The 254804-nt window shown below is 40.2% G+C and overlaps 9 protein-coding genes and 1 non-coding gene across 27 annotated transcripts; 5 read left to right on the forward strand and 5 right to left on the reverse strand.

Moving 5' to 3' along the window:
* The first annotated feature begins 5502 nt into the window (after positions 1–5502).
* LOC149500249 (uncharacterized) lies at positions 5503–9019 on the forward strand. The gene has a single exon (XM_089737467.1). The coding sequence runs from the start codon at positions 5990–5992 to the stop codon at positions 8822–8824; it is 2835 nt and encodes a 944-aa protein (XP_089593593.1). The 5' UTR covers positions 5503–5989; the 3' UTR covers positions 8825–9019.
* Positions 9020–9710: 691 nt separating this feature from the next.
* Positions 9711–17907, reverse strand: LOC114249796 (kanadaptin). Its single transcript, XM_028183499.2, has 10 exons — positions 17411–17907; positions 17105–17237; positions 16180–16372; positions 15707–15884; positions 14842–15013; positions 14409–14557; positions 13709–13878; positions 12346–12525; positions 10718–10866; positions 9711–10100 (listed from the first exon to the last, which is right to left on the reverse strand). The coding sequence occupies exons 1-10, from the start codon at positions 17673–17675 to the stop codon at positions 9734–9736; spliced, it is 1956 nt and encodes a 651-aa protein (XP_028039300.2). The 5' UTR covers positions 17676–17907; the 3' UTR covers positions 9711–9733.
* A 382-nt stretch (positions 17908–18289) lies between these two features.
* Positions 18290–124995, forward strand: Wdr62 (WD repeat domain 62). Of its 18 annotated transcripts, none has more exons than XM_028183501.2 (36): positions 18295–18648; positions 31656–32202; positions 65206–65297; positions 78907–79066; positions 79816–79884; positions 80731–80835; positions 81665–81775; positions 83316–83498; positions 84372–84532; positions 85375–85510; positions 86606–86752; positions 87172–87287; positions 88039–88243; positions 89245–89379; positions 91727–91831; positions 92341–92430; positions 93327–93457; positions 93540–93668; positions 94802–94912; positions 95846–95970; positions 97208–97287; positions 99020–99136; positions 101114–101203; positions 102110–102234; positions 103508–103655; positions 105023–105164; positions 105522–105652; positions 105817–105943; positions 106676–110122; positions 116055–116179; positions 116789–116930; positions 118072–118191; positions 119179–119289; positions 120002–120118; positions 121848–122030; positions 122523–124995. In XM_028183501.2, the coding sequence occupies exons 2-36, from the start codon at positions 32062–32064 to the stop codon at positions 122672–122674; spliced, it is 7809 nt and encodes a 2602-aa protein (XP_028039302.2). In that variant the 5' UTR covers positions 18295–18648; positions 31656–32061; the 3' UTR covers positions 122675–124995. The 18 variants fall into 18 exon arrangements, with proteins under 18 accessions (XP_089593427.1, XP_028039304.2, XP_028039302.2 ...); XM_028183500.2 differs by having other exon boundaries at positions 18296–18648; positions 97190–97287; XM_028183510.2 differs by lacking the exon at positions 106676–110122 and adding an exon at positions 111928–112044 and having other exon boundaries at positions 18325–18648; positions 97190–97287.
* A 2813-nt stretch (positions 124996–127808) lies between these two features.
* Positions 127809–130725, reverse strand: LOC114249798 (uncharacterized). Its single transcript, XM_089737443.1, has 4 exons — positions 130607–130725; positions 130276–130365; positions 129118–129228; positions 127809–128057 (listed from the first exon to the last, which is right to left on the reverse strand). The coding sequence occupies exons 1-4, from the start codon at positions 130638–130640 to the stop codon at positions 127927–127929; spliced, it is 366 nt and encodes a 121-aa protein (XP_089593569.1). The 5' UTR covers positions 130641–130725; the 3' UTR covers positions 127809–127926.
* Positions 130726–136643: 5918 nt separating this feature from the next.
* LOC114249779 (fatty acyl-CoA reductase wat) lies at positions 136644–188128 on the reverse strand. Its single transcript, XM_089737310.1, has 16 exons — positions 187978–188128; positions 165246–165438; positions 164069–164330; positions 149219–149334; positions 148393–148515; positions 146959–147143; positions 146164–146247; positions 145573–145682; positions 144753–144838; positions 144122–144237; positions 142902–143024; positions 141945–142064; positions 140856–141046; positions 140194–140260; positions 139313–139518; positions 136644–139043 (listed from the first exon to the last, which is right to left on the reverse strand). Exons 2-15 carry the CDS (start codon positions 165435–165437, stop codon positions 139416–139418), a joined length of 1878 nt encoding a protein of 625 aa, XP_089593436.1. The 5' UTR covers position 165438; positions 187978–188128; the 3' UTR covers positions 136644–139043; positions 139313–139415.
* TRNAV-UAC (transfer RNA valine (anticodon UAC)) lies at positions 154811–154883 on the reverse strand. Its single transcript has one exon. It is a non-coding gene; the product is annotated as a tRNA-Val (tRNA).
* An 8839-nt stretch (positions 188129–196967) lies between the features above and the next one.
* LOC114249800 (uncharacterized) lies at positions 196968–205433 on the forward strand. Its single transcript, XM_028183513.2, has 6 exons — positions 196968–197151; positions 200492–200572; positions 201455–201553; positions 202406–202491; positions 203322–203522; positions 204322–205433. Exons 1-6 carry the CDS (start codon positions 197109–197111, stop codon positions 204445–204447), a joined length of 636 nt encoding a protein of 211 aa, XP_028039314.2. The 5' UTR covers positions 196968–197108; the 3' UTR covers positions 204448–205433.
* Positions 205434–205753: 320 nt separating this feature from the next.
* Positions 205754–215310, reverse strand: Zip102B (Zinc/iron regulated transporter-related protein 102B). Its single transcript, XM_028183482.2, has 6 exons — positions 214604–215310; positions 214046–214235; positions 212849–212959; positions 209860–209998; positions 208881–208999; positions 205754–207953 (listed from the first exon to the last, which is right to left on the reverse strand). Exons 1-6 carry the CDS (start codon positions 214697–214699, stop codon positions 207736–207738), a joined length of 873 nt encoding a protein of 290 aa, XP_028039283.2. The 5' UTR covers positions 214700–215310; the 3' UTR covers positions 205754–207735.
* A 5983-nt stretch (positions 215311–221293) lies between these two features.
* On the forward strand, positions 221294–250287 carry LOC114249804 (fatty acyl-CoA reductase wat). The gene is made up of 11 exons (XM_089737831.1): positions 221294–222260; positions 234472–234642; positions 235739–235829; positions 237577–237699; positions 238507–238631; positions 245030–245188; positions 245323–245432; positions 245571–245638; positions 247203–247395; positions 248718–248916; positions 249809–250287. Exons 2-11 carry the CDS (start codon positions 234473–234475, stop codon positions 250161–250163), a joined length of 1593 nt encoding a protein of 530 aa, XP_089593957.1. The 5' UTR covers positions 221294–222260; position 234472; the 3' UTR covers positions 250164–250287.
* Positions 239237–241584, forward strand: LOC149500250 (uncharacterized). The gene is made up of 2 exons (XM_089737833.1): positions 239237–239783; positions 240174–241584. The coding sequence occupies exons 1-2, from the start codon at positions 239580–239582 to the stop codon at positions 241038–241040; spliced, it is 1071 nt and encodes a 356-aa protein (XP_089593959.1). The 5' UTR covers positions 239237–239579; the 3' UTR covers positions 241041–241584.
* Positions 250288–254804: the final 4517 nt, after the last annotated feature.

Consider the following 254804-nt stretch of genomic DNA (forward strand, 5'->3'; position numbering starts at 1 on the left):
ACTCGGTATTCAGTACAGGTAGATACCATAGGAACATAATGTTTCGTCGAAAACTCGTTGGTATGTACAAAGCACGGCTAAAATTCGAACCCCGTGCCCGATATCGGCAGTTCGGCACACTAACTATTCACTAGACAATCGAGGCAATTTCATTAATTCAGGAGTTTTTTCAATCGTTCACTTTGTCACAACACTATTTTTATTTCATCAAAAACTGACAACACAGTAAACGTCAGTTTACTTCGTCTAATAAAAAATCCGACTATAGATCAATTTGTTTCCGGCCATAAGTAACTTGAACATTTAACCACCTCGAAAATCGAACCATAATTTTATTCTGATTCAAAATCAAGTTTTCAAAAGTTTAAGGAAGTGCAGTAAGAGCAAAAACTAGTAGAAATTTCTAGAGTATACATTGTTAATTCTGTTCGCAATCACGAAAATTGTAATAATACAGCTTGGAGCCAGGTAGAGAGATTAAAATGTCGAGAGTCTTAGGAGAGAGGCAAGCTCAAAACAATATAATTGTAAAGAAGATATTTAATGACCAGACAGTTATGGTATGAACAGAAGTGGGTGTTTTTTTTTGTATAGATGGTGCTAAGTGGTTACCAGTAGGCTTAGTGCGAGTTTCAAAAATCGAATCGAATGACTCGCATCGAGTGTACGCTCTTCACGGTGAAACGTGCGGAGCTCTGAGTGCGAGTTACTCGATTTGCAGGACGTTTATTCATCTTTAGAAGCAATAATTTTTTCTTTTATATTGGTAGCACGCAAGTTTTTTTTTAAGGCGTTTAATTGAAATGCCAAGCTTTCTAACGATATTTATAATTAGTCGGGTAATGGGTAATGTACCTGTGCTTAGTGCGAGTTTTTTTAATTACTCAGTCGATGTTAATGTTATGTTTAATTTGTGTGAGTTTGTATCAGTGCCACCTAGTGGTAAGCTTATGAATCTCATTTTGTGGGAGAGAGAAGGTTTGTTTATGTTGCTGTCTCATGTATCGAATACATTTACCGAAGTGAGCCTCTCGATTATTGTATGTGCGAGTGCGAGTTACAAATTAATGGATTTTGAGAGTATTTCTTCACTTTCAAGCAAGTTACGTAGTCACTAAAAATTTTGCCGTGAAACCAATACAATATCAAGATTTTTTCTTTCGTTTTTAATAATAATGTTGTTTTTTAAGGTTTTATCTATTCTAATGGTTTATACACATATATTTTTTCGGTTAGAAAATTTTATAGGCGTCTAGCTAGTTGTAAATACATATTAATTCTTTGCTTTTTCATTTAATTCTTATTAAATCATTGCTTTTTTTTAAAGAGTTGTTTGATGAGAGAGAGAGAGCGAGATAGAGTTGTTTTTTTTTTATTGCTTAGATGGATGGACGAGCTCACAGCCCACCTGATGTTAAGTGGTTACTGGAGCCCATAGACATCTACAACGTAAATGCGCCACCCACCTCGAGATATAAGTTCTAAGGTCTCAGTATAGTTACAACGGCTACCCCACCCTTCGAACCGAAACGCATTATTGCTTCACGGCGGAAATAGGCGGGGTGGTGGTACCTACCCGTGTGGACTCCCAAGAGGTCCTACCACCAGTGAAAGAGTATTCTTTATTGTACACAAAATGAATAAATATTGTGAAACATTTTTTCTTGGTCTTATCGCTAAGAGTGATCTCTTCCAGACAACCATTAGATGGGCAAGAATAATTTCGAAATGAATTGCACACTGTGTATCTATCTATTATAGAAATATATACACACACGCACATACACATGCGCGCACACACACACACACACGCGTGCAATATACATATTTACAGGTACATACGTACAGATTTATATTTATAAATTATATAGAAATTTGAACAATGTAATAATAATTTTGCTTCTTTACACATTTATAAATAAGGATGGATGCTCGTAATAATTTTAGTATATTTGGGCCACCTAATGAAGATCATCAACACTATTACCGTAAATACAATCATTTTATAAACGTTCAACGGGTAAAAGATTAAACCTATGTAAAACATAATTTCTTTAATTAAAAAAAGCTGAAATAATTACCTATTCCAAGATTAATTATGTTAAGTATGTCTAAATATGTAATTACAATTAAATAAATTCTATATAAGTTACTAAAAAAATATGTTTAAGCTGGGCAGTTTTCGTGTATTTTAAAGGTTACGCCATTACGGCAAAGTTTGTTTACGAAATTGCACCCTTAGAATGGAAGTGGTATAACTAAAAAATTTAAGATTAGTTTTATATTTCAAAACACTTATGTATTATTATTAAGAACCTACATTTTAAGTAGGTAATACGTGCAGCAAAAATGTTGGACTCCTTTTTACGAAAATTGCGCGGACGGAGAAGTACGAAATTTCCCACACTCATAGAGAATATAGAGAAGTAGTGCAGATTGCTAATTTTTTTTTTTTAATTGTGCATAAACAATAAAAAAATAAACTAAATGAATAAAAAAACCTTACACACATTACCATGTATTTGACACACACACACACACATGCATTTATACTTTTTTTGTTTATTGATTTATCAATCTGTGGTCAAATTGAGAATAGATTAATATTTTTTGTCTTTAATATTATTTTTCTATAATGTAGCCTTGGCGACATAGAGCAATGATTATTATAGAAATGATGATAATAGAAAGGTGACAATAGAACTATAATAATGTTCAAAGTTAAAATTTAAATAAATTATGGTCAAATTTCGACCACTGGACTACCATTAGTAGATAATAATAAAATCATTTATTGCCTTTCACACAGATTTAGATTATTACAGGCAGCCTACAAGGAAACAACAAAAAAACAAAACACTATTATATCATTTCTAGCAAGCAGCTCAACATTTGCACTTGTATATTATTAATAGGAATTTTATTAAGAATATTGACAATTTATGAGGAATTTGACAAGTACGGATTAGTTATAGATATATGTAGTTACATATTGTAAATTAAATTAGTTTTATAAGTGCAATAAAAAATAATTTAAATGATAAAATGATAAAGCCATACCTTTTTCCAATGTGACGATTAGAGGGTATCCTATTATTCTTTTCTATATTATTCTATCAGCTTATAAAATTAAACAGTCTCTTTTAGTCTAGAAAAGGACAACGTACTCTTTCTGTCTTTTTCAAATAAAATGGCATGCCTTAAAGTGTTTAAACCGAAAAACTAAAAAAATACAGTTATTGTATTACAATATTGAAGTTTACCAGAAACTAAGAATTTTGGGTTGAGCCACTTTAATTCTAAAGGTACAAAATAGTATTGAACACGTGACATTACCCGAATAATTTTGAAAGTAGTCGGTTCCCATTAAAATGCTGTTAAAATGCGTTGTATTTCATTTAGTCTAATCCATCTAATGCCAAAACATCACGTGCTACCAATATACGAGAAATAATATTATTGCTGCTCTCGGTGAATAAACGCCCTGCGAAGCGAGTAGCATATCTCAACTCACACTCACAATTCTTCATTTTTCACCGTATAGAACGTAAACTCGATTTGATTTTGATTTATTCATTTACAATTGAACAACTAGGAAAAAAAGGTGAAAAGACATTTTGGAGGGACCGCGAGGAGCTAAATTGTGTGAATTGTTTTATTTTGTCTATTTAATGTTTCTTAGTTAATGCGTATAAGTGTAATTTTGAGACCGTCCTGGCTTAAAGGTTAAGGCGTCCGGTGTATTCGTATCTAGCAATGCACCGGTGTTCTAATCCCGCCGGCGGGTATCAATTTTTCTAATGAAATACGTACTTATCAAATGTTTACGATTGACTTTCACTGTAAAGGAATATCATCATGTAATAAAAATCAAACCCGCAAAATTAATTTTTGTAATTACTGGTGGTAGGACGTCTTGTGAGTCCGCACGGGTAGGTATCACCACCCTGGCTATTTTTGCCGTGAAGCAGTAATGCGTTTCGGTTTGAAGGGTGGGACAACCGTTGTAACTATACTGAGACCTTAGAACTAATATCTCAAAGTGGGAGGCGGCATTTGCGTTGTAAATGTCTATGGGCTCCGGTAACCACTTAAGATTAGGTGGGCCGGGAGCTCGTCCACCCATCTGTGCAATAACAAAGTAACGTGGGTTTATTAACTGTTTAGTATCTGTGAAAGTGCGAAAATTTTAAAAAATTAAACAAAACCGCTGGACGTAGCTTCTCGAAGTCTTCGAAAAGGTCCACTGAAAAAAATCTCAGTATATAATCAGCATTTTGCAGAGATTATATTTTATCCCATATTATCTGATCTCATTTCATTTCATTACATGTCAATTGATTAATGCTTCAAATTAATCAAATCCATTTCACTCCATATTATCATTTTTCATAAAAAAAAATTAGGTTCTATGGCATGATATTTTTGCCTCTCTAGTTGGAAAAATAAAACTACTAAAGAAATACTCGATCGAAACGTTAAAATCCACTAATTTGTAACACGCACTCGCACAAATGTCATTCGTAGTACTTATTTCGGTAAAATTACTCGGTTACGAGATCACAACGTTAATATGAACTCGCACTCACAAAATAACACCGAGTACGTTTGCCGCTAGGGGCGCTGTTCCAATTGCATACAAATTTGAGCAAACTGGCTCGCTAGTGAGAACGTTACAAAACTCGCACTAAGCACACAGAGCCTACAGACATCTACAACGTAAATGCCACCACCTATCTTGAAACAGGAGTTCTAACGTTTCAAAATAGGTACAACGGCTGCTCCACCCTTCAAACCATTAGTGCTCCACGGTAGATACCTATAGTGTAGGGTGTAGACGAAGCGGTATTAGAAGGCGTCGGCCTCAGCACTTTCAATGAACGAACCTATTACATTTTGACAGGACAGTGCAATACGAACTGCAATACGAACAGGCGCGCGCGGGGCGTGTAGCGGACGCGGCTTAAGTGATAACACAAATTATTTTAAAATTAAATATCAGCAGTTTGAATATAAAAACAGTGAAGCCTTATTGTTTGTGGGACAAGTGTCTAGTGACATTGTTTGTGACAATTATTATTGTTGATTTTGGTTGGTTTTTCGACTCCTATAATGTGAGAAACTTTTATCAAACTGAATTTGACTTGACCCGGCTGCTTTTGTTCTGTGAATGGTACAATAGTGAGTGGGATCCATCAAGAAGACGAAAAACCGGACATATTTTGGAAGATTTTGCAATTTGGGACTGTGAAACAAAAGGTTTTTATTTTATTTAAAAAAAAAAAGAAAAAAATGTCTGAGTGGGTACAAATTTGCTCTCATACCCACATTACTGTTAATTTACGGAATGGCTCGAGTATATAGAAGCAATATTTCGTTAACTAATCGTGTACACTTCATGGCTTAGCGGTTGACGTCGCGGCGTAGAAGACAGAAGGTTGAGAGTTCGATCCTACCTATGACGGAAGTTAAAAGGGCGCTGTCTTATACTTTTTTTATTTTTTAATTTTATTTTTTAAGATTGTAGTGTGGACGTCATTTTATTGTAACGTTATAGATATAAAAAAATATATTGGATAATTGATTCTATTTAATTAGTATTTGTGGAATTAGTTTTATTTTATTAGCCTGTATGACATTTTATGTAATCTTGATGTTAATATTCTTTGTGCTATCGCACCTTTGTGGATTTGTTAGATAGGTACTCAAATTTTTTTTTTTTTTTGTATGTTGTTTTTATAATTTAATTTTGTTTTATTATGAATGAATGTACTTATCGTTTTTTTTTTTCCAAATACTTTTTGATTATTATTATTATTTTTTTATTTACTTTTTACTTTTGCAAATGCCAAAATTATTTACCTACTTTTCTCCTATTTTTTGTGCAATTGACGAAACTGCTGGTGGATAATATTAAATGATAAAGTGAATTTTGTTGTTATTAATGTTATATAACATATTTTATAATTATTTATAACGATTTTAAATAATGAATAGTCCCACAAGGGCAACATGCCCTCATTGTCCGGGTTCCACACGCCTTTTTGTGGTGCCCCGGGGTCTAAATGTGCATATTTCTCATATGCATAAAGACAGCCAGATACAGCCGTCGATACTGCCTCGGGTGCCGTGTGCTGTAACTGCTGATGCTCATCCACAAGCCCAGAGTGTTATCCATACTCTAGACGATTTGGCATCTTACAAAAATAAAATTCCTGTGCTTAAGCACATCCCTAAGGGGGCCAGGAATTTAGTCGCAGGAAAGCTCAGAGTGATTATGGACGGCTGCATAAACAATAACGGTGTGGAGGACTGGGTTTCCTTGTTGTCATTTTCTTACACGACTCTGAGAATTCCAGATCGAGGTGACCCCCGTTCGCTTACTGCAAAGGTTAAGGAGAATGCAAACAATAATAGCCCGTATTTTTTAGAGGACTTCAAACACAAGCCACGATCCGTTGTCAAAAGAATCGAAGCCAAGGTTCATGAGGGTGATTTGCGTGGAGCTGTCCGTCTTTTAGTGTCGGAGGATTCTTTAGCACCTTTTAACGATGAGACCTTAAGCGCATTACGTGATAAACATCCTACTCCTTTTCGTCCCTTATCATTGCCGCCAGCGCCTGATTCTAGTTGCCCTTTTTTGACTGTCAACTCGGAGGATGTTGCAGACGCAATTAGTTCCTTTTATAGCGGCTCTGCACCTGGCCTTGATGGTCTACGTCCAAACCATTTAAAGGAGCTTATTTCCCCTTCCGCCGGTGAAAATGGTGTTCGTCTATTGCACTCAATTACAGACTTATGCAATTTCATACTAAGAGGTACGGTTAATGTACAGGTGTGTCCTTATTTGTACGGAGGTAGCTTATGCGCTCTAACTAAGAAGGACGGCGGAGTGAGACCAATTGCGGTGGGGTCTGTGCTGCGTCGTCTCGCTGCCAAGCTTGGGTGTCGGTCTGTAAGGAATGAAATGGCCTCGTACTTGCAGCCCCACCAGCTGGGCTTCGGGATTGCTCTTGGGTGTGAGGCCGCCATTCATGCTACCCGTGCATTTGCTATGAGCAGGGAGAACTGTAACAGTGCAATTGTAAAGCTTGATATAGGGAATGCTTTTAATAGCTTAGAGAGAGATATCATTTTAAATGAAATCAAGGAAAAGATTCCGGCTTTATACCCATTCTTGTATCAGTGTTACGGCTCTTCCAGCAAGTTGTTCTTTATGGAATCTTCCATTGACTCAGAGGTAGGTGCCCAGCAGGGCGATCCTCTTGGCCCATTAATTTTTAGTCTTGCTATCCACAGCATTATAAAGACCGTCAAGTCACCTTTAAACCTATGGTATTTAGATGACGGCACAATAGGTGGTCCCCCAGATTCCGTGCTAGACGACATCAGACTTTTATTTCCGAAGTTGCGAGATGTCGGCTTGGAGGCTAATACTGGGAAATGTGAGGTATACTTTTCTACTGAAGTATCAGCAAGCGTAGTTAATGATTTTCAGGAGTTGGTTCCAGGTATCAAAGTTTTGAATAAAAGTAATTTCATTTTGCTTGGTACTCCAATATTTCAGGATGGAGTTCCAAGTTCTCTGGAAATAAAAAGGCAGTTATTGTCGTCATTGCGCGGCAACCTGTTGAGCTTATCATCTCACGTGGCTCTCGTCTTGCTTCGTTGTTGCTTTTCGATGCCTCGTTTGACGTATTTGGTGAGAACTTGTCCAACGTGGCTTTTCACTCAAGATGTGGCCCAGCTTGATGCTTTGTTGAGGGATACACTGGAGACTATTTTAAACGTAAGCTTGGATGACAGACAATGGTGCCAGGCTGTTTTACCTATACGTCATGGCGGCCTGGGGGTGCGACAAATGGAGCGTACTGGGCTCGCTGCTTTCCTGGCTTCGTGTTATGGGGTTGTAGACTTTGTTGCTAAGTTACTGGGTACGAATGGTGATGGATCTACGATTCCGTTTGCGAGCGAGGCTTTGGCGGCTTGGGGCCTTTTATGTCCGAATGAGGCGCTCCCGGTGAACAGGAGCTCGCAGAGGTGTTGGGATGATGTGCTGTGCAAGCTGTCAACTTTGCTGGGAGACGCCACTGGAGTTGAATTAGCGCGCCTGAAAGCGGTCTCCAGTCCGGAATCTGGTGCTTGGTTGCAAGCATTGCCTTCGCCACAGCTGGGGACACTTCTTGATAATAATTCATTGAGAGTGGCCACAGCTTTGAGACTCGGTTGCAGCATTTGCGAGCCCCATCGATGTGTCTGTGGTAGTATGGTGGATGCCGCCGGACTGCATGGACTGAGTTGTGTTAGATCGGCTGGCCGCTTCCCGAGACACCATGCACTTAATGATATTATTCGACGTGCTTTGGTCTCCGCAAATATCCCGTGTGTGTTGGAACCACCAGGCCTCAGCAGGTCGGATGGTAAGAGGCCGGATGGTTTGACTCTGATTCCTTGGGAAAAGGGACGCTGCTTGTTATGGGACGCAACCTGTAGCTGTACGTACGCGGCGTGTCATTTATCTGGGACCCGACAATGTGCGGGCTTTGCTGCTGAGGCGTCGGCTAAAACGAAGCATGCTAAGTACGATGCTCTAAAATCTACTTACCTGTTTGTTCCAGTGGCAGTGGAAACGACGGGTGTGTGGAGTTCGGAGGCCAAAAAGTTTATTGCCGCAATTGGCCACCGCCTCAGAGGGCAGGGCCACGATCCTCGGTCTGGGTCGTACCTGGTTCAGAGATTATCCATCGCCATACAGCGTGGCAATGCTGCTAGCGTAATGGGTACTTTCGGGCCGGGTGCGATCCAGAGTGGCTTGTTTGACTAGCCGATGCCTACGCGCGCATTGCTATTAGCGTTGACCTTTATGTTACTTATGACGACGCTTGCAGCTGAAAGTAAGTATTGTACTTTTTGACGAAGCATGTTGCTGATAACTTTATTTCTGTAATCTGACGAAGCATGTTGCGGATAATAACATGTACTTTTAGGTTAGGTGTTCTTTTTTTTAATAATTTAATAAAGTTTTAAAAGATTTATAAAATAAAAAAATTTACAGTTAAAAGAATTAATCTGTACATTACAGAATAGTAAAAAATCAATGATTGTATTAATGAAATTAAAATTAATAATACAAATAAATTATCCGAAAAATATTTCCAATTTCCAAACTTTAAGAACTTAAGTTCAATAAATTATTATTGTTACACGACTTTGATCTGATTCACTTATTATCATTATATGTAAAAACGATTATTAATAAATTTTGACGTTGCTCTTACTGGAGACACTAGAATAATGACTGCACACGGGCGCTATACGAGTTAAAGACGTCTTTGGGTATGAATAGTTTCTTTAAGGGGGCACCTACTGAACTCCCATTCACGGAAAGTTTATTTTTATGCATGATAATGCACGCTCACGTGTTGCAGCCGTGGTTGTCAATTACATTCGAAACATTGAATTTGTAAATGAATGTTATTGAGCAACCAGCGAGCTCAAGACCCAAGTCCCATAGAGCATGAATGGAGACAAGTATGGAAGAGAAAAATAATCTAAGCTAATTTATAAAATATATTAAAGAAGGAAAAATGTTTTTAACTTTCATAGTTATATACAGCATAAAGTTTATTATTTATCGGACTACTTTATAGACTATTTTGGGTGGTGTACTTCAAACAGACGTCGTCAATAAGACAAAATGAAAAACAAAACATTTTTAATAATTTATTCTTAATTATTCCTCCATGATTTCATTACTATCTCGATTACTGTAATAATCGTCTGGTATCACGTATCCATCGGGAGGCCTCATCGGACCGAACGTTCTGGGTCTCTCGTCTCCCTCTCTCTTACTGACATCACCATCGTCGTCTTTGTCATTAACACGAGCGCCCTCCACGCTAGATTCAGCTTCAATGATACCAGCTTTCGAAGCACTTTCGAATTTAGTAGAATTTTCGGTATTTTTTTTTTTGTTATGATCTGTACTTTCATTCTTCTCCTCTTCATCCGATTCCACCTCCTCAACGAATTCTCCGTCGTCCTGCTTCGATGGTACGGAAACCTTGGGTCGTATCCGGGTGCCTTCTTTTAGACGTATCCTGAAAATAACACGACTGTATGAGTGACACAGTAGCGTAGGTTCGATTCTCTTAACGGGCGAACTTTCGTGTGACAAACAAAATTGTTTACTCTTATAAAATATGTAGTTATATGTAGGTTTTTAACTTCAAAATTTTATAAAATTCAAATTAAATTTCTAATCCACGATTAGAACTTTTTTGTTAGTTCTTTTAAAAATAAGAGATACAAAACAAAAACAAAAAAAAGAAAACGCGAAAAATACATGACTTGAACACAATAAATTGAAGTTAAAAACATATATTTAAATGTACGTAAGTACATCAGTATCCGGTTTTTACAGTACAGAGAACCCTCCTTTTTGAGCCCGGGTGTCACTTGTCGAAAGTAATTTATTTATTATCAATAATAGAGGCCACAATAGACAGTAAGTTTTGATCTCTTTCTTCTCCTCTTCGGATTTGGTCCGAATCTTATTGTCCCGAACTTGTAAATAAGCAAACTCATCTTGGAAGTTTAAAGGTAATAAATAGTTATCGCGATTCATGCATCTGTCAAATATATTGCGTACTATGACAGCTCTGACAGCTTCTAACGTCATGTATGCGATTTTAAAAAAATGGGTGTCTCTGCTCACCTCTTCCCGTACACAACGCTGTTACTCCCGACTTTGACGGCCATCTTTGTTTCCTGTTTCGCGACAAGGGGCGGGAGGTGTGCGGGGCGTGCCAACTCCGCCAGCCGTTGCGTCTTCGACAGGTCCTTACGCAGTTTCTGTATGTTCATCTGAAAGAAAAACACATATTACATTCTGTTAGTGGTGGTAGGACATCTTGTGAGTCCGCACGGGTAGGTACCACCACCCTGCCTATTTCTGCCGTGAAGCAGTAATACGTTTCGGTTTGAAGGGCGGGGCAGCCGTTGTAACTATACTGAGACCTTAGAACATATATCTCAAGGTGGGTGGCAGCATTTACGTTGTAGATGTCTATGGACTCCAGTAACCACTTAACATCAGGTGGGCTGTGAGCTCGTCCACCCATCTATGCAAAAATAAAAATAAAAACATATAGTACAGTGTTATACTATTTAAAGTAATGCGGGCATGCGTGGGAAGAAGTTGTGTATATTGGTTTATTTTGTTAATTTCGTGCTTCAGTAGATTTAAACGTATCATGACGGTAGTTTGTTAACTGTTTATCTTCTGTGATGTGCAGCTTAGCTTATGCCCTACATTCGGCGGCAGATAGGAAACAAATGGCGTAGAATGATCCACTATAAGCTCTTTTTGAGAAGAAATGATGACGACCTTCAATATTGAGAAAACCGAAGCGACGAGGAGCTTCCTTGTAAGTGCACAAGTGTGGGAACATGTAGTAAAGTCGCCGGACATGGCTTGTCAGGTTTCTTCAAAAACTCCATCAAAAAAAAATTTATTACATTTTATTTCGTAATTTTTCATTTAATTACAGTCTCATTTCGCGTAACGTTTCTCATGAGAATACGTATTTAATAAATAAAGGGGTTTATAAGCTCGAACCTGGCAACAATGCCGTCCGCAAGAAGTCAATATTGCCATATTAAAAAAAAAAATAGATTAAGCCTAATTCCTGTCATGAATATCCATACCTTCGTAATGAAACAAAACCGTTGAACGTAACTTCTCGGGATCCTCCAAAAAGTCCACTGAAAAAATCTCAGTAAACGACCACCATTTTACTGAGATTATATTTTATCATATATCATCTCATCTCATTTCATTTCATTTCATCCCAGTTGATTAATGTCTCAAATTCTTCATTTCATTTCCCTCCATATTATCATCTATACTAATATGTAAATCTACAGTGGTTTTTACGGATGTTCCGTTATAACTACTGAACCGTGCATCCGATTGACTTGAAACTTGGTATCCATATAGAGAATACATGTACTTAATGGATAGACTAATATTTATATGAGTGTTGGACTCCCTACACCAGATGCCGGAGCGTTAATGATGAGAATATTTATGGGGGTGAGAAATAATAATGTTAATTTTAACGCCCAGCGAAGGGGACGGGTACAGCTAGTTTTTCATAAAAATATCCTATACTATATCATCTCATCTCATTTCAATTCATTTCATTTCATGCCATGTCACGTTTTATATTAATCAGCTTCATTTCATTTCATAATATCATAAAAAATATATATAAAATATTAGGCTGTATGGTGTGATACCCTTTGCCTTTCCATTTCAAAACTAAAACTACTACTACATACCTTCGTCTGTGATATCTCCGCCTTCTGCGCCATGGTGCCGTGCTTGAGGGTGCTCATGTAGTGGTCGAGCGCGTCCGCGTCGCCGCTGGGCTGCAGCCCCGCCTTCAGCTCGGCCCTCAGCCGCGCCAGCGACTTCTCCTCGGCCGCCAGCTTGCGCTCCAGCTCCTCGACCTTGCTGAGCTGTTCCAACAAACGAATATAGTCCTTGTGCCTTCGATTTAGGGATGCCGATTTGAAAAAAAATTGGGAGAAAGGAGTATGAAAGGACATGGGCCACTCTCCATACATTGCACGGCCCACTAAACGAAGTTCAAGGACATTAATGAAATTAAGTTTAAATAACAGACTATATATCCCTTTTGTAATAAACAAATTAAAATCAATATTGTTTATGGGGATACAAAGATATTTAAAAAATAAGATAAGAATTTTAGGTTATCATATGATTTTGCTGTCAATACACTGACACTTTAACATCATCATCAGCTTAAATATTATTTATATTACTATACTTTATGACACAGACCTAATTCTAAATATTCTTAAATATAATAAGCAGGTATAATAATATCGAGGTAGGCAGGCGGGCAGGTAAAATAATATAAGTGTGCGAAAACGAGTGATCAAATGTAAAACGTCAATAAACAGCGTAGTTTTTTTTTTTGCTTAAGTTCAATAATTATTCATCCATGTAATGATTTATTCTACGGATTTACGAGTATAAAAATAGATTTTTGTTTAGATATAATATTTTATATGAATTTTAAAATCCATTAATTAAATATGTTAATATATTTTGGTAGTTTTTTGCAATGTAATGTTAAGAAGATTTAATGTGAATTGTTTAAAATATAAATATATTTTACCTATCGCGACTCCTTCAATATTATCAATGTAGCTTAGTCAAGCTAATTTCTTTTAATTTATGATTTGAATTATCCCACCATTAAAATACCCTTAAATTTTACAATAACTATGTAAAAGTGAAATGTTTTTTCTATAGATATTTCATTAATGTCCTTGAGAGCACGAGTACCTGGACCGAAAATGGCCCATGTCCTTTCCCACACTTATAGAAAATATGGAGAAGGTGTGCAGAGTTTTAATATTTTTTTTGAAATTATGCTTTATGATACAATAAATCAATAAATAAAAAATATTACACACACTGCCATGTATTTGACACACACACATACTCTTTGTTTCATGTCAATTCTCAAACTTTTGTTATTGTTTTACGCATTTACGTTGTAGATGTCTATGGGCTCCATTAACCGCTTAACACCAGATGGGCTATGAGCTCGTCCACCCATATAAACAATAATAAATTGCCGGGCACTGTACTCCAGTGAACGCAACTCACCAAGTCATCATAGGTGAGCGGCTTCTCATTTTTGAGTTCGGCGGCTCCGAGCCTCTCCATCCGGATGCGGCGCTTGGTCTCCACGTGCCCGGTGCGGTCCAGGAACGTGTCCTCGTCAGAGTCGTAGTAGTCGTCCGCGCTCCAGTCGCGCTGCTTGCGCCGACGCGACTCTGATGTCGGTCAACAAACACCATATTATTATGTACGTTGTTTAAAGCGACAGAAGAGAGAGAAAGGGGGAGAAAGAGAGAGAAGGGGAGAGAAACAGAGAGAGAGAGAGGGGGAGAGAGAGAGAGAGAGAGAGAGAGAGAGAGAGAGGGAGAGAAAGAGAGAGAGGGGGGAGAGAAAGAGAGAGAGAGAGGCAGAAAGGTCTTCTCGGTCGATCTCTTCCAGATAACCGTATAATTTAGAAAAATTCTGGCAAATATATACAATATATAAATATATACCGTTTACATATTATATAAAATAAACTATAATACTATTTGATTTATATACCAATATACGTGGTAAGCTTACGAAAGACCGTTGTTTACAAAAACAAAGACAACAAGTAATGGCGCTGGTCATCACATCGAAACGAAAACCGCGACGTGTGACGTCTTAAACAGCGACGACATCGACCATGATAAAGTGATGCTTTTATGGGTTCCCAGCGCGCTGCACCATCAGTCACGCTGCAAGCGCCTGCTCCAGTTACCATGTTTCGCCTGACGCAGCAGTCCAGCCCTGTCGAGGATCCTGCAGGCCTCCAGCGCACACGCCACTACGGCCTCCTTCTTCTTCCCTCGGTGGATCACTTCGGCCATCACCGGTCTACCGTGGGGATCGTCCATTGGGAGCTCCACTCTGAAGCAGGGTATTTATCATTTTTATTTGTACTTGGAGTCTTCCCGCTGTTAAATGGTTACTGGTATCGAGAATCGTCAACGCCGTCAATTTGTAAAATATATAGCATATCCATATAAGCAAAATTGTACTTGAAATAATTTTGGTAGAACGCTGGGTTTTTATAAGTTTAACCATGAAAATGATAAACAGGTTAATAAAAACAATTCGAATCAAGCCGCTATCCACCTCGAGATATGAGTTCTAAGGTCTCACAATGAATTCGCACAATTCTGGACACTTACCGGCATATATACTGCCCAATTCCTCTCTCCTCGCAGTCATAGTTCAGTTCATGACCCTCGCGCTCGAAGTAGCCTCGTAGCGTCTTCTTTGGATCATCGAGGTACAGCTCCTCGTTTGCTGTAGCAGCATACGGATTTTCGACGAGGTCTGGTTCTTCATCAGCGTCTTCGCCTGTTGAAGATCATTCGACGAATCTCAAGATCCATTACTTTTTATAACATACAATATAAAAAGGTCAGCCCTATTGCATTATTGCAAATAATATTTAATATTGTGACTGGCATGAATTTGGCAGTTCTGACTTTAAGCAAAAGGACTGTTATACCAAAGACTTTGACGTAATGTCCCAAACCACGTGGCAAAATTTTAGTTGCCATATTAATTAGATCACGTAATCACTTAACACAGAGGCACTAAACAAATATAACTTTATAACATATGTCGATAGTAATCAAAGAATATTTTTTAAGGGATTTTATGACCTGGTAATTAAGACCTTTAGGTCAAGTCTTATTTTAATTTTAATGAAAACTTTTTTATACTAAAAATTATTTTATGAAATGAATGAGATGAGATGATATGGGATGAAATATAATCTCAGCAAAATGGTGGTCATTTACTGAGACTTTTTCAGTGGACTTTTTGGAGGATCCTGAGAAGTTACGTTCAGCGACTTTGTTTCATTTTCCCACTTTCACACTTTCACAGTTACTAAACAGTTAATAAACCACCGTTATTAAGCATTTAAACTTGAAGAAACACTAAATAGACAAAAACAAATTACACAACTTCACTCCTCGCGTTCCCGCCAAAAAGTTTCAAAGAAAATTATAAAGAAAAGGTTACTCTAATATAATAACCTACCCATGCCCCAATCGATACCAAGTTCTTCTTTCCTCTTCTCCTCTTCTAATCGTTCCTTCTCTCTCTGTTCTATCGCTTCCTTGATCATCCTGTCCCGCTTTGCCTTCATTTCCAATGCCTTCTGTTTTATTTCCGTCACTGACAGTTCAGACTCGCCTTCACAGTCAAAGTCGGGGCCCTGTTCGAAAATTTCAAATATATTATTGCTGTAGTGTTCTGTGGAAAGATTTTCGATTGAAAGATTTGTAATTGTAATCTGTATTTTTACAAAAATATTAATTTAAATAGCCGCATTCACTATTGTCTTATTTCTGAGCAGTAACTAGGAATAAGACAAAAACCCAAAACAGATTCATAGAAGATGGACTCTATAAAGTAGAGCTTTAGACTTCCAAATTTCAGTACTATCATCGCATCAAAAACTAGATCTAGTATAATAAGTCAGACCTCTGGTGCCAGATAAAAAAAGTTACCATCACAATATAGTTCCTAGTGCTGCTTCCAAATTTGATCTGATGTCCGACTCTCACTCTAGTGTAATGATTGGCCTTAAGACGTTCCTTGTTCAAAAATGTGCCGTGAGTGCTGCCCAAATCATATAAGTACCAACCGCACACTGGCTCCCCTTCTTCCGCGAACGCTTTATATTGTAAAACCGCATGATGCCTGGAAGGTGTTTTATTGTTACTGACTCAATTCAGCAGGCTACAACTAAAGCAGATTTTAGGTGTGAAAATTTTTAATTCATCATCACTCATTTCAATCTGAATTCTATTTAAGATAAACAATAACAACATTAATACATAAAAATGTATTGCTATAATTATTATTATGATTTTTTTTATGGCCTTTGTAGGGCATATGAAATGATCAGGAATAGACTCTTGTTGCAAGGAGGTGGTCACGACCCTCAGTTTTGAGGAAACCGAAACGAGAAGAAGGGCATTCCAGCCACCTGGTGGTAAGCGGTTACCGTCGCTCATGCACCAGCAATGCCAGGGGCAGAGCTAAGCCCCTCTCTACCATAAAATAACACTTTAACACCGATATAAATTCACACCACACCCTATTTCAAATGGTAGTAGTGATACTGGTGATAAGGCATGGCATGACCCATGTAGGTACCAACCATGTTTTTGTGCCGCATAGTATAAATGTGTTCCAGCTTGAAAAGTGGGAAAGCTGTTGTTCTATAGAGCTAAGACTTAGAACTCCAACATAAAGGTAGGTGGTGAAATTTATGTTGTTGGTCTCTATGGGCTCTAGTAAAAACCTAGCCCCATTTGTGTAAGTAATAAAAAAAGGAACTACCTTTTCAAATTATCATGACAAAACAGACTAGTTAATTTTTTTTTATAATTCCCATCACTGAGGCAAATTCAAAACTAACCACCATACCTAGAGACCGTAGGATGTGCCATTATGATATCGCAGTTAGTGAATCTCCCAAACACATGATAAGGTTTCCCAGTCAAATCTACTTTATCTGTAATGATGCCAGACTTTATAACCTCGAGTGCGTAGTCCGATCCTGAAATTCATACAATAATCTAAAACTGTTCTCACATACTGATATGATATTAATGAGTGAGTCTATCCTCATTTAAGAACCGACACCAAAGCAGTATATTTTTTGAAGCAAACCTTTAAATTTACTCTTGTTAAGGCATATATATTATCTCTTTTGAAAAAACATTTACTCACCATCAGGGCATAATCCTGACCATTTAGGCTCTTTATAAGGTATCGGAATCAAACCTTCTTTCTTGTGGGCCGGCGGCGGTATGGATTCTTTTGAAGTGCTTTCAGTGATACTTTCCGCCGGTGTTTCATCTCTTGGCTCTTCAATTACTTTTTCAGATTCTTTTTTAACTTTTTTAGGCAATTTCCCGACACGTCCGAACAAGACAGGCTTTTTAAATTCGATTTTCTCTTCATTCTGCGGACTCGGTGTCTTATTTTCTGCCATTTTAAAATGTAAACTTGAATTCTTAATACAGTATATTTAGTTTATGTTACGGAAATGTAACATTTTTCACTTTGCGTTCTGTATTGATTTATATTAAGTGTTTACCTTCGTACTTTAATTGTATTGAATTATTTACAAGTTTCCATTCATAAAAGTAGTTTCGTATAATGCCTACTTCAGTGTATAATGCAAATAATTTGACATCAAATGTCAATAATTTATGTCATGTTATTTTATCTGTCACGGTCACAGGTGTATAATTTCAGTCCATGTCTATGGGATTGCTACATTTATAATTTGCAGGTAAAAATAGAAATTCAAGGTTTAGGTTTATTAATTTTAAAATACTTTAACAGTTATTATTCTACAAAAATCGACCATAAAATTATTACAAGTTTTTGAAATGATTAAGTAACTTAGTGTACTCTAATAGTTCCTTTGGCGAAATCAGATATAGCACTGTTTTGCTTTAATTTGTTTATTCTCAGCAAATAATCATGTTAAAAAAGACATATGGGTTTATTAAGGGAAAATGCAGACGTTCAGCCTAAAGAAATTATAGAATCGAACTTTTCCGTTATACTGAAGAGTGTAGGTATCAGTTCAGTTGCTCTCACTCAGAACGAATGATTTAGAAGAACAAATTTTAACTCAATCAAATCAATCAATTTAGAATTTCGTGTCGATTGGTAACCGATCAAGCAAAAATTATTTCAGGAACGCGAATTCTTCGAGTTTAAATCACTCGCATAGTTCCACGCGTGTTTATTTATTTGATGTTTTTACGTAAACAAGTGTAAATATCGTGTGAACATTATCAACGTTATTCCATATTGTGGGGACTCGAAACGAGGCAAACAGACAAAGATTAGTTCGTTATTTACGTTTATCGTGCTCTTATCGTAATAATACCTTTGAAAAAATGTGATTCAATACGTCCGGTGTAGTTTTTACAACGTTTACTTTGAGAAAGGTAAGTGAATTACGTAAATTAGTGCAAAAAAATTGATAAAAAAAATTAAGATTGAAAAATTTCAATTCCCCAGATAAACATCTTAAATAGTTGAATGGGTGAAAGTATAGGATTATTTAGTCAATACAGCCATTGTTTCGTTTATAATAATTCTGAAATGACGTGTGAGTGCCGTTTCTAAGAATCTGAAACTGGTTTGAAATCATTGGACAGGCTGTTTAAAATTCTATTAAACATAAAATTGAAACAAAGCAACATTTCTTGGTGGAAGTAATTGCGATGTGTTTAGAGAATAAAATATATTTTTAGATTCTAAAAACATAGTAATTCTAATTTTAAACTCTGTGATAAATATATCATTTTTGAAATGCAAACTAAAAACCTAAATATCCTTTATTATTAAATAATCATAATGCTAAGTTCCAGTGCTTTGGCAGTGTATTTTTGTAGTCACAAAGAAAACAGCAAACAGATCACAATCTACAAAAAAGTAAAGCATTGTAAAAATGGATTTTTTTTAACGTTAACCCATTTATAGCTTATGCAACTGCCCCCAAGTTAACATTATATTCTGTATTATAGCTGCTTGAAACACAGAAGAAGCAAGCACAAATACACTCTGATCTAATTATTTTACAGGCTCTGATCTGAACTCAAACTTGGATCACATAGTACATTGGTTGTAGTCATTGACCACAAAAACAACAAGGCATTCAATACAGTTTAAAAACATGACAGATTAAACATAACCTAGCTTAAGCATTAGAATTATTTCTAGAAATGCCAATAAATTATAGACGCTAAAATATAGTAAACTCAAAGTTAAATTTCGTTTTCTAAGCTAATTCAGAACCACTATTAAATGACCTATAGATATATTACAGTAATGAATAAAAATAGAGGTAAATTTTCTTAAATAGGTTTTAATGAAAATTATATTATGCACTTCTGTAAGTTTGGAACGCCAAAGAAGTTTTAACACAAAAAAACATATTTGACATTTAAATTAAATAAATGTATATTGCATTATGTACACCCATTAGAATCACGTCATCATTACTGCAAATATACAAGAATAAATCTTAAAATTAACTTTATCCTCACAGGACAAGCTTCAAAGTCGTCTGATTCATTTCAAGAGCCTACGTCATATGCTTGATAAGATTCAATGTAATCTATGTATATAAGATTGTTATCCATTCTAATTATTTGTTTATCTGTCAATGTTGAGTACTGCTGTTAGTCCAATGTATTGGTACTCATATCTATTAGTCGAGTGTGTAGTATATTTGTGTGTGTGTGTGCTAAGCCTCAGCTCGCGAACTATGGATAACAGCTGTCAAGAGATTTTTATGTTTACACAGCAGTGCAATAGGGAACACAATTCTATGATATAATCTCAGGCACATGTCTTTAATCTTTTTTTTTCTTATATAGCCAATATATGTTTCATCAGTGTGGATTGGGAGAGGCCTATGTCCAGCAGTGGACGACTGTGGGCTCTTGGTGATGATGATGATGATGTTTCATCAGTCACAAGCTAGGACTATTATTATTAGGTACATATTTTCTTATGTGTACCGAAAACAGGACCGTTTTGTGCTTAGGCCAGTCCGCAGGTGCATTCGTCCTGTAGAAATTTGACTTGAAACAAGCATTTGTACTGGTTTGAAGGATGGGATAGCGGTAATATAATAGAGACTTGTTGTTCCCCGTGTTTCCCGAGTGCTGTCCTTCTTCAAGCAAGGCTACTTTTGGCCCTGCCCTGGGCATTGCTGATTTTCATGAGCGACGGTAACCACTTACCATTTGGTGGGCCGTATGCTTGACTTCCTAAAAAGCCAACAACTTTTTTTAACCTCATGTTTGAAAATTATTGATGGCGTCCACATTTTGGTATTCTTACCCGTCTAGTGCAATCAAAAGAAGACAGTCTCTCGTCAATTGACGAGACCTCGACTTGGAACTCCCGTAAATTGCTTCCCACCATATCCTAGGAGCTTCTCATGTGATGGCAACGAAAACAATGATATTCACAAAAATATCTATTCCATTAATTCACGTAGACCGACATTATGGTGCTTATACGTCATAATCCAGCCCTACGTCAAATCGTACAACTTTCCGACGAAGCCCTAACCCTATTATTTCCTGTTCGTAATCAGCTTAGGCCACTTTCGTAAGCTCAGAGAGTGTATGTTTTGGAAGAGGTCATTTTTCATTCAGCTTTCACGTTTACCGAAATTGCGTAATGACAAATATGACATTTGAGTAATTCTCAAATTGAATTTGACTGATTATTTCATCCCGATTCTGGAAGAAGAGGTACCTAGCAAATGAACCGCATTTACAACTGATGTGAACTACCCTTAATACGGATAGGTTGTCTATAATCAATTTCCGTTTCGGACACGTCTATAGAGTCGTATGTCCAAATATTATTTCAAACGAGTTTGGATATTTGAAGTAGAAGATTGTGACACGAAATATAAAGAAAGATTGGAGGATCGAGAACGTATAGTCCAATATAATTGAAGACATGAGCGGATGAGGGGGATATGATACAATTTGTTAATTTTGAGAAAACAAACTTTTGTTACTTGTACCATTTCTTCGTACATAAATGCTTCATCACATGCAATTTCTAAAAATAGCCTTTAAACCCGGAGTTTTAAGGTCTAATATGGTTTATAGGCCCATAATACCTTCATTCAATGTAAAAACTCAATCTTAAAAATGGTACTTAATCCACTTATGTCTTCAATTATCAGACGATTTGATTCAATATTCCAAGTAAATATGCCGGTGTATTCCTGCCTTGCTTTGCTATGGCGAAATAGACCTAATTGTTAATCTATACAGTGTATTATTGCAATTTAAAACCTATTCTTATTTATCACTAATCCGCCTTGTTTCAAGGCTGTATTCATCGGCGCCTTAGCCCACTGAGCTTCTCGCCGTATTTTCTCAGTGGGTCGCGATTCCGATCCGGTCGTAGATTCAGCGAAGCACTGCTCTTGCTAGGGCTAGTGTTAGCAAACTCTCTCAGGTTGAGCACGTGAGATCACCTACCCGTCCGGACGTAGCTAAAATAGCCTCTTGGGATACCAGTGAATAGGTAGGGAAAAAAAGGATCGTTTTGTCGTCCAATGATTACCAGGCTATATGGCATCGCTCATCGTGCATTGGTCGCTCTGATGAAACAACAAGGGTTGCTTAGTTCGGCTTTTAAGACGAATAAGAACATTTAATTCCAACAGAACCTACAATGATATCAATACGATTTCTCAGCGGCAACTGCTTTAAGCGCAGCTCGATTCGCAGAAAAATTACATTCTCTGATATAGGTGCCTACAATTTGCTCGAACTAGAACCTAAGAATAAATGCTAAGGTAATTTGGTTAAACTATATCATTGTATTTGATTAAACTTCTACATACCACCCCAGAGTCTCAACACGTGAGGATCTGTGTGCTTAGTGCCAGTTTTTTAACGTTCTCGATAGCGTAAAAGTTAGCTCATATTTGGATGGAATGGGATCGTTTGCCCACGTTTGCCGCTATGGGCGCTGTTCCAATTGCATACAAAATTGGGCTAACTTTTACGCTATCGAGAACGTTAAAAAACTCGCACTAAGCACACTGATCCGACTAGTCAATATACACGTTAAGAAAACAAGGTGTCTTTTAGTGCCGCATTTCGAACGTCTGGATTTGGATTATTATTGTTACCTCACTTAAGGAAATTAGCATTCAATCTTTGAATAAGCGATCAGAATTTCAAAGCGACGCATCTCCCATATGATTCTCGAGTAAAACACGCTAGTCATTTTAAAAGTCTTCGTAACATATTACGGAAGCGGTTGTTGCGCAATTTCTTACGTTTATCTCATTGTTAGAAGTTCGACGAAGCATTAAAACAATGCGAATGTATGTAAAGTAAGTAACTTGTACTGTATGTACAATAAGTTGTTTTCTATTAGCGGATACCGAATAGCGTTTTAGCGTTTATTTTTTTTTATTGCTTAGATGGGTGGACGAGCTCACAGGCCACCTTGTTTAAGTGGTTACTGGAGCCCATAGACATCCACATCGTAAATGCGCCATCAATCTTGAGATACAAGGTCTCAAGTATAGTTACAACGGCTGCCCCGCCCTTCAAACCGAAAGGCATTACTGCCTCACGGCAGAAATAGGTGTTCCTTCTTCGCATTGCCCGCTGAGTTTCTCGCCGGATCTTCTCAGTGGGTCGCGTTTCCGATCCGGTGGTAGATTCTGCGAAGCACGGCTCTTGCTAGGGTTCGTGTTAGCAACGTCGTCAGGTTTGAGCCCCGTGAGCTCACCTACTAGTTAAGGTTACGCTCTCTAAACCATCAGCTTAGGTGGAAAAAAATTTATCGCATCAAGCCAAACGTTCGGTTAAAACGAACCACTTCAAATGTGGCTATTTGCGTAATATGTAATGTATAATAATATTGAGGGTAGAAATACGCCTTTCAGCCCTCAATATGACTATCTAGTTTATTTCGCCCCAAATTACGTCACTAATCAATTGTGCGTTAAAAAAAAAGCTGCTTAGCGTGATTGCTCACGTTAAAAAAAAAAAAAAAAAAAAAAAAAAAATGCCTATGCAAAACTGGCTGCCCCTTACTGTCTGTTTGTACAAACTAACTGAAATTATAAACAAACCTGAAAATACATTTAAACGATTCTTATTATCAATTAAATAATACAGTATTAATAAAATGCGACGTGACGTCTCGCGTATCTGAATACCGCACAGGATGATGTCGTATTAAAAGCTTACAGCGATGCTTACGACGAAGCTTTACTGGTGGTAGGACCTCTTGTGAGTCCGCGCGGGTAGGTACCACCGCCCTGCCTATTTCTGCCGTAATGCGTTTCGGTTTGAAGGGTATAGGGTAGCCGTTGTAACTATACTGAGATCTTAGAACTTATATCTCAAGGTGGGTGGTGCAATTACGTTGTAGATGTCTATGGGCTCCAGTAACCACTTAACACCAGGTGGGCTGTGAGCTCGTCCAACCATCTACACAAAAAAAAAATGCCAGAGCTAGCTATAATACGTTCCGCATATTAAAATCTGAGCAATACTTGATATAGGTGACCGTGTTTCTAGTGTGGTAACTTTCTGATGAGATTTAAAAAAAGCGATTGTAGATGTCTATGGGCTCCAGTAACCACTTAACACCAGGTGGGCTGTGAGCTCGCCAACCCATCTAAGCAATAAAAAAAAATGCTAGAGCTAGCTATAATACGTTCCGCATCTTAAAATCTGAGCAATACTTGATATAGGTGACCTTGTTTCTAGTGTGGTGACTTTCTGATGAGATTAAAAAAAGCGATCGAAAATGTATTACGTAGTGCGCTATAAGCACGTAATGTAACTCAAATAATCAGCTGATACGCAGGGGCGATATATGTATAGTTGAACAAATCGCGAACAAACCCCAGCGATAAGAAATCACATTAATCCATTGATCGTCCGTAAAATATTTGAATCTTTTAAAGATGCGAAATGTGCAAAGCAAAAACGTAATTAATTAAACTTTCAAACCGTTATCGCTAATATTTACCTGTCTTTATCTTAATCACAGCGATACGTTAGCCTGTTTTGTTTTATGGAATAATATAGTAACGTACTCCAGAAAATCACTCAATATCGCACGTAGCACATCGTATCGACTATGGTAGTGGAAAACGAAAATAATTCATCACATTAAACATTTATAGCCTCGCTTTCCGGTCATTGTTACTGCTTCAACTGCACTGTGTCCTTTTGATTTAATCTTGTAATACTAAAAGATGAATTTTAAATGTATCTAAGGAGGACTTGTGGCCTAGTACTTAACTATAATGTACTGCAGACTGCAAGTTTTTTTTTCTCCTACCTATGCTGATAGCTTTGAGAGGCTATTTCAGCGTAACCTTAACTAGTAGGTGAGCTCACGGGGCTCAAACCTGACGACGTTGCTAACACGAACCCTAGCAAGAGCCGTGTTTCGCAGAATCTACCACCGGATCGGAAACGCGACCCACTGAGAAGATCCGGCGAGAAACTCAGTGGGCTGTGTCCGTGGGTTAATTCACTCGTCGAGCCCTTCGTTGCAAGCGACTGGTTCGACGAGAACGATGACCGGTGAGACTGCAAGGGTCTCAACAGTAGTGTGTTTGATTATCTGCATCCAACGTTGACCCAGCGATTTTCGGTAGGCCATCGGGCTATCTGGTATGTGGTCGTCCTACACTTTCCGTAGGCGGCGGCTTGGCTCTGCCCCTGGCATCGTTTAGGTGGGCCGCTCGTCTATAGTCAGACCGATCTTATTGTATGCATGCGAAGCATGGACGCTTACTCAAAAAGAAGAGACAGAACATCTCGTGACGGGGCGAAAACTACTGAGAAAAATACTAGGACCAGTTCAGAAAGATGACGGTTCTTGGCTCGTCCGGAAAAACAAGGATGTGGAGAGGCTTTTTGGTGAGCCAAATATTCTGGGGGAGATGAAGGCACGGAGGCTTGGGCATGTAATGCGAATGGAGCAGGATCGGGCTGTGAAACGGGTGTACGCGGGTGTACCGGAGGGACGCCGCCCCGTAGGGAGGCCCTAGTGCCGCTGGTCTGACGCTGTTGAAGGAAATTTATGTAGCTCGAAGTGTCGGACTGGCAAGGTGTTGCGTAGCGCCGAGATAAATGACAAAGTTTATTGTCGGAGGCCAAGACCCACTTCGGGGTCATAACGCCGGCGCAATAGTAGTACGCTCGTCTGCCTACAAGGGCAATAAAGAATAAAAAAACACTGCACTTTGCCAGTAAATAGTCTCCACTCGAGGATCTTTCTGTCCTATCGGCGGACCGATCTTCGCGTCATGGAGCTTGCCCGCTACCACTTCAGCTAGCTAATCCTACGGACTATGTCAGCAACTAGCAATTTTATCATCATCCGTTAATATTTACCAAGCGATCCGTGACGTATCTTGTACAGCATCCGTCGCAACCGATCATTCGTAACGAGTTCATAACAATAAAACTCAATCCGCGATATACCGTAACGATGATCAGTAATCGATTTTACGTGAAAATTTATAATATCTTTGGTATTATTCTTGGAGTTTACCGTTTTTATTATTATTATTTATTATTATCTCTGCAGTTTTGGGTTAGTGGGCTTTGTAGCGAGTAACTGAATCTGATCTACGAATGATTTGAATTCGATAAATAGAGGAAACATGAAATTTTATTTCACTTTTATTGTGGATACTATTAAGTGGTAGGCAGCAGTTTGGCTCTGCTCCTGTCATTACTGATGTCCATGAGTGACGTTAACCACTCACAATCAGGTTGGCCGTATGCTCGTCTGCCTATACGGACAATAAAAATTAAAATTATTATCCCCACAGGATTTAGAGCTCGTATATTACCTGGAACGCCTGATTGGAAGTAAACTGTATTCTTAGAGATCATTTCTATTATTTACCAACAGACTCCGAGATTAATTCCTCCCCCTGTACTTCTGCTATAAGGTCATCTTCTTTAATCGAGATTTGAATCTCGCATCTATGATAGGCAGTTGTTTCGTTGTGACCTTCGATTTAATGGCGTCCATGATCGACAATATCTACTTAATCATATAGGCCATAATCGCGATAAAAAATACGATAGAGCTAAAATAAAATCCGGACCGAGAACTTGAATCTGGCTGTACGACAATTGATACTGTGGTGTTTAATAGAGCGTAAAAAAGGTTATTAAGGCTGATTGTCTTTGTCTATTGACTGTCGTGCGTTCGTTACTGTTTTCACAGATTAATTTTCATTCTCCATTGTCCGTTCGTAGCGGTAACAACCTCGATACATTATCCTTTACGACGTGTTTATGTATCGAAGATATGACTTCGAAGTGTCGATTGTATTGCGGTATACCGGCTGGTTGATATTACTGCGACATTGGCCGTAAACTGAATAAAACATTACCACAAGTAATTACAGAAATTCGTACAAATATTTCGGGTATCCTACCTAATCATGGGTGGCATCGAGGGTTGAGCCACTGACTGGTGAGCATCGTGATGTGCCCATCTGAGACCTTTTCTTTTGATTTGTAGCACTTACATATGGCGGTCAGTGGCACAGTGAAATGCGTAGTCCAGTCTCGTGTCCAGATCCTCGGAAATTTGATCACTCCATCTTTTTTTGACTCTGACCTATGGATCGTCTCCGATCCAATTTATCGAGGGACGAGGGATGTATGAAATGAGTGTGGAACGAAGCGTTAGATTTGAGTGAGATAAAACGGCAAGAAAGCGAAAAGAAAATGACAGACAGAATGACAGAGAAAAGGGAGATGACGAAGACGGTTAAATGAGCAAGACGTAAAAAAGATGTCAATTATTTTTTTATTATTATAATACAGAGGATTTGAGAAAATAACAATGAAAGTGCAAAAAAGAATAGTCATATTTTATATGCCACGGTTCCAATTCTGCATTAATACTTTTAGACCTTGTGTGCCAAGGTCGATGACAGTGCTCAAATTGTAATGTGTATGAGTTCCAATAATCCCAACACTGGGCCAGCGGCTCCAGCACCCGTCCGTGAGTTACAAGTAGGGTCGGAAATAGACACGGCCTTCGGTCACTAAGGAACGCGCAGAAGAAACCATAATAACTAAACACGGAATGTCGTTACGCAACACAAAAGGACTCGGTTATGCTCTCAAGTCGCCATGGCCACGAGCCGCGTTTCTAAATACATATGCATGGTTTTGCACAATGCCAGACGTGCCGTAAAACTTATCTATATTACGTGGGTAGTTGTGTAAATGTCCACGTTTTAGTGATAGATCTTTAGGTCAAAGTTTAGGAAGGTTTATCGGGTTTAATGGTAAACAGGTTTTACGTTAAGGCTATTTGCGACCAGTTCAGATGTAAGTTACGCAGATCTGGTTCAGTTTATGCTGGTTACGATTTATTTATTGATGTCATAACCGGAAACTTACGCGTTCGGAAATACGGATCGGTCAAACGTAACGCGTCTCCGATATGATTGCCGATTTTAACCCTTTGACTGCCGTTTAGGTCACCGGTGTCCTACGCGGTGCACTGAAGTAATTATGTCGATTTCTGTTACTAAGGCGCCTCAATTGTCAAATTCTTTGCTTACCCAACATTGCCTTCTTTTGTTTGTTAATATATGTTTTAGTCTTTTAGGTCACTTAGAAACAGATTAATTCTCAGTATGTTCAGATTCGTCTTTCGTAGAATCTACTAGATATTCCGGCGCCTTAGTAATAGAAATCGACATAATTAGTCTAGTGCGCTGCGTAGGGCACCGGCGACTTACATGGCAGTCAAAAGGGCTAAGGCACACACACAAAGCATTATATAAACACGTCTTGCGTGTCGAAGAGCTATACAAAAATACTATGATTGTTAAATAAAGTTGATTGTCGACTTATGACGTCAAATAATTAAAACAACTTCTACAGTTAAATTTCGCGTTTCTTATTGTCATTTTCTCCAATTACCCATTCCAATTTCCAGTGTCCCTTTCGTTATGACGTCTCTCTCGGCTAGTGTGTCGGAAGCTTGCAGGCGAAAATGTCAAGAACCAGATAAAGTTTCAACTAAATCGAACGTATGTTGGACATACAAAATAAAAGTTCAGCGAAACCTTGACCCAATACGTATGCTGGGGTTTAATTCCGGTCACAGATACCAATTTATTTAATAGCATTCGAGTTCCACGTAAAAGAACCGTTTTGAATGAAAATCAAACTACAGTGATGTCTTTTAAAAATGAGCGAAAATATAAAAGTATTTAATTTAGAAATGAAAACAAAAACCTCAGTAAATTTGGCATTTCGTTCCCGCGAATTTACGTTTACATACAAGCCGTGCAATCATAGGGTTAGCGTCAAGACACCGGTTTAAAGCCACAAAGTTTGGAAGCATTTGAGTTTGGCTCAGTCAGTGTTGTCTCCAACCAGCCAATGTAACAACAGCATGTAACAATGTATATCAGCAACGTGTGCAGATCTGATGCCACTTCCAATCGCCTTCTCCTCCTTGCGTCGATAATCCGGAATGCTGAGGTTCCTCTCTTCCCTTAATAACTATCTCCGGGATTATCCAGCGCCAGCCCTGTCTATCCTTGGCTGCGCGACTGGAATCGTGGACTGACGTGGACGTGTTGAGGGTAAATCGTATGAGAGCGTAGAGGTTCGACCAGCGCATTCCAATCGCCCACAGAGATACACTTGCAGCGGCTTTCAATAGCTAATTAAAACAGAACATGTTTGCCACCAACCTTGGTCAAACATTTGAGACCGAAGTGCTGATTTTGAAAGTTTGTATCACAATTGGTGAAAGTGACGATACTTATCTCGTATTTAACGTTTGGGCGTTAATGTTGTCATAGTTTCGTTGTGTGAATTGTGGCGCGCGCAAGGGAATTTGTGTCACGGCACGATATACGTTGCACCTTTGTATGAACTTTTACTGGTGGTAGGACCTCTTGTGAGTCCGCACGGGTAAGTACCACCACCCCGACTATTTCTGCCGTCAAGCAGTAACGCGTTTCGGTTTGAAGGGTGGGGTAGCCGTTGTAACTATACTGAGACCTTAGAACTTATATCTCAAGGTGGGTGGCGCATTTACGTTGTAGAGGTCTATGGGCTCCAATAATCACTTAACACCAGGTGGGCTGTGAGCTCGTCCACCCATCTAAGCAATAAAAAACAAAAAACACGGACGTCCTTTAATTATTTAAAATAATAGCTGTCTTGCAGTTTTGTTTTTCCGTACCTAATCAATAGTTAGTAAGTAGCCTAAGAGAACGAACTACGCTCAGTTTGGTAGGTGAGCTGACTGAGCTCAAGCTGGGAGCATTTGTTGACACTGGTCCTAGCAAAAGCAGTTCTTCTTCAACTCGGATTGGAGGCAAGACCCACTGAGAAGATCCAGCAAGATCTCAACGGGCTGCATAAGGAAAACTATACGGCGTAGGAATCCCTCCCGCGACGCAGAAGGTCAATGACCCGTTTTTCTTTTTGCATTACAATGCGCGTGTGCAGAATGGTTTAGTTCTTTTTCTTCAATATTTTTTTGTTATGATTATATGTGTCTAAATTCACTGGTACCACAAATCGTCTTCGTTATTCGAAACGGTTCCCTTGCGTTTGTTGCAGTTGCACACGCAAAATGACTTGACAAATTACATGGAATTCGACCTCTCTACAATTCACGTTTCAAACCCACGTGCACGGACCGCGAACGAGAACGGCATTCGATACATTTGCAACACAACACTGACCGCATTGATTGATTCGTTCGTAATTTCTATACGTATGCAGTTGACATGGTGAGACGGTAGCTAGAGGCGACCGTGTAAAGAACTCGGCGAGATGTAGGTCGGATCGAACGAGAAGAGCTATGGTTGCAGAGCTATTGGTAGTTGTTACAGTGAGATGGTAGCTAGAGGCGATCGCGCACAGAACTCGACGAGATGTAGGTCGGATCGGAAGAGAAAATTATAGCTTGGGGGTTTTAACGACAAAGGGAAGATCTTCCACCGAGCGGGTGATATTGCTCGGTAGACCGACGGTCCGGATGTTTTTTTTTTATGATGGCCTGTTTACTGGTGACCCGGAGGCCTTTCCAGTTTCACAAGGACAGATGGGCGAGCAAGGGCTCAACCAGAAGGGGCGAGATTTGCTAACAGCTACCCGAGCGCCTCCAAGGGATACCTAACAACTCAAGAGTAGCTGCTTCGCGAATGAATCTACTGCCGGATCGGAATCGCGACCCGCTGAAAATATCTGGCGAGAAACTCAGCGGGCTGATGTTTAGGTCAGGTTGCACGTCGAACTCTTTGTCGAGTTAGACGAGTACGGTTACCGGGGTCTCTACTCCTACTGTCAGAGCGGAAGGCGTCTAATGCAAGGCTTATTGGGTCTGATGGATCCGTAAGGAAGTCCGAATGTTGTTGTTCGAATTTTCTATTTAGGCCTTTCCAATTTCACCAGGAGAAGTGGGCCAGCAAACGCTCAGTCAAGAGGGTTGGGATTCGCTAACTGCGCCTCCGAAAGAGACCTAATAACTCAAAGGCAGGGAGATCACATCATTGCACTTTAAACTAGTTCATATAGCTAAAAGTAAATCTTTTCCGATCACGGCATTCACATAAGAAATGTACTGAAAAAGATAGGGCGTGCTTAATATCTACCTCTAGGACAGTTTCGGCTATTTTGTTGCATATATTACAGAGCGTGTTAAAAGATTTTTTATTCGAATAATATACTAATGCCTATTAATTCTTATGCTCTTCACCATTTCATAGACATAAATATTTTGAGCCCAGACTCCTTGTCCTGGTTATAGTAATTTCATTTTGGTGCAGCTCATTACTTTTTGTCATTCATAAAAACAGAAATACGGCAGTAGCGTATCTTGAATCATCATTAGCTGATATTGTTTGAGTTTTCCATCCACTTGAGCACCAGACAAGAAACATCGACACCAGAAAAAGATTACTACCAAGTACCAAGTTTTTTATTTCATTTTATTTTATTAATAAACAGATCGTATTGTTTAAAAATAGTTGCTTTATGTCATACATTGTTCAGGAAGGAAATTGGAGAACGTGTCTAAAGGATGACATAAGTAATTGCAATGGTATGTTGCTTTTTAAAAGCAAAACAAAAACAAGTTTTTTTTAAAATTAATGTTTCAAAAGTTACGGCCTATGACGCCTACGTCTAATGTATAAATATACGTATAACAAACAATTATTTACGCGGCATAATAATAAACTATTTATGCTAATAATTTATGTTTATTCATTCAAAAGCGTATAATGGCGATTATCTCGACGACCTTGAAGATTTGATAATAAATAAAAATTACGTTATGTTTTCAAATAAAACCTGTTCACGTGCTTTGTCTATGTTATGTTTTTTTGTATTTAATCCATCGTTTGTCTCTTTCGCAGATATGAAGGAGAGCGAGAGGGCCGACAAGCTTGGAATACGAAATGCGAATTTTAGAAATCGAACGACATTTTGGCGCGCTCGCTCCATTACCACGAAAAAATTATAATCTGTGATTGTGCATTTTACAAATGATTAAGTAAGATTACCGTTTGTTTTATTAAGTTAGCGTTAAAATAAGTGATTCCGTTCAGTCGATGCTCAAACGCAACACATAAAAGTGCTCAAATTTTTTCGTTTCCTAATAACAAAATACGTCCATGACTATACAACGCAGTGAATTGAATTTTGTGATTTCCTCGTGTGCTTAGTGTTTATTCGTATGCCGCAGTGATTTGATAGTAGAGTATTTCGTTGAGAACAACGCCATCTATTATAAAATAGTGGAAATGTTGTGCATATGACGCGATGGAGGCCGGTTACATACCGGTGAACGTTGGGAATGGCGGCGGGAACGCTCCGCCCCTCGCCGTGGTGGCGCCACCGGTCAACGTCATCCGAGCGCCCGGACTGAAGCGCGGGAAAATGGAAGAAGCTATTTCAGATAGGGTGAGTTTGATGCAGATTTCTTTATCATTTTTTTTTAAATTTCATGTCAGAGACGCATCGAACGATTTCAGTTATTTGTGGCCTTAAACACTGAACAATCGTGATTAGTGAAAAAATAGAATGAATTTCTGAAATGTTCTTTTTTCGAATAGAATGTATATTATAAAGAATATGAATTTATCTTTTCATATGATTAACAGCATTTTCCTGTTTTAATAATATTCGTAATGTTAAACAATTAAATCGAAAATACATATATGAATTATTAATTGTATTTTTTATATGAAATATTTCTATGGATAGATTGATCAGTAAATAGGGCATAATTATTGACTATGTGATTCGAATTTTAAATAATTATCGGAAGGAAGTAATTAATGCTTATTTATGTGACAGTTTTGTTTGTCAAAAGAACTCGAAGATTGCCGTATTTTATGTTTTACCAAATTCTTAGAGTCGAATTTTATCTTCGATCTTGAATGCAAAGAGGAATGGTGGAAGGAATGCAGTGGAGAATTGAATCAGGGCGTAAAAACGTTGCATTCTTTGAAACAAACTTAGCGGATAATTGGTGCGTGTCGCGGTGCTATTAAAGTTTTGTTTTCGATGTTCGAAACGTTGATGGCTTAATGAGCAAGAAGCGCGGTGTTGTCGATTGTCAGTCCAAGCGTCGAAGCCGATTTCTTGATGACGTTAACAAGTTTAAGGACTGAGTTGAATAAATAATAGTTTAAATAAACTAACACAATACGCTTTTATAGAAAATCCAAACTAAAAAAAGAAAATAAATTTTAATAAATTTCAAATCAAAACATCGGACTGTTGATCTTATTCATTGTCTCCACCTTATCCCACTAGGTGGGGTTGGCACCGCAAATTTTTCTCTTCCATTCTCTTCTATCAGCCGTCATCTCAACACTCGCTCCTCTCTCTCTCATATCGTCATTCACACACACCATCCATGTCTTTTTCGATCGACTTCTTCCCCCTCTACCTTACACTACCATTCCCACAAATCTCCTTGTCACATGTCCATACCATGCTAAAAAACATCGACTGTTGATTATAATATTAAATAAAACGCACACTTAATGACAAAGATAAATGTCGCGTGTTAAGCGAAGAGTCGCTTAAACCTCTTTCAGCCCTCGATATAATAACAAACGTTTACATGTTGCGATGCCACGTTGCAAACGCATATGACACGAAAATGGCTACTATCTAATACCAATAATTTTATTGTTTTTCGTAAACATACTCTTGCAATCGAATTTGCACGTTTAGTTTTTTTTTATGGGATTTTATGACCTGATAAGTAAGACTTTTAGGTCATGTCTTATTTTAATTTATATTCTTATTTTTATGAAAATAATCTCAGTAAAATGGTGGTCATTTACTGAAATTTTTTCAATGGACTTTTTGGTGAATCCCGAGAAGTTACATCCTTTGTTTCATTTTCCCACATTTGTGCACGTTCACAGATACCAAACAGCTAATAATCCACCGTTATTACACATTTAAACCTGAAGAAACACTAAATAAGCAAAATAAAACAAATCACACAACTTCACTCTTCGCGTTCCCGCCAAAAAGTCTGCACTTTTCGTATAATCATGACAGGAGTACCAATTTAAAAAAAACGACTAAATCTACGAGGTGATCCTAGCGCTTTGAATATCTACATTGAAAATAACTAATATTTTTTATATATATCTTTTGTGGTTAGCGTAGAGACGACGAGCACACGGCCGAAAAAATGCTGTGTGGTCACCGTCGCTCATGGACAACACCAAGGTCGTGGTCGTAAGCCGCTGACTAATACTAAAAGAATTTGACAAGAATGAATATTTGAATTGCAATTCGGAATATTCTTACCATAGTACACGCCTACATACCATAGGCCACAACATGAATTTCTTGAATCAGGTGAGAAATAAGTTGAAAACTAATATTTGATGGTAGAGATAAATCGGTCGTCAAAGATCAAAGTTATAGGTGCCGGCATCAAAATTTACCATTTCAAACCGTGTTAACTGTGAGATAGTCTACCCTTCGGCGACAAATTAAAAAAAAAAACTTAAATAACCTAGTTTATCTTAAAAACACAGGTTCTATAAAAATAGAAAAAATCTTGGAAGCCTTCGTTTGAAGAACGAACGCCGCCGCGCCGGGCCTTTCAAGATGTTGTTCATTTGAAGAACGTCTTCAGTGTGAAGGGTCTTTGAAACGAACGAATATCACAGAATATTTACTTTTTATTAATAAATTTTGTTTTTTGTTTGTCTTTTATTTTGTAGATTAGGCGGCTTGAAACGCCAACTTATGGAATAGTTGTAAAAAAGTAGGTGTTTTTGAACACTTTATAGAGAAATATTAAGGGTTCGGCGAGTAAATTAACCCACAGACACAACTCGCTGAGTTTCTCGCCGGATCTTCACAGTGGGTCGCGATTCCGGTAGATTCAACGAAGCACTGCTCTTGTTAGGGCCAATGTTAGCAAATTCTCTCGGCTTGAGCCCGTGAGCTCACCTACTTGTCATGTTACGCTGGCATAACCTTCTAAAGTTACCTACCAGCTTAGGTAGGAAGAAAAGTTGCCATACTAAATCTGGTGGCGTGACAATTCAGAGATCCTCTCGGGTCAAAGAATTCAATGTCAAATCCGAATGCCAATAAATGATACAAGAAAATTTTAAAGTTTACGAGTTCTTGGTTTTTTCTTTTTCTTACATGGTTGGACGAGATCACGGCCCTGGAGTTTAGTGGTTATCGGGGCCCATAGACATCGGCAACGTAAATGCCGTCATCCATCTTGAGACAAGAGTTCTAAAGTCTCAGTTTTTACACTACAACGGTTTCTCCAATCTCCATCGCTGAAATAGGCAGGGTTGTAGTACCTACTCGTACGGGCACATGCCCGTAACCACCAGTAAAACAGTTTTCAAGTAATATTTTAAACGCGCGAAATAAACGCGAGTCAAAAATTAATCGAACTGTTTGTTCATTTATACAACTAGTCTGTAGTCTGTAAAATTAGTCAGGCAGGTACTGATACTTTTTTGGCGGGAACGCTAGGTGTCAAGACAATATTGTGTTTTTTGTGTTTTTTCTCAATTTTTCACTAAGTACCTACCTATTTCGATAACAGGTAGTGGCTTAGAGTAACTACGAGTAGGTAGTGGCGGAAGTGCACAAGTGTACTGTGTGAAATTTTATTACAAACAAAGTGGAACTGAATTTGGGAATTCTTGAAGAAATTCTTTTATCGAGTTCAATATGTAGTGAAATCTCTGTAAATTATTATCATTAATATAAATTATACTGGGATATTATTTTTCACCTCGTTTCGTTTAATTGAAATTTCAGAGAAATCAATTACATTTTTCAAACCTATAACGAATCATACAATGTATATTTTGATGACTTTATAAAACTCGTCGACGGGAACAATTGCAAAGCAAAAAGTTGATTACCATACAGATAATAATGAGAACAAGAAAGCAACCAATATTATTAACTATTGTACATAATAATGATGTCAATCATTTAATAAAATATGACTAAGTAACCACTAGATAAAAAGTTCATTTTACATAGTTAAATGTTGAATTTCAGAAGATTGTTTTGTTCGAAATTGTATTTAAAAAATATATATATGATGTCATCGTGCCGCGTGTTGAGTTTAGATTAAAAATCATGTTGTGCAGAATGATCATGACAGTATACCTATGTAATAACTAGACGAGATCATATACAAAAACGACATAACATAGTTCTCTGCCTTTCTATTTGACTCGCACTTTTACCGGCTAGGGATTGCCAGAGTTAGGTTATTCTCAATAAATTTAGCTTTTCTAGCTCTTACTGTTTGCTGGTCACTGTCGCCACCGTAAATTCCACTGGCTACAGCCAAGAAATTGTCCCATAAAAAAGCTAATGGTACGTGGCGAAAATATCTGGAAACGTATTGTGAATGAATAGGATGGCGCTCGGGGAAGTAAGGATGAAATTCGGCGCGATGATAATGGTATTATGTTAAATCCTCAGAGAATTTGGATTCCGGATCATGATTTACTACTATATCAACTGATTGTTGTTGCATGGATCATAACAATACCGTTAAATATTTCCATAGCAACTGTCTATAAATCTGGATTCCGCCACAAAAGTAAGATAGTCTCATGTTCGAAATGATATTGATAGGCACGTTAAAGAAACCCTTGGCTTATTGACCCAACTCTGAGTGCCCTTGCGACATTAGATGCAAACTTGAGATAGCGAATAATCAGTCCGTTATTAATATTTCTTGAAATTCATATAATGGCTATTATCATATATTTTAAAATCCGTTTCATTTCGCCCGATAAGGCAATGACTTTATTTTCTTTACTTTTATTTATTTTACTTTTAGAGGATATCTTGATATAATTTTGTTTTATGTTATTAGTCAGTGATTTACGTCAGTCAGTCAGGTTTGAACTTCGAAACAATCCAGTACGGCAGTAGTAATGACTAGTGTTTGCTGGTAACCCTGGCGGCTGCTAATCGTGCGAATCGTTAAGCGTTCTCCACATTTAATAAACACGTAACCAGCAGAAACGAAAATTAATAAACGTGTCCCCTCTTGCGACCTCGGGATTGAGAGACGCGAATGATACCACTACGCTTACTAACGATTAGTACAAGCATTGCAATGATGACATGATGGTTTACAATGTTATTGGTAGTTTCAAAACTAAATACTCTACATAGCAAACCGAAGTAATATTTAATTTCACATCCTTATCCTGTTTGTATCCTTGATGCGTGTCCAGATTTTCAAGTTAATCTGACGTCTTAAAGTCGTCAAAAATAACGTTGAATTATTCCGTTACGAACGAAACGCACACACATACCGAGCTAACAATGGCGTGTTAATAATTTATAATGAATTTATCACGGCATGATTGTGTCGATGAAAAAATGCATACCGCAAAATAATAACTTTCCGACGATAGGTACTTGAAACTGACAATGTTTAACAACCCTATTCCTGATATCAGAATTACTAAAAAAAAATATATTGGTAAAATATGTATCCTTTTTATTTCACACACTGGTATCCCTAAAATGGGTTAGACCCAATCAGTGACGTTACGTGCGCTGAGCGCGGCACACGTTTGGAGCTGCGTTACAAATCGTTTTCGTACGATTTAAACCGTATGATTTTCAAACCAGAAAGCATCGGTGTCGCTAATAATAATAATAATAATCGATTATAAAATCTAAATGTTCACGGTGTTTGGTGCGTTTTTATAAGTGTATGTGCGTGTGTTTTACTAAAATGACGTTCTAAATACGAGATTGTGGAGGTGTCAGATGTAATTGTGATACAGAACTTAGATCCTACGCGGAAATGTAAATATGGTAAATTGTTTGTTTCGTGTTAATTAATAACCGTGGTAGTAGGACTATTTTTGCTTCGGAGCAAACATAGGACGTGAAACAGAAAGCGTCTAAGTTTTTTCTTATATATTATAACCGAAATATATAGTTCTAAAACCCGCCTATATAGCAACCAAACGAATTAAAAAAAAATTAAACATTATCATACCTATCATCCCGGTCCGGGTGGGTATCTGTTCAAATGAGTGAACTTATCGTTTTGTCATTGAACCTTGATACGTACGCATATTTTCAAGTTAATATTTATTGAGCATCTTGAAGTTTCTTAAAAGAACATAAAACGTTTCCATCACATAGATAGCATGCGGTGTCAAGTTAATACTGGTTTGTGGCGGGTAGCCATCATAGAACAAATATATTTGACAGATGCCTGAATCTCGCTTAAGACAATTTCAAGATAAGCTCACATATTATATTATACAAATTCCCAAAATGTTCGGATCAAGCCCACTGAATTTCTCGCCGGATCTTCTCAGTGGGTCTCGTTTCCGATCGGGTGGTAAATTCTGCGAAGCACTGCTCTTGCTAGGGCCAATGTTAGCATCACTCCGGTTCGAGCCCCGTGAGCTCACCTACTAGTTAAGGCTCCGCTGAAATAGCCTCTCAAGGCTGCCAGCTTAGGTAGGAAACATAAGTTCGAATCACCAGCTCGATTACGCTGACATAGTCTCTCTAAACCATCAGATCAGCTTAGGTAGAAAAAAAGTTCGGATCGTCGGTCTACCGAGCAATTTTACCCGTTTGGTGGAAGACCTTTTGTTAAACCTCCCAAACTGGTGACCCCGACGTAATCTGAACACGCAACCTTCGGATTAAACAATCCCCAAAGGTGCGATAAAAACGCGTTTCATACCAAGACTCTCGATTAGAAAGATCATTCTAAATGCAGTCTTCTAAAATATAATAAAAAGGAGACCTAAAATTGTCGTTATCTGAACAATGACGCCGTACTCCTAATCCTTAAGCAAACCGCCATCTGTAAACAATGCAGATGTAGGTGTAAGAGATGATTCATTGAATTCAGAGAATGAAACTTATAAGAAAAAAACACATTTGTAAAAATTATAATTTGTAGCATTGGTTTTTTTGTGTGTTATGATTGAGGGTTTTCTGGTGGCCCGGAGGCCTTTCCAGTTTCACAAGGACAGGTGGGCGAGCAAGGACTCAGCCATGAGGGGCGGGATTTGCTAACAGCGCCTCCAAGGGAGACCTAACAACTCAGGAGTAGCTGCTTCGCGAATGAATCTACTAACGGATCGGTATCATGACCCGCTGAGAAAATCTGGCGAGAAACTCAATAGGCTGATGTTTAGGTTAGGTGTACCGTTGGTATTTGACTACGTTGGTTACGTAATAGTCGCTCGTGGCTCGATTCGCCTTTGCCGAATGCTGTTGTTCATGGGCAACTGTGACCAGATCCATTAGATTGACTGCAAGATCGACTTCAATCATAAATTCTGATTTTAGCTTATCAATTTTGAACACGAATCGTTGAATTAACTATTGTAATTTTGACCTCATGTCTTATGAGGTCGTCCTGCCCGCTCTGCTCTCGTCTAAGACAATAAAAATAATATCGCGTCCGAAATGACTTTGTAAGGAATTAAATTCTACCATAAGACTGGCAACATTGCATTGCATACATGCCCTAGTTTGGTAGAAAAACAAGGAAAGACTACATTGAAATATACCTATTTTTGTTATTCTATGATCATCTATGTAAGTTCTTCCTCTTCCGTTTTATACTTATAATGGCTCAACGGTTGCAATTTTATAGGCATATTATTATACAATGCAACTTAGATTTGTTATCGTTCTGTGTAAGTACATAATATCATCATCACCATAGTCAGTTATTCTTGGCAGCGCAGTCGTGGTCATGTGGAATCCTTGTTTATTGTAGCCTTAACAGCTGTTCTTCGTAGTTTGCGAACTGAGCCTTGGCACACGCACTCGTTAAGTGGGGTTTTAGTAATGATTTTCATCTGATGAGTCCAGCGCACGGGGTTTCGTCCACGGTATGTTTTACCCTTGATCCTACCCTGAACCACAATTCAAAACGAGTTCCTCGATAGACTGCTAGCCGTCGCGATACGTTTCCAAATTATTGGAGAATCCTGAATTGCACTGTTGATGACTTTTGAGAGATTTTAAGTTCTTTTAGGATCGAAGCGTTAGTGCGATGCTCAGACCATGATATGCGGAGCATCCTTCTCCAGCACAACATTTAAGTACATATTTTGTAGAATGGCAAAAAGGCACATAGTATTTGCGTCAATGAAGACGCGGGAATGGCGACGGAAAAATGAATTTGGGAGGCGCGGTAGAATAGGGGGAGTAATAATTCGAGCCACAACTCTACGCCGAATGTCTGCTCATTTAAGCTGGAGTGCCCTCAATGGAGTTTACGGTGGCCAATTGAAAGGCACTTGGGGCGGTATGACATGTAAGCAAGTTTCGAACAGCATTCCAACCTTTTCCCTAACTATTCGCTGATAGCCTAAGGGGCTAATTCAGCTACGCGTGGGTAGATGAGCTCACGAGTTCAACCTCAGAGAGTTTGCTAACACTAGCCGTAGTAAGAGCTTCGCTGAATCTGCCTAATACCGTCAGTCTACCGATAAATATCACTTACTCGGTGGCAGATCCTCCCTTTGTCGTTAATCACCAAACACGCACCCTCACGCACTGCATTATTATGAAATACGAATATTTTAGCGGTGATATAATGCGAATTAAATTATTTTCGCGTAAAATCACAAGAGCGTGACAATGTATAGATGTGTGCGAATCATATATAGTGGAGTGTTTTTTAAAATGTTTGAGTGATTACTGGTGGCCCGGAGGCCTTTCCAGTTTTACCAGGGCAGTTGGGCGAGCAAGGGCTCAGCCAGGAGGGGTGGGGTTTGCTAACAGCTACCCGAGCACTTCCAAAGGAGACCTAACAACTCAAGAGTAGATGCTTCGCGAATGAATCTACTACCGGATCGGAATCCCGACCCGCTGAAAATATCCGGCCAGAAACTCAGTTGGCTGATGTTTAGGTTAGGTTGCACGTCGAACTCTTTGCCGAGTTCGACGAGTACGGTTACCGGGGTCCCTACTCCTAGTGTTAGAGCTAAAGACGTCTAATGCAAGGGTTATTGAATTTGATGGATCCGCAAGTCCGTCGTTCCGACTCTGTCCACGTACCGCCATTTTATACTCTGGCGTTACGGCATTTACCCTACATTATTTTTTTAAATATTTATCAAAACAACATTTATTAATTGAAATTAATAATCAAAACAATGTCTTAATATTACTTGAGTGGTTTTCTACGACATATGTGTATATATTTATCATCGGCGAGTTTATCAATCGCTTCGTTCAAAGTTAAATGTAGCAAGGTCTGACCCCCATCATTAGGTATTGAAGACATTTTAATTGATTGTATCATTAAGTGGGCTAATAGCTGTTAGGATAATTAGGTAAGAGGAATTAGGAAATGCGTACTTAAAGCCACTGACTGCATGTAAGTCGCTTTGAAGCCGATGCTGGAGGATTTTTTATATATAAGATTATGTATTTACTATCCTCTCGGGTTTTTACTAGACGTAATGACGTGAACAAGGACCACTTAAAGCTCATAAAAGTAATAAAAAATAAATAAAAAAGATAGTACGTATAGCATTTGTTTAAAACTTTTCTTCTTGATATTTATTTTTGAAATTGTAGAAAATATTAGTAACTAGCTGACCCGGCAGACTTCGTAGTGCCTCAATCGATAAATAAAAGACCTAAATGTTTGCATAAAATAAACTTAAAACAAACAAAAGGAATCCGTCCGACGGGGGACACATCAAAGGAAAAACAAAATTGTTATTTTTATTTAATTCCGAGCATTTTCATATTTATTTACCTTTTGAACCTTCTCTGGAAATCCACAAATAATTCAAGACCAAAATTAGCCAAATCGGTTCAGCCGTTCTCGAGTTTTAGCGAGACTAACGAACAGCAATTCATTTTTATATATATAGATTTGTATTGTCGTTTTCATATAAATTAAAAGCAACACTTACGATTTAGTTTCGCGTGTGTGTTACTGTCATTATTTCGGATACTTACAATATTCGAGGGAGAGGATAGCTGTCCAAGACTGGGATGCAGTGACAATAATAAATAAATTGGTAGTCTATAAATTCGGTTTACGGGTGATAGTTTTAGGTGATAACGTCAGTAGCGGAGCTATTTGAACTGCTAGTTCTGACGTCACGCGAGAATAGAGATAAACGTGTCACAAGCCACCATTTGGGCCGATCGTGCCTCTTTATCGCTTGTTCCGCACTCTCGCTTCCACGCTCAAGCTCAGGCGGAACGTGACAATTTTTCGTGCGTGCAGCCGGTGTTCATTGATTTATAAGACGATATCTCGTCAAAAAGGCTAAGTCAAGCCTATTTTAATTATATTTTATGACTCGCGTTTGTGGTAGACCGTACAGATCCCGGCTTGCATCGAAAACATCTAGGATATCTGTTCTCGTTCGAGACAGAGGTAAACATTAAAAGTCATAAGTAGATCATGAGTAATTTCTTTGCGAAATTTTCAGGCAAAGTCGTTTTTATGATGACCTGATCTACCGTCTGTGCGTAGTACGAATAAATCCTTAGATAACCAAAGATTAAAAAAAGGGTTCACTACCGGTGAAAGAAAAAATCATATATGTATATGTATGTACATATTATATATATTTAATTTAATTTTTTATATTAGGCACACAATACATACACATCACAGGCTAAAAATATACATAAAAAAGACAATTAAAAAGAAACAAAATCTGGCTTGCAACGTTAGTCATGTCACGACTAAGCAGGACAAATGTGCTGAATTTGTAAACAATGCTCCTTAAATCTATACGATAATATGAATAATCGATCTGATGATCGTAATAATTTAAATAGAGCCATAAAAACCTGACCTAATAGAATCAAAGATACCACAATATTAAAATTATAGAGAGCTATTCACGCAATGCGCCATCGGAAATTTACAATGAGCGAACAGGTATTATTAAAAAACCGGTTTTGAGAATTAATAAAAAAAACACACACACACCAAAACCGGTATTTTCGTAATGCGTTCGACGTTACATCACTAAATCGACCTTCTCGCTCTTAAAATATGTATTAACCTACATCTTGTTAGAGTCGATGAAACAGTGAAAGATCTGCATTCTAAGCTCGCACATGTAGACAGCCTTCCTGGATAATTATCGCATTATCTAGCCGTGTTTGTTTATTGCATAGATGGGTGGACGATCTCACAGCCCACCTGGTGGTTAAGTGGTTACCGGAGCCCATAGACATCTACAACGTAAATGAACCACCCACCTTGAGATATAAGTTCTAAGGTATCAGTATAGTTACAACGGCCGCCCCGCCCTTCAAACCGAAACGCATTACTGCTTCACGGCAGAAATAGGAAGGGTGGTGGTACCTACCCGCACGGACTCGCAAGAGGTCCTACCACCAGTAATTACGCAAATTATAATTTAGCGGGTTTTGATTTTTATGACACGATGTTATGTGGAAGTCAATCGTGAACATTTGTTAAGTACGTATTTCATTAGAGAAATTGGTACTCGCTTGCGGGATTGTAACACCGGTACATCGCTCAACACGAATGCACCTGACGTCTAATCCTTTAGGCCACGATGACTATAAAATATCTCGGTTCCGATAACCACAGGCGATAGGCAGACGAACCCATCCTGATAAGCGATTACGAATGGTCCTATCACGACTCATAGACATCGCAAGATGCGGCAGAAATAGGCAATTCGGTTATATAGAACCAATTAACTCGTCTTATTTACCTTTACTATGATTTCTATCGAAGCCTTAATGTATTCTGGGAGCCATCATCACGCTTGGCTGCTTGCGTGATGTCTAATTAAGCCACGTTGTCTCAAGGTCGCCCTGGAGAACGGATGTTACGTCACCCGGGCCGATGACTCGAGTTATATAAAGCGAATTCAATTGAAACGCTCTAAAACTTAAGCCTTTGAGCGCGAACCGTCGATAGATCAACTCTCTATTAATGGGTATAATGGGGGGTGTAATGTGTAGTGTAATGTTTTATATAAGTTAATAACATTTATGAACAATCATTTAAAATTATTTTGCGGTGAATTTAGCATTTATTTTTAAGTTAGTCTTTTGTAACGTATGTACTTTTAAGCTATTGCATATTATGGCGGGCTTTGAACGCGGCGACCGAATCAAGAAATTCCGTAACGAAAATAAAACCTAACACGCCCACTCCGCCTACCATGTAGCTCGCATTCAACGCATTTCACACGTTGCGCTTGTGTAGTGTTTGTGAATAAGCGCGCGGCTTGACGTCGCACTGCATGCGCATCATGACAAGTCTGCCCATCTTTCTCTCGCGCGGTCTAGCTTATGAGTGTGAAGCGGACAATTAATGATTTGCTTTTGTTAATGTTTATAAATATAGCGTGGTCTTATTTTATTATTGTGTTATTTATTTTATTATTGTCTTTTTTTATTTTATTTTTTTTAAATATCTTACCACGAATAGAGATGTCTCGTTTCGGGAAGCCAAGATAATTTTCGGGTTCGCTGATCGAATATTAAAGTTGAAAATGTTTTTTATTGTTTTGTTTTTATTGTGTTTACATTTGTCGACTTGGATTGGAAGTACATACATCGGCACCGCGACGTAACTGTGTTAAATAAACAATTACATCAGATTTATCATTCTGTGCGACTTTTGTGTTTGTGTATAATGTTTTAGAGACGGTGTGTATTATCGTAGACTTGTTAACGTAAATTACTAGAATTGTTTTCTATATAGGAAATTAGATGGTATTTAGCACGATACTTAATTAATGTCGGCGAACAGAAGCTAAGTTGTCAGTGACCACTTTTTCCTTTCTTTTTTTTTCTAATCTGGTAACTTATAGAACTATGTTTTTTTTTACTGCCCTCCTAGGCAGACGAGCATACGGCCCACCTGATGGTGAGTGGTTACCGTTGCCCATGGACTTCAGCAATGCCAGAGGCAGAGCCAAGTCGCTGCCTACCGTTGAAATATGCCAAAGTATGCCAGCGTAACTGGGCGATTAGGTGAGCTCACGGGGCTCTAACTTTAATATATCCGCGACAACGAAAACTGTGTAATCGTATAAAGCGGCTTGGCTTTGCCCCTGGCATTGCTGAAGGCCATGGGCGACGGTAACCACTCACCATCAGGTGGGCCGTATGCTCGTCTGCCTAAAAGGGCAATAAAAAAATAAAATAAAAAATAGTACCATATTAGCTTCATCCATAATTGAGAAGTAGTGTCATATCTAATGTTTGATTACGACGAAAGCAAACCAGAGAGGATTTAGATAAAACTATCACAGAACTATGTTTTTGTTATGGGGCCTTTCTGCGGTTTAAAACTAGAGTGGGTTTGTTGTCAAAAAGAATTTAGGTTAATTAAATAAAAAATGTGTGCGTCTCTGGTATTCCGACAGAAGTGATGACTTAAAGTAATCTAAGTTGAACTATTTAATATTGTAATTGTTTAACTTGAGAAAAGCTTAAGTAATTACTTAAATTGAATGCATATTAATGTGATAATGTAAGGAAAATGGTAATGTTACTTGAAAAAAATATATCAATAGTTAGAAGTTACATACATTCTCAGTACCGCTGTCGTTTGCGTGAAAGAGAAAGGGATGGCAGACAGACTGGCGCCGTAACGCGTTACGTAACGAAGCGGTTTAACCTCCCATAAGAAGCTATCACTTCAAAAATTGCTTTGTTATTACCGTGTTTAAGTGTCATCATCTTAAAATATGGATTGAACATTGGGATAGTTAGAACAGGATTTGCAGAGATGGCTGACGCCAAAATCAGGCAACGGGTTTTGGAAATTGCAAGTTTTCACCCATTTTCCTCGCAACTAACCCTCTAGTTCCATAGTTCCTATAGAGTTTATCATAGTTTGTCGATCATATACAGAGATAAGAGAGACCTCATAGACAGCTGCATGTGACTAATATCTCCGAGGAATTCTGTGTCCTCCGAAACACAAAAGCATATTCATTCGTTTTTGTTTGCTTCCTTTGCGATTTTAAGTTTAATAAAAAACAATAAATCGTTGCCTTGTATTTAATTCATGGGATGACTTCAATACAAGGATCATGGGATCATGACAAAATGGTGGTGAGATTTTTTCAGTGGACTTTTTGGAGCCTTTGTTTTATTTGTACACACTCGTGCACTTAAACAGATACAATATAGTTAATAATAAACCACCGTTATTACACATTTAAACCTGAAGAAACACTAAATTAACAAAATAAAATAATTCACACAATTTCGCGCCACGCATTCCCGCCAAAAAGTCTGACATTTCTAGAGTGAGATTCTGTTCGTAGTAAAAAAATCGATTTCGTAATGTTATGAAAACTTTTTTTTTTCTTTTCTAGGCTTGCATTAAATGTTGTGTGCGCTTCTATTTGGTATTATTATCGGCGTTGCGTTTTTATTTGAGTTTTATTCGATAAATCGATCGTTTATTCGATTTATTCGATCGATTTATAATTTAATCGATCGATGTTAGTATTTATGAATAAACTATTTACGTTTCGAGGTTGTTGGAAGCGACTTTAACTTTCCATTGTCTATGGGCTACAGTGACGATAACTTTAGGTGAAAGACCAAGAAAAGTAAGGTTCTTGGTTGAGCTGTATCGACCGTGCATCATCAGTGTTACCGGCCACAGAAATCGGTTTTAGTCACGGCATATCGCGTGAGACACGTGTTTTCCACGTTTTTCCGTATACAAGATCGTTTAAAAACTAACTTTTTGATGTTTTTATAATGGATTCTTTTCGTCTTCTGTGTCTGCGTCTTCATTACTGAAGGCCGTGTCTGGTTTGATAAGCATTTTTTCTCCAGGTGTCTTTTTTTTATTGCCCTTGTAGGCAGACGAGCACACGGCCCACCTGATGGTGAGTGGTTACCGTCGCCCATGGACTTCAGCAATGCTAGAGGCAGAGCTAAGCCGCTGCCTACCGTTAAGTGCTCTCCACAAGCCTCGTTTGAAGAAGGATAAGTCATAGCGCTCGGGAAACACCGTGGAGGGGAGTTCATTACAAAGCCGGATGGTACGTGGCAAAAAAGATTTCTAGAAACGCACTGTGTCTCTTTGGCAGCTTTCAGGATTTAGGTATGATCGATTGCATGGTTACAATTGAAGCCGCTTTAACTAGCTCAGACAAGGACGAAGCTCTCCGTGACCACGGGAACTATACGAAACATGGGAAATAATATCGAGGGGTGAAAGGTTATTTGATTTAAGCAACATTTTTTGCAACTTAACAGGAGAGTCATTTAAGGTTTAAATTTTGGAAAGAGTATCATAATGGTGGGACTTCGTGACACGCATCAAGTCTGCCCCCTCCAACACTACATGACTATTCTGTCAAGAGTGACACAATTGAGAAGAAGAAGACTCATAACAAAAAAACTTCTTCAGTTATTTGGCTAATGAGGTAAACTTAATTGAAGTTCAATTCAAAACATCGAACTGTTGCTGGTAAGGCCAAATAACAAGGGTGTTTAATTACAAAGATAAATGTCGCGTGTTAAGCAAAATATCGGTTAAACCAAACAGCTGGGCATCAGATCAGCTTTTCACTTCTCGATATTATGACAATTAAAATTAACGTAAGATTAAAACGTATAACGTAGTTTTTGTTACGTTTAAAAGAAGCGAAAACTAAAGACAACGCGAAGATTACGTGTAGGAACAAAGGGAACACCAATTTAATGAATTGAATTCTATATTAAGGCGCATTTGCAGTGCTTGAGATAGCGATGCTCGTATTACAGACGTGAGTGAATTTGGCGACCATTTTTTAATTATTTTTTTCAATTATTTTATTGCATAGATGGCTGGACGAGCTGACAGCACATCTGGTGTTAAGTGGTTACTGGAGCTCATCTCTATATACATATATTTCTTCTGTGCGTGTGTTTGTCACTGAACTCTTAAGCGGCTGGACCGATTTGAATGTTTTTATTTTGTATGCCCCGCCCTTCAAACCGAAACGCATTACTGCTTCACGGCCGAAATAGGCCGGGCGGTGTCTACCGGTGCGGACTCACAAGCGGTCCTATCACCAGTGACTTATATCAATCTTCAAAAGAATCTCAAGGAAGCGGTATTTGATACAGTACAATCATGCTGAAAATCGAATAGTTTTGACAATACAATCTCGCCGGATCTTCTCAGTGGGTTGCGATTCCGCTCCGGTGGTAGATTCAGCGAAGCCCTGCTCTTGCTAGGGCCAGTGTTAGCAAATTCTCTCAGGTCGAGCCCGTGAGCTCACCTACTCATCAGATCGTATACGAAATAGCCTCTTAGGCCACCAGCGAATAGGCAGGGAAAATCATAGCCACAATGACAGTAGGAGATACGTGTTGTTTAAATAGTTTAAATAAAAACAGTATTTAGTAGGCGTTACAATAATTAACATACATAATGAACTTACCGCATACATTATGTAAATTATTGGCATAATGTTTATATACACATATATAATAAATTTTTTCAATGGTTATATGATAATTGATGTTACGAAATTCGTTTGTGGATTTAGGTTGGGTGTTTGTGGGTCGTCAGTGTTGCGTTCAGTCTAATGCAATATGGGCTTTGAGTTTGTGGGTGTTGAGGTCGATCGAGCCGCTTGTATTCAACTAAAAGACCTCTCCAAAGAAGAAGACCTCTCTTCCGAGGTGGGTCACGTTGTCTGCCTTTTTTATATTGCTCAGATGGGTGGACGAGCTCACAGCCCACCTGGTGTTTAGTGGTTACTGGAGCCCATAGACATCTGCAACGTAAATGCGCCACCCATCTTGAGATATAAGTTCTAAGGTCTCAGTATAGTTACAGCGGCTGCCCCGCCCTTCAAACCGAAACGCATTACTGCTTCACGGCAGAAATAGGCAGGTAGTGGTGGTACCTACCCGCGCGGACTCAGAAGAGGTCCTACCACCAGTGTCGAGGGTAGTCTAAAAAGTAAGTCTGCACAGCTGATCGTGGCTAACCATTCTATATCATACAGCCACACTATCATATAGCGTGGTGATGCATGGTGGTCCGACGCCACGGCACGTTTCAGATCTACCAAGCGACTTTGTTGTATACCATACTGGGGAATGGTTGTAGTAGCAAAATCTTTCCGTTATCTCAATGCACCGATTTCGAAGCAGAACCAGTGCTCGCTTGGTCCTTTCCGTTCCGTTCATAGTGTATTGTTGGGCGATATGTCTGCCTCCACCAACACTGTACTGGTTTTTCCCGCATGCTCTTTTCTGGAGGCTTTAAGAGAACTGATTGGCGTGGTGCAGTAGCTAATCTGCGTCCCTGACGTTCCTAAGTGATGGTCATGCGATGACTCGGCCTCCTGTGGCGCCGTACCTACAGTTGAGATCGTGACAAAAACCCTCCTTGAAGTAGACCAAACCATACCAGAATTAAACTCGAAATATAAAAGAACAAACTAAGCTAGTTTTTTTATTACCTACCTATGCTTATAGCCTTGAGAGGCTATTTCAGCTTCATCCTAACGTGTAGATGAGCTCACGGGGCTCAAACCGGGAGAGTTGCTAACACTGGCCCTAGCAAGGGTAGTGCTTCGCAGAATCTACCAACGGATCGGTAACGCGACCCACTGAGAAGATCCGGCGAGAAACTCAGTGGGCTAATGAAGCTACCAATAATATTATAATTCTAGTACATCAAGTTCGAGATTATCACGTGTTTGTTATGATCATCAACTGTTTGGCCATGGAAACGACCGGGCACCGAGATTGGATAATGCGAATGAAATCATATCCTCATTTAGCTGTAAGACATCGCCCGTCCACGTTCCGCCCACACGCATGCAGCTCAGGTCTTTATTGCCTAACGTTGTCACAGCTATGTTACCTTGCTACAATGATAAAGGGGAATTTTGGAATAAATAAACAAAGAGATTCGTTAGTGTAAAGCAAAACTGTAAAGTTTCCGATAAAGATGCGAGATGAAAACCGTAAAATTAGGTTTTAATAATGTCTCCTTCTCCTCCTTGCATCATGTTACTCAGTGCTGAGTGTCGTGACCTTTACGGAGCACTTTTGTTTGGCCTATGTTCTTCCATTTTCTGCGCAGTGGATAGCGACATTAATGCTGGAGTCTAATGTCGCCTTAATTTGATCAGACCAGCGCATGGGACTACGTCCCTTAGGGCTCTTTCCTTCCACTTTGCCAGTGATGAGTGTTTTTCGAGATTGTCATCCTTTTTCTTCGCAACGTGACCGAAAAACTCGAAAACCCGACGTATACAAGTGATGGAGAGCAATACCAAGTAATCATGTCTGGAATTAATGATAACCAAATAAAATACCACACCAAGGTATGCTTTGGAAATGGTTTTTGAAAACAATACAACCTCAAACGAATTTCCCATTTTTTATACCCATTAAAATTACGCAACTGGCGCTGTTAATTATGTTTTAATAATAAATGGATCACAATTTATTAAAAGCGCTTTTACTGTCGACGGTTCAAAGACCCTTCTTCTGTTTTAAGTGTCAATGTTATTATTCTGTACTGGGTTAATTAATTGAGAAAACCTTTCGCCCGGTTATCCCTCGAGGCTAGCAGCATAGGTAAGAAAAAACCCACAAAGTAGTCGTCGTGGCCTAAAGGATAAGACGCCCGGTGTACTCGTTTAAGAGGTGATATTGTAAATTACAATGATAGACTGTTTTAATTAGGAAGATTAATTAGCCTATTTTATTAAACAACTCTGTACAAAGATTAGGTAAAGTGTAGATGTGACATTTAATGTTTGGTACGGAATGTATTAAGGCAAATATTAAACTTATTAAACAAAAAATACTTATGTGCCTAAGCCACATTATCAATTCACGTAACCATATAATTGTCACATAAAATCTAACAAACGTATTCCAATTAAATTGCAATACAAATATGGCGTTACGGTTTACCATTCTTCGTCACATCCGCTCTAAGGTGGCGACTTTTCCTGTCGTCCTAACGGCGTGGCCATATACGTAATGTTCGTAAAATTACAGTTAATTAAACATAATAAGATTCGTTGTGTAATATTGACATGACATTTACTGGTGGTAAGACGTTTTGTGAGCCCGCACGGGTAGGTACCACCGCCCTGCCTATTTCTGACGTGAAGCAGTAATGCGTTTCGGTTTGAAGGGTGGGGCAGTGGTTGTATTGTAAAAACTGACACCTTACAACTCATATCTCAAGGTAAGTGGTGGCATTTACGCTGTCGATGTCTAATCTGTAATCTTGTTATTACACGGCCCTTGTATGCTATTCAAATTCTGCTAATATTTAATTAAATTAGACATGGATTTTCAAACTTATAAACCAAAATTAAAACGAAAAATAGCGGACTACGTTGTAATGGATCACGGGACCGATTTTGATGTCACTAAAACTTGATAAATCCCCAAAGAACTCTAGTTAGTAATCTATTTAAAGAAAACTAGAGGGCATGATGATTATGATACTTCACTATTAAGTCGGAAGACGTCAGTACGAATGCTGGTCAAAGGTCTTTTACAGATTGCAGCCTTACGTTGTAGGCCTCGCCGGATTTTCTCAGTAGGTCACGATTCCGATCCGGTGGTAGATCTAGCGAAGTACTGCTCTTGCTAGGGCTAATGTTAGCAAATTTTCTGAGGTTGAGCCCGTGAGCTCACCTTCCCTTCCACGCGTAGCTGGAATAGCCCTTAGGCTACCGGCGAATAGGTACATAGGTGACTTTAATCAATCTTATTCATATCTCCAATGCGCTTTTCGGTCGACGGTGAACATTTAGCAATCTCATGTTTTGGTTCTGCATGTCAAAGCCGTTGGGGCCACATTGGTTGAATTGGCATGCCACTGCCGACAGCCAAACGATACACTTAAAAACATTTTGCTCGAAAGCGGCAAGTCGTCTCGAAACATTTCCAACTTTGAAACAAAAGCCGCATCGGTTCCATTAGTAGTTTTAAAGCTCTCGTCGATTCCCTCGTGAAGCTTTCACACATACCGCATTGCTTCTTGAAAGCTGAAGTTGTTCGACTTTGTGGATTGAGCGGAGGAATTTAAACAAGTAATGATACGTACTGATTGTTACGTTTTACGGATAAACTAAATTCAGCAAATTCAAATATCGATGGATAATAACTTTTCTGCGACCAAGGAAACTCCAAAATATTGGGCACGTTTGAAATGACGCGTGAACCGAAGGGAATTTTTCACTTGGCTAAATATAGATTTCGAAAATTCCGTCTCCTATGAGAAGGAAGGACCTTAAGTTGCTCGAAACTCTAGGCCAAGTTTAAAGCCCAGGCTTTGGATTTAACAAGCACAAAATTTCCCTGATTTAGAGAACATAGACGCGATCAGCGTAGGATCCAGTTCTCTGTAACACTGGTTTGTAGAAAGTGAAACCGTTCAATAACTTTTGCGAAAAGTAACAGTGAAATATTGCGTAGATTGAAAAGAGTATATTTTATTGCACACTTAAAGCATGGAGAGAACATTTTTAATGTAGCCTTTGCAGGATTGTGTTCCCGGAATTGCCGATGTCTACTGTTTTCATAGGTGCGGTGGATTGGCACATTGCGCATAAGTCCAACATTTTGAGGTTGTTAGTCTATGAGTCTCTCTGACTGATAAATGGATCTTTGCGCTGAATTTTTTTTGATAGGCCTTTGGAAGTTTGCCAAAATATTCGCCATAACATTCGTTTTTATAGTATTTTTATTTTTGGATAAAAATCTCGTTGGCATGACGGAGTCGCGCGTATCGACTCCGCCTTAGGCTCTAGGTCGAAATGTCAAGTATGTTGGACTATGCGACTTTCTATTAACTTGTGCGGTTGCTTTGCGACAGAAACAGAGCAAATTCTGTGCGTTGTTGGAACATTGTTCTGCATATCTTCCTCGTTATGCAGCCACAAGTTTGAGTTTAAAAAAGCTTTTTATATATTTATTTATTATCGGGCCGGGGACCCAACCTCCTACGAGGTCCCCGCACCTAGGGGGCGCGCGGGGTATGTGGGACTGGTCCGCGACTGTGAGACCGTGGGCCCAAGGGTGTTTTCAGGGCCCTAGAGTTTAAAGGACCTTGCCATGTCAATGTAATTGCAACGTCATCGAGCCCGTCTGTATCCGTCAAAAGGTTTTCCTTCTGGGCTTCAGTTTGTATGGTTTATTCGATTATAACTTAATACACAAATATCATGATAACTCTATTATTACTCTATTACGTACGAGTAGTACCTCAAATTTGTACAAAAAATAATCGGTTATAGAAACATCATCCGTTCGCAAGGATGATGCACAAAAAACGCGGTAATTGAAAACAAGTGGTAATTAATGTGACCTCGTCGAAACTCAAAGAAGATCTGACCGGAATTCGAGAGAACACTGCCATTTATAGAGTTTTTTTTTTTTAAATAGAGCACGTCGCCTTGCTGTTGTGTTAAAAAAAACATGCGTAACCAAAACAGCAGTTAAAACAATGAACGTTAAAAAACTATTTTATTAATATAAACTTTTAATTTGTGTGTGATTTTTAAAATGAGAAAATGGCTTTTATTGGACCGAAGAATAGTGCTCCCCTCATCAGGGATAGTATTCACATGCCGGCCTATGAGGTAAGTGTCATTTAGATTTAAACGTTATATTGTTTCGTTATCATGGAAATGGTATGGTGGTAACTGGCTATAAGCCTCCTCAGAAGACTCAGAGTCACTCAACTGACAAAGCCCGAAAGATTGCAAGATTGAAGTGGCAGTGGGTAGTAGTAGAACAGAGGGCCGCTGGAGCCGAAAAGCCCTTGAGTAGCGTGGGTAGGCCTCCCACGAGGTGAGCTCGACCTGCTAAAAGTCTCGGGAACCCGCTGGATGCAGGCTGGGCAAGACTGGTTATTGTTGCGAACCTTGGGGAGGCCTATGTCCACCAGTGGACATGTATAGACTGAATTATAAATAGAAAACATATTAAATCGTTGTGGCTTAAAAAATAAATGCTTGGTGTATACGTATGGAGCGATGCAATTATTATTTTCTTATTTCCTTATCCCACTATGTGGGTCGGGGCAGCATATCCTCTGTTTCAATTCAGGCACATAACTATCAAACGCTTAATCTTTGCCCGTACTTAATGCTTAATTGTAATCTGCATTAAATGTTGAATATTGCATCTACATTTTACCTGCTCATTGCATAGTCGTATAATGAAATAGGTTACTCTTCCTAATTTAGACAGTGTATCATTGTACTTTGCAATTATTCTTAGTTTTCTCAATTACTTAACCTAGTTAAGAAGAGCCGTATCAAACGTAATTTCTGCATTCACACCCGTCTCTCGCATATCCCCTTTCACACAATCCATCCAAGTGTGTCTCCTGACATTACCGTATACTTTCATACTAATTTTTTTTGCATAACTTACTCATACTACAATGGTATGCCACTCTTCATTTTCATTGTCACTATCAGTACCGATTGTAGTAATTCTGCACTTAACACAATGAAGGAATAACATACAGCATACCGGTGGTCCGGAATGGGATAGAAATAGGCTTGATTTTAGCATACCGGTGGTCCAGAATGAGATAGAAATAGGTTTCACTGCACTACCTATCCATGCGTGATTAATACACGCTACCACTGATAGTAGTTGCCTAGGTTCCTGTTTTTCATTTGTAGTTCCCAAATAGATGGGTAGTATAGTACTTGTAGGCAGTGGCTTGGCTCGGCCCCTGGCATTCCTAACGTCCATGACCGCCGGTAACCACTCAACATCAGGTGGGCCGTATGCTCGACTGCCTACACGGGCAATAAAAAAATACATTTTCAGTGTGATCATTGTACACACACCGAGCGTCTTCTTATCATTTAGTCACGATTTTAAAGGTTGGATTTCAAGGCCCATTAAGCGCCGATGCGGGTAGGTAGTAAAAATCAATAAACGAATATGCTTTAAATTTAAAAGTACCATATACTCGTAGATAAGTGTATTCAATTATCTAAGTAAAAAAATCGATTTAAAAGTTACAATGTCCATGCACTAGGGATGACATCAAAATTAGCTAATGGGTAAACACTTAAATCTACTATATTATTTAAAATAGCATTTAGAAAAAGCATGATTTTCGAATCACCAACACTTGTGTAGTGTGAGCGCGTTCACTTTCACTTTTATCTCGCTCTCGGAATAGATGCTAAAGATTTTTTGAATCGTCTTGGCCTAAAGGATAAGACGCCCGGTGCATTCGTATCGGGCGACGCGATTGCGCCGGGGTTTGAACCCAGCAAGCGGCTACTGATTTTTCTGTTAGTTATACTCTTAGTTAAATTTCACAAATATTGTCGAATGACTCCCACGCTGAACGAAAAACATCGTGTAACAAAAATCAAACCTGCAAAAGTTATAAATCGCGTATTTCCTGGTGGTAGGACGTCTTGTAAGTCCGCACAAGTAGGTACTGCCACGCTGCTTATTTCTGCCGTAAAGCAGTAAAGCGTTTCGGATTGAATCCCCAGTGGACATTCTTTCATATAAGTCGCGTCACCACTGTCATAAAAACTGGGGTAATAATATGCATAAAAATAGTTAATGATATCGAGGGGTCAAAGACTGTTTAGTTTAGGCGACATTTATCTTTGTAATTAAAGGTCTGTTTTATTTGGTATTAGCATCAACGATTCGATCTTTTTAATTGAACTTCAATCTGGCTTACTCCATTCAAATAGCTGAAGAAGTTTTTTTTGTCATGATATTTTTACCAAATATTAAACTTTAAATGGCTTTCCTATAAAGTTGCTAAAATGTCGCTTATTATACATATATTAGCAATAAAATTATTGATGCACACTCAACATCTCTAAGCGACACGTTTTACGCCTAACGATTAATATAATAATTCTGTCTCAAGCACCAAGGTGTGTGACGGCATTCGTGCTGTTATGTCCATGGGCATGTTTATTGGCCCGAAAAATGAACTGCTTAATTGATTATGTTAAATATGACATTGATTTTCAGGTATTACACAGATTATCTTTCTGCATTTGAACAAAAACAATTATACTTATATACATAAAAACTTGCAAAATTCAATGATAACCATAATTTTGCACAGGAAATAAATAAATAAAACTTAATAAGCTAATGATAATTTTAATGCAGCACTTAATTAAACGCGGATATATTAAACATTTTTTTGTTAATGCTTATTATGTTATAACATTGTTACGTTTTTATTAGCTGCTATTTTTTTAATAGCAACAAAAACTTTTATTTCCTATATACGTTATTAGTTTGTTCATAGGGATGGCTTATGGAGTTATCGTGCTGCCGATTCATTCGTGACTCGGTGGCGCAGTGGTTAGTGACCCTAACTGTTGCGCCGAGGGTCCTGGGTTCGATTCTCGCATCGGGCAAATATTGTATGATGAACAGATTTGTTTGCTCTTTGTCTGTGCGTTTGTTATCTATATATGTATTAGTTTGATAGCTAAACGAAACGCAGCACGATTCCCGAGAGATGACAGCACGATTGCGGTATCGTCGGAACTCGGCTAACTTCGTGTTACGACAAAACCTAGCCGATGGAGGCACTAGACGCCATCACATATTTTTCCCTACCTAAGCTGATAGCCTTGAGAGGCTATATCAGTGTCGCCGTAACTAGTAGGTGAGCTCAACACGAACCCTAACAAGAGCCCTGCTTCGCAGAATCTACCGCCGCATCGGAAACGCGACCCACTGAGAAGATCCGGCGAGAAACTCAGTGGGCTGTGTCTGAGGGTTAATTTACTCGCCGAGCCCTTCGTCGCCAGCGACGGGTTCGGCGAGAACGGTGACCGGTGCTTGAGATACCTACCTAAAAGCACCGTTAGTGGATCGGAAGGATCCGAAATGACGTGAATAATGATATCTTCTAGTCGAACGTTTTCCCATCGAGAAGTTTCGAGAAACAAATGTCCGGTATGTTGCGGTCTATTCTGACGTAATAATTCTATTCTAATAGGTCTATCAAAAAATACCTTCAAATATATTAGTGATTTATGAATAAAAACATAATTTAAACATTTTAAATTACTATTAAACAGACACAAAACGATAATAAAATACATTAGCTATTTAAAAAAAAACTTACTTTTTGCGTCAATTCGTAATAAAGGCAACCCTAATAATTAAAACTGTTAAATAAATCTAATAAAGCATGGTGCTATTTAATTATAGCAGAGAATCGAGCCGATATCGAAAGCTTGTCAGCCGCCAACGTGAACCTTCGATACTGCATCGACTCTCAATTAATGCGTATAAAGTGTGAAGCGTCGAAATACCGACTATTGCGCAGTTTGACTACATGTATTAGTCATCAACCTGTACGGACGGACGTGTCTTAAGCCTTGTTCGGACTAGGCGAGTATTTTAGTAGAGTACCGAGTAATTTAGTGGCTAAACTACTCGCTACTCGCCCGAAAAAATAAAACAAAATGGATTGACTTGACGAAATTATTTACTAACCTACTCGAGTTAATTTTTGGTGCTCAGACACATTTAGCTACAAAATTACTCGGTACTCGACTAAAATACTCGCCTAGTCCGAACAAGGCTTTAGGGACATTAACGTTTTTAATAAGTTAACGTTATAATAACATTTATAAATAAGCATTTTAAAATTATTTTGCTGTTGAATTTACCATTGATTCTTTATAAGGTACTTTTTTTCAAAAATCTGCGAAAAAATATGTGAAAATAAGCTCAGAATTAAAGGGTCACGTGCGAAAGAGAGGATGTTATTGTTAGAGCGAAACGCACTAACCGGAATGAAGTAAGGAACTGCAAGAACCGGTCTGTTTGTGGTTTAGTTGTGGAACCAGCTACGCGAAGGTCGTGCACGCATCCTTGCAAGGACGAATGGTAGACTTGTCGCGTGTTGATCATAACCGCGCGTCCTGCGGTAACGCGATAGTTGTAGATACGAAGTTTTGTGGGTAGAATTTTATAGATTTTTTTTTGGGTTTACCATAGTCGTAATTAGAATTAATTTAAGGTTTAATTTTGCTTTTTCTATTGACATTATATCGACGGGTGAAATCACTATTTGGCTTAAGCGATATTTTTGCAACATTACAGGGGAGCAATTTAGAGTTTAAAATTTGGAAAAGAATGTTATTACAAAAAAAAACTTTTGCTATTTGAATGTGGTAAATGTAATTGAAATTCAATTACATTTTTTTTTATTGCTTAGCTGGCTGGACGTGCTCACAGCCCACCTGATGTTAAGTGGTTACTGGAGCCCATAGACATCCGCAACGTAAATGCGCCACCCACCTTGAGATATAAGTTCTAAGGCTAAGGTCTCACGTATAGTTACAACGGCTGCCCCACCCTTCAAACCGAAACGCATTACTGCTTCACGGCGGAAATATTTTGTTTCGTGTATAATATCGTGAAAGGATGAATTAAATCTAATTTAAGTTAAAAACTAATAAAATTGATTTAATATACTTTCGAAATGTCAAACATTGGACCGTTCAAAAATAAATGGTAGTATAAGAGAGCCCAATAATGATCGCTAGGCGCTTAAAAATACAGCATAATTTGCCACGAACTGATTTGTACATGAGATAGTTCGGTTCACGGCGAATTGCAATATTAAAACTTTCACAATAAATTGTCTCGAAAATGAAATGCGTAATTAAAAAATAATAATAAGAAAAGTGTTGAGCTAAATTAGAAATAGCTTTGTTTTTTTTGCGAGCACGCTAAATTTCTAAAGGCATCTCTCTCTCTCTCATTAGAAATGGTAAAATGGTTGTAAGTGATTGTTATGGTAGATCTTATAGGCAGGAACGGAAGACGCGAAGTTGTGTGAATTCTTTTATTTCTTTAATTTACGATCAACAAAAAAAAAGTCTAATTGCCAGAACATGCTTTAAGTCTTTTTTCCCGCACCTATTTGTTTTTTTATTTGATTGCTTAGATGTGAGGACGACCTCACGGCCCACCTGATGTCAAGTGGTTAGCGGAGTCCATAGACGTCTATAACGTAAATGCCGCCACCTACCTTGAGATATGAGTTCTAAGGTCTCAGTATAGTTACAACAGCTGCCCCAACCTTCAAACCGAAACGCATTGCTGCTTCACGGCAGAAATAGAAAGGGTGGTGGTACCTACCCGTGCGGACTCACAAGACGTCCTACCACCAGTAGGTACGATTGACAATTACCAATAACTAATATCCCGAAAAAGAACACAAGGGTAATAAATAAAAAGTCGTTTTAATTTGTGCTTACTATTTTTTTTTATATATATTTTTAAATACCTACACTACATTTGTAAGTTTTCTAATTTCTTCAATTCCAATAAATCGCTCGGAAGCTTTAAGCATTCGAAAGAACATAGCTTTAGGGGCTCTTCCACTTATGCTCGGACGGGTAGGCGAGCTCACGGGGTCAACCTGAGAGAGTTTGCTAACACTAGCCCTAGCAAGAGCAGTGCTTCGCAGAATCTACCACCGGAGCGGAATCGCGACCCACTGAGAAGATCCGGTCAGAAACTCAGTGGTTGAAAAGTACAATAAAACCTATTCGATTTTAGTTTCTCGAAGTGTATAAGAGCAGATTTACACTGCAGTACTTTGTGTTGATCGTTAAATTTCGAAATTAATATACTAAAGCAGATGAACTAACAGCGCAAAAGGTTTATCTATATATTAATACGTAAAGCAAAAACTTTGTATCCCTTTTTACGAAAATTGCGCGGACGGAGGAGTATGAAATTTTCCACACTTATAGAGAATATAGAGAAGAAGTGCACAATGCTAATATTTTTTTTAAATATAAAATATTATAAAGAGGAAAGATTTGTTTGTTTGTTTGTTTCGAATAGGCTCCGAAACTACTGGACCGATTTGAAAAATTCTTTTTCCATTAGAAGCCGACATTGTCCCTGATGAACATAGACTACTTTTTTTAATTTTGATTTTAATTTTTTTTTTTTGTTTCATGTGTGTTTTAATGTTTCCGAAGCGAAGCGAGGGCGGGTCGCTAGTTTTAAATAAAGCATAAAAGATACATTAAATCAATAACCCAGCCCCCCGTACCGTCGGCCCAAAGACTTCGGTGCCTTCAGCACCGAAACCCGCCTTCGTACCGGCTGCGGTTCCCACCGTCTCGGCGTGGAACAAACCGCTGCCGTATACGAGGTCGGGAACACAAACCGCACCCCAGCCCCCGCTCGCGACACGTCCCGCGCCGCAGCCCCTGCTCGCACCTCCCCTCGCGCCCGCGTACCGTCCCCCGCAACCCTCAGCCGTCAACGACTTCACGCTCGTGCGCGACTTCGTCACGGCGGTCAACTTCGACCGTCTGCGATCGTTCGCAGACGCGATGCGAAGGGCGGTAAACCCCGAACAACGGCTCGCGGCCGCGTTCGAATACATGGACGTTTACGAGTCCGTGGCCCGTACTTTCTAAAATCACCGGTAATCAATGGCGCAAAACGCTAGAGAGAAACCATATTCCCTTACGTTAGCATTCTACAATGCTAACGGACTCGCGCGACAACGCGATCAAATTTACGAATTCCTCCGCGACAATCTTGTAGATATTCTGCTAGTGCAGGAGACCTGCCTGAAGCCCTCGCGTCGTGACCCGAAAGTCGCGAATTACGTCATGGTTAGGAATGACAGACTCACCGCCTCCAAAGGCGGGACTGCCATTTACTATAGGCGGGCCCTGCACGTTGTCCCTCTCGATACCCCCTCGCTCTCACATATCGAGGCGTCAGTGTGCCGTATCTCGCTGACGGGACACCAGCCGATCGTCATCGCATCCGTCTATCTCCCCCCGGACAAGCCCCTTCTGAGCAGTGACATCGAGTCACTGTTCGGCATGGGAGACTCCGTCATCCTGGCAGGCGATTTAAATTGCCACCACACTAGGTGGAACTGCCACAGTTCAAACATAAACGGTAGGCGTCTCGACGCGTTTATAGACGACCTTACCTTTGAAGTAGTCGGTCCCCCAACTCCAACATGTTATCCGTATAACATCGCGCTCCGTCCGAGCACTATAGACCTGGCACTGCTGAGGAACGTAACTCTGCGCTTGCGTTCCATCGAAGCAATGTCAGAGCTCGACTCAGACCACCGACCTGTCGTTATGCAGCTCGGTCGCCCCCACAACCCAGTCACAGCTACGAGGACCATGGTGGACTGGAAGAAGCTGGGCAAATGCTTAGCCGATGCCGCTCCACCAATCCTCCCCTGCGGCCCGGATTCAACTCCATCCCCCGAGGACACAGTCGAATCCATAAACATCATCACGGATCACATCTCTTCCGCGATCATAAGATCCTCAAAAGAAGTCGATGTGGAGGATAGCTTCCACCGCATCAGACTGTCCCCCGAACTTAGGAACCTCCTAAGAGTTAGAAACGCGGCAATCCGGGCCTACGATCAACTTCCCACGCACTCAAACCGGATTCGGATGCGTCGTCTACAGCGGGATGTAAAATCTCGCCTAAGCGACGCCCGAAATGAGAATTGGGATAGTTACTTAGAAGGACTCGCGCCCTCTCATCAAGCATACTGGCGACTAGCAAGGACTCTCAAGTCCGAAACTACCGCTACTATGCCTCCTCTCGTACGCCCTTCAGGCCAACCACCGGCTTTCGATGACGATGACAAGGCAGAGTTGCTGGCCGATGCACTGCAAGAGCAGTGCACCACCAGCACTCAATACGCGGACCCCGAACACACCGAGGCAGTCGACAGGGAGGTTGAGCGCAGAGCTTCCCTGCCACCCTCGGACGCGTTACCCCCCATTACCTCTGACGAAGTTAGAGAAGTAATAGACAACCTTCAACCTAAGAAGGCACCCGGCTCCGACGGCATCCGCAACCGCGCGTTAAAACTCTTACCAGTCCAACTGATAACAATGTTGGCTACCATCTTAAATGCCGCTATGACGCACTGCATCTTTCCGGCGGTATGGAAAGAAGCAGACGTTATCGGTATACACAAGCCGGGCAAACCGAATAATGAAACCGCTAGTTACCGACCGATCAGTCTCCTCCCAGCGATAGGCAAAATTTACGAACGGCTCCTTCGGAAACGCCTCTGGGACTTCGTTACCGCGAATAAAATTCTAATAGACGAGCAGTTTGGATTCCGCGCCAAACACTCGTGCGTACAACAAGTGCACCGCCTCACGGAGCACATTCTGATAGGACTAAATAGGCGTAAACAAATCCCGACCGGCGCCCTCTTCTTCGATGTAGCGAAGGCGTTCGACAAAGTCTGGCACAACGGTTTGATCTACAAACTGTACAACATGGGAGTGCCAGACAGACTCGTGCTCATCATACGAGACTTCTTGTCGAACCGTTCGTTTCGATATCGAGTAGAGGGAACTCGTTCTCGTCCCCGTCATCTGACTGCCGGAGTCCCGCAAGGCTCCGCACTCTCCCCGTTACTATTTAGTTTGTATATCAACGATATACCCCGGTCTCCGGAGACCCATCTAGCGCTCTTCGCCGATGACACGGCTATCTACTACTCGTGTAGGAAGATGTCGTTGCTTCATCGGCGACTCCAGACCGCAGTAACCACCATGGGACAGTGGTTCCGGAAGTGGCGAATAGACATTAACCCCACGAAAAGCACAGCGGTGCTATTCAAAAGGGGTCGCCCTCCGAATACCACTTCGAGCACCCCACTCCCCAATAGGCGCGTAAACACCTCCGCCGTTAGCCCCATCACTCTCTTTGACCAGCCCATACCGTGGGCCCCGAAGGTCAAATACCTAGGCGTCACCCTCGACAGAGGGATGACATTCCGTCCCCACGTAAAAACGGTACGCGATCGCGCCGCGTTTATACTAGGACGACTCTACCCAATGCTTTGTAGACGAAGCAAACTGTCCCTCCGTAATAAGGTAACCCTCTACAAAACTTGCATACGCCCCGTCATGACGTATGCAAGCGTAGTGTTCGCTCACGCGGCCCGCACCAACTTGAAACCCCTTCAGGTTATACAATCCCGATTCTGCAGGATAGCCGTCGGAGCACCATGGTTCCAGAAGAACGTGGACCTCCACGATGACCTGGAGCTCGACCCCGTCAGTAAGTATCTACAGTCGGCATCGCTGCGCCACTTTGAGAAGGCGGCACGACATGAGAACCCTCTTGTCGTGGCCGCCGGAAACTACATACCCGATCCTGTAGACCGTTTGGTAAACCGTCGACGTCGCCCAAAGCACGTCATCACGGATCCTCCTGATCCATTAACGGTGCTTTTAGGCAATACAAGCACCGGTCACCGTCCTCGCCGAACCCGTCGCTTGCGACGAAGGGCTCGACGAGCGAATTAACCCACAGACACAGCCCACTGAGTTTCTCGCCGGATCTTCTCAGTGGGTCGCGCTTCCGATCCGGTGGTAGATTCTGCGAAGCACTGCTCTTGCTAGGGCGGTGTTAGCAATTCTCCGGTTTGAGCCCCGCGAGCTCACCTACACAAGCTAGGGTACGCTGAAGTAGCCTCTCAAGGCTATCAGCATAGGTAGGAAAAAAAAAAAAAAAAAAAAAAAAAAAATCAATAAAGAAAACATTACACACACTACATACCATGTATTTGACGCACACACGCATGCATACTATTTATTGTCAAACTTTTGTTCTTGACGTCTGTTGTCAAATTGAGAATAGATTAAATATTGTTTGTTGTTACTATTTATTGTTATTATTAATATTGTGTTAATATTTTTATAGTATAGTCTAAGCGAAATTTGTGATTATAGAAGTATAAAATACAATCATAATAGTGTACAAACTTACAATTCCAATTAATTATAGTCGAATTTCGACTACTGCGGGGCCACTAGTTTTTATAAAAGTGTGTAATTTTGTTGGACGAACAACTAATTGTGTTTTAGTTAAACAGATAAAAACAGTCAAGGTTTTTTTGCCTTAAAAAATTGAATGTTACCTACCCTACGCATACCAGATAAGGTATAGTGTAAATATTGGAGATGAGTGTTGGGAAACAAAAGAATTAGTGTGGATCCAAATGAATCTGAATGATTTAGTTTTTTTTTGGATGAATAAATAGTGTGATGTTGATTGATTTTCTTTTTCATATCAACACGTAGGAAGTATTGGTTGCGATTTTCGCGTGTCCTAAACATAATTGAAGATACTTTTCAGCAGTTCAATTCAAATAACAGACGCGAGAAAATAAAATCAATGAAAATAGTCGTTATTGTATATATTTTTTTATCAATAAACCAAAAAATTAAAGCTGTTCTTTCGAATGTTTAAAGATTCTGAGCGATTTACTGGAAATGAAGAAATTAGAAAACTTACATTTGAGAACAACTTTATGACCCTTGTGTTCTTTTTTAGTTATTAGGATATAAGTTATTGAACATCGTTCCTTGCTTCGTGTGATAATTGTCAAATGTATTTATTGGTGGTAGGACGTCTTGTGAGTCCGCATGGGTAGTGGAACCCCCCCCCTCTGTTTCTGCCGTGAAGCAGTAACGCGTTTCGGTTTGAAAGGTGGTGCGGCCGTTGTAACTATACTGAGACGTTAGAACTCATGTCTCAAGATTGCTGGAGGTCTCTACGTTATTGATGAGCGCCGGTAACCATTAATCACGTGGGCGTGACCTCCGTATCCGCCGATTTAAACAATAAAAAAGTCAAGCCGTAAAAAGCGTTTTAATAAATAAGCGAAAGTTTGTTGCTTTTTGCGGCGGTCATCGCTGTTATAGTCAAAGTGAGCCAGTGAGAATGAGATGTTTCAACTACGCATTGAGTTGCCCGCCCATATTTACCAATCTAACGACGAATTTTGCGTCAAACCCGGTTCGGTTTGCCCGGCCAATCCATGATTAAGGTGTGATCCGTTCGCTTTCATACCAGATTGGATCACCTGCCAGGCCCGTCTGAACACATCCAGAAAATTTCATTAAAATCGGTCCAATCGTTTCAGAGTCTGTATCGAACATACATCCAATGAAAATATTTCTTTTAAACGATCTAATTCCGTCTCATCTCTAATGACTCAATCGTTTTCACATCACTAGTTGCTAGCTAATCCTAAATAAACTGTTCTAATAGACGGTAAACATGGGCCTACAAGGCTGTTTTAGACGCTAAACAAATAAAGTGTAAGCCTTGCTTATAACGAATATTTGATAGAAAAAAATAATTTTACGCAATTAACTTTTCATTGCTTTATCTCTGAACTGAGCGGCTGATAGAGCTCACACGGTGTTAAGTGGTTATCAGAGTCTGTAGACAGTCCGTCAACTCAGTTTTCCTATTTCGTCCGCCAGGGGCGCGTTGTAGATTTTCACAGAGCCGACAGATGGGGTGGATTAAGGGAAGAGGGATACTTAGTCGGTTTCCTAACGCCTAGTAAGTTTGTTCTTTCGTTCGCAGATCAAATTGGAATCGGTCTTGGGACTAACGGTGAGCAGTAATGCGGCTCTGGACTGCGATCCGAACACGGAACTCGTGGCCTACCCAGCCGGGTAAGTGGAATGAACTTAATAAACAATCTGGCACAAGACACGTCGGGTCATCTGTGGGCTTAGTGAGAGTTTTTTTAACTTCTTAGTTGGAGAAGTCTCGTTATGGAGTTCGAATAGCGCCCCTAGCGGCAAACGTAGGAGCGCTGTTCTAACTCCATACAATTTTGAGTTAACTTTTACGCTATCGAGAAGTTAACAAATTCGCACTAAGCACACTGGTCCCAATTTAGGATTCTCTGTGTTATGGGCGCCAGAGACTGACATACATACTTATATATGTTCAAATCTAATCATGTTGAATGAATGAAACGGTCACCGTCCTCTTCGAACCCGTTGCTTGCGACGGCTCGACGAGTGAATTAAGCCACAGACACAGCCCACTGAGTTTCTCGCCGGATCTTCTAAGGGGGTCGCGTGTCCGACCCGGTGGTAGATTCTGCGAAACACTGCTCTTGCTACAGCCAGTGCTAGCAACACTCCCGGTTTGAGCCCCGTGAGCTTACCTAGACGTCAAGGAGAAGATGAAATAGCCTCTCAAGGCTATCAGCCTAGGTAGGGGAAAAAAAGACTTGTAAAATGAACATTCGTGTTTATTCTAATTTATTTACAATTTGGCATGCACGGGGCTAAAAGGCTGAAACGGAAGAGAGGGTTGCCAAGAGCAAATCTTAAAATTAGCTAACTCAGTTTATGACTTAGTTGTTACCATTACAATCTATATAGGTATGTATATATAAAAATGAATTGCTGTTCGTTAGTCTCGTTAAATAAAACTCGAGAACGGCTGTACCGATTTGGCTAATTTTGGTCTTGAATTATTTGCGGAAGTCCAGAAAAGGTTTAAAAGGTAGATAAATATGAAAAAGAATTATATAAAAATAACAATTTTGTTTTTCATTTGATGTCCCCCCCGTCGGGCGGATTCCTTTTGTTTGTTTTAAGTTTATTTTATACAAAAGTTTAGGTCTTTTATTTATCGATTGAGGTACTACGAAGCCTGCCGGGTCAGCTAGTCTATACATATAAATAAAATTGGTGTGCCTGTTTGTAATATTGAAGTAGCCGCTTTTTACTACATGCATATGAATGTATATACGGTACTACACCAAAATAACATTTTTTACAATTTTTGTCTTTCTATCTGTCTGTTTGTTCCGGCTAATCTCCGGAACGGCTGGACCGATTTTGACGGGACTTTCACTTATAGGTAGCTGATGATTTAAAGAGTAACTAAGGCTACTTTTTTTAGACTAGCTTCGCCTCGCGGCGTCACCCGTGGTACGACAATAATCGCGGGTAGCATCGTGGGACTCAGCTATCAATAATAAAATTTAATGTTTCCGAAGCGAAGCGAGGGCGGGTCGACAGTATGTTAATAAACCGTTATTTATGTTTCGTCGTGGCCTAAAGGAGACGCCCCACAGTGGGTCGATTCTATGATTTTAGTGACTTAGGGACCAACTTTGTTTTTTTATAAAAAAAATTATGTAGATAGATAGAGCTCGTTAATCTCAATAATAATTGTTTTGGGCAAAAATTACAAAAACTTTATAGTTTGGTCAGAAAAATGTGTTTTGTGATTTTTTTGTATGGAGTGGGTCACATTAAATTAAATTCCTGCTAAGTACCGCGAGGTCCCGCTTTGAAACTTTATTTTCCTTATACCTTGTCTAGTCTACTATCATTTGATGCTTTGAACATGTGCATAAAGTTGCAACTCTGCCAAATAAATGGATCGAAAAAAATTAATAAATACATAGAATAAAAACCTTTATATTTTTTTTCGTAAGTGCTTTTAAGTTAAATTTGATATGGATTAGTAAGTAAAAGCACGTAATGATACCCATAATTACATAATACCTAACAACAATACATTTAGTAGGTCTCTAATTATGCAATCTCTCTAAATATTATATATTTTGTTTCACCTTTCGATCTTTGGGTCAGAAGACGAAAGAAGATTGTGTAAAATATCCTCATTAGTCGACGTTCTACTTCTCATTCTTGAATAACATCTCTCTGTATATTTCCGAAAATCTTTATTGCGAGCTTCCGCTGCCTCTTCCGAGAGTTTACCTATACGAATGGCACCAAAGTTCTTGATTATTATATATCACTGCCATGTGCCAACAATTTATGGATACTGGAAGGCATATATAATACCAGGGATATACATTAACATACAATTCTGCAGTATATCTAAAAAATTCCGAAAAATTGGAAACGCGCTCTCCAGATGCAACAGAGTGAAGAATCACGTGAAGCCTCTCTATTAAATCTTTACGTATTCCTGTTATGCGGGCTGTTTCTTCTGCATCCCTGAAAAATCTTCTGGCAGTATTGCCATCATTGGTTGTTCCTACTCCTTGCTTGACAAAATCTATAAGTAAACCGCATTCCTTTTTAAACGCTTGCTGTATAGCGCTCTTTCTGATTGATATTTTTCCTTTGTCATCCCCCGTCGCAACCCCATTTCTTGAAGTCCAAACGATAAGACGCAAACAAAAAAGTGTCATATAAAAAATAATCTCACAGGAAACTACATACGATGAAAAAATTGTGAAGTAATAAAATTATATTTACCGATATGAAGTAAGCACTCCATGCATCTTATCCAGGCATGTAAAGATGGCATTCCATACTGGAATATTTCTTCATTATTTTCTCTTTGATAAGCAAGTCACTCCAAAAACTCTGACGGTTTTGCTTTGCAAATATCACAGACAGCAGAAAATGTTTCTGAAAAATATGAGGTTATTTTGCCGTCTATCATCATCATGTGCAATTGATGCTTAACTTCAACTTGTTTGATTTTTGATGGCTGATGTCTTTCTATTTCTTCTGTTATGCTAGCTTTTATAATTGTCACTGTTGACTGCGTTTCTTTTGTAAATTTAAACATTATTGGACGGCAATAAAAAGTTGATGAGGTCGTTTTCCCAAACAATTGTTCCATCAAATTTCTGAAGCCTTATAGGAACTAGACTGACCATGAAAATAGATGAATCATCAAACTCTGTTTCAGTTTTTTGTTTATAATTACTTTGACCTGGGGCTCTATCAAAGCCTATTTGCTTATAAGCAGTAGCTCTCTTGCAGAGGTCAAATCCGAAGTAATCACATCTAAAAGCCTATATAGCGCCAAGTTTAGTAATGCTTGCATTTTAATAGCATCTCCTTCTTCAGTAATAATTACCTCGTCTTTCCCTGGATAACACTTGGTCTTTTCTTGCTTAATTTTATATTAAGAAGGGTATAAATCAGACCCATTTTCACTTGCTGCTTCTCTTAGGTTTATATACTGCCACTTAATTTAAGTGAAACTAATATTGCCTTATCGGGAGAATATGTACTACTTTTCACTTTACTTGTAATTAAATACTCATTAACTTTTTCTAGATCTTCGGGGTGATTTGACAAGTGGTTCATTATTTCTCCTACATCTTCATTTCTAGTGTTTCTCAAACTAGCAATTGTAGTAGCTTTCATTTCATCCGGGGATAACGAAAGCGATTGGTAAATTTGTTCAATGCGTCTTCGTTTTTGCCTGGATCCCAATTCTTCAAAAGGTTTTCGAGGTGCAAAAATAGATGTCGAGGCTTCTGTAGTACATTTGAGGGTGGTACATTTTCAACATCTTCAGTATTAGAAATCTCGAGTCTTTCATGTGCAGTGTTGATAGCTTCAGGTATCATTCCTTCGGGCCAGTTTATTGCACATTCTAACCAATCACATTTTTTTCTTATAGACTGTGCTAACATGCGACTACTTCGTTTCCATATTGCACTTATATTTGAACAAAATTGCGTACTGAATTTTTGGAGCTCAAAATTTTTCTCTTCGGTCACGTTTAGTTGATTTTGTAGGAATTGAAAGAGTTTTTTATTATCAGACAGCGACTGTAGTTGCTCTCTTAAAATCATAAATAATCCTAAATTGTTAACAAAATTATCAATTATAACGGAAACAGCAAGATCACAACGACAATCACGAGATGTTAGTAGTAGTACCAATAAACGAACACTAGTTAGTATATAATAAACATGGTCACTTTATACTTCCAGAGACAAACAAATGTTTACTATATTTTCTACTACCCAGTAATGGCTACTTAACTAATTATCCTCATTAAATAATGTTAACTATCTTAATAATTAGAGAGATTGCTTAATTAGAGACCTACTAAATGTATTGTTGTTAGGTATTATGTAATTATGGGTATCATTACGTGCTTTTACTTACTAATCCATATCAAATTTAACTTAAAAGCACTTACGAAAAAAAATATAAAGGTTTTTATTCTATGTATTTATTAATTTTTTTCGATCCATTTATTTGGCAGAGTTGCAACTTTATGCACATGTTCAAAGCATCAAATGATAGTAGACTAGACAAGGTATAAGGAAAATAAAGTTTCAAAGCGGGACCTCGCGGTACTTAGCAGGAATTTAATTTAATGTGACCCACTCCATACAAAAAAATCACAAAACACATTTTTCTGACCAAACTATAAAGTTTTTGTAATTTTTGCCCAAAACAATTATTATTGAGATTAACGAGCTCTATCTATCTACATAATTTTTTTTATAAAAAAACAAAGTTGGTCCCTAAGTCACTAAAATCACAGTATCGACCCACTGTGCGCCCGGTGCGTTCGTATCGAGCGACGTGGCTGTGCCGAAGTTCGAATCCCGCGGGTAGATACCGATTTTTCTAATATAATCCGTGCTTGACACACATTCACGAATTACCTCCACGAAGAAAGACTAATTTTTTCATTGCTTTGCTTCACAACTCTGTTTGAAGAAGGCCATGGCATGAGATTTATGGTGGGGATTTCATATAAAGAGTCTGCTTATGGAATAACCGTGGCGAAGGCGTACGATGGTACAAATAAACACACCGATCTCGAAAAAGCCGTTTTCCGATTTCGTAACATAATTTTTAGTCTACGTAGCCCGGAAAATTGAAATTCTATAACCGTGAACCGTGGAATGGAAATTGTGGTCGCCTCCAGGAAATAGGTCGGAGATTAAACTATGCTCACGGCGGATATCTGTTGCGAGATGTACAGAGATATGTACGTATATGTGAAAAGAAAACCTTTAGAATTTAAAAAAAAAAACTTTGAAGTTTTTTAGTTTTAAAAAGATTTTTCTTAGACGAATTCACTCATCTGTCATTCAGCGTAGAGAGAGTGGTTCAGTTTTGCATAGTATAATAATACTGTCTAAAATATTAATTTAAATAGAGATTGAGAGCTTTAAATTATGTTTTCTTATTTATATTACAGTAAAAAATTATTATTTTATTGTATTCATTCATTCTGGAGTATTTGATATCATTAAACACATATGCATTACGATTGAATGCGAAAAGGATTGCTAATGTATCCGTAGTTAGCGCTATAACATGTCCTTCAAACGAGGCTTGTGAAGAGTACTTAATGGTAGGCAGCGGCTTGGCTTTGCCCCTGATATTGCTGACGTCCATGGGCGACGCTAACCACTCACTATCAGGTGGGCCATATGCTCGTTTTGCTACAAGAGTAATAAAAAAAATTAAGGGCTATAGATGTTTGATGTTTCATCTTGGCCATTCCTATTTAGGGCGTATTTTAGCAGCTTTTAATTATTTTTTATTACTTAATTGGGTTTTGAGCACATCTAGCGGTGATTGGTAACAGGACCTCATGGACATCAACATTACAAAACCCATCATCCATCTTGAGACATGAGTGTTCTAAGTCACAGCTTCCTAGAACAACGTCTTGCTGCAGAAATGGGCAGAGTGTTGGTACATACTCATGCGTGCTCAAAAAATTTTAAGACACCACGCAGTTTTTTAAAAACCCGGTCATTTTGATGTAAAGTGGTTGTGGCCTAAAGGATACATCGCGTCATTTCCCTAGGGGTCGCATTGCATTAGGAAATTGCCTGCATTACCCAACTCGACTAATCCAATACACTTTGGAAAGTTCTTTGACCAATCTTTACGGGTTTACAATTATTAAGCTTGTCGTAGTTTTGACCCGAGGGCGGGTCTCAATGTTGAGTCTTACGTGATTCTGTGTTTTTACGTACCGAACGTTAATTTTTCTGGAGACATTCAGGAATGGTTTGGAATCAACTTTGGTGGAATTGCTTTTGTAATTTATACGTCTATGGGTTCAGGCAACCAATTAATACCAGACAGCTCACTCACCGAGCTAACCCTTTGACTGACGTGTAGGTCACCGGTGTCCTTCGCGGCACACTGAAGTAATTACGTCGATTTCTGTTACTAAGGCGTCTGGATTACCTAACTCTTTACCTTCTTTTGTTTGTTAATGTATGTTTTACTGTTTTAAATCTCTTAGAAATTGATTCATTCTCAGTATTATTTTTTTATTGCTTAAACGATTGGACGAGCTCACAGCCCATCTGAAGTTAAATGGTTACCGGAGCCCATAGACATTCACAACGTAAATGCTCCACTCACCTTGAGATATAAGTTCTAAGTTCTCAGTATAGTTACAACAGCTGCCCTGCCCTTCAAACCGAAACGCATTATTGCTTCACGGCAGAAATAGGCAGGGCGATGGTACCTACCCGTGCGGACTCACAAGAAGTCCTACCATCAGTAATATCTAAATCAGTATCTAGTAGTAGACCAGTATCTTCTGATTCGTCTTTCCCTGATATAGTAGACTACCACTAAATATTCCGACACCTTAGTAAAGCCAAAGGGTTGAGCAATAAAAAATCAATCTTGACTAGTCATTTATTTCTGTTATCTATCAGCCAATTCTTTCATTGCCATCAAATCACATCAAATCAAATCATGTCTGAATCGATCATGTTGGACTCTCTCCATTCTCTAATCTCAGATTACGTTGTTGATGTCTATGGACTACGGTAACCACTTTTTTAAGGCATTTTATGACATGGTAACTAAGACCTTTAAGTCATGTCTTATTTTAATTTATACTCTTATTTTTATGAAATATTATAATATGGAGTGAAATGAAGACGATTAATTCGAGACATTAATCAACTGGGGTGAAATTAAATGAAACGAGATGAGATGATATGGGATGAAATATAATCTTAGTAAAATGGTTGTCATTTACTGAGATCAGTTGACTTTTTGGAGGATCCCGAGAAGCTACGTCCAGTGGCTTTGTTGGATTTTCTCACATTTGTGCACTTTCACAGATACTAAATACTTAATAAACCACCGTTACTACACATTTAAACCTGCAGAAACACTAAATAGACAAAATAAAACAAATCACACAACTTCACTCCTCGCATTCCCGCCAAAAAGTCTACGGTATCACACCAGACCGTAGACTTTTTGGCTTTTAGCTTACGAGCTAGTCCACTCATCTAAACATAAAAAAAATATCGTTCGCTCATTTCGGTTTCTGTTCGAATTCTTCTATGTACCGATATTTGTCCCTAAATGAAACATCAACCAGACCTTTATGTAACGCGTCATTCACGCACGACATACCGATATGGATGTGACCGACCATTGTGATGCAGATGAGCTGGTCAAGAATAGACGTGAGCTGCGTACAACGATGACGGGCTTGAAGACGTCAAATAAAGTTTTTTTTTTATTGCTTAGATGGGTGGACGAGCTCACAGCCCACCTGGTGTTAAATGGTTACTGAAGCCCATAGACATGTACAACGTAAATGCGCCACCCACCTTGAGATATAAGTTCTAAGGTCTCAAGTATAGTTACAACGGCTGCTCCACCCTTCAAAAACGCATTACTCCTTCACGGCGGAAATAGGCAGGGTGGTGGTACCTACCCGTGCGGACTCGCAAGAGGTCTTTCCACCAGTAAAAGATCGAAAGATCGCATAGCTATTGTACTGACTTTAACATGGGAAGCTATACGTACTGCTAAAAGTCCTACAAACAACAACAAATGACAACTGGGGGTAGTTGGGGGTAAAATATATCGGTGGAATATAACAATGAGATTAATTTAAGCTCAGATTTTAGCTTTCGAATGTAATGTGTAAGTCAAACTAAACTTTAGAAAGGAAAACGGTAAAATAAAAGCGATTTAGCTGCAAGAGGCAGCGGTATTTTCGGCCCGAAATTTCTGCTGTTCATTGCTTGCTTTATTCACAGAAAGAGAAGGACGGTAATTTAAATAAAGCCCGTTCTTCGAAATGTCGACAGCCGTGTTTCTTTTTAATGCATTTAGTTTGTTGAACGTGGGGTGAGAGACCATTTTACATCAGGGGTATACAGTTAAATTAGCCCCCTAGCGTATCGCCGCACCCATTTTAAGGATCGGCCAAACGCACCTCTCAATCGATTATACTTGAAAGTTTTAGCTAACTTCAACACGCTCTTACTGGCTGTTTCCTGTGTCTATGTAATTCTTAAACAAACTTCAAGACACCTCTGTGTTTTGTCATCATTTCCTGAAGTAGCAGATTTATGTTCATTGTTTGAAGGAACTGCTGAGACATGTCTAAACTAATGCAAGCCCTGCCGAAAATGAAAAACCGATCAGCTAGGCATTAATTAGCCACAGATAAACACCGGTTTGTTTAGAATAAATTATAATAACGTTAATAAGTCGTGGAAGGTTTACGACGGAGGGAAAATCTTCCACCGGACGAGTGATATCGCTCGGTAGACAGACGGTCTGAATGTTGTTATTTGGGGCTTGTATATTATTATGCAAGCTTATCTTGCAGAGACGTGGACATTCAAAGCCGCAGATAGGCAGAGAATCGACGCTTTTGAGATGCGGTGCTGGCGACGTATGCTACGAATACCATGGACGGCCCGCCGCACCAACATCTCTATTCTCAAGGAGCTAAAAATAGGAAAAACTCAACGTCTATCCACAACCTGTCTACAAAGAATATTGCGGTATTTTGGTCATGTTGCACGCAGGGATACCAGCAATTTGGAACGTGTGGTGACCGGTAAAATCGAGGGAAAGAGGCCTAGGGGTAGAGGTCCCAAACGATGGTCGAACCAAATAGCGGAGGAACTGAAAATACCTGTCAGGGTCGCACTCCACCAAGCTACAGAAGGGGATCGATGGAGACAGCTGGTTAACGGAATCAGATGAATGGGATCGAATGTCGTAAGCGAGATTCAAGTATCTGCCAAATACCTTGTGGTCTTTGATGGCTACCGCCACAATGTAACAAATACATATTATATATCGGCGCAGTACCGCTATTTACTTAACTATGACTTGTTAAAATTGACTGTTTCCGTAATGTTAAACTAATTAATTAAGGGTTTATTCTTCTTCTATATCGTTCCCTCACTGCTGAGGATCACGACCACATGTGACGTTCCTCCACTGTGTTCGATCATGGGTGGCATGGATCGCATGGTACAGACTACCACCAAGTGCTTCTCTTACTAGATCTGACCATCTGGCTGGTGTTCTGCCCACGGCGCGCTTGCCCTCTATGCGACCCGCAATTATGAGCTTCTCTAATTCATATCTGGTGGACCTCATGATGTGTCCGAAGAAGCTCATAACACGTTCCCGGCAGATGGAAGAGAGCCTTTTTCGAATGTTTAGTTTCCTTAGAAAGGACTCGTTATAAGCCCACCGCATTTAAACGATTATTTAAGACGGTATTCACATAATTCTTGAACAAACAATTCTTTTGTACAAATTCCGACTTGAGCAGCCGAAATGGTGGATCTCTCTGTAGTTATTGTTGTACCCTAGGAATTCAATAAAAGGAATTATTTCGTAAAGTAAGTTTTAATAACTGTCACTGTGGAAGGCAATGATAATGATGAAGAGAACTACGTCACAGGCTCTGACGTCATCACTTTTAAAAACAACTTCAGACTTCAGACTCTCCCTCATATAAACATTAAATAAAATAATGACATTCATCCGGAACTTGAACCGGGACCCGTTAGCGGACAAGGTACGTTGAACTTTACGCCTTTTCCGCTTCCGCCGGTCTCGTCACCGTCGCTGCGGCCTTATTCACGACACGCGCGTCGGTTACGTCATCAATATTTGTGATAAAACTTAACGCCATACATTATGCAACAGTATTTTTGTTTTTGTAAATTAAAAATAAAATAAAATCATAAAAACTGAGAACGAATCACGCTAGGTCATTCGGCCCCTATTTAGGATTCCCCGTGCTATGGGTACCGGAGACGTACATACTTATATACATATATGTGATTCGTTTTGTTGCTTTAGACAGGTAAGTAGATATAAGAGATTCAAGCGTTTTCTAAGGTTAATCCGAGCTCAGCCAGCTGTCCCCGGTGAAATTGGATAGGCGTTAGAACCACAAGAAATACGTATACTCAAAAAATAATAACCAAGTGACTGTTCTTTATCGAAAACCAGAATCAGCGACTCTCAAACTTTTTTCGATGTATCCATTTACAGGGAAAATTAAGTTTGGGTACCCAAACCTCAGTACCTCAGTAGAGATTTATCACGCGCTTCTATGCTATTACCTTTTTCTTATTGCTTAGATGGGTGGACGAGCTCACAGCCCACCTGATGTTAGGTGGTTACTGGAGCCCATAGACATCTACAACGTAAATGCGTTACCCACCTTGAGATATAAGTTCTAAGATCTCAAGTATAGTTACAATACAATACATTACAGCTTACATCGATACGAAAACAATAATATGACATGTCCTTGTTCAAACGAAGCTCGTTGAGGGTACTTAACTGTAGGCAGCCGCTCGACTCTGCCCCAGGCGTTGCTGACGTCCATGGGCGACGGTAACCACTCACCATTAGATGGGCCGTATGCTCGTCTGCCTACAAGGGCAATAAAACAAAAAATAAATAAAAAACGCCCGATTAAATTAATAAATTTTGATTCTCGTTAAAGCTTAACCACTGTAATACTAAACTAAGCTCTCGTATGAATTTCGCCTGCCCACAGCTAGGTGCGGCGTGAAGATTATTCTAATCGCACGGTGTCTATACGTCCGTTAGCGCATACCACGGCTACGGCCGTGAGAAAGGACATCCACGTCGTACATATGAATTAGGTAATGGTCAACTATAGGGCTTGGTGTTGAGGGGAGCGTGTCGGATCGGAGTCCAGACGGAAAATTGTTTTAAACGAAATAATAAGCCTCTTTTTGGGCAAAATGCCGAACCTCTTACGAGGTCCCCGTGTTTAGAGGGCGCGTGGGGTATGGGGGTGAGTCTGGACGGCCCCCCAGATGTCTGGAGCGGATCGCGGGCGGTATGGATAGAATGTAGGACTCTACCTACTAAACGACTCCCCTGCACTCTCACGTCGGGTCCGATCTCCGTCCGAGGTCAGAGCCCGGTCAGAATAAGGGGTTTCCCGCGGTCAGCACTACAACCAGACTCGCGGCACCACCCCGAGGACGCCCGGCGGGTCGTCAAGACCATACACCGCCGACCGGCTTGCTCTAAATGCAATAATAAGCCTGTCTCAAATATACATCTATTATGAGATTTAAGGGCTATAAATACTGGTCTGGTCTGGTTAACACGCAAGGGTCGCTACCACTAGTTCGAAGGGTGCGGTATCCGTTGTAATACTGTACTGAGCCTCAGAGCTCATGTCTCGAGGTGAGTGGCGGAGTTAACGTAATAGATGTCCATGGGCTGTGGTTATTAAGGCCAAGTGGACGGTTAGCTCGTTCCAAAAAAATCTACACTACCACCTAACTAGTTCTTGTCACAATTTACACATGTAATGCTACCTGCTGCTCCTACTATTAAGTTTATAACTACTATACTAAAAAGTTTTTGTTTGTTCATACTTAAGTTGATGGTTTTGATAGATCATTTCAGCGTAGCTTTAACTACTAGGTGAGCTTCCGGGGCTCAAACCTGACGTTGTTGCTTACACTAACCCTAGCAAGAGTAGTGCTTGACAGAATCTACCACCGGATCGAAAACGCGACCCGCTGAGAAGATCCGGCGAGAAACTCAGTGGGCTGTGTCTGTGGGTTAATTCCGAGCCCATCGTCGCAAGCGACGGGTTCGACGAGAACGATGACCGGTGCTTGAGGTAACTAAAAGCACCGTTAGTGGATTGGGAGGAACCGAATTGGCGTGTTTTGGGCGACGTCGACGCTTACGATCCGATCCGCAAGTTCGGGAATGTAGTTACCGGTGGCCACGATGAGAGGGTTCTCGTGTCGTGCCGCTTTCTCGAAATGGCGCACTGATGCCGACTGTAGATACTTACTGATGGACTCTACGTACATGTCGTCGTGGGGGTCTATATTTCGGATGATTGAGCGAGAGTTATTTTAAATTGGTCAGCGTCGTAAATCCGCTCCGCTTATGACTGTGACCCGATGGCAGACCGCTGTCGGCCGTGAGTGCGCGCACGCGTTCGTCGCACAAACTGACAATACATAATATTCTCACTTTGTATTCCTTTTGTATGGTACTTGTTTTGAGTTAAGCGTTTTCTTATGTCCATTATGAATGACCTCAAAGAACTGACTTGAGGTTGTGTGTAATGGCTCTTCAGAACGAATAGCTTATTATTCTGGAAGAGGAAAATTCGTCATTTGGAGTTTGCTGGAGCTTTGAAGGACTTATATGAGGTCTTTGCAACGGTATTCTTTAGTGCAAGAATAGCATTAAATCGCAATAAAGATTTTACATTTTGAACCTTCATCATATTAGCAGCAAGAACGAATATAGATAAGTCTTCTGCCAATGTTATCCAGAAATGTTAGCAATGTAGTATACGGTAGTATGCAGTTAGAACAGCACCCCTAGCGGCAAACGTAGGTAAAGTTCCAACTGCATCCAAATTTGAGTTAACTTTTACGTTTTCGAGAACGCTAAAATAATCGCACTAAGCACACAGTTCAATGCCACACGCCAACTGTTCACAAGCCAACTTTGATTTCAAGTTAACTTTATTATCATTACTAGTGGTCGCCAAAAGGTTGAAACCGACCATAATTAATTTAAATTATAAGTTTGAACAACATTACGGTTTTATTGTCAAAACAAACTTTTGCGCTTATCTATATTATGTATATTACGTGAAGCAAAAAGCTTCTACCCATTTTTTACGAAAATTGCGGGCACGAGCGAGTATCAAAAATTTCCCTCACTTATAGAGAATATAGAAAAGTGCAGAATGTTAATTTTGTTTTTAATTATGCATAAAAAATACATTAAATCAATAAATAAAAACATTACATATACTACCATGTATTTGACACACACATGCAGGCATACTGTTTGTTTATTGTCAAACTTTTCTTAATGCTTATAGTATGTGATCAAATTGAGAATTGATTAATTATTGGTTGTATTAATTATTAATATTTGTCTAAAGTGTAGTCTTGGCGAAATCTGTGGTTATAGAAGGACAATAGTATAGAAATAGTCTTTGACAATAGAAAGTGTAAAAACTTATAATTTCAATTAATTATAGTCGAATTTCGACTACTGCGGGACCACTACTTCCACTAGATATTCCGGCGCCTTAGTAAAAGAAATCGACATAATGACTTCAGTGCGCCGCGTAGGGCACCGGTGACCTACACGCCAGTCAACGTGTTATGAACCTTATCGTGTTAGCGATAGGCTCCATTTACCAATTTTCGTTTAAAACTTTCAGATGCACTGTCGTTCTGTACAACGTGAGAAAGAACCGACAGTCGCACGTTTTGAATTCGTCCCGGAAGAGCGTCACCTGCGTCTCGTTCTCCCCGGACGGGCGGTACCTCGCCACCGGGGAATGCGGACACGCGCCCGCCGTCCGGGTATGGGACCTCCAGGTACGTAACTATACAGCGCCATCTAGTTAAAGTTTTTTTTTTATTTTTACAACCCAGCTCGTGTTAAGGGGCTACAAGAGCCCGTAGACGTCTACAAAGTAAATGTCGCCACCCACCTTGAGATATAAGTTCTAAGTTCTCAAGTATAGTTACAACGGCTGCCCCACCCTTCAAACCGAAACGCATTACTACTTCACGGCTGAATTAGGCAGAGTGGTGGTACCTACCCGTGCGGACTCGCAAAAGGTCCTACCACCAGTAATTAGGCAAATTACAGTTTATTTTTATTTTTATTACACAATGTTATTCCTTCACCGTGGAAGTCAATCGTGAACATTTGTTAAGTACTTATTTCAAATTTGGCCATGGGCATTTGGAAAAATTGGTACCCGCCTGTGGGATCCGAACACCATTGCATCGCTACATACGAATGCACCGGACGTATTATCTCTTAGGCCATGACGACTTACATACTAAAGTTTTGTTATGACGATGTGTGTGCTTAGTGCGAGTTTTTTATCGTTTGAAATTGGAACAGCGCCCCTAGCGGCCAACGTAGGCAAACGTTCCAACCCCATACAATTTTGAGTTAACTTTTACGTTATCGAGAACGTTAAAAAACTCGCACTAAGCACACTGAGGAAAACAAAGCACGTTTTTCTAGGAAGTCAAATCAAAAAAATAATCAAACACACGACTCCATCTAGCGGGTAAGTGTGAAAAGTTAATAATTTTCTAAATTTTCCCAGGATCCTACAGCGTCCGGCGCTGTACAGATCGCGGAGTTCCCAGGACACACGCACGGAGTCAGCTGCGTGGTCAGTACATAACTAATACTGTTCTTAAACATATTTTTTTTAATTGCAAGAAAATTTCCTACCCATTCGCTGGTAGCCTAAGGGGCTATTCTTGCAACGTGCGAATGGGTAGATGAGCTCATGGGCTCGATCTGAGAGAGTTTGCTAGCACCAGCCTTAGAAAAGAACCTCTGGGTCTGCGGAGGGACTTCACTTCTCTGTGTATTTTGTACCGTATGTTCCACGGGGAGTGCTCTGAGGAATTGTTTGAGATGATACCATCATCTCGTTTTTACCATCGCACCGCCCGCCACCGGAGTAGAGTTCATCCATACTACCTGGAGCCACTGCGTTCATCCACAGTGCGTTTCCAGAGATATTTTTTGCCACGTACCATCCGGCTTTGGAATGAGCTCCCCACCACGGTGTTTCCCGAGCGTTATGACATGTCCTTCTTCAAACGAGGCTTGTGGAGAGTACTTAATGGTAGACAGCGGCTTGATTCTGCCCCTTGCATTGCTGAACTCAATGGGCGACGGTAACCACTAACCATCAGGTGGGCCATATGCTCGTCTGTTCATAGGGGCAATAAAGAAAAAAAACCACCCATTACGCGCTTTTCATGGGATATCGCAAACACTGACCCGTGAGCTTAGTGCGAGTTTTTTAACGTTCTCGATAGCGTAAAAGTTAACTCAAATTTGTATGAAGTTGGAACGGCAAACGTTGGCATAATTCTAAACTCCATACAAATTTGAGTTAACTTTTACACTATCGAGAACGTTAAAAAACTCGTACTCTAAGCTCACGGAAGAAAAAAAAATATTTGTTAATTTAGCGATTCTGACCTCATTCTTCTATTTTCAGGCATTTTCCACGTCGTCGAAATACCTAGTATCCGTTGGCTCTCAACACGACATGATCGTGAACGTCTGGGACTGGAGAGCGAACCTCAAGTTGGCCAGCAATAAGGTGACAATATCATATACATTTTTTTTATTGCCTAGATGTGTGGACGAGCTCACAGCCCACCTGGTGTTAAGTAGTTACTGGAACCCATAGACATCTACAACGTAAATGCGCCACACACCTTGAGATATAAGTTCTAAGGTCAGTCGCACGTTTTGAATTCGTCCCGGAAGAGCGTCACCTGCGTCTCGTTCTCCCCGGACGGGCGGTACCTCGCCACCGGGGAATGCGGACACGCGCCCGCCGTCCGGGTATGGGACCTCCAGGTAAGGAACAATAAAGCGCCATCTAATTTTAAGTTTTTTTTATAATTTTTATTGGGTTGTTGGGTGGACGAGCTCACAGCCCAGCTAGTGTTAAGTGGCTACCAGAGCCCATAGACATCTTCAACGTAAATGTCGCCACCCAAATTGAGTTATAAGTTCTAAGGTCTCAGTATAGTTACAACGGTTGCCCCACATTCAAACCGAAACGCATTACTACTTCACGGCAGAAATAGGCAGGGTGGTGGTACCTATCCGCGCGGACTCACAAGAGGTCCTCCCCCCCGTAAAAGTATCTTTAGACAAAGATAGGAGGGTTGCCTGAATTCATAATTCTGTCAAGGGAGTGCATCGTGCCAGAAATAGTCAGGGGGTCCACGATACGACGTCATGGTGCTTTGTGACGATTCGTTTAGTGGGTAGGGTCCTAAAAACATCCTTGAGCCCGCGGTTTCGCAGTCGCGGACCAGTCCCACAAAATCCTCTCTAGCTGCGGGGACCTCGTAGGAGGTTTGAAAACCGCGGACCGAAAAAAGGGGTAGTTTGTGACGCGACCTTCTGGTTTCCAGGTGTCGTCGCGCGTGAAGGCCGTCAGCTTCGCGGAGAACGGCAACTACTTCGTCACGGTCGGCTTCAGGCACGTCAAGTTCTGGTATCTGGAATATTCGAGAAACGCTAAAGTGAGTTTGGTTGGTTGAGCGCTTTTGGCTTGATGGCCTTAACATAAAAGTTTTTTTTTTGTCGGGGCAAGTACCCCTTTCGGAACTTGGACGTGGAGTGGACTAAAGCTTATCCGAGAGTGGATGGAGTAATGCTGAATAGATTGCATGGGATCGAAAGGCATGCCTAGATAGCATTTATCCTCAATAGCATGCCTAGGGTAATTACAGTGCGAATTAATATTGTAGAATCTCTCGATTCAATTCACTAATATATTAGCGATTGACCTCTAGACATGGAGGGTAGAGATAAGGAGCGCAATCTTGTATAGAGGACAAGTTGAAAAAGTGTCCGTCTGTAAACAGCAAGTTGGTGTTGGAAGTCTCACCGAAATAGCGCTAGTGGAAATAATAGCGAAATAGCGCTATAGGAAGTGGAAATTATATGAATATAGCAGTTTCAAGCAGAGCGAAGTGTGCCGGGTTGATAAATTGTAATCATTTCCGTGACTTGTGTAATTAAAAAAATATGCAATATTTAAAATCTTTACTGTTAATTATTATTTACGTAGGAATTGTTTCTTTCCTTCTTAATTTAGTATCCTACTCTAATAGTTTAAGAAGCTGTTGTTAAAATACTTCCACTTGCTACTGTGGCGCCATCTAATTGGCTCGTTTGTAGCGGACACTTTAATACACTAAGATGGTGGTTTTTACTGCTACCCTCCATGTCTCTAGATACAATATGCTGCATGGATATACAGCTTGTTGTTTTTTTTCTTCGAATTCTTAAGTATTATTTCATTTGGTAAAAGTTTTTTTAAAGCTGTTGAAGGTTAAATGAGCTTACTATCCATTGGATTGTAAGTGGTTATCACCGCCCGTGAACTCCAGCAATGTTAGGTCACCGACCTCGTCAAAAACTACAGGATGTGTAAAAAATGATGAAATGGAAAATGTGATTTTGTGCTTAAGTATATTTTTTTTTGTTAGAATTTTTTTATCGCTTAGACGAGTGAACGAGCTCACGGTGCGCTTGCTTTTAAGTGATATCGTAGCCCATAGACATCACCCGAACTCGAGACATGTGGCCCAAATTTTAATTTGGTATATAGGGCGGTGGTTTCGCGATTTTTGATATTTGTTAAACGATGTTATTCCCTTGCCGTGGAAGTGAACGGACCTTTTTTAAGCACGTATTTCATCAGTACAATTGTGTAGCTGCCTGCGGGATTCGAACCCGGCAAGGTCTCATCCCTCGATACGAACGCACCAGCCGTCTTTTCTTTTAGGCTGCGAGTCTCTCCCTCCCTCTTTTTCTCTCGCTCCCCCTCTCTCTTTTTCTCTCGCTCCCCCTCTCTCTTTCGCTCCCTCCCTTCCTCTCCCCCTCTCTCTCGCTCCCTACCTCCCTCTCCCCTCTCTCTTTCGCTCCCTCCCTCCCTCTCCCCATCTCTTGTTCGCTCCCTCCCTCCCTATCTCTCTCTGTCTCCCTCTCTCTCTAGCTAATTGTTTAGTTATGAACGAAAAATACTCGTGTAACTTTAACAATTCTGCTGTTCAGTTCAAAGAGCCGGTTCCGTTGATGGGCAGATCAGCGATACTCGGCGAGCAGAAGGACAATGAGTTCTGCGACGTGGTCTGCGGCCGGGGCGAGTCCGCGGACAGCACCTACGCGATCACGAGGGGCGGCCTGCTCTGCGAGTTCAACAGCAGACGGTTGCTGGACAAGTGGGTCGAGCTCAGGGTGAGTGTCTCGTGATCCGTCACTTCTAGAAATAGAGTGGGCTATATAAATACTTCTTTTTTTTAAATTGACTTTTTATTATGTTTGGCCGTGTAGTATCAGGGTGGAGTAGCGTCATTTAATCTCTCCTCGTGAGTGACGTGATCTGGGATCTGGAGGGATCTGGGGAATGGGCAGCAGCGTACTGCGACCATCAACCAATATTTACTGTTGGCAGTATTGTAAATCGCCACTTCTCCGGGTTTGTGTTGAGCCTGGTACACTCGTGCAAACAACCGCCAACTGCCGACTTGGTTTGATCGGTCCATCGCATGGGCGACCTCCCACGCGGTCTGGTGGCGATTGTTCGTGAGGCGCATAACATCTGCCCACAGCAATGATACTGAATGACTACCACGACCGCTCTGACAAGAGTGATACGACAAAAGGAAAAAGTATTGTAAATGACGATATGACTGTCCCCCCTTATTTCTGCCGCGAAACATTCATGCATTCTGATTGGTGGGTGGGTAGTGAACATATAAGTTCCAAAGTGGCTGCGGTCACGTGGTGAAGTCACGTAACTCCAGTAGCGTCACAGACAGTTTTATTTTATTTTTATTGCTTAGATGGGTGGAAGAGTTCAGGGCCCACCTGGTATTAGTTGGTTAAAGGAGCCCATAGACATCTGCAACGTAAATGCCGCCATTCACTTTGAGATAAGAGTTCTAAGGTCTCAGTATAGTTACAACGGCTGCCCCGCCCTTCCAATCGAAACGCATTACTGCTTCACGGCAGAAATAGGCGGGGTGGTGGTACCTATCCGCGCGGACTCACAAGAGGTCCTACCACCAGTACAAGAGTGTCATCTAACGGTCTCTCCGTCGGCTCCAGACGCAGTCCGCCAACTGTATGGCGGTGGGCGCTAATTTCATATTCGTGGGATGCGCCGAGGGCATAGTCCGGTGCTTCGCCCCCGACACGCTCCAGTACATCACGACGCTGCCGAGGACGCACTACCTCGGCGTCGACGTGGCGCAGGGCACCAACATCAGGTGAATATTACTTGCTCCATCAACTGTTGTACTGCTGAGTTATACATACATTTATATGTAGCGTGTGCATAGTGCACCTGCGACTTGGCCTGTGTGGTCAGGGATCTATGTCTTTAGTGCGAGTTTTTTAAAGTTCTCGATAGCGTTTGCCTACGTTTGCCGCTAGGGGCGCTGTTCCAACTGCATACAAATTTGAGTTAACTTTTACGCTATCGAGAACGCTAAAATAATCGCACTAAGCACGCAGTGTCAGTATAGCGTTCCGCGGTAATGAGATTTTGAAATATGAAGTAACCTATTTCGCTCTCCAAATCTACTAAATCCTAGGTACAAAAAAATAAATTTTTTTTCAAGCGAAATTTTTTGTAACTTTACAAGGATAGCAATTTAAAAATTAATAGTAAGAAGAAATGTCATAACCAGAAACTTAAGTGAAGTTCAATTATAAACATGTTGTTGATGGTTAGACCAAATAAAACGGACCTTTAATTACAAAGATAAATGCCGCGTGTTAAGAGGAGTAGTTTTCATATAAGAATTTGACGGTAGTCACGAAAAAATTGTACAATGAAGTGGAATTTATGCAAGATTGAATGGTGACAAAAAGTTTGACGCGGTCGGCCCGTGTAATAAATGAAATAGAAATCATCTAGGCTGTGGGCTCACCTGCATACAGTAGCTATAAAAAAATACTTAAGCCTTTGACATAACCTTTGCCGTCACTGTACCCTATATAGGGCTCTCTGTCTGTCAAACTACCCGTGCGGACTAACAAGCCATCCTACCACCAGTAAAAAATGCATGGTGTAAGCTGGTGAGTGTACCGGACCGTCTGCTTGCAGCCACATGTTCTCGCAGCCGCCGCGCGCGCGGTACCCGGACGCGACGGCGCTGGCGTACGACGAGCGCGCCCACCGGCTCACGTGCGTCTACAACGACCACAGTCTGTACGTGTGGGACGTGCGCGACATCCGACGGGTGAGTGCGCGCGCATTGTCCGACTAACGCCTAACTTACCAACAGCTGTGCCTGTTAAGCGAATTTTGACGGTAATCATAAAAAAATGAATAACGAAGGTAAATATTTAATACTTAAGGCCTAGGCCGCACTAAGGTTTTTCCCCGGGAGCTGTTAATCGCTGTAACCGCGAAACCGCTTAAGACGCACACACTACAATTATTAACCGCGAATTCGCCCGCGATTTTGTTTGAAGATGGATAAATTTCAAAAGAGCAGTATGTAGTGTTGCTCTGGTACTAAAGAAATAGAAAAAAAAGATAACGAAAATTTCACAAATGTTGGGTTCATCCACTTACTAGCAGTAGATTTGAGAAAGGTTTCTTTCATAAGAAATAACAAAATTTAAGAAACCCCTAGAGAAATTTTTCAATTACTATCGGATGCTAGTAGCCAATTTCATAGAAACAAAAATTCGCAAACGTATTTGAAATTCCAAAAAACCGCCCGCGGTTACGCATAGTAGGTACGTGCACAGATACCTAGTTCTATGGATTACAAATTTTATTGCGGTTTTTTTCCGCGACAAATTTGTAACATTTCGCGGTTTTAAAATCGGTAGTGCGGCCTAGGCCTAATGCGTGTAGTAAATGTTTCGTTTTAATGCGTAACTTATCAACATTTGTTAAGCGAATTTTTACGGTAATCAGAAAAATAATGAAGGTAAATATTTAACGTTCAACGCGGGTAGTAAGTTTTTAATTTGGCAAAGAAAGAGATAACTAGAAGCGTGAACAAAATATTGTATGCGTAACATATGATTTTTGTTGTGGTTTTTATTAACGGTTTTCTAAAGTTTAAACTTTAGAGTTAATGTTAGCAGAGTTAAATGCTAAAAGTTATCCCTTGAATGGGAAGGTATTTGAAAATAATATTTTAATTAAAATTAGTTTGTAATTTAAACATATCTCATACGTTTTGTCGTCTAGTGCATTTTTCTCAAGGTATGACGTCATATGTGGCCAACCGATCTAAACGGACGTACAGTCTAGGGTTGGCACCATTAATTTTGACTTAGATTCGTTTTGGTTATAACTCGTCGCCCGTGGGCCGCAGGTGGGCAAGTCGCACTCGGCGCTGTACCACTCGGCGTGCATCTGGGGCGTGGAGGTGTCCGGGGACGGCACGCTGCTGACCTGCTCCAGCGACGACACCGTGCGCATGTGGGGCCTGGAGCCGCGTGCGAGGAACATCTACAGCAATGTGAGTGGACGGCCTCCCGGACCTCTGGGAGGAGACGGTGGAAGGGTTCCACCTCTTAGAGACGGTGGAGAGGACGCTCAAAGATGCCGTTGTTAAAAGCAGCGACCGCGGTCTTCGTGGAAGTTGTACTATCTGCTGTATCGGTCTTCATGTTCAGTGCTGCTGACCTTCGACATGAACAGCTGCGACATCGTTCTTTCTTAGCAAATAATGCGAGCGGTCACCGTCCTATGTGAAAATGCCTCCTGAGCTGGTTTAGTGGACCGTCTTCTTCATGGTCGGTGCTGCTAATCAGCTACCTTCGATATGAAGAGCTTCTAAGGTTAATGTTCTTTCTTAACAAATGATACGAGCGGACATTGCCTTAAGTGAAAATGCCTCCTAGGCTGGTTTTCTCAAAGAGCCCGTCTGAATTACAGGAGCTGAATAAAATAGTATACATAGACCCGGAGCTGAAGTTCCTGAAGGACGTGGACCTGACCGCCTCCAGCGAGAAGGACAAGTCCAAGTCGTACGACGACAAGACCGGCGTCAGGTGAGTCGCGCCGCCACGCGCTGCCGTTGCGGGCAGACCAGCCCGTGGTTCTCGTGGTCATCGCCAAGTGAGGCAGTTCCTCCCATCCCATACGATTAATGTGCTGTAAACACTAACACTTAGAATTCTTGTCTCAAGCCAAGTGTTTAATCTGACTTTCATTCTCATTCTAAATGGTCACGGATCCTATTGAGTCACCTCTTATTTTAAATGACCCTAATGACGTCACACGTTAGGGTAACGCGGCCTTCTCCTCTTACGTCGATAATCCTCAATGCCGGGAGTTTTGGCATCCTTTAATATCTTCCTTCTGGATTATCCTGCGCCATATCCTCGGCTGTGTGGATAGCAACGTGGACTGAAGTATTGAGAGTGTGGCGTATCTGGTCGGACCAGCGCATTGGATTTCTCTACTCGACGAACTCGTCGCATGCGATAAAGGGATCGACGAGCAAATTCACCCACAGACACAGCCCACTGAGTTTTTTGCCAGATTTTCTCATTGGGTCGCGATTCCGATCCGGTGGTAGATTCAGCGAAGCATTGCTCTTACTAGGGCCAGTGTTAGCAATGACATAACCTCTCAAGCCTTATCAGCTTAGGTAGGGAAAAAAATGGACTTCTGCCTTTGCGTCTTCTTGCGGCCTATCTTGCCTGTTAGCAGCAGCTTCTCTCGATTCCCCAAAGAGCTCGGAGCTCGTTCGTGCAGTATCGTGCAGTAGAGGGTAAGGTGGGGCGCGGGTGTCGGCAGGTGCGTGGCGGCGTCCGGGGACGGCGCGCACGTGGCGTGCGGGGACCGCGCCGGCAACGTGTGGGTGGTGTCGGCGGGCGGCGCGCTGCTGCACACGCTGGAGGCGCACGACGCGGAGGTGCTGGCGCTGCAGTACGCCGCGCGCCCGCGCCTGCTCGCCTCCGCCTCGCGGGACCGACTCGTGCACGTCTTCGACGTCGACAAGGTACCGGCGCCGGGGACTCCTACACATGACCACAAGATCAGCGGCGATATCGGGACGAGACTTTTTGGCGGGAACGCGAAGAGTGAAGTTGTGTGATTGGTTTTATTTTGTCTATTTAGTGTTTCTTCAGATTGAAATGTGTAATAACGGTGGTTTATTAACTGTTTAACATCTGTCAAAGTGCACAAATGAGGGAAAATGAAACAAAGCCCAATGTAAGCCCAGTTAATGTCTCAACTTAATCATCTTCATTTCATTTCACTTCATATTTATAATTTTACATAAAAATATAAATATAAATTAAAATTACATATGACTTAAAGGTCTTAGTTACCAGGTCACAAATCCCTTTAAAAAAGAGATGATAATTGTCCCTAAATCGTGAGCACGCCCGAAGCTATTTTAGAGCTTAAGATAAATAATAAAAATCGGGATGGGATGGAATCAACCGGGACGAAATTAAACGAAATGAGATGATATGTGATGAAATATACTCTCATTAAAAAGGTGGTCATTCACTGAGAATTTTTCAGTGTACTTTTTGGAGGATCCCGAGAAGTTACGTCCAGCGGCTTTGTTTCATTTTCCCACATTTGTGCACTTTCACAGTTATACTAAACAGTTAATAAACCATCGTTATTACACATTTAAACCTGAAGAAACACTAAATAGACAAAATAAAACAATACACACAACTTCACTCCTCGCGTTCCCCCCATAGAGTCCAGTGTTTGTTGAGTGTTGTAAGTGTTCCAAACTCTAATACAGTGTTAACCTGTAATTCGGTAGAATTTTATTTATCCCGAATCCCATCACGTAACGGTACTTTGTCCTTTTCTAGACTAAAATTTAAATTTAATCCATTTTATAAACTGATAGAATACATGTTTGTAAATCGCTCAAAGTATTTTATTATCATTTTCTCAAAATTGTTAGTTGAACCGCTATGTCCCCGCTCGGTCCCCCCCGACCCCCTGATCGTTTCGTCCGTGGTGTCGCAGGGCTACCAGATCCTGCAGACGCTGGACGAGCACTCGTCCTCCATCACGGCGGTGCGCTTCATCGCGTCCGGCCCCGGCCTGCAGATGGTCTCCTGCGGCGCCGACAAGACCATCCTCTTCAGGCAATTGAAAACCGTGAGTTCTTTGGACTACCGTACAATGGGGTAAATAGGGACAAAATCGACCTTCAGATTGAATTTTAAAATAGTTCCAATTAAATAGTCACTGCTCAACCAAAGAAATAAGTTGAGTCTTGAACGTACCTAGGTGATAAAAACCGTTACATTATTTTAATTATTCATTTTAAAGAAATAATCGGTAAAATAATGGCCGTCCCAATTTACCCAGCGTCCGGGGTAAATTGACACGGTTAAGGGTTAAATTGGGATATTTGTAAGGGTTGTCAACTCGCAGTACTGCGATATATAGGTAGGTGCCATATAATTATTTATATGGACCGAAATGATGAACACAATCCATAATTTAAGCACAATACACAACATAGTGTAAATTAAGCTAGTTTCTATTCCGAAGCGATGTGACGTGAATGATAATCAACAATACAATTATCAAAAAAAGTATGTGCATGTTATATTTTATAAAATTATTATTTAATTTCCTTAAAAATCACAACTCTGAAACAAAATCATAAAATAGAATAAAAAATAGAAAACAAAAGGACTGGAAATGCAATAATACAATTTTATTTAATGAACATTTTCAAAATAATCTTTGAGCAAGAGTAAGATATCAGGTGAATAAGATAAAAAAACAGCTTTATCTGATTACTGCCAATAATAACAAAAATAAAAGAAATTCTTTCTAAGCGAAATAACTAAACTCAATTAATTCACTCACTCATAATTGGATATCTCGGATTTTTAATTAATGGTACATTTAAAATCTGAGGCCTGTTTTTATTTGTGTGTGTTCATTGTGAATGTTAACAAAATCATGATTCGATGCGTGAATAGATTCTGAAATAACAAAAGTTTTGATTCGTTTGAGTTCTTTTAACTTTTAATTTTTTTTATTGCTATAAAGAACATACGACCGGGCAGATATTACAAGGTAAAAGTCGCGAAAAAAAAGTAATTATATATATACTTTTCTTTTACCTATAATACTTACATAAACTAACTGATAAACACATTAACCTTCTTTACATCACGCAATTAAGTGATAGTATAGGCTAAAAAATCTATTATAAGATATCAGTGACAACCCTAACAAGCCATCCCTATTTTGTCTTTTGGCGTTCCAATTTTGTGTTTTCTCGTCCCTAATTTTTCCAGTCTCGTTCGAAATTACCCTACATACGTCCCAATTTTCCCCAAAAAGAAAGGAAAAAATATACATTTTTTATTTTGTCGAAATATTGTATTTAAAATAAGAATATTGCAACTTACCGTTTGTTGTGGTATTTCCAGGTGTATTAAAAACTTATATAAACTGTGATCTTATTGAAAAAACAACGATAATATAACTTTTTTTAAAAGTTCTTTAAGCCGTTTTAAAACGCACTTTTCAACCACTATTTTAAATTTAATTTGACGAATTTTTGGGACCAACTTAACTCATGTTTAGTACTTCCTTATTTAACTTGGTTTTTCTTCTATACATTGATAAATATTACCTTAAAGAAAATTAGGTAGATTCCGTGCTACAAGTACTTTGAGAATCTTCCGCAGGTTTGTCCCAATTTACCCCAGGATCCCAATTTACCCCATGTCATGGTATGTGACGGACAGCTCGACTTAGAAGCTTTTTATTGCTCAGCCAAAAAAACGAGTTCACCTTTGTGCTTAGTGCGAGTTCTTTAACGTTCTCGATAGCGTAAAAGTTAACTCATATTTGTATGGTGTTGGAACGTTTCCCTATGTTTGTCGCTAGGGGCGCTGTAAGCAATTCCTTTTTCTCTGTGCCGTTGTAGCCAAGGTTGAGTTTAAAAAATCTTTAATCACTAAATTAAACATACGAATTATGTGATATGGAGCGACATACGATGAAGTTGTTTTATTTGAGGTGAAATTAAATTAAATGTGATGAGGTGGGACTTATAATAAAGGTTCAGTGAATTTACTGAGACTTCTGTGGATTTTTTGAAACCGTATCTGTCCAGCGGTTTTATTTCATTCTCCCATACTCGTGCATTATTATTTTTTGCTTAGACGGGTGGACGAGCTCACAGCCCACCTGATGTTAAGTGGTTACTGGAGCCCATAGATATCTACAACGTAAATGCGCCACCCACCTTGAGATATAAGTTCTAAGGTCTCAAGTACAGTTACAACAGCTGCCCTACCCTTCAAACCGAAACTTACTTACATTAGTGCTTCACGGTAGAAATAGTCGGGGTGGTGGTACCTACCTGCGCGGACTCACAAGAGGTCCTACCACCAGTAAACTTAAACTTACAAACCTCAAGTAACACAGTTCACACACGTTCGACCCCCCTGCTCAAGTCCCCGTGCCCCTGCAGGATGGCAGCCGGCAGTTCGCGCGCGGACAGAACGTGTCCGGCCGCACCACGCTCTACGACATGGAAGTGGACGCCGGCGGGCGACACGTGCTCACCGCCTGCCAGGTCAGTGACCCCACGCGCCCCCGCCCCCTGCTCCCCCCCCAGCTCGTGTCAACGACTCGGTCTCAGAGAAAGTGTTTTCATGTCATCATCGAAGCGTGAGAGATTAACTTACACATGACGGAGAATTGAACTTCACGTCTCGTGAACTGTGACGTCACTACAGTAACGCTCCCGTGAAAAAAGTGAAAACCTAAAGCCCGTGAAAAAGCTATTAGTGGTAGCTCAGCCCGCGTGGTAAGAAAACAGTGTCTGTCTGTCCCATGGCAGGATTTTATCAAACAAAATATGTCAATGCGTTCGACGTGAAAGAAGAACCAATTTTTTTTATTGCCCTTTTCGGCAGACGAGCATACGCCCCACCTGCTGGTGAGTGGTTACCATCGCCCATGGACTACAGCAATGCCAGGGGCAGAGCCAAGCCGCTGCTTACCAAATATTTTTTTACAATTTTTTTTTTAATGATTTTTTACAATTGTAACATGTGTATGGGTGTTGCATGTCCTCACCAGGACCGCAACGTGCGCGTGTACAGCACGGCCAACGGGCGTCACACCAAGACCTTCCGGGGGACCACGGCGGAGGACGGGACCCTCATCAAGGTACGCGCACTCCGCTCACTCACAATTGAAGACACGAGCGGATGAAGGGGATACGATACAATTTGTTCATTTTGAAAAAACTGCCAACAAACTTTTGTTATTTGTACTCTTTCTTCGTACATGACTCCTTCATCACATGCAATTTCTAAAAGTAGCCTTTATATCCGGAGTTTTAAGGTCTAATATGGCCTACAGGCACATAACACCCTCATTCAATCTAAAAACTCAAAAATCTTAAAAATGTTACTTAGCCCCTTCAGCCACCAATGTTTTCAATTCTAATAGCATTATATTATATTTGATAACATTTATTTCATAGCTAATAATTTTGTTTATTAGTCCTGAAAACGATAAGTATCTACAACATTTAGGTGTGTGTACATAATAGAAATTACATCAAAATTCTTGTTTGCTTGCAAAATGCACAGTGTTTTTGAAGAGAAACTTCTTTAGGCGCGTTGAGAGTAAAATTTAACTCGCCACAGATTCGTTACGGATAGAGAGAGAAGGTACAACTTAGGACGAGTGAGAGTGAGAGAAACGGCAGTGCGTCTCGCGAATCACTTGACCGTGGAGAGAGAGAAAAAGTGACCTAGGTTGTTTCTCTTATACACGCCATTCCCTATTACAAGAGAAATTTGATTTTTAAGGATGAAAAATGATGAAAACTACAATACACCGCAAAAGAAGTTCCACTTCTTTCACGTGCACCAAGCTGCCACCATTTTTTTATTGATGAAGGAATTCGCAGCCTTGCGTCAGTAGTAATGGAGCCCACGGGCATCACAACGTAAATACTAGCTTCGGACGTGGTGTTGTACAACGGCTGCCCCCCCCCAATCAGAAATGATCATTCTAAACTCACAGTGTTGTTAAATACCCGTTGTGTCCGCCAGGTGGCGCTGGATAGCAGCGGGATATACCTGGCGACGTCGAGCACGGACAAGATCCTGAGCGTGTACGACTACTACTCCGGGGAGTGCATGGCGACCATGTACGGGCACTCCGAGATAGTCACCGGCCTCAAGTGAGTCGTAGCGCGCCGTCTCGCTCGCACCCGCGCGCCGCCCCCATCTCCCGTCCCTGTTCAACCCGGCTGTTGTCGCCAGGTTCACTCCGGACTGCCAGCACCTGGTGTCGGGGTCCGGGGACGGCTGCATCTTCGTGTGGAGGGTCCCGCACGACATGGTGGTGACGATGAGGGCGCGACTGGCGCAGCAGGCCATACGACAGGGGAAGTTAGTATACACATTTAGCTCGCATGGGTGTCAGCCCGCTGAGGTTCGGATCTTCTCAGCGGGCCGTAATTCCGATCCGGTGGTAGATTCATTCGAAAAGCAAGCTGCCCTTGAGTTGTTAGGTTAGGAATTTTTTTTGAAGTGAAACTTCTTTAGAATCGTTGTGATTTCAAACTCGATGAAACGAAAAAATAAGTCCATAGAGACACAAACACATAAATGTACAGGATTCAGCCGGCGAGAGAATGAGATAGAACACATTAGACGTTCTCAGTGTAGTGTTTTTTTAATACAGCGCCATCTATGAGATTTTTTAATACTAACATGTGTATGAAACCTCTTGTAGTGGATTTTAATTTAGGATTATACGTGAAGTTAAAATATCAATTCACAGAGGGCGCTACCTCATACTATAAAAGATGATTTACAATTATTTAATAATGACAAAATTTTACATATACTTAGGGCAGTTAGGATAACTGTATTTTAATTTTTGAAGGTTTCACTTCTACCGCGTGTGAAATGCACACATGTTTTTTTTTTAATACGCTTTTATTAGCTTCAGACTTATGTATGTATGTTAGTATGTAACGGAATCTTTGAACATGATTTTGACCCCCTTCAAAACGTCGAATTAACTCGAATTTTGGCATACTTATTAAGGACCGATGACAATATAATATTTAAAAAAATAATTGAAAAAAAAATTAAATTCAACTAAAAAATGAAAAATAAATAATAATTTAAACTAAAAAAATACGCTTTTATAGGAAATCCAACTAACTCTTTAGGATTTTATTAAAATAATCCGTCTAATACCAAGCACCCCACTTTTTTTTTACAATAAAATCATTTTTTCTTACGCTATTTTTAATTCAAATTTGTTAAGATTTATTTTCTCTTTTGGTTGGATTTTCTATAAAAGTGTATTTTGTTAGTTAAATAAAAACATTATTTGTTATTTATTTATTAGGCACACTATACTCATAAAAAGTTAAAAAGATACATAAAAAATAGCACCAAGTAAAAAAAAACAAATTTTACTCATATTAACTCAATTTCAAATATTTTTGGAAATTGTAAGTTTTTAATGCGAAAAAGCGCTGTAATCAGGATTTGTTTGTTCGTCACAGGAAAGTAGGTACGGTCAGCAACGGCACGTCGGGGCTGGAGAGCGAGGGCGAGTCGCAGTGGGGCTCGCCGCCGCGGGAACACTTCGCGCCGCCCCGCGTGCCCGACTACACGTGAGTCAACCAACGAATTACTCTACAAGATTTTGTATCTATATACTAGCTTTTGCCCGCGACTTCGTCCGCGTGGGATAGTTCACAAATAATTCTTTATTTTAGAACAAATTTGGTTAGCATAAAAAACGTTATAGTGAGCCAACCATAACATATAGACATGCTGTCGCGGACTTTTTTTTAGATCTTTTAAAGGGGAACAATTCTGTCATTCGCTAAAATAATGATTTTAGCGAAATTTTAATCGTTTCTGCAGCGCACGCAGCGGAAGCTTTCAAAAGAGAAAAAAACCCAATTTTGAAACATTATTTATTGGTGATCTGCTTGTATTGGTCTTAGCGTGATGTTATATAGCTTATAGCCTTCCTCGATAAATGGGCTATCTAACACTGAAGGAATTTTTCAAATCGGATCTCGGTTCTTGAGATTAGCGCGTTCAAACAAATAAATTCTTCAGCTTTAAAATATTAGTATAGATGTTATTACTTCACCGTGGAAGTCAATAGTGACCATTTCTTAAGTACGTATTTCATCCGCCGGTGGGATTCAAACATCGTTGCATCGCCACATACAAATGCACCGAACGTCTTATCCTTTAGGCCACGACGAATAAATAATCTTTGACAATAGAACTATATTAATGTTCAAACTTATAATTACAATTGTTTGTAGTCGACTTTCGACTACTGCGGGACCACTAGTTGTTATAAAATTGTTAATTGTTAATTTTTGTCTGCCATGAAGCAGTAATGCGTTTCGGTTTGAGGGTGGGGCAGCCGTTGTAACTATACTGAGACCTTAGAACTTATATCTCAAGGTGCGTGGTGCATTTACGTTGTAGATGTCTATGGGCTTCAGTAACCACTTAACACCAGGTGAGCTGTGAGCTCGTCCACTAATCCAAGCAATAAAATAAAAAAAAATCATTTTCAGTCTCCGCATAGGGCGCCTCCCGTCGTGGGCCAAGAAGAGCTTAGGGGACGACTTGGCGGCCCCCGAGAGCCCGGCGCCGGAGCCCCCCGCGCGGGGCAAGTGGGCCACCAGGATACACCCGGCAGGTGGGTGCCGCAGGCAAATATTACATACATTAAATATATTACATACATTACATACATTACATAAATTACATACATTAAATACATTACATGCATTGCATTACGGTAGAAAATGTTCATTGCTTTGAAATACTGTTACGCGCTGGGGTTCGGGATAAATAAATGTTTCACCAAAGTACAACTAAAAACTATATTCAACACTTAGAACACTTGAAACACTTAACAAACACTTACAAACTCTCAATTCGCATCCTCCGCTTCGCTTCAGGTGATCCGTTCGCTGTTTCGCTTCGAGTAGTTCCCATTATTGACTGACTGCGTGCCATGCCTACAACGCGTTTATAGCCGATACCACATCCCCAGAACTATCGAGAATATTCCTCACAGGTCGAGTAGCTTCGATGTGTGTTTCCGCTATCTGACAATAGATGGCGTTGTACTTCTCGAGCGTTCTAGGTGCTACTAGATCCTTAGACATTCGTTCGACTATTCGGCGATAGATGGCGTTACTCTTACCGTCGTAACAATATTTAAAACCAATTTATTGCCATATTGCTTTTAAATATTTTTTTCATACTCCAGTATTTATTCCAAGTGTTTTGTATTCTTCGTTCTACTTCTAACTCATTATTTTTGCTATTATACCCTATTTGTTTACCCAAGTAAATGTATTTATCTGTATAAGCATTCTTCGTCGTTTAAGAATCTGTAAAGGTTGGGTATGTTTTGATATTTGCGGTCTAAGTCTCAGTTCTATGATACAACCCCCCACCCTTCAAACTGGAACGCATTACTGCTTCGCGGCAGATATTTTTACTGGTAGTAGGACGTCTTGTGAGTCCGCACGAGTAGGTACCGCCGTCCTGTCTATTTCTGCCGTGAAGTTGTAATGCGTTTCGGTTTGCAGGGTGAGGCAGCCGTTGTAACTATACTTGAGACCTTAGAAGTTATATCTCAAGGTGGGTGGCGCATTTACGTCGTAAATGTCTATGAGCTCCGGAAACCACTTAACAATCAGGTGGCCTGTGAGCTCGTCCACCCATCTAAGCAATCATAAAAAAAATAGAGACGTCCTACCGCCAGTAAAAATGGAGAAGCTAAAATATCAACATAACATCGACTCCCTCTCTGTGCCTCAACTTCTATTCTCTTCCCCCTCACTCTATCTACTATCATCATTGTTTGCTGACCAATACGTTATCTTCTGTAATTCCTCTAACAGAGAAACGTGTTGATTCAGACGGGTCCAAGGACAGCTCCCTCGACAGTGGCACCGACACAAGGTTCATTGAGAAGAGAAAAGAGAACCAATCGAAACAGGTGAGTGGTGTAGATTTATGTTTATTTAAAAAAAAAATGTTTTTATCTTAAATAATATGTGTTTTAAGTGGAATATATTTTTTTAAATATTATCATCCTTAAAGGGCGTTACAAATAATTTAATTTTGATTTTTTATATCGACGGATGCTATTTGGTTTAAGCGACATTTTTGTAACTTTACAGGAAAGTTAAATGAAGTTTAAAATTTAGAAAAAAAAATCATAATAAAAAAATCCTTCACTTATTTGAATGGAGTTAACTTAATTGTAACTCAATTAAAAACATCGAACTGTTGATGCTAATACCTAATAAAACGGACCTTTAATTGCAAAGATAAATGTGGCGTGTTAAGCGAATTGTCGCTTGAACCAAACAGCCTTTCATCCCTCGATATGGTCTTCAGTTGTGTCCTAGTCTAATTGTATTTTAGCGGCGCACGAATTAAATTACGCATTTTCAATGAATAAAAAATATATTCCGATCCGTAAAACTGTATGTATATAACACGTTATTTTTTGTCCTTGTCGCTCACGCTGGTTGTGGTTGGTGATTGTAATTGTCTTATATGTAAATATATATACATACTATATATATGTACAGATTTTATAATTTTTTTATTTTTTATTATCTTAAACCAATTGCAGTATAGTGGCGAATTATTCAAACTGATTTGAAAACTAGAGATTTGAAGTATTTTAAATGCATTGCGGTGATTTTCCTGCGAGATCGAATCAGGGATGAGGAGATTCGCAGAAGAACCAAGGGATAACTGACATAGCTCGAAGGGCTGTGAGGTGGAAATGGGCAGGGCACTTTAGTACTGGAGAAGGGACCGCGTACTGGAGGATGCAGCGTGGGTCTCTCGCGAGGGGGACTCGTGGTCTGATGAAGACGATGCGGAGCACGCAAGGTCTATTATTGTGGCGAACCTTGGGGGGAAACCTACGTCCAGCAGTGCAGGGCTGATGATGATGATGCCCATAGACACATCCCTCTGAGTTTCTCGCCGGATCTTCTCAGTGGGTTGCGTTTCCGATCCGGTGGTAGATCCAGCGAAGCACTGCTCTTGCTAGGGCTAGTGTTAGCAAATTCTCTCAAGTTGAGCCCGTGAGCACACCTACCCATCTGCCAGAAGCTGGTATAGCCCCTTAAGCTACCAGAGAATAGGTGGGAAAAAGATGACGATAACGCCCGAGGTGCCAACGCCGTTACCTCAGGTGGACTATCGGATAATAACGACAACACAACGAAGCTAAAAATTGTGTTTCGAAATTTTAAAACAATTTTAAAGACATCAATGTCTACATGTAACGTGTTCGGAACGCTCCATCATGTGATAAAGATTGAATATCGAATCACGGATCATACATTCTCGTGAAATAATAAATATCTTTGCGTTTCTATAGTTTTTTCTGTTCGTGTCTTCAATAGTCTCTTAAAATATTAGTACTTATTAAATATTTTACAACACCATCAAATATTTCAATTGGTTTAAGACTTTATTAACTGTTACCATGTGCTTATTATTATTTTTTATAATTTTATTAATTATAATTTACATGTGGATGATTCAAATTTTGTTCTCGAGTTATTTGGGGAGAGATTCCGAAAAATATTAACTACCTCTCGACCTCTCCGAACCTATTTACGAGTTAACACCTAAAATTTGAGTCGTCTTACAGTTTTTTGTTTGTTTTCTTTTCCATTATGGTTGTGGTCGTTTCGCACTAGCGCCCGAAGTCGCTCAATTTATCGCAGCTGCCGCGCGTGGAGGCGCTCTTCCGCGATTTCGATGCAACAATGAGAAAGACCCATGATATTCTATGTATATCGCCGAGATTCGAAAAGGTTATTTTGCGAAGATTGCCTATTTTTTTTCTATGTTTGTTATGTTGTCAGCTTTGTTATGTCGGCCATCTTGTCGTGCACGTCGCCATCTTGTTTTGCAGCTGTCAAAACGTATTTCATGGTTCATTTTCGTCACGTTCGCTGAGTTATGTGGTCATGTTTAGTCCATAAAGTGCTTAGATCTACGCTTGGCTATAATACATTCACACTGGTTATCAGAAGATACCATTGAATGCTCCTCCATGGTACTGAAATATTAGCGAATAAAAAAAAAGTCGATTGAGTTTCATAAATGATATTCTATTCATATGATTTACAATCAATCATTGGGACATAGGTCATAGCTGAGTTTATAACAGTAAATTCACAATGATACTAAAGTTACATGAAATAATAATAAAGCATAATTTATACAATGAAATATTAATATAATTTACTAGATCTCCCGGTGAAATTCGTATCACTTACATAATATGCATTCCTGATGTTTGAATGACCAACTTATCATGTCAATGTGAGAGGAGTAGATTGACTGTTTTTGTTGACCATGGCTGCCAGAGCATCAGAACGGACCTTAAAGGATATAGACAGAAGTAATTGTGTTGAGATTTAGAAAGACGCACGTGCCAAACAAACGTTATTTTGTTTATTTGACGGCTTAAATGCATGGCTTTTGCTTTTTTTAATTTAACCCTTGTATATAGAGGGTGTAGAGATTTGCTGATTGGAAAAACGATCTGGAAAATGAGTCGATGATATCAACAATGATTTTAAACATTGGGCAGCGGCTTGTATTATTGAGTCACCATCAGGTGGGCCGTCGCTTGTCTGCCTACAAGGGTAATAAAAAACAAAAAAAACGTTAATGCCGCCATCCACCTCGAGACATGAGTTCTAAGGTCTCAGTATAGTTACAACGGCTGCACCACCCTTCAAACCGAAACGTATTACTGCTTCATGGCAGAAATAGGCGGGGTGGTGGTACCTACAAGCCCGCACGGACTCACAAGATTTTCTACTACTAGTAACTAAACTAAACTAGACTTTTTGCTGGTTTGAATTTATGCGGAAGTCGTTCGTGAACATTTAATAAGTGTATTTTATTACAAAAATAGGTAACCATCTGCGGGATTTGAACCCCGGCATAGTCACGCGATACGAACCCACCGGCCGTCTTATCTTTTAGGCCACGACGGCTTTCAAAACATTAAAACGCTTTCAAACTTAATTAAAAGTTTATGGGAAACCATAATCATATTTAATGTATAAAATAACATTTTTTCAAAGGCTTCGTTCCCTTTGTACAGTAAAAATTAATTTCTAATTTAATCTTCTGATTAATAATGATATTTCAAATGTACAAACATAATGTAAATATTTACAATTCTATAAGCATTTTTTAGATTCGTTTCTTTCGATTATCAAACTGTTGTGGGATTATTACGTATATTCGGGAATCGCTTCGAATCTGCTTGTGTATAGAAAATTAATGCTATTATATATAGATTCCCTTTTTATTTTATTTTAATTATTGTGGTGACAAATTAATATTACTTACTAGCTGACCCGGCAGACTTCGTAGTGCCTCAATCGATAAATAAAAGGACTAAGCTTTTGTATAAAATAAACTTAAAACAAACAAAAGGAATCCGTCCGACGGGGGACACATCAAAGAGAAAACAAAATTGTTATTTTTATTTAATTTAATATTTAAATCCGAGCATTTTCATATTTACCTACCTTTTAAACCTTCTCTGGACTTACACAAATAATTCAAGATCAAAATTGGCCAAATCGGTCGAGCCGTTTTCGAGTTTTAGCGAGACTAACGAACAGCAATTTATTTATATATATATAATTACTTATTTTCTTTTGTGTTAGTAATTTTTTATAGTCATGTTTGTATTTTTTGTGTCATTTTTTTGCTGTTTTTTTGTTTGTTTTATTATACTTAGATATTTATTTATTTTCAATTAGGTTACGATTAACATTTCGAAGACCAGTGCACAGGATGGTCGTGTGAGGCATCACACGGACGACTCTTCCCTTGGCAGTTTTAAATACGAGGTTTTTTTTTATTTTTTGTTAATTTTTTTGCTATTAACCTATTTTTTTATTTCCTCCACAGTATTTTAAATAACTATAATCTAATAATGATACAAAATACTCCGAAATTATTGAATACAATGAAATGCATTTATATCCTATCTCCAGGGGCGTCTTAAACTAGGATGGGGCCCTTGGGCACACAAGAATTTGAGGCCCTTTTGGAAAGTAAAAAGAGCGAATTACAATTAAAAAAAATTACTGAGCCATGATGACCATTTATTATAGGTAATCAAATACAGTATAATATAATATGTCATTTCAGTCAGAGCAGTCAGGCAAGTCAGAATGCTGCTGGTTTTTTGGTTACGATTTCGATAACGGTTTCTTTCGGGATTTCTGTTGAGCAAAATCTTCTATTATAGGCATAGTATATGCCTTGTAAATACCTTCTGATTACTGATTTGTGAAAAAAGTGTAATGTGCCCGACAAAAATGTTTTGAGAATAAGCGTGTGAGATAAATTTTCAGTATTTCGGGGCCCCCTGAGAATGGGGGCCCTGGGCACGGGCCCCGTGTGCCCTTATGGTAAAGATGGTATTGCCTATCTCTCTCACTCAGTCATGCTCTATATCTGTCATTGATCCATACATTTTGTTTCTACTTACTTATATGGATGTTATAAACGTGATTGTGTGTTTGTTTGTTTGTTGTTCAATCACGGCGATGAATGATTGCTTAACTAAAAAAATTAAGAAAACGAGTTTAATACTTTGATCAATTTTTAAACGTGTATTCTATAAGCTTACAAATTAAAATTTTTAAAATAAAAAAAATATGTAGTTTTAATTTTAGTGCGAAAAGGCTTAGTTAGAAAAGTACTTTCGTCTCTTTTAAATTAACCTCAAACGACCTTACGTGTTCCAGGATCAAGAGTCGACGGAGCACGACGGTGACGTGGAGGACATCTCGGACGGCGAGAGGACCTCGTCTTCGGAGAGGGCGTCCCGGCCTACTTACTACCCCGGCAATAACGACGACGACACCCCGGGGTGAGTCGAGAGGCGATCTTTTGTAGAGACGAGCGCACGTCCCGCCTGACTTCCACAGATACGATGAAGGGGCAGTGTTGATGGAAGTCTTCGTGGCCTAAATGATAAGACGTCCGGTGCATTCGTATGTAGCGATGCACCGGTGTTCGAATCCCGCAGGCGGGTACCAATTTTACTAATGAAATACAACTTAACAAATGTTCACGATTGACTTCCACGCTGAAGGAATAACATCGTGTAATTTCAAACCCCTAAAATTATAATTTGCGTAATTATTGGTGGTAGGACCGCTTTTGAGTCCGCACGGGTAGGTACCACCACCCTGCCTATTTCTGCCGTGAAGCAGTAATGTGTTTCGGCTTAAGGGGTGGGGCAGCCGTTGTAACTACACTGAGACCTTAGAACTTATATCTCAAGGTGGGTGGCGACATTTACATTGTAGATGTCTATGGGCCCCAGTAACCACTTTACACCAGGTGGGCTGTGAGCTCGTCTACCTATCTAAGCAATAAAAAAAAAATACAGCCGACGGTGTATGTATATTGTGTGTTAGGAAACCGCTTCCCAAAACGAAGACAGACGATAGTACTAATGACACCCTTGACGATGGGGCGGGAAAAAAATCGATCCTAAAATAAAAAAAAATATATATTTTTAAAACATTTTATTAACATTATTTACGCTCCATCATGTTAGTACAGCTAAATGAAACGATAGTTTCATAAAAGATACATAACTTTACTAAAAAAAAAACCCGCAATGAAACACAAAATCAAAAACAGCTGATGCTCGGGTCAACGAACGCCCGGGCGCGGCGCTGATTCCGCGCGATCGCACAAATACTTATTTACAACATTTTGTCTAAATAACTCCATCATCAAAGGTGTCATTAGTACTATCGTCTGTCTTAGTTTTCGGAAGTGGTCTCCTAACACCCAGTATATAGCTATATACACATACTAGCTGTACTCGTCCGCTTCGCTGGGCATTTAAAATTAACATTATTGTGTATTGTCATTATTATTAGGGAGTTCAACACTTATAAAAATATTAACCTATCCATTAAGTGCATGTATTTCCTACATGGATACCAAGTTTCAAGCCAATCGGATGCATGGTCTAGTAGTTATAACGGAACATCCGTAAAAACCACTGTAGATTTATATATTAATATAGATGAGTCGACATGGGTCCCATATAGACCTTGGTCCGGTCGGATATCCGGTGACCAGTGGAGGATAAATATTAAAGGCCACACTACTGTCGGTTGCAGCGAGTTCATGGTGAACGCCATGGACGCCGAAGAGTTGAGGCAGTCGATTCGTCGCTCGAAGCGCTGGAAAACCGACTCCCCCCGGCTGGAGATACCACCCACCACCACCTCGCTCAGCGGCTCCGGTCACGACTCCGACGATGACGAGGTAATAATGATTTTAAGCGACAAGTTTTATTCACTTCAATGTACTTTTTATTAACTTGTTTTTTTTTAAGGGAATTTATGCCTTGGTAACTGAGACCTTTAAGTCATGTCTTATTTTAATTTATATTCTTATTTTTATGAAAAATGATAATATGGAGTGAATTGAAATGAAGATGATTAATTTGAGACATTAATGAACCGGGATTTTGTGACCTAGTAACTAAGACCTTTAGGTCAAGTCTTATTTTAATTTTAATGAAAACTTTTTTATATGAAAAATGATATTATGAATGAAATGAAGTTGGTTAATATCAAACATAACATGAAATGAAATGAAATGAGATATGATATGGGATGAAATATAATCTTAGTAAAATGGTGGTGGATCCCGAGAAGTTACGTCCAGCGGCTTTATTTCATTTTCCCACATTTGTGCACTTTCACAGATATGAATTTCATATTTAAATCTGAAGAAACACTAAAAAGACAAAATAAAACAAATCACACAAGTTCACTCCTCGCGTTCCCGCCAAAAAGTCCTCACTAACTTGAAGACGCCAGATCTAGATAGAGTAACGATACGTAACCCGTGTGAGCTTACAATGATCTGGTGCTTTTTTTGCCACCTATTCTGATAGCCTTGGAAGGCTATTTCAGCTTCTCCTTGGCGTGTAAGTGAGCTCACGGGGCTCAAACTGGGAGTGTTGCTAACACTGGCCCTAGCAAGAGTAGTGCTTCGCAGCAACTACCACCGGATCGGAAAACCCACCCACTGAGGAGATCCGGCGAGAAACTCAGTGGACTGTATCTGTGGGTTAATTTACTCGTCGAGCCCTTTGGGTAACGAGTTCGACAAGGATGGTGACCGGTGTTTGTGGTACCTAAAAAAAAGCACCGTTAGTGGATCGGGAGGATCCGTAATGACGTGCTTAGGGCAACTCTGGTGCAATACTCAGGGAACTTTGCTGCCCATACTCCGGTGGCACCCTCAGTCGTCCCACCCGACCCCCCGGGGTGAGATGGGGGCGAATTTTCTAGGCGGAGCCACAAAGTCATTTGCCGTGCGCATCTAACAAAACCTGTCTGAACGTTACTATATGTGACGTCGCTTGATGTCAAACTTTTCGTATATATTCCGGCATAACCATAAATCATATATTAGTCTATAACAACAATAATAATTACATACTGTATGTAACTGAAGTGGCTTCGTAATAAAGTGCTGTGTTAATCATCTTAATTTCATTTTATTGCACTTCATGCTATCATTTTTCATAAAATAAGAATATAATTTAAAATAAGACATGACCCAAAGGTCTTAGTTACCAGATCATAAAATCCTTTAAAAAAAATGATTGTGTCCGGCAGGTGTCCACCCCGTCCGGCGACAACGCGGACCGGAACCCTCTGTCGGCGTCCTGCGAGTCGCTGCCCCGCGCCGCCCTGCGCGAGACCTACGTGCGCGCCGCCTTCGACAGCCTGGGGGGGACCGACGCCGCCCCCGGCGCAGGTCCGTGCCACCCCCCACCGACCCTCTCCCCTTCACGGCCTAAACAACTTGAAACCAACTCTAAGCGGTAGATCGACCGTGCCCTTTGGATTGATTTACTGGTGGTAGGACCTCTTGTGAGTCCGCGCGGGTAGGTACCACCACCCTGCCTATTTCTGCCGTGAAGCCGTTGTACTGAGACCTTAGAACTCATATCTCAAGGTGGGTGGCGGCATTTACGTTGTAGATGTTTATGGGCTCCGCTAACCACTTAACACCAGGTGGGCCGTGAGCTCGTCCACCCATCTAAGCAATAAAAAAAACCTTGAGCGAGAGCAACCGTTATCAGTGAATAAGGGTGTCCCTTGTGTGTGTCAGGACACAACTCACTGTCGTCGCAGCACCGCGCGCCCGCGGTGTCCCGCAACAAGCTCCTGGACCCGGAGGCTGCGAGGAAACGAGAGGAACTCAACAGAAGGATACTGGAGACCAGGAGGCAGCTGGAGAATGTGAGTCCTTTTTATTATTTCAGTGAATACGACTCGTTGGTTTGTCTTTATCGTCAGCAAAACCGTAGAGAAGCAGCTACCCTCAAAACTTTCAAAGTATTCGATAAATGTATGTTGCCTTACGTCGACTAGTACACTGACTGAGCTCCCCCCTCCCCCCGCAGGTCGCGTTCAGATCGAACCTGAAGTCCAGCCAGTCTACGACGGACCTCTCCTACATCCCCGAGAAGGACAACGCGCGCAGGTCGCGACCCATGTCCATGGCCGTGCCGAGCAACACTCGACCTTACGGTAAACGATTAGTACATATATTCTCTTGTCACGTGTTTGAAAAAAATTAAAATGATTAATTTAAGAGGAGTATTAAATGCGAGGCGATGCAAACCATAAATATAAAATATATACATGTGTAGATAAAAAAACACCCAGGCATAGAACAAATAAAATTGGTCAAAATGTTTTCCCGTTGCGGGAATCGAACCCGCGACCCTCAGCGCGTCAGTCAGATGCGCTAACCGCTGCTCCACCGAGTCAGTAACGTTTCATAACTGATTAGAAATAATTCGATAGATCGCAGTGTAAATGGCGCGTTGCGATATGCCAATATCGAATAAATATGCGACAATAAATGTCCTGTGATTTTTAAAAGGATATTTTTTTGATGATATTTTCTCAAGTTTATACTCCTGATGTTTGATTTAAAATCTTTTTAACTTAAACTATGAGAGCGTTCGTGTGATATCAGCCTAAGCTAAGGGTAATTTTACGGTATGACACTAATGTATAGTACAATATTTTATTATAGGAAACTTGTTTTGGGCCAATTTTACAAGCTATATCTTAATCTTTATAATAATTGAAACGATTGTGTTCACTTGGAAATGTTCTATCAGCCCGTATTATTTGTTTATTAGTTCAAATCGTGACATATACAATGTCAAATAACAACATTAACGCGTGAAATTTATGTACTAACAAAAGTAACTAATTTCAAAATCGATTTCCCCTTAAAACGCTAACCAGGACTCGCCAATGCATTCCCGGAGGAAACTTTCGATAGTTTAAACTCGAATTACTTTGACAGCCTTAATCCTTGTCAGAATCCTATTCAGTATTACAGAAATAAGAATCCTTACGCCATACCAGCGAATCTGAACCACAGACTCCCGGACTATAACGAAACTCCCCCATATGTACCACCACATTCGAACATCCACCCGATATCGAGCGATAAAAGACATTTGAACTTCATCCCCTATTCGAAACCGGTTTTCAAAGAGCAAACCCAACAGAAGCCTTCAGCGTTCACGGTGGACACGAAACCGGTTCAATCGAGGGTTTTCAACCGACTCTTCCCGGATAAAGAACCGCCTAAGGTTCCGCCTAGGAATTTCCACCTGAACCTAACGAAACCGGAGGAGAAACCTGCGCAGAAGTCACTAAAGCCAAACGCCAGGAGCATCTTCAAGAACTATAAGTCTTGTCCGGTCTCGCCAGTCTCGGAGGAGTGCAAATGGGCTGATAAAGTCGCCCAAAACGCCAAATGCGAAGGAAAAAATCACGAGACGAACTCTCTAGATCCGAAAAAGAGGAATTCTTTAAGCTTCTTTATCGGCATGGAAGTTAACAGCGGGAAGAGTGTCGTTGATACAATTAAAACCAACACAGAGAAAATGATAGCAGAAATTACGGAAAAATACGGAGATCTAGATGAGTTCACTCCCGGCGATAGGAGTGATCTGGATTTGAAACCGACTAGAGGAGAAAGAGACGACGGAAACTTCTCCTCGGATTCGCTGGAAGACTGCAGCTTGAGCCAAGACGCGAGCTGCAAGAACAAATTGTTTTCGAAGAAAGTCTGTAAAAAGCACAATAAGAATCAACCCAGACGGGCCGTGTCCGATTATGAGATATATGGAGCTTACGAGAAACCAGCCGTGCCCGCGAAACCCGCGAATATCGGGCAAAAAAGCTCGACTTTGCCAAGAAATATGCCGTCAAACCTCGACGAAGCCGAGGAGAACAATGCCGAATACATTTATAGATGCCAGAGCGTCTTAACGAAACGCTGCGTGACTAGATCCAATGAGTCGGTTTTGAGCGATAACTCCAATTGCTCGAGTGTCTCAAATGAGGTCTTCCTCAAATACGGAAACGAGGTTGCGTTCCAGCAAGCCAAATATGACAGCAGATACAATCTGGACGGCTCACAGAATTGTTCCTACGAAAATGTCAACGATGAGTATTTGGATCGACACAGACACAGCAGCGCCAGTTTCTTCTTAAACCAGAAGAAGTACATGAAATCCAGCTGCAGTCAGGAGTCTATATTGTCGGACGAAATGTATTTGGACAATGACAATCAACTGTCAAGGACGAATTGTAATTCGCTTGAAAGTGTCCTGTCTGACGACTCTGATTGTACCAAGAGCGCTCCACTGGAGATGCTGTTCGAAGGTGCCAGACCTAAGAGGCCAATGAAGGGCCAAGCCATACCCCGCAACAGTAAAAGCTGTTACGAATTCGACCACGCTTCGAAGAGCTACGGTTGCAGCCCGAATAATGCGCCCCAATTCGGCAGCTACATGATCAATAACTACATGGAAGTCAGTCCCAATTACCAAACCCCAAAGAGTCCAATAGGAAACATTAGCGTGCCGACCAATAAAGTTTATGGATTCAATGTGGACGCCGAGATATCAGGGCACAAGACGATAACTAGGTCTAAGAGTCTGTACGATTCGGGCAGTAAACAACCGCCGGTAGCTAAAAACATCGCTTACTATTTCGATGGTAGTAATGTCCAGCAGTACACGAAAGAAAAGAAGCCGCCCGATGAGATACCGAGGTTGAACAAGTCTGAATATATGTCAAATAAAACGAAATCCCTGCAGCCGAATTTCGCTGAAAAACAAAAATACAAAAGCGATTTATCCGCTTGCGAACAGAATACTATGATCAAATCGAAGAGTTGTAGCTTCGAAGTGGTTTTAGAGCCGGCTTCCAAACCTAATCCCCTGAAGAGCTTAATGGAGAAACGCAATTCGCACGTTCAGAAGAATCTGGAGAAGTTCGAGGAGCAGATTCGCAAGAATACACAGAGCAAAACGACAAAGAACCAAATGAACAAAGACAAAGCGAACGGCTCAAAAAATAACAACGCCACCAAAAGCTTGGAGCGGGGCTCGGGACAGAAAAACAACAGTAAAATCACCATGGAATTCGTGCCCCACAAGCCGCCGAAACCGATCAAAAGAACCTCGTCAGTTAAAATGAATAACAGATTGAAGGCAGGGCTGGATAAACAGGGACTAAGCTCTTCCATATCGTCGCAGTACAAAGCTAAACTAGACGGCCTTCATAACAAGAACTACATGGCCCACAAAAGGCAGGAAGACAAGAACTCCAACAACAACATAGACTCGAGTGAGAACCCCGAGAAAACCATAGAGGTTTTTGTTAAAGAGAAAGACGTCAATGAGAATAAATCAGAGATTCAGATGGACAGTCTAGAAGTTTACAGCCTGCAAAGAATGAAAGAAGTTAGCATGGATTCGCTAGACGTTTTAGAAGAATTCACCAAAGATTCATTAGACTATTACGCGGAGCAAGACAGTAAACTTTCCTTCGGGAAGTCTATAAAGGATCAGATAAATTTGAAAATAGCTAGGAGTGATCGCGAAGCGCCGTGTCATAGTCGACAGGCGGACACCAAAGAAAACATAGCGCCGCCAGACGACGAAATAAAAAAATACAAGTACATCGAAAGAAAACTCGAGATAATCAATAAACTAGTTGAAATGGAAGAGCGGAAGATATTGCAGGAGAAAATATTGAAAGAATGGCGCATGAGACCATTGAAAGCTAACATAAACGACGGTACAGGTGTCGTTAAAGTGTTATCCAGAAAATTCGAGAAGCTAGCTACAAAACAAACAGCTAATTTCGCTTCGTTGACGCTAGAAGAAGCGGACACGGATACAGAGAACAGCGAGAACAAGGAAATTAAACGTAATCTGAGCTTGCCCGATATTTTGGATACGGACCACATAAGCTTGGTTACCGCGGAAGGCGTTGACTCCGGTAAAGACAACGATTCGATGAACTTCCCTTACGAACAACCGTTAAACAACACAGTACAAACAGATGCTCCGAAATCCTTGAAGCAACGGGTTTACAACGAAACGATAATACCGAAAACTGACGTTCATATAGACAGCGAAAACTATGAATCATCCACGACAAGCTCGAGCTGCACCAACTCCCCAAAAAGACTGTCTTTCTATGGTTTCAATAGACCTAAAATGCCGCTGCGGAGAATCTTGCGAGCGCCCACTCCTCGACTCTGTTTAGAGACCAGGGCTTTACCAATGAGGCCCTTTTTGAATTCGGGGTGTGGCGTAAGGAATTCAGTTCTCTTTAAAAAAGTTTCCACACCGGTTATGCCTGCGAAATTCACAACTATGCCAGGTCGGAGTGCATGTTCATAACTTACTATTAATGTTGTGAATCATTTTATTTGCGATTCTTGGTTTTCTTGAAGCTGTGATGAATCGTTAGGAGTGCTAAATATGCTTTTAGGTTTTCTTTCATAGCCTTTGTCAATGTCTCCGTTCGAAAATTAGGTATTAACTTTCTGTTGTATTGCGTAATGCATAGCAAAAATTTGGAGCTACAGTACATTGAATTCTTTTAAAGCAATTTTCGATAAATGTCATCTTTCATTGTTATGTTTTTTGACCCAAAATTAATCTGTGAATGATGCATTTTAACTTTTCATTAATAGCTCACTGCCTCTTCATGATTCGTCACAGAAAGCTTTTTGTAAACATTTGTATTTTTATCCAGCATGCGTTTTGAATTATCTTAGCGTTGTTCAATAAAAAATAATGCATGATTTAACTTAGAATCGCATGCCTATGCAATGTTGTTTGAGAGCAATATTTATCGACATAGAACCGAAAATATATAGAAACGGCATTTCAAAACGATTTTGTTTAAAAAAATGGGAAGTGAAAAATAATTAACAAATTATTACCGAGACTTGGCTACCTAATTATGTCAAAATTAATTTAATTATGTTAAAATGTGTCCATATATTTTAAAGACCTGAGAATTAACAACCCGAATCAAAGGTAATCTGTTATTGACTATGTAAAAATCTATAAGTATTAATCGTAAATTTGCAATAAGAATTTTTTTTGAAGAGCATCCGACAAATTATTTTATTATATGGTATACCAGTCACACACACACACACACACGCGCGAACGAATAAAACTAAGAAAAAATAGTTTCGGTGTGCTTAGTTTGAGTTTTTTCTAATTTTTATGGAGTTGGAACAGCTTCCCTTCGTTTGCCGCTAGGCGCTGTTCCCGCTCAATACAAATTTGAGTGAACTTTTACGCGATCGAGAACGTTAAAAAACTCGCACTAAGCATGCGTGCAACATAATAGAATTATTAGAGGTGTAACCGATCTTTTTAAATATTTGTTGAAAGTTTGATTAAATCAGAAAACACTTGGCCCTCGTATTCAAGCTAAAAGGGCTATAGAAATCACGCGATATCGATTATCAAATGTATCGAAATATAGATTCTCTTAAATTAGTGTGAGAGGCAGCGACTACGCTGTGCTCCCAGGATTGCTGACTTCCATTACCACTCGCTATCTTCATTGACTTTTTTTAAGCCTTTTAGCGCGAAACGTCGATAGACCGATTCTCTATTAATGTGTATAAAGTACGTAGAGTCGGAATACCGACTATTGCGCAGTTTGATTATAGTTATTAAGTATCGACCTGTACGGACGTGTCTTAGCGACATTAACGTTTTTAATAAGTTAATAATAATATTTATAAATGACCATTTAAACATTATTTTGTTGCGAATTTAGTTTTTATATTACTGATGGTAGGAGCTCTTGTGGGTCCGCACGGGTAGCTACCACCACTCTGCCAATTTTTGCCGTGAAGCAGTTATGCGTTTCGGTTTGAAGGGTGGGGCAGCCGTTGTAAATATACTGAGACCTTAGAACTCATATCTCAAGATGGGTGGTGGCATTTACGTTGTAGATGTCTATGGGCTCCAGTAATCACTTAACATTAGGTGGGCTATGAGCTCGTTCGCCCATCTAAGCTAAAGCTAAATAAATAAAAATTATATTAGGTACTTTTTTCCAAAAAATTTTCTTTAGAAATTAATGGAAAATGCGTGAAATTAAGCTCAGCACTAAAAGGGTTATTAATGCACGACTAAACGCTAATGTTACGACAGCTGGTCGCAACTATTTGTCGGCATCGGACCGCGAGGAGGAGGGAACCGGCATGAGGAGGGCGATATCTCTGTCGGACCTCGCCGCCAAGCCGATGCCGGCTCCCAGGACGCCGCAAGGTGGGTTCGGTGGCGGTACGAAAATGTATAAAGGTGGCGGAATTTTTCTATGGGTTTCAATGTAACAAATGCTAGTAATCTATTTAGCTAATTCGTCCTTCGAATGTAGTTGAATTGGGCGGTCGCCGTGTCGCGCAGAAGTACACGATTGGTTGGGTGCTCATCCACTATGGTATCATCATCATCATCATCATCATCATCATCATCATCATCATCATCATCATCATTCTCCTGCCCTTTTCCCAGTCACCTGGGGTCGGCGCAACATGTCTCCTTTAATACTTCTCTATCATATACCATTTCTTCGCTCACTCCCCTCTTACACATATCGTCTTTCATGCAATCTATCCATTACTTCTTAGGTCTTTCTTAGGATCTCTTCCTTTATATCCTCCACATTCATAGTTAACACTCTCTTACTAACATCAATTTCATTTCCTCTAATCACATGTCCATACCATCCACTATGGTATGTTAAAGGTAAAAAGAGCCCATAGAGACAGTCTACTGAGTTACCCGCTGGATCTTCTCAGAGGGTCGCGATCCGGTGGTAGATTCAGCAAAGCACTGCTCTTGCTAGAGTTAATGTTAGCAAATTCTCTCGGGTTGAGCCCATGAGCTGACCTACCCCCGCGTAGCTGAATAGGTTACCAGCGAATGATTAGATAAAAAATAATAGTTCTCATTCACATGTTCTAAAAGTCATTCATCTTCTTTCTTTCCTATTACCCTCCGCTGGGGGTAGGGCTCTAATCAAATCCTTCCAATTACATCGGTCTTGGGCAGTCTGTTCTAGCTCCTCTCACGTCATGCCCAAGACGCCCAGCTCCTGCTCCACCGGTCAGCGTTCTCGTCGAACGCGTCGCTTGCGACGAAGGGCTCGACGAGTAAATTAACCCACAGACACAGCCCACTGAGTTTTTCGCCGGATCTTCTCAGTGGGTCGCGCTTCCGATCCGGTGGTAGATTCTGCGAAGCACGGCTCTTGCTAGGGTTCGTGTTAGCAACATCGTCAGGAGCCCCGTGAGCTCACCTTCTAGTTAAGGTTACGCTGAAATAGCCTCTTAAGGTTCTCAGTTTAGGCTGGAAAAAAAACCTGCTCTACCGAGCGACGCCAAGTTGTTCTGGGACGGCCTCTCTCCCTCTCTAGAAGTTATAGTTTGATAATATTTTGCCCATACCGCATCGTAGAATGTGTGTGAAGAGGTCCACATGGTGCTGACTGTGGGCTCCGATAACCAGTACAAGAGTGAAGATCAAAGCAAAAATAAATTTGAATGGGAATGCTGATTATTGTAACCGATAACCAACTAAGCAAGGATAGTGACGCAAGAAAACAAATCCGAAAGAGGATGCTAATTATTCTAACAGTAATAGCTGAAGGCTATACATGGATGAGCTAGCCCACGGTCCCCGGTCATCGTTCTCGTCAAACCCGTCGCCTGTGACGAAGGCTCGACGAGTAAATTAACCCACAGACACAGCACACTGAGTTTCTCGTCGGATCTTCTCAGAGGGTCGCGTTTCCGATGCGGTGGTAGATCCTACGAAGCACGGCTCTTGCTAGGGTTCATGTTAGTAACGTAGTCAGGTTTAAGCTCCGTGAGTTCACCTATTAGTTAAGGTTAAGCTGCAATAGCCTCTCAAGGCTATCAGCATTGGTAGAAAAAAAAACTACGGTCGTTCGACTTGAATTGATTGACTTGTCATCAAAGATCTCAAGGTACGTCACGCGTGAATGTCGATTAAAACTGTTCCACTTTTCAAACGGAAACGCCTCACTATTTCACGGCAAAAACAGACAGGATCCCAGTACCTACTCGTGTGAGCTATTCATTGAAATACGGTCGGCGGAATAGTGTTGCCAAATCTCCGGTGAATCTCTTAATCACGTTACGACATTGGATGAGATGGGGTGGTGTAATGTGGCCTTTAGACCTGCAATGACACAATAAGATTGAAAGGCGCTCTAAATCTAAACGATCATTTATATTGCACATTAATACAAACTGCACAATTTTTTCGTGTTTAGTCGAGCTAAGGGTCTGCCCTTCTTTCAGATCACATGAATAAAAATTGCCTATTATTTCCTTAAGATATCTATTGCTTTGAATAAAAAACATAGAATGCAATGCACGCTTTCTTCTTGTAAAAAAGCTAGCTTTCCATGTTATTAATGCTAAATTATTGTTAATTAATGTTTTGCTTTTAATTTCCTATATGGAGGGTAGAAGTAAGGAGTGCCATTTTGTATAGGGGACGGTTTGAAAAAGTGTCCGTCTGTAGAAAGCAAGTCGTTGCTGGAGGATTCACAGAAATAGCACTAGTGTAGGAAATGGAAATGATATCGAGGGGTGAAAGGTTATTTAGTTTTTAAGCCACATTTGCAACTTTACAGGAGAGCCATTAAAAGTTTAAATTTTGGAAAAAATATCATAACGAAAACTTCTTCAGCTATTTGAAATTTGAACGGGGTAAACTTAATTGAAGTTCAATTAAAAACATCGATTTGTTGATAATACCAAATAAAACGCACCATTAATTACAATGATAAATGTCGCTTATATAAGCGAAATGTCGCTTGAATCAAATAACCTTTCACCCCTCGATTATAAATATAGGAGTTTTAAACAGAGTAAAGTGTGGAGGTAGTTTATTGTGCTGTTGTTAAAATCCTTCCTCTTGCTATCGTGGCGCCATCTGCTCAGAAAGAACTGCTGCTCCTTCTCCAATCAATCCCTTAGTCGTCTCGTACGACACCCAGAGAAGGAGCTGGGTGGTGATATTCTAGTTTAAACTGAAAACTTTTCGGGTCTCTTTCAGCGGGCACTTTTGAATACTTTCTTACTTCTACTCTCTCTAGTTTCTTATCTGTTATATTTATTTATTTATAACTTTATATACTAGACAGTATAAAGGCGGACTTAATGCCATAGGCATTCTCTGACAGTCTACCTTAGGGGGTATCTACCTTAGGTTATATTATGACAGCATCAAAAATGTCACGAGTGGCAGTGGGTTGAAAAGTGATTGTTATTAACTATATTAAATTTCATTTGAATGTAGTCCACGGCCCGAACGAAATATGCTTCTAACTCTTGTCTGTAGATCTTGTAGGTTGTATGATGCTAAGTTCTCTAATGCTGACATCTTTTGCTTGTCACTTGTAGCATATAGAAAGGAATATTTATAAGGCGATTTAGTCCAATGAGTATTACTTAGTTTTATAGTGTAAGTTGATGTACATAATAATATGTGCGTATTGTGTTGCTTTTGTTTTTTTAAGTAAACTTAAATTTCTAAATTTATCTTCTTTTTTCTTCCTTTGTTCGCTTTCTACTTATATGTGATGTTGATGGTGGAAATATGTTTGCTTATTGTTTTAAGCTATGTTTTTAAATATTGTATGTTTGTATTGTATTGTTGGTGTCCCAAATAAATAAATAATAATATTGATAAAAACATGTAAGGATGTCACTCAAATGCAACGTAGAAGCCTTTTCATAAAGTTAAAAGTACCTTAACCATAAAAATTAAAAATTAAAAATCGGTATTTAAAAAAAACGAACTGTTCTCCTGTTAATGAGGTCATCCCATTTAGATTATGGCGTGCGAGAGAGATAGCGATATGTTCTCATTTATAAACCCAACCAATTTTGTTGTTTACAAACATTTCATAAAAAAAGTTTTCTCTATCGACATTTCACTGTGTTTACTACATTTTAACGCCTCAAAGGTTAACCCTGTTCTAAATTCGACAGTCATTTTGTTTGGATTGATTCTAATGACTCCTCTTTTATTTGAGAGACGCTTCTCACGTCCCATTTAAATTTCATTAAAATTTGACCCATAGTTTTTGATTTATCCTCAATAATGCATATTTTGATGACACCACATTGATGATGACCACCTTTTTTGATTTCTTTCGAAGACTGTGTATATATGGAGGTCTTAAAACAACATTGGAGTGCTTTATACTGGACGAAGCTTTAATCGTGTTCGAACTTCAGGTCAGACTAAGCCGGTCGCTCAGCAGCCTAGCAGTCAAAGCAAGTCCAGCTTCGTCCGCCCCCCACCGAGGTACAGCAACAAATCGAACATGACGAGGAGTTCCAGTGTCGGAGTACTGAACCAGGTGGGAGTCCGGATCGATTAGCGACTAGAATTAGATGTTTGAGGACACGTGCGATGCTAAATGATAACCTTAATGATAACCTGAACTCGCGCGTCGATTGATTTAAAATTGTGTTCCATTGCGTGGTCTTCAAAAACATTCATAAATGAAGTCGTCGTGGCCTAAAGGATAAGACGTCCGATGTATTCGTATTGAGCGATGCACCGGTGTTCGAATCTCAGGCGGGTACCAATTTTTCTAATGAAATACGTACTCAACAAATGTTCACGATTGATTTCCACGGTGAAGGAATAGCATCGTGTAATAAAAATGAAACCCGCAAAATTATAATTTGCGTAATTACTGGTGGTAGGACCTCTTGTGAGTCCGCGCGGGTAGGTACCACCACTACCTGCCTATTTCTGCAGTGTAGCAGTAATGCGTTTCGGTTTGAAGGGCGGGGCAGCCGTGAAACTATACTAAGACTTTAGAACTTATATCTCAAGGTGGGTGGCGCATTTACGTTGTAGATGTCTATGGGCTCCAGTAACCACTTAACATCAGGTGGGCTGTGAGCTCATCCACCCATCTAAGCAATAAATAAATAAATGTCTTCTTCAATAATTCTAGAGTGACTCAGAATCGGATCCTCAGCCGTCCAGACCACAGTCGAGCCGTGCTCAAGGATTGATGCGACCAACGATTAGTTCCATGAATAAGGCGGCAGCCAACACGGCCAGGAGACGTGGCCTGTCGAACGCCTACAGCGCCGGTAAGTTCAGAGACCATTTTAATTTGGTTCTTTAGTAGTGTCTGCAAAAACATGTCGGTTTTTTTTACAAAAATAACTGTTATAGCTTGATTTGATAATGATGGAAGCTTCTAATTACGCTAAAATAGGCACGGTAGTTAAGAATTAAGATGAAATAAAAACACCATGCCGCTTCGAATAGTACGAGAATTCCTGTAGTGACACAACCAGTATTATTAATACTTAATTTCAACTAGTCACATTCGGCACAATTTTCTGGCAAATCTTGGATCTGATCAATGGCCACCAAACTCCACAGGATCACTCGCTAGCCCAGTCTGAAGATTTATCCTAAAAGTTCCGTTTGCCGTTTCGCTTCGAGTAGAACCGATTACTCTGCCTTCATGTTATCTCTGTAACGCTTTTATAATCGACACGACAAGTCTACAATTATCGAGAACTTTCCCGGTAGTACTAGTCGTTTTGATAAGTGTTTCCGTTATTTGATAATAGATGGCGTTACGTTTCTCGAGCGTTCTCGATATTACTAGTTATTATGATGACAGATGGCGTTACTCTTATCGATGTAACAATATGTAGGTTCCTAAGTTTTCCGCGTTTTCAGTATATCTTTATATTATAAGTATACTTTTTAGGATAGCCTTATGTGGCCTATAATTATTACTTTTGAACAAATCAAGTCAATGCTTGTCAATTGCTCATGTGAATATTAAATTACACTGCTGAACAATAGATGAAGAAGATTTTTTGTTATGATATGTTTTTCCAAAATTTAAACTTTAAATGACTCTCCTATGTAGTTGCAAAAATTCAAAAATGTCGCTTAAACTTAATAGTCTTTTACCTTTCGATATCATTTCCACTTTTTACACTAGCGCTATTTCGGTGAGTCTTCCAACAACAATTTGCTGTTTCAAAAGACGAACACTTTTACAAATTGTCTCTTATACAAGATGGTATCTACGACTGCGCAATGTAAAGCGTAATTCATTTTCGACCGTATGACCTTGAACTTAAGGTTCTTTCGTCGACACCGACAGCAAATTCAGCTGAGTCCCCCTACTGCCACCATAAAAACCCTGACGCACCATAGTTAAAACAGCACAAAATTAAACACGTACTAACTTGCATGCGGGAACAGTGAGTCTCGCCACGGGAGGGCAAGAGGAGTCCAGTTCTGAAGCGGACGAGAGGAGGGGAGACGAGAAACCCTCGGCGCCGAGGCCCAGGTCCGGCTCCGTGGATGCCCAGAGGAGGATCGGTCAGTACCACACAGAGTGCGAATGTAACTTGCGAATGGTTTTTCAAGGACCGTTGTTCCGTGAGCGCGCAATGTAAAGCGTACAGAACGCGACTTGCACAAAGTACATTAAATATTCAGCGTCACTAAAACGATACTTCGAATGCCCTGCCTTTGAAATGTTTCGGTCAGTAAAGGAATTGTTTTCACGGAGCTGGAGGTGGCGATAATTTGCGTAAATTGCGTAACCACTGGTGGTAGGGCGTTTATTGGTCCCGCCCGGGTGAGTAACGCGGTCCTGCCTATTTCTGCCACGATGCAGTCACAGCCGTTGTACCCTAAGGCCTAAACCGCACTACGATTAAACCGCAGCGTCGAAAACGAATACAAGCGGCCGCACTTGCGGTTCTTTCCCGCGACTGATTTTAAAACCGTTACAAAATTATCACGGAAAAAAACCGCAACAAAATTTGTAATCAATATAACTAGTTGGGCGTACACGCACTGTGCGTAACCGCGGGCGGGTTTTTGAAATGTCAAATACATTTGCGCAATTTTGTATCTATGAAACTGGCTACTGACATCCGATAGTAACTGAACATCCATCTGTGAAATTTATCATTCCATCTTTGAAATCCATCTGTGAAAATCGCAGTCGAATTCCCGATTAATAATTGTAGTGTGTGCGTCTTAAACGGTTTCGCGGTTATAGCGGTTAACCGTTCCCGGGAAAAGCCGTAGTGCGGCATAGGCCTAAAGCCGATGTTCAGAACTCATGTCCCAAGGTATTTGGGCTCCGGGTCGGTAGTCAGTATTTTTTTAATTGCCCTTGAAGGCAGACGGGCATACGAACCACCTGATGGTAAGTGGGCGATGGTTACCGTCGCCCATGGACTTCAGCAACGCCAGGGGCGGAGTCAAGCCGCTGCCTACCGTTGAATGCGATAGACCATAGACAGTTCGTTGTGTCGTTGTGTCCGCTTGGTTACTGAGTGGTGTCGCGCACAGGGCGCAGCGGCAGCGAGCGCGACCTGTCGGCGAAGGCGCGCGAGGTGACGGCCCGGCTGGCCGCCGCCCCCCGCCCCCGCCACAAGCACGACCCCCCCGCCGACACCAGCCGTGAGTACCGCGCGCCCCCAGGAGACATCGCTTTGTCTTAGTAGGGCTGACGAATCTATCGATAAGTGCAGTTGCTCATAGGCATCAACAACCACACCCTGCTGAGTGAGTACGGAGAAATGGCTGATGCAAAGCAATTAACATCTCGAAATCTAATCAAGTTTCATCTGAAGTTGAGGTAACGTTTGACGATGCCTCCAATAAAGAATGGGTTGGTGTTGTGGTGCAGTGTGGTCCCCACGCGGGCTGGACCTGGAGACTGGATCGGTCATGTGTGTCAAACTGACTTGATGGTACAGTATGATGGTGGTGGTGGTGGTAGTGGTGCGCCCCTACCTCCTGCATCGAGCAAACTTTTTTTATTGCATAGATGGGTAGACGAGCTCACAAACCGCCTAGTGTTTAAGTGGTTACCGGAGCCCATTGACATCTATAACGTAAACATCGGAACCTACCTTGAGATATAAGTTCTAAGGTCTCAGTATAGTTACAACGGCTGCCCCACTCTTCAAACCGAAACGCATTACTGCTTCGCAGCAGAAATAGGCAGGGTGGTGGTACCTACCCGCGCGGACTCGCAAGACGTTCTACCACCAGTAATTACGCAATACGTCCGTTTGTAAGTACAAGGACCCCTAGTTTAGAGCCGAGTATCCGCGTGGTACTTTATGACTATCGTAAATAATGAGCTCAGTGGTTGTGTCGGCGGCAGCGTCGTCGTCCCAGCTGTGCGCGGCGCTGACGGAGCAGCTGACCCGCACGGCCGGCAAGGTGGCGCAGCTGTACGCCAGCCTGCGCCGCGCGCCCGCCGCCGCCGCCGACCTCAGCGGTACGTCGCACACACGCGCCGCACACACGCGCCGCACACACGCGCAGCACACACGCGCCGCACACACGCGCCGCACACACGCGCAGCACACGCGCCGCACACACGCGCCGCACACACGCGCCGCACACACGCGCCGCACACACGCGCAGCCCACACGCGCCGCACACACGCGCCGCACACACGCGCAGCACACGCGCCGCACACACGCGCCGCACACACGCGCCGCACACACGCGCCGCACACACGCGCAGCCCACACGCGCCGCACACACGCGCCGCACACACGCGCCGCACACACGCGCCGCACACACGCGCACACACACACTTTCGCACGCACGCGCCGCACACTCGCGTCGCACACACACACTTTCGCACGCACGCGCCGCACACTCGCGTCGCACACACACACTTTCGCACGCACGCGCCGCACACTCGCGTCGCACACACACGCTTTCGCACGCACGCGCCGCACACTCGCGTCGCACACACACACTTTCGCACGCACGCGCCGCACACTCGCGTCGCACACACACGCTTTCGCACGCACGCGCCGCACACTCGCGTCGCACACACACACTTTCGCACGCACGCGCCGCACACTCGCGTCGCACACACACTTTCGCACGCACGCGCCGCACACTCGCGTCGCACACACACACTTTCGCACGCACGCGCCGCACACTCGCGTCGCACACACACGCTTTCGCACGCACGCGCCGCACACTCGCGTCGCACACACACACTTTCGCACGCACGCGCCGCACACTCGCGTCGCACACACACGCTTTCGCACGCACGCGCCGCACACTCGCGTCGCACACACACACTTTCGCACGCACGCGCCGCACACTCGCGTCGCACACACACTTTCGCACGCACGCGCCGCACACTCGCGTCGCACACACACACTTTCGCACGCACGCGCCGCACACTCGCGTCGCACACACACTTTCGCACGCACGCGCCGCACACTCGCGTCGCACACACACGCGCCGCGCATTCCATTTCGGCTTTCCTTATATCGAATGTCTTTTTGGCGGGCTTTTGAACTTGGTGGACAGAGTGGTGGTACCTACCCGTGCAGATTCACAAGAGGTCCTACCACCAGAAAAAAATTAAAAGTTTATAACAAACTAAAATCCATTGTGGTCACCGACCCAAATGACTGGGAGTACGTCTCTAATTTACAAGATCTTTATAATAGAATCTGTACAGCTATTAATCAAGTCAATGCGGCTCTGATTCTCTCAAGTCGACCGCCCGCAGAGGTACCCCCGGTCCCCACGGCTGGGTACCACCGACCTGTACCAAACTGTAACGGCCATAAAATTGGAAATTTCAGATAATCTTTGCCTGAGCCTTTCATATACACAATGCAATAAAAATGCTAATTGCGTATATACTTGTGCTATACTCCAATAAACATTATCTATACTAATATATATAAATCTACAGTGATTTTTACGGATGTTCCGTTATAACTACTGAACTGTGCATCCGATTGACTTGAAACTTGGTATTATATGAGTGTTGGTCTCCCTAATCATAATGACAATAAATAATAATGTTAATTGTAAATGCCCAGCGAAGCGGACGAGTACGGCTACGGTTACTTATAATTTCTAAAATAGCCTTTCGTAGTCTGTTATATTGATACGAAATAAAATTGAAAAGATACGAGTTCTAATTATTACGAAATTAAAAGTATTTATATTGTATTTGAATTGTAGGTTTGGAAGCCGCGATACTGGAGACGCAGAAGGTCCTCCGCAGCGCCGTGTCGGGGGGCGGGCCGGGGGACGCGGGGGGGCTGGGGGATGCGGGACCCCACAGCCTGACCCCCGCCGAGGGAGACGCGGGGCTACTCGATGTGGACTCCACAAGAGAGAAACTTGAAAATTTAGTTGCTAAAGGTATAGTATTTTAACACATTATTCGTTGGATTATTAGTGTAGCATATTCTAGAATCGGATTATGCGGGGGAATGGTTCTTTGTATCAGAGGACGGAATCATCTCGAGTAACACTTCGGAGCACTCCTCGTGAAACATCAGTACAAAAGTAAAGAGGACCTGCTTGCACCCGTAGACACTCCAAGGGTCCGAGGTTATCTCGCTCACCTCGAGACTGGAGTCCTCTTAGTTTTAATTTAAAATTATCGAAAGCTTAAATTGGTAATAATATACTTTTGTATATACGGGGTGTCCCAGAAAGAATGGATAAGCCTATTTCGAGCCCCGATAGCTCTACTATGAGGTGTTTCAGGATTCTCCATACTTTCTGAGACACCCTGTATATGCTGACCACGGCCGAATGCTGGCAATCATCCACGAGCCATGTCCCCCCATATGGACACCCTCCTCCACTCATAATGCGACTTACACTCACGGTTATCATTTATTCCAGAGGTCAACGCAACGAATCCAGCCATGTCGCTGATCGAGCAGTACTCTGACCTCCTCCTCAACATGATGCAGAACAAAATGGTGAACCAGTTCTCGTCCAGTCCGCAGAGTCTGCCGCCCAGCGCGTCCCGGGGGGCCGGCCGGGAAAGTTAGTACGGGGGGACGCTCCCACGGGTAGGGGGGCGCTCCTATGGGTGGGGGGGCCGCTCCTATGGGTGGGGGGCCGCACCCACGGACACCCTTGTAGAGAAACTGCGGTCCCCCACGTCCCCTCGTCACTCCCGAACACATCTGTACATTAGCGTTACGTTTTTAGTATTAGTATTAATTTGTGTATAATTTTGTAATGTAATTTTAACGATGCAAGACATTGAAATTCGCGCTTGACCGAAGGAAGCCTTTATTAACTGTAAAAAAAAAGAAAAACACGTGGGATGTTTTTACATCAGAAAATTCAATTAATAATCCGATAATGACGTGTACCGCACAAAATCGCGCTTTTTACTGCGTATTGCGTCACTTGGGGCCAACGAACGCTGCCTATAGACCGTGCGCTGATATAAGGTCGGACACACTTAGATGGGTGGACGAGCTCACAGCCCATCTGGTGTTAAGAGGTTACTTGAGCCCATAGACATCTACAACGTAAATGCGCCACCCACCTTGAGATCTAAGTTTTAAGGTCTCAGTATAGTTACAGCGGCTGCCCCGCCCTTCAAACCGAAACGCATTACTGCTTCACGGCAGAAATAGGCAGGGTGGTGGTACCTACCCACGCGTACTCTCTAGAGGTCCTACCACCACACGACGTGCACTCGAAAGAAAAATAACGTTCTGATTAATAGATATTAAGTATATTGAGTTTTAAAAGGTTAATTTAAATAAATTCACAAGTCGATCGAATTGTTTTTATAAATAAGTTGTCATTTAATATCGTTATCTACAGAGCATTGCATCTAAATCAAACTATAACCTATAACGTGATGAGGGCGTTAGGTATCGGTCCCTGTCGTACCGGCGTGGGGGCGAAGCACCCGCCGCTATAGGTCTTGATATACAAAGAGAACGTAGGCGGTTGTATATCGGAGACTATGAAACTGTTGTATGAACCAGTGGCGTGCAAACTTTTACAACTAGGACCCCTTTAGAAATGAGGAAATCCTAGACACCCCTCTTGAAGGGAGTTGTGTATTATGAGCTGCTGAATAGAGCGGGAAAAAAAATGGCGACCATTAACATTCTTCCCCCCAACCCCCCGTCCCCCGTGTTCGTCAACGCATAGACACGTGTAAAAGAGATCTTAGCGAACAGATATGAGTATTTAATTTCTCAGATCGTGTGATATTAGTAATCGACAAAGACATTTTAAATTGAATTTGTAATTATTATAATTTTTTTAACTAAAAACAACCAACATTTGACTTAGCATTCCGTAAAGCGCTGAAACCCTATTTACATTCCTAAATAATTGGAAATCAATTATATTGTAGCTTATGCATCTAAGCTGGCACGTGCCTCTGTTTATTTCGATGGCGCCCAGAGGCGACAAGACGTCTCATGCGTGAGGCGTTTCCTCTAAAATCTGTCAATCACTCGAACTCCTCATCGACATCAAGATGCGGAAGTTTCTGTTAACCCAACAACTACTTTCGACTAATGCGAAACTTCATATCGGCAAACTTTCTGTAACCAAAGACAGGCGCGACTGCCCTACGTCATACATTACCCGTCCGCCGCCAACGTTCACGCCGCGAGCGCTACCAACGCGTCAATGTACTTTAAAATAAATGTCAATGTTAATATATTGCTACGCGCTAGGGTTCGGGTTAAATAAAAATTCTACTGAATCACAAGTTAAAACTATATTCAACACTTAGAACACTTAAAACACTTAACAAACACTTTAAAACTCTCATTTCGCTTGTTCCGATTCGCTTCAGGTGATCCGTTCGCTGTTTCGCTTCGAGTAGTTCCGATTACTAACTGACTGCGTGCTATCCCTGCAACGCTTTTATAGCCGATACCACATCCCTAGAATTATTGAGAATATTCCACACATCTCTAGTATTGTGTTTCCGCTATCTGACAATAGATGGCGTTTTACTTCTCGAGCGTTCTAGGTGCTACTAGATTCTTCGGTATTCGTTCGACTATTCGGCGGCAGATGGCGCTACTCTTACCGGCGTAACAATATTAAGATGTAGTTAACTTCCAGCGTGCGTACCAGCATCCCTATCTTAATCTACGATCCTCTTTAATTAACCGTTTACCTAAACTACATATAAATCGCTGTGGTGTTTCTTGATAATGACGTTTATAAAGTGGCTTATGTGTAAATTATGTGTAGACACAATTTTTTAATTTTCAACTCAATTATTTTAATGTTCAAAAATATATTTGCCATTTATGTAAAAGACTAATGTTTATTGTGTAATTAAATATTGTTTTTTTTTAATTACAATTTATTATGAGTATTGTTTTGTTTTTTTTTTCTTTTTTCGTTTTCCAAATTCCTTGTCTGTGGTTCCTTCAATGGCGCGCGTTATGGATATTGGTCTCTGTTTTTTCAATGGCAATTTTGAATTATTTAAGTAGATTTCAGTTCGCAGCGTATAAAATAAAACTTCCACTGTTCCAGAATCTTGGCTTTCGTTTTGGAATAGTAGGAAGTGCATGGGCGATGGTAACCACTCACCATCAGGTGAGCCGTATGGCTCGTCTGCCTACAAGGGCAATAAAAAAAAAACTTCAAAATCCTAACGAGTAACATTTTTTTCTAAGCAAATACGTATTTAGCTCATGTTCTCAGACGACTTCGAAGATGAAGGATTAAATAACTTGTTGCTTACAATTGTCGCCAGGAGCAAGTGATAAACCAATATTTATTTATTTTCCTACCTAAGCTGGTAGGTAGCCTTGAGAGGTTATGTCAGCGTAACCTAACAAGTAGGTGAGCTCACGGGGCTCAAACCTGACGACGTTGCCAACACGAACCCTAGCAAGAGCAGTGCTTCGCAGAATCTACCGCCGGATCGGAAACGCGATCCACTGAGAAGATCCGGCGAGAAACTCAGTGGGCTGTGTCTGTGGGCTAATTTACGTGTTCGACGAGATAATATTATTTGCAAGTTTACATTGCACTATCACATGACTATACAGGGTGTTACAAAACTACCCGTAAAGCCGAATTGAGGTTAAATGTGGCTTATAATAGCGAGTCCATTCACAAGATTTAAGAACCGTAGTAACGCTGTATCAAAACAATAAAAAAATATAACTATTTGTACTGATGTGCAATCCTACATGTACCTACATTTCTACCTAATTCGCGGAAAGATTTCAAATTGATAACATATTTTTTTTCCAACTTTTGTAATTTTTAGGCCAGTACCCAAGTATAATGACAACCTTGTACGTAGCAATGATTTATTAATGAAAAATAGAAAAACTATTAAAGTAGACAATTATTAGGTAAAATAGGCACGTATGCCTTTCTCTTAAATTATCTGGTTCCCTGACATGCCAGCTTACTAGGGTTGTCAATAATTTTAAGCTTTGATAATTAATTATATTTATTACGGGGTATTTTGTAACACGTTGTATATCTTATATAATAAGGGTTAAAACACGTTTTTATTCTTGCATTTACTCGCACGATTGACGGCCATTTTGATTAGTTTGAACAGTGTAGCAGCCGATAGTTAAATATAGCGGGAAATATTTTAATATTGCTCATTTACGTGTGTGTACTTTGACGAAACGGATTTTTTGTATAAAATTAAACTAAACGAATATGAAACATGTGTTTTATTTCATAAAAAATAAGTGAAATCTATCGTATTTTACAGAAACTTGTACGCAAGTAAAAATAAAATTACAAAAAAATATATTTTCGTTATTTCAATTGGGTACGTTAGAATATTGATGTTTTAACCTTTGGTAGAGCGTCTTGTGAGCCATCATGAGCAGTTGCCATCCCCCTGCCGTGAAGCAGTAATGCGTTTCGGTTTGAAGGGCGGGGCAGCCGTTGTACTGTAAAAACTGAGACTCAAAAGTCATGTCTCGGCGTATGAGGCGCCATTTACTTTGTTCATGTCTACGGGCTCCACTTAACACCAGGTGGGCTCTGATGTCGTCCACCCAACTAAACCATAAAAGAATGTATAATTAAAGCGACTATCTGTTTGGGTGTTTGTTTTCTTAAACCATTAACCGATTGTGACAAACCTTTCTAGATTTAGAAATAAAAATAACTAAATAAATAAAACAAAAAACACTAGATATATATAAAAAATATACTTTATTTACAAAAAAAATATTAAATTAATACGAATTATTTATCTCTGACGTTACGTGTTTGATAGCGAATCCTGTGCCTAATTTATAACTATGAAACTATGGAGGGTAGAGGATTTTTTTCCTACATATTCTGATAGCCTTGAGAAGCTATTCCAGCTTCGCCTTAGCGTGTGGCTGAGCTCTCGGGGTTCAAACCGGGAATGTCGCTAAGACTGGCCCTAGCAAGAGCAGTGCTTCGCTTCGCTTCGAGAAGATTCGGCGAGAAACTCAGTAGGCTATGTCTGTGGGTTAATTTACTAGTCGAGCCCTTCGTCGTTAGCGACGGGTTCGACGAGGACGGTGACCGGCAGTTGTGGTACCTAAAAGCACCGTTAATGGAATGGAAGGATCCGTACCGACGTGTTGGGTCGAGGTAAGGAGCACTATCTTGTATAGGGGCCATATTGAAAAAGTGTCGACCTGTAAACAGCAAGTTGTTGTTGGAAAACTCACCGAAATAGCTCTAGTGTAGGAAGTGGAAATGATACGAATATAGCAGTTTTAAGCAGAGTGAAGTGTGCCGGGTTGAATAATTTAGTATTTTTCGTAACATGTATAACTATTTAATAATCTAAACTATTTATTTTTGTTACTATTCACGTAGGAAGTGTATCTTTCCAGTCTTAATTTAATATCCTACTCCAATAGTTTATGGCGCTGTTTTTTAAATCTTCCCACTTGCTACTGTGGCGCCACCTTAATTGGCTCCTTTTCAGTGGACACTTTTTAATACATCAAGATGGTGCTCCTTCTATCTATCCTCCATATATAAAACGCTAAATTATTGTCTATGAGCTCGATACTGGCAACAATGGCGACGGAAGAGGTCGATGGCCATGCTTCAAAAAAAAGAATACGAAAGCTGTTACGACTGCTCTGGGGTAGACCGGTATTATAAAAGAGTGGACAAATAATTGGTAAATTTATAAAAAGAGTAAAACAAGCAGCAACGCCGCCCGCGACACTTACTTGTTTTACTCTTTTTATAAATTTACCAATTATTGCAGTCCACTCTTTTATAATACCGGTCTACCCCAGAGCAGTCGTAACAAAAACATTTCGTTTTATCAACGGGGTTCGTCGTCACAATCGCTTGAAACACTAAATCTATACGAAGCCTTCTTAATGAGTCCGGTCTTGATCAGAAAGTCTAAGATCGGTCGACGTATTCTCTCTCGGTGAGATGTAGACCTGATTCCTGTAAAGTAAAACTGTAATCAGTAATGAGGAGGACATCCATAGAACCCAAGTTGCTGACACAGCCCGTAGGATTATACAAGCTGAAGCGGCAGTGCGTGTACCAAAGTTGCTGACATACTTTTGTTGTAATTAAGCTGAGACTTAGAACTTATATCTCGATGTGGGTGGCGCATGTGCGTTGTAGATGTCTATGGGCTCCAGTAACCACATAACCCCAGGTGGGCTGTGGGCTCGATGACCCGTCTAAGCAATAATTTAAAAAAAACAGCCCGTAGGATTAGCTGAAGTGGCAGTGGGCAGGTCACATAGCGTGAAGATCGGACTGCGGATGGGGCAGAAAGATCCTCGAGATACCACGTACTGGCAAGCGCGCTACCAACCAGATGGACCGAAGGCCTAGTGAAAATCGCTGGGTCACACTGGATCCAGGTGACAATAGAACGGCCGCACTGGACTGGGGAGGCTTATTCAGGTTCAGCAGTGTACAGTGGACAGGCTAAAATGATGATGATGAAAACTATAATATTAATGAGTTCGTAGGTACGCCTTCACGGTGTTTCCCGAGCGCTCTGACATGTCCTTCTTCAAACGAGGCTTGTGGAGAGTACTTAAGGCAGCGGCTTGGCTCAGCCCGTGGCATTGCTGACGTCTATGGGCGACGGTAACCAATTACCACAAGGTGGGCCGTAAAAAGATAGTTCCTTTTTTTTTAGTGCCCTTGTTTAGGCAGACGAGCATACGGCCCACCTGATGGTGAGTGGTTACCGTCGCCCATGGACTTCAGCAATCCCAGAGGCAGAGCCAAGCCGCTGCCTACCACTTTCCTATCTAAGTTGATAGCCTTAAGAGGCTATATCAGCGTAACCCTAGCGTGTAGGTGAGCTCTCGGGGCTCAGACCAGGAGTCGCTAACACTAGTCCTAACAAGAGCAGCGCTTCGCTTAATCCACCACCGGATCGGAAACGCGACCCACTGAGCAGATCCGGTGAGAAACTCAATGAGATTGAACAGTGCCATTAACACTAAGCATTGGAAATGGTACAAAATGCGGAACTCACTGGAGACGGCTCGTAGCGGCTTCGTGATCAGCTGGGGGCCGAATTCGTATATAACTTGGAGATCAGCGTGGTTTCCGAAACGAAAACCGAATCCGAACCGATGGTCGCTGACTGTGAACAATCCTACTATTACTAGTGGTCCTAGTACTACGGGTGGTCGAAATTTTTTTTTACTGCTTACATGGGAGGACGAGCTCACAGCCCATCTGGTGTTAAGTGGTTACTGGAGTCCATAGACATCTACAACGTAAATGCGCCACCCACCTTGAGATATAAGTTCTAAGGTCTCAAGTATAGTTTTTTTTTTTTTTTTTTTATTGCCCTTGTAGGCAGACGAGCATACGGCCCACCTGATGGTGAGTGGTTACCGTCACCCATGGACTTCAGCAATGCCAGGGGCAGAGCCAAGCCGCTGCCTATCGCTTAATACTCTCCACAAGCCTCTTTTAAAGAAGGACATGTCATAGCGCTCGGGAAACACCGTGGAGGGGAGCTCATTCCATAGCCGGATGGTACGTGGCAGAAAAGACCTCTGGAAACGCACTGTCGATGACCGCAGTGGCTCCAGGTAGTATGGATGAACTCTACTCTGGTGGCGGGCGGTGCGATGGTAAAAACGAGATGCCGGTATCATCTCGAACAATTCCTCAGAGCACTCCCCATGGAACATTCGGTACAAAATACAGAGGGAACCGAAGTCCCTCCGCAGACCCAAAGGTTACAACGGCTGCCCCACCCTGCAAACCGAAACGCATTACTGCTTCACGGCAGAAATAGGCAGGGTGGTGGTACTTACCCGCACGGACTCACAAGAGGTTCTACCACCAGTAATTACGCAAATTATAATCCTATCAAATCCTTGGAAGCTTAAGGGACTATTATTCCACATGAACGGGTAATAGAATGCACGGGCCTTGACTTGAGAGGACTTGTTAATACTAGCTCTAGCAAGAGCAGTACTTCGCTGGATCTACCACCGGTGTGCTTAATACGAGTTTTTTAACGTTCTCTACAATAAAACAAAATTTGAGCCGAAATCGGGTGTTGCCACCAAAGCAATCAGGCTTAATTACCTGGAATGCTTGGCCACTGAAAGTTTTTATGTTATAATGTTTAAGGAGTTTAAGCCATGCTAATGAATTTAGTTGCAGAACTTACCCTTACGAATGGGAGGGAAGAAACCGTATATGGCGGCGAAAGCGGTCGGTACGTCTTCAGGTATGACCGGCACGCAATACACGCTCGCACCTGATCGAAAAAGAAGACGAAATTTTACCAAAAAAGAGAACCGACGTCTTGTGAGTCCGCGTGGGTAGGTACCACCACCCTGCCTGTTTCTGCCGTGAATCAGTTGATGATTGATGGGTGGCGGCATTTACGTTGTAGATGTCCGTGGGCTCTGGTAAACAATTAACATCAGGCGGGCCGTGGGCTCGTCCAACCATTTAAGTAATAAAAAAAAAACATGTATGTACTTGTTATTACTTACCGCATAAGATTAATACGAAAATTTTCCACAGCATTGCACTTTTGTATTCAGGAATTATTTTCAGAGAGACTGTAAAAACAATTGGTTCGTAGTTAAACGTATCGGTGATGATGAAATTAATTGGTGATTTGTAAAATGGTGGTTATTTACTGAGACTTCGGGGGTTTTTTTTATTACCCTTTTTAGGCATACGGCCCACTTGATGGTGAGTGGTTTTTTACATTTCACATAGTTCATTACAAAATATACACAAAAACTTTAAAAAACTAGCTTGACCCGATTCACCTTGGCTTTGGGGCGAATCAGGGTTACGTAGGTATCGGGACAATAGAGTTTTTCGACAGGGCTGGCACTATTTAGTTGTTAGGTAGGTAGGTAACTTTAGGTAATTAACTTTTTAATATGTTTAATAAGTTATAAAACTTTGATGACTAAATTAAACTATTTAGTGGCAAAATAAGTACTCATTAGGCAATTTGAGGTATTCATTTGTATGTTAAGTTTGAATCCTCTATTATCGCCGTCTGTTGAAGCTTCAACTACTATGCTCAATAAAAAAAAATGGCGATAAGAACTAAATTACGCACCAAGCAGCCGGTCTCAAAAACGAAAATCAGCCAAATTGTTCATGAATTTTCACAGAAAGTTGTCGAGAGTACAAAACATCAAAGAGTTTCAAAGTGGGTTAACCAACTTATCTTTTTTCTTGAACCAACAACAATGAACACATAACAAATTATTTAAATATTATTGCACACTTTTAAATAGGTACTATGTTCAACCCAAGAGGTAACTATTGACTGAGGTTATTTATCAAGAAAACAATAGGCGAATATATCGATAGTCAGTTTTATTGTTTTTAATTTTTCCCACAGGTGTACTATGTGTTGAAACAAAAATTCTCACAATTCTGTAAAGGTTTGTATAGGGCTTGTATAGTATCAAACTACCGATCAACTGGCCGTTTTTTACAAGTTAGAGTTTAGGCATCTATGACTTATTTAACAGAATTACAGAAGTTTTACGTTTTAATCTAGCGCGATTTTTATTTTCATACTCTATACTAATATATAAATCTACAGTGGTTTTTACGGATGTTCCGTTATAACTACTGAACCGTGCATCCGATTGACTTGAAACTTGGTATCCATGTAGAAAATAGTACATGTACTTAATGTATAGCCCCCCCCACTCACAAAAAAAAATTGTAACTGTTTTTTAATTTTTAAATAAACTACTACTAATTGAATAACAACTGTCCGATGAACTAATCTTTATTTAATACTTCACTAATAAATTTTATTGCCTTTTGTTTATTTCACTTTTACACTAAACTCTATTACTCTTACCTTCATGTTTTAAGAAAAGTTACAGTAAATACAAATAAACTAATAATGTTGTTGCAGTAAAAAATATATTTATTTAAATAAACATAATACAAAAGGCTTTAATAATGAAAATTATTGTAATAAAAAAATGTAAATGACGAACAAAACATACTTTTCTTTGCATATTATGTATATACTAGAGGTCCCGCAGTAGTCGAAATTCGACTATAATTAATTGAAATTGTCAGTTTGTACACTATTATGATTGTATTTTATACTTCTGTAATCACAAATTTCGCCAAAACTACATTATAAAAAATATTAATAAAGACCAACAATATTTAATCTATTCTCAATTTGACAACAGACGTCAGGAACAAAAGTTTGACAATAAATAGTATGCATGCGTGTGTGCGTCAAATACATGGTATGTAGTGTGTGTAGTGTTTTCTTTATTAATTTAATGTATCTTTGAAGCATTCTTTTAAAAAAATATTAGCATTGTGCACTTCTTCTCTATATTCTCTATAAGTGTGGAAAATTTCATACTCCTTCGTTCGCGCAATTTTCGTAAAAAGGGATACAAAGTTTTTGCTTCACGTATTAATATATAGATAATATGTCGTAGGTTAGGTTGTAGTGGTGCGTACACCACATTACTAGCACTTGCAATTTCGTATTTTGTATGCCCTGCCTACATTTACCAAAACGACATGGTGATTGTGAATTCAATGCACATTTCCCTTCTTTGAAATTGTAAATGTTAGTTGAATGCACATTACCCAAACGAGGAGGCAAATGTGCAAATTTACCGGAAAAGGTGTACATTTCCCGCAATATCTACTTTTACCGTAACATATACAAGTTTCAAACAACAACTCTAAGCATTCCCGATACTGAGGACCGAATGGTAAACAGTCGGCGTCGCCCAAAGCACGTCATATCGGATCCTCCCAATCCATTGACGGTGCTTTTAGGTACCTCAAGCACCGGTCATCGTGCTCGCCGAACTCGTCGCTTGCGACAGAGGGCTCGACGAGTAAATTAACCCTCAGACACAGCCCACTGAGTTTCTCGCCGGATCTTCTCAGTGGGTCGGATTTTCGATACGGTGGTAGATTCAGCGAAGCACTGTTCTTACTAGAGCTAGTGTTAGCAGCGTCATCAGGTTTGACCCCTGTTAGCTCACCTAATCGCTCGGTTAAGCTGGCATAGCCTCTCAAGGCTACCAGCTAAGGTAGGAAAAAAATGCTGCTTGAATTGAACCCGACCCATTAAATTAACTATTAGACGCCTGCTACTCTGGCACTAGGAGTAGGTAATCTTAGGGATACTGGTATATTTGTAACTGTATTCGTCGAATTCGCCCAAGACTTCCACGGGAGTAGATGCCTTCGCGAAGCCACTGACCTTGAGCTGTTAAGTCTCCTTTGGAGGCGCTCGGGCAGCTGTTAGCAAATCCCACTCTTCTCTGAGCCCACGCTCACCCACTTGCCCTGGAGAAACTTGGAAGGCATACGGATCATCAGTAATGAGGCCTTAAAAAAAAATTTCATATGTCAGTCTTTATTGAGCTAGTGAGATATTTTACTCACTCGGTCGAAGATCCTTCCTTTGTCAATATTTCTGAATAAATTAACTAATAATCATAGTTATAATATTAGTAAGAAATATGCTCTCGGTAAAAAATGGCATACAAATTTGAGTTAACTTCTACGCTATCGAGAACGTTAAAAAACTCGCACTAAGCACACAGATTCTCAAACTCGTCCGGAAGCATGTCAGTGCCGGTGCGTTAGTCCCTGATCCGACTCACGCAGACCAAACTTTTAAGAAGCCGCGTAAAACGAGTAATTAATTTCGACTCTGAAATCTGATACACAGCACTAAATAGTGTAGTAGTCAGCGGCTTGGCTTTGCCCCTGGCATTGCTGCTGTCTATGAGCGACGGTTACTCGCTCACCATCAGGTGGGCCGTATATTCGTCTGCCTACAAGGGCAATAAAAAACAAGAAAAAAATACTAAATTAGAAAAATCAGGGAGCACAGCAGCAAGGTAGGGATGATCGATATTAGAAAAACATCGATGTTAACATCGATTTAAAAGTATCGATGTACGATAAATATCGATAGCGAAACATCGATGTTTTTGGTAGGAAATAAAACTGTCTATTTTATTTATTATACGTGTTTATTAATTAAAACTACGTTTTACGGATTAGAAGCGGGCGTTGCTCACGATTATAGAGGCATTGGAATAAAACTGTGGCTAACATAGCAGTGACTGTTTTTTTTTTCAAGATAAAAGGTCTGCGGAAATTCACGCTCACTCAATGTGCTATTCATCGAGTTGACGTCAAAACTCCCAAAAATCAATAAAAAGAGGTAGACCAGGTTTTTATTGAAAAAAAAAAAATGGAACTACGACAGACTAGGCTGTATAGGCTACGCTCTTTGCCTGCTTATTGGCGAATTTAAAACAACAACAACAATATCGTTGCCGGCTTCCGGATTTTCATTTCATTTTATTATTATTACGAGGATAAAATAATAATAAAATGTACGTAAGGGCTTATTTCTAGAAACATTAACCACAATTAACTTATTTAATACTGTAAATAATGATGAGAGCGATTATTGATTTCGAAGAAAACAATTAACAACTTAATTTTAGCTGCAGACAAAAACAGATTTCTCTTAAACCTGGGTGAGAATATAAAAATCGTTTTCTGAATATGAAACGATATTTCTTTGTCTATCAAATTAAGTTAAAACCATCATGACCCGACAACTTTTTTTAGGGGCCCAAACGCCCTAAGAAAATGCGCATTGTCCTTTAGTTTCCTTATTGTAGGGTTTTTTTTTATATTTTTACGTATAGTAATCGGCAAACTTCGTGAGCAAATGACCTAGACTGCGCAGAACCGAATTTTAGATCACTTTGGTGGTGAGGGTGAGGCGCGACGGCAGGGGAAATCGTATCGAGCACGTTATTGGTAGATCAGTCGAACCCTGCGTCCCGCACTGCGCCCTCATTCCGCTTGCTCCCAAAAGTACGCTTGCGTACAGTGGAAAGTCTATCGTTATTAATCGTTAAGTTATTTGTTATAATTGCTTGTGGACTTTGTTGCCATTGCTATTTGTTGAGTGTTTGTTGATTTTTTATAAAACATACACTATCCCGTGACAAACTGGTGTAGTACTTAAAAGAAAGGGTAGAAAATTTGTGTACGACGTATATTGCTTCTTTATAAAACATGGGAAGAATGATATGGAAAAATTAAAACAGACTTCGGAAGCAACAAAAACATCAGTGAGTACTGTTAGGTGCATTATTAACGAAGCTAAAGGCTCTGGCTTGCTCGCCGTGTTTCGGACTCCGGGTAAGAAAAGATCAGGGAAGAAGAAAGTTACCGGAATGGATAGTTTCGTTCAATCTGTAATAAAAAGATGTAATCATAATAACTACATAACAAGCAGCGAAACTCCGTACCGTAGAAAGGCTTCGAAAAATTTAAAGAAGATATAAATTTTAATGGCTCGTAATTAAGCTTACGACGGATTATGAAAGAGCTAGGCTTCAGATGGAAAAAAAGAACAGAAAATAATCGGAAGCTGGTAAATGAAAAAAGTAACATTCGATTACTACGAATCGAATATCTTCAAAAAATAATTAATTATAGACAAAAAAGAAGACCGAATCGACAGAGTTGTAAACTACGCCGATGAGCCCTATGTCGACTCATCACGATGATAGCGACTCGGGTGATGAAAACAGTGATGATGATGATGGTCAAGATTATGATAACGAAAAAAAAATTACAAATACCAGCTTCGCTTCAACTGAACCAAGACCTGGCAACAGCTCTAGTTTTGACTTAATAGAAGGAATATCTATTTTACCCCAAGATTAAATTATTACAATTATTAACCTATATGTTTTGTTGATGTTCTAATAAATATATAAATAAATACATATGTTGATTTTAATAATTTAATAGCATTATGACGCAGAGTAAGTAATGTTTTTGCACGTGAGTGTACCATGCGCAAACTTACCCCCACTACGTCGACAAATGCTCAAGAAGTTTGCCGGTTATTATACATATAAATATTTTTATATTATTTTGGCCCGTCAATCGATTACCCCACGGAATAGTTTATCTATTCCGTGGATTACCCGTAGAAAACATTTTGTATATAATTTAACCATTAACCAGCATTATGAGTGTTATGACTATAATCTCTATATAGTACATAACATACATAGTCAGTCAGCTAATTATTTTCCTTTAAATTTCTGCATTTGCTTTTGCCAATATTGCCATTCTTTTTTTGTCATAACCATAATAATATATGTATTAATTTCATTTCATTTCATATTTAATATGAGTGGAGTAGACGCGATGCGCGTCCAATCTACTTACAAAAACAAGCACAGTCCGAAGACTGTGCGACTTTCAACCTCATGTCTCGCAGGAATTTACTTACGCAGCTTTCTTAAATAAACCGGCGTACAAATCCATAGCGCGATTCAGTATTACTGGACAGCGCCACCTATTAGTGACATTCCAAAACGTGAAGAAAAGCTTGTGGAATTTTGTAATCGTGTTTATTGTCTCAAGGTGAATGATGTTTCTGCCTCTGCTTCAACCTAGTGATTCCGGAATCCCTATCGCATGTTTAAATTGAAAAACAAAACGAGGATCAGCATTTTTAGGTTATTTAATATAAAAACCACTTCAATTTGCAATACAATAAAGCATGAAACAGTAATCTAACAAATTTCACGTTAACCTCTAAACCAATCACGGTGCATAAGTGCATAGATAAAATACACTTAATATTTCATTTGAGCATCAACTACTGTAAGTTCTTCGTTTATATATTGTATAACAAGCCCCAAACTCTGTCAGATGGAATGAAATCACGTACACGTTTGAGAAAATTTAGTAAGTTTGCGCGGCAAATTTTGAGATTCAATAAATAAAATGGCGCATTTTTAGATAGCGGGGTCCACAATTAGGGCTGCCACCCGTACTTTATAATAAAGTATTGCCCGTTATTTCAGGTAATTGCACTCTATACTTTATGTGAACAATAAAGTCCACGAAAATACTTTATTTGGCATGTTTAGGTTTCTTTGGGATTTTGAAAAGTTTAGTCATATGTGTTTTTTCGATAAGCGAAATACACTACATCACCTGAGCACACGTTTTTTTACAAATATTACACTGAAGTATGAATATATTTTGACCAAACTTAACTTAAATTTCAACAATGTCATTGTCATTAATTGTTACAAAGTCTTGTCTAATTTGTTCAATGGTAATAAAAAATGTATGTATATATTTTAATAATAAAAAATAAATTGTACTTTATTTTAATACTGTGTACTTTTTTCCTACCTATAACAACCAATGTACTTTATCTACAAAAAAAAGGTGGCAACCCTTTCTACAATCGGCTGTGAGCATACCGATATCGCGGACTCACGTAATATACTACACACAATTCAAACAAGTATGTATTCAACTATGATTAGTTTAATAAATCAATGTTTTACGCTATTGGAAGCTAGTATTTTTTTTTCTCTTTACACTCTCCTTTGTTTAAGGATAAAATATTACTGTAAATAATTTGAACATTTACCACTTAAAACATAAAATTGCTTTTGTGTGACGCGACAAATCTATGCATTAAATAGTTCTGAGATAACATTCCGTTATAAGAGATTGATCTAATGTTTAGAGTGAAGTTAACATTTAGAAAATACTTTTGCTTAAATGAATTTTGACTATTTTGTTACCAGATACGTTTCCTACACTTTCTTTTAAATTATTTTAGCTAACTAGCTAATGTTTTTAATTTCTAAAGTTTTTATTCTAGAATCAAGGACGGATTAATCTCGTGGTTATCCAACAATGTATTGAAGGATCGCTTATATAGTTAACTGGCGGGTTTTAATTAGATTCATATTTAAATTAAGACATTACTTCACAACAATATAATCTATGGTAGAGAGTACAGTGAGTACACACTAAAAGGCTGCGGCTTTTTGACGGGAATGCGAGGAGTGAAGTTGTGTGATTTGTTTTTATTTTGTCTATTTAGTTTTTCTTCAGATTTAAATGTGTAATAACGGTGGTTTATTAGCTGTTTAATATCTGCGAAAGTGCACAAAATTGGGAAAATGAAACAAAGCCGCTTTCCGTAACTTCTCGGGTTCCTCCAAAAAGTCTACTGAAAATTCCTCAGTAAATGACCACCATTTTACTGAGATCAAATTTCATCCCATATCATCATTTCATTTAATTTCATCCCAGTTGATTAATGTCTCAAATTAATCATCTTCGTTCCATTTCATTTCATTTTCCTCCATATTATAATCTATATCTATACCAATATTATAAAGAGGAAAGATTTGTTTGTTTGTTTGTTTGTTTCGAATAGGCTCCGAAACTACTGGACCGATTTGAAAAATTCTTTTTCCATTAGAAGCCGACATTGTCCCTGATGAACATAGGCTACTTTTTCTAATTTTTTTTTTTTTTTTGGTTTCATGTGTGTTTTAATGTTTCCGAAGCGAAGCGAGGGCGGGTCGCTAGTTTTTCATAAAAATAAGAATAATATAAATTAAAATAAGACATGATTTAAAGGTCTTAATTATCAGGTCATAAAATTCCTTTAAAAAAAAAAACTAAGAGCGCGCCAAAGCCGTAATATGTCATTAATATTTTATTCTAAAACCTGTTTTATTTGTGTATTTGTACATATTTTAAACACTTCTAACCTCTTTTCTTTGTTGCTTAATTAAACATCGACAAGTCCAACAATTAAGTAAGTACATACATATTTAATTTTATAATATTAAATACTGTAATAACTTTAACATTTAAAATCTCGTTTAAAATCTCTCACAAATTAAATAAATCTCATAATAATCTGCTTTAAATTGGTAATATTCCTATAAATAACCCAATTTGTCTTGATAACATATATTTTTGTAAATATTTTGTTATTAGGTTTTCTTTAACATAGAATATTTATTCTTCGCGTGTCCAACCACTAGATGTCATTAAAATAACAAAAAATACTTCATGGTTTTGAATTTTTTTTTTTTTTTTTTTTTTTTTTTTTATATTGCTTATATGGGTGGACGAGCTCACAGCCCACCTGATGTTAAGTGGTTACTGGAGCCCATAGACATCCACAACGTAAATGCGCCATCCACCTTGAGATACAAGTTCTAAGGTCTCAAGTATAGTAACGACGGCTGCCCAACCCTTCAAACCGAAACGCATTACTGCTTCACGGCAGAAATAGGCAGGGTGGTGGTACCCACCCGCGCGGACTCACAAGAGGTCCTACCACCAGTAATTTCATCGCTAGATGTCACTGTAACAATTTTATCCGCTACCATCGTGTCTGTACAAACATAAATATCTTAATTTTAATTATTCAGACTAAGCTACAGTTACTCAAGCCACAAACAAAGATACGATCGGTTTTAGTATTACATAGGCTAAATACAAAACAAAACTAAGAGTGACGAGCTTCACAATTTGATGCAGGATGAATAATCTGAAAGAAAGAAAAATGTTGATCAGCGCCATCTCTGATGTATCGTAAGCAATATAATTGAACTTAATGTTTTTTAAAATTGATAATAACAAAATTTTACTTTTATAATTAAAAATAAGGGCAGTCATCTACGAAGACGATAACTGGAATGCCACCGTGATCTCCCATCAAATTTGGTTAATGAGAAATTGAAATTCAATTTCAAGTCGAATCGAAATAACGGATTTACTTGATTTAGTGAGAGGAGAGTGACAGAGATTGCTTTTTATACAAAAAATTAATTAAAAAAATGATTGTAAATTCGGTTTACGGACGACAGTTTTACGTGATGACGTCAGTAGCGGCACTATTCGAACTGCTAGCTGTGACGTCACGCGAGAAGAGAGATAAACGTGTCAGAAGCCAACGTTTGGGCCGATCGTGCCTCTCTATCGCTTGTTCCGCGCTTTCACTCGCACGATCAGACTCGGGCGGAACGTGACACTTTTTCGTACGTGCAGCCGGTGTTCATCTATTTATATGACTTTATCACGTCAAAACACATCTCATTCCCACGGGCAACTGTAGACACTGACCACGTGTCGAAACCGCCGTAGACATCTAGTCTAATATATAATTAGATCAGCTTATAGAAAAAAGAAAAAACAATGTTAAAAAAATTATAATTATAAATACCTTGTCCATTTTTTTCTGGCTTCGGGCAGAGAGGACAGGTCGTCCTTAAGTAGATACACACGAAGTCCTGTGGAGGCATAATGTTTATTATTATTATTATTTGGTTTAAGCGATATTTTTGCAATTTCACAGGAGAGCTATTTAAGTTTAAAATTTAACGGTAGGCAGCGGCTCGGCATGCCCCTGGCATTGCTGAAGTCCATGGGCGACGGCATAAATAAAACGGACCTTTAATTACAAAGATAAATGTCGCGTGTTAAGCGAAATGTCGTTTGAACCAAATAGCTTTCATCCCTCGATATATCGTCTTCTCGCATTAAAACTGTATAATCTCAAAACTTACTAATTTTACAGGAGAGTGTTTTAAAGGTTTAACATTTGACATTTTCAATATTAATCATCTTTGCAACGTTTATTTTTATTTTTTACCAGCTACACATTATCTGTCTTTTAGACTAAGATAAAATTATGTGTTAATTTTTTTAATTGTATTCAAAACATAACTAAAAAAAAAAAAAAAAAAACTCCGCTATTTTGACTGTATTTATGAGCAAAATACTGGTGATACCAAATGTTTATGCATATTAACTCATTTTCGAATATTTTTGGAAATTGTACACTTTTAATGCGAAAAGACGTTTTAATACATATATTTCTCTCACCGACTAGGAAGGTCTCGCACATGTAGTCCCAGGACATGTCGGCTATGTTGAACGGGAATATGACTTTGTCGTCGTCCGGCAGGGAGCCCCACATGTCCCGGACTCCGGTGTCGCTGAACAGCCAGTCCTGGGTCGAGAAGTAGAACAAGATGTTGGTGAGCTTCATCACCTTCTTGTAGATTTTCACCATCCTGTAACGAGCGTTCGATGTTGGACGAGATACGGTTTTTTGTTTGAGGACATCGCTTTGATAGTCGACTTCAAAAGAGTAGGAGGTTATCAAGTGTATTTTCGCAATACGGTTTTATTTGCTTCAGACGTATGTTAGTACCTATGTAACGGAATCTTTGAACATGATTTTGAACCCGTTCAAAACGTCGGATTAACTCGAAGTTTGGCATACTTAATAAGCGGTCTTCTTTTTGCGCATCTATGACTATTATCTATGACATCTATGACAATTTAATATTTAAAAAAAATGAAAAAAATTAAATTCAACTAAAAAATTAAAAATAAATAATAGTTTAAAAAACTAAAAAAATAAGCTTTTATAGAAAATCCGACTGAAAAATAGAAAATAAATTCTAATAAATTTAAAGTAAAAATAGTGTAAGAGAAAATTATTTTATTGTAAAAAAAGCGTGGGGTGCTTTTTAGGATATTATCAAAATAACCCTTCTACTCATATCTGTTCATAAAATATTTATAGCTACTGATACCATGCACCCGACACTTTTTTACAATAAAATCATTTTTTCTTACACTATTTTTAATTCAAATTTAATAAAATTTATTTTCTATTTTTTAGTTGGATTTGCTATAAAAGCTTATTTTTTTAAACTATTATTTATTTTTAATATTTTAGTTGAATTTAATTTTTTTCTATTTTTTTTTAAATATTGAATTGTCATTGGTCCTTAATATGTATACCAAATTTCGAGTTAATCCGACGTTTTGAAAGGGGTCAAAATCATGTTCAAATATTAGTTCTTATTCGTTAAATACTAACATACATACGTTTGAAGCTAATAAAAGCGTATTGAAAAATAGTATTTTTTGACAATTAAATATAAAAAATATAATACATACGTAGCCTTCTTGCCCGCCAGGATGAAGTATATGTCGACAAAAAGTGCCGGTAGATAGTGCAAGAAGAAATTGTAAAACAGGAACATGTAGTAATTGTTGGTCGGATTCAATCCGTAGTACCTGGAAACATTAAATGTTTATATAGTTAACTAGCCGTACTCGCCCGCTTCGCTGGACATCTAAAATTAACATTATTATATATTGTCATTATTATGAGGGAGTCCAACACTCATATAAATATTAGCCTATCCATTAAGTACATTTATTTTCTACATGGATACCAAGTTTCAAGTCAATCGGATGCATGGTTCAGTAGTTATAACGGAACATCCGTAAAAACCACTGTAGATTTATATATTAGTATATATGAAAAAGACAACTTTACTTGTGCAATGATAAATACATCGTTTTTTTTTGTATTGCCCTTGTAGGCAATCAAGGATACGGCCTGATGGTGACTGGTTGTCGTCGCTCATGGAAATCGACGTGGCCTAAAGGATAAGACGTCCGGTGCATTCGTATGTATCGATGCAACGGTGTTCGAATCCCGGATCGTATTATACTTTTATAATCACAGATATCGCCAAGACTACACTATAGATAAATAATATTAAAGACAAACAATATTAATCTATTCTCAATTTGACCGCAGACTTTAAACAATAACAAAAGTTTGACAGTAAAATTTGTGTCAAATACATGGTTTTTTATATTGATTTAATGTATTCTTTATGTAATTAAAAAAAAAATATCATTCTGCACTCCTTCTCTACATAAACTATAAATGTGAAAAATTTCATACTCCTCCGTCCGCGTAATATTCATAAAAAGGGTTACAAAGTTTTTGCTTCACGTATTAATACATAGATTCGATAAAACGAATATTCAATAAAGATTAAAAAGAGATTTTTAAAGATTACATTTTGAAAGATAATTTTTTTTTCTTGTTGTACTCACCACACAGCCTTCGTAGTGGGTTTGTCGATACCGTATTTTCGATTCAAATCTATGAATTCGCCCCATTTGATAGGATTCTGGGCGCCGGACACATAATTATAGATCGGTATGTGCGATGTTTGACTGAAAATAAAAAGAAAAGAAAATACAATTAATTATCTTCTCTGTTATAATGAACGCGCCGGAATGGAACTTAACGTCAACTGACAAACAGTCGTCTGTCATGAAGCGTCCTTTGGGAACACAAAAAAATGTCCCAACGTTACAATAATTTTTTCCCCTATCTATGCTGATAGCCTTGAAAGGCTATTTCAGCTTCGCTTTAATATGTGGGTGAGCTCACGGGCCTCAAACCTAACCTAACCTAACACTGGGCCTAGCAAGAGCAGTGCTTCGCTGAATCTACCACCGGTTCGGAAACGCGACCCACTGAGAAGATCCAGCGAGAAACTCAGCGGGCTGTGTCTATGGGTTAATTCACTCGAGCCCTTCATCGCAAGCGACGGGTTTGACGAGGACGGTGACCGGTGCTTGTGGTACCTAAAAGGGCTCTTAATGAATCGGGAGGGTCCGTAATGGCGTTTTGGGCGACGTCGACTGTTTACCATTCGGTCTACAGGATCGGATATGTAATTCCCAGCGGCCACGACAAGAGGGTTGTTACATTAATTTGCCTTCATTTATTTATGGTGTGTTTACTACACTTTAACAATTTGGTTTTTTCCCTACCTATTCGCTGGTAGCCTAAGGGGCTATTCCAGCAATGCGCGTATAGTTAGGTAAGCTCACGGGCTCGACCTGAGAGAATTTGCTAACACTAGCCCTAGCAAGAGCAGGGCTTCCCAGAATCTACCACCGAATCAGAATAGCGACCCACTGAGAAGATCCAGTGAGTACCTAGCTTATCGGGTTAACTCCTATGTTTTTGTGAACGAGTACGCTTCGATTCGTAAATATTTCGGGTTTAGTTTTGTTGCTAAAGCTTCTAGGGGAGGCGAGAGCCATCTCTCGGTGATAACGGTGCTAGTTAATAACGCCATCTAGTAGACAGGAGACGAACGTAATAGATACATTTAAGGGTAGTAGCACCTTTATCATTTTTCGCGATTCGTAGAAGTAATTAAAAATCCTTTTACGGTTTGGTTCGATCGTCACTTAGTATGCGCATCTATGCAATAAAATTATAAAAAAATAATTTACGAAAATACTAATGAGCATACTTCTCTTTGAAGTTCTTAGCGGTGTGCCACGCCGAAACCAGTATGGCGTTCACAGTGTAGTCCACGGGCACCATGTCGGCCACTTTCTCTAAATCCATGTACATAGTGCGTAGAACCTGAACAAAACAAAGCATTTTGTGTTTACTATCGAGTTTTGCATTCCATTGCAGACTAGTGCGGAGTGCGTTTGTAGGCAGCGGCCTGGCTCTGCCTCTGGCATTGCTGAAGTCCACGGGCGACGGTAACCACTTACCATCAGGTGGACCGCAGGCTAGTTTGGCTACAAGGGCAAAAAAAGGCTCGCTTTTGCTGAAATAGACGATTTGTTTGACGCGCAAGTAGGTATAGGGCCTATTCAAGCAGTGCGCGTCTGGTATCGACCGCAGGAATTCATTCTTGGTTATCCCGGGTGGGTATCGACTTGGGAGAGACTCGTTTAGTGGGGGGCCGCTATCACCAATGTGATCGTGTAGAAACTGGCATTGGCCAGTTTCTACACGAGGCGCGCTCTCTCAGCAGGGGTTGAGGATGTTCGATCTCCGGCTAAAAGTCTGATGCCGTGTGCTATAACTAATGTTTTAATGGACAAATATCTATCCTTAACATCTGTGTCCAAATAGTTCCTACTCACCCCTGTCCCAATGCCCACGACGAGTCCCGTGGGACCGTACACGCTGTCCGTCCAGCCGCGCACCGGCTCCTCATACGTAGACACAACTGTAAGACACAATGCAGGATGCGTTTGACTGAAAAGCTTGGCTTGTTTTTTTTTATTGCTTAGACGGGTGGACGAGCTCACAGCCCACCTGGTGTTAAGTGGTTACTGGAGCCCATATACATCTACAACACAAATGCGCCACCTACCTTGAGATATAAGTTCTAAGGTTTTAAGTATAAATACAACGGCTGCCCCACCCTTCAAACCGGAACGCATTACTGCTTCACGGCAGAAATAGGCAGGGTGGTGGTACCTACCTGTGCGGACTCACAAGAGGTATATATCTATCTATAAACCGGAATATTTGAACGCGATTTCTTGCCATTTTAAGACGTCACATTGAATTGAAACTTGGCACAGTTTGAGAGGACTAATGACAAAAGAATAATAATAATACTCGGTTATCGTCGTCGGGATCATCAGGGTTATAATGAAGGACGGTCAAAACGAGGTTGGGGCTGGTTATCCACGTGCTAAGGCGTGTACGTGTCTGCTGAACTATTGCTTTCCATCAAAAACTTAGGTAGTATCACAGAACGGGATAGAAGAATTCGATTGTTCCTCGTGAGCGAGCGAGTATGGGCTCAGCCAGAAGGATTTGCTTATAACTGCATCGCGAATGCATCTACTACCGGATCGGAATCGCAACCCTCTGAGAAGATCCCGCGAGAAACTCAACGGGTTGATGTCATAAGTCGCAGTAGACATAGGCAACTTTCAAAATGTAGCTTACCTATAGATGGTCTTAAAATGCAAATAGGCAGTCCTTCTCCGTATCTCCTCACCGCCTCTTCAGCGACTGCCTTCGTGAAGCAGTATGTGTTTGGCCTTTTGCCGAGGAGACTGCGAAATGATATATTTTTTTAAGCTTGATGGGCAGACTAGTTGACGACCTCACGCTAATACTGCCATCCACCTTGAGACACCAGGTTGAAAGCCAACGGTAATTCCACACTTGGGAGCGGAAGGCGGAACCCACTTGTATAATAGATTTAAACAATCGAAGCCATTAAATTTCCTAGCCAGTATTCTATAGGATAATTTAAGTCTACATTCAGTAGGTATTCGCAGTCACAATATGGTAGGTGTTTCATTAGAAAGATTAGTACCCGTCTGTGGAATTGGAACGCCGGCACAGTCGCCTCGCTCGATGCGAGTGTACTGAGCTCCCGAAAAATGTTACCAGAGTCAGTGCCGCCACAAATTGGGAAACGTCGCGTTCTTCAGGTCGGAACTTATAGAGACTCCACGCAAAAAAGGAGCCAGTGCGGCCACTTAAACTAAGACACCGGCTTTATATTTTAAACCATGAAGACACACTCACGTAGGCAGTATGCTATTGATCAGTTCATCGTCTAGCTCCGAAACAGCCTCCAAAGTCTCCACCGACATCGGAGAGTCGTAGAACCTGGAGAACAAAAAAATCAAGATCTAAGTATTAGTACACTGAACCAGGATCTCGTCCTCTGTATCGGAAACACATTTACGATATGGAGGCATAGTTTTTCTAGTGTTTTTTCACGATAAGGGATTACCAGGACAGGTGGGCTAGCAAAGACTCAGCCAGGAGGGGTGTTAATCTGGTACCGAGTCTGGTGTTAAGGATTTAGCGAAGCTCATAGACATTGTCAACGTAAATACCGCCTCCGACTTTGAGATATGAGTTTTAAGTATCAACTGCTGCCCCACATTTCTAGATGGAACGCCATTACTGCTTGGCGGCAGATTAATGCTTTAAAAGGTCTAGTTAATGATACATTAGATTAAATTTAATTAGATAGTAACTTACATAGGTGAGTGCGAGTGTGTGTGTGTGAGTGTGTGTGTGTGAGTGTGTGTGTGTGTGTGTGTGTGTGTGTGAGTGCGTGAGTGTGTGTGTGTGTGTGTGTGTGTGTGTGTGTGTGTGTGTGAGTGTGTGAGCGTATGTGTATATGTATATATACACACAAGTTATCTAGGCAGTTGTTCAGTTGTTATAATTTTTCTGTATGCACCTGTATACACATTGTTGAGATGACGGCTGATAGAGGAGAATGGAATAGAATAATTCGCTGTGCCGACCCCACCTAGTCGGATAAAGTGGAGATAAAGAAGAAGAATAATATGATGTAGCTCGTACTTCTCTTCGATGTGTTTGACTTGCGTATTCGAGAAGGCGGTCGAGACATGGGTGACCGCCTTCAAGTTCCTGCACTCCTTGGCGAGTTTCAGGACTTCCTTGGTTCCTTTAACGTTGATCGCGGTCGCGATGCTCAGCTTCTCGTCAAATTTGACGGTGGCAGCTGCATTAATTATAATTGTCACCTGAAAACGATGCGTCCGTGAGCATTGTTGAGCCAAAGCTACGAAGTCTTAATGGTGCAACAGCCGCTCGAGCTATTAAGCTGGATCGCCTAATTTAATCCGTAGTAGAAGCAGACAGTGTTAATGTTACATATTATCGTCGTTGTCAAACCAAAATCTGCTGTGTGCACTTTTTGAGATTTTTACTTTTTGACCTTTTCGTAGCACTTTTTTTTACATTATAATCATTTTTTCTTACACTATTTGTAATTAAAATTAAAATTTATTTTCTATTTTTAAGTTGGATTTTCTATAAAAGCGTATTTTGTTAGTTTTCTTAAACTATTATTTATTTTTCATTTTTTAGTTGAATTTAAATTTTTAAATATTATTTCTATTTTTGTTTATTAATATTGAATTGTCATCGGTCTTTAATAAGTATACCAAATGTCGAGTTAATCCGACGTTTTGTAGGGGGTCAAAATCACCTTCAAAAATCCCGCTACACACATACGTCTGAAGCCAATAAAAGCGTATTAAAAACATTACACACTAACATGTCTTTGACACGCACACGCAATATACACTTTTGTTTATTGTTTAAAGTCTGTGGTCAAATTGAGAATAGATGAATATTTTTTGTCTTTAATATTATTCATCTATAGTGTAGCTTTGGTGAAATCCAAGTGATCATGTTAGAAGTATACTTAATAGTGTTTGACAATAAAACCATAATAATGATTAAACATATAATTTCCCCTCAATATAGTCGAATTTCGTCTAGATACCGCGGGACCACTAGTTTAGTTTAATTATTAGGCGTTCGCATTGTTGCAAACGAAGTTGGGTCAACAAACGTGCGCTATACATTGCGCGCTGATTTTTGTCAATATTTTTCGATCGTTTTTGGAACGAAGTTTTGGTACGAAGTTCCTTATAGGACGATGCGGAGGGGGGTACCGGGAAAAAACGTCCGTAACGTAAGATTTTTATTATTTATGTATAGTCTTAGTATGATGGCTATACAGTGTCTATTCATATAGCTGTTTCTTTGTATATTAAGATTATATATTTTTTATAAATCATTGTGAATAAAATAAAGTTATAACTTTGTAAAGTAGTTTTTTTTATCAATAAACAAATCATTATCAAAAATGTATACCCGAATCATTATTTTCTTTATACCTCGAATATAACTTAAAATTAATATTTTTATATTAAAAAACTTCGTTCCTATCCGGTGTCCCACGACACCTATTTTTTCGCTCACCTTGCTGACCAGGGTCTTCCTGTCCTCGTCGCTTATGCCCAGCCCAGGAAGCGTCATGTCACCGTAAATGGGGACAACCTTGTGTACGCTCTTAGGCTTCTCATTGTGCGCTCTCTGGAACAGCTGCAAGCATATTTTATTAATGGTAGGACCTCTTGTGAGTCGGGTAGGTACCACCGCTATGCCTGTTTCTGAAGCAGTAATGCGATTCGGTTCGAAGGATGGGGCGGCCGTTGTTACTATACTGAGTCTTTGGAAGTTATATCTCAAGGTGGTTGGCGCATTTACGTTGTAAATGTCTATGGTCTCCGGTAACCACTTAACACCAGATGGGCTGTGAGCTCGTCCTCTATAGTCACTGAATAGAAATAGTTTGGAACAAATTAGGCACGGTCATCCTGCCCTAATGTAGGAATTCCTGTGTTATGAGCACCAGAGACTGACATACATACTTATATACATTTACATATATACATATATAGATAATAAACACTCAGACAAAGAACAAACAAATCTGCTCAACACACAATGTTTAGTTTATTTATTTTTTTGTTCAGTAATTTATATATTTCAAAAAATATTAACTAATCAGGTTTATAGAGATACGCCTATTATCTAGGCGAATTAAGCCTACTGAGTTTATCGCCGGATCTTTTTAGTGGATCGCGATTCCGATCCGGTGGTAGATTCAGTGAAGCACTACTCTTGTTAGGGCTAGTGTTCGCAAATTCTCTCAGGTTGAGCCCGTGAGCTCACCTACCAGTTTGCGCGTAGCTGGGATAGCCTCTTAGGCTATAAGCGAATAGGTAGGAGAAATGTTTCTTACGAAATCATCAAGGATGTCGTGCACCCTGTCCCTTGGGTCCTTGCCCCTCTTGTTTCGAACGAGTACGTAGACGGTGTCGATATCTGAACACGAGCGCAGCAACTTCTCAATCAAAACTGGAACAAATAGTACGTAAGTTCGAAAAGAGATGTCACTGTAATCAATTTCGTAAAAGTATTATAATTGAGAACTATGGAGGGTAGAGAGGTAAGGAGAATCGTCTCATATGGAAGAAGCTTGAAAAAGTGTCCCACTTTCAGTACTAAATAACAGTTCAAAAATCCTGCAGAATGGCGCTAGCATATGCACAGGGTATGATATGAATTGAGCAGTTGTTAACTAATTGAAGTATGCTGAGTTAGGAAATTTAATATATTTAATGACTAGAGTAGTTAGTGACCTCACATGTTTACGTAGTCCAAACTAATTTCGTCAATATAGCCTAAAATTATTGCTGTGGTAAAACGTGGAGACATAGATTGCATTTTCTTATAAGCTTTAAATAAAAAAACTTTTTGTAATTTGGCATTGCTTACAGTTCTTTCATCCTTTTTTATTTCTCTATCTTATTCTTATGACTTTCAGAGCCTTATTTTAAATTTACTCGGTTGCTACTGTAGCGCCACCCTTATTCAGCAGATTGGCTTATTTAGCTGAAGTAACGTGAAGTAACGTGATTAGTTGTCAATGGTTTTGACATTATATCCGTTTATTACGGTTTTCCCAACCCTTTAACTCGGATGACAAGATTTTGTTCTAACCTTTTTGCGTGACTGACGCACAAACCGTGCAGGCCAAGAAATGGAAAAAAAATTTTTTTGTTTGATTCAATTCAAATTGGCGTCGTTTAAGACTATCAAATCGAAACCCTTAGTGTAGAAGTGAATAGAATTTGCATTTTTTTTTTAACACTATGCTTAAATATTATAATATATGTGTCGCATATTGGACACGATAAACGAAGCGAAAGCGCGCCATCTAGTGAATGTGAGTCGCAACTACTCGTCAAACATCGGCTCACTTCGGCGTGCTTTGGCAGAGTCGAGATGTCATCGCTCTGGTTGAATAGAACCTCATTCCATAGATAATACACATAAATTAGTTATAGATAAGCAACTCGAGCACTCAACAAAAATGTTTACGGGCGTCGGCCACTAGATGGATTAGTTTCTCATTGCTCCTGTAGGCGGCAGTAACATATTACCTATCCTATATTTTATTTTTAATGAAGTATTTTGTAAATTTTCAGAAACCGCAAATTGATAAAGTTTAATCAATTGTACGTATGATTTATAATTTTTTAATTTTTGTGTTTAGTTATACAATAATTAAACGGCTTAACTTTAACAACATATAAGTTAAGGGGCATCCGCTACAAGATGTCGCTAGTTGACATACAAACAAAAAATATTTGTCTTAAAGTATCGCAGTTTCAGAGCCCTGGTCACCGTTTTGTGCTGCGCAATCTATTTACACGACTACCCACCATACGCCCACTATGTCGAGAAATAATGAAGATCCCTGCCCATTCTGCCCATTCACAGTCGTCGTGGCCTAACGGATAAGACGTCCGGTGCATTCGTGTTGAGCGATGCACCGGTGTTCGAATCCCGCAGGCGTATACCAATTTTCTAATGAAATACGTACTTAACGAATGTTCACGATTGACTTCCACGGTGAAGGAATAACCTCGTGTACATAGACGGCACTGAAAATTTCGGGAATTAACGAAGTGACACAACATTACTATTTAAAAATGTATTTATTGCTTTTTGAAGTATTCTCCGCGAAATTTGACACATTTTTCCATACGATGGAACCAATCATTGAAGCAACCATTCCATTCGGAAGTTGGGGTCTCCAAAGTGGCCGTTTTGTAGGCGTCCACAGCTTCTTCAGGTGATGAAAATCTCTGTCCACGCAATTTATTCTTTATTTTAGGGAAAGTATTGAAATCATTAGGGCTTAGGTCGGGGCTGTACGGCGGATGGTCTAATAATTCTATGTTTTCTTGCTCTAAAAACTCTTTTGTTCTGTGCGCGGTGTGAGAACTCGCATTGTCGTGATGGAGGATGATGCGGCGGTTGCAGTTCTCTTTACGGAGTTCAGAACGACCTGTGGCAAACAAATGCTAGCATACCATTCTGCATTAACAGTCCTTTGTCCCTCAAGAGGAATAGTCGTAACATGGCCGGTTTTGGAGACAAACGTGGCCACCATTTTTTTTGCAACACTCCGTGAACGAACAATTTTTGTTGGCTTTAACTCATTTTCGAACACCCAAACTCGTGACTGGTTTTTTCTTTCGGGTTCGTACGCGTATATCCAGGATTCGTCACCTGATACAATGTTGTATACAGCATTTGAGGATCCTGCGTGGAATCTTTCGAGAGTTCTGACGCACCAAGCAACGCGAGCCGCTTTTTGCTCTTCACAGAGCAAATGCGGTATCCATCGGGAAAACAACTTTTTTACACCTAATTGTTCACGCAAGATTATTTGTATTTGACTCATGCCAATGTCTAAAGTTGCCTGAATTTCGCGGTATGTCACATGTCGATCTCCCTCAATCAGCTTACGCACAGCATCAACGTTTTCTTGGGTGACTGCAGTTTTTGGACGACCTTGACAGGGATGATCACTGAGCTTGACACGTTCACGTTGAAACTCAGCAAACCAGCGATAAATTGTGGTTTTGGATGGGGCTTCATCACCAAGTGCAGAAATCATCCGGTCAACACACGTTTTTGTGTTAAACCACTTCGAAAGTCATAATAAATCATCGCTCTTGAATTTTCTCGAGTCAATTCCATTTTCTCAACGACTAAACAAGTTTGACAAAACCTCGTGACAAGACCGAGAATCTTTTTTTAAATAAATAAATGGTATTCGATTTTTAAAACCAAGGAGTTTTCAATTAAAAAGATTTTAATATGACAGGAACAGTGGAAATATTCCATTCCCGATACTTTTAGTGCAGCCCTCGTATAAAACTCAAACCCGCAAAATTATAATTTGCGTAATTACTGGTGGTAGGACAGCTTGTGAGTCTGCACGGGTAGGTACCAGGTGTAACTATACTGAGACCTTAGAACTTATATCTCAAGGTAAGTGGCGCATTTATGTTGTAGATGTCTATGGGCTCCAGTAACCACTTAACGCCAGGTGGACTGTGAGCTCGTCCACCCGTCTAAGCAATAAAAAAAAAACATTCCTAAAAAAAAATTTAATCAAAAGAAAGACATCTCCAATTGATGTTTGACGCGTCCTTTATGTATGATAATGAGCAGAATTAAATCCGTTATACCATTATTGATGCTTAACAAAACACGTTGTTTTTAACCTTGAGCAACCGACTCACAGGTTTTATGGTCAATAATTTAGCTCACAACGAATCAACTTAGCAAAAATCTTTTTTGTTTTCTTCTATATTTAGCAAAATGAATTTAGTAAAAAAAAGTGCGTGCGTACAAAGTACCCATGTCAGAAGTGAAACTTTTTTGGCGAACTAATTTATAAGTCTTGCTTATATTTATAAAAATCTAAAACTTTGGATTTCCGAGACTTAGAGGAAGGGAAAAAGGAAGATAATATGTTCCCGCCAAAAGTCTGTCAAATGTCAATCTTTTTTTTTTTTTTTTTAAGAGATTTTATGACCTGGTAACTAAGACCTTTAAGTCATGTCTTATTTTACTTTATTTTCTTAATTTTATGAAAAATGATAATATGGAGTGAAATGAAATGAAGATGATTAATTTGAGACATTAATCAACTGGGATGAAATTTAATGAAATGAGATGATATGGGATGAAATATAATCGCAGTAAAATGGTGGTCATTTACTGAGATTTTTTCAGTGGACTTTTTGGAGGAACCCGAGAAGTTACGTCCAGCAGCTTTGTTTCATTTTCCCACATTTGTGCACTTTCACAGATATTAAACAGTTAATAAACCACCATTATTACACATTTAAACCTGAAGAAACACTAAACAGACAAAATAAAACAAATCACACAACTTCACTCCTCGCGTTCCCGCCAAAGAGTCAAAATGTCAATCTCAAACCTCAGTGTTGACAGTCACATTATGTTTAGATTTCTAAATTGTAAATGACTAATATTTTACCAATTGAATTGACTAATTTAATTTCATGCTATTTGATTAATGTTCCAAATTCTTTTCATTTCATTTCAATTCCTATTAACATTTTTCACAAAAAAATTATAAAATATTAGGCTGTATGGTATGATACATTTGCCTTTCCAGTTGGAAAAATACAACAACTACTACTACTGACATTTGACAAGTACTTAATTTCAATAGTAGTTTGATGTCACTTCCGTTGCATACCTGCGTGACGTTCTGTAAAAATTTTACCCTCGTAAGATTACGCGCCTAAAGAAGTTTCACTTCAATAATTTATGATACCAAAAAATAAAACATAATCTAAATTTACATCTGTGCTCTTTGCTGTCGAGTAATTTTATAATTGACTAGCTTTTTCCCGCGATTCCGTCCGCGTGGAATAATTACTTTGGCATAAAGCTAAATTTTACCCCCACTTCATTTACTTAGAAAGTGAAAATATTTTGAAACATTCTTTATTGGGCCTGCACTTGTATCAGTCTCATGATGCTATATAGCCTATAGCTTTCCTCGATAAATGGGCTATCTAACACTGAAAGAATTTTTCAAATCGGACCAGCAGCTCCTGAGATTAGCGCGTTCAAACAAACAAACTCTTCAGCTTTATAATATTAATATAGATGTATACAAAATTATCGAAACCAAAAAATATAGATATTTAACGAGGGGTGAAAGCATGTTTGGTTTTAGCGACATTCCTGCAACTTCCAAGGAGACAAAGCCAAAGGAGTAATTTTTATTTGTGTGTGTGTTTTTTTTATTTCTTACATGGGTGGACGAGCTCACAGCCCACCTGGTGTTAAATGATTACTGGAGCCCATAGACATCTACAACGTAAATTCGCCACCCATCTTGAGATTTAAGTTCTAAGGTCTCAGTATAGTTATAACGGCTGCCCCGTTCTTCAAACCGAAACGCATTATTGCTTCACGGCAGAAATAGGCAGGGCGGTGGTGCCTACCCGCGCGGTCTCACAAAAGGTCCTACCAACAGTAAATGTGTGTAATCCTAATAATATTACAATGATTCTATGTACACATATGGACTGGTTTCAAAAATAAATAAAACTGAATAATTGGGAACGAATGACGCCCGGTCATTCGGCCAAAATTCCACGTAAATATTGTATCAAATCTAATCTAATCCTTTTAAAACTTTTAGTGCTGAGCTTACTTTTACATGCTTTGCACATATCACTAAAGAATTTTTGAAATAAAGTACATTAAAATACTTTAACTTAAAAGAATACGAAAATCAATACTAAACTTCACAGCAAAATAATTTTAAATGCTTACTTATTAATGTTATTATATTTTATCTAATTTAAGAGTTAAGAACCACTACTATAAGTAACTATTTTGTTAATTTATTTAAAAAAAATTATGAATTGGTATGTAAATCTTCGTACACAAATAGGATAGGATTTAAAAACATAACAAAAACATATGATTCCGGCCAGGATCGAACTGGCGGCCTTCTGCGTGTAAAGCAGATGTGATAACCACTACACCACGGAACCACATCGATTATAGGCAAAATTACAAGTATGTTTCTGTTTATTTCTATTTCATTCGGTACATAAATTCTTTAAAATTAAATCAAAGGGTAAAAAGCTATTTATATATTAATACGTGAAGCAAAAACTTTGTATCCCTTTTTACGACAATTGTGCGGACGGAGAAGCATGAAATTTTCCACACTTATAGAGAATACAGAGAAGAAGTGCATAATGCTAATATTTTTTTAAAATAATGCATAAAAGATACATTAAATCAATAATGAAAACATTACACACACTACATACCGTGTATTTGACGCACACACGCATGCATACTATTTATTGTCAAACTTTTGTTCTTAACGTCTGTTGTCAAATTGAGATTAAATATTGTTTGTCTTCGTTAATATTTTTATAGTGTAGTCTTGGCGAAATTTGTGATTATAGAAGTATAAAATACAATCATAATAGTGTACAAACTTACAATTTCAATTAATTATAGTCGAATTTCGACTACTGCGGGACCTCTAGTTTATTTAGTTTAGGCAATATTTCGTTTAACACGCGACATATATCTTTGTAAATAAAGGCGCGTTTTATTTGGTATGAGCATCGACAATTAGATATTTTTAATTGAACTTCAATTAAGCTTAGCCTACAGTAGGCAGCGGCTTGGCTCTGCCCCTGGCATTGCTGAAGTCTATTGGCGACAGTATCCACTCACCATCAGGTGGGCCGTATGCTCGTCTGCCTACAAGGGCAATAAAAAAAAATATATATATTCAAATAGTTCAAATATAATGTAGTAATTTTCTTGTTATGTTACCTTTTCCAAATTTTAAACTTCAAATGGCTCTCCTGTAAAGTTGCAAAAATGTCGCTTAAATAAAATATAGCCTTTCACTCCTCGAAATTATTTTTTATGCATAGCCGAGTGAGCTACCTCACGGCCAAAGTGTTTACGGGGCCCGTAGTCATCAACAACGTACATAAATACCGCCCACCTATCTTAGTATGCGAGTTCTAAGTCCCATTTCTATGGTACAGCGGCTTAGCCCCACCCCCTACTGGTTCACGTCACAATTAGACAGGATCGCGAATTTTATTATAATATAAATGGGCGAAACGCCACTATTCACAATAATTAGCATGATAATAATTTAGTTAGTTAGTTAGTATTGTTACGCACTGGGGCTCGGGATAAATAAAATTCTACCGAATTACAAATTAACACTGTATTACTCTTAGAACGCTTAAAAGACTCAACAAACACTTTAAAATTCTCAATTCACTTCTTCCGCTTCACTTCAGGTGATCCGTTCGCTGTTTCGCTTCGAGTAGTTCCGATTACTAACTAACTGCGTGCCATCTCTGCAACGCTTTTATAGCCAATACCACATCCCGAGAACTATCGAGTATATTCCACACATTTCGAGTATTGTGTTTCCGCTATCTGACAATAGATGGCGTTGTACTTCTCGAGCGTTCTAGATGCTACTAGATCCTTCGATATTCGTTCGGCTATTCGGCGATAGATTGCGTTACTCTTACCGGCGTAACAGTATTCATGCATAGTTTAGTTTATTCTATGTTATTATTCATTTATTATTAACAAGATGAAACTGTTATTCTACCATATTTAATATTTAATAGACACTGTCTTGATGCGATAATGTTCAGAATATGTTTATTAATTATATTATTGCTTAAAAACACAAATGACTGTCAGAATAATCAAATATTAATAAAGCATAAATATTAATAATAAATTATGTTATAATTATTTATAAAATTAACATTATTAATTCGTTTAAGTATTGTTATTGTTATGCAAATCATGTTGTTGGCGCCATATGTTATTAAGCTGGATAATAATAATGTTAGTTTATATTAGTTACAAGTAATTTACTTAAAATATATTAATGTTAGAGTCATGTAAAAACCACTAAAATATTTATTGTGCTATTTATTAAGCTATATTTTATGAATTGTTTCGTAGTAATTACATTTGTTTGTACAAAATAAATTGTTGTTGCTATAAACATCACAAAATGGCTAATTGTGTAAAAACTAAGATGTGAATTTTCGTAATAAACAAGTTTTTATTTATTTTTTGCTTAGATGGGCGGACGAGCTCACAGCCCACCTGATGTTAAGTGGTTACCGGAGCCCATAGATAACTACAACGTAAATGCGTCATCCACCTTGAGATATAAGTTCTAAGATCTCAGTATAGTTACAGCGGCTGCCTCACCCTTCAAACCGAAACGTATTACTGCTTCAGTACTGGTGGGATCTTGATAAAACGGGATCCCAGGTGAAGCGATTTAGAAGAAGTTCTGAGGTAGCAGATACGCGCCAAAAGAACAGTCGCATCGAGAACCTCCCCTTTCTTTTGGAAGTCAGTTAAAAATAAAACACTGAAGAGAGAAGAGAGGAAGTAGCCCTGGTGATTGACAAATTAAAGAGCCGTCGGTTAGCGTGGTGTGGACATGTGATGCGTAGAGAGGAGATGCATGTGACTAGGAGATGTTTAGAAATGGTAATGCAAGGTAGAGGGGGAAAAGGTCGATCGAAGAAGACATGGATGGAGTGTGTGAATGACGACATGAGAGAGAGGAGTGAGTGTTGAGTGGCATTTGAGGAGAATGGGATAGAAAAAATCGCTGTACCGCCCCCACCTAGTGGGATAAGGTGGAGACAATGAAGAAGGATAAAAATAAAACATTAAATAATTTATTGAATTGCACGTTCGGTTGAACTATTTAATTCTCCGTTAAAAGAAAAATTTAAAAAAAATCTTCAGATTTTACAGAGCGTTATTAGAGCACCACTTTCTCGATAACGCGACTGGCCTTCAAACTGATTCTTCCATCTGAAATATTTGTACAAGTGATTATTGTCACAGTCAATAACGCTTACCAACCACTTTAGCACATTGAGAGCTGTTTCAACAAAAATAATTAAATTTTGTTATTGTCCCACAAGCGTACGGCCCGCCTGATGGTGAGTGGTTACCGTCGCCCATGGACCTCAGCGATGCTAGGAGCAGAGTCAAGGCATTGCCTAGAAATGAATTTAAAAACGAAACAAACAGCACTCCTCAATGACAAGCCCAAATAAAAGTCCAAATATATGTTTTTTTTATCCTAGTAATTAGGTCGATTTAATGAAATCATGCCCATAGATACAGCCCACTGAGTTTCTGTGGGTGGATCGCGTTTCCGATCCGGTGGTAGATTCTGCGAGACACTGCTCTTGCTAGGGCCAGTGCTACCAACACTTCCGGTTTGAGCCCCGTGAGCTCACCTATACACGCTACGGTGAAGCTGAAATAGCCTCTCAAGGCTCAATGGGCGTATTTTTCAACCCAATCGAACCTTTGATGTCTAGGAGAAATGTCTTTAAAGACAAGATATGTGTCCCGCATACATCATACACAATTCAGGAGTGATTTATCTAAAGAAACACAACATAAATGTCATTTATATTTCGTAATTACGCTTCGAAATTGACTTCTGTGCCCCGAATTAACTCAGACATTTAAAACATCACATTAAAATGTAAAAAAAAAAACCGAATATATTACTTAAATTAACCTAAACTAGACTTTTCAGAACTGTGAATAAATTAAATAGACGAAACACGTGCACACACACACACACAAAAAAAAACATAGCAAAACAAAAATCGTTAATGTCTGTACTCACCATGTTTTGAGTCATATTTTTTAATTTCATATATGGGTTTTTTTTTTTTTTTTTTTTATTGCTTAGATGGTTGGACGAACTCACAGCCCACCTGGTGTTAAGTGGTTACTGGAGCCCATAGACATCTACAATTTAAATGCGCCACCCACCTTGAGATATAAATTCTAAGGTGGACGAGCTCTTAACCATCTTCGGTTTTAAGTAGTAACCGGAGCCCATAGACATCTACAACGTAAATGCCGTCATCAACCTTGAGATATGAGTTCTAAGGTCTCACTATACGAGTAGTTACAACGGTTGCCCTACCCCTCAAACCAAAACGCATATATAAAAAAAAAACGTAACACAATTTGTTTGCTATAACTTAGACTCTATTAAATTCTGTTCATTTACCCGCGTGAGTTGTAATCAGTGTGATTAGGGCGAGATTTTTAACGTCCTCGATAACGTAAAAGTTAACTCATATTTGTATGGAGTTGGAACGTTTGCCTACGTTTGCCGCTAGGGGCGCTGTTCCAACTCAATACTTTGAGTTAACTTTTACGCTATCGAGAACGTTAAAAAACTCGCACTATGAACACTGAAGTCTGGTGAAAACCGCTCGGTGAATTTAACTAAAAATAATAATCTTGTGGAATCTCTCGCTCTACTCCAGGTGTGGAGTGGATAGGCATCATGAATGCAGGTCCAAGTTCCAACCAATAGCTATTATAGCAGACATTTCCTTTCGATTTTCGTGGAGAAAGAGAACTTATATCTCAATTGGCATTTATGTAGAGTAGAGTGCGTTTCAAATAAGAATGTGCACGTCAATGACCTTGATCTGTCAAAGTCCGATAAAAAAGTATGGACAGCAACAAAAATATTTTTTATTTACTATTTTTTAGTGATTTTTTCCCTAATTATGAAGACTATTAATATGTTTGTTTTAATGAACCATACACTATATCATTTTCTTGATATGTTGAGTACTGGTTGAGGTAAATTAAACATGAATTCAGATTATATTATATATAAAAAAACACATATTTTAAAGTCAAGGCTGCAACACCGTCGCGACTTATAATCTATGGATGGGCGACGATGATGATGCTTACTCAAGCAATGGGATGAGTAGAATCGGCAAACTCGAAGATTTGGATTATCTCTATATATATAGAGATATTTTATATAAAAATGAATTGCTGTTTGTTAGTCTCGCTAAAACTCGAGAACGGCTGAACCGATATGGCTAATTTTGGTCTTGAATTATTTGTGGAAGTCCAGAGAAGGTTTGAAAGGTAGATAAATATGAAAATGCTCGGAATTAAATAAAAATAACAATTTTGTTTTTCCTTTGATGTGTCCCCTGTCGGTCTTTTATTTATCGTTTGAGTCACTACGAAATCTGCCGGGTGAGCTAGTAAATTAATATTTAATAATGTCAACCTTTTTCTACTGACTTTACCTAATTTTTTTTCGATTTGACAGCTATGACATTACAATATGGCGCAGGTCCAAGCACATTCTTATTTGAAACGCATCATACGTCATTCATGTCCATAAGCTTCATAGTTTAATACTAATAAAAAGTAATATTCATAACTTACCTGTTAGAATTGAGTTCTTTAACACAAAAACACACACACACACGCAAAAAAAACAAAACAAAAAAACATGCAGAATAGATTCATGCATACTTTTTAAGTGAGAGAATGCTCTCACCGCTCGATCTTAATGGAGTATCTTCAACACAAAAGACCAATGAATAAAACATAATATAATCCAATCAGTGAAGAGGTGGTTAAAATGGTTTTAATTTTACTACAGATAAAGGTCGTTATTTTGTACAATGACGTCACGGTTTCAAACGAAAAGAGGTAGTTGAAGAAGTTTTTTTGTTATGATATTTTTCCCAAATTTGAAACTTTAAATGGTTTTCCTGTAAAGTTGCAAAAATGTCGTTCAAACCAAATATCCTCCTCCATCTCTAGACTTTTACGGTTCGTTTCACGCAGAATGAACCAGCAGGGGTTTTGGGGTCTGGCCATTAGTTTGACTTTGGTTTTCTTCTTCACGTAGCTGTTAGGGCGGGTCATAACAATTAGGGTAGCTTTATTTCGCATCGCTAAATCACAAAAATACGCTCATTCGGTGATTTTTTTAAATGATTTATCATGTTTTTCGAATCAAACTCGTCGTAAAGGTCGCTCAGTAAGCAGAGGCCTTGCAATTATACATGGAAACGTATGATATTAGCAGAGAAACATATTAGTAATTAGCCTTGCCCATGGAGCTATAAGGAAACTAGATTTCCGTTTTAATTGGCACCAACGGGCAATTTGCGCTAAGACGTGTGACGTAGTTAACGCCTCACTTGCGATTTGAGGTTTGATGGTAAACTGTATGGTTCGGTTATTGAAGGATTTTTCTGTGCTGGACTTATGGATTCTGGGCTTGGTTGGAATTTCAGTGGTGGTCCACGGATATTGCAACGTGGATGATCCACATTGACGAGTGCTTTGAATGAGTTAGCTATTAGCGCGGTCTATTGTAGCTATTCGCAGGGTTCCAAACAGCGCTATTCGACTGATATGAATTGGTACAAATGTCAATACCTGAGAAAGTCTGGTCAACATTTTGTTTTTGGGCAGAGGGCCGAATCTCCTAGGAGGTGTCTACGCCTAGAGGACACGTAAGGGACTTGACGGCTTGCTTTGTTAGAAGCGGAGTCTAGTAAAGCTAGCCTAACCCGAGGCTACCAGCAATGGCTTTTTTTATTTTTATTTTATTTCTTAGATAAGTGGACGAGCTTACAGCCCACCTGGTGTTACGTGGTTACTGCAGCCTATAGACATCTACGACGTAATTGCGCCACCCACCTTGAGATATAAGTTCTAAGGTCTCAAGTATAGTTACAACGGCTGCCCCGCCCTTCAAACCGAAACGTATTACTACTTCACGGCAGAAATAGGCAGGGTGGTGGTACCTACCCGCTCAGATTCACAAGAGGTCCTACCACCAGTACTTAATAAAAAGGTAGACAAAAAAGTAATACCTCACATTCAAAGTCTATCAAGTTACGGCTACACGGTGTATAATAGTATTATGTCCGATCTTCGCCAGTCATAGAGCCAATTGGAAACAATTTTATCATTTAATCTTGCGTTTGTAACTTATAAAAAATGTGGGATGTTTCCAATTTGGATGTATTTTTTGTAATGTGTGTTATAACAGAACATTTTTTTTAGAGTAGCGGATATTGTTGTTGATTCTTTTGTTTTAAAATTGAAAACCGATGCTTCTTGTGTGGTCCAAATTTTATCAAGATCCGACATGTGGTTATTGAGTTATATTTAATAATGCTTTTCTAATTGTTTTCGAATACATTAATGATGTTCTCATTTTATTCTGATGAAGTCAGGTTATTTCTGTTTCTTCTTTTGTTTTTGTTTAAAATTATTTGTATTTTTGATATTGTCTTTTATAATACTGGGGGTAGCCGTCCGCTTCGCTGGACATTTAAAATTAACATTATTATTTCTCACCCCCACAAAGATTCTCATCATTAACGCCCACGCAACTGGTGTAGGGAGTCCAACAATCATATGAATATTAGCCTATCCATTAAGTACATGTATTTTCTACATGGATACCAAGTTTAAAGTCAATCAGATGCACGGTTCAGTAGTTATAACGGAATATCCGTAAAAACTACTGTAGATTTATATATTAGTATAGATTTCCGACGTTTTCAATAATTTACAGTTTTCCTGGTCACGGTCAGTCGTCCGTGAAGTCTTACTGTCATATTGTAGTTTAATGCTCGATTTGTGGACGATTTCGGGGCCCATCTGGCGTTAAGTGATCACCGGAGTCCACGGACACCTAGAGCACGAGGTACGAACGCTCCAGCCTTCGAACCGAAACGCATTATTCATCTACCGGTGCGGACTCACAAGACCCTCTACCACACGTGATTACGAAAATTATACAAACTTAAGTATACATAATGAATCGATAAGTTAATCATGTCGTCAACCAAAAAAATATATTGTTTAAAATACCAATTGAATTTATTAATGTGTTACCTTGAGGCGATTGAATAATATAAAAACTGGTTTTCAATAAATCTTGCGACATGAACAGTTTTCTACGTCAGAACCGGATTTCGGATATCACTATAACCGATTTTCCGGATTCGTTACCATGTGCTTGGTTGGTTTCTTCTCGTCCTTGAGATATCTCAACTGTGCTTTATAGATACATCCAAAGATATATCTCTCTTACAATGGCCGCATTTACATCTTTAATTTGTAATCTTTTAATCGCCCTGAGAGAAGCCGAAAACTGAAGGAAATGGAAGCTGACGGTACAAAGAGCCACGAAGGGCTTCCAGGGACACGACCTTCAGCAATGAAGTATGCGACTAAGAAGAAGATGAAACCTTTGTCTCTATGATGTGGGTCCAGAAGTCTTGTGTTTACGGCATCCATTACTTCATAGATAGAACCCACTGAGTTTCTCGCTGGATCTTCTCAGTGGGTCGCGATTCCGATCCGATGATAGATTCAGGGAAGCACTGCTCTTGCTAGGACTAGTGTTAGCAAATTCTCTCGGTTTGAGTCCGTGAGCTCACCTTTTTTTTTTTTTTTTTAACGCTGGGGAATCCATTTACGGATACCCGGTCGAGGGGGGTAACGGACCGGGTTATGTCGGACTCCGGCGCCTCCTGAGAGTGAGCTCACCTACCCGTACGGGGGTAGATGGAATAGTCTCTTAGGGTACCAGTTGCTGTAGGAAAAACGGTATCACGACAACCGTACGATTCTACAAGTTTAGATTGGTTCAACGCATAATTTGACGAAATCAAAACAACCTAAACTTGTACTAGTAAACGACCCGATAATGTTTTTGAGGAAAACCGACATTGAAATTCTTCCAAGAGAATGTTCAAGATTTACACTTATATATTTTATCAAATACTTCGCGCTGAACTATAAATATGAATCGCATTCTTAACAAAAGTTATATAAATGAATTGGATCAAAGAGAAGAAAAGATAATAGTTTTAAAAAAAAAAAAAATGTTGAAGTTTCCTAACCTTAATTTAACCTATTCAGAGACGATTTTTTTAATGTACAATAAATTTGATTATGTTTTTTTTATCTAGTATTTTTTTTATAGTAGTATGGATGAACTCTACTGGCGGTGCCTCAGAGCACTCCCCATGGAGCATACGGTACAAAATACAGAGGGAACCGAAGTCCCTCTGTATTCCCTGTATGAAGTCCCTCTTCTTTATAGCTCTTTGACCGTTTTATATATTGAAAACCAATCGCGAACAAAACCAATTAGCGAATATAGTGAATATTCAGTATAAATAATTATGTCTACATTAAAGGCAGAGTCAAACATCAAATTAATAAAATAAAAAAAAGTAATACATATGTCTCTGAAGAGGTTAAATTAATTTTTCAAGTACGGAAATGCTCGTAAATACTCATGCGTACTCACCTTTACCCAGAAACCCAGTGCCACCGGTCACAAACACACTCTGATCAGCGTAAAACTGCTGTATTTCTGTCGTTGTCTTTTTACCCTTGGTCAGTCTACGTTTTTCTTCTTCTTTGGCGTCAACCAAGTCTTCGTCGCCATAGCAATTGTTCAGCCGGTTCGCGGACACGAATTCGTGGTCTTCGGAGTAGTCCAGCATGGGTGCTGTCGGGTTCATCGCTTGGTTCTCCACGTCTGCGATGCGGACAGCGGTTTCTAATTCCTGAAGAGAGTTGGATATATTTGAGTATTTGGTAGAGATGGTCCTAGGTGGGGGAGGCTGTACCCCAAATTTGGTGGGCTCTGGTTCTCTCATAACATCAAGTAAGGATCAAAACCTTTAATAAAGCTTTTAAGGGGGTCTTAACGCCAGCAACGTTTCTTTTTTGTGCTGTCGTGACGAGGAGTTCTACCACCGGTTTTACTAGTACACCTTAAACAGGCTGAGAGGTGCAGGGAAACTCAGATCCCCAGCTGTTGACGAGCGGTCGTATTAATAACTCCCAGAGAAGACCAGACATATAGATGACGAAACAGCTCGTTTGAAGACGCCCTAATTTTTGATTTTTCACGAATGCTCTTTTACGATTATAGATCTAACCTTATTAGTTGTTGCCCAACACCTCATTACGGATCCTCCCGATTCATTAACGGTGCTTTTAGGTACCACAAGCACCGGTCACCGTCCTCGTCGAACCCGTCGCTTGCGACGAAGGGCTGATGGAGTGAATTAACCCATAGACACCGCTCACTGAGTTTCTCGCCGGATCTTCTCAGTGGGTCGCGTTTCCGATCCGGTGGTAGATTCCGCGAAGCTCTTGCTAGGGCCGGTGTTAGCATCACTCCGGTTTGAGCCCCGTGAGCTCACCTACATGTTAGGGCGAAGCTGATATAGCATCTCAAGGCCATCAGCATTGGTAGGAAAAAAAAGTTGTTAAGTGGATACCATATTACCATTGATTTTATAGTGTAAACACCGTGAACCTGCTTGAGACCTGAGATCAATTTTATGACGGACATACGAATCTAACACCATGCACTGGTACCATCACTCCACTCTTTATGGAGGGGCACATCCGTGGAGATTCACTGTACCTCCCCCTAAACCACTAATCTAAACGGATATCCTTGAACTTACATGCAAATTATCCTGTAGCTCTTTGCTCAAGCTCCTCACGTGTTCCAGTTCCCTGAGTTGTTTCTCTGATGGTTTCCCGTAAACGTCTATGTCGATTTTCTGACCTTTCCTCTGGGCTTCCGTCCATTTCTCCATCCTCTCTGAGACGGGTCCGCTCTGGGTGAGCAGCGATTCTTCTAGCTCGAAGTTCATCCTTGAAAAAGAGAAATTCTCGTTACAATCAAAACGAACATTCCAATATAGCGGTAGTTTGGCGTTCATGTTGATGTCTATGAGCCGCAGCGACTATGACTGGTTGGCTATTTGCTCAGCTGTCCACGGTGGCATGAACATTTGGCGATACAGGGTATTCACAGTCACGATTCTCTGGTGTTTGTGAGCACCCTGTATGTTTCTGAGGCATTTAGGCGTTTCCATTCCCGTTGCGATGTCTATAAGCTCTGATGTAAACTGAACACCAGGTTGGCCGTGACGAGCTTCGAAGGCTATACGCTTAAATGGGTAAGGGAACTGACGGCAACTGGACTTCAGCATCAAGACAAGACTATCTACATTCTGCCTACGCCGCGTGCTAAATTACTTCGGTCATATTGCTCGGAAAACACCCGATAGCCTAGAGAGACTATTCGTGACAGGAAAGATCGAGGGAAGGAGATTCGATCAAATCTGTACCACACTAAAGATCCCATTCCACGAAGCCATTCATGCGGCCAATGATCGGAGGCGCTGGAGGGACATTACAAGAAGTAAAATCCTATCGAAATATCATGGTTACGACCCTCAGCAGTGAGGAAACGACGCGAGAAGGACTTCAGCAACGCAGCTGCCGTTATATACCATACAACGGCTGCCCCGACTTTCAAACGCATTACTGCTTCACGGCAGATATAATATACCTACCCGGGCGGGCTCACAAGACGTCCTAAAACCGGTAAAACAAGTAATTTGGTCGAAATTAAGTCGGTTTAAATAAATTATCAGGCACGTACGTACGTTTGTATAATTAATAAGACGTTTTGAACTGTATTAACATGTAAATCTAAACGGTGAAAGATCGCGCGTTTGATCTTTGAACTTGTGAATGTTTTGTTTGGCGATGGCCAGCGATTTGGTATTTAAATATTTTATTCAATTGTAAAATCCTTTTTTTCCCCTACCTAAGCTGATGATAGCCTTGAGAGGCTATTTCAGTGTAACCTTAACTAGTAGGTGAGCTCACGGGGCTCAAACCTGACGTAGTTGCTAACATGAACCCTAGCAAGAGACGTGTTTCGCAGAATCTACTACCGGATCGGAAGCGCAACCCACTGAGAAGATCCGGCGAGAAACTCAGTGGGCTGTGTCTGTGCGTTAATTTACTCGTCGCGCCCTTCGTCGCAAGCGACGGGTTCGACGAGAACGATGACCGGTGCTTGAGGTACCTAAAAGCACCTTTAGTGAATCGCGAGGATCCGAAATGACAAAAGGTCCAACAGCCATTTTAATACTTAAGGACAATGCAAAGTAAACTTCGATAAGGCTATGCGTCATGATAATCGCCTTATCGTAGCCGCCGCTGACTACTCCCCGAATCCTGATCATGCAGGAGCCAGTCACCGTCGATGCCCTAGACACGTCCTTACGGATCCATCAGATCCAATAACCTTTGCATTAGACGCCTTCAGCTCTAGGAGCAGGCTTAGGGACCTCGGTAACCGTACTCGTCGAACTCGACAAAGAGTTCGCCGTGCAACCTAACCCATGAATCAGCTTGCTGAGTTTCTCGCCGGATCTTCTCAGCGGGTCGCGATTCCGATCCGGTAGTAGATTCATTCGCGAAGCAGCTACTCTTGAGTTGTTAGGTTTCCTTCGGAGGCGCTCGGGTAGCTGTTAGCAAATCCCACCCCTCCTGGCTGAGCCTTTGCTCGCCCACCTGTCCTGGTGAAACTGGAAAGGCCTCCGGGCCACCAGTAATCCCTCAATCATAAAAAAAAAAAAGTAACCGAGCACAGTCGTAGCCGGCAAAGCAATTTGGTTATTTGATAAAATTACAGCAATAAAAAGTGCTTTTTTTAATCGATGCAATGGTATCTTTTATTTTTTACACCATGACACGCCACACCCTTTGTCACACACTGAGCCCCGCGCTTGTGTTTGATCTAATAAACTTCTAGCATCATTCTTCTTCTGAGTCGGTCTCTTCAGTACTGAAGATCGTGTCTAGTTTGAAGTGTTGATCACTCGATGCACTATCCTTCCCCACGTCTTCCTGTCCTCGGAGCTCTTTATAGCCTCTGTTATTGGCAGACCGGTGAGCGTCTGCGGTATCTTCTCCCGTCAAACTGACCAACTACCATCAGCTTTTCTAAGTTATCGGAGTCCCTACGAGCGATGGGGACCGAAGTACGTAAGAATACGCTGGAAGTAGATAGCGGACAGTCTTGTGGTCAGCATAATTGCAAACAGCATCATTACAAACTTGAAAATAATTATAATTACATAGCTGCATTAGACCTTTACAATAACAAGAAAGTGTATTCAGAAATCGACGTCGAAAATTAACAACAAGAAAATCCAGACGATAATTAATACGAAAGTAACTCTGATTTTCACGAAATTCCGTGTAACTAAACAGCATACCCTATACCATAAGCATTTAGGAGTGAAGTTGTGTGATTTGTTTTATTTTGTGTATTTAGTGTTTCTTCAGGTTTAAATGTGTAATAACGGTGGTCTATTAACTGTTTAATATCTGTGAAAGTTCACAAATGTGGGATAATGAAACAAAGCCGCTGGACGTAACTTCTCGGGAGCCTCCAAAAAGTCCACTGAAAAAATCTCAGTAAATGACCACCATTTTACTGAGATTTTATATTTATATTTCATCCCATATCATCTCATCTCATTTCATTATATTACATCCCAGTTGATTAATGTCTGAAATTTATCATCTTCATTTCATTTATTTCACTTCATACTATCATTTTTCATAAAAATAAGAATATAAATTAAAATAAGACTTGACCTAAAGGTCTTAGTTACCAGGTCATAAAATCCCTTAAAAAAAAACACAATATAACTTCCGAGTGATCCATAAAACACGATTTTCACGCGAAATAAAGAAGGGACTCCATTTGGACTCCCTCAATATCTTTCTAAGTACGTAACAAATGTTTTAATATCTAAACTTATGAGTAAAAATAAAATAAAAATTTTATAACATAATGTTATTTGAAGGTAACACGTATTAGAACACGTAATTATAATAATAATCGTGCTGATCAAACAATATAATCACGTTTCATGCGGAACTATGTAAAGAAAATACGTGATATGGATTTATTTCATTTCACAGTCGAATTTCAATGTCATTTAAAACAGAGCAGTGTGCTTAGTGCGAGTTTATTAACGTTCTCGATAGCGTGAAAGTTAAGTCAAATTTGTATGGAGTTGGAACGTTTGAATATGTTTGCCGCTAGGGGCGCTGTTCCAACTGCATAGTAATTTGAGTTAACTTTTACGCTATCGAGAATGTTCAAAAACTCGCCCTAATCACACAGTACAGTGTCCGATTAAGTGCGTGCTCATATTAAATAATGCTTATTTGCCGCTAGGGGCGCTGTTCCAACTGAATACAAATTTGAGTTAACTTTTACGTTATCGAGAACGTGTGAGAACGTTTTTGTGATATTGAAGAATACGGACACTTATGTTCTTTTGTGCGTTTGCTAGAGGCGCCACGCAGTTTTGCCTATGCCTTGCCTTTGCAAGCCGTCGTGGCCTAAAGGATAAGGCATGACGAATTTTCCGAAAAACGTATAGTACCTAGTCAGGTCATAAATTCTGTCACATGTTTAATGTAAAATTATTGAAACAAGTATATTCATTATGTAACCATTCATATACCAAAATGAACTTAACAAAACATAGATTCTTATGACACTAAAGTTTATTCAAAATGACCTCCGTGATTTTGAATACAGGCCTTCAATCTGCGCGGCCAGTCGTCTATCGCAGCACGAACGAGGTCCGTGTCAATATCGGCGGCTGCCTTAATCAAGGATGTCTTGAGTGACTGCAAATTGGGATGAGGTTTTGAGCACGCCTTTTCCTCCAAGTGTTGCCATATCTTGTAATCTAACGGATTCAAATCTGGACTGGAGGAGGGCCAGTCTTCGTGCCGGATGAAGTCGATTTCACGCGCCGCCAGCCAGTCTTGTGTGCTCTTCGCTCTATGAGCTGGCGCCGAATCTTGTTGGAATACCCAGTGCCTGTTATTGAACATGGTATGAGAAATAGGTTCCACAAGGTTCGTCAGGACTGTATTTTGATACACAACTGCATTCGTTTTTACACCTTTCTTACAAAAATGTACCTCTGTTAAGCCCCAATAAGAAACTCCCAACCATACCATGAGCGAGGATGGAAAATGACCTCGTTGGACACGCGGAATACGGTTGCTCGCTTCTTCACTACTCTGTGCGTACACCTTATCATTTTGTTTGTTGTAGCTCTCTTCTACGGTAAAAATTTTTTCATCCGAAAAAAGAATTTCCCGATATTTTTTTCCCGCGTACCGCTGCAACAAAGCGCGGCATCTCTTCAGTCTCAGGTCCATTAGACGAGCATTCAAACGATGTCCTGTTTTTCTTCGATCTGCCCGAAGCCCTAAGTCTTCATTTAACACCCTTTTCACCGTGGTTCTGCTTAACCCCATCAGAAGGGCCAACAGTTTCTGCTTACATTTGGGATTTCTTTGAATTCGCGCCTTCACAGCTTTTATCACTGCTGGAGTCCTAACAGACCGAGGGCGACCACTTCTTGACCTGTCATCTACACTAGAGTCTTCATTGTATCGTTTGATGGTACGATAAACGAATCTTTTGGTTATATTTAAATTTTTCAGTATGTTAAAAATTTTAATTGGCGCGTAACCGCAACGATGCAACGCAATAACTGCAACACGGTCTTCTTTAAGCGTCCACTCCATATTTAAAAATGAGTAAAATTCTAAAAGTATACATTTTTATTTTCATGAACAATTCGAAATTCGAATTCAATAAACTTTTTTGTGGCCAGCATTCTAAAAGAAAAGTTTTTACTGTGTGACAATACTTATGACCTGACTAGGTATATTATCTTGTTTAACTCATCCGTGATATAGGCATTTAAACAATACGAAATCGCAATAAAATTAATGTCGTTTAAAAATTGAAAACTATCATTCCTGCTGCTGTTTGTATATAAGTTCTTTGACTCCGTTATTATTTGTAACTAGAGGTCTATGCAAGTTTATTCGCGACCTACAGGAGGGACCGGTTTTTATTATCGATATTGCAGTGTGGCTACAAAGTTGCGCGTCCTACTTAGGTGCATTAGTGCGAGGATGACAGAGGGGTCTGACAGAGAAGTGCGCTATATGCGAGAAGTACCCTATATTTTATTTTTAATGAAGGATTTTGTAAATTTTCAGAAACCTCAAATTAATGAAATTTAATCAATTTGCCTATCTATGTATTTATATATAAATGAATTGCTGTTCGTTAGTCTCGCTAAAACTCGAGAACGGCTGGACGATTTGGCTAATTTTGGTCTTGAATTATTTGTGGAAGTCCAGAGAAGGTTTAAAAGGTAGATAAATAAATGAAAATGCTCGGAATTAAATAAAAATAACAATTTTGTTTTTCGTTTGATGTGTCCCCCGTCGGACGGATACCTTTTGTTTGTTTTAAGTTTATTTTATACAAAAGTTTAGGTCTTTTATTTATCGATTGAGGCACTACGATGTGTGCCGGGTCAACTAGTAACAAATAAAGACTTGTATGATTGCCATATCTTTACCAATATATAAGCTTAGGGACATCCGCTACAAGATGTCGCTAGTTTCCATACAAACAAAACGATTGTCTTAAAGTATCGCAGTTTCAGAGTCCTGAATAAATCAATACACGTATCAACTACACCACCGTTGGTTGGCTGGTAGAGTACGCCTTAGGCACTAAGTTCGTTACTATACTCTCTTGTGAATAATTTAAACGAACAAATAAAGTATTTCACACACAAACACACACACATTCACACACACACACACACACACACACACACACACACACTCACACACACACACACACACACACACACACACACACGCATATTAACCTTAAATGATAACACCTGATGATCTCTCAACACTAGTCCGCAGCATCTATTCACGACTTAACCTAACCTAATCTATCTTAAGAAGGAGGGAGCCTGGAGATCAGTAATACAGGTCTTTGAACCTAGTACAGACTTCAGCTCTTTCAAAGGCTTACAAAATAAATTATAAGGTTAATTTCCATTTGTATTTGTACTATACCTTTAAGAGAGTAATAAATAAAATTATTATTATTAATTATTATTATTACAAGTCGTAAGTAGTGTATGTTTCAAGCCGGGCCTCCAAGCAATCCGGGCAAGGCCGGCCTGCCTTGTTCGCCAGCCGGAACGTATGACTAATTAACGCGAATGCTGGTAGATAAATAGATAACTATAAGTAAATAAATAAAACACGTGTGGCACTCGGGGACTGCCGCGGTAAAGTTATTGCAATGCATTTTTTAGCAACTTATGCAATTATAATTAGACAATAATAATTTAATATTAAAACAATAATAAAATAAGACCACACTATATTTATAAACATTAACTGTCCCCTTAACACTCATAAGCTAGACCGCGCCAGAGAGAGATGGGCAGACTTTTCATGATGCGCATGCAGTGCGACGTCAAGCCGCGCGCTTATTCACGAACACTACACAAGCGCAACATGTGAATGTGTTGTACGCGAGATACATGGTAGGTGGAGTGGGGGTGTTAGGTTTTATTTCCGTTAAGGAATTTCTTGATTCGGTCGGTTTATACCCGACTTTTACCTTTACCTTTACCGTTTTTACTTTTAGGGTGTTTACCACAAGCATCGGTCACCATCCTCGCCGAACCTGTCGCTTACGACGAATGGCTCGACGAGCGAATTAACCCACAGACACAGCCCACTGAGTTTCTCGCTGGATCTTCTCAGTGGGTCGCGTTTTCGATCCGGTGGTAGATTCTGCGAAGCACTGCTCTTGCTAGGGGCAGTGTTAGCAACACTCCCGGTTTGAGCCGTGTAAGCTGTCATTCTGTGTCACCGCCACATATTAATGACACAACATTTTGTTCGGACTTTTACTTTATCCGGTACCAATAGCATACTGCTTTCTTTGAGTTCAAAATTATTATCCTGCGAATCCAACGCCATACATCGTAAGCGAAGGCCGACCGGAAGTCAGTGCTTCCAAAACCATGTCTCTGGACTCGTTACGGCGTTTTCTGAAAAAGCCTCGTTTTCGTCTGTCTACTCCACGCTAGATGGCGCTTTCCACATTACTACTCGAAGCGTTGCGTCCACTGCGTGCTATTGCAGTTACACAATTTGGTTTTTTTTTTCGCAACTAATTTGTTCTATTGATGTATGTTATTTTTTTTTAATAAATGTTGATTTGTATTAGAAGTCGCAACCAAGGTGGAAGCGAGCAATGCCAAAATACTCAGCAAGGTTATACGAAAAACGTAATACTTATTTGATTTTTAAATTATTTATTTATTTTTATTAACCAATTTAATATGTGATAAGGTAGATTTCTGAAATTGGTAGCTACTTCAATTGTATATGTTTCAAAGGTATTTTAAGTATCTTTTATATGCAAATTGCTTATTCTTATTTATGTGTAAAGAAGCAAAATTTAATATTTTTTTTATTTTTAATAATTATTATTATATTATAATTCTTTGTGTATTAATTGTATGTATATTTACGGAGATATGTATGTGTGTATGTATGTGTATATATATGTGTACATATATGTATATGTATTTCATTGGATTGGTACACCGCGCGTAGTTCGTTTCCAAATGATTCTTGTCCACCTGATGGTTGTCTGGAAGAGATCGCTCTTAGCGATAAGACCGCCAATTGTACTTTTTTGTGTTTAATGTATCGCACTGTTTATTTATTTTTTGGTGTACAATAAAGAATACTATCTCTCTCTCTCTCATATATATATATATGGGTGGACAAGCTCACAGTCCACCTGGTGTTAAGTGGTTACCGGAGCCCATATACATCTACAACGTAAATGCCGCCATCCACCTTGAGATATGATCTAAGGTCTAAGTATAGTTACAACGCCAGCCCACCCTTCAAACCGAAACGCATTACAGCTTCACGGCAGAAATAGGCGGGGTGGTGGGACCTACCCGTGCGGGCTCAAGAGGTCCTCCTTTTGACCTTTTTGAGGTTTCCTCCAAACCGATGACCCCGACGAGATTTTAATTCGCTACCTTCTGATTAAGAATTAGTTATTTAAATATTTAATCTAAGAAATCTAGATAATTAATGGACGATTAATATAATATCTAAATAATGAATCATTAATATAAGAAGAGGAAAGATTAGATTTTTTGTTTGTTAAGGTCTTTTTTTATTATGTTAGTTACAGTCAGAATCAGATTTGTCTAAAAGATTGTTCATCACGATCAATAATAAATTATAGTTCCCGAAGCGAAGCGAAGGCGGCTCGATTGTTATTATATTATTATATATATCAAAGGGTGGAAGGCATTTGGTTTAATACGCGACATTTATCATTGTAATTGAAAGTCAGTTTTATTGGGTACTTACTAGCCGTACTCGCCCGGCATTGAAAATGAACATTATTATTTATTGTCATTATTATTAGGGAGTCCAACACTCATATAAACATTAGCCTATCCATTAAGTACATGTATTTTCTACATGGATACCAAGTTTCAAGTCAATCGGATGCATGGTTCAGTAGTTATAACGGAACATCCGTAAAAACCACTGTAGATTTATATATTGATATAGATTAGCATCAACACAGCGATGTTTTTAATTGAACTTCAATTAAGTATATCCCATTTGAATAGCTGAAGAAGTGTTTTTGAAGTGAAACTTCTTTAGGCGCATGAGGGTAAAATTTTTACAGAACGTCACGCAGGTATGCAACGGAAGTGACATCAAACTACTATTGAAATCAAGTACTTGTCAAATGTCAGTTAGTTGTTGTTGTATTTTTCCAACTGGAAAGGCAAATGTATCATACCATACAGCCTAATATTTTAAATTTTTTTTGTGAAAAATGTTAATAGGAATTGAAATGAAATGAAAAGAATTTGGAACATTAATCAAATAGCATGAAATTAAATTAGTCAATTCAATTGGCAAAATATTAGTCATTTACAATTTAGAAATCTAAACATAATGTGACTGTCAACACTGAGGTTTGAGATTGACATTTGACAGATTTTTGGCGGGAACATATCTTCCTTTTTCCCTTTTTTTTTTTTTTTTTTTTTTATTGCTTAGTTTGGTGGACGAGCTCACAGCCCACCTGGTGTTAAGTGGTTACTGGAGCCCATAGACATCTACAACGTAAATGCGCCACCCACCTCGAGATATAAGTTCTAAGATCTCAGTATAGTTACAACGGCTACCCCACCCTTCGAACCGAAACGCATTACTGCTTCACGGCGGAAATAGGTGTGGTGGTGGTACCTACCCGTGCGGACTCCCAAGAGGTCCTACCACCAGTGATTACGCAAATTATAATTTTGCGGGTTTGATTTTTATTACACGATGTTATTCCTTCACCGTGGAAGTCAATCGTGAACATTTGTTGAGTACGTATTTCATTAGAAAAATTGGTACCCGCCTGCGGGATTCGAACACCGGTGCATCGCTACATACGAATGCACCAGACGTCTTATCCTTAAGGCCACAACGACTTCAAAACCTTCCTCTAAGTCTCGAAATCTAAAGTTTTAGATTTGTATAAATATAAGCAAGACTTATAAATTAGTTCGCCAAAAAAGTTTCAGTTCTGACATGTGTATTTTGTACGCACGCACTTTTTTTTTTGTTATAATATTTATACAAATTTTAAACTTCAAATGGCTCTCCTGTAAAGTTGCAAAATGTCTATAGGCAGCGGCTTGGCTCTGCCCGTGGCATTGCTGAAGTCCACGGGTGACGGTAACCACTCACCATCAGGTGGGCCGTATGCTCGTCTGCCTACAAGGGCAATATAAAAAAAAGTCGCTTAAACCAAATAGCCTTTCGATATTATTTCCGGCGCTTCGAATACAGTTACCGTCATCAACAGTCTCTAGTCACGGTGGTAAGTGTAAAATAACTTTAATTACGTCTACAAATCAAGAAAACCGACGAAACTACACTTCGATACGCGTGACGTAGTTTTTACAATACTTTAATTGTACTTTTATTTTATTAGCGTCATAAAAATACATAGAAACGCTTAAAACATCAATATTATTGAATCAGAGACACGTAGCGTGGTTAAGACTTGCATTGTATTTATTAGATTTGTAGTGTACATAAAATAGTGAGTGATTAAGAATCGTGTTCTTTCTTTATCGATTTGATTATCGTTTCAAATTAACTAAAGTAACTTTTTAAAACGGTTTCTTTTTTGAAGTGAAAACTTATTTAGCCAAAATTTTTTAAAGTTTCACATCTTTTTTTTTCTAACCTAAACTCATAGCCTTGAGAGGCTATTTCAGCGTAACCTTAACTAGTAGGTGAGCTAACGGAGCTCAAGCCGGAGTGATGCTAACACTGGCCCTAGCAAGAGCAGTGCTTCGCAGAATCTACCGCCGGATCGGAAACGCGATCCACTGAGAAGATCCGGCGAGAAACTCAGTGGGCTGTGTCTGTGGGTTAATCCGCTCATCGAGCCCTTCGTCGCAAGCGATGGGTTCGACGAGGACGGTGACCGGGTTCACTTCTACTACGTGTGAATTGCACATATGTTTTTTTTTTATTCTTTCGACATTGGCGCCCATTTTGCGATATTTACCGATTTTTTTACGGTATTGTGTTCACGGTTTTTCTTTTTTCGCTCACTCCTGTATTTTAAATGACGTCGGTTGTTTTCACTTTTAACAGTGTGAAGTTTTAATTCGTTTAATCACATTTCGCAACTTTAGAATTGATGTGGCTTAATCCAATATTCTTGTGTTTTTTTTTGGGCAAACTCCGAAAATGTTATTGAAGAATTGTAATTTTTTTGTTTTTCGACTTTAATACTATTAAGGGTACATGCGCTTGATTTAAAAGAGATGGATATAGTACGTTTGTCCCTTTCTAGACTAAAAGAGACTGTTTAATTTTATTAACTGATAGAATGTATGTTTGTAAGACGATCGAAGTATAAAACTTACTTTCTTAAAAATTTTAGTTATAAGCTACTTCAATTAATTTTAAAGGTGCGATTTGTTAATGTATCGAACTTTCTAGATACGTCAAAACGATCGAGGTCAATGGCATTTCGTTTTGGACAAATGGAGTTTTTTTATATATTAATTACATTTAATTTTATTAAAACACTTGTCTTGGATGTGAAATCAATTATGTACAGTTATTGGTAGCGATATGGGGGAATTGATAAGTTTTAGGCGGTGATCGAACTCCGTAAAACATCTGAATTAACTGGTTTTAATTTTATTGTATGTTTGTGTTTGTTTTTTACCTACCTATTCTAGTAATCTCAAGGGCTCACATTAGATTCATCGATCGAGTAGGCGAGCTCACGGGCGCCAACCTGACGTGTTTGTTAAGTTACCGAAGTTTATCTATATATTAATACGTGAAGCAGAAACTTTGTATCCCTTTTTACGAAAATTGCGCGGACGGAGGAGTATGAAATTTTCCACACTTATAGAGAATATAGAGAAGAAGTGCACAATGCAAATTTTTTTTTTAATAATGCATAATAGATACATTAAATCAATAAAGAAAACATTACACACACTACATACCATGTATTTGACGCACACACGCATGCATACTATTAATTGTCAAACTTTTGTTCTTGACGTCTGTGGTCAAATTGAGAATAGATTAAATATTGTTTGTCTTTGTTAATATTTTTTATAGTAGGTATAGTCTTGGCGAAATTTGTGAATTAACAATAGAACCTTAATAATGTTCAAACTTATAATTTCAATTAATTATGGTCGAATTTCGACTACTGTGGGACCACTAGTAAATATAACAACGCGAATTCTCAAACACTGAGACGATGCTTGTCACTCAAATTCGTTGTCGCCTCGCCTTCAATTATCCTACAAACGGCAAATAAGTAGACAATGGAATTGAACTTAAAACAAACAATGTGTCCTACCGTTAACCCTGTGACTGCCGTGTAGGTCACCGGTGCCCTACGCGGCGCACTGAAGTTTCTATAGAGAAGTTCTAAGCGAGCATGCAGAAATTCTATAAAAATTCTATGGCAATGGGATCATGTCCCTACCTACAAGATGGCAAAAAGCTATCGAACAAAACGGTACCTACATACTTCAGTTAAATGTAAATAAACTATATTAAAAAATGTTGTGAATTTTCTTAAAAAATGCGAAGAAACTTTTCCCCCAACCTATTAGGATGGCTACCCGCCACAAAGTGAATTAGCTTTCTCCTTCGATTGTAACATAAATATACATATTTTTGAAGTATATATATTTAATTGGCGTTTTATAAACATGAATACGATTCTGTTTACGCAATTATCTGCCCGACCTTCACAGCGGTCGAGCTAGCTGTGCTTGACGTATGGAAATAGCAAAAACTGCTTCTGTTCTGATCATTATTGAATTAACCTGTTTGGCTTACTTTGTAACTTACAGCTCGTAATCAAATACATGGAATAAAACAGTAGAATCAACTTTTTTTTTCCTACCTAAGCTGATGGTCTTGAGAGACCACATCAGCGTCACCGGGCAAGTAGGTGAGCTCACGGGGTTCAAACCTGACGACGTGGCTAACACGAACCCTAGCAAAAGCTTCGAAGAATCTACCACCGGATCGGAAACGCGACCCACTGAGAAGAATCAAGCGTTGCTCATGCTATGAAATAAAAAAATAATTGAAAATAAATCTTCTTTGTCGCTTTCTTAGTTATTCAAAGGTCGTGTCCTTGAAACTTGACCGTGGTCTGTCTCATCAGCTGTTTCCACCGGTTTTCAGCTTCTCGTAGGGTGATTGCGACTGGTAGCCCAGTTAGAGTGGTTCTTTGGTCACACCAGCGGCTAGGTGATCGGCCGCGTGGTCTTTTTCCTTCCACCTTGCTTGACAAAATCAATAGGCCGCTGCGTTGGATGAGGTGGGGAGCATTTAATAGCGGGCTGCCCGAGGTCGAGAGATGGCTCATTTTCTTATGCCAATTAGCCGTATAGATAACCGGCTTTGCTGCCTGACTCCTCGTGCTTTGGGAGAAATTGACCGAGGTGGTCTCCGGAGTAATCCGAGAGATCGCCTAGCCGCCGCGACAGCGCCCCAAGCGGCAAACGTAGGCAGACGTTCCAACTCGATACAAATTTGAGTTAACTTTTACGCGATCGAGAACGTTAAAAAAGCTCGCACTAAGCACACTATACCCAGCCACTAACTTTAACGTGATCAAGTCGAAACAAATGATGTATGATTAAAGGCTTACGTATCCAAATCCTTGGTCGCATCACGGATTTTATGATAACTTCCTTATTAGTATATTTATTAATGTTCGCTTTTTTTAAATAGTTTCTGTATTACGAGTATTATTTGATAATAGGGATGTCTAGTTGTCTCTATCTATTTACAATGAATCGATGTTTAAACAAGAAGGAAAGTGGCGTAAGAAAGAGGGAAACTTAAAACCGGGTGAGCCGCAAAATTATAATTTGCGTAATTACTGGTGGTAGGACCTCTTGTGAGTCCGCGCGGGTAGGTACCACCGTCCCGCCTATTTCTGCCGTGAAGCAGTAATTCGGTTTGAAGGGTGGGGCAGCCGTTGTAACTATACTGATACCTTAGAACTTCTGTCTCAAGGAGGGTAGCGCATTTACGTTATAAATGTCTATAGGCTCCAGTAACCACTTCACACCAGATGGCCTGTGAACTCGTCCCATCTAAGCAATAAAAAAAAAACTCTGACGAATGTTTTTTTTATTTTTATTGTAGGCAGACTAGCATACGGCCCACCTGATGGTGAGTGGTTACCGTCGCCCATGGACTTCAGCAATGCTAGGGGCAGAGCCAAGCCGCTGCCTACCGCTTAATACTCTTCACAAACCTCGTTTGAAGAAGGATATGTCATAGCGCTCGGGAAACACCGTGGAGGGCAGCTCATTCCATAGCCGGATGGTACGTGGCAAAAAAGATCTCTGGAAACGCACTGTGGATGACCGCAGTGGCTCCAGGTAGTATGGATGAACTCTACTCCGGTGGCGGGCGTGGCGATGGTAAAAACGAGATGCCGGTATCATCTCGAACAATTCCTCAGAGAATGTGATGGAATCTAAATTTACACGTTTACACGACGTATACTTTTTAGAACAGGTCACACCCGGTGATCCGGCCCGAAACTAGTAATCCCGGTACTGCGGAAATCCGAGTATATACTTACATATATACAGTATTAATACTGTACATAGACATACATAAAACTATTTACAGTTTAATTTCCCTTTTTTCCTTTCTTAACTTTATAATTTTCGCCGACGTTTCGAATACTGTACTGATTCGGCGTGCTTAGTGCGAGTTTTTTAACGTTCTCGATAGCGTAAAAGTTAACTCATATTTGTATGGAGTTGGAACGTTTGCGTACGTTTGCCGCTAGGGGCGCTGTTCCAACTGCATACAAATTTGAGTTAATTTTTACGCTATCGAGAACGTTATAAAGCTCGCACTAAGCACACCGTTGTCCCTGTGTGACCACGCTTCGTAAAACCGTAAAATTAGATTAAAAATTAAAATTAAATTAAACCCACATTTAACAGTTCGATTTTGAATTTTAAACCCTTTTCACCTAACTATTAAAAGATTGTATTTATGACAAACGAAGTGGAGACAGAATTATTTGTTGGAAATTAATTTTAACTACGTCACGACAATCATAATGCAATTCGGAGGTAGCCCCGCAATGTAACGCAATTCAAGAAGCTGACACGCTGGGTCAATGAACTAAATATTAACGCTGTATATTGCTGTTCTATCGTGAACAGCCCTATATCATTTTTTATATAATTATTTTATGTTCTGTTCGCATACGGAAGTGGCCAATACATTATCATAATTATATTTGTTGAATATGTTTCAATTACGCACTTTTTTTTATTGCTTAGACAGGTGGACGAGCTCACAGCCCAACTGGTGTTAAGGACATCTACAGTGTAAATGCGCCACCCACCTTGAGATATAAGTTCTAAGGTCTCAGTATAGTTACAACGGCTGCCCCACCCTTCAAACCGAAACGCATTACTGCTTCACGGTTGAAACAGGCGGATTGGTGGTACCCGTGCGGATTCACAAGAACTCCTACCATCAGTAAGACTTGTTACGGTCTTGGAGCATTAGTTATTGTATTCATATCGTTTACTGTTCGTTCTGGTCTCGTGAGCGCGTCGTGGTCTGCCCTAGATGCCCAAACAATTTGAGTAGCTTCTGCTATGTGATTCCGGGGTCGAAAACTAAAATCCTAAGTACTCGGATCTTTTGGTAACTGCAAATCCATGCGTTACTATCGTGGTGGTAGCTAACACAAGATATTTGACAGATGGCTGAATCTCGCTTATGACATTTTCAAGATAAGCTTGTATTAACATGTCGGAAAAATCGCATTACTAAGACCATAGTCAGACATCATAGGGGCGAATAGATGGGGTGATCGAGTTAAGACAAATATTGAGTATACAAAACACGATTGTTATTTTAGAACAATTTAGAAATCTTCTCTTAACGTTAGCAAACGAAGAAAGAAAACTTGAGACTTATGATAAGGCCCATTCTGAGCGACCACATCTCAATGCTATATGTCATCACTAGAAACACACACTACGCAAAGACTTTTGACTTGACTTAAGACACTGTGGTATTTTTGTTTTATTGCCCTTGCAGGCATACGAGAATACGGCCTACCTGATGGTGAGTGGTTACCGTCGCCCATGGACTTCAGCAATGCCAGGGGCAGAGCCAAGCCGCTGCCTATCGTAAAATACTCTCCACAAGCCTCGTTTGAAGAAGGACATGTCATAGCGCCCGGGAAACACCGTGGAGGGGAGCTCATTCCAAAGCCGGATGGTACGTAGCAAAAAAGATGGATTATCATCCAGGATTATCATCTATCTTTTTCAGCCATCTACCTATCGATAGATGGGTGAGATGTCTGGAAATGCACTGTCTGATGAATTTGTGATGAGAAGATTTTACTTAGTTGAGATTATTCCGTGTGATGAGATAGACATATTGTGTATACCTATAAATACACTGCAAACAGTATAATATCCTTTGCCGTCCTCACAATCAGTTTTCAAGATCAAAATACATAATTTCGACGTCAATGTAACAAAAAACCTATTTATACGCACATCCATAATTACGACAGTAGTGGTTTTTTTTTGTTTGTTTGTTTTATAACAAAATGAGCAATATGAGGCCACAAATTCCCAATAAGTTACTTCATTTATAACCAATTATTGGTTATAAATGAAGATTAGGATTTCTTGTGGTTTTCAAGAGCGTGGACATAGCTTTTCCTTTTCCCTACCTCTTCGTTGGTAGCATAAGGGGCTATTTCAGCTATGTCCGGATGGGCAGGTGAGCTCACGGGCTCAACCTGAGAGAATTTACTAGCCCTAGCAAGAGCAGTGCTTCGCTGAATCTAGCACCGGATCGGAATCGCGACCCACTGAGAAGATCCGGCGAGGAACTCAGTCGCCGGACATAACTAAAACTGGAGTTACTTAAACTCGCATTTTTATTGTAACCAGTGGTCCCGCAGTAGTCGAATTTCGACTATAATTAATTGAAATTAAATGTTTGTACACTATTATGATTCTATTGTCAAAAACTATTTATTATACTTTTAACGGCCGTCTGGTGTAGTGGTAAGTGACATGGTCACTACACAAGGGGGTCGCGGGTTCGAATCCCGCCAAGGGAAGATATTTGTATGATAAATATAGATGTCTTTTCCAGGATTATGGATGTATATTAAATATATGTATGTGTATAATAAAAATCTTACATTTATTTCCGTTATCTGGTACCTGTAACACAAGTTCTTAACGAACTTATCACGGGACCAGTTAACGTGGCGTGATTGTTAGTAAATATTTATTATACTTTTATAATCACAGATTTCGCCAAGTCTACACTTCAGACAAATATTAATAAAGACAAACAATATTACTCTATTCTCAATTTGACCACAGACTATAAGCAATAAGAAAAGTTTGACAATAAACAAATAGTATGCATGCGTGTGTGTATGTCAAATACATGATAGTGTGTGTAATGTTTTTTATTTATTTATTTCTTAGATGGGTGGACGAACTCACAGCCCACCTGGTGTTAAGTGGTTACTGGAGCCCATAGACATCCACAATGTAAATGCGCCACCCACCTTGAGATACAAGTACTAAGGTCTCAAGTAAAGTTACAACGGCTGCCCCACCCTTCAAACCGAAGCGCATAACTGCTTCACGGCAGAAATAGGCAGGGTGGTGGTACCCACCCGCGCGGACTCACAAGAGGTCCTACCACCAGTAAAAATGTTTTTATTTATTGATTTATTGTATTCCTCATGCATAATTAAAAAAATATTAACTTTCTGCACTCCTTCTCTATATTCTCTATAAGTGTGGGAAATGTCATGCTCCTCCGTCCGCGCAATTTTCGTAAAAAGGGGCACAAAGTTTTTGCTTCACGTATTAATTTATAGATGATATTATTTCAGAGCCTTCGAGAATTATTTACGGCTTCTATCATCGATAATCGAGCGAGCAACGCAAAAGTTAATTTAATTTAAATTCAGATTTAAATAAAACTGTTTTTTTATTAAGATTCAACCTCGCATTCTTTATTGTTAAGTAAATCATATTAATTCCAACGCTTTGAATTTTAATTTTACTAAATTAAATAAGTTACTAAATAAAAATTGTTCAAAAAAACATCACGAAACGTTATTTGATTGGGTGAAAAAATTTAATTTTAACTTGCGTATAAATTTGAGTAAAATTGTGTACGTATTTGTGTATGCGAATGTTATTACTGGTGGTAGGACGTCTTGTGGGTCCGCGCGGGTAGGTACCACCACCCTGACTATTTCTGCCGTGAAGCAGTAACGCGTTTCGGTTTGAAGGGCGGGGCAGCCGTTGTAACTATACTTGAGACCTTAGAACTTATATCTCAAGGTGGGTGGCGCATTTACGTTGTAAATGTCTATGGACTCCAGTAGCCACTTAACACCATGTGGGCTGTGAGCTCAGTCACCCATCTAAGCAATAAATAAATAAAAAAGTTTATCATTTGTTATTTGAAAATCTAAATTTCAGTGTAGAATTTTACTACGAGCGGCACTGAAAATTTCGGGAATTAACGAAGTGACACAACATTACCATTTAAAAATGTATTTATTGCTTTTCGAAGTATTCTCCTCGAAATTTGACACATTTTTCCATACGATGGAACCAATCAATGAAGCAATCATTCCATTCGGAAGTTGGGGTCTCCAAAATGGCCGTTTTGTAGGCGTCCACAGCTTCTTCAGGTGATGAAAATCTCTATTCACGCAATTTATTCTTTATTTTAGGGAAAGTATAGAAATAATTAGGGCTTAAGTCGGGGCTGTACGGCGGATAGTCTAATAATTCTATGTTTTCTTGCTCTAAAAACTCTTTTGTTCTGTGCGCGGTGTGAGAACTCGCATTGTCGTGATGGAGGTTGATGCGGCGGTTGCAGTTCTCTTTACGGAGTTCAGAAACGACCTGTGGCAAACAAATGCTAGCATACCATTCTGCATTAACCGTCCTTTGTCCCTCAAGAGGAATAGTCTCGTAGCATTTTTGGAGACAAACGTGGCCACCATTTTTTTTGCAACACTCCGTGAACGAACAATTTTTGTTGGCTTTAACTCATTTTCGAACACCCAAACTCGTGACTGGTTTTTTGTTTCGGGTTCGTACGCGTATATCCAGGATTCGTCACCTGATACAATGTTGTATACAGCATTTGAGGATCCTGCGTGGAATCTTTCGAGAGTTCAGACGCACCAAGTAACGCGAGCCGCTTTTTGCTCTTCACAGAGCGAATGCGGTATCCATCGGGAAAACAACTTTTTACACCTAATTGTTCATGCAAGATTATTTGTATTTGACTCATGCCAATGTCTAAAGTTGCCTGAATTTCGCGGTATGTCACATGTCGATCTTCCTCAATCAGCTTACGCACAGCATCAACGTTTTCTTGGGTGACTGCAGTTTTTGGACGACCTTGACGGGGATCATCACTGAGCTTGACACGTTCACGTTGAAACTCAGCAAACCAGCGATAAATTGTGGTTTTGGATGGGGCGTCATCACCAAATGCAGAAATCATCCGGTCAACACACTGTTTTTGTGTTAAACCACTTCGAAAGTCATAATAAATCATCGCTCTTGAATTTTCTCGAGTCAATTCCATTTTCTCAACGACTAAACAAGTTTGACAAAACCTCGTGATAAGACCGAGAATCTTTTTTTAAATAAATAAATGGTATTCGATTTTTAAAACCAAGGAGTTTTCAATTAAAAAGATTTTAATATGACAGGAACAGTGGAAATATTCCATTTCCGATACTTTTAGTGCAGCCTAGGTATATAGTGAAACGTAAATAACAGAATTAAACAGAACAGAAGTAAAAGAAGAAACAGGAATGTCGCTATTTATGGCATGAACGAGAAAAAATTAAATTATCTAAATGTAATATTTAAGACAGTACCTATCTCGTAAAGTGATGGGAATTTACTGGGGGTTCAATGGACCTTTTTGGTAAAACCCGACGGGCCACGGTCCGACGGGTTTTATTCTATATTACACATGAGTTCTTGCTCGGGTATTTAACGTTTCGCCATTATTAAAACAAGTAACAACCCGAAGAGACAAGAAATTAACAAAACCAGCGGTCGCCCAGTAGTAGAAATTCGACCATAATTAATTAAAATTATTAAATAATTAAAAGCTTGCAAATACAGGGGTCTAGGCTCCAAATATGATTTTGTCTCATTCGGTGTCGAGACCCTTGGTCCGTGGGGTCCTAGCGCTATAAGGCTTTTAAAGGAAATAGCAAAAAGGCTAGTCGACATCACAGGAGACCAAAGAGCTGGCAGCTACCTCGGACAAAGAATTAGTCTAGCTATTCAAAGGGGGAAACCTGCCAGTATCTTCGGAACCTCGCCTAAAGGGACCCCTTTTAATAACATATTTTAGTTATTAAATTTTATTTTTTATTTTTTTAAGGTTTTTAGTTTTAGGTTCATTCTTATAGTTGTCTCATACTTAAGTATATTTATTAAAATTATTAGTTTGAACATTATTATGGTTACAAATAATATTAAAGACAAACAATATTAGGGGTTAAATAGTCTAAACTGAATAAAAAAACAGCGCCCCTAGCGGCAAACGTAGGCAAACGTTTTAACTCCATACTAATTTTAATTAACTTTTACGTCATCGAGAACGTTAAAAAATTCGTAATAAGCACACAGGTTATCTGTTTCGTTGACACCATGAGCGCACATGACACTGGGAGAAGAGATCTCGTACGCGCAGACCGAGATTCAATTCCGACTTCATGCCCAGCGTAACTTTTTTGCGTAGATGAACGAATAAACGCCCTATGAGTCCACGGACATCAGAACGCACTCATCCACCTCGCGAAGTGAGGTCGAAGGTACGCCTGTCGCGACCTCCCGGCCGGACCTCGAATAACGGCAAGATAAATTTTGGATTCGATGCGGATTAAATACGAAATTTATCTCAACATCACCGAACACAGCATCCATATTAAACACCCAATCTTCAGGCTTAGCGCTCATAAAAAGTCTGCTAACGATTTATTGCATCCAATAAAGATAACATTTATTGTACAATAACAATACATCTTTTCGCATTAAAAGTGTACAATTTCCAAAAATATTCGAAATTGAGTTAATATGCGGAATCATTTGGTATCACCAGTTTTTTTTTTTTAAATACTGTCAAAAGAACGTAGTTTAGTTTTGGTTGTTTTTTTTTTAGTTGACCTATGTTTTGACTACTATTAACAAAATTATTATATAATTTTAACTTACTTTAAAAGACAGGTAATGTAACTGATAAAAAAATAAAAAATAAATGTTGCAAAGATTAAAGATATCACATGTTAAACCTTTAAAACACTCTCCTGTAACATTACTAAGTTTTGAGATTATACAGTTTTAATGAGAAGACGAACAGAAAATTCCTATTCAAACATTTCTAGAACACTTTTGTGGGACAGTGTCGAGCTTACTGCCAACTTGTCGATGATCCTGTGCAGAGTTGCCGTGTGGGTGAGCCCGGGCTTAACCGGGAGGGGCCGCATCTGCTAACAGTCGCCCCAGCGCCTCCGAAGGAGACTTGGCAACTCGAGAGCATTTACTACCGGATCGGAATCGCGACCCACTGAGAAGATCCGGCGAGAAGTTTAGCAGACTATGCATTGTGGAGATGGAGGTGCTAACTTTTTTATTTATTATTGCTTAGATGGTCGGACGAGCTCACAGCCCACCTCGTGTTAAGTGGTTACTGGAGCCTATAGACATTTACAACGTAAATGCGCCACCCACCTTGGGATATAAGTTCTAAGATCTCAGAAGAGTTACAACGGCTACTCCACCCTTCAAGCCGAAACGCATTACTGCTTCACGGCAGAAATAGGCGGGGTGATGGTACCTACCCGTGCGGACTCACAAGATGTCCTACCACCAGTAAAAGAGGTCCTACCACCAGTACAAGAGGACCTACCACCAGTACAAGAGGTCCTACCACCAGTACAACTGCTGGTTACTAGTGTCGGGCCGACCTCCGTACACTCAATGGACATGAATTGATGTCTGAAGAAGTAATTCACAAGTCGCGAAGGGAGCTAAGAGAATAAAGGCTTAAATAAAGTTCTTCTGTGCGTCATTATCGTTCTAAAGATCAACCCAAAGACGAAAGGCCATGGTATCTGGCCCATGCTGTTTTTAGTCTAGCGTATGCCAAGAGTTGAGCCGAACTACAACTGAAAAAATACAATACCCTATCCCTAATGGCTCTGTGTATTCAAATTTTCATATCGACAACTCTCTTTATTGGTCGGTTTCTTTCTGTTTCTTTTATTCCACATGACTTTTTGTCTTGTTTTCAATCACACGCTCCCAGCTATCTCAGTTTTCGGTAGCTCTAAAAGGTCAAAAACAGTCTCAGTGAGTGCCAATTGACCACAGCAACGTGACGTCTCCTCTAACCATGAGCTTCGGCTGCAAGAACCAGTCTAACGAAATCGTCGAGTCGTCAACGTCAAATGTGAACTAGTATTTGATGAAACTTCAGACAAATAAACGTGTCGTCCTTATTCGCGATTCTTGATCTAGGTACGACTTAAGAGCAGCCAAGGATTTCCGCATTCTTAAATGAAACTCGAAGGAAACAGAATCCGAAAACGCATGCTCATTTAATTCGCTCTTATGCCGAAAAGCGTAAACATTCAAATCGCTTGCGAACGGTAATTTATAATTAATTATAATTTTTAATAAACACGAGCATCGCGTCGTGAAAGCGCTTGTATAAATTTTTAATGAGCAATTAAATTTAAATAAAAGAAAATTCACTCACCCTAAAACCGCGCGTGTTTGCACTTGAACAATTATAAAGTTCTTATTTAATTAATTTTAACTGCGTAATTCGTCACACGTCTTGAGCCCGCTTCAGACCTTCGTATACTGTTGCGTTGCTGGAAACGAGTATAGCTCCGAATCAAGTGTGTACAATCTACGCATGCAGAGGAGAACAACTTTTGTTACTGTTTATTTGATATTTGTATATGACGGCGTTAACGATATTTCTGTTATAAAGCACGTGCAATAGGAGTGACTCATACACAGCCAGGTGCGCCGGCCGTGTCATTCCACTCGTAAAATAGCACGTGCAACAGGAGTGACTCATAGATAAGCCAGGCGCCGCGGCCGTTATAAAAAGGCGGTATGCGCCTTGCAATGGACATTCGTTCGACTGCGTTTGCCCGGTTCACCTACTATATCCTTGTTACATTGTGTGATTAAGTGACTGTTGTACCTACTGGTTAAGGTTGGATCAGTGTTAAAGTGAATTAAGTTATCACATTGTTGATTAAATCAGGAATCAAAAAGCGACTTCGTTTTACTTGGTGTTCAACAAGATAATGTCTACCCCCGATCCTATATATATTTGTCGGAGACTGTCATTACTTTTGTAGCTAAACGAAACGCAGCACGATTCCCGAGAGATTGCAGAATGATTGCGGTATCGTCGGGTGGAGAATTAGTCCTTCATAAGCCGTTGCACCGACTCTTCTATCAAGACCCGAGCATCGTTCTTGTCGAATCCGTCGCTTGTGACGAAGGGCTCGACGAGTAAATCAATCCTCAGACACAGGCCACTGAGTTTCTCGCCGGATCTTTGTTTTTTTTTATTGCTTAGATGGGTGGACGAGCTCACGGCCCACCTGGTGTTAAGTGGTTACCAGAGCCCATACACATCTACAACGTAAATGCCGCCACTCACCTTGAGATATGGGTTCTAAGGTCTCAGTATAGTTACAACGGCTGCCCCACCCTTCAAAGCAAAACGCATGACTGCTTCACGGCAGAAATAGGCGGGGTGGTGGTACCTACCCGTGCGGACTCACAAGAGGTCCTACCACCAGTAATAATTTGGATATTTTTACTTGTAGGTTAGTGACGGTTATACAAATGTTCAAGGGCATCCTCCAGGTTAATAGTAGAGGTTAAGTCGTGCAATTGTTTAATGTTTATTGTGAGTCAAAATATTTCCTTGCATTATAAGTTAGATTCACTGTATAGGTGAGGAACGCAAGGGAAAATGTATGTTGTACAGATCATTGCCTTGTAAACCGGACCTTGTTATACTAAGTTGGAGTATTATCGACAAACGCCTTGATGACCCGTAGGTTGGGCGTCCTCCGCAGGAGCCCCCCTACTCCAGTGAGAGGATGCTAGAGGAGTTGTTTGGTGGGTAGAGCCCCAAAACATTTTAGACCCGCGGTCTACTCCCAATATAAATAGACCGTCAAATCCGAAATACCCCGCGCGCCCTCTAGGCATGGACACCCCGTATGAGGTTTGGTCCCATACCCGAAAAAAGAACTATACAAACTGACACTTAGAATGTATGCCTCCAGTTGGGTCGGGTTCACGTTGTTGTTGTCCATGGACTCAACTTATCTATCGAACTAAGTAATAAAAAAATCATTAACGTAACTTGCACAACTAAATATTAAAAATACTACGATTTTTTTTTTTAAATACAGCTACCAAAGATTGTATACCTCTGTTTTAATATTATTACGGACGGAGCAAAGTTGACATGACCGATCGAGGTAGTCCGGAAAAACTTAAAAATTTGCTCAAATGTGATATTACCTTAATACAAGGCACAGTTTATTTAACAACAGTAGATCAAATCTTTTACAATCATGAATTAATCTATAATAATGTTAGTAAAAGTGATTTCTTAAAAATATGTTATTAAGGTTATGTAGTGACAATACATACATACAATTGCTTTTTTTTCATTATCCTACCTAAGCTAGACAGCGTAACCGGGCGAGTAGATGAGCTCACGGGGCTCAAACCGGGAGTGTTGTTAACACAAGGAATTTTCTTCGGTTTTTATCTGTCGCAGACATAACTAAAATAAAAGACTAATATAAACAGAACTTTACCTAAAACTGCTTTCATGTTTTTTGTTTTTTTTTTAGAACACTACATTACTTGTATTTATTACACTTCGCACTTTGGAGGCTTAACGACAAAGGAAGATCTTCCACCGAGCGGATGATATTGCTCGGCAAACCGACGGTCCGAATGTTGTTGTTCAGAACTTGTATATATGCGTATTGTATGTATTTATATTGTATGTATTGTATGTATTTATCTTGAAAATGTCGTAAGCAAGATTCAGGCATCTGTCAATTATCTTGCGTTGTATGATGGCTACCCGCCACACGCACCTTTAAATTTGAAGTGGTTTAATCCAAAATTCTTGTTTTTTTTTTTGTAAGCATCAAAATGCACTTGGTGATTTGTTATCTTTTAGTTTGCTTTTATGATTTAAAAAAGACGAAAATAGTAATGCTTTGTCTTTTCCTAGCTCAAAATATACTGTATAATTTTATAAATTAATATAGCACTTGTTTATGAGTCGTTCAAAGTATAAAAAACATTTTCTTAATTTTTTTAGATAAGCCACTTAAATTACTCCAATCCCGCGGTAGGGTCAAGAAGCGTCAGTTGGATGTGGTAAAGGTGGATATGGAGGAGAATAACCTCACTCAAAAAGATGCCGAAGACGAAATGGAGGAGTTTAAGTAGAAAAGCGGACCCTGGTATTAGACCAGGAAAACATCAGACTGAATCAAGAAATTCCGTAACGAAAATAAAACCTAACACCCCCCACTCCGCCTACCATGTAGCTCGCGTTCAACACATTCACACGTTGCGCTTGTGTAGTGTTTGTAAATAAGCGCGCGGCGTGACGTCGCACTGCATGCGCATCATGAAAAATCTGCCCATGTCTCTCTCGCGCGGTCTAGCTTATGAGTGTGAAGGGCACAGTTAAAGTTTTACTTTTAATAAGACCACGCTATAAATATAGCGTGGTCTTATTAAATTTTATTATTGATTTAATATTAAATTATTATTGTCTAATTATAATTATTATAATTTCATAATTTGATAAAAAGTGCTATGCAATAGCTTTACCGCGGCAGTCCCCGAGTGACACACGTGTTTTTTCTATTTCTGGTTAAATACAATTTAGGTGGATTACATTAAACAACAAATATGACTTTTGTTAATAAGTAAGCTTAATTTATATTAGTTATATAAGTAAGTGTATAAAAATAATTATAAATTAACAACAAATCCCGGTTTGGGTAGAGGCCTCCTTCAAATATTCCCATTGTTGTCTGTCTTGGGCTGTGAAGTGCCCGTTTATGTCTACTGATCATTTCAGATCGTCTTCCCAGCGGCCTAAGGGTCTCTCCTTCTCTCTCTTGCCTAGTGGTACTTTCCACTGGTGTGGTCCACCTTCCATTTAAGTGCCATTTAAGTTTTAGAGCAAAAGTCACAGCGTTTTTAACTTTAGGGATATTTCTTATCTTTGTGTGTTTTATTTTGTCCATTTTCCTTATTTAACATGCTTCGCTCTAAAGCTCATTTGATTTAGACATATAATGCAATCAAATATGTTGGAAAAGCAGTCGATCTTAGGACAGATGCAGGACTGTATTGTAGAAACAACACGAGAAACTGCACTAAGATCATTTGAGCTGTTTTTATGTATTTATTGCTTAGATGGGTGGACGAGCTCACAGCCCACCTGGTGTTAAGTGGTTACTGGAGCCCATAGACATCTACGACGTAAATGCGCCACCCATCTTGAAATATAAGTTCCAAGGTCTCAAGTATAGTTACAACGGCTGCCCCACCCTTCAAACCGAAACGCATTACTGCTTCACGGCCGAAATAAGCAGGGTGGTGGTACCTACCCGAGCGGACTCACAAGAGGTCCTACCACCAGTAAACAGACAGACAGAAGCAAATGGATACCAATCCTAAATGGTCCCGACCCTCATTGGTCATGAAACAACAAGAAAGATCAAGAAGTATCACTTCTATCCACCTGCCCGACCGAAGCAGTCAATGCAAAATAAAACCCACTTGCATCACTGCAGTGTTACATTTACTGTGGTCACTTCGAGAAAAAATAATACGACCTCAGCATCTCATGGAGCTGTTGACGTCACGTCGTAACATTTGCGTGGTTTTTTGTTTTGTTAATATTCGATGACAAATTATGTTTATTCGTAAATATGCTGTGTGTAGATATTCAATAGATACTGCACATTAAATGTGTCGCCGATCGATCCACATTACGTTCGCGTATCGGCCTTAGGTGCGCTCGCGAAGATGCTGCCTTTGGGCTGTTGAGCCTCCTCTGGGGGCGCTCGGGCAGCTGTTAGCAAGCCTTCACCTGCTATTTTTTATTGATTGCTTAGATGGGTGGCCGAACTCACAGCCCTCCTGGCATAGACATCCACAACGTAAATGTGCCACCCACCTTGAGATATAAGTTCTAAGGTCTCAGTATAGTTACAACGGCTACCTCACCCTTCAGACCGAAATGCATTACTGCTTCGCGGCAGAAATAGGTGGATAGTGGTAGTACCTAGCCGTGCGGACTCACAAAAGATCCCACCACCAGTAATAAGCTGGGTCATTAAAGACAGCGTTGCAAACGCACTCACCCGAATATACACAACTTTATTTCGACAGTCTCCAAAGCCTTACTTATATCATTAGACTCTGGATATTGTACTAACAAAAAGTGTAACACAAATATTTTTATTGGACTTAATTACACAGCAGTGTGTCTCGTGATAATTTTACTGAAAATACACCGGTCACCATCCTCGCCGAACCCGTTGCTTGCGACGAAGGGCTCGACGAGTAAATTAGCCCATAGACACAGCCCACTGAGTTTCTCGCCGGATGTTCTCTGTGGGCCGCGTTTCCGATCCGGAGGTAGATTCTGCGAAGCCCGGCTTCTGCTCTTACTAGGGCCAGTACTAGCAATTTCTCTCAAGCCCCGTGAGCTCACCTACCAGTCCGCAAGTATTTGGAATAGCCACTAAAGCCACCAATAATTGGGTAAGAAAAAACTCCCGAAAGATTGGTACCTACTGATGTTAAAGTTGCTGCGTTAATAAAATCGTTAAGATAAAAAAACGTTAAAATTAAAATAAAATATAGTTGTAGTTAGCTACTACACATTTACCTCTACAAGTTCTTTAATATTATATTAGATGTCATCTATTAGAAGCAAATTTGTTAATGAGACAAATCTTTTTTGGTCAACGAGAACAACGCCTGAATGAATATTTGGAGCAAGCATAAGTCAATCATTCTTTGTAATGTTAGAAAAGTTAATAGGAATGTGTATTGGATAAAACATAAATATTTGTTTTTCTTTATATAAAGAGATGATTATAGTGCCCAGTGTTAAATGTTTTTCAGAGTCCGTAGGCGAAGCTTTTTTAGTTTTTTTTTTATCGGGCATTATTCTCTCGAAAGATACGACTGCACAGACAGTCATTGCTGTTATCGTAGCCCATAGACATCAACCAACTCTTAGTCGTTAGTCACAACTGTGAACGACCCTTCCTACAATGAATTCTAAATATAGGCTGTATGATGGCGCCAATCATAGTAAAACCACGAAAAAATCACCCTGTCCGTAATGTTTACCAAGATGGCGGTGAGGTTAGAAAACGTATTGATAATTCTAATAGGTTGTTCGGAAAGTAATTTCGTTTTTTCCCGACAGCGGATTTAATTGTATTTTTTTTCCCCCAACTTAACATTCAAGCCGTATAATTTTTATATGCTTTGAGAGCTCATATAGGTAGCAAGGCTTGTGTGTGAAAAACTCTAATTAATTCTACGCAGTAGTTTTTGGTTGTTGCCCTTTTAAATATGGAGAGGGATAAGTAGATTTTTTTTTATTGCCCTTGTAGGCAGATGAGGAGCATACGGCCCACCTGATGGTGAGTGGTTACCGTCGCCCATGGACTTCAGCAATGCCAGGGGCAGAACCAAGCCGCTGCCTACCGCTAAATTTTCGACATATCTTACTGTTTTACTACAGAAAGGGTAAAAATGCTGTTCAAGCCAGAAAGAAATTGACCGATGTGCATGGAGAAGGTGTGTTGACAGTACGCCAGTGACAGAACTGGTTCGCTAAATTTCGATTCGATCCGATTTTGATGTCGTAGATGCACCACGTTCGGGAAGGCCGGTTGAAGCTGATAAAGACGTGATAAAGGCATTAGTTGATGCCAACCGGCGAATAACAACACGTGAGATCGAATTGAGGTTAAATTTATCAAATTCAACATCTTATGACCACTTGAAAGGCCTGGGATTATCCTCGAAACTCAATGTATGGGTTAATTTCCACAAAAAAAACGAAATTACATTGTGAGCTCGTTCACCCATCTAAGCAATAAATAAAAAATAAAAATAAACGCAAAAATATTTTACTGTAATTAGTTTTTGATACGTGTGCGCATTTTCAAGTGAATTAGGCCGTTTTGAATTGTGAGAAAATTACGTCGCAATATTTCGCTACGTATGCAAAATGTTTATGTATAGTTAGACGGGTAAGAGAGTAACGCCATCTATAGCCGAATAGTCGAACGAATATCGAAGGATCTAGTAACATCTACAACGCTCGAGAAGTACAACGCCATCTATTGTCAGATTGCGGAAACACAATACTCGACTTTTGTGGAATATTCTTGATAATTCTGGAATGTGGTATCGGCTACAAAAGCGTTGCAGAGACGGCACGTAGTCAGTTAGTAATCGGAACTACTCGAAGCGAAACAGCGTACGGATCACCTGAAGCGAAGCGGAAGAAACGAATTGAGAATTTTAAAGTGCTCTGTGTGTTCTAAGTGATAAATACAGTTCTAAGTTGTACTTTGGTGGAACATTTATTTATCCCGAACCCCAGCGCGTAGCAGCATGCTAGATCAAACCATTATGATAAGTCGAGTCGATAAGTTGCGACATAATGCACCAAAATATAAGTTTAGGTAATAAGTTATTTACTTTAATTTACCGAATTGTATTATTCGTGAATAAATTATTTAAATGCAATTAGAATTTAAATTTATTTTGTATTCGTTCGATTCTGTAATTAGATTGAACTCGACTCGTTTTGTTTAATATAATTACGAAGTCAAAATCAAACAGAATTTTCTAGATTGTTTTCGTGTTGTTGTCGGGTGAAATTTTTGTCTTTTATTTGTCCTACCTAAGCTGATGGCTTTGAGAGGCTATGTCAGCGTAACCTAACAATATTTTTGTCAGCTAAAGTTCGTTGCCTATTTTTGCTTTCGCCGAAAAATCTAAACACTCTTTAGTTACATGAGTCTTATGTCTTATGAGACCCCTGAGCCCATCTGGTGTTAAGTGGTTACTGAAGCCCATAGACATCTACAACGTAAATGCGCCACCCATCTTGAGATATAAGTTCTAAGGTCTAGTTCTAAGGTATAGTTACAACGATTTCCCCACCCTTCAAACCGAAACGCATTACTGCTTCACGGCAGAAATAGGCAGGGTGGTGGTACCTGCCCGCGCGGACTCACAAGACGTCCTACCACCAGTAATTACGCAAATTATAATTTTGCGGGTTCGATTTTTATTACACGATGTTATTCCTTCACCGTGGTAGTCAATCGTGAACAGTTGTGGAATACGTATTTCTGGACCGGACATCTTATGCTTTAGGCCACGACGACTTCGAAAGTCAGCCATAATTGAACATGTTATTTTCAGTTTTAATAACTATATTTATAAATAGGCGATCTGACACCCAAAACAATGCAGGTGTAGTGTTCGCTCACGCGGCCCGCACCGACTTGAAACCCCTTCAAATCATTCAATCCCGTTTTTGCAGGATAGCCATCGGAGCACCATGGTTCCTAAGGAATGTGGATCTCCATGATGACCTGGAGCTTGACTCAGTTAGTAAGCATTTACAGTCGGCATCAGTGCGCCACTTTGAGAAAGCGGCACGACACGAAAACCCTCTTGTCGTGGCCGCCGGAAATTACATACCCGATCCTGTGGACCGAATGGTAAACAGTCGACGTCGCCCTAAACTCGTCATTACGGATCCTCCAGATCCACTAACGGTGCTTTTAGGTACCTCAAGCACCGGTCACCGTTCTCGTCGAACCCATCGCTTGCGACAAAGGGCTCGACGAGTAAATTAACCCTCAGACACAGCCCACCGAGTCTCTCGCTGGATCTTCTCAGTGGGTCGCGTTTCCGATCCGGTGGTATATTCTGCGAAGCATTGCTCTTGCTAGGGCCAGTGTTAGCAACACTCCGGTTTGAGCCACGTGAGCTCACCTACACGTCAAGGCTAAGCTGAAATAGCCTCTCAAGGCTATCAGCATAGGTAGGGAAAAAAATTTGTCTGCTGTGCGTGAAATTTTAACTTTCTTTTTGAAACCTCTTAGCCGGAATGATCCACAGACTACACAGAGATATAAGAGTCAACACTGGCAACAGAGTTTAGTTTCACGCGATATGAAAGTTCCCACTCGGTATCAATACTAAATCATTGCGGAATGCAATAATATCAAAACTTGCCATGCAAATTTAAAACTTGCGCTCTCCGTTCAGATTGCTAATCAGCTTAATGTTAATTTAGCAGTTATGCGAAGAAATTCAAGTAGGTTTTAAGTGAATGGAAACCCATACAAACATATACGATTTATTTGTACACTAGTAGGGAACTTAACGGTAAAGAATTAAGACATAAACTCCTATGAACGTCCTTGAACACTTCAAAAACTTTTCGAATTCCGAACGCATGGGTACCGAGCGATTAGTTCAAAGGTCACAAGCGCCGTGACTCATTTCATGAGAATTTAATATTAATGACGAACGCCGATAAGTTGTAATTTACGTAACGAGAAAAACGAGTTACTGTCTTTTCGTAATAGTGAAAGTAGCATTCGTACTTCATTTGCGGGCTTCGGTCAGTTTGGCGGCAAACAGCAACATTGACAGTTTGATTTTTTTTGATTCCAAATATTATTCAAATTGATTATTCAAACGTAAAATGTTTTGTAGATAAACTATCATTAAATTCTGGTGTTCAAAATGGTGTTAATATTTTTCTCATTTGGATTTTTGCTTTCTTTTGGTGAGTGGCGTAAGATAATTAATTACGTAATTTGCTTAATGAGTATTCTGTTTTCGCTTTTTTTGGCAGCACTCCGAATGCCGTACTTAAAACAATAAGGTTCAAAAAAGGTCCAAAAAAAATACATGCTTTAGTAGATTCTAGAAGATTCAATTAAATTCACTGAAATCTCAAAATGTTAACCGTCAAATTGAAATACAATATTAATTTAACAAGTTTTAATATTTATTTGATATTTAAATGTGATTGTTTACATAATGAAAAAAATTAAGTTAAAAATAGCTCCATTTGAAATAAGATAAAAGGATGTAAATAAATATCAGAAAAGCATTTTAAAAAATTGCACGTTTGTGCAATTGAGCTCTATATCGAAAATTTATAAATTGAAGACTGTTTGATAGAAACACGTGTAAGACTGGAAACATTGCCTTAGAATAAGCCGTCCTAGTTTGGACCTTTCATATTAGGACACTTTTTTCCCCCCTTACCTATTCTAGTAACCTGTGTGCTTAGTGCGAGTTTTTTAACGTTCTCGATAGCGTAAAAGTTAACTCAAATTTGTATGCAGCTGGAACAGCGCCCCTAGCGACAAACGTACGCAAACGATCCAATTCCATAGAAATCTGAGTTAACTTTTACGCTATCGAGAACGTTAAAAAACTCGCACTAAGCACAGTGAGGGATTATACTAGATTCACTGAACGAGTAGGTGAGCTCACGGGGCTCTAACCTGTCGTATTTGCTAACACTGGCCTTAACAAGAGCAGCGCTTCGCTGAATCTACCGCCGGATCGGAATCGCGACCCGCTGAGGAGATCCGGCGAGAAACTCAACGCGTTGCGTCTATGGATTAGGGTAATGATTGCACACGATTGCGCTCAAAATCAACATTGACCCCCCTTAAGCAGACTGATCACGTACTGGTATTCCTGAAAAGGGATACGGATATTACGAAGTCCTAAAATCGAATTCCATATCGGTGTTTTACGAGTCTGCTTCTGTCATCTACCGTTCCTCAGGTTAGAGCCCCATAAGCTCACCTACTCGCTCGCTTACGCTGGCATAATGCCCTAGGTCGAACCTGTCGCTTGGGACGAAGGGCTCTTTTTTTTTATTTATTGCTTACATGGTTGGACTAGCTCACAGCCCACCTGGTGTTAAGTGGTTACTGGAGCCCATAGATATCCACAACGTAAATGCGCCACCCACCTTGAGATATAAGCGAGTAATCCACAGACACACCCCACTGAGTTTCTCGCCGGATCTTTTCACTGGGTCGCGTTTCCGATCCGGTGCTAGATCCTGCGAAGCACGGCTCTTGCTAGAGCCTGTGTTAGCAACGTCGTCAAGTTTGAGCCTGAGCGTGAGCTCACCTACTTGTTAGGTAACGCTGACATAGCCAGCCGCTCAAGGCTATCAGCTTGGGTAGGAGATAAGGAAAAGAGAGAATGTACGTTTTTGTCTATTTTCACTTAAAACTCGAGAACCGTTAGTCCAAATTATATGAAACTTTGCAACTAAGAGGCTCACAAAATACTATATTCCCACCATTGAGAAAATATTCACGAATTACCTCTACGATGAAGGAATAACGTCGCGCGGTATAAGTTAAAGCCGCAAAACATAATTTACGTAACCAGTAATGCAACTGAGATGTGTCGCCATTATGTACGGTGTCTATGTCGCCCGACACCCACTCAACATTAGGCGGACCGTGACACCATTCGCCGGTCTAAACAATGAAAAGCTTAGCCACTAAAAGTGCCAACCTCCAACTTTACTTGTTACTCCAACGTGTTAAGCCAACAAAAAACAAAACCGCGCCACAGGCGGAATTCTTACGACAATAGCGTGACGAGACGTTAAATAACATGTCAATATCCTTGACCGAGTTAACGAAACCCGCCTTTAAAGTTGAGAAACGTGTCCGCAATTGACTGTCCATTATTAGCATAGATGAGCACTCAGAACGACTTCTAAAACGAGGTTTTGGAATGAGCTCCCCTCCACGGTGTTTCGCGAGCGTTATGACATGTCCTTATCCAAACGAGACTTGCGGAAAGTGTTCAACGGTAGGCAGCGTCTTGGCTGTGCCCCTAGGATTGCTAACGTCCATGATTGACGATAGCCAGTCACCATCTTTTAGAAGGACTCCTTGTGAAGATAGGGGTAGTAAAAGTCACCTAGGTTTGAGAGCTAAGAATTGTTTAAAGACTAAGCCCCCTTTAATACTTCTAGCAGAGTTTGATAGTAAAGTACTTGTGTGCTCGTAGATACAGCCCACTGAGTTTCTCGCCGGATCTTCTCAGTGGGTCGTGATTCCGAACCGGCGGTAGATTCTGCGAAGCACCGCTCTTACTAGTGTTAGCAAAGTCTCTCAAGTTGAGCCCGTGAGCTCGCATACCCATCGGCGCGTAGCTGAAATAGTCCCTTACGCTGGGGCTCAAACCTGACGACGTTGCTAACACGAACCCTAGCAAGAGCCGTGCTTCGCAGAATCTACCACCGGATCGGAAACGCGACCCACTGAGAAGATCCGGCGAGAAACTCAGTGGGCTGTGTCTGAGGGTTAATTTATTCGTCGAGCCCTTCGTCGCAAGCGACGGGTTCGACGAGAACGATGACCGGTGCTTGAGGTACCTAAAAGCACCGTTAGTGGATCGACTGCTTTCCATTCTGTCCGCAGGACCGGGAATGTAGTTACCGGCGTCCACGATGAGAGGGTTCTCGTGTCGTGCCGCTTTATCGAAGTGGCGCATCGACGCCGGCTGCAGATACTTACTGATGGACTCTAAGTCCAGGTCGTCATGGAGGTCGACGTTCCTGATGAACCACGGAGCTCCGACGGCTATCCTGCAAAAATGGGATTGAATGACTTGGAATGATTTTAAGTTAGTGCGGGCCGCGTGAGCGAACACTACACTTGCATAGGTCGTGACGGGGCGTATGCAAGTTTTGTAGAGTGTCACCTTATTACTAAGGGACATTTTACTTCGCCTGCATATCATCGGGTAGAGGCGTCCTAGTATGAAGGCGGCACGGTCGCGTACCGTCTTTATGTGGGGGCGGAATGTCATCCTCTGTCGAGGGTGACGCCTAAGTATTTGTCCTTCGGGGCCCACGATATGGGTTGGTCGTACATCGCGATTGGGCGAATGGCGGAGGCGGAGGTGTTGACGCGCCTAGTCAGGAGCTGATATTTGACAGATGCCTGAAGTTCCAAGATACGACTTTCGAACTTTTGGGCCGTCGTTTTACCTAGCAATTACAGCCACTCGGTGGAGGGTCTTTTCTGCTAATCTTCCAAAAGCTTTCTCATTTGACCTTGGTTTCTTTTTAGGGTCATGCGCGCTGATCATACCCGAGGAACTGCCATCGCTACTATCTGTGGCCTATTCGAATATACCACCAATCAAGAAAGGTACGTGGAGTTTAACATACACCTTCCGGACCTAACACATTTAATTATTTTTAATACATTGAATTATCTATAGCGCATTTCCTTTTATTTTCGTGACTTTTTGGCAGGAACGCGAGGAGTGAAGTTGTGTGATTTGTTTTAATTTGTCTATTTAGTTTTTCTTCACGTTTAAATGTGTAATAACGGTGGTTTATTAACTGTTTAATATCTGTGAAAGTGCACAAATGTGGGAAAATGAATCAAAGCCGCTGGACGTAACTTCTCGGGATCCTCCAAAAAGTCCTCTGAAAAAATCTCAGTTAATGACCACCTTTTGACTAAGATTATATTTCATTCCATATCATCTCATCTCATTTCATTTAATTTCATTTCACTCCATTTTATCTATACTAATATTATAAAGAGGAAAGATTTGTTTGTTTGTTTGTTTCGAATAGGCTCCGAAACTACTGGACCGATTTGAAAAATTCTTTTTCCATTAGAAGCCGACATTGTCCCTGATGAACATAGACTACTTTTTTTTTTTTTTTTTGTTTCATCTGTGTTTTAATGTTTCCGAAGCGAAGCGAGGGCGGGTCGCTAGTTTTTCATAAAAATAAGAATATAAATTAAAATAAGACATGACTGGTCTAGTTACCAGATCATAAAATCTCTTTACAAAAAATTTATTTTCGTGTATCGTTATTACAATTAAAACTACTTTTACCGTTTCAATTTTACGAATTTTACGAAATCTAATAATAGTGGCAAACAAAAAACGCGAATTTAAACTTTAAAATTAATTTTAATCATTATTTTAGTTTACATCTCTAGATAGACGAACTCGCTTTCGTCCAGCCCACTTAGATACTATCAATTCGGACACTTTCTTTTTCTTTACAGGCACTGACTCGAGAGTAGGTTTTGGCTTTGCCTTCGGCAACCATGCCGATTTCCAAGTAATGTTCGAACTTGGGCCGCAAACGAACACTATGAACCTGAGTGAGTATACATTTGAGACCACAAAGCCTGTCCAGTTAAGGTCAATACGAATCCCCTATCCTAGCAATTTCCCTGAACTCTAAAGTCGTCGCGGCCTAAAAGATAAGACGCCCGGTACATATATTTTTTTATTGCTTTAATGAAGTTTAATGGGTGGACGAGCTGTTAATTGGTTACTGGACCCCATAGACATCTACAACGTAAATGCGCCACCCACCTTGAGATATAAGTTCTAAGGTCTCATTGTTACAACGGCTGCCCCACGTTTCAAACCGAAACGCATTACTGCTTCACGGCAGAAATAGACGGGGTGGTGATATCTACCCGTGCGGACTCACAAGAGGTCCTACCACCAGTAATAACGCAAATTATAATTTTGCGGGTTGGATTTTTATTGCACGGTGTTATTCCTTCACCGTGGAAGTCAATCGTGAACATTTTTTGAGTATTTCGTATTTCATACCCGCCTGCGGGATTGGAACGTCGTTGCATCGCTAGATACGAACGCACCGGACGTCTTATCCTTTAGACGACTTCAAAACATTGATGCGACTATGTCATTGTTCAAATCCCACCAAACTTACAACATACTTGACTACTGGTAAGAGAACGTATTGTGAGCCCTTGCGGGTAGGTACCTCCTGTATAACAGCGACAAAGAACTTACGCTTTCCAGCTTAAAGCGCGAAATCTCATTCTCTAAGAAATCATTCGTGAATACCTATTAAGTGATAGGGTATTTAAGAGAAGCTTACCTGCGGGATTCTAAGACCGGCACAGTCGCGTTGCTCTATATGAGTCTTATCAGGCCGCGGACGCTAGAGATATATTGACTTGTGTGGTACATTCCAGCTGGCCAACCCTTCTCATCATCTAACAATGCCAAGAGGCATGCGCCAGCCTCGCCCAATGGCAAAATAAACAAAAACAAAGAAAAGGTAAGCAATCGACCTGACGTGGTATTAGACGTAAGACGGGCAGGATGGTGGTATCTACCAGATAGGACTCACAAAACGCCCTACCACCAGTAGCTGTTAACTTGGTTTGTACGTAACCATGCATGATTGTAGTGAAATCTTAAAATTCAAATATCACTTTTTTTATTGGATAGGCAGACGAGCATACAGCACACTTGATGGTAAGTGATTACCGTTGCTCATGGACGTAAGCAATGCCAAGGGCAGAGCCAAGACGCTGGCTACCGCTTAATACTCTCTACAAGCCTCGTTTGAAGAAGGACATTTCATAGCGCTCGGGAAATACCGTGGAGGGGAGCTCGTTCCAAAGCCGGATGGTACGTGGCAAAATAGATCTCTGGAAACGCACTGTGGATGAACGCAGTGGTTCCAGGTAGTATGGGTGAACTCTACTCTGATGGCGGGCAGTGCGATGGTTAACACGAGACTTTTAAATAACGAAACTTCTAATTAAGTTATTATCATCAAACTAGGTGAGTAAGTTTTAGCTTTAACGAAATTAAAATAGGATGCGTAGGGATTTGTTTACCTCGAATCGGGAGACAAAAGTCGTTGAAATGACGCTTAGACGGAAACCGAGAAGAGAAAAGCTCAACTTGCATGCCAAATGGACCATTTGCTAATATAAAATGGGTCACGACAAAGATGCCAGTAGCGGCCACAAGATCTGGATTAAACGGGGGCACTGCCAAATCGTTTCCCCGGTTTTCAGAACCATATCCGATCACGATAATCCATCTGATAAAAGCACAACGAAAAGCTCTGAAAGGAAACCGTCACTAAAATTTTAGTACCTCCAATCGGACGCAAGTAAATACCTCCAAGGTTGGGCGCAGAAAATGAAGCATCCCCAAAAGCAAATGCCCGTGAGGACGCCGGCTCCTAAGCCCGGAGAAGTGCCGAACCTGGAGGACTCTATGGTGGAACTGGTCAAAAATGATAAAGGAGAGTACGAGATAAAGCAACCTAACCCAGGAAATATGCCGCAGAACGTAAGTCTTACATGATTTTTTTTTCCAGCCTTCTGGTGTTAAGTGGTTACTGGAGCCCATAGACATCTACGACGTAAGTGCGCCACCCACCTTGAGATATAAGTTCTAAGGTCTCAAGTATAGTTACTACGGCTGCCACACCCTGCAAACCGAAACGCATTACTGCTTCACGGCAGAAATAGGCGGTGTGGTGGTACCCACCCGCGCGGACTCACAAGAGGTCCTACCACCAAGATTTCCTTTAACAGGTACCGTGGAGACACCCAAGAACCAGCCTTTAAAACTTATTGTTTCATCGTCATCAGCCCATAGACATCCGCTACTGCATACAGTCTCTTCCATATCTAGGATACAGAATCAAATCTTCCGTTCTTCCACTCAAAAACCCGTCTGCTCCAGCGACCGTCAGTTCTATGTCCATTCCACTACCACCTCATCTCGCAAACTCTCCAAGCTTTATCAAGTAATTCAGTTGTTGAATACAGTAAAAGGTCCTTTTTCGCGCTTCCTTCATTCGAGTTTTCACTAATCGCAGCTAAAAAAAATGCGACCCAATCTCTATATTCGCGGCCAACCTTTATTCGCCTATCTAATCGATACATCGGTACATACACATTGATAAAAAAGATTTCAATATTTAGATACGCATCCAATCGAATATTCTTTGTAGATGAGCTTTTCTATATTCCTTGGTTTCTGTATGTGGGGAATATACACGGAATGTACATGTACTTCACGAATACAGAGCTTTTACTGTAATTGCTGCTATTTAAGCTTACAGGCCATTTAACATTTCTAGGTATTAGATACTTTAATGGTCTTATATGGGCAGAAGAGAGACGAAGCCAAAAAGTTAGCAGGCAACAGAACAAAAGAAGAAATCAAGAAGATCACGGAAGACTTGTCGAATGTGGACTTAGATTAAACCTGTACTGATTATTAGCGCGTTCTGAAGTTGTTGCCTTTATATCCCGAAAATAAAAAGAAGAATCCTGGAATACCGGGTCTAATCCTAAATCCACCCAGAGAGTGGTCTCTGGGTGGATTTAGGATTAGACCCGGTGGTTAAAAACCAACATAAAACCCATCAAAATTACTCCACCCGTTCAAAAGTTCAGTGGCAAAAACTCGTAAACAATAATCCATGTTCGCGTCGTAATCTTGAAACATCCAATGTGTTTAGTGCGAGTTTTTTAACGTTCTCGATCGCGTAAAAGTTAACTCAAATTTGTATGGAGTTGGAACAGCGCCCCTAACGGCAAACGAACGATCGAGAAGTTAAAAAAACTCGCACTAAGCACCTAAAAATCTGGGATAGTATAGGCCTTTCGTCCCACAGCTAGGCACAAGTCTTCCGTCCACGCGATGCAAAGTTTATGGGTGCGGCCCATTACACATATAAATTTATTTATTTATTGCTTATATGGATGGACGAGCTCACGGCCCACCTGGTGTTAAGTAGTTACCGGAGCCCATAGACATCTACAACGTTAATACCGCTACCCACCTTGAGACAAGAGTTCTAAGGTCACAGTATAATTACAACGGTTTTCCCACCCTTCAAACCGAAACGCATTACTGCTTCACAGGCAGGAATAGGCGGGATGGTGGTACCTACCCGCGTTCCCAGTTCACACCCGGGTGATCCGTGAGCGAGTTCACCAAATCCGGTCTTCAGTTTGTATCAGTTACAATGCGTCCTGTAAGTTTAGTTCAGTAGAATCTCTGACTCCATACGTCGCTTCTGTGTTCACGTCCACTGTAAGCTTTTTACCAGGAGCTTTCCTATCCTCGTCCTGCGCAATTTCACTTAGTTACCAAGAGTCCAAAATTAGACTAATTAAATGTAACTTAAAAGATTCTTTTTTATAATCTTTGTATGAAAACATCGAAATAAATGTTTCAAAATTATATGTGTTGTTTTTTTAAATCTACTTCAAAATAATTGAGCGATGCACCGGTGTTCGAATCCCAGGCGGGTAACAATTTGCCTAATGAAATACGTACTTAACAAATGTTCACGATTGACTTCCACGGTGAAGGATTAACATCGTGTAATAAAAATCAAACCGCAGATTTTAGCCACAAATGACGTCACAAGCAACGAAGTGAGTCAAAGGAATTTCGTACGCTAGCCTCGGCCTGGGAATCCCTTGCGGAACCTATCCTCTCACCCTAAAAAATACAGACCTTCGTCAAAATTGAGCCAGGGAAGGAAATAAAACCAAACATCACTTTAATATATCCTTTATTTACAATAAAATTCATAATATACAAAAAAAAGCATTACAAAATATAAAATGATAAAAAACCTTTCTTTTTCTTTCACTTATTTTGTCCAGAACTTTCGTTGGCACTGAGTGACGCCAATTGATTGATCGACTTTAATTTACCGACAAAGCACATTGACCGGTTATGAGGAATCTGTGTGTTTAGTGCGAGTTTTTTAACGTTCTCTATAGCGTAAAAGTTAACTCTGATTTGTATGCAGTTGGTACAGCGCCCCTAGCGGCAAACGTAGGCAAACGTTCCAGCACCATATAAATTTGAGTTAACTTTTACGCTATCGAGAACGTTAAGAAACTCTCACTACGCACACTAGTTTCGTTCACACACCTCTTGGATATTATGGTGATGTCAGAGAAAAATCATTTCAAAACCATACGTCCAATAAATATCCATCGCTGCCGTGTTCCTATATTTATTTATCGCAAATTCGAATCACATATACAAGACTTTTAGGAACATTTTAAAATTACGAAAATTAACCAATTGTTTCTTGAAAAGTCCAGCAAACGCTTAAAAAAGGGTGTTTAATAAAATAAATACAAAAAAAAATACAATTGGTTGTCTGTAAAGTCGATTTACGGACGATAGATTTACGTGATAACGCCAGTTTTTTACTGGTGGTAGGACCTCTTGTGAGTTCGCACGGGTAGGTACCACCACCCTGCCTATTTCTGCCGTGAAGCAGTAATGCGTTTCCGTTTGCAGGGTGGGGCAGCCGTTGTAACTATACTGAGACCTTAGAACTTATATCTCAAGGTGGGTGGCGCATTTACGTTGTAGATGTCTATGGGCTCCAGTAACCACTTAACACCAAGTGGGCTGTGAGCTCGTCCACACATCTAAGCAATAAAAAAAATTACAAATACATAGTTAAGAACTACATAATTATACATGGTTTGATAGTAAATACTTTATATAAATTAAGGTTCGTATGTAAAAAGTCTCGAAAAAATCGATAATGTTCGCATACAATCCACAATTTAATAAGGAAATATTTGTACATAATCCAACCGATTGCTTTGAAATAAAGTCGATTGAAAATATTCCTAAAAAAACAATCTTTTTCACGTCAATTTTCCTCCCTTCATAATTTTGTTACAAAAATAATTTTATTGCCAAGTTCGCTGCTAACCGCGACATCAGAGCCATACATGGATATCCGTGATTCCAACTAAACTAATTTAAAGCACAGAAATGCGCATTGACTCTATTCTCTGACATGCTCCGCCCTCCAGACACAGTGGAGGGCGGAAGTCCGGCGATTTCCTACTGACCAAAAAAAACAAAAACAAAAAAAGACTATTCAGATTATTACTCTTAGTCAAATTTCGGTTGACATTGCCGACGGACTAATACAAGATTTCCTGAGACATTTTCATCGGAATCCAGTAGTTTTGGAGTATGTAGGAGACAAATAGTATACTATAAGCAAACTCACTGAGTTTCTCGCCGGATCTACTCAGTGGGTCGCGTTTCCGATCCGCTGGTAGATTCTGCGAAGCACTGCTCTTGCTAGGGCTAGTGTTAGCAAACTCTCTCAAGTTGAGCCCGTTAGCTCACCTACCCGCGCGTAGCTGCAATAACCCCTTATGCTACCAGTGAATAGTTACAAAAAAATATACATACTAATATACAAAAACATAACAGTTAAGTAGCTTTTTTTTGTTTGACAGAGACAAGCGTTTGAAAAACCAAAATATTACGTGTCAAATGAATCTTAAATCTTTAATACTTAAAGTCGAAATTCGATCATCGGGCGAGCGCTAGTTTAGATTATCCCTAAAAGTATACTCCTTAAATTTAAAACGAGGACTCGTGTGCATAGGGGCGATTTTAACACATATTTCGCACAAACGACTTTATGGTTCTGATTATGTTGAGCTCAATCGTCCAGTTCCTCCCAAAATATCCACCACGTCGGAGGCTAATCGTCATGACCCATGGCCAGTAAGACTGGCAGCAGCGCTCCCACAGAGAGAATGATAACTTCGAATATCTGAAGGCCACCGAAGCCCTTTTTTGTCGGCATACCCTCCTGGGTGGGCAGTAATGTGTGCGTGTGTTGAGTGTGGGTTAGTTCGGGTAAGACGTGGACGGTAGCTACGTACAGGAACGTACCTGCCGAGAACAGCATCGCTATACCTGCAGAAGGAAATGCAACCTTAGCACAGAGGAAAAACGCGCCGGGTCAATGACCCCGAGCGAGCGGGCTGAGTGCGGTTGTTGACCCCAAGGTAAATAACTCATTGCGGATTCAAAAAATATATATTTTTTAAAACAGTAAAACTTTCTATCAAATTACTGGCGGTAGGATGTCTTGTGAGTCCGCACGAGTAGGTACCACCGCCCTGCCTGTATCTGCCGTGAAGCAGTAACTTGTACTATACTGAGACCTTAGAACTCATATATCAAGGTGGGTTGCGGCATTTACGTTGTAGATGTCTATGGGCTCCGGCAACCACTTAACATTAGGTGGGCTGAGAACTCGTCCACCTATCTATGCTCTAAATAAAAAATAAAAATATATATTTAGAAATTAGTGTAATTATCAGTTGTAGCGCGGGTATTTGCCGATAATGACTCTAATAATCATTGTACGAAGATTTCTCTTTCACGTCTCGAGTGGCGGGATTCATGCTGTGATGTCTTTGGACAGCAGTAATACCAGATGGACCGAGAATTTGCGTGCAAGCAATAACAATAATCATTTAGTAACCTAAGCACCACTCTTTTTGGCCAGTTCATTTCTCGCAATGTATAACGCGCTGACTTGAGGTCAATAACCGTACACCGTGGTCATTTTTAAAGCCTTCTGTAGAATTCATTTACTAATATACTCCTTGTGTGTTGATTTATATAAAATGATATCGAATTAAACAAGTCGTCCAAGTAAAATGGTGGTTAATTTACTGAGGGTAGAAAGAAATTTTCGGTAGAGCCCGAGGATGGACGTCCAGCGATTCTGTCTCCTCCCACTACTGACCCACGTCAGTTGATTGACGGTTACCCACTACCGCCCCCTGTCTTTGATCACATGGACTACGCTCTGAAGCGTCCTTCTCCACTCACCTGTAGCGTTGACCTCGCTCAGGGTCTGTTTGCTCTCGTTACCAATGCCGAAGTACGTGAGGAGAGCTAGTAGGGGAGCCGCGCACGAGAATATGAGGAGATGCCTCCTTATCCTGTTCCTGTTAATTAAACATCTATTATAGCTTGGCTCGGTGGGCCATTGCTGAAACCAATCCATGGGCGATGGCAACCATTCACCATCAGCTGGGCCGTGATGGGCAATAAAAAGAAAATATAGGTGGGATATTTAACTGGTGGTAGGACCTCTTGTGAGACCGCACGGGTAGGCACCACCACCCTGCCTATTTCTGCCGTGAAGCAGTAATGCGTTTCGGTTTGAAGTGTGGGGCAGACCTTAGAACTTATATCTCAAGGTGGGTGGCGCATTTACGTTGTAGATGTCTATGGGCTCCAGTAACCACTTAACACCTATGGGCTGTGAGCTCGTCCGCCCTTCTAAGCAATAAAAAAAGGGATAATTATTTTCATGACTGCTTCGCAGGAGAACAGGGAAGTCCATGGTACCTAGTCGAACGTGTTTTACGATACACCCTACCACTAGCCAGAGAAGGCTGCCGTCAATCCTCCGGTAAATCTCTTAGCTGCCTCACGACTCCCAGGGGAAGGATGGGGGTGATGTTATTCCTGACTGCTCACCACACAGCAATCGACACAAATCACTTAAGACATTTTTTTATTTTTATTGCCCTCGAAGGCTGACGAGCACACGGCCTACCCGATGGTGAGTGGTTACCGTCGCCCATGGACTTCAACAATGCCAGGGGCAGAGCCACGCCGCTGCCTACCGTTTAATACTCTAAAAGAGATAAAAGGGAGTCCAAAATAAATATAAATTGGAGGTGAGGGTAGCTGTAAATAAAACGAAAGGACGCCGCGGTTTTTGACGTCACGACATACGAGTGCGAAAGAGATACACAGATATCGCCGCGTGCGTTAGACGCGTATGGCCAATACAAACCTCTCGAGGCCTGCGTGCATCAGAAATGTGACAAGCCCGAATGCCGCAGGGGCTTTGTGGAGCATTATGGCCAGGAAGACTATGACCTCGACGTCCGCGTGCGACGTCGTGGCGGCCGCCCCTAAAGCGATGCCGTCCGCTGCAGCAAAGAGAAAAAAAAAGTTTAAAAAAAAACTAACAAAATACGCTTTTATATAAAATTAAACTTAAAAAATAAAAAATAAATTTTAATAAATTTGAATTAAAAATAATGTAAGAGAAAATGATTTTATTGTAAAAAAGCGTGGGGTGCTTTTCAGGATATTATGAAAATACCCTGTTCATAAAATATTTATAACTACTGATACCATGCACCCCGTGCATGGATTTTCTATAAAAGCGTATTTTGTAAGTTTTTTTAAACTATTAGGTATTTATTTTTCATTTTTTAGTTGAATTTCAATTTTTTCAATACTTTTTTAAGTGTTGAATTGTCATCGGTCCTTAATAAATATACCAAATTTCGAGTTAATCCGACGTTTTGAAGGGGGTCAAAATCATGTTCAAAGATTCCGTTACAAACATACATACGTCTGAAGCTAATAAAAGCGTATTAGAAATCAAGGCGGCCATACGATCTTGTCTCGTCACCCCACTTCAGGTCTGTTTACCAGTGATACCTTGCTACTTATTTATTTTAAGTGGCTATCGAAGCCCATAGAAACAGTTAATGCCGCAGTTTTTGCGATACATCGGCTACCCAACCCTTTAAATCGAAACGCATTACTGCTTCACGGCAAACTCATAATACCACCAAAAAAATACCCATAAATAATGGCGGTGGAACATTAGCGGGTTCGATTTTTATGACACAACATTATTCTTACAACGTAGACATTTTCGGCGAGCACTCAATGGAGAGTGTCCTGAGATTATTCAAAGTGAAACTACCCTATATTTGTAATTATTAATATTCGCCCGGCAATCACGGATATTGAAGGGCGCGCCTCCAAAATAGATAGGCCTTTCGCAATCACTACTCTCTTAGACACAACCCACTGAGTTTCTCGCCGGATCTTCTCAGTGGGTTTCCGATCCGGTGGTAGATGCAGCGAAGCACTGCTCTTGCTAGGGCTAGTGTTAGCAACTGATCAGGTTAGATCCCCGTGAGCTCATCTATTCGCTCGGTGACGCTGGCGTAGCCCCTTGATGTTACCAGCTTAGGTAGGAAAAAATAAATCACTACTATCGCAACGTATCAGGCGCGGTACCAAGAATCGATAAGAATCTGAACAAGATAGAACTGATAGTGGAGCGTTTAAATTGCCATGTGAACACGCGATCCAAGGCTCTAGACATATCAACACCGCAATCTTCTAGTGATGCGACATCAAACAGTCGATATCGATATATCTATATCAATATATAAATCTACAGTGGTTTTTACGGATGTTCCGTTATAACTACTGAACCATGCATCCGATTGACTTGAAACTTGATATCCATGTAGAAAATACATGTACTTAATGGATAGGCTAATATTGATATGAGTGTTGGACTCCCTAATAATAATGACAGTAAATAATAATGTTAATTTTAAATGCCCAGCGAAGCGGGCGAATACGGCTAGTATATAATAAATTTAAATCACATTTCGACTATAGACAAGTAAACATGTACCTCACGTCTAAAGGTAACCAGCAAAATCTTATTTGTTGCCTATGCAAAGCCTGATATATTTTTTTTACGAAAATGGATGAACGAGCTAACTGCCCACCCTGGTCTTAAATGGTCACCGGCGCCCATAGACATCAGCTACGTAAATGCCGCCACCCACCTTGAGACATGAGTTCTAAGTCTCAGTTTTTACAGTACAACGGCTGCCTTAACCTTCAAACCGAAACGCATTACTGATTCACGGCAGAAATAGGCAGGCTGGTGATACCTACCCGTGCGGACTCACAAGAGGTCCTACCACCAGTGTTTAGAATACACTAAAGTTAACAGAGAATTAATATCAATAAGCCGGATGATGTCTTTTGGTAGGATAGAAAGAAGAAGGAAGAAAGCCGCTACGGCTTGATACAACAGACACGGCCAGACGGCGGCCGCGACCAATTCATATTTACAAATTACAATCTTAAAAGCTATCCAATGTTTTCGCAACGCCAGATAACGCACGCTAAACTCGCGTACGTGTCACAAGTTAGAACGACTTATCGAATTTCGTAATTAATATTTGTAATTATACAATTAATTTACGGTTCTAAAGCTATTACCCGGTAACGATTAACTTTAAAATAATTTGAGTCACACACGCCATCTCTGGTACATTGATGGTACTATGATTTAAGTCGTCATCGAGTCTTGGTAGTATTTTTCCTAGTTACTGGTGGTAGGACGTCTTGTGAGCCGCACGGGATACCACCACCATGCCCATTTCTGCCGTGAAGCAGTAATGCGTTTCGTTATGAAGGGTGGGGCAGCCGTTGTAACTATACTGAGACCTTAGAACTCATATCTCAAGGTGGGTGGCGGCATTTACGTTGTAGATGTATATGGGCTCCAGTAACCACTTAAAACCAGGTGGTTTGTGAACTCGTCCACCCGTCTATGCAATAAAATAAAATAAAGTTAGCCGGAGACTGCAGAGCGCAGAAGTAAGAGGCGGAAATAGGCAAGAAGGATTATAGGAATATCGCATTAAGTTATATGCGCTGCTGTCCATTAACAAAATCTAGATGTATCTACGATCTCATGTGCACAAAAGATTTATGCCATGATTCTATATATTCTAACCCTGGACGGAGATCGGACATCGGATGAAGAGTGCAGGGGAGTCGTTTAGTGCGGTAGGGTCCTAAAAGCAACCTTGGGCCCGCGGTCAGCTCCCAACATCTGCAGATGGTCACGTCCCACATACCCCGCGAGCCTCTTAGGCGCGGGGCCCTCATATGAGGTTCGGCCCCCGGCCTGGAAAAAAAATGCCTGGGGGGACAGGACAACTCACCGGCTGCATGAACCACTAAGCCAACGGTGGCCGTAACGTTTCTCTCAATCGGATTACTGGAATCATTATAGCGGGACGACATCTGATCCACCAGCAGCATGAAGACGAAACCTGGAAGCGAATAAGAATCTGTTAGTGGCCAGTAAAAAGTACTCACTCATCGGGGGAGATCTAGAATATTGATCCAAGAAAAGTAGTCAGGTTTATGCTGGACAAAATACTTTGGATTTAGGATTGTAGCAATAGATCCGTCATGAAATGCAACATTAACATCAGCTACTAAAACGCAATGAAAACAAACTAAATAAGACTTAAAAATAAAACGGTGAGTATTAACTGAGGGTTCAATGAACTTTTTGGTAGGACCCAAAAAGCCATGTCCAATGATTCTGTTTAATTTTTCCACTCTTGTGCGTATCACAAGTAAAATATAGATTCCCTTCATATTGTCATCCTAATCTGAACCTATGTAAATATCAAATTGTAAGCTTCACATCTCATTAGCTAAGGCAATTTCCAGATCCCGTGCTAAAAGATTAAAAAGTAAAAATCTGGTAAATCAACTACATAAAGTTATCTGCTCATGTGTGAAATGTTGACTGGATACTAAGCATTGTTTTCATTAAATATTATGAACAGCAATGCAGGCCTGTGTGAATTAATTTCACACTAAAAATTACATTATCCACGTTTAATCGCCATCATCTAAGTTTTTATACACACACAATAACGTACATGTTCAACTATAGCAATTCATTGAATGCCAAATATATTTATTAAATATTCCATTATAAAAACATTTGTTAGGTAGGAGCATCATGGGGAGTCTAGTTGAAGATTGAGTCAGAGAATTGGAAAGGTAGCTTAGCTGCCCTTCAGACCGTTATCCAATATTATTCTGTGAAGCAGAGCTGTGAAGAAGTAAATACAGAAATAAACTTAAAAGGCAGGAAGTTCACTATTATTTAACTATACAATGGTTCTTATGAGGAGCTAATTTTAATTTTTAGAACACCAGCCAGTCTTTAAAGTCCTTGTCAATCATTAAGGTTATCAATAACTTAATCAGTGAAAGTAGGGAAATAAAAATAATAAAAGAACAATTATAACAAAATAATAGCTCCCATTATAGATAACATGGTTACAGCACCTGGGGGAGGATTTGGCTGCCTTTCTCTCTGATCTGAATTTTCTTACCTAAAACTAGCGTTATCCCTATAACAGAATATAGACTGTCTTCATGAGTTGGTTCAGCAGTGTAGTCCTTAGTCACAGCTGGGGTGTGAGGATGTTCAAACAACGCTCGTACTCCTTCTGGTATGATTACAGCTAAGGCTGTTCCGACGAGCAATCCGGCGCCAAATATTGTCACCTTTTTCAGTTTATCCTATACATTTTTTTTTAAATGTTAAAACTAACACCACAATAATTTGGATTTGCTTATCACATATTTCAATGTTAATCATTGGATATACTAATAAATATTTCTGAGTAATATATTAGAATAAGTTTCGCGGCTTTGAAGAAGATTGTTTCTTACGCAATAATGAAGATTACAAGTAATATTAAGCGAACAGCTGGATCGATACAGCGAAATTACAGACGAATATTATTTTTTTTATGTAAAAAATATTAATTACTTTCGCTTTTAACAAAATTATTGCATAAAATCGTTCTGCAACAAGCCAGATGGAATTGTGTTTTTTTTTAGCTTTTTTCTTAATATAATGTTCATAATATTTTTAAATCACGTACCTCAGACATGCTCACGTTTAATGGGATACTGCCAGCAACATAAGATCCCACTAACATCACCAGCGCGAGCAAAATAAGGAACCATGTACCATCCATGTTGACTAAATTACTGCTTCAATTTTCATGAAAAATGTAAAATCGAGACGCGTGTATACACGGCGGGTCGTCTCCTCAAATTGTTGTAAAACGTTTTCAATTCATGTTTGACACGTTCTCATATTGAAAAATTGATAATTTCAACCTAAATGGATTCTAACAATGTATCACAATATTGTGAAGCAATTTTGACAACACAGCAACTTCGTAAGGATGCCTAGATTACTACGTAAGTCGTAAGTCTATGAAATCGATTAAATATCGATTCTTTTTCTGAATTAATCTACAGAGTAAAGAATAGAAGCCACAGCGAATGATACTTCAACCAAAAGGAAAGAAAACATAAAATTGATATACTTTTTAGAGCTGTCTTAAAAAGGAAATCTTAGTTTCAAATTCCTCAAAATTGGATTTTAATTCAGTTCTAAAGCATTGGTATCAGTTGATTAAAAATTTAGAGAAACCAGCTCAATCACTCTTCAATTGAATAATTCAAGAGTTAAATGATTCTTAAAGATAAGACAACATTTTACTAACCAACTAATTCTAGTTTTTGTCAATTTCGATATGTACTTCCAATTTCTATTATGGATTCCATTCTGTTTGTGTATTAAAGATAGAAATAGAAAATCGAAGTACGAATCGAGTCCATTTGTCAGTCTAAACATACCTTTTATGACTCAAACAACTATAGAGTGTAGATGTACATAGAGCTTCGAAGAATTAACTGTCTCAGATTTGGGGACCAGATTGAGAAAGTGTCCAGCTGTAATTAGCAAATTATAATTCAAAAACCAAAACAGCGCTAGCATTGCAATCGGTGTGATATGAATGCAACTGTCGTAAACAAAGTTAAGCTGAATTGCCATTTATGTATATTATCTATGTGAGCAGCTTCGGTGGCGCCACCTTAATTGGTTGCTTTATGGCGGATAATTTTTCATACACGGAGGGAGTTTTTATTCGACCCAGGCAACGGGGCAACGCAAAGCCACCTTCACCGCATGTCTTGTTGGATCCCACGGATAAACTCTCGATGCCTTTGGGCTTTTCAAGCAGACGCCGTCTTCGCATGTCTTGTCGGGTCCCCCGGATCCACTCTCGAATTTCGATGCCTATAGGCTCTTTAAGCACCGATCACCGTCTTCGTCGATTAAACGACGAAGAGTTCGAAAAACGAACACTTAAAGACACAGCTCACTGAGTTTCTCGCTGGATTTTCTCAGTGAGTCGCGATTCTGATCCTGTGGTAAATTCTGCGAAGCACTGCTCTTGCTAGGGCTAGTGTCAGCGAATTCTCTCATATTGAGCCCGTGAGTTCACCTACCAGTCACAGCGTAGCTGGAATAGACCCTTAGGCTACCAGCAGATAGGTAGGTAGGGAAAAATTGTAAGGTTTTAACTTCTTATGTGAAGACTAGCGAGCCGCTCCGGCATCGCTCGGGTCTTAACAACAACAAAAAATTAATACACACACACATCAGCCCATCTATTTGCGTCAGGTTACTAAAAAAAGAAAATTATAAAGATAGTTTGAATATTATTATTTCAATGAACTTTTATTTTCATTTAAATGATATATTTTTTATGTATTTTATTAATAGTTTTTATATTATTATTTTTCTAATTTTCGTAAAAAGGTCATACATACATAACAAAAGCCATTGAGCTTATTGAGTAAGAGCTTCCCTGTAAACGATATTTAACGTTGTTTCATTTTTGAAAATAAAAAACACTTATGGTGGCATGACTATAATAGTTAAACATATGCTGTCGCAACACTTTTTGTGAATAATAATGTTTTCTACAAAGTCATAGTACATTATTTTATTCTATTATCAATAGTTCTTGTTCTTCTTCAATAGTATTATCAATCGCAGCGCGATGTAATGAATATTTTAGGTAATTTTTTTAGACCTTGGGTTACATATTGGACTTTTATTAAGGATCCTTAATTTAAAATAAAAAAAGAATTATAGCCTATGTCACTCGGGGATGGTGTAGCTTCCAAACAGTGAAAGGAATTTTTCAAATCGGTTCAGTATTTTCGGAGCCTTTTCCATACAAACAAACAGACAAATCAACACACTCAATAGAACGAGCAGGAATTATGAACATTACTTAATAATAGTTTTAAAATAAGTGAAAGTCACACAAAAGCTATGCCTCAACATCGCATCTGGGCCGAGTGTGTACGAGTGAGTACATACATTGTTCAAGGCATAGAGTTAGTATTTTTACTTATTAACTCCATGGTTCAAGGTTAATGTATTTCGATGAGATCATACATCCTGACAATTTATGTTCATTAAAACAAAAATTGAATTGTGCATTTTACCAATAAATTTTAGCGAATGATATAGTGTCTACAGAAAATAGACACTAGAATTGAGGATGCATGGAAGAACAAATACATAATAGTTTAAAAAAACTAACAAAATACGTTTTTATAGAAAATCCAACTAAAAAATTGAAAATAAGTTTTAATAAATAATTAAAAATAGTGTAAGAAAAAATGATTTTATTGTCAAAAAAGCGATCGCAGCTTGGTTTTCGTGAAAGAAGTGAAACTTCTTTTGCTGTGAAATTTTTTTTTAGCCTGTGTAGGCAGACGGCCCTCCTGATGGTGAGTGGTTACCGTCGCCCATCTACTTCAGCAATGCCAGAGGCATGCTATCTACAGGATGGCAGTAACATACTATTAACACATAACTAACTAATGACAAGTCATGTAGTGGCCGACGCCCGTAAACAGAATGTGTATAAGAGAAACGCCCTAGCTCGTTTTCTCCCTCACTCCGAAGTCGAGCGGTTCGCGAGGCGCTCTGACTATTTTCTCACTCTCCCTCGTCTTAAATTGTATCTTTTCTCTCTAGCCGCAAAGAATCTGTCGCGAGTTAAATTTTACTCTCAACGCGCCTAAAGAGGTTTCACTTCAAAAAAATCAAGATGCATATCCAATTAAAACTGTACAACAACTGCGTGCTACCAGTTCTAACCTATGGCTATGGATCAAATACCAACTACTTCTATTTGACTCCGTATAGAAGAGGGCCGTTCGGATTGTCGATAATCTCATTCTCAGAGATCGTTTGGAACCTCTGGGTCTGCGGAGGGACTTGGGTTCCCTCTGTATTTTGTACCGTATTTTTCATGGGGAGTGCTCTGAGGAATTGTTTGAAATGATTCCATCACCTCGTTTTTACCAGCGCACCGCCCGTCACCGGAGTAGAGTTCATCCATACTACCTGGAGCCACTAGACATCCACAGTGCGTTTTCAGAGATCAATTTTGCCACGTATCATCCGGATTTGAAATGAGCTCCCCTCCACGGTGTTTCCCGAGCGCTATGACAGGTCCTCCTTCAAACGAGGCTGGTGGAGAGTACTAACGGTAAGCAGCGGCTTGGCTCTGCCTCTGGCACTGCTGATGTCCATAGGCGACGGTAACCACTCACCATCAGGTGGGCCGTATGCTCGTCTGACGACAAGAGCAATGTAAATAAAAAATAACAGCAAAAGCATTTTAAATAGCATGTTAAATAAAATGTAATTTTTGTTAATCACCGTGCGCTGTTCTATTTTTTTTGCAAATCACTCACTGTTCATTTATTCGTGTAAATAAATAAAACAAAATGTTATGTCGATTCTTTGCCATCGGTGACCTGTTTGTGATGTAATATGCATTTAAATACCTAATAAGAGTTATCACTTATCGAATTTAGTGTAACGCTGTATAGGACAAAAGCCGGGTTGTTTCCGATCGAAGTGAGTAAAAAAATATGATAATCTATATTGTTAGAAGATGATGACGACATTGGAGGCCTAAGTGACGTCAAGGATGGTGTGATGTCGGGAAGGCGCGTGGCGAGATGTTGTTGGAGGGGCGCGTCTAGGCTCGAGGCGCGTTGGCACAAGACATCGTTCTCTTTTGCTTGCGGCAGCCGGGACGGACGGACGTTCACATCGTTGCACAATCGTTGTATTTTATTATTCAAAGTTATTATTGTCAAAGTTTAGTTGTTGTCAAGATTTAGTTGCATTTTGTTAACCTTAGTTAATTTACATTGTTGGTTATAATTAAAGTGATTTCTGTCTAGGTTATATCGTTTATATTTTTTTTTAATAGTAAAGTTAGGGTGTTGATAATAATATATAATTAGTCTGGCCATAAAGACTGTTACAAAGGAAAACAAAAAAAAATCTATTGCAAATAACATTTATTACTTTTGCAGTGTGTTAGTTTAATACATAAATATAAAACAATTTAAAGTAGAAAAAGCTTATTCGAAGTGGTCTCCATTGGCTGCAATACAGTCCTTTAAACGTTGAGGCCAGTTATCAATAGAAGCACGCACTCTTCCCATGGGAAAATTTTTCACTGCCAATCGTACGGATTATTTTAGGGACTACAAATTATCATGGCGTTTAGAGTAAGCCGTACTCTCTAAAACTGACCATAAATCATTATCCAGCGGATTAAGATCGGGAATAGACGACGGCCAGTCTTCAGCTCTGATGAAGTCCGAAACGTTCGTTTCCAACCAAGACTGCGTAGACCGAGCTTTATGACGAGTCTTGCTGGAAGGACCATTCTTGATTATTGAACATGGTGTTGTTAAGGGGCTTCACTACCTTCTCAAGAATGGTATCTTGATACACTTGTGCCGATGTTTTGATACCTTTTTCACAAAAGTATGGCTCAGTCACTCCTTCATAGCTAATACTCCACCAAACCATCACTGAAGTCGGACAGTGCCCACGTTGCACTCTGTCGACTAATTGGGAAGCTTCCTTAGAGCTTTGAGCATAAATACGGTCGTTTTGTTTGTTAAAATGTTGCTCAATTGTAAAAATTTGCTCATCCGTAAACAAAATTTTTCTATGACCTCCCTTTGCGTACCGTTTGAGTAGTTGTTTCGATTTTACCACCCTATTCTCTTTTAAATTATCAGTACTTCTCTTATAGGCTGCAAGTCCTGAGTCATATTTTAAAATACGCGACACGGTTCTAGGTGCTATCTTCATCTCCCGAGATAAAATCTTTTGCTTTCGAACAGGATTTCTTTGAATTCTTTCTCTCACTGCTTTGACCACCTTTTTCGTACGAACACTACGTGGACGGCCAGGTCTTTTTCTGTCACAAACAGAGGAGGTCTCATTGCACCTATTAATATCCCGGTACACAAACATTTTACTAATACCAAGCGTATGGAGAGTTTTAAAAATTGCATTTGACTCCATACCTTTGTGTAATGCAATCACAGCGATTCGGTTCTCTTTATCACCCCACTCCATTTTAATATCCCAAAATATTGTACAATGTATTGGCGCCAAAATGAGAAAACTCAATGAGCAATCATATAAAAATGACAGATTCCCAATTCAAATGTAATATTTTGTTTATTTTTAATTGTAACAGTATTTATGGCCAGACTAAGTATAAAAATGAATTGCTGTTCGTTAGTCTCGCTAAAACTGGAGAACGGCTGGACCGATTTGGCTAATTTTGGTCTTGAATTATATGTGGAAGTCCAGAGAAGGTTTAAAAGGTAAATAAATATAAAAATGCTCGGAATTAAATAAAAATAACAATTTTGTTTTTCCTTTGATGTGTCCCCCGTCGGACCGATTCGTTTTGTTTGTTTTATGTTTATTTTATAGAAAAGTTTAGGTCTTTTATTTATCGATTGAGGCACTACGAAGTTTGCCGGGTCAGCTAGTTATTAAAATCAAAAAAGTATTTATTGCTGTTAAGATTTTAACTTATTTAACTGAACACAAAATAATAACGATAGAGGTAAGAAAACTATAAATTTACTTAAAAACTAAAACATGTTCTCGGCTTATCTCTCCTCTTATCAGCTTCTCTTTCGACAAAGGGTTCCTCTGAGGTTTTCCATTTTGTTTGGTCCATTGCCCAGCTATTTGCTTCAAGTCGTCTTTCCATCGCGTTGGCTGTCTTCCTGTCACTATAATTAACAGGTTAAGGACCGGGATTTTTAGCCATTTTTGCCAAAAGTAATTAAATGAATGTGGATAAAGAATTACTCAAATAATCTATTTCTACTTTTAGTTTTTTGATTATGCAATTATATTGTCGAATATTTCCCCATCAATATGTTATAGCTACTAACTAGCCTAGATGAGCCATGGAGGTCCGCGTTGCTAACATATTCAATAGAAAACTTGCGGTCAGGGGTATTCTAGGCAGATGAGTTACGGCAGTCCCAAGGAACCGCTAATTTTGCTATGACAAAGTAATAGGATCCACCCACAGGGACCGCTTCGGTCCTTAACCTTTTAAGCGAATAAACATTGTATTTATGCGAATTCGGGACAGCGTGTCTCCCATTTCTTATTCTCGATCGGTTAAGGGCTCATTTTAACAGTAGATGTCGTTTGACTTATGAGTGCGAAGTAATAATTGTATTTTAATAACAGCCGATCCAAACTTCGTATTGAGAATGTGTGATTCGCGTGTCTATGGGCCCTAGTAGCCTTAACACTAGGTAGGCTATGAGCTCGTGCACTTATATAAGCAATAAAAAGAAAGAAAAGAAGCTAAAGGCCTCATGTAGTACTCGTTTTTTTTTTCTCCTACCTATGCTGATAGCCTTGAGAGGCTATTTCAGATTCGCCCTAACATGTAGGTGAGCTCACGGGACTCAAACCGGAGTGTTGCTAACACTGGCCCTAGCAAGAGCAATGCTTCACAGAATCTACCACCGGTTCGGAAACGCGACCCACTGAGAAAATCCGGCGAGAAATTCAGTGGGCTGTGTCTATGGGTTAATTCACTCGTCGAGCCCCGCCACCCACCTTGAGATATATGTTCTAAGGTCTCAGTATAGTCACAACGGCTGCCCCGCCCTTCAAACCGAAACGCATTACTGCTTCACGGCAGAAATAGGCAGGGTTGTGGTACCTACCTGCGTGGACTCACAAGAGGTCCTACCACCAGTAATTACCCAAATTATAATTTTGAGGGTTTGATTTTTATTACACGATGTTATTCCTTCACCGTGGAAGTCAATCGTAAACATTTGTTGAGTACGTATTTCATTAGAAAAACTGGTACCCGCCTGAGATTCGAACACCGGTGCATCGCTCAACACGAATGCACCGGACGTCATATCCTTTAGGCCACGACTTCTCCTACCTATTCGCTGGTAGCCTAAGGGGTTATTTCAGCTACGCGCGGGTATGTGGGCTCACGGGCTCAGTCAGAAAGTTAGCTAACACTAGCCCTAGCATATCCATAACACAGGGAATCCTAATTTTCGGCCGTTCGATAAAAACAATTAAGGATTCCATCAAATTTTTTCGACTTGTCGAATTTGATAGTGAAACATAGGTCTTAGTTATGACACTCCTAAGTAATTAAAACCGGTTATATGATAATGTTTACAAGGTATACATACCATACGTACGACCTTCTAAAAAATATTTCTCAATAATCGGTTATTACGATGTAAGAATCGAATGTGCAAACTCCAAGAAACTGGTGAACATAAATAGCATTGTTAGTTCGTAGATTTCTCAAACATTTCTTCCGAAATGTAAGTAATCATTATTATCATCATCATCATTCTCCTACCTTTCTCCCAGTCACCTGGGGTCGGCGCAACATGTTTTCTCCTTCCATATTCCTCTATCATATACAATTTCTTCGCTCACTCCCCTCTTACACATATCGTTTTTCACGCAACCCATCCATTTATTCTTAGGTCGACCTCTTTCTCTGAAGCCTTCCACATTCATAGTTAACACTCTCATACCAACCTCATTTTCATTGCGTCTCATCTCATGTCCATACCATGCCAAACGCGCACTTCTCAACTTCTCTATCACAAGTGCCACTTTCAGACTTCCTATAACATATTCATTCCGTATTCTATCCATTCTCGTTACTCCACACATCTATCGCAACAGTCGCATCTCTGCTGCATGCAATCGCCTTTCATCCTTTAAGTAATTATAATTATATTCTTATGAAATTACAGCGTGGTATGGAAATGTGATGCGTAGAGAGAAGAAGCATGTGACTAGGAGAGTATGGAAATGGTAGTGCAAGGTAGAGGGGGAAGAGGTCGACCGAAGAAGCCATGGATGGAGTGTGTGAATGACGATATGAGAGAGAGAGAGAAGAGAGTGTTGAGATGACGGCTGATAGAAGAGAATGGAAGAGAAAAATTAGCTCTGCCGACCCCACCTAGGTGAAGGTATAGGAGGTATAAGGTGGAGAAAAAAAAGAAGATTCTTATGAAATTACAACAAAATAATTAATAAATCACAATTTATCTGTTGTCTTGGATTTAATAATAATTGTTTTATTACGCTATAAACGAAGAAAAAAAAACAAATACTATTTATGTAGGATTGGTAAGAATGTAATGTATCATAAACATATGATAAGAATGTGGAACGAAGCTTTAAGGTGTGAGTGAGAGAAAACGGTAAGAAAGGGAAAAGAGAATGACAGAGAGAAGGAAGATGGCAAAGACGCTTGAATGCATAGATAATATACACTTAAAATTTAGTTTAATTGAATGAGCAAGGCGTAAAAAAGATGTCAGTTAATATTCTAATATATAAAATTCTCGTGTCACGGTGTGCGTGATTGAACTCCTCCGAAACGGCTCGACCGATATTCGTGAATCTTATCGTGCATATCGGCCAGGGTGGAGAATCGGACAGCATTTATTTTTCATCCCCATAAATGTTGAGGGTGATTAATTTTAATTGGTAACCCCTAAATTTTACTTTTTATTTTTTAGACAACATTTTTTGTTTTTATTTTTTTATGATACAGCATACAAAAATACATACAACCCTAAATTTTCACCCCTCTACGATCAACCCTTATTTTTATTTGTTAATTAAAAACTTTATTTTTTTTGCAAGAATTTTCTTTTTATTTTGTCATGACTTAGAACAACAAAATTCATATTACTCTGAATTTTTCACCCCTCTACGATCAATCCCTATTTTTTATTTGTTTAAAAAATTTTAAAGTTTTAAAGTTTATATAATTATAAACTTTAATTTTTTTGGCAAGATTTATTTATTTATTTTGTCATGACTTAAAATAATAAAAAAAATATTACTCTCAATTTTCACTCTTATACGATCAACCCCTATTTTTCCATCCCGTTTTTTTTTTTATTCTATGCACAGATCCGCAACAAGGTTGCAAGATGGCAATCAAATATTATAATTGTAGTATAGTAATCGGCAAACTTCTTGAGCAAATGACCTTGACTGCGCAGAACCGAATTTTAGATCACTTTGGTGGTGAGGGTGAGGCGCGACGTCAGGGGAAATCGTATCGAGTGCGTTATTGGTAGATCAGTCGAACCTTGCGTCCCGCACCGCGCCCTCATTCCGCTTGCTCCCAAAAGTACGCTTGCGTACAGTGGAAAGTCTATCGTTATTAATCGTTAAGTTATTTGTTATAATTGCTTGTGGACTTTGTTGCCATTGCTATTTGATGAGTGTTTGTTGATTTTTTATAAAACATACACTATGCCGTGACAAACTGGTGTAGTACTTAAAAGAAAGGGTAGAAATTTTGTGTACGATGTATATTGCTTCATTATAAAACAGGGGAAGAATGATATGGAAAAATTAAAACAGACTTCGGAAGCAACAAAAACATCAGTGAGTACTGTTAGGTGCATTATTAACGAAGCTAAAGGCTCTGGCTTGCTCGCCGTGTTTCGGACTCCGGGTAAGAAAAGATCAGGGAAGAAGAAAGTTACCGGAATGGATAGTTTCGTTCAATCTGTAATAAAAAGAGGTAATCATAATAACTACGTAACAAGCAGCGAAACTCCGTATCGTAGAAAGGCTTCGAAAAATTTAAAGAAGATATAAATTTTAATGGCTCGGAATGAAGCTTACGACGAATTATGAAAGAGCTAGGCTTCAGATGGAAAAAAAGAACAGAAAATAATCGGAAGCTGGTAAATGAAAAAAGTAACATTCGATTACTACGAATCGAATATCTTCAAAAAATAATTAATTATAGACAAAAAAGAAGACCGAATCGACCAAGTTGTAAACTACGCTGATGAGCCCTATGTCGACTCATCACGATGATAGCGACTCGGGTGATGAAAACAGTGATGATGATGATGGTCAAGATTATGGTAACGAAAAAAAAATTACAAATACCAGCTTCGCTTCAACTGAACGAAGACCTGGCAACAGCTCTAGTTTTGACTTAATAGAAGGAATATCTATTTTACCCCAAGATTAAATTATTACAATTATTAACCTATATTTTTTGTTGATGTTCTAATAAATATATAAATAAATACATATGTTGATTTTAATAATTTAATAATATTATGACGCAATGTAAATAATGTTTTTGCACGTGAGTGTACCATGCGCAAACTTACCCCCACTACGTCAACAAATGCTCAAGAAGTTTGCCGGTTATTATACGATAAATTCTTATTCAGAGTTTATAATTTCAAGTTCCTTTAATTATGATTTTTTTTAAATTCAATTTGATCTCCCGCCCTCGCCGGTCTACTACTGGTCAACTATCAATCGATCAGCTATCCCCGCCAGGTGTCACCACTCATCCAGCAAACATCACGTAGTAGGGCTGAGGACGAAGCCGGTCTCATGTCTTACTCACTATACATTTTTCAGCCATGTTTTTTTTGGTTTTATTTGTGTATCAATCGTAGCTTGCCAACCATGTTTTTTTGGTTTTATTTGTGTATCAATAGTATGTTCAGTAGGTCTGAGAATCGGCTACTATCTATTTTTCATACCCCTAAGTGATAAGGGTTGTCCACCCCAAACATTAATTTTTTATTATAATTTTTTGGATATTTATTTTGTTATAATGAGGTATTATGTGGTTGAATGAGGATTTTTTTCTACACTAGAATTTCCCTAAAAATCTTATTTAAGGCAACACAACGTTTGCCGGGTCAGCTAGTTTAATTTTATAATTAAACTAGCTGACCCGGCAACCGTTATTATTAACAGAGAAGATTTTGGAAGGTAACAACAAAATTGCAATGCAACAGAATAGTTTTGTTCTATACGCCGCGATCCCAATTTAGGCCGTAAGCGCAAAAGTCGCTTAAGCTTACCATAGTTAGTATGGACATAATGAGGCTTGAACTTACTTTTACACTGCTTCGTAGGCAAAAACAATAAGCCAAAAATAATGTTTACAATAGCATCTGTTATCTATAGGTGGAAATAGGGATAGGCTGGTTTTTGCATAAATTTTTTATTGTTTTAAATTAACTAGATGATGACAATGATTTTGATAACGCCATCTTGTTGTGTCTTTAAAGCGGTTAGTTGCCCTCAATTAAATTATTATTCGCCAATAGATGTCGGGAAGAGTTGATTATTGAAAACACGAATAAAATAAACATTTTCTGAAAATAAATCGTAGCTAGATCGATTTATCGCCCCCGAAATCCCCTGTATACTAAATTTTATGAAAACCGTTGGAGCCGTTTCCGAGATTCAGATTATATATATACAAGAATTGCTCGTTTAAAGGTATAAGATAAGATTTCAAATAAATGTAGAATTGAGAACATCGGCGTAAAAGTGGCCTAACCCACAATTTTTCATATTCCTTTGCAATCTGCTATCATAGCAAGATGGCGTTATAAAAAAAAACCGAGCAAAACTCGGTCATCATCTAGTAAAATGTAATACGTTTTATTATCGTAAATTAATTAAAATATACGATTTTTTCGAATAATTAACAGACTTCGCGGTCACGGATGTCAAAGGTTCGTCCGGTCACATCATTTAAATACGGCGTATATCGTCCCCGTAGAGTCAAAATAAACTAAATTTGTTGTGCAATACTGTTTTATTTACTTAATAATACGAATCAGCGTTTCAATCTCTTTATTTCCAACAGACATAGTCCGTAATTTCCCGCCGGATCTTCTCAGTGGGTCGCGACTCTGATCCGGTGGTAGATTCTATGAAGCACTCCTCTTGCTAGGGCTAGCGTTAGCAAATTCTCTCAGGTCGATCCCGTGAGCTCAGTACTTATAATCAAACCTTATTACTTGTTCTATAGCTAACTCAAATTTTTCGGTGGTTTCTCTCACTGTGAATCCTCGGATCTATCTACAGCGGGTGGCAATTATACTTTAGCATTCAATAAGTATGTCAAAAGCACATATGTGGCGTGAAGGTTTTAGCTGGCAGAGTTCTATAATCTACCAGTCAATAGATAGGGGATAAAGTGAGAAAAAAAACTCTTTATTACTTCTGATTTAGGTTTCTGTAGCTGTCATAGTTTTGGACTTATAAAGTGTGAAGATACGCTAAGCTATGATTATAGACGATATCATCGAAAGAAAGTTAATTAGATAAACATAATTAATATTTTAATAATTATTATTATATTAGATTGTGTATTTGTATGTTTATTTACAGATATATGTATGTATGTTTATGTGTATGTATATTTATGTGTATATGCATATATATGTATGTGTGTATGTATCTATATATTAATACGTGATGCAAAAACTTTGTATCCCTTTTTACGAAAACTGCGCGGACGGAGGAGTATGAAATTTTCCACACTTATAGAGAATATAGAGAAATATATTTATAGTATAATTTAAAATAATGCATAAAATATACATTAAATCAATAAAGAAAACATTACACACACTACATACCATGTATTTGACGCACACACGCATGCATACTATTTATTGTCAAACTTTTGTTCTTGACGTCTGTTGTCAAATTGAGAATAGATTAAATATTGTTTGTCTTTGCTAATATTTTTTATAGTATAGTCTTAGCGAAATTTGTGATTATAGAAGTATAAAATACAATCATAATAGTGTACAAACTTACAATTCCAAATAATTATAGTCGAATTTCGACTACTGCGGGACCTCTAGTATGTATGTATTTCACTGTTTTTTTTTTTTTTTTCCTACCTATGCTGATAGCCTTGAGAGGCTACTTCAGCGTACCCTAGCTTGTGTAGGTGAGCTCGCGGGGCTCAAACCGGAGAATTGCTAACACCGCCCTAGCAAGAGCAGTGCTTCGCAGAATCTACCACCGGATCGGAAGCGCGACCCACTGAGAAGATCCGGCGAGAAACTCAGTGGGCTGTGTCTGTGGGTTAATTCGCTCGTCGAGCCCTTCGTCGCAAGCGACGGGTTCGGCGAGGACGGTGACCGGTGCTTGTATTGCCTAAAAGCACCGTTAATGGATCAGGAGGATCCGTGATGACGTGCTTTGGGCGACGTCGACGGTTTACCAAACGGTCTACAGGATCGGGTATGTAGTTTCCGGCGGCCACGACAAGAGGGTTCTCATGTCGTGCCGCCTTCTCAAAGTGGCGCAGCGATGCCGACTGTAGATACTTACTGACGGGGTCGAGCTCCAGGTCATCGTGGAGGTCCACGTTCCTCTGGAACCATGGTGCTCCGACGGTTATCCTGCAGAATCGGGATTGTATAACCTGAAGGGGTTTCAAGTTGGTGCGGGCCGCGTGAGCGAACACTACGCTTGCATACGTCATGACGGGGCGTATGCAAGTTTTGTAGAGGGTTACCTTATTACGGAGGGACAGTTTGCTGCGTCTACAAAGCATTGGGTAGAGTCGTCCTAGTATAAACGCGGCGCGATCGCGTACCGTTTTTACGTGGGGACGGAATGTCATCCCTCTGTCGAGGGTGACGCCTAGGTATTTGACCTTCGGGGCCCACGGTATGGGCTGGTCAAAGAGAGTGATGGGGCTAACGGCGGAGGTGTTTACGCGCCTATTGGGGAGTGGGGTGCTCGAAGTGGTATTCGGAGGGCGACCCCTTTTGAATAGCACCGCTGTGCTTTTCGTGGGGTTAATGTCTATTCGCCACTTCCGGAACCACTGTCCCATGGTGGTTACTGCGGTCTGGAGTCGCCGATGAAGCAACGACATCTTCCTACACGAGTAGTAGATAGCCGTGTCATCGGCGAAGAGCGCTAGATGGGTCTCCGGAGACCGGGGTATATCGTTGATATACAAACTAAATAGTAACGGGGAGAGTGCGGAGCCTTGCGGGACTCCGGCAGTCAGATGACGGGGACGAGAACGAGTTCCCTCTACTCGATATCGAAACGAACGGTTCGACAAGAAGTCTCGTATGATGAGCACGAGTCTGTCTGGCACTCCCATGTTGTACAGTTTGTAGATCAAACCGTTGTGCCAGACTTTGTCGAACGCCTTCGCTACATCGAAGAAGAGGGCGCCGGTCGGGATTTGTTTACGCCTATTTAGCCCTATTAAGATGTGCTCCGTGAGGCGGTGCACTTGTTGTACGCACGAGTGTTTGGCGCGGAATCCAAACTGCTCGTCTATTAGAATTTTATTCGCGGTAACGAAGTCCCAGAGGCGTTTCCGAAGGAGCCGTTCGTAAATTTTTCCTATCGCTGGGAGGAGACTGATCGGTCGGTAACTAGCGGTTTCATTATTCGGTTTGCCCGGCTTGTGTATACCGATAACGTCTGCTTCTTTCCATACCGCCGGAAAGATGCAGTGCGTCATAGCGGCATTTAAGATGGTAGCCAACATTGTTATCAGTTGGACTGGTAAGAGTTTTAACGCGCGGTTGCGGATGCCGTCGGAGCCGGGTGCCTTCTTAGGTTGAAGGTTGTCTATTACTTCTCTAACTTCGTCAGAGGTAATGGGGGGTAACGCGTCCGAGGGTGGCAGGGAAGCTCTGCGCTCGACCTCCCTGTCGACTGCCTCGGTGTGTTCGGGGTCCGCGTATTGAGTGCTGGTGGTGCACTGCTCTTGCAGTGCATCGGCCAGCAACTCTGCCTTGTCATCGTCATCGAAAGCCGGTGGTTGGCCTGAAGGGCGTACGAGAGGAGGCATAGTAGCGGTAGTTTCGGACTTGAGAGTCCTTGCTAGTCGCCAGTATGCTTGATGAGAGGGCGCGAGTCCTTCTAAGTAACTATCCCAATTCTCATTTCGGGCGTCGCTTAGGCGAGATTTTACATCCCGCTGTAGACGACGCATCCGAATCCGGTTTGAGTGCGTGGGAAGTTGATCGTAGGCCCGGATTGCCGCGTTTCTAACTCTTAGGAGGTTCCTAAGTTCGGGGGACAGTCTGATGCGGTGGAAGCTATCCTCCACATCGACTTCTTTTGAGGATCTTATGATCGCGGAAGAGATGTGATCCGTGATGATGTTTATGGATTCGACTGTGTCCTCGGGGGATGGAGTTGAATCCGGGCCGCAGGGGAGGATTGGTGGAGCGGCATCGGCTAAGCATTTGCCCAGCTTCTTCCAGTCCACCATGGTCCTCGTAGCTGTGACTGGGTTGTGGGGGCGACCGAGCTGCATAACGACAGGTCGGTGGTCTGAGTCGAGCTCTGACATTGCTTCGATGGAACGCAAGCGCAGAGTTACGTTCCTCAGCAGTGCCAGGTCTATAGTGCTCGGACGGAGCGCGATGTTATACGGATAACATGTTGGAGTTGGGGGACCGACTACTTCAAAGGTAAGGTCGTCTATAAACGCGTCGAGACGCCTACCGTTTATGTTTGAACTGTGGCAGTTCCACCTAGTGTGGTGGCAATTTAAATCGCCTGCCAGGATGACGGAGTCTCCCATGCCGAACAGTGACTCGATGTCACTGCTCAGAAGGGGCTTGTCCGGGGGGAGATAAACGGATGCGATGACGATCGGCTGGTGTCCCGTCAGCGAGATACGGCACACTGACGCCTCGATATGTGAGAGCGAGGGGGTATCGAGAGGGACAACGTGCAGGGCCCGCCTATAGTAAATGGCAGTCCCGCCTTTGGAGGCGGTGAGTCTGTCATTCCTAACCATGACGTAATTCGCGACTTTCGGGTCACGACGCGAGGGCTTCAGGCAGGTCTCCTGCACTAGCAGAATATCTACAAGATTGTCGCGGAGGAATTCGTAAATTTGATCGCGTTGTCGCGCGAGTCCGTTAGCATTGTAGAATGCTAACGTAAGGGAATATGGTTTCTCTCTAGCGTTTTGCGCCATTGATTACCGGTGATTTTAGAAAGTACGGGCCACGGACTCGTAAACGTCCATGTATTCGAACGCGGCCGCGAGCCGTTGTTCGGGGTTAACCGCCCTTCGCATCGCGTCTGCGAACGATCGCAGACGGTCGAAGTTGACCGCCGTGACGAAGTCGCGCACGAGCGTGAAGTCGTTGACGGCTGAGGGTTGCGAGGGACGGTACGCGGGCGCGGGGGGAGGTGCGAGCAGGGGCTGCGGCGCGGGACGTGTCGCGAGCGGGGGCTGGGGTGCGGTTTGTGTTCCCGACCTCGTATACGGCAGCGGTTTGTTCCACGCCGAGACGGTGGGAACCGCAGCCGGTACGAAGGCGGGTTTCGGTGCTGAAGGCACCGAAGTCTTTGGGCCGACGGTACGGGGGGCTGGGTGGGTCGGACGTTTTCGCGGAGCCCTAGGACATCCACGGTAATTAGCGGGGTGCCCTTGCTTAAGGCATAGGACACAGCTTGGAGGTTCGGTCGCGGTTTCCCTAACTCGCGAGCAATCTACCGTGGCGTGATCGCCGAGACACTTCACGCAGCGGGGGCGCGCGTGGCAATTCCGAGCCGAGTGGCCATATAGTTGGCATCTGTGGCACTGTCCGGGAGTGCCACGTCTATGGGGGGCTTCAATGGTAACCCCGGATAGGCCACATACTGTCGCGAGACATGCGATCTTTTTCTTGGCCTCCGGGGTTGGTTCTAGAGCGACTAGAACCATGTTATATGGTTTTTTGTCGCGTCCGTTGTGCATCCGGTGCACACTTACTATCGGGAGGGACTGAGCGGTCAGATCCTCCCTTACGTACTCTATGTCGAGTTCCTTCGGAACTCCGCGTATTACTACGCGGAGCTCGCGGTCCTCCTGAAGAGCATAGGTATGGAAACCTATGTTCTCCTTTCGGAGGTACGCGGATAGAGCCCTATGGTCGCCCGGCGTTGCGACCTTTATTTGAATCCCATGCGCGACGTTACGCGCATGGGTATAATTTATTTTGTTTGCCTGAAGGGCCTGGGAGACGCGGTTCCATGCTGACTTCTCCTGGAGAATCAGCGGGGGCGGGGCGGCGGTTTTTTGCGCGGGTGCGGGCTTGGGACGCGGCGGTGGGGTTGCGCGGCGGCCGGAGTCCGACTCCGGTGTCACGACTACCTGCGGACGGGAGGCAGTCGCTGACTTGGTTTGTTTTGTCGTGGAGCTCCGGGACTCCACGGCGCGAGTACGTTTTTTCCCGCGTTTTACCGTTTGGAACCCATCCGAGGTTCCGGGCTGCGGGCTCGTCGCGGACTCGAAGTCCATCTCCGATCCGGTATCGGAGTCTGAACCTGAGTTAATTATTACGGACGACGCGACGGATGAGATTGGCGAGAATGACGTCGCGGGTGCGTTAGGCGCTTCGTTGGCGCTAGGCGCTTCGTGAGTCGCTACGTGCGTACGTGCGCTCAAATTGGGTTTGGGGGCGGGGCATGACTGCGCGGCTCGAAATGACGCGGCGAGGGACGCGGGCGGGGCGGGACTCGCGCGGGCGGCCCTGTAGGCCGCGAATTCGGCCGTGAGGTTGGATAGCACCGGGTACTTCTCGGCAAGTAACCCGAGAAACCCTAAGAGCTCTTCTTCCATTTTTTTTTCGTTTTTGCCCGGGGGGGGCGTCCCCGGGACTTAAGGCACACTCGCCGAAAGGCGAGTCCCCTGAGTAGGAGTTCACCCCCTGAGCTTTACCAGCTCCAAGGGGGGGGAGTGCCTTTGCCGTGAAAACGGCAGTCGGCTAGGATTGGGGTGGAAGTTTGGGAGGGTGGGGCCCCACTGGGTTGTGAGAATGCCACAACAAGCGGTGATCTCAGCGGGGGGTTAGTCTCGAAAGAGACTGTTTTACTCGCCGAATAAATAAATAAATTTAATAAATGATATGAGTTATTTCACTGGATTGGTACACCGCGCTTAATTCGTTTCCAAATGATTCTTGTCCACCGGAGAGAGGAGTGAGTGTTGAGATGACGGCTGATAGAAGAGAATGGAATAGAAACATTCGCTGTGCCGACCCCACCTAATGAGATAAGGTGCAAGACAAAGAAGAAGAAATTGGACATCAAATTATTTAATTGATTTTATTTACAAACTTAAGTAAATTATACTTAAGTACACCGCAAGGACTGAGGGCAGTTTTAAAAAGGTCGCCATCAACATTAACCTTTGTTGCATATATTTGTATATATATAATAATGCCCACGGAGTTTTTCGCTGGATCTTCTCAGTGGGTCGCGATTCCGATCCGGTAGTAGTTTCGGCGAAGCACTGCTCTTGCTAGGGCCCGGTGTTAGCAAATTCTGTCAAGTTGAACCCGAGACCTCAGCTACCCGTCCGAGCGTACCTGAATAGTCCCTTACGCTACCAGCGAATAGGTATGGGAAAATTATAATAATTTAAATAATCATTTTCATTTTTGATCTATTAACTACCTCAATGCGTTAAGTTTAAGGCTGTCTCTACCAGTTAACGTAGTGCAAAGGAAATATTTCTTTTAAACATTATTATTTATTTTGAATTTAGTGATGTGTCAATTTTGCATTAAACGGATGTACAACAATGTCTTGGTAAATCATAAATAAATTCGAAGTCGTCGTGGCCTAAAGGATAAGACGTCCGGTGTATTCGTGTTGAGCGTTGCACTGGCGTTCGAATCCCGCAGGCGGGTACCAATTTTTGAAATGAAATACGTACCTACTTAACAAATTTCACGATTGACTTTCACGCTGAAGGAATAACATAGTGTAATAAAAATCAAACCCGCAAATCTATAATAATTTTGCAATTGAACGAAAAAAATCATGTTTGAAAAATATATACGTAAATATAACTAATTAGTTAAATTTAAAATAGTATTATGTTTTGTATTAATCATATAGGTATATAAAGTTATGGAGTATTTCAGAATTAATAAAATTAATAAGAAAATAAATGATGTAATTGTGTTTGTGGTGATATAATAAGAAAACAACATTTAAAGCCCTTAATCTCTTTTAACAGGTTAAGGACCGAGATTTTTTTGCAATTTTGGCGACAGTAATTAAATGCATATGGATAAAGAATTACTCAAATAAGCTATTCCAACTTTCGGTTTTTTGATTATACAATTATATTGTCGAATAGTCCCCCTTCAATATGTTATAGCTACTAGCCTAGATGAGCCATGGGGCGGTGGGGATTTCTTACATATTCAATAGAAAACTTGCGGTCAGGGGTGTTCCAGGCAGGTGAGTTGGGGCGTCCCAACGAACCGCTAATGTTGTTATGGCAAAGTAATTGTATCCACCCACAGAGACCACTCCGCTCCTCAACCCGTTAAAATGAATATTTTAAACTAATCTTAATTTTATATTAATATATAAACACAAAACTGAACTCTCTTTTTACTGAATGATAGACTTCACCATAGATTATACACTTAATATATTTGAGGACTTCACTGAATGACACTGAATAGAAATCCTTTTAAAAAACTAAAAAGTTTTAAATATTAAAGGTTTTACTTTAAGCCTTTGAAGCCATACTATAAGCTTTTGAAGCTATAGCTTTTGAGCAGACGCCGAAATGTGAGTTGTCAGGTTTGCACGCGGACGCCAGCGACATCGATGGGTCAATTGAAGAAAGATATCGGATGAGGACCGGCAGATTAGTGCAGACAGCTAAAACTGGCATTTTTAAATATAAATTCCTATTATTTTCAGAATGGACAGTGCTTTGGCTTTGGAGATCGAGCAGGTCTCGCGTCAGAAGTCGCTGGAGGAGGAAGCGCTCCGCGGCGAGTCGGCTGTGCGGCAGTTCTACGCGGGAACCACAGCGCTGATCACTGGAGGGACGGGCTTCATCGGGAAACAACTCATAGAGAAGCTTCTAAGGTGATCGGTAGTGCCTTAAATAACTTACAATTCAAATTAGATTCGTAAAGTTGATATTGCGTGGACAGATAGTTTGTAATACTGAGAGTACTGGCAAGACACTTAGAACTCTTTCTAAGCTTTAAAAAGGACATATGATTACGTAGAGGGAATACCACGGGGCATTGATTCTGGAGTGGGATGGTACGTGGCAGAAACGGTCTCTGGAAGCGTACTGCCTATAGTTCCAATGAAATAGTGGCAATGTCTCGTGATGGCGGGTCTCAGACGTGTCGCGGGTTCCCTGGATATTGTGAGCCCCGCTAACCATCCTTCACTTCAGTGCCTTGCTCGTTTCGGCACGAGTTTCTGTTCTGATTCTCGATGAAGCCAGAACTTTAATTAAAGCATTTAGTGTTCGGTGCCACTGAGTACTTGTACGCGTCTCGTGTGCTCTAAGGCCGAAGCAAGGTAATGGAAACAATCGGATATGTTTTTACGAACACAAAAGTCTTTCAGTCCACAGATTTCTAGTTTTTTTGTTTCTGTATTCGATCTATCGATTTGATTTCGATTTTTTATTATTTATTGCTTAGATGGATGGACGAGCTCAGAATCCACCTGATGTTAAGTGGTTACTGGAGCCCATAGACATCTACGACTTAAATACGCTACCCGCCACTGCTTCACGGCAGAAATATGCAGGGTGGTGGTACCTACCCGCGCGGACTCATAAGGAGGACCTACCACCAGTAAATACGCAAATTATAATTTTGTGGATTTGATTTTTAGTACACCATGTTATTCGTTCACAGTGGAAGTCAATCGTGAACATTTGTTGAGTACGTATTTCATTAGGAAAATTGGTACCCGCCTGCGGGATTCGAACACCGGTGCAACGCTACATACGAATGCACCGGACGTCTTATCCTTTAGGCCACGACGACTTATTCGATATCGACGGTTCGCGCTCTAAGGGTTATGGACCGACCCGATATCCAGCGCGAATAGCAAAAATCTCTGTAGAGTTTCTCAAGATATTTTCAAAGATTCATCAGATCTAATTCTTCCACTGTCAGCCCCTTCAAAAACCAGCTCAACGCGTTGCCTGTTTCAGATCGTGCGACGTTAAGCGGATTTACATATTGGCACGATCGAAAAAGGGACTGTCTATGGAAGAAAGGCTCCAGTTACAATTTAAAGATCCTGTTAGTGCGTTTTTTTAATGAACCATTATTTTTGTTACAGCGCCATCTATAGTGTATTGTAAAAACTGAACACTTGAAAACTGTCAATGGCACACCTTTACCAAACTAGATGTCGTTGTAACACATTAACCCACAATCAGGATTAAACTAAGACAAAAATACTATAATCTCAATACTTATCTTAATATATTAGCTGGTAGTGTGCGCTCTCATTACCAAACAGGTCATTGTCTCTATATAGCTCTGTCTCTGCAATCTTCAAGTGTATTTAGAATGATTAAACAAAAAATCTTATTAAAATCTCACGCATCGATCGGATGGAAATAGATTAGTACTGCAAGAGAGCAACGTTGGCATCACGTCTATACCAAATATTAAGTGTAATAGCTCTGCGTACTGGACTGTCATTCATTAGTCCTAAAGTGAGGTTATATTATGTGTATTATCTATGGGCTAAATCGCTTAATGTCACTATTAGGACTTTTTGGCGGGAACGCGAGGAGTGAAGTTGTGTGATTTGTTTTATTTTGTCTATTTAGTGTTTCTTCGGGCTTAAATGTGTAATGTGTAATGGTGGTTTATTAACTGTTTAATGTCTGTGAAAGTGCACAAATGTGGGAAAATGAAACAAAGCCGCTGGACGTAACTTCTCGGGATCCTCCAAAAAGTCCACTGAAAAAATCTTAGTAAATGACCACCATTTTACTGAGATTATATTATTTCATCCCATTTCATTTCATTTAACTTCATCCCAGTTGATTAATGTCTCAAATTAATCATCTTCATTTCATTTCACTCCATAATATCATTTTTCTTAAAAATATGAATATAAATTAAAATAAGACATGACCTAAAGGTCTTAGTTACCAGGTCATAAAATCCATTAAAAAAAAAGGCATTATTAAATTCCCATTCAAACTCAACTTACTCAACTGACATTAGCAACAGCCTCCATTTTACAATACGCCCAAGTTCAGTTTTTACGTTCCACGACAGCTAAACGTATATAATTTTTGCGCTTCGACTTATTTGATCTGGATTAAAATGGAATACTTTTAATTCTCTTAAATTTGCCAGCATTACGCCAATTATCTAACCCTACCCAGCATAAGAACGGCGACTCCAACGATGCAGTTTGCTTTCCATTTCCTCGTAGTAGCAATATCTGTTCACTTATTTTCCCGCGCAATTCGATATTTGATGGATAAAACAGTAAATGTAATATAAAATACTACAGTAAAAAATACTACAATAAAATACTACACTAAGAATTCTTTCTCGTGTCTTAAGGTGGGTGGCGGTAAATACCATATCATCACGACTATGGGCTTTTGTACCAAACCAACCGGCCATCGTTCTCGATGAACCCGTCGCTTGCGACGAAGGGCTCGACGAGTAAATTAACCCACAGATACAGCCCACTGAGTTTCTCGCTAGATCTTCTCACAGATCGTGGCTTCTCAGGCACTTCCAAAATTTAAGTCTCTATCATTAAAATGGTGAAAAGTCAGCCAGGATTTCAACGCTTTCTGAAGCCCAAAGGCCACTATGTGTGACTCCTGTGCTGAGGAGTTCACGAAGCACCAACCATATACGATAGTCCGGTCTCCCCCTCCGTCGCCCAGATCATATTTAAACAACGCTCCTATCGAATTAGTTCTATAAATTTAGGGCCATATTTTATTACCTACACTATACATTTCCTTCATCTTGGAAGCTGTTCTTGAGCATTTATTTATTGTTTAAGGTATACGATAATTTACGGTCTCAACAACCAGATTTCGCTCGGAAAGTGATACCGGTCGAAGGCGACATCTCAGAACTAGGCGTCGGCCTGAACGATGAAGACAGGATGAAGCTTGCGCAAGAGGTATTTTGAATTGGCCTAAACTTCCAAAGCTACATTACACACACTATTAATGAACGGATTCTTACTACAATTTTCGCTTAATTACGGTGTAAACGATATTTTCAGAACACTTTTAAAATTTCTTAAAATTATTCATTGTATTTTCATTGCACTGTCGATTGCACGGTGTACCTATAGTAATAATTGAGATGACATCTGTCATGTACTTATTGTCTATTTGTCAATGTTTTTATTGATGATCACTTTGTTGGTGCAACATAAATAAATAAATAAATAAATAAAGGTAATGGTTTTTACATTAGTCAGGGCTATTGATGGAGTTCCAGTGGTAACAGCAAAACCGAATTAGAAAGTGGGCAGACAGATTTTTCTGCTAAACATCTTAAAGTCAACCTACCCTTGAAGCTTGGCGCTCGCAACACTTCTCCTCCTGATCTAGACTTGGTGCCTTTAAAGCACACTTCCTCCACGTGCAACTAAACCCACATACTCTTAACCACCGGTCACCGTCTTCGTCGAACTCGTCGATCACGACGAAGAATTCGTCGAGCGAACTGACCTATAGACACAGTCTGACACAGCCCTACTAAGTTTTTCGCCGGATCTTCTCAGTGGGTCGCGTTTCCGATCCGGTGGTAGATTCTGCGAAGTACTGCTCTTGCTAGGGCCAGTGCTACCAACGTCCACCGAGCCCCGTGAGGTCACCTACTCGCCCGGTGAATCTAGTATGACCATCGAGGTTACCAGAATAAGTAGGAAAAAAAAGTTAAATCAACTACAAAGATGAATTTTAATTGTGCGTTACAGGTGAATGTGATATTCCACGTAGCCGCCACGACCAGGTTCGTAGAGCCACTGAAGAAGGCCACATTCATCAACGTCAGAGGAACCAGGGAGATCATGGAATTGGCCAAATGCTGCAAAAATCTAAGGTGTTTTTTCTTCTTCTTTCTGTTTAACGAATCAGGCCTCGTAAATTAAGGCTTACTTTGCTTCTGTTCTCAAACAAAAGTTTGTATCGAATTTAATTTCCAAATTTTGTGCTTCGATGGGTGAAAAGCTCACGATCCATCTGGTGTTAAGTGGTTACACAGTGTAGGCAGCGGCTTGGCTCTGCCCCTGGCATTGCTGAAGTCCAAGGGCGACGGTAACCACTCACCATCAAGTGGGCCGTATGCTCGTCTGCCTACAAAGGCAATAAAAAAAAAAACCTCAGCTTTTGTGGCTTTTGATTTTTGTTATACTATGTTACTCCTTTAACGCGGACGCCATTCTTGAATGTCTGTTAATGGCATAGATTGGTGGACGAGCTCACCAGCTGGTGTTAAGTGGTTACCGGAGCCCATAGACATCTACAACGTAAATGCCGCCACCCACCTTGAGATATGAGTTATATATTTTTTTTTTTAATGGCAATCTACCGATAGTATCGATCGATCGATCGATAGATCGTGTTATTGACGAGCTATTTAAACACACTTTATATTATGAAAAGTATCCAATTTTAGCAATAATAATAATAATAGGGATCGTCCGAGTCTTGTGCGAATAACACGATATTTCTTTGTTCTACGGTTTTTTGTAAATATTTCATGCTAAAAGTGGATTGTGCCTACTGTGCTATATATCAAAAGAAAGCTTGTTTATTGGACTACATATTGGTGAAATTAGTTTTCCAAAATACATAAAAACCTGTGAGTAGCAATTGAAAAACTATATTATTATTGAATATTAACGGCCGGCGACCTTGACCTAGGGCAACCCGCGGGCCGCTCGCTGCTACTCACACACGCGCATTTGACCGCGCCACAGACTGAATGCAACCTTAAAGTAAGCGTCCCAAGAGCGTAAACTCTGATATTAGCACATACAAATACGTTATGGCGCCACCGGCAAAGAAAAAATGTTCTGGGTGTAAAGAAAATATTGAAGACCGAAGATTCTTACAATGCTCCAAATGTAGTAGATTGTACGATTTATTGTGCGCAAATGTTCCCGAAACACGGTTCTATAGTACGATGACGGAAGACCATAAAAAGAAATGGATTTGTCAGCTATGCAAGTCGCAACAACCAAAGAGTGATATCATCTCTGTATTTTGTACCGTATGTTCCATGGGGAGTGCTCTGAGGAATTGTTCGAGATGATACCGGCATCTCGTTTTTACCATCGCACCTCCCGCCACCGGAGTAGAGTTCATCCATACTACCTGGAGCCACTGCGGTCATCTACAGTGCGTTTCCAGAGGTCTTTTTTGCCACGTACCATCCGGCTATGGAATGAGCTCCCCTCCACGGTGTTTCCCGAGCGCTATGACATGTCCTTCTTCAAACGAGGCTTGTGGAGAGTATTAAGCGGTAGGCAGCGGCTTGGCTCTGCCCCTGGCATTGCTGAATTCCATGGGCGACGGTAACCACTCACCATCAGGTGGGCCGTACGCTCGTCTGCCTACAAGGGCAATAAAAAAAAAAAAAAACACGGATTCACCTGCGCGAACAGGAAGAGATGACGATCACTTTTCCGAGTCAGAGAACAATGTGACATTTCGTAAGAACAGCAATGTGAAAATCTGTCCATGCATTTCAGCTGATGAAATCCGTAAAATCTTCAGAGCCGAGTTCCAAAGTTCAATGAGGCAAATAACCGAAGGAAACATTACTCAACTACAAGAGATGAAGAAAGTTATCGCGGAGTTCAAGGCGTCCATAACTTTCTTTAACGAGCAATTTGAAGAAATGAAAAATGAGGCGTCTATTCAGAAAACAATAGTTGAGAACCTACAAAAAGAAAACGAGCAACTAAAGACTAATAATCTCGAAATTACTGCCAAACTGAGGACTTTGGATCAACAAATGAGAGCGGCAAACGTGGAGATACATTGTGTACCGGAATTTAAAACGGAATCATTGATATCAACGGTTAAACAACTTGGTAACGTTATAAACCACCCTGTCCAGGACACTGACCTACAATATTGCTCCAGAATAGCAAAACTAAATCCTGCTAATCCGCGTCCAAGAGCGATCTTAGTGAAGTTCAGCAGCCCCCGCTTCAAGGAATCTTTTCATAAAGCAGCAATACAATATAATAAAAATAACCCCAGTAACCGACTCAATACAGGCCATCTCGGTATCGCAGAAGAAAAGAAGTCAGCTATATTCATAGCAAAGCACCTGACGCCTGAAAATAAACAACTCCATGCAGCAGCACGCGCAAAGGCGAAAGAATTAAACTACAGGTTTGTGTGGGTTAGGAACGGACGGATATATATAAGAAAAAATGAGGAAAGCAGTCACATCCCAGTGCTAAATAAAAGTGCGTTAGACAATTTAGCAGTTTAAGTTAGCTTAGTATGTTAATAATTGTGGACTCTAATGCATGTCTTAGTAAATATATGTATCAATAATGGTTACTCATAAAAAAATTAATCATCAAGGATTCAAAACATTTTCGCTTGGACTGTTAAATATACGCTCAATGAATACTGGCTGGGACAAGTTCCAAGAGTCAATGGATACTAATGATCCAGACATTCTTTGTTTATCTGAAACTTGGCTGTACCCTATTACAGATATTGAACCATTTGATTTCGTTAGGAAAGTATATATACAAAGGACATTCACGCTCAAACATAACCTACTCACAACATATATTAATTGTATGTTTAATGCGACACTTTATTTAAGTTCTTGTTCTTTTTCAAGTATAAAAATTATAGTATCTTATCTACTAGGTCTTCCTATATTCTCACGGGCTCTATACTTCAGTCTTTCTTTGCTGGCGAGTAGTCTATTTCGTATTACTTCACTGTCAAAATGGTTGATTTAGATAATTTAAATCATGAACTCGAAGAGCTAGTCATTTCTCACCCTTATAAATGTCCTTCTCAGCATTGTGATAGGTACTTGAACCCGCACTCAAAGTCTCTTACGATTATACATATGAATATCAGAAGCATAAACAAAAATTTTGACGAATTTTATGTGCTCTTGAGCTCCTTTAGATTTGTACATGATATTCTTGTGCTGTCGGAGTGTTGGTTGATGAATACTGTACACTTACCAAAACTTGACGGCTTTATCTCATATTCATCGAAAAACGCGAGGAACCAAAATGAAGGGGTGGTTATATATGTAAGAAACACTCTGAAACATGTTATTTTAGAACCATCTTTCACCGATGCCAATTGTTTAATATGTAAAGTTGATGATGAACTTGCTATCATTGGATTGTACAGATCACCTTCTTATAAAAACACAGACAATTTTATTCTTAGCCTAAATAATGCTCTTTTAAATTTATCTTCTTTTAAACATATCGTCATCATTGGTGACGTCAACATTGACATCAAGGCCCATAATAAAGATCCTCATTCGCACGAGTATTTGAACACAACTGTATCTCATGGACTTCTACCTGGTCATTTGTTTCCCACGAGAGCAGATAGTTGTCTGGACCACGTACTCATAAAGTCGAGCCTGGAGTCTACGACTCTTGTCACAGACTCCACTATAACTGATCATTATTCTATAATTTTTAACTTAAACTTCCAACCTATGAGACGGCTCGTTAACAAAATTGGTACTAAAATAGATTATCCTACGCTAATTGCTGAACTAAAAGTGTACGATTTTTCAGAAATCTACACCTCTCATGATGTTAACCTGGCTACGGATCTATTTTTAAACAAACTTATCTCGCTGCTTCAAACACACACAATATCTTTTGTAATCCCATGTAGATTAAGAACTATAAAACCCTGGGTAACCACAGGCTTAGTAAGATGCATGCGTAATCGTGATAACATGCACAAAAGTGTAAAAGCAAATCCCAATAACCTCATTCTTGTCCAGACTTACAAAAGATACCGCAATTTCTGCAATGATCTACTTAAAAGGCTGAGGAGAGAGTTTGAGAGATCAGAGTTTAATAAAGTAAAAAATAACCCAAAAAAGACCTGGAAGGTAATTAAGAGTATCACTCAAACTGGAAAAGAAACTATTCCGCCTCTAGAGCTTCTTAATAATTTTAGTGATAGCCAGGTCTCCATTAACTCAGTTAACTCCTACTTTTCAAATATTGGGAAAAAGCTTGCTAGTAAAATAATTCATGCTTCGGTTACTGAAACCACTGTTCCCAAGTTGACATATTCTCAACTGAATTCAATGGTTCTGCCGGGAGTATCCGAACAGGAAGTCATTGACGTAATACGTGGCCTTCGTGGTGACTGTGCTTCTGGTTGGGATGGTATACCCCCTAAGTTATTCAAGCTCGCCTGTCCTGCGTTAGCCCCAGTAATTACCTACGTTTGTAACCTCGCTATTGAATCCGGAAAATTTCCCAACTCACTCAAAAAGGCAATTGTCCATCCAATATACAAGAGTGGGGACAGAGACAGTGTTAACAATTATAGACCGATTTCAGTGTTGCCAACTTTATCGAAGGTTCTGGAAAAAATTCTGAATAAAGCATTGAGTGGCTTTTTAGATTCCAATAAAATAATTTCAGATTATCAGTTTGGATTTAGAAAGAACATTTCCACTGAAGATGCGGTAAGTTCGCTAGTTAAGCACACTGTTGCGGAAATTGAACGCAAACAAAAGTGTCTTGGTATCTTTCTAGATCTGTCTAAGGCATTTGACACTGTCTGTGTCCCTCTTCTGATCAATAAATTGGAAGTTCTGGGAGTCAGAGGTAACGTTCTGTCTCTTTTCCGCGACTATTTGTCAAATCGTACACAATGTACCAAGATCGGTCCTCATATAAGCAAGCCGGAGCAAATTGAGTACGGGGTTCCGCAGGGCAGTATTCTTGGGCCCACTTTGTTCCTGCTCTATGTAAACGATCTTTGTAGTCAATCTTACCCCTACTGTCGTCTCTTTGCATATGCTGATGATACAGCACTTATAGTTTCAGGCAACACGTGGGTAGAGGCAATTGAGAATGCTGAGTTTGCAATGAACCAGACGATGACATGGCTGAACCGCAACCTATTAACTCTAAACATTGACAAAACCAAATTTTTAACATTTGCAAGCAGAAAATCTTTCCAACCCCCGCGTGATTCCATTACTCTCAAGGCCCATGTATGTAATGGACGATATTCCGCATGTAATTTCTCGGAGATTGCTAGGACTGATAATATCAGATACTTGGGGGTGTTGGTGGATAGCTGTTTCAATTGGTATGATCAACTGGAACTTGTGACGACGCGCATTCGAAGTTTAATTTTTATTTTTAAAAAGCTAAGAGGCTCGGCAGATAAGCAAATATTGCTTACCGTATACACTTCCCTTTGCGAGTCGCTTATAACTTATTGCATCCCTATTTGGGGATGTGCCTGCAAGACAAAGTTTATTAATATCGAACGAGCGCAAAGGGCAGTGCTTAAGGTGATGCTGGGGAAGCCTTTTGGGTACTCTACTAGACAACTGTATCGTGACGCAGGAGTGCTGACGGTTAGACAACTGTTTATCCACAGGTCCGTTCTGCGACAGCACTCCTGCCTCCCATCAATGCCAGAAACTTCACTTTCCACGAGGAGACGAAAACCGGCCTTTGACACTATTGTTTGTAGGACGGAATTTGCCAGACGACAGATTTATTCGTCAGGTAGCAGAATTTATAATAAAGTAAATATATCTCAGCAGATAGATGGCTTAAATAGGTATGACGTTAAAAATAATCTGAAGTCTTGGCTCTTAAACTTAGACTATTTTGAAACAGAACAAGTCGTGTTGTAAAAATGTATAATGATGTATATATAGTATGATATACTGTTGATTTATTGTAGCTAATTTTAAATTAATATTTTATATAATAATATATAATATAATACATAATAATATTTTATACTTTATTGTATGACACACATACACACACACACAAACACACTAACACACATAAACTCACACACACACACACACGCACGTACTATATTCTTACAGATCGTTCTTCCTGGTTAACTTTCTTTACCTGGTGACCTAGCACTGAACCACTGACTTTTGTAACACAGGTTTTTCCTAGCATAAAAGTCAGGGAATATTGTTATTGTATACCTCATAAAAAAGCCATGTATATTATTATACTAGTGTTAAGTATTTTTGTACGTGTTTGTATTTTAAGAGGCTTGAATAAATATTATTATTATTATTAAAAAAAAAAAAAAAAAAATGAGTTCTAAGGTCTCAGTATAGTTACAACGGCTGCCCGTACCTACGTATCATAAAATCGGTTCGAGGTTGCAGGATTCCACCGGGCGTCTTATTCTTTAAGCCACGACGTCTTTGAAATCGAGGCACACTAAATATCTGTTTCATTTTTCTTCTAGATGCTTCGTACACGTGTCAACTGCGTTCTTCAATGCAACGAAGACCAAAATAAATCACACCATCGAGGAGAAATTCTATGAAAGCCCTATTCCTCCGGAAGTCATGATACAACTCGCGGAGACAGTTGAAGAATGCAGACTCAACGCGATCACTGCTGAGTGAGTAGACGAGCCGAAGTGAACACGCGCGTCACTTGGGTGGATGAGAGCTCTGGGACCGAGGGTCGTGAGGGCATGTGCAGACAGGAGGAGTAGTTTGAAATCGGTCATGTGTAATGAATTCGTGTTTTCAGTTTGATAAGGGACTGGCCCAACACGTACTGCTTCACGAAGGCCATAGCCGAGGATGTCGTGCGTACAATGGGCAAGGATTTACCTGTGGCCATAGTGAGGCCACCCATAGGCAAGTATTCAAGGTGTCTTTTTTCCGAAATAGCTAAAGTCGAGACATATAAATATGTATTAACTGGCCACATGTATAGTTTAACACCGGACCTCTTATGTGACCATCGAAGTAATCCATTATATTTTCCGTTTTCAGTTATCTGCACGCTCAATGAACCTACCCCTGGATGGGTGGATATAAGCTCAGTGTTCGGTCCCAGCGGGGTAAGTTGTGACTGCCTAAATTAGCTGTTGCAGGTTGATGCGGATGGACGATTGACATCTCTTCTCTATCTCCAACGTGTCTAAACTTGGAAACTATTTCGTCATCATCATTAAAAGCCTCTTCCAAAGCACGCCACGCGAACTATACTGCGTGTATCATCGCTTTACCTTGTTACTAGGCGTCCTACATCATGGCACTATTTACGGGTCCACGGTGTTCTCTCCTAAATTCGTCTACCCTAACGGCTCTTCGATAGATTAACCTTTTTTTTTCGGGTAGGGGGCCGAACCTCCTACGAGGTACCCGCGCAAAAGGGGCGCGCGGGGTATATGAGACTCAACGGTCTGCATGGTGTTGTGAGCAGACCGCGGGCCCAAGGATTTTAGGGCCCACCCACTAAACGACCCCACGTCCGATCCCCTCCGAGGTCAGAACCCGGATGAGGTAGGGGGTTACCGCGGTCAACACTACAACCAGACGGCGCGGCTCACCCCAAGGACGCCCAGCCGACGGAGCTTTCGAGGCGAATCGAAGGCTCTGAAACGTCGGCCGTCTCGGTACGGCAGCCCGTCAGGCCGCCCAGATGGTGCCGCTGGTGTCCCCAGCGGCGGTGTAGGAATACCCCGCTGGACCAGAACCAGCCTGCCGGGTCGGGACGCGATACAACGTCGACCGGTCGCTCTATTACTCCACGGCAGCGCTCAGGTCGTTCCTTGACCTTCACCAGAGAAAATAAAAACTTGTTCCTTGATTGGACGTTAATATATTATAGCATCAACCTAATGCGATGGAGAGGCGAGTCTAGCTGACCAAACAAAGTGGTTAAAATCACGAGAGCTATTTTGAATCTTGAATTCCGACTTGAATTGCTCTCAAGGCAGGAACTGTATTGTTATTCTCGTTAATATGGCAATTAGCTTCTTGCTGTGGCATTGTCGACAGCGTCAATTTTGTAAAAATCCTTAATATCTTAAACACGATCTGCGCGACGGAGGGGGAGACCGGACTATCGTATATGGTTGGTGCTTCGTGAACTCCTCAGCACAAGAGGCACACATAGTGGTCCTTGGGCTTCAGGAAGCATTGAAATCCTGGCTGAATTTTCACCATTTTAATGATAGAGACTGTTAAATTTTGGAAGTGCCTGAGAAGCCACGATCTGTGTTTGATTTTCACGTATGTGCCGTACTTTAGGTTATTAAGTTATCCCGTCAAAAGTCGTACAGTTTTTTTTATGGGATTTTATGACCTGGTAACTAAGACCTTTAGTCTTAGTGTAATTTTAATGACTTTTTTTTAATATGAAATATGATAGAAATAAAATGAAGTTGATTAATATGAAACATCACATGAAATGAAAGGAGATGAAAGGAGATGATGATTTTCCCACATTTGTGCACTTTCACATATCACATATACTAAACAGTCAATAAACCACCGTTATTACACATTTAAACCTGGAGAAACACTAAATAGACAAAATAAAACAAATCACACAACTTCACTCCTCGAGTTTCCGCCAAAGAGTCTCTCCACAGTTAATGCAGCGTCTTTTTTTCTCAGATTATTTTAGGCATAGGCCTTGGCGTGACGCATGTGGTTTTAATAGGTGACATAACGATAGCGCTAGCTCCTGTGGACTACGTCAACAACACTGTATTGGCGACAGCGTGGGAAACCGATAAACGTTTTAAAAATAATGAAAAAGAGTCTAAGATTTACAATATAAGCAACTCCAGATGCACACTTAAGAAAAGTAGGTTTACACATAATAATATATATTTTTTTATTTCGTAACTCAAATCATCAATCAAACTTTTGTTTGCTATCCTGAAAATTACGGACTAAATCGGAAATTTCGAGACTGCGATCCGTCCTTTTGCAATAAAATGACATTTGATCATTTTAGAATGTTTCTAAAATATAAGTAGCTTAAGTTACTCGTTATTACATAAGCTATCGGCCAGTAAAAGTCCCGTCAAAATCGGTCCAGCCGTTGCGGAGATTAGCCTGAACAAACCGACAAAAATTGTAAAAAATATTATTGCCGATCACGCATGAGCCAGTTATCGTCGACGCCCTAGACACGTCATTACGTATCTATCAGATTCAATAAATCTTGCATTAGACGCCTTCAGCTCTAACACTAGGAGCAGGCCTAGGGATCTCGGTAACCGTACTCGTCGAACTCGGCGAAGAGTTCGACGTGCAACTTAACCCATGCATCAGCCCGCTGGGTTTCTCGCCGGATCTTCTCAGCGGGTCTCGTCTCCGATCCGGTAGTTGATACATTCGCGAAGCAGCTGCTCTTGAGATGTTAAGTTTCGTTCGAAGGCGGCAAGGCAACTGTTAGTAAATCCCACCCCTCCTGGCTGAGCCTTTGCTTACCCCTCCTGTTCTGGTGAAACCGGAAAGGCCTCCGGGCCACCAGTAATCCCTCATACATAAAAAAAGATATAGGGAATAGATATAGAGGGATACGATAGGTGATATCAGAGTTGTACCATGGACGGAAGATGGATGGGGTCTTTCTAACTAAAAGCCGCCTCTGACTGACATTTTGAAGTCGTCGTGGTCTAAAGGATAAGACGTCCGATGCATTTGTATCTAGCGATGCACCGGAGTTCGAACCCGCTGGTAGGTACCTATTTTTCTAATGAAATACGTACTTACAAGTGTTCAGGATTGACTTCCACGCTGAAGGAATAACATCGTGTAATTATAATAAAAATTACGGGTGGTGGGACGTCTTGTGAGTCTCACATACTTTTTTTTTTTTTTTTTTTTCGTGTAGCGCAAAAGCGCGCGCGGGGACCTCGTAGGAAGTTCAGCACTCTACCCGAAAAAAAAAAAAAAAAAGGTACCACCACCTTGCCTATTTCTACCGTGAAGCAGTATTGCGTTTCGGTGGGGCAGCCGTTGTTTTGTAAAAACTGAGACCATAGAACTCATATCTCAAGGTGAGTGGCGGCATTTACGTTGTAGATGTCTATGGGCTCCGGTAATCACACCAGGTGGGCCGTGAGCTCGTCCACCCGGCAAAGCAATAAATAAATAAAATTATAAAGCTATCTTTAGATCTCGTGGGTGATCTCCTGCAGAATCCTAACACACAACAGTACGCTACGCCGAAAGCAGTTTGGTACTGTTATGGTTTTGAGACCAGTAGCGATGTTGTATTCTGGTTGTTAACATGGCTACTGCATTACATACCTGCGTATGTAGCCCACTTCGTGTTTAATGTGACCTCCATGAAGCGACCTGAGGGTATTAAGTCGTAAGTATTAACTTGTCTAGACATAAAGCATTAAATGTTAATTCTGGGATTAAATAACCAAAGAATAGAACAAACAAAAGTTTTGATATTGGATAAGAAAGTGTCATTTTTATTAGGTTCAAATGCGTTGTCTCGCGCGCGCTATGCTGGATGCTTGTTTAATGATCTAATATTATCTAAGTCTATTTCGTGCCTCAAGATACAAGTGTATTATGAAAGTATTCGTCTTCACGAAAAGTATCCGTCAAGTCTACTTCGACAAAGCGGCCGTCGCTCGAGACATGTCTGGTCGGATCCCACGGATGCATTCTTGGTGCTTTTAGGCACGGAATAGATAATTTATCTATTCCGTGCTTTTAGGTCTCTCAAGCACCGGTCACCGTCCTCGTCGAACTAAGATTTGACGAGCGAACTAACCCTACACAGCCCACTGAGTTTCTCACCGGATCTTCTCAGCAGGTCGCAATTCCGATCCGGTGGTAGATTCAGCGAAGCACTGCTCTTGCTAGGGCCAGTCTTAGTAAACTCTATTAGCTTGAGCCCGAGAGCTCACCCACCCGTCCGTGCGTAGCTGTAATAGCCTCTTAGGCTACCAGTGAATAGGTAGGAAAAAAAACAAAAAAAATCGTCAGCTGGAGTTGGGACGTAATTTGGTCTACCAATTTGTCAACATATAACAATCTAAAAATATTCTAATTGCACAGTCTAGTGTATAAGGAGCCTGACATTCACGTGACAAGCGACTCGATAGTGTCAGCGTGTAATGGAAAAAACCCACGCAAAATCTTTAAAATATGTGTAATAACTAGTGTTAAGGCGTATTAACAAAGCCCTGGTGAATTTCACATAAAACATGCATATTTTTATTGTATCACGTCTCTTGTTATTACAGATTCGTTAAAATGTATGAAAAGATATACAAAATGTCTTTGTTGTACGGCTATTTCCTGAGGAACCAGTGGAATTTTGTCGATGACAACACCGTGGCCATGTTGAACCAAATGTCAAAAACTGACAGGATATTGTTCAATTTTGACATTTCGAAGATCGATTGGCCGCGCTTTATGCTCATCTGGTGCATCGGCTTGAGAAAGTTCATCGTGAAAGACGGTCTCAAAGACAGCGAGTATGGAATGAAGAAACAGAGATGGCTGAAGATAGCTCACATTAGTTTTTATACGCTGTTCTTTGGAGTCGTATTTTCTTTGTTATATCTCGCCTGTAGAATTTTTATGTATGTAATTTGAATACGAGCGCCGCTCAAACACTTACGATATAACAATTGCATTTGAATTTGTAGGTTTTATATGTTGCATTAATATGTACTTTGTAAATTCGATTTGATAGAAAACTCATAAAAGACTGTCAATTAATAATGCTTTTTTTTCAATGCGTCCTTTTTTTTTTATGGGCCAGGGGCCGAACCTCCTACGAGGTCCCCGCGCGCGGTGTAACGATCTGCAAGGTGTTGGGAGCAGACCGCGGGCCCAAGGAATTTTAGGGCCCACCTACTAAACGACTCCTCTGCACTCTTCGCCCAAGCGTCCGATTCCCTCCGAGGTCAGAACCCGGATGAGGTAGGGGGTTACCGCGGTCAACACTACAACCAGACGGCGCAGCTCACCCCAAGGACGCCCAGCCGACGGAGCCTTCGAGGCGAATCGAAGGCTCTGAAACGTCGGCCGTCCCGGTATAGCAGCCCGTCAGGCCGCCCAGACGGTGCCGCTGGTGTCCCGGAATACCCCGCTGGACCAGATCCAGCCTGCCGAGTCGGGACGCGATACACTGCCAATCCACTCCCTTTTTTTATTGCTTACATGGGTGGACGGGCTCACAGTCCACCTGGTGTTAAGTGGTTACTGGAGCCCATAGACATCTACAACGTAAATGCGCCACCGACCTTGATATATAAGTTTTAAGGTCTCAAGTATAGTAACGACGGCTGCCCCACCCTTCAAACCGAAACGCATTACTACTTCACGGCAGAAATAGGCAGGGCGGTGGTACCTACCCGCGCGGACTCACAAGAGGTCCTACCACCAGTAATTACGCAAATTATAATTTCTCTGTCACAGGTGCCACTTTCAGACTTCCTCTAACATATTCTATCCATTCTCGTTACTCCACACATCCATCGCAACATTCGCATATCTGCTGCATGCAATCGCCTGTCATCCTTTAAGTAATTATTATTATATTCTTATGAAATCACAGCGTGGTATGGACATGTGATGCGCAGAGAGAAGAAGCATGTGACTAGGAGAGTATGGAAATGTTAGTACAAGGTAGAGGGGGAAGAGGTCGACCGAAGAAGCCATGGATGGAGTGTGTAAATGACGATATGAGAAAGAGAGGTGTAAGTGTTGAGATGACGGCTGATAGAAGAGAATGGAAGAGAATAGCTGTACCGACCCTACCTAGTGGGATAAGGTGGAGAAAAAGAAGAAGATTCTTATGTAATTACAACAAAAAAAATTAATAAATAACAATTTATCTGTTGTTTTGGATTTAATAATAATTGTTTTATTACGTTATAAATGAAGAAAAAAGAACTAATATTATTTATGAAGGATTAGTAAGAATGGAACGTATCTTATACAGTCAAACCTGGGTAAGTGAGAACTGGATAAGTGAGAAAACTCTATAAGTGAGAGTAATAGCCAGGACCCGTCATTTTAAGCTCCCAAAACCTCTATTAGCGAGAAACAGAAACCTCTGTAAGAGAGAGTTGTTTTTCCCTCATGGACCTCCGTAAGTGAGACTGCTACTTATCTATACCTCTATAAGCGACAGTCGAGCTTTATTTATTAGTATTATTTAGGAGGAACAAATTACAAATTTAGCATCTGCTATTTTATGACTCATTCTTAACTTTTGTGGAACTTCCTACATTGTTTTTGTATTGTTTTCTCGTCAATATTGAACCTATTCTATTTCGTAGAACTAAATAACGTTGTTATTTTATCGTATTCTTTTATTGCATTATTTTCGAATAGACACGTGTGCCTGTGTACCGTCCTGTTTGTTGGACTTACTCAGTTTATCGTTAATCAATTGTGAAGGAAAATTCTGTTCTGCATCATGTCAAAACGGAAAATTAAAGTACTGTCATTAAGTGATAAACTTAAAATAGTGAATGCGTTTGAATCCGGAAAATCGCGAAATGATATCCAGAGGGAGCATTAGCGAGAAACTCGGGTTAGTGAGAAACCTCTATAAGCGAGAATGAGATTGTGCTCCCTTGAACTCTCGCTTATCCAGGTTTGACTGTATATAGCAAAGCGTTAAAATGTGAGCGAGAGAAAACATTAAGAAATGGAAAAGAGAAGAGAGAAGGAAGATGCCGAAGACAGTTGAATGCATAAATAATACACTTGAAATTTCATTTAATTGAATGAGCAAGATAAAATAGATGTCAGTTAATTTTTAATTATAATAACACAGAAGATTTTCGAAGAGAACAACAAAAGTGCAATGCAATAGAATAGTTTTATTTTATACGCCGTGATCCCAATTTAGGCCGTCAGCGCAAAAGTGACTTAAGCTTACCATAGTTAGTATGGACATAATGAGGCTTGAACTTACTTTTACACTGCTTCGTAGGCAAAAAAATTACGCGCAAAAATAATGTTTACAATAGCCATCTGTTGTCTATAGATGGAACTAGGGATAGGCTGGTTTTTGCATACATTTTTTTAGTATGTTTTAATGTGTGTATTGTTTATTACGTTTTATTATCGTTAATTAATTAAAATATACAATATTTTCGAATAATTAACAGACTTCGCGGTCACGGATGTCAAAGGTTCGTCCGGTCACATAATTTAAATACGGCGTATATCGCCCCCGTAGAGCCAAAATAAACTAAATAAAATTATGTTATTTTTTTCTCTGTTTTATCTATACTTAATATTATAAAGCTGAAGAGTTTGTTTGTTTGATTGAACGCGCTAATCTCAGGAACTACTGGTCCGATTTAAAAAAATCTTCTTCAGTGTTAGATAGCTATTTATTAAGGAAGGCTATAGGCTATATAACATCACGCTAAGACCAATACAAGCGGAGCACCAATAAAGAATGTTTCAAAATCGGGGTTTATTTTTCCTTTTGAGAGCTTCCGCTGCGTGCGCTACAGAAGCGGTTAAAGTTTCGCTAAAATAATGTATGACAGAATTGTTCCCCTTTAAAAGATCTAAAAAAAGTCCGCGACAGCATATGTCTATATTTAAAGGTTGGCTCACTATAGCGTTTTTTATGTCAGAGTCGAACTGACTAAAACCGCCTGTCGCTCAACAACCAACGTCCAAACCTCGCATGAGACAGAACTCATGAAAAGATAAAGGGGGGAAAGTGAAGCGTTTAGTGCGGAGCACATCTCTCCCATCACCCTCCTCCTCGGGACGCCGGACTGGCGTTCGTCGGCGCCTCGACCACCAGCCCTCTCGGTCGGCAGACTGTCCGAAGCCCGCCTAGATGGCGCCGGTTAGAGTGGGTTACCCTACGGAATACCCCGCTGGGCCAGAACCAGCGTGGGTCGAGGATAGCCGGCCTTCCATCACGCGGATGCTCTTGCATAAAACGCGTGCAGAGCAGCTTGCACGTCGTCTTCTTAGGTCCCCTCGCCGGTCCCCAGACCGTCATGTGAGGGGGACCCGAAACACTTAAGAGGGCCAGGGCTTGGGCGAGATCCGCCTCCCTGGCCCCCGCTCGACGGCGGCGGGATTGTGCGTCTCTCACGCACCCCGCCTACTCCTTCTGCGAGATGGTGCACTCACAGAAGTCGAGCATCGCCTTCTACGACTCGTCGTCACCGAGCATCGATGCCACAACACTCGGCAACGACATGCCGGTTCCTATTTTGCGACGAGGACACGGCGCCACCCCTCCCATGCGGGGCAGGCGACGAGCGTATGCTCTGCCGTGTCCAAGTCGCAACCACAATGGTGGCACTCTGTCGTCGGCTCGGCTGTGATCCGGTGCAGGAGGTCACCGAAACAACCATGCCCAGCGAGCACCTGCGTGAACCGGAAAGTGAGGCGTCCTCTGTCACGATTCACCCAATCCACAAGGACCGGGTGAATCGCCTCGACGGTCCTACGACCAGCTGAAGGATCAGCCAGCCGTCTGGACCATGACTCCAGCACGGAACGTTTTTTTATGCTAACCAAATTTGTTCTAAAATAAAGCATTATTTGTGAAGGTGTTTTTATATAGATGATATTAATCCCTATCCAAATAAATACGTTAATCATTACAATATTGAAACACCCATCAGCGTTTCAATATAGGCTTTGACAATTATAGATTTTTCTGGATTTCTCCAGGATCACATCATCAGAGCTTGATGATTACAGGACTATTCAGGAAATGTACCCTTTCGAACAAAAAGAAGAAAAAACAATTGTCCGGATCGGTTCAAGCATTCTCGGGGAATCGGTGACATACATAGATAAAAAAATATGGTCGCATTGATAACTCTTCTTTTGAAGTCGGTTAAAAAGCGTGATTTAGGTTCCTTATATAGCTCCTTAACATTCTACGAGTATTATTCAAAAATATTTTCACTTTCTACGTAAATGAAGAGGCGGGTACAATTTAGCGTTATGCCAAAGTATAGCCCATAGACATCTTCAACGTAAATGCGCCACACACCTTGAGCTACGTACGTATTTCATTAGAAAAATTGGTACCCGCCTAAGGGATTCGAACATCGGTGCATCGCTCGATACGAATGCACCGGACGTCTTATCCTTTAGGCCACGACGACTTCAGATCAGATCGACTTCAGAATAATCAAACCTTATTACTTGTTCTATAGCTCACTCAAAATTTTCGATGGTTTCTCTCACTATGGATCCTCGGATCTTTCTACAGCCGGTGCCGATTCT

Source organism: Bombyx mandarina, chromosome 23 (genome assembly GCF_030267445.1).
Source record: "Bombyx mandarina strain Sakado chromosome 23, ASM3026744v2".
NCBI classification, from domain to species: Eukaryota; Metazoa; Arthropoda; class Insecta; order Lepidoptera; family Bombycidae; genus Bombyx; species Bombyx mandarina.

Coding starts and splice junctions, on each gene's coding strand:
- LOC114249804 (XM_089737831.1), top strand. CDS start 234,473: ATGGACAGTGCTTTGGCTTTGGAGATCGAGCAGGTCTCGCGTCAGAAG. Junction 235,830..237,576: donor AGTTACAATTTAAAGATCCT/GTTAGTGCGTTT, acceptor TTATTGTTTAAG/GTATACGATAATTTACGGTC. Junction 238,632..245,029: donor AAATGCTGCAAAAATCTAAG/GTGTTTTTTCTT, acceptor TTTTTCTTCTAG/ATGCTTCGTACACGTGTCAA.
- LOC114249779 (XM_089737310.1), bottom strand. CDS start 165,437: ATGAACTTCGAGCTAGAAGAATCGCTGCTCACCCAGAGCGGACCCGTC. Junction 164,331..165,245: donor AGCTACAGGATAATTTGCAT/GTAAGTTCAAGG, acceptor AACTCTCTTCAG/GAATTAGAAACCGCTGTCCG. Junction 142,065..142,901: donor CCCACTACGAAGGCTGTGTG/GTGAGTACAACA, acceptor TAATGTTTCCAG/GTACTACGGATTGAATCCGA.
- LOC149500250 (XM_089737833.1), top strand. CDS start 239,580: ATGGCGCCACCGGCAAAGAAAAAATGTTCTGGGTGTAAAGAAAATATT. Junction 239,784..240,173: donor CGCAACAACCAAAGAGTGAT/ATCATCTCTGTA, acceptor AAAAAAAAAAAA/AACACGGATTCACCTGCGCG.
- LOC114249798 (XM_089737443.1), bottom strand. CDS start 130,640: ATGCTGTGGAAAATTTTCGTATTAATCTTATGCG. Junction 130,366..130,606: donor TTTCGTATTAATCTTATGCG/GTAAGTAATAAC, acceptor TTTTTCGATCAG/GTGCGAGCGTGTATTGCGTG. Junction 128,058..129,117: donor GCCGCTACGAGCCGTCTCCA/GTGAGTTCCGCA, acceptor TTTACTTTACAG/GAATCAGGTCTACATCTCAC.
- Wdr62 (XM_028183500.2), top strand. CDS start 32,062: ATGGAGGCCGGTTACATACCGGTGAACGTTGGGAATGGCGGCGGGAAC. Junction 86,753..87,171: donor CGAGGAACATCTACAGCAAT/GTGAGTGGACGG, acceptor TCTGAATTACAG/GAGCTGAATAAAATAGTATA. Junction 93,458..93,539: donor GAGATAGTCACCGGCCTCAA/GTGAGTCGTAGC, acceptor TGTTGTCGCCAG/GTTCACTCCGGACTGCCAGC.
- LOC114249796 (XM_028183499.2), bottom strand. CDS start 17,675: ATGGCAGAAAATAAGACACCGAGTCCGCAGAATGAAGAGAAAATCGAA. Junction 17,238..17,410: donor GTCAGGATTATGCCCTGATG/GTGAGTAAATGT, acceptor TATGAATTTCAG/GATCGGACTACGCACTCGAG. Junction 14,558..14,841: donor ATTGGGCAGTATATATGCCG/GTAAGTGTCCAG, acceptor ACCCTGCTTCAG/AGTGGAGCTCCCAATGGACG.
- Zip102B (XM_028183482.2), bottom strand. CDS start 214,699: ATGGATGGTACATGGTTCCTTATTTTGCTCGCGCTGGTGATGTTAGTG. Junction 209,999..212,848: donor CTTAGTGGTTCATGCAGCCG/GTGAGTTGTCCT, acceptor TCTTTGCTGCAG/CGGACGGCATCGCTTTAGGG. Junction 209,000..209,859: donor ATGCACGCAGGCCTCGAGAG/GTTTGTATTGGC, acceptor TTTAATTAACAG/GAACAGGATAAGGAGGCATC.
- LOC149500249 (XM_089737467.1), top strand. CDS start 5,990: ATGAATAGTCCCACAAGGGCAACATGCCCTCATTGTCCGGGTTCCACA.
- LOC114249800 (XM_028183513.2), top strand. CDS start 197,109: ATGGTGTTAATATTTTTCTCATTTGGATTTTTGCTTTCTTTTG. Junction 202,492..203,321: donor TAAACAAAAACAAAGAAAAG/GTAAGCAATCGA, acceptor CTAAAATTTTAG/TACCTCCAATCGGACGCAAG. Junction 203,523..204,321: donor CAGGAAATATGCCGCAGAAC/GTAAGTCTTACA, acceptor TAACATTTCTAG/GTATTAGATACTTTAATGGT.